The sequence below is a fragment of the Carex rostrata genome, chromosome 27 (assembly GCF_964058835.1).
Source record: "Carex rostrata chromosome 27, lpCarRost1.2, whole genome shotgun sequence".
Lineage (NCBI taxonomy): Eukaryota > Viridiplantae > Streptophyta > Magnoliopsida > Poales > Cyperaceae > Carex > Carex rostrata.
Window position 1 is genome coordinate 7,211,433 of NC_135944.1, and position 282,606 is coordinate 7,494,038.

Sequence of the window (282,606 nt, forward strand, 5' to 3'; positions counted from 1 at the left end):
TGAGCAATCTGGCCCGCGTGCAGCAGCAAGTCGAAGAGGTAAAAGGCATCATGCTCCAAAACATTGACAAGGTAACTATCTTATTTGAATGAAAAGTAATCATTCTCCAGCCAGCAGCTAACAACTGCAATTGATTGAAGCGGTACATGAATATATATATATATATATATATATTAAATTCTGGTAATGAAATTTCAGGCTTTAAATCGGGGGCAACAGTTGGAGGTTCTAGTAGACAAAAGCGACAATCTCCGTAGTCAGGTAAATCGATTTTTTCTTATAATTGGATCACAGTTTGTGGATTCAAAACCAAAATTTTATTTTTAAAAAATATTTCTTTATTTGTTTGTGGATTTATGTATCCAGGCAAGTGAGTTTAGGCAGACAGGCACACAAGTGAGAAGGAAAATGTGGATGCAAAATATGAAAATAAAATTGATTGTGCTCGGCATCATCATCGCTCTCATTCTGATCATAATTCTATCGGTTTGCCACGGTTTTAAATGCACCTAATTGTTCATTTGATAGCAAGAGAATGATCAAATTTTAAAAACTATGCTGTTTAAAATGTTGTAACTGAGGCCTTTGGCTTGCTCATTTTCTTCTTCTTTTTTGGGACTTTTGATTCCTTGTTTCTGTTAGTTTTTTTTGTTTTGTTTTGTTTTGTTTATTATTTTGTGGATACATACATTGTTCATAGAATGTTTAATCAAATGGAAGTTATATAAGACTTTTTTTAGCCTTGTTTGTTGTTTAGTATAATAACCCATATTTAACCAAATTAAGCCGAATGAGCATGAGCATGATGGAAATTAACCAAAAAAAATCCCCACAACTGAGTTATTTAATAAATAGACCAGGGGTGGGACCCACAACAGTCACTGACAGCTACCTAGGCCTATTAAAATGAATATTTAAAATTAAAGATGAGGTATGGCTGCACGACGCAGCAACGTATGAGGTGATGTCAAAGAACTTATATATGGGCTTTAAGAAAGCCCAACTATTGTTTCTCTCCTTTTGATTAATTTGAAAAAACTTGGGCCAATTTGGGCTTTTCTGATCCATGCTATTACAAAATTAAACTTGGGCCAACTCGTTAAGCTAGCGTCACCTTCTATAATTGTGATATAATATAATATAATTAGACAAATAAAAATAAGTGGATCCAAGCTAGCTCTATGAGGTGCAACATGTTTCCAAGCATGTTGATCGTGTCATAGTAACAAAGTGCCACCTTTCCAAGTGCTTGCAAGGAGGCCAGACATATTCTTATAATCACATTCCATGAACATCCAAAAATAAGCTCACACTTTCATGCTCACATTATTGCATCTATACATATAATTTAGCCCCATCCATCTTTTCTCTAATAATTTAGCTACCTCCTTTTTCTAATAATTAATTGGGAGCGCGTATATATATATATATATAGAGATGGGCTATGGTGCATTGCAATGCATAGGTGCACAAGTAATTTAGCTACCTCCTTTTTCTAATAATTAATTGGGAGCGCGTATATATATATATATAGAGATGGGCTATGGTGCATTGCAATGCATAGGCACCCTTGTGCATTGGACCATAAATCATCGATTCAAAGTTCAAATAACCGATCCAAACCGTTCATCTTATTCTCCATATTAATATGTGCTTGGAGACCAAATTTTACATTTTTTGGAATTTTTTTACGATTTATTAAGCCACTTTGAAAATCGCTGATCCGGTGGTCCAGAAATTTTTACTGTTTTTACTGTTCATCCGGATTTTCAGATTTTCAATAAATCTAAACAAATAGTAAAAAAATTCAGAAAAATATAAAATTTGGTCTCCAAGCACATATTAATATGGAGAACAAGATGAACGGTTCAGATTGACTTTTTGGATTTTGAAATTTTAAATTTGGACCATGTGTATTTCAGCCCATATGCTATCGAAAGCACATTAGCCTATCTCTCTCTCTCTCTCTCTCTTTCTATATATATAGAGAGAGAGAGATGGGCTATGGTGCATTGCAATGCATAGGCCATGGTGTGCATTGGACCATAAATCACCGATTCAAAGTCCAAATGACCGATCCAAACCGTTTATCTTGTTCTCCATATTAATATGTGCTTGGAGACCAAATTTTATATTTTTTGGAATTTTTTTACTATTTATTAAGCCACTTTGAAAATCGCTGATCCAACGGTGACTGTTTGGAACAGTAAAATCAGAAGCCACCGTTGGATCAGCGATTTTCAAAGTGGCTTAATAAATAATAAAAAAATTCCAAAAAATATAAAATTTGGTCTCCAAGCACATATTAATATGGAGAATAAGATGAACGGTTTGGATCGGTCATTTGGACTTTAAATCGGTGATTTATGGTCCAATGCACACCATGGCCTATGCATTGCAATGCACCATAGCCCATCTCTCTCTCTCTCTCTCTCTATATATATATATAGAGATGGGCTATGATGCATTGCAATGCATGGAGGGGTTTGTGCATTGGACCATAAATCTAAAATTCAAAATTGAAATGATCGATCCAAACCGTTCATCTTGTTCTCCATATTAATATGTGCTTGGAGACCAAATTTTACATTTGTCTGAATTTTTTTACTATTTATTAAGTATTTTACAAAATTGTTGATCCAATGGTGACTTAACAAAACAGTAAAATCAGCAGCCACCGTTGGATCAACAATTTTGTAAAATACTTAATAAATAGTAAAAAAATTCAGAAAAATGTAAAATTTGGTCTCCAAGCACATATTAATATGGAGAACAAGATGAATGGTTTGGATCGGCCATTTGGATTTTGAATTTTAGATTTATGGTCCAATGCACAAACCTCTTCATGCATTGCAATGCACCATAGCCCATCTCTCTCTCTCTCTATATATATATATATATGTTACTCCCCTGCCTTGCATTTTCTTCTTAGAATAAATGGTTTCATATGTTCATGATTAATTATTACTCTATAGTTTAAAATACTAATTAATCCAACAAGTATGTTTTTTATTAATGTCTTAGATGTTAAAAGGTAGTAGGCAATGCTTGAAACATGACAAGCATCAAACTAATTATTAATTAATGCTCATCAGTCATATAGTTAATTTATTATTATTCAAAGGCATGGACCATATATATTAATGTTTCCTAAAGAACATTGTCAGTAACAGATTTCACATGCATGCAAGTCAAAATTTAAATTAAATAATTATCACATATTCACATCTCTTGGTCTGTTAACCAAATAAATATTAGGTCTGTAGATTCTCTTAATTTTAAAAATATATATATAATAAAGTGATGTATGAACTTCCCTTTTTTTGTTTTCCTTCTCACGTGAATGAAGCACAGTTGTTATGATCTGGAGATCACATGCATCATGCATGCATGGAAGCAATCATAGGAGGGTCTTAATATATATATATATATATATATATATAGTATGGCTAATATCAAAACGTTTGCACGAACCCTCCCGTGCAACCGATTCAGTTTCCAATTTTTAAAGTTCAAATGATAAATCTAAACCGTTAGATGTGTTCTACATATTAAAATCTGCTTGGAGACCAAATTTTACATTTTTTGGAATTTTTTTACTATTTATTAAGCCACTTTGAAAATCGCTGATCCAACGGTGGCTGTTTGGAACAGTAAAATCAGAAGCCACCGTTGGATCAGCGATTTTCAAAGTGGCTTAATAAATAGTAAAAAAATTCCAAAAAATATAAAATTTGGTCTCCAAGCAGATTTTAATATGTAGAACACATCTAACGGTTTAGATTTATCATCTGGACTTTAAAAATCGGAAACTGAATCGGTTGCACGGGAGGGTTGGTGCAAACGTTTTGATATTAGCCATTCTCTCTCTCTCTCTCTCTCTCTATATATATATATATATATATATATATATATATATATATATATATATATATATATATATCAAGACTTGTTCAAGGCTTCCAAAGGAAACTAAAACCAAAGTGAAGCTTGCTTTTAATTACATATTGATCATGAAGTATTGTTTCACTATTTCCTTACTCCTTTTACTGCTTGGTTTAATCCCTAACGATGCCATCAACTCAAACAATCTAAAAGAAGAAAAGCACAAAGTTGAAGATGGTAATGTCAACATTGTTGTTTCACCAAAAGGAAGTAATAATACTTCAGGTGTAGAAAATGGAACCATTGCCAGTGCATAAGGACACCGCTGTGGTGGATATGGACGAGGTGGCGGTGGAGGCTGGAGAGGTGGTGGTGGAAGTGGCGGGGGTTATGGAGGTGGATATGGTGGTGGTGGTGGAGGCGGTAGCAATAGAGGAGAGTGTGGCCAAGGTTCAGGTGGTGATGGTGGTGGTGGTAGAGGTTATGGGGGTGGTTATGGTGGTGGCAGTTATGGTGGCGGTTATGGTGGCTGGTATGGTGGAGGTTATGGCGGTGGATATGGAGGAGGTTATGGCAGTGGAGGCTATGATAATAGAGGAGCAGGTGGTGGAGGCGGAGGTGGAGGTGATGATGTAGCTAGCACACCATGAAGCACCAACTAATGAGAGTTGTTATATATATGGTTTATGAAGAAATTAAGATGCATGCCTAATTAAGTTGGGGGTCTAAAAATTAATGGTAACAATTAAGTAGTATTTTAGTATATAACCTTGGTCTCCGTGTTATATATAAATGGTTATGTTTCAATAAACCATGGGGGATTGTATGAGTTATGTAACTTTGAGCAAGTCTTGAAACCCCCCCCTCTGGAAAATTAATATATTGTCTAAAGTTTGATACAATAATTGGATATGAGAAATGGATCGTGTATAATTTCTTCCATTAATTGCTTAATTATCTGATACAGGGTACAGGCAACGGATATAGAAACCATATAAACATAACAACATGCCTAACTTCTTAATTACATTCATCTCCTTTCTTTGACTTGGTCAATGGTTGACTCGTTGACTGCCTTCAATTGATATATGGTATATCAAGCCTATTATACATTGTGCACATCAAGCCTAACATGCTCTTCTTCAATTCGAGATATATACACTTTAACTATTTCATCCTCTTCCAAACTTGGAGCAACTTTGTTTTGCCTTTTCTTTTTCTTATTCATAGTTGCACGGTTTTGAATCACAAAAATTGTTAAAATTATCAATGGGACTCCAAAGCTAAAGACAATAAGGCTCCAAAACACATCAAGTCCCAAGCTCTGCCGCTCTACGCTGTTCGTTGTCGTCCCAAAATTAGACAACGAAACATTAAACCATTTGCTCTCTAGTTTCTTGATGGTGCCATCCTCTGCTAATGCCAGTATTTCTTTCGAAAGATCACCTGTCATCGGATCCCCTTTCTGGAGAACCTAATAAATGATATAATATGTAAGAAAATTAATTAGAACATCAATCTCCTGACATCGATTCTTGTTGCAAGACAATAAACAAATTAAAACTGATAAAAATAAAGAACATATGTACTTACGAAAGCAAAACCCCCGAGTATCAATGTTTCTCCATAGACGGCATAGTCATTGTGCTTCGATAAAAAAACTCGAACATAGGCCGACTCAATGTAAGCAGATGTTATAGTTTTTTTTCTGAAATGCAACTGGATAATCCCTTTGATCCACACAATGTTTTCGGGTTTGAAATTGAGAACCTTTTTGAGATAACTGACGACAAATGAAGCTCCATCGCACCCAACTATTGATTTATCTACAACTGGCTTAATCTTCTCCGTCACAAGAATCGAGCTCAAATTTGCGGTGAAACAACTGCCCAGAATTAAGACAACCAACAACCATGAAATGATCACAGTCTTCGTATGGAAATTGCCAACCTCTGTAGAAGAAGTATATCAACTTGTAGCAGTTTGAAACTTGTTAAGTGAACTTGTTCGATGTATAACTACGCTTTAGTCTATTGAAACAAATTAATCAATAGTAACTAACAAAACTAACAAGAAGCAAAATTTAGGTGGAATTATAGCACTCACTGTCACCGTAGCTCTGGAAGATAGTATTGCCGATAATCCAAAATGTTGCGCTGAGCTGCCTGTACCATGGACCATGGAAATCTTCATGGGCCTTCTCGTGATTCTGCTCCAGGTACCAAACAGCACAGAAGTTGGAGAATAACAAGGTGAAGATGGTAACCCAGAGTAAGGGGGTGAACGGTTTCGTTAGCATCATGCCGACATTGTTGCGCTTTATGGGAATAATCATGGCAAGGCCCGATGATACAAATGGATGCATGAATGATACCTTCTCAGATCGAAAGCTTGTTGTTGTTATATCACCCAAGGCAATATCAATATTCTGTGAGAATATAAACAACTTTTTTTCTCAAATCCTGTGTATATGTTACCCTTAATGAAGTATGTATGATTAAAACACGTTATTAGATTAATAGCGTAAAAACGATCAAGCAGGATAATTATATAATAAATTAAGAAAATGAGTGGCATGACATACCTTCAAGTATACTTGATTGACAAGATCATCATAGGTAAAATTGGTTGCAATCTTAAAAGGAACAAAATCATACTGGATGAGGGGGTTCAAACGGTTTATAGATGCTTTGAAAACATCAATGCAAAATCCGCTGACAGATTTCAAATTTCCCGTTCTATCATCATATTCCACTGTGATAAATCCATCCCATGTAGGATTTTCCGGTACTCCTATTTTCAGTCTCTTCAATCCCCCAGGACTCATTTGTGTTCCTCTGGGCCAAAAAACTACATTCAGTTGTTGTAATGATGTTGATCTCTGTGAATTCATCTGGGACTCATTGTTATAAAATTCGAACCCGTCTAACCAAAGTCCGATTTCTTTATAACTCTTGCCGACTACATTAATTACCCGAAAAGCTGAATAACCGTCAGCCACTTCTACATTCCCGATAATTGGCCAAACATGTCCACTTAACCCCGTGAAATTGATCGAGAGCAAGTTATCCACCAAAGAATTGCCATTTACCTTGGCTTTGTTTGAAGCTAAAGTAATTGCTCGTACCACATCATATGCTCGTGCAACATGTATTCCGGGGCTGAACACCGTCTCGCCAATCTTCTCATACTCATCTTTAAAAGCTTTATGGAAATCCGAATAGAACTTGACGTACTCCCTCGTGGATTGCTTGATGTACGGCTCGACAGCTATTACACCTTGCATGTGGTTCAAGATAAAAGAAGAGTTGAGGGTTGAATCAAGGAGAGTCGCTACATCAGGGCCGCATATCCAAGTGGAGCCTTGCTCCATCATCCCCAATGCCGTTGCCTCCTGAAATAGAGTTAACGTGAGATTCTCAGAACTTCTAAGAACGATGTAAACGGTTGAAAGATGTTTGGTCATTCGGTTCAGTTCTGCTCGAACAGTGCTTTTCAGATCCGAAATGGAGTCCATAGGCGGAAACACTGCAGAGTAGTCGAGCTGGATCCCAAATTTCTGCAACTCAAGCGCAAGTAGTAGTGGGGTGCCTGATACGGTTCCATAATCGTCATCTTCATGCACTATATTTACTCGTCGCCAGTTGTAGGATGCAACAAATTTGGCCAAACATTTAACCAAAGCGTTGTCTGAATATGACATTTGAATTAACAAAGGCGTTGCAAAAACAGTAGATGGTGTTAGGGAGATGGTGGGGATGTTTGTTCCTTTGCCGATGCCTGAGATGGCGACTGCTTGTGGCCATGTCGCTTTTGATATCATCACTTCTGCTCCCTGTTGAATTAAAAATTGCGCTGCAATGCAACAAAATCAGGAGCTAGCTCGCAGTTAATTTATGATTTGGTTAATTTCATAGAAGAGAAAATGAATATATAATAATAATAATAATGTTATAATCTCAAAAGTTAAACAAATAATTAATGAATATTTTATTTGATTAATAAGCCTAATTAAAATTTTGTTAATTAAAAATAATTAACGATGTACTAATTAATTGACTGACACGGGTTAGTTTCAGAAAATTGTTAAAATTAAACTAATCGAAACGATTATCGATTTTGAAATAAAGGAGACAAAACATTACGACATAACTATGATTAATTAAAAAGTTATGGAGTTGTAAATAAAACTAAATTAAGACATTAAATAAAATTAAGAATCTATAAAATAGTAAGCACGAATATTCGAATTTATCATACGAAATTTTAAAGTACTTAATAAATCCTGTGAAATTTGTTTAACTAAAATGATTGGATTATAAGGAATATGCATGTTTAAAGGCAAATTTGAATTTTGGAATTATTTCAACCATTTGATCTTCATCTAACACAAATCTTAAAGCAATGGATTTTATTTAATAAAACCCTTCTCTATTTTTCGCTCTTTTGGGGGCGAAGGCGAACCCTTTTCTTCTCCCTCTCTCTGCCTCCCGGACCCACAAGAGGAGCCCCTCTATCTCTGTCGTTCTTTCTGGAGAAAGGAGAAGAGAGGAGCCCGCCCTTTTTCCTTTGCTTGGTTACAAGTTTTGTGACAGCCGTGAGGCAAGGCATTACCTTAGAACCGGCCGTTTTCAATGATTCTTACGATTGCTCTTTTCGGGTAATCAAAAGCACCTTCCTTTTCCTCTCTTACCGATTGATTGTCAAATTTTGCGATATCTTGCATTGTTGCTTGAATTGCTTGCATTCTTACTATATTTCAATTTGACTATGAATATAATAAGCTCTTGTATTTTATTTTGAAAATATTTCGCATGTTGGCATAATAAATTAATTGTATCATAGCATTGATTAAAAGTGTTTTCTTTTTATTAGATATTGAGATATGATATAATGATAACATGTGTGCATTTAGAACTACTATTATAAACTGTACGTAAGTTACAATTAAAAGTGTTTTGACCATAGAGGATCATTGAAAGAATAATTCTGGATCACATCCTGGATGATTAGTTGCTCATCCACAAGTTGTTTTATGGGTTTTAGATATAGAGACTGGCGATTCGCAGTAGGAGATCGATGCCAGGAGTTATCCTCGATGGCCACGCTAGTTGATTATCTCTATTTAGGTCTTTTGTTTAGGTTTACAAGTTTTTGTATTCTTGTATTATATACGAACTCGGTAGATTATGTATCCCTCTTCTCTAGATTATGTTGTTTTGATGTGACATGTATTGTACTGTATTAATTATATGAATGTTTATTTATTGTTGTGTTTATATAGCCTTGCGTGTTTGTTGATTAATAAACATGAGGTGAGAGTAATTATACTTTAATCCAGAATTTCTGATTTGAGATGTGACAAATAATAATAACACACAATAAACAAAAGCTCGTAAGTCATAACCTTGTAATCCAAAGAGAGTACTCTAACATGAACTGATATGATATGATAACCAAAATTATATTTGAAGTAGAACCTTAAGTAACAACTACTTTAAGAAAAATTGAGATTTCAACTATTTTACCATCATAAATCGCTTGTAAAGTGTCGGTACTTTCGAGTTCAGAAATTGTAAGGAGAACAGGCTGAGACGAAGTGTTGAACCTTCTCGCCGCAACCTCGATTGCAATCTTTTGCTCCCTTCCGATCCTGGAGTTGGTATCGAAGACCGCTCCGATCGAAAGAGCAAGCACTGTAGTTCTAACAACCAAAGCTACCAAAAGCAAGGGAAGCAGAAGCAATGGACATTTATTACTTGGTCCCATTTTTCTGAGTATTAAACTGACAGACATTGATTACTTACTGAACTGGTGTGGATTTGTGAGTCTTTATTGAAGATAATTTATTAATATTAATATTAATATGCCCTTGATATATATAGTCATGGATTCCATTGGGAGAATCCAATGCAATTTCTCAGGAACAAAACCATGATAATTTTATTAATATTAATTAATATGCCCTTGATATATATAATATATAGTCATGGATTCCATTGGGAGAATCCAATGCAATTTCTCAGAAACAAAACCATTGACTTGGAGGAGCTAAAGCTACAGCATAATTAATTTCTCAGAAAATTACCGCTTGACGTCAATCTATCTAATTAAGAAATGCATGGAATGTTGACTTGGAGGCATCAATATTTGATATCGTATAGGGACTTCTTAATTAATAAAAGTTCTTTTTGTTTATGCGCCTTTTATTTTGGATTAACATATTTTCTTGCTTATCTTGTTTTGCATAATTGCTTTTCAGAAAGCAAAATGTCCTTTACTTCTCCACCAAGCTTCAATTTATTGGACGTAGATATCAATTAATTTTGCTCAGAAAAATTATAAAATCAATTGAGGCCGTAAAAGATAATTTTATTATAGTGTTGACTTAAACTTATCAAGCTCGATTAGTTTTTTTTTTTTTTTTTTTTTAAAAGTTAGATGTACATTTTTTATTAATATTTGCTTTTGCTCCATAGAGGAAAAAAAATAGGGAGGATTATTTTCTATAATGACATATAAGCTAGGAATTCGAAAAAATATTTGGCAATAATTCAAACATAATTCGGAAAAATTTATTTTTCTATAATACAAATAATACATCAAGTTAGTAAATTATTTGGGGAAAGCAATTATAAATTTGTAAATTTCACGAATTATATGAATATTTCGTATTCAAAGCACTCAAATCTGTAAATAATACGAGGATCAAATGAATTTTACGTTCTTTCCTTTGAAACTGATCCATAATTAATTCATTTAGAAAAGATACTTGAATCAAATAGCACAGATATAATACTAACATTATTTAAAAAAATTGTTATTGTCGACAATTTTCAAAACTATTTATTATTGGTAACAAAAAAGTTTCATATTAGTAAAAAAACACGTTTGTGTAATGACTGAATTTATATACAATATTGTATATTTAAATATTGATTTATAAGGAGGGTTCTAATACTAAAATATATTTGTTTTTAAAGTTCAAATTGTCAATCTAAACCACTCAACATGATATCCATACTAAAAATGTACATGGAAATTTTATAATTTTTGGAAATTTTGTACTATTTTTTAAGAGGTACAAAATCATTGTTTCTAGACCATTTAAAAACAGTTATTTTATACCTATCTAAAAAAATTAAAAAAAAATTATAAAATATAAAATTTGATTTGAAAGTATATTTTTATATGAATATCATGTTGAGCGATTCAAATTGATAAGGATTTTTTAAAGTATATTTTTGAAAGTATATTTGAAAGAATTTTTTTTCATTAAATAAATGGATAAGGATATGGATAATTACTATTTCGTATCTGTTACCCTATAGGGTAATTATAAAATCCAAATATATATTCAATTCAATTTTCAACCCACTTAAATGTATATTTAATTCAATTTCTAACCCACTTAAATGTATATTTGTGTTTTTGAAATTTTATTCTTTATAAAAAATAATTTAGTTGGAACTGATTGCACATTTATTTTATTTTTTTATTAGAAATGCAATTATATATGTGTTAAAATGAATGAGTTTTTGATGTTTAATTTGTAAATATAATAAAACTAATTATTATACTAGTATTATCTGTTATTCACCCGCTACCGTTTCATTACCCGATAATATTAACGGGTAAGGGTAGGATAGGGTAAGATCAATTTTTAATGGGTATGAGTAGGGTATGGGTAGGGTATGGGTAAGGTCAATTTTAATGGGTATGGGTAGGGTATGGGTAAGGTCAATTTTAATGGGTATGGGTATGAAAATGTCTTCACCCGATCCGTACCGTACCCATTAACACCCCCCTACGTCAATCTAACAAAGTTGATAAAATATCAACTGCCACTATTAGAATCTTAACTTATTGCATGCCCTAAAAAATAACTTGTTGCATGGAGATACCTTGCAACAAGCTCGAAAACACTTGTTGAATGCGTTTATCCTTGCAACTATGCCCTTGTAACAACTTCTCTCACAACTGCTAAATAGTTGCAAGAACTCCCATGCAACAAAGGGCGCATGCAACTACTTTCAAAGTTGACTCCAGTTGTAGTATTTGCAAGGGGAGACAACATGGACCCCATCTGGTTATTTGTAAGGGGAGCAAACGTGGGTCCCACCTGACTATTTGTAAGGTTGTGTTATGTGGGTCCTACCTAACTATATGCAAGACTAACACATGTGGGTCTCACCTAACTATATACAAGGATATCACTCATACCTTTCGCATGCTATATAGTCCTTAATATTTGCATGTAAATACCAATGCAAATAATGACAATAATATTTAAAATATCAACATGCTATAATTCTACAATCCTCCCTCCTCCCTGTACCAATCCAGTACCAGCCCAATACCAACCTAGTAATTTTTTTAAGTTTCCCATTGAACCAGATTTACATAACACATTGAAATATAGAAATAAAACATATAATAAGCATTAATCAACATGTATAATTGTCAAAAATAATAATAGAACTGTCAAAAAATAATAAAACAACTCAAGAACACAAGACTCCCATGAATCTCCCTTCCCTCCCTTATTTTTTATTTTTTTTCTTTCTTGATTGAATTACATGGCTCTTACATGCCTATTTATCAATTCAAAAATATTTTGTATATCATGCTAAACATGGAAACCAATCCTTAGAATTAATGACAAATAATCAAATACTATTTATTGCTTATTTCACTAGATATGATTGATATCCTTCAATTTCTTCTTTCTTTCTTTTGAGTAGATATAGATCTTCTAGAGGATTCCGCTTGATCCCCAAGTTATGCTAGAACCGAGTGTAATCTTAACACTCCCCTTCACGAGGGTACATAAATGTCTACCATTCTGATCTTCTCCAGCATTTCTTCAAATGGTTTAGTCGCTATCGCCTTGGTTAAAACATCGGCTACCTGTTCTGTTGATCTAACAAAGGGAAGAGAAATAATGTGAGAATCAAGTTTTTCTTTAATAAAGTGTCTGTCTACCTCTATATGTTTTGTCCTGTCATGTTGCACTGGATTATGTGAAATGTCAATTGCAGTCTTATTGTCACAATACAACTTCATCTCATTTTCCATTCCCAGTTCTAATTCATTAATCATTTTTCGTAGCCATAATAGTTCGCAAATCCCTTTCACCATGCCTCTAAATTCGGCTTCAGCACTAGATAAGGCGACCACATTTTGTTTCTTACTTCTCCATGTTACCAAGTTTTCCCCAACGAAAGTAAAGTAACCCGATGTTGATTTCCTATCCATGATATTTTCTGCCCAATCTGCATCTGTATATCCTTCAATCTTTGTATGTCCATTCTTCTCAAATTTGATTCCTTTGCCGGGTGTCCCCTTCAGATATCGTAAGATACGTGTGACAGCTCCCATGTGATCTTCACTTGGATTATGCATGAATTGACTTACTACTCCCACTGCATAAGCTATGTCAGGTCTAGTATGTGACATATATATTAATTTTCCAACTAACCTTTGGTATTTTTCTTTGTTCGTAGGACATTGATCAGGACAAATCTCAAACTTCACATTTTGTTCCATTGGGGTACTAACCGGTTTACAATCTAACATTCCAGTTTCGGCCAAGAGATCAAGAACATATTTTCTTTGAGAGAGAAATATACCTTTTTTATCGTGATACTGATGTAGATTATTACAATACAAGTAATAAATTCTAATTTACACTCAATTCGGTTGCAAGTGTACAACCTTGTCAAGTAGTACAACCTTGTCAAGTAGTACTTAGGGATCGTCTCCACAGGGACAAGTCGGAATATCAAATCTAACCTAACAATTTAATTTAGTAAAAGAAAGTAAAAAAAAGGTTTGTGTTTGTTCAAAGGTTGGTTTGGTTTCGATTAAAATGAATTAAACTAAAGCCTTAAAGCAAAATCTGAGTTTTTAACAAGTATGAGAAATTAGGGTTTCTTAGGGTTCCTATCCACTAGTGTTATGACTAATTGGTTTATTAAATTTGTTCTTTTAGTTATGAAGGCACGGTTGGGTGTTGTAGGTACAAAAGGGATATCTCTATATTAATATCATCTTTAAATTAGAATAAACGTCACCTCTCGGTACTTGGCTACTCTAATCTAAAGTCATTAAGTTCTTACTGTCCCAATTGATCTAGAAAACTATCTTTCACCTCTCGGTACTTGGCACAATTTTCTAAACTATTGGGTGAATCCCGTATAAGACAAGCGTCACCTCTCGGTACTTAGCCTATCAAATACTCTATTCCTTATGGTCTGGACCTAATATTCAATTTCTCAATTGCAAATACCAAATCCTAGGGTTTCATGTGATTTCGATTAAGTCTTCACAATCAATTAAAATAAAGAATAGATCATAACAAAGAACAAGAATATATAAAATAAAACCAACTAAATCATAACAAAAGTTTCAAGTACAATCCTAATCAACCCTAGAAAAGCCTTTAGCCAGTCATGGCTAAAGCACAAATCAAAAGAATAAAAGAGTTCCAAAGGAAAGAAAACAATAAAACCGGTTGATCAATGGTGTTCTCTTCTTCCTCCTTCTCTCTTCCTTGCTTTTCCTTGCTTTTCCTTGTTTAAAACCAGAAATTCTGCCTAAAAAAACATACTCAATCTGTTCTACAGGTCCTTATTTATACCCAACTCAAAAACCTAGAAATAACCAACCAAAAATAGCAAATTCGGGCTCTGAACCGACCTAATTGCGGGCCGCAATACATTCATTGCGGGTCACAGTGCATGGAGGAAGTTAACAGACTGCGCAGAAAAATCTGAAGAGTCATTGCGGACCGCAATGGATTTGGTTGCGGGCCGCAATGGGTGTGCTGGAATGAAGATGCTGTGCTGGAGAAGTCATTGCGGGCCGCAATGAGTTTGGTTGCGGGCCGCAATGGATGTGCAGAAATGCTCTGGCTTGCTTGGTTGCGGACCGCAATGGATCGATTCCGGGTCGCAATGAATGTTGCAGAAGCCCCAATCTTCGTGCTAACTCACCCGTTTTGCTTCGTTAAGCTCCAAACACTTGATTACCTGTAGAACAAACATAACTAGGGCAGTAACTTGAACTTTTGGACATTTCTAACCTAATTAAACCTAATTTAATCAAAACTTGGCTTAATTTACATAACAAACCCTAGGTTTCAATAGATACAATTTCAGCTTATCAGATACTTCAATCCCTAGAAAGTTTTTTAGACCTCCCAAATTTTTCATTTCAAATTCTTTTGAGAGCTTCATTTGAAGCTTCTCAATTTCAACTTTGTCATCGCCTGTTATAATCATATCATCTACATAGATAATGAGAATTGCAATTTTACCTTCAGTCCTTTTAAAGAACATGGTGTGATCAGAATCTCCTTGATTGTACCCATAGTTTTTCATAGCCATGCAGAACCTCCCGAACCATGCTCTTGGTGACTGTTTCAAGCCATACAATGCCTTTTCTAATTTACACACTTTGTTTTTCGATCCAATATGGTTGTAACCGGGAGGCAGCTCCATGTAAATTTCTTTTTCCAAGTCTCCATGAAAAAATGCATTTTTGACATCAAATTGATGTAATGGCCAGTCAAAGTTAGCTGCAAGGGACAATAAAACTCGAACCGAATTTAATTTTGCAACCAGAGAAAAGGTTTCCCGGAAGTCAACCCCATAGGTTTGTGTATACCCTTTTGCCACTAGCCTAACTTTATATCTTTCAATTTTTCCCTCTGCATTGTACTTGATTGTATACACCCATTTACAACCAACTGTTCTTTTTCCTAGTGGTAAATCAACTATTTTCCATGTACAATTTTTTTCTAGGGCTTCCATTTCTATAGTCATTGCTCTAGTTCATTCTTTACTTTTGAGGGCATCCTCAACTTTTTCGGGTATGGCGATAGAAGATAGTTGGTCTACAAAATTCTTTAATGGTTGTGGCAATTTTTCGGTTGAGGTGTAGTGTCACACCCCGCGGCCACGGGTCGTAACAGTCCCCCGCCGTAAGCATACAACGCCGTGTGTGCTTACAAGGCAATTAACAATTCAATCAAAACAACACACAATTCAAAACAAGTTCTAATATAAAATCAGAGTACACAGTCTGGACAGTAAATAATACAATATAAGTATCTCATCCGGATACCAACCATGAGGCCTACCCTAAAACTATACACCAAAATATCTAGGGTCCTGAGATGGTAAGCTTCTATGGCCTACTACTCGCGTGCCTCTCCGGAATCAGTCGCACCAGTACCTGTAAAATAACCGGGAGGGTGGGGGTGAGAATAAATTCTCAGTGCGAATTTGCCACAGTTCAGACTATTGGACTTGCAATCAAACTCCATATTCAACAATGAAACCCAAACAATAACAATGCAAACAGATGTATATAATCATAAATAACAGTATACCAATGCTCGACAACAATTAATCAACCTGAAACACAGTTCACGGAATTTCCAAGATGAATTTCAAAACACAACATATATTTGGCTTAACTTAATTCATTAGGGCTTGTAGCAACTACAGATGTTCTTTCGAGCTGGACCGTTATCAAACCCACATCTGTAGGGTTACAGGCACCTACAGATGGCCAACCAAGCTGGGCCCTTTTTATCCGACACCCATCTGTAGCTGTTTGGCTTAACCATATCCTAAGGTCTGGTTACAAGTCACCTATACAGGTCAACTTGACACAAATGCAATCACACGGAATCAAAGTCAGCCATACCGCTCAACTTTGCAATTTCATTCAAATAGAATCACAATCAGCTATCAGCTTTGCACAATTCATTAAACAGGTCAACGGATAGGTCACCGTCACCTTATCCAGCCACCTAAACAGGTCGGTCTGACAAATTCTAACAGGTCAACGCATAAGTCAGCAGCGTCACCTTAATCCAGCCACCTAAACAGGTCGGTCTGGCAAATTCATAAACACAGGTCAACGGATAGGTCACCGTCACCTTATCCAGCCACCTAAACAGGTCGGCCTGGCAGATTCATTCACATCAAGAACAATTAATAGAACTAATCAAATAATAACCATACCAACATGCCAATTAATCTTAACTGAACAATTCAAATCATTCTCATTTATGCAAGAATCAATATACAGCATGAATTCTAAAATATGCAACAATTAAGCATTCAACATGACAAACGAATAAACAGTTTAATTCCTGAAAATAAAGTATCAAACAAGTCCAAGAATCCCGCACCTTAGTATGACGAGCGTACCGCTTAATTTAAGGATCGGACGTCTCGTATTGCCTCGCTAAGTCTTGCTCAACCGAGCCTACACCTATATTATACGTATACTTGGTTTAATTTGGATTCAGTGGTCCATACGTTTACTTAGGGTTTGTACAGTCCTAAATCAATTCTTATGTCTTGGTATCAATTCTTTTCGGTTCCTTCTTTCTTATTAAAAATCTCATAGAACGGTGCACAATTGCATCTAGGCCCTCTAGCCATATACCCTTTCACTTTGGTAACCATCAATCACCGTTTCACTACTTTGGTTCTCGGATCAATTCGATTTACCGTTTGGTTAACCCTAATTTGGTCAAAACCTCAAATAAGTCGTTAAATGTTCTAAAAATTCACGATCAGGAAGCAACCCTACCGATTACAAGTCTAATTGGTTGGGTTAAGCAAATCAAATCACGATTATGCCAACTTTCATTTTTGGCACGAAACCCTAGAAATCAGATTTCACAAATCGGAAGAAATCGGGAAAAAGATTGACAAACAAACTAGTAAGGAGTGTAGAGGAACTAGTCCTCGAGTAATTCGAACACAAATCTCGAGTTTAAAACGAGAATCTGAGAAATCGAGAAAATTCGAGGTTTCGAAAGAAAGAAGGAGAGAAAGAAATACCAAATAGGAGAGTTCGGAGAGATCCTCGGCAGCTTACTCGGTTCCGATTTCGATTTCTCGCAACAATCGGAGGTTTGAAAGGAACGGAAAGTTCTCACGTTCTTTCTCTTCTATTTGGGGCGAAAATCACAAGAAATGGGGAATGGTGAAGAGAGAGAGAGAGAGAGAAGCTTTGATTTGGGTTTTAGGGTTAAAAATACCCTGAATGCGGATGCACCCATCCGCACTGCGGGTGGCTTGACCCGCACTCAGCACTTAGTCGGTTTCCAGAAAATGAGCTTTAACACAGAAGTCATCCGCAGTGCGGGTCACCCATCCGCACTCGGGACTTAGGCAAATTTCGGAAAAAGTCCGAGCCTATTGCGGATGAAATCCACCCGCAGTGCGGGTCAACCCATCCGCACTCGGGACTTAGCCAATTTTTCAGGAAATTCAGCTCAATATAGGAATTTATGAGTGCGGCTGGACCCATCCGCAGTGCGGGTCACTCACCCGCACTCAGCACTTAGTAAATTTTGACCAACACATAATTGCATGAGTGCGGATGCACCCACCCGCAGTGCGGGTCAATCCCATCCGCACTCAGCCTATAAAGTTTCAAAATCTCGAAATTTCGACGCGGTTTCGATTCACACTGAACTTACTTATTTAGGGGAACCTTAATTAAGGTTTAAACTTCTATTTTGTTAACATGATTTATCGATTCCTTCTTTTAAATCATTTGAATTTAATTGTAAAAATTTCGTAACGTAACATGTAGTTTGCAATTGGATATGTTATTTCTTTACTTGTCCCATCTTCCAGGATGTATCTTTTTGGTGGTTTGCTACGATTAACACGTACAGGATATCTAGGCTAGGTTTTAGAAGAACATACCTCGTTGTTATCTTCTCGTGGTATTGCCTCAATAAGATCTATCCATGGCTTAATTCCATTTGGTGAATGACCCAACTGACCTGTTTCTGTTGGATTTTGTTGCTCATAACCTTCATTATTTTTTGAACCTGAGTCAACTGCTGCTGGACCCGAGTTATTTGCTAGATCTGTACCCGAATCAGCTGCTGCTGGACCCGAATCCACTGCTGGGCCTATACCCGAATCCACTGCTGTTGGACCCGAATCAGCTGTTGCTGGACCCGAATCATTTGCTGGGCCTGGATCCGAATCAACTGCTGGGCCTGGACCTAAATCAGCTACTAGTGGATCAGATAAAAAAGTTAGATCAAAGTCCGGTTCATCATAAATGTTGCCCTCCTGAATTGGATCTTGGATTTTGTTAAAAAATGACTCATTTTCTAAAAAAGTAACATCCATGGTAGTATAGAATTTTCTAGTATCTGGATTATAGCATTTATAAAAAAATTGAGTCTTTTATGCTATACCCAAATTTTATTCTTAGTAGATATATGATCTCCCCTTACTATATAATTGCTACCAGTTTTGACTTCATCCAAGTAATACAACCCATCCCGTTTAGTACCATGGCCAATGATCTTTTTCATGAGAATATCTTGGATTACACAGTGGTCAGGGAACATAAGCACAACACAATTTTGATCATTTGTAAGTTGGCTAACAGATATCAGTTTTGTTGCAAGGGAAGGAACCACAAGTGTATTTTTCAACCTTATTTGATTTGATAATACAATTTCTCCTGCACCTTCTACAGGATAAACTTTCCCATTTGCATTAATGATTCCAGTTTTATGTGAAGTGCACATGATTTCTAATTCAGTTTTTTCATGTGTCATGTGATCAATTGCACCTGAGTCAATGACCCATTCTTCATTTTTCATGTTTTTGCTCAAATTTGAGATATTGCACTTACCCATGCTAGTTTTGAAAATATAATTTTTACCTTCACAATGATCTTCTCTTTTTGTTTGTGACTCAGTTCTGACTGCTACCTGCTGACCAGATTGGTTCGGTCCTGGCTGCTGCCTTGGCTCTGGTTCAGATCCAGCTGCTGCTCCTTTTGCAAATGTCGGTTGCTGCTTGTTGGTCACCAGATTGCCTGTAGCCACAGTTGTTGCTGCTACACCTTTTCCTTTCTCCTCATACTTCTTCTTCTTGTCACCTTTCCACCAATCCGGGTAGCCTACCACTTCGAAACATTGCTCCTTTGTGTGCCGGTTTTTGCCACAGTTCGTGCACCTTAATTTTGTGCTATCAAATTTTACATCAATAGCACTTGAATGAATTATACCCTCGATCATGGCAACAGGTTGAGGTATGATTTGTGTCGCCGGTTGAGGATTGTTTATGACAGCAGTTTGCATAGCTATCATTTGAGTCATCATTCTCATCATCTGCTCAATCAGTGCAGCAATGGTGGTCGATTCTTGGGATTTGGCTTATGACATTGTTCTACCAAGTATGAATCGCTCCTTAGAGCAGTATAGCACAAGAAATTGAAGTTAAAGACAAGAAGGGCAACAATTTATCTAGCTATACCACCAGGCAACCATGCTCTGATACCATGTCAAAAATAATAATAGAACTGTCAAAAAAATAATAAAACAACTCAAGAACACAAGACTCCCATGAATCTCCCTTCCCTCTCTTATTATTTTTTTTTTCTTTCTTGATTGAATTACATGGCTCTTACATGCCTATTTATCAATTCAAAAATATTTTGTATATCATCCTAAACATGAAAACCAATCCTTAGAATTAATGCCAAATAATCAAATACTATTTATTGCCTATTTCACTAGATATGATTGATATCCTTCAATTTCTTCTTTCCTTCTTTTGAGTAGATATAGATCTTCTAGAGGATTCGGCTTGATCCCCAAGTTATGCTAGAACCGAGTGTAATATTAACAATAATCATCATACATTGTATCAAAAAACATTACAACAAAAGTATTAATAAAAAAAAATTACAACAAAAGTACTAAAAGATACTTCTATATATACCCAAAAGAGGTCCTAATTCTAGTATCTCTTTATATATACTAGTGTATAGTACTTGCTTCCTGCTGCTCATTTTGTCGAAGCCCCATTTAGTGCATGGGAGTGTGGGCAGTAGTAGTATGTAATAAAACGAATATCATTTTTTTTTCAAGTCCTGTGCATGCATTTGTTTAGAGAGAAATTGTTAAATTTGCAACAAAGAAGCCTTGCTTCAATTCACTTGATATCCAGACTTCCAGAAAATTTCTAAAGCATAACCAAAGTATTATGCAAATTCCTAAATTAACCTTTGCAAAATTAGACTTTTAGAAATATGGTAACCAAAACAGTAAATAAATTGTTATTATGGGACCATTGTGTAAATCAACTAAAACATTGTAACAACAAAAGTAGCAGTACAGAGAAGTTTGAACTTACAAGTTTGATAGACATGACATCTGAGACAGCCCAACTATGAGAGTATTATAGGTAACCACATTAGCAGAATTTCTACTGTTACAGAAGTAACAAAAACAGAGGAAAAAAAGACATGACATTTAAAATGCTCCGTCTTCTTATTTGTCTCTCCAGCGCGAGAAATCCATCCTCTACCTTTCTCCCTCATAATGGAATCGCGTCGACGTCACGCTCTCTCACGCGCGTTCAACTTGAATCTCTCCGACGCTCCCTCACCGAATTCTTTCCGACAGCCGAGGTCCTGAGGTCAGCGACGGCTCCATTTCTTTCCCACTCCCTCTGTCGAAAGGCTGCTCAACCCGCTACAGCCTCCTCATCTTGTACGTTCTGATCTAGTAATTGCCATCGATCCCTCTTCACCTTTCTCTCTCTCACTCTATCGCTGAAAACTATTAATTTTGGGGCAAAGTTTGATTTTGCCACAAAAATCTCAAATTTGTAGAGATATAGCCCTAGATTCTATCGTTGTTTCGTTTCAGTTTTTAACCATCCCTTTCTATAATTTCATAACCAGTGGTTTATGAAGATACCCGGAGAATTATGTAATTAAGCATTTTATACCTTTCCACTAATTAATAATGTAGAATCTGGAATCTGGAATCTGAAATTGAGTAGTCATGGTGGGTACATCTAGGGGTTAGTATAATGTAGAGTATGGTGTCATTTAATTTTTATAAGGTTTAAGTCTTGAATTGTTGAATGAGTACTGGGTTGAAGGAATGTGTAATAAAAATTGCTGCAATTGCTATTTAATTACCTCTTGTTATTGTTATTTAATTCCTTTCTCTGTTAAGATCGAATGTGTTAAATGTGTTGTTATTTAATTCCTATCTGTTATGTGCCAATATCTATCTGGCCTCTTTGGATTTTCTTGGGTTATCAGAAAGAGGAATATGCATTCGGGTTTTATATCCATTCACTTGCTCTTTGCAGGGGTATTTTTGTAACTAATTTGTTGATAAAGGAAACATATATGTTTCGCTAATTTTGCAGGGGCATAATCTTAGTCTCTGCAATCACCTGCATACAAAGATGGCAGTGGTTGATGTCTCCATTAGACCTCGTTCCCTTTGCATTTTCTGGTTATTGCTTACATATTATTTAATAAATATGTGTATTATGTGCAGATAATGAGCAATAGCATTTGCTCCATCAGTCGAGCTCTTCTTCCTCTCGCTACCGTAAAACAACAATTGGGGGGGGGGGGGGGGGGGGACAAACAAGCATGGTTTTACACCAAGCTACTGTGTAATGCAAACTTTTAGGTGAGCTTTCATCAAAGAAGACTTTACCAGAGCAACCTGAAAAACTAGTCTGTTTTCCCAAATTTGATTCCTTCTACTGTGTTTATTTGGAGTTTTGAACAAATTAAGTTTTGTCATGGTACAGAAATGGATTGTGCACCTTTTACATTTTGGGGATTCTCTTATTGAAGCTATATTGGTTCAACTGAGACTGAATTACATAATATGGTGATTAATTTCAGTTTTGTTTCAGTTTTAATGTGATGAAATTTCTCATCTGCTGGTACCATAGAAGGATTCCAGGTTTAATTAAAGTTTTGTTTTTCTTCTCTTTCCTTCCTATATCATATAAATATTGTAGACCAATTAGGGCTTTGCAAATCATTCTTCGATTGCAATTATTTCTCAACTGAAATTATATGTCAGCTTCTTAGCTTGCATACTAGCTAGTCTGATTTGTACAAGGCCACAAGGGCCTACGAGCCATATAAGAACCAAAAAACAATTGTAGAGTTATATAGTTTGATATGTAGGTGTGTGATTTTGTAAAAATATATAGAGAATGTACGTTACACTTTTTGGAAAACTAAGACATGTGGAGCAATACTTATGAACTGTGTGAATGTTTTGAACTTTTATGAGCTGTATATACACGGTAAAAGAAGTTTCAAAATTATACACTGGAAACAAACAAATATACACATTGGAAACAAATATGAGCAATCATCCCAAGAAATGAATATTTCCAAGTCAGAGAAAATCTCCATTTGTTCTTCACAACTAAAATAGCTTGTAATATATATCCATCAAATCTCTAAAATTAAAGAGACAACAAGCAATTTAAATTACAACAAAATATATTGTAAACAGAACCACACAATCTATTTTGAGACAACAGAAACATTAATTTAGCAAATTAGGCTTAATTGACCATGCTATCTTTCTCATTGATACCTTTCTCTTCCTCGCGCATTATCTTTCCATTAGCAAGATCTTTGCGCTACAATTAAAATCAAGTGATTACAATAATGATATTAATGTTTAGTTTTCTATTTAAAAAATAGTACAATACAAGATTGCACAGCATAGGCATTGTAGAAATTGTAGGCCTCATCAGCAGACTTAAATTCCATGCCGACACAAGGTTGCACAGTATCCCATATAGTAGCCTCATCTTCTTCTAATTTTCTTACACTCTGTTGTTCATTTTTTTTGTTCCTCGTAACATTCCCCTTCCTCCCCATGTCCTTCTTCAACTCCTAAATCTTCTTATTCTTCTATTGCTAATAAATCTTCTCCTTGGGATACTCAAGAGCTAGAAATTCCTCAAATCCAATATAACGATCATTGCTATCCATCTGTTTGGTATAAAAAATAAGTTTCTTAATCAATATATTTGAAGGGAACAAATTAAGTTCATTATAAAAAAAAAATCATTACCCGAAGTTTTATGGTGCCATGGCTATCCATTCTAGGCGAGTTCAAGAAATGAGCTTCATTGAATGAACCTACACTACTTGAAGCATCTCCAAATGACATCTCAACAGTAAATCAAACTGAGACAAGTGCCATCTGTAATCAAATAAAATTTGATTCCAATTAGATTATTTTTTGCATCTATTAACCAAGTAAAGTGTCATCTGTAATCAAATTGAGACAACCATTTTATTAATTGAACTAAAATAACATCCACTGAATCAAAAAAGCATGAGTGGAAACAATACTAAATCCAACCTCATTGGGTGCCTTCATAAATCAAATAATCTATCAAAAAAAATTAATCAAGCACTCAATCATCTCAATTTCACGTTTCTCTCTTGCACATCTAATCTATAAGTTATTCGTCCAACGTCCTGTGATGATTTACCAGAGTTAGAACCACTGGTACGTGCAATGTAAATAATGGAATTGCAAGAGTGAATGGAATTCCACTCAATTTTAGATAGGTACCAAATCATATTTTTAAAACACTACATAAATATTGATCCATAGCACAGATTGACCTGCGCTATGCATAGTATCATATTGTGATGTACATCATAACCTTAACCTTAAGTGGCCAATTCTTCCTCCACTTCACCTTGCATAGCCCATCTATAAGACATCAAACTTCACACTATTAGAAATCATCTCACTTAGAAAATCTAATGTCTTCTCAATTTTATGCTTTCTTCCAGGCCCAATCACGAGAATGTTGATTCACTGAAATTTGCTGCAATTAGCACTGTTCCGTAGTGTGCTTGCTACAAGTTAAGCAGACTTTTTTCCTCCTTTGAGGTAATTGTTTCTGTATATTTTAAATTTCTTTCCAGTTTTTATATATAAAGAGGAAATACTATTGCCACGCCCATTTACCTTATGAAAAGAAAAAACTTATATCAATGCGATTTACCATCAGCTTACTGAATTGGGTTTTCTTTTCTATTTCTATTTTTTTGCTTCATCCCAAAACATTATAAGAAATTGTGTTTAGGTTATGATTTTATTTTTTCTTTCCAAGAATTTCAAACAGTGTCCCTATCAACGGTACAAGTAGTAACACTAGACTGGTAGCAACTTGGACCAGCAAGTAGTTTATTCTAACTCTTTTGGCACTCTTGTATCAATTGTCCAGACTGGACTTAGGGAGAGTAATTTGTATTTGGCATCTTCATTTTCTCTAAGAATGAATTATGAGAGGACATCATGTTTCCTTTACCATCTCATTTCAATTTCTTTTTCTAATTTTTTTCAGGTTGGGATCAATGGCACGAGTCCTGCTAGTTCAAAAAGACGAGATTTATAATGTTGATGGACCGGTATACAATAATTTTCTTTCTGTTTTATTTGTAGCAAATGTACTTTTGAGCACAGGGTCTTAAAAAAAATACTTGAATTAAAGTATAGTTTTATTTCTAACTTTGATTTTATGCTAATTTTTCTCATTTATTAAAACACTCATTTGTTATAAAATATATTATGCAGGTGGACTAACGAGGCATAACAATACATATGAAATCAAAAGTGCAGACAATATTTGTGATTTTGATATTTTAGAAGGATTGTAATACTTAATTATATAGCTACTGTAACATTATCTTTTATTTCGGACCAAATTGTGCTATTTAAATGGGACTATGAAAATCATGTTCAATTCAAAATTTATGATAAATTAAATTGTCAAAAGGAGATATCAAATAAACAGCAATAAATTTGTCTCCAGGAACCAAGGTTCTAAATAGCGCGCTATAGCGGTGCATACTATAAAAGCTACTGCACTATTGGCACTATAGCATGCTATTTCACGCTATAGCGGCGCTATATAGGCATAGCTCATTTTTTCGTTCGTTCCGCTATGACGCGATAAACGTTATTTAAACCTTTGCCAGGAACTAAACAGTTGCAAGGGTAATCCCATGTAATTGCATGCTAGTCCAACCTTTTACATGCGCATGGGGTTAGATAGTTGCATAGACTTTCAACAAAATATAATATAACTAGGGGGTTAACTAGTTGCATGGCCATGGAGTTAAGTTGTTGCATGAACCTCTGATAAAATATAGTATCTTCAATGTGGTTAAGTAGTTGCAAGGCAATGATTTTGTGCTGTTGTATGGACCTCCAATAAATTATAATATCTTACTTTCGAAACGTAGTTGTAAGAGGAGATATAAAACAGTTGCATGGTTGCACATCATACATTTGCATGCGATACATGTTGCATGTGACTACCCTTGCAACAGGTTTCAGGAATGGTCAAACACCATTTCTGTTGCAAAGACCGTCTCTACCATGCAACAAACAGATGCTCCCCTTGCTATAAACTCCGATTCTAGTAGTGTGCAACTTAAATATTATATCGACTTTGCAGCTTTTGTGAAGTTTTGTTAAGCCACCGTTGGATTAGCAATTTTCAAAGTGGCTTAATAAATAGTAAAAAAATTCAGAACAATGTAAAATTTGGTATCCAAGCACATATTAATATGGAGAACAAGATGAACGGTTCAGATCGACTTTTTGAATTTTAAAATTTCAAATTTGGACCGTGTGTATTTCAGCCCATATGCTACCGAAAGCACATTAGCCTATCTCTCTCTCTCTCTCTGTATATATATATATATATATATATATATATATATATATATATATATATATATATATATATATATATATGAGTAAGGCTACGCTACTTCGTGAATTAAACGAGCTGTTTTAATTCGCGCTCATATCTCTAGATTCGAAGTCCAAATAGCCGATCCAAATCGTTAGATATTTAATCTATATTAAAATATGCTTGGAGACCAAATTTTACATTTTTTGGAATTTTTTATTATTTATTAAGATGGTTTGAAAATCGTTGTTTTCTAATGGTGTAGAATTTTAATAAAAACAGCGATTTCAAACCATCTTAATAAATAATAAAAAAATTCCAAAAAATGTAAAATTTGGTCTTCAAGCATATTTTAACATAGATTAAATATCTAACGGTTTGGATCGGCTATTTGGACTTCGAATCTAGAGTTATGAATGCGAATTAAAACAACCCGTTTAATTTGCGAAGTAGCATAGCCTTACTCATATATATATATATATATATATATAGAGAGAGAGAGAGAGAGAGAGAGAGAGTTGGGCTACGGTGAGTTGCGAAATAAAGCGACTATTTCACTCCACGCTCATATTTTGCGATTTTAAAGTTCAAAATGATTTCCATATTGAAATGTGCTTGGAGACCAAATTTTATATTTTTTGGAAATTTTTTACTATATATTAAGACACTTTGAAAATCGCCGATCTAGCGGTCCATAAATTTTTACTGTTTTTTACTGTTCATTAGGGTTTTCAGATTTTCAAAGTGGCATAATAAATAGTAAAAAATTTCCAAAAAATGTAAAATTTAGTTTCCAAGCATATTTTAATATAGATTAAACATCTAACGGTTTGGATCGGCTATTTGAACTTTGAAAATAAAGATATTTTGTGAAGTAAAAACGTGTTTTACTTCGCAACTCACCGTAGCCTTACTATATATATATATATATATGGTTCGGCTAATTTGCTGCTGGCAGCATTTTAGCCGGAGGTGCTGCCCCCCTTTTTTTATTTTTTGATGTCCAAACAACAAATCCAAACGGCTGATATTTTTTTACTATTTATTAAGCTAGTTTGAAAACTGCTGTTTTCAGTAAATTTCTCCAGCATTAAAATCACCAGTTTTCAAACTAGCTTAATAAATAGTAAAAAAATTCCAAAAAGTATAAAATTTGGTATCCAAGTAGATTATAATATAGATTAAACATCTAACGGTTTGGATTTGTTGTTTGGACATCAAAAAATAAAAAAAAGGGGGGCAGCACCTCCGGCTAAAATGCTGCCGACAGCAAATTAGCCGGACCCTATATATATATATATATATATATATTGAGATAGGCTACGGTGAGTTGCGAAGTAAAGCGACTATTTTACTTCACGCTCATATTTTGAGATTTTAAAGTTCAAAACGTCGATCCGAACCGTTCATCTTGTTCTCCATATTGAAATGTGCTCGGAAACCAAATTTTATATTTTCTCAAATTTTTTTACTATTTATTAAGTAATATTGAAAGTCGCTGATCTAATGGTCCAGAAAATTTTATTGTTTTTTACTCTTCACAGCAAAACAGCAATTTTAAAAAATGCTTAATAAATAGTAAAAAAATTCCAAAAAATGTAAAATTTGGTCTCCAAGCACATTTCAATATGGATTAAACATCTAACGATTCGGATCGGTCGTTTGGACTTTCAAAATAAAAATACGGCGTGAAGTATAAATGTGTTTTACTTCGCAACTCACCGTAGCCCATCTCTCTCTCTCTCTCTCTATATATATATATAGGCAAAGGCTTCTATGGACATAAGGACCTATTTGTAAAATAAACATATTTTTATTTTCAAAGTTCATACAGTCGATCCGAACCGTTCATCTTGTTCTCCATATTAATATGTGCTTGGAACCAAATTTTACATTTTTCTGAATTTTTTTACTATTTATTAGATGGGTACAAAATTCAATGGTATGAATTTGATATTTTTTGTACCCATCTTAATAAATAGTAAAAAAAATTCAGAAAAATGTAAAATCTGGTCTCCAAGCACATATTAATATGGAGAACAAGATGAACGGTTCGGATCGACTGTTTGAACTTTGAAAATAAAAATATGTTCATTTTACAAATAGGTCCTTATGTCCATAGAAGCATCACTCATATATATATATATATATATATATATATATATATATATATAGAGTACGGCTAACGCGCTTCCTCTAGCATATGGGCCGAAATGCTTCCGGTGGAAATTTGAAATTTCAAAATCCAAAAAGTAGATCTGAACCGTTCATCTTCTTCTCCATATTAATATCTGCTTGGAGACCAAATTTTACATTTTTCTGAAATTTTTTACTATTTATTAAGCCACTTTGAAAATCGCTGATCCAACGGTGGCTTACCAAACAGTAAAATTCAGAAGCTACCGTTGGATCAGCGATTTTCAAAATAGCTTAATAAATAGTAAAAAATTTCAGAAAAATGTAAAATTTGGTCTCCAAGCAGATATTAATATGGAGAAGAAGATGAACGGTTCAGATCGACTTTTTGGATTTTGAAATTTCAAATTTTCACTGGAAGCATTTCGGCCCATATGCTAGAGGAAGCGCGTTAGCCGTACTCTATATATATATATATATATATATATATATATATATAGTAAGGCTTGGGTGCTATGGATAACATAGAGGGCTACCGTGCTACGGCTCAATATTCGAGTTTTCAAAATCCTAACGGTCGATCCGAACCGTTCATCTTGTTCTCCATATTAATATGTGTTTGGAGACCAAATTTTACATTTTTTGAAAATTTTTTACTATTTTTTTAGCTAGGTAGAAAATCACTTGATCTAAAAAATTCTGCACCATTAAGATATTTGATTTTCTACCTGTCTAAACAAATAGTAAAAAATTTTCAAAAAATGTAAAATTTGGTCTCCAAACACATATTAATATGGAGAACAAGATGAACGGTTCAGATCGTCCGTTAGGATTTTAAAAACTCGAATATTAAGCCGTAGCACCGTAGTCCCCTATGATATCCATAGCACCCAAGCCATACTAAAAACAGCGATTTTCAATAAATCTAAAAAAATAGTAAAAAAATTCCAAAAAATATAAAATTTGGTCCCCAAACACATATTAATATGGAGAACAAGATGAACGGTTCGGATCGACCGTTGCATGGAGGGGCTCTATGCTATGCCTAGCATGCTAGCATATTCCTATATATATATATATATATATGAGTTGGGCTAAAATGAGCCATGGAGTAAAACAAGTTTTTACTCCATGACACTATATTTTCATTTTGAAAATCTAAACAACTGATCCGAACTGTTCAACACAATCTCCATATTAAAATTCTGCACTATTAAAAAATAGTGATTTTCAAACCATCTTAATAAATAGTAAAAAAATTCCAAAAAATGTAAATTTTGGTCTCCAATCACATTTTAATATTGATTAAACATCTAACGGTTTGGATCAGCTATTTTAAAATTTGAAACTAGAGATATGAGTGCGAATTAAAACACCCCCATTAATTCACGAAGTAGCGTAGCCTTACTATATATATAGAGAGAGTAGAACTAGGGTGTTCTTAAGCTCACCAAAGTGTTTGGTGAGCTTAACTACAAAATCCATCAAATCGGTTTCAAATGACGAATCTGAACAGTTGAAACCTGCCCACCTTACGAGTGATGCGTCTACATGTGAAAGTTTTAAACATTTGAATTAATTTAGTATAAAGTCAATCGGTCAAAATTAGAAGGTTAATAAATTAATTTTAGTGCATTCATTTTTTGAAAGTTTTTTGACCGCTTGACTTTATATTAAATTAATTTGAATGTTTAAAATTTTCACATGTAGACACATTACTCGTAAGGTAGGAGGATTTCAATGGTTCAGATCCGTCATTTGAAACCAATTTGATAGGTTTTAGAGTTAAGCTCACCAAACACTTTGAGAGAGAGAGAGAGAGAGAGGAGTTGACTTGGGTGAGCCATGGAGTAAAACGCGTTTGTACTCGACGTCATATTTTCATTTTGAAAATCCAAACAACCGATTCGAACCTTCCAACATGTTCTCCATATTGAAATGTGTTTGGAAACTAAATTTTACATTTTTTGGAATTTTTTTACTATTTATTAAGCAATTTTGAAAATTGCTGTTTTGCTTTGAACAGTAAAAAACAGTAAAAATTTCTAGACCATCGGATCAGTAATTTTCAAAGTGGCTTAATAAATAGTAAAAAAAAAATTAAAAATATAAAATTTGGTCTCCAAGCACATTTCAATATGGAGATCATGTTGAGTGGTTCGGATCGGTTGTTTGGATTTTCAAAATAAAAATATAGTGACATGGAGCACCAAGCCATTTTATCTCATTTTAGCCCAACTCTATATACATATTTAAGTTAAATCACTAATTAGGGTCAAGATTAACGGAATAGGGTTTATCCCGTCCAGACACTGTAGTTGGACGGGATAAACCATCCCATTTTTTCCTAAATTTCAATTTTCCACTAAACATATAAAACTTCTCGCATTTTTTAAAATAACTAATAGATTAGATTTCTTTTCTTTTAGTTATTCTTTTATCCATCTAGGATCAATCAATAACAAAACGCATTATTCCAATATATCAAATATCGATTTCAATGACTTTTGCTACTAGAACCTTCCCAACCATGATTATTTATTTTCTTCCCATTTTTAAATAAATAATTCAATATACATTCCAAAAAAAGAGTGAGTTCCATCGTTTCTATGGTTACCTCTCAAACGGTGAGGTCCTCTCTATACACCGGAGCTTCTTTTTTTAATTAATCTAGGGGACAAAAATCTGCGATATATATTTTTTTATTTTCAATTAATTAAAAAATCGGGAATTTTGAGCTCTAGTTTTAAGGAATATATTGACAACCAAATTAAGAGAAAAAAAACCCACCGGTTAAATTAAAGGAGGCAGATCTGGGATTTGAGTTCTCGGTTGCCTCAACAATTTGGTACTATAAAAGAAGAAAAAGAAGGAAAACAAATTAAAGATAAGGAACCAAAGGAAAAAAAGATAAAGTTTAAAAGCATCCCTTTCCTCCTCTATTTGAGACTAGATGCTCTTTTTTTTTTCTTTTTTTTCTTTTTTGTTTCCTTGTTTCTTTGTTTTTTGGCTCCTCTTTGCACTTGGGTTTATTTTTTCATATTTGTTTATTTATTAACTATTTTATTTATTCAGACGGAGAAAGGCCTAGCTAGATTTGGTAGGTCTATGTCTATATATATTCTATTGAAACCTTAGAGCTCATAACCAAAACATTTACAAAAAGCAAAAGCAAGTTCTTTTTTTTTTTTAACATCCTTCTTTTTAATTTGAATTTTGAATTTGAGTAGAGAAATACCTACTAACAGCGAAATAACCACACAATTCAAATTTCGAACACCTCAATTACCAAGTTTTTATAAAAAAATTTCCCTTTTATCTGAGGTAATTTTAAGACAACTAATATATATCCATATATATATATATAGAGAGAGAGAGAGATGGGCTATGGTGCATTGCAATGCATGGAGGGGTTTGTACATTGGACTATAAATCTAAAATTCAAAATCCAAATGACCGATCCAAACCGTTCATCTTATTCTCCATATTAATATGTACTTGGAGACCAAATTTTATATTTTTCTGAATTTTTTTACTATTTATTAAGTATTTTACAAAATTGTTGATCCAACGGTGGCTTAACAAAACAGTAAAATCAGCAGCCACCGTTGGATCAACAATTTTGTAAAATACTTAATAAATAGTAAAAAAATTCACAACAATGTAAAATTTGGTCTCCAAGCACATATTAATATGGAGAACAAGATGAACGGTTTGGATCGGCCATTTGGATTTTGAATTTTAGATTTATGGTCCAATGCACAAACCCCTCCATGCATTGCAATGCACCATAGCCCATCTCTCTCTCTCTCTCTCTCTGTATATATATATATATATATATATATAGGCTGTGGCTAATTTGCTGCCGGCAGCATTTCTGCCGGCGGTGCTGCCACTATTTTTTCTACTTTTTGATGTTCAAATGACAAATCTAAACCGTTAGATGTTTAATCTATATTATAATCTACTTGGAGACCAAATTTTACATTTTTTGGAATTTTTATACTATATATTAAGCTGGTTTGAAAACCGCTGATTTCAATGCTGCAGAAATTTACTGAAATCAGCGGTTTTCAAACCAGCTTAATATATAGTAAAAAAATTCCAAAAAATGTAAAATTTGGTCTCCAAGTAGATTATAATATAGATTAAACATCTAACGGTTTGGATTTGTTGTTTGGACATCACACGGCTAAATATAGCCCCGGCAGCACCTCTGCCGAAATGCTGCCAGCAGCAATTTAGACAGACCCATATATATATATATATATATATATATATTTAAGAATCAAATCAATTAGGAAATGAATTAATTTCATAATGTTATCAATATATATATATTTACATTAATATAAATTTTTGGCACAATTTTTTTTTAAAGATGTTTATTTACACATATGTCGTTAATTCAATTCATCTTTTAAAAATAAAATCATTTAATAAAAGATGATGTATACATAAAGTCTCATAATCGTCTCATGATGTATATATATGTTAATGTTTGGTTTCATAATTAAATTTTATTGACAATAGATGAAAAAATATTAAATAATGTAATATTGTTGAAAGGGGTCTCTAGACAAAAGACTTGAATTGCCCTTTAGTTAAGACAATTAATTAATTAATTAGTGCTCCTCAAACTGAGTGATACATACACTTTTGAGATAATATTTTTTTTCAAAAAAAGAATAGTTAGATAGTGATAGAGACACAAACAAAAGACAAAAGACTATTTAACTAGTGGAAATGCTTCACTTAGAAGGCACAAGTCACAAAACAAAAGATATTAAAAAAAATTAAAAGAGCCTAATCTATATGACACTACTGGCCCACTCGAAAGAAGTAAAAAAAAAAAGATGAAAAAGAAAAAGTGAAAAGAAAAAAATCAACAAAATTGTAAGAAGCCTTGTGTTTGTATATCTAACTAGTAGAAAAATTCTTGGACTTTGTTCCCATTCACAACAGAAATCTTCTTCTTTGATGACACCTCTCTCTCTCTCTCTCACACACCAAAAATAAAGGAAGGATATATCACTAAAGTCACTGCAAAAGCTTCTTGCATGCATTAACCTTTGTCAAAGAATCTTTTGAATGTGAATTTTGTGTGAGTGAAGCTGCTGGCTTGGACTCCTTTTGCAAAAGTTAACACTTGACCCAGTTGCTACCAAATCATACATGTTCCAAGTTATATATATATAGATGTATATATAGTTAAAACCAGCAATGAGACCCACATCACTTTGTGATCCGCCTTCCTATCATTGGAATTCCATTCTATTCTACCAGCACCCCACACCTCCCCCCCCTCTATTGCCGGCCCGGTGGTTGCCCCGATTTACCGGCTCTCCTGCAAAAACAAATGCAAAGATAGTTGATCAGATTAATTGGCGCAAGCAGCCAAGGAAGTGCATCAGGTGAACCTAGCTATGTGTCTATTATGATATATACTTCATTAATTAGGCTTTCAATTAATTAGATAATTATTTTAAATTAATGAGATATCTGTGTACTTTGTTTTGAGGGACCCACAATTGTGTCATGCATGTGTCAATCATTTGGTGGTCATGGTTTGTATTTTTCCTATATGTATAGTACCTAGGACAGGTTAGGGATATGGTGACACTGATGTGTGCCTCCTTTTATTTTTATATATACTTTGCAGTTTGCAATAAGGATAAGTATCTTCTCTTTCTATTGTGTGTGTGTGTGTTTGTATATAGCTTTGTGCTCTCCATTTTATTGTTTTATGGAGACAACCTGACAGTCTCTGCTCCTCTCAAACTGTACAAAAACAACATGGGAGTTGGACATGACTGTCTGATTTTAAAGTGGGTACCCAAATATGCCTCTGACCAGTACAATAAAATGGGTAGAGTAGAGTGCATGTCTCTTGTTTGGGGGTAATAAGTGAATTTCATAAATGGAAAAGTGCAGAAGGAATCCTGTGCAATGCACACAAGTCACAACATATATATGTACTTGATGTCTCATGTTGTGGAGCCAGCTTCTGCACTTTAATCACTTACCATACTTTTGTATCATATATATATCAACCTATATTGTATTTTTTTTTTCCTTTTTTTTTTTTTGTTACAACTAAAAGAAAAAATGGGAAATCAGAATATCAAAACTAGTTATAAACTAAAGTTAAAAAGAAGAAACTTCATCTTTTTCACTTTTTCTTTTGGTTGAACTTTGAACAGACAAAGGCAAAGTTTGACCAGCAATTATTAGAGTTATTGCCAAACCTAATTGAAATTTGAAGCCTTTGTTTAATTAAATCCATATTCATATATGCAAGTACCAATTAATCATTCAGAAGGGCATTATTTTATTGTTTTTACCTAGATAATAGATATATCAATTTAGAGAATTAAGAACCTATATATGACCCTCAAGATTATTATTATTATTTGGTAATTAAATTCATATTCTATCCATTAATTAATCAATATTCAGTTGTACATTATATAAGGCCACACAAAACATACATATTTTTTTCATGAGACAATTATCAATTACCCATGAAGGATAGAAAATGTTTAACAAATGGTATTACAAAATACATAAAAAAAAACATATAAAAATTATCATACCTATTGTGAATTGGATCAGGTCCATTTGGGACTTTTCTCTTGATGTCTCTAAATGTGTCAAACTCCTTTGGGCCCATTGTTCTTCCTTTCAATTTGGGTACTTGCAAATTGTTTTGAAGAGGCAATGGAGGAGGAGGAAGAGATGAATTAGAAGAGAAGGAAGCAACCTTAGTTGCACCTTGTTTTTCAACATTTGTCACACCTTGTAGCAATACAAGGACAACAAAAAAGCCAACACAAAGCAAACACACCATTCTTCTTGCCATGCTGCCTAAACAACTCATTGTCATATATCTTCTCTCTCTTGCTATGCTTCCTTCTTTTACCTTTGTTTCTCTCTCTCTCTCTCTCTATATATATATCCTTGGTTGGGTCTTGAGTATATATCTTCCCTCTCTCTCTCTGTCTACTGCCTCTTATCACAAGAAATAGTGCTCACTGCTTTGTGTAGATGAAAAAAAGCTTGATATAGAATGAATCATTGCAAGAAACTATATATGCAAGAATAAGATCTAAGAGAAAAGAGAAGATATATATGCTAGATAGCTTGTGTTAGAGAGAGAAAAAGTGAAGGTGGGAATATAAGGGGATTGATGGATGGATGGAGTTCTGCTGCTAGAGCTTATATATATATACATATATGAAGAATATTATATATTTGATTATGTCATCTGTATGTGTGCATTGTTGGGCTATTTTGGATTGGTGATTTATTTAGTTTGAAATATTCTCTTCTCTCTTTCTTTTTTTTTGTTTCTCTTTTTCTTTTTCTTTGTCATTGGAGTTGGAAGCGATTCTGTTGTGCTTTTGTAGGACCTTAGAAGTGGAGAAGAGAACTAAAGCAGAGGGAGATGTTCTGATTTTTAGTTTATGTTCATATGTGGCACCAATGTTGTTCCAATTCATGAGGTAGGTTAATAATTAATCATTATTTAGGAGCTAGGATTTTCTCCTGTTGGATCCTAGCCTTCTTATATAATACATTTGAGATATCTGCACAATGTTTTACAACTTAATAAATAAATATTTTGAAACTATGTGTCATGATAATATATGTAGCATTAATGACTTATTTATTACAGCATGTGATTTTTGTGTTGGGCGAGTATTACTTAGAGCAACAAATTAGAATATTGATTTGAATAATATCATGTGATAATATTATTGAAAGTTTAGCAATTATTAAAGAAAATAATGCCCATCTTGTACAAACATGACATTATGCCTATCATGCACATGATGAACCAATTAATATCATTTATTAATTAATGGCCTCTAAACATATAAAGTTTGTGCTCGTTTTTGTCTAAAATTGTTGTGATAGTTTATAACTGTGATCATCAGATGCTTGAAGATAACAATATGTAGAAAATTAATACATTAAATAATATATAACAATGGTAAAAGGCATACATACTTTATCCTATAAATGCAATGCAAATAAGGTAAAACATTAAAAAGAAGAAGAAGAATAAAGAGAGACAAAGAAAGTCAGATTCTTGGTGATATAAAAATTAAAAAATGGATTCGCCATGATATATTGTTTTCCACTAACTAAAGGAACCTTCATCTTAACAAATGCATTTTGGTTAAGTAGATATACAGTTGACTCATGATTAGCTACACAGTATGAGGCACAGAAAATTGAGGTTGTTTTGATTTGGTAGCTATCAGTAGGTAACTTTGGAACAGGGAAGGACCCACAAGAAATGAATTTTGGGTACTTTGATGCAAGCAAAAGAAGAGAGAGGAGATTAATTGAGGATAGAAGCATCACTGTCTCCTCTTCCCTAAGTTGTAACTAAAACCCAACACCCCTTATGACTGGTTTATTACCTCCTCCTGCTTTATTACAACACTACCTGCCTTCGTCTTTGTCTTTGCCTTTGTCTTTGCTTTCTCTCTTTTCAAGAGATCTCTTCTTTTGCAATAAAACCCCTCCTCTTTTTTTTTTGTCTTTCTTTTTTAATTTTTAATTTTTTTTTTACTCCATCTTGTTCTCTGGTAGTCAAGATGAAAGAGCATCTTGCCATTTTTTTTTTTTTTTTTTTTTTGTCGATGCAACTTGTTTGATGAAACTATATAATCACTAAAAGAATATTATTATCAAGGCGGATCTAAGTATAACTCAGGAAGTGCCCAGTCATTTTGATGGTTTTATCTTCTTTCTTTTTTATCATGTACATATTGAAACTTAATTGATTTTTTTTATATATATAGTTCAGTCGTACTCATGACATGTTAAATGTGTGTTTGTAACTTAGTGGTTAGAATTTAATTTAATAATTTTGGAGGCTTAGAGTTCAAATCTCAGTAACTTATATTTTCACATATTATATATTTTATGTTTTAGTCCCTCTAATTAAATTTTCTAATTCCACCCCTCATAATTAGTTACCAAAACAAAAGTTAGTTGAAATGAAATTTGAAGGGCTACAATGTAATTTCTTTGTTTTATAATTTTTGGGGTGTTCAAATTATGAAAATATTTTTGAGAGCGACGGCTGCAAGACAGAATAAAACCAAAACGCTTTTTCATGCTCTGCTCTGTACCAGAGAACTCTGCTGTGACAATAACACCTCTATATATTGCTGTCTGTCTTCACAAATCCCCAACAAGAGAGAGAGCAGAGAAGAACCTTATTGGAAATTTTATTTGACCGGATCAGATCACCGTATCCAAAAAATCAAAAACTAATTAAAGCACCAGATGTGTTTCTATCAAGTCAGAACTTAGAACCACACTGAAAACGAAAATCGCTCTACCAATCTGATATGTACGGTTCTATAATATGTCAGGTGATTGAGAATCTTTAAATTCAAGGGTAGATTTAGGAATCTAAATATGTGGCGTGTCGTGACTTGAGTCATGTGTTATGCTGTGCCGTGATCAAATTCATAAAAATAATTACAATACGTTAGTTACGCTTTGGCTACACGTGATGTGTTCAAACGTACGTAACTCGTTATGCTTGATTTCATTTAACTAACTTTTTTCATAATTAAAGTTAATTTATTCAAAATTCACAATTCGATCAAGATCTAGCAGTCTTAATTACACGTAACGTATCGTGATCAAATCTTTCGCATGACGTGTTGTGTTGTGTCAAATTTTAAAAAAATAATCACGTCATGCAAATGATCATAGTACGATTATGTCGTCACTTTTATCCCTAGATCTATTGAATATTGTGTTCCGTTAATTAATGTTCGTAATACCATTAGTGAAATGGAATTAGCGGTTCTGGGGTAAATCGCTTTGGAGCTGTCCAAAAATGTCAGATTAAGATTTTTTAAATCATACTATTTTCGATTTAGTGTTTAAATTATACTGTTTTGTTTTAGTGATAATTAAGCTTGTTCTTCTTTATTTGGTGTTTAAATTTCTTCTTTGGCTTTTTTTTCTTTATTTGTACGAAATGAGATCGAATAAGTATATATATATGAGATAACACGAACTAATTTACGAAAAAACACACTTGTTAATATATACAGAATAATTATGGGATCATGAGCGGATCCAGTGTGGTCCAGGGAGACAACTGCTTACAGAGGGGTCTCACATGTCACTGATTCAATATAATGTTTCTTGTTTTATTTTAATTTTCGGATAGGCTTGATTTATGATGAGTCCATGTCATTTCATGTTTTTTATATTTTGATCTATGTGGTGTGGATGTATTCAAAATGAAGAAGTTCAATTTAATTCAAATGGTGCCTCTATGACAGTGGATCCCACTGGTCAAATCGTCATCTACCACACCCAAATTGCACCAAAATGTGCGTTAAATTTTGTAAAATCCATATAAAATCAAGCGTTTTGATGTTTTCACGTTCTTCATATCGAAATTCTCGGTTTAACGTGTAGAAAATTATTATTGATTTTATTTTCAATAAATGCAAATCTCATTTTTGTGAATTTCAAAAAATTAGGTTTTAAAGCATTGAATCGACTTAAATGAATTCTCAAATTTTTAGGATTCAACAAATGCTCCCCATAAAATTGTGAAGCTAATGGGTTTGAACCCGATAAGTTATTTGAATTCAATTTTTGCCTCTCCCTGGCAAAAATCCTACATCTACCCCTGTATGGGATGCACATAAATGACTGCTTCACTTTATTGTGAGAATTAATTGTGAAAAGAATTAAGAATTATCTTTTTTCTCAAAAACATAAAAATAATACGTTTTTTTTATTAATAATTAGAGTAATTTATGTCAAATTACTAATTGAGTTCTCTTTGATAAAATTAATCTTTTAATGTTTATTGGTATGTGATTGATTACAATTAAGTAATAGTGAATATATCTTCCAAACAGATTCAAGAATAAAAAGGACAAAAAAAATAGATATGATGTCCAAACTAATTCAAGAATAAAAGAATCAATTGGCAACTGACTAATTTAATAATCTTGACTTTCTTTAAGAATAAATTTTAATTTGAAAGTCTCATATTTATGATATAAGATATATAACATATGTATATTTTGTGCATAAAAATAATGAAATTTTATGTGAGTTTTATCACTTGATCAAATAAGTTAAAATTTTAATCCATATTTAACAATTGTTAATAGATAGAATATCCAATGACATTCTAGTTGTAGGAAATTTGATGCATAACCAATTTATTAGAAGAAGAAGAAGAAAAATAATGTCTATGAGATTTTTTTTATATTATTTGAATTTATAACTTGTTTTTAAAAGTATTGTCAAATTATTAAGTTCATGCACTATCAACATAAGAATTTATGCAACCAAATTATAACTCTAAATTTATTGAACACAAGTAAAATAGTACAGAATAACATTAATTTATTATATTTATTTTCATGTTTCTAAAAATTAAGTTTGAAGCCCAATTAAACTATATGTCACCGGCCCAACAGGCTACATACAGTAATTGGGTCTCTGTCCGTATTTGTTTTCAATCATGTGGATGCCTCACCATATACAACGGATGCATGCCTGATGGAATCACTGAACTTCACCTTGGAAGTAGCGGCGCCTTGGCCGTCAAATGTGCCACCTCCTTCAAGTCTCAGACCTTCAATCAGATATCTCCATTTTAAGTTGTTTAGGGATAGAATAGTCATTTTGCCTGCTCCGTTATTTCTTTCTCACGAGTCACGACACCGTTACGTTTCTTTCTCCTCCAATCTCTTTCTGGCCGCTCCCTCTCTAAAGTCTAAACCCTCGCCACTCCGCCAGAGAAAAACCCTACCTCCTCCGCGCGCCACCTCTCTTCTCCTCCGACCCACCCCACCCTCTCCACTCCGACTTGACCCTCTCCTTCACGAATCTCTACTCTCCCTCAAATCGCTCTCTCCACATCGCTCCAGAGGCACTTTTGCATCATCTCGGCGGTCTTTCTGGCATTGACTCGCACCATATCGGCGAGCACATTGTCCACCTCTTTGGAAATGAAGCAAGTGACAAGTTCTTGCAGAAGATTTACCATGCAGTATGTGATTTATTTATTTATTTATTCAAATGAATGATTATATATAGGCTATAGCACATTAGAGACAAGCATTCACAAAGATGAGTATATACCTTGTTTACCTCTGCTGTACATGAACAACAAGGATTGGTACAGTTTCAATAAGTACCGTTTAATACAGTATATAAAATTAGTTTAATAAACTAATTTTAGAATGCTAGCTATACTATGTACAACAGCAAAAACCGACTTCTGACAATGGAATCTTGCTGAGCGGATGCCAGACAAACGAGACATCAGCAGATGTGGGCCCGGAGGATGGAGTTGGTAAGCCATGCGGAGCATTTACCCACTCATTGCAGAAGGTCCTGGCAAAACATCCAGGGGTTATAAGCAACAAGGACTTGGTGGCAAAGGTGAGACAGCTGCTACGCATGCAAGGCTTCGAACAGCAGATCCTTGTTCAATTTCTATCTTCTTATTAGTTTCCCTCCACCAATTTGGGTTGGACTACAGCACTACTGATTGTCATTCTACCTTTACAATTATTTTTTTCTGAAAAACATAGCATCCTTTCCTTGCAATAGTTGTGAATTTCACGCTTTGAATTTAAGACTCTAAATGCAGGAGTAGTTCTAGAGTTTCCAGAAAAATTCAATTTTGTTTAATTTGCTAGTAGTAGTATATTTACTGTCTAAATATCTGCTTTTGTTCTCAGTATATATCCTGTGTGTCAACTGTTAACATCGATGGACCCATTCATTAACTAAAAAATCTTTAGGCAACAAGTCATGGTCTTTAACATTTGTTTTTGTTTTCTTAAATTTTGACCTTTGACAAATTTCCTCAAATGAGTGCTGCAGAATATGAAATTAATTTCTAACCTTGTTGTAAAGCAAAGAGTCTAATTTGAGCATAAGTGCAGAGCTCGAGATGTGGATTATGGTTTCTGGAATTAAATAAAAATATCTAAACTGTCATGAGATATTTTGCTTGTATAATTAAGACTGAATACTGTTCTAGCTGATCTATATTTTTTTAACATCTCAGGACCCATGCATTAGTAAAAAGTGACGGTCATGCTTCCAACCTGTGTTGTTGCAATGCTTACTTTTCGACAGGATATATGTTGGTCTTAATCATTAGATCTCTTTCTTAAATTACTGTTTTGGCCTCTTGAAAAACCCAGAAATCAAGGCTCTTGTAGTCTTGCTGGATGAGATCAAATGTATAGGGAAATTAAACAGTACCAAAACTTTCCCAATTTTGCTTTGCTCTCAGATTTTAAGGTTAGGCACACAAGGAGGCTCTTTAGTACAAGGACCATGTCTAACGTGGCTAACCCGTCATCAGTTGCGGGTTCAACTTTGACGGAGCAAGGGCAGGAAGTTGACTTGTTGAATTTTGTTAATGATGATTGTGGAGGCGTAATTGTTGAGATGAAAGCCCCAATGGATCCTACTGCTTTTGCTGCTTCTTTGAGAGCTTCGGTTTCTCACTGGAGAAAGCAGGTTTATACTTTTGCTTCTCCAAACTTTTGCAAAAAAGCACCCACAATTTGTGTGTGTGTATGTTACATAACACCTTCAGTGTTAATATGCAAAACTTTAAATAAAAAGAAGAAGAGAATCTGCAACTGGCTTTGACATTGAAAGATTATTAACCTCAAGCCCTCTCTTCAACACTATTAACATTTTTGTTTACCTAATTTTGTTTATGATGCTGGCAGAAGAAATCATTCTCCCCCTTAAACTGAATATTCTCATTCTAATATCTTTGTTTTATCATTTCTCTAGAATCCTAGTTCTAGTCAATTATTAAATACTAGCAAAATTGAAGTTAACAATATTTTATGCAAAGATAATGAGATGAATGCTAAGACAAAACTGTTAGGACTGGGATATTCAACAAAATCTAGCACTTCAGCAAATACACTCTTTTTCTTGTGCAAATACCAAAAATCATTGGTACTTTGCAAATAAGAATAAATAGTTGGTATTTATGCAAAAAATAAAAAAATTCTATAAGTTTTGAATTGAGACTTGTGTGTCTCAGGAGGATGGAATAATGAAAACCTTTGCTCCATATGGAATGTACAAAATTCATCAGGACAGGTACTGGTATGTAATGCTTCGCACCAGGATATTTGTTCCAGACAATGAACAGTACTTTTATTCATTACATTATAGAACTTTAGTGGCAGAAATCAAACAGAAAACCAAACTAGTGCATCGTATAAATGGACTAGAACCAGTTTCATACTGTTCAGTATGTCAGGACCCATGCATTGTGTTGTTTTAATGACATTATTTATCTTCTGTGGCATAAAATTTCTGAAACAAATTTCTTTCTAAATTCAAATATATTTTGAATTCTTATTGACTAATTCTACGGCCATTTTTATTAAAATCCCCTTCAAAAAAGAAAATTTCAAAAATAACCTTGCTTCTTAATTTTTTTTATCATTTCTTTGACTGCTTGAGCGTGTAGCAAATAAACTTGAAACTTTTAAAATTTTATATGTGCATACATCACTCATGAAGTACGTGGATTTCAACAGTTTGGATTTGGAGTTTAAAGTCGATCTAATATACTTTTGGAGTTATGCTCATCAAACCCTCGTGGTGAGCACATTACACCCTAACTTTACTATATATATATATATATATATATATATATATATATGCGCGTGTGTGTGTGTGGCAGTAATTAAAGTCAAAAACCGCTAAATGGAAGTATATATATAATAATTGTCAATTTATTATCCAGCTGGTCAAGTCAAATACCATGCATGGTACCACTGTGTGTTGACCACAAAATTTTATAACATATCTATTTTATTATATATATAATTTTGAATGGGTTTTGCACTGTTCATTCAGTGCTGGCCCTTTCTCAACCATCTGATCCGTATCAAACGATCAATCTTCGCTGTGTTGACGCGTGTATCGTCTCTTCCTCTCTCTTCTCGATCGTCCTGTCTATTATATTCTTCCCTTCCCTTCCGTTCTATTCTTTAATTGTATCCATCTTTTCACAATTTTCCCTTGTCTGATTCCAATATTCTCTGCTTGCCTCTCCCCCCTCACCTCCCTTCTTCTTTCTCCCGTCTCTTTCAAAAAATCCTAACCTCCCCTCTCTCTCTCCCCTCTCGACATCGAAGCGGTTGCAACCCTTCAAAATCTGCGTTTCTGGTTACACTTTTAATAAAAAAAAATAACAAGTATAAAAGAAAAAGAATGATTAATTGATCGTTGACCGTTGACCGTTGGAGCTAATTACAAATTGCATTTTTATTTTTTTTTGAGGAATTTCATATATACCTCTCAGAATCTTCGAAATTACATATTTCTTGGCCCCTCAAAAGTTTAATGTATACCAATTAGAAACCTATATTTTATTTAACTATGTTATATATTTTTAATTTCTCTTAATAAAAGATAAAATGGGTACTTTATAAAATAAAAATAAGTTTTAATAGAGAATACAACAAAATGGATAAATTTGTTAATTTTTAAATTTTAGAAGGGTAAAGATGATATTTTCAATTTTAGAGTGAGAAAATACGTAATTTCAATATATACAAAGTGTATACATGAAATTCCCCCTATTTTTTCTTTTTGTTTAATTTATTCAAGGTTCAGGATAAAATTTCGGAATTATTTTTACGGAAGCATATTACGAACTGTTAAGGTAAAAAAGAAAAAGAATAAGGTTGAATAAGTAAAAGTGCACTGCTTTGGTGGTTTCCCCTTCACTTACTGCGGCGCCTCTCCAAAATCAAACGGCGCAGGCACTCTGTTTCTCTCCTCTCTCTCTCTCTCTTCTTTCTCTCTCCTATCAATTGGTTTTATAAAGGTCAGATAAACAAAAAAACCCAACACAGAATTCTTCTCCACTTTTAATCAATTTCAACAATGGCAACAAGTATACTTTTCATTTTTCAGTTGTTTATGTGTCTAATTTTCTTCATTCCTGTTCTTAAATCAGAGGAAAATAAGGTCAATTCTGTCCAATTTGATCCGACCAATGTTGTGCAAATCTCTTGGAAACCTAGGTAAATATGTCTTTTTTATGACATCATACCAATTCTCATAATAGAAATTCATTAAGGTAAAGAATTGTGTTTTTCTTCTTCTTTTTTCAGGATATTTTTGTACAAGGGGTTTCTTTCTGACGAAGAATCTGACCACCTTATTTATCTGGTAACAATCTAACATTGTTTCTTAGATATGTCTAATCACATAGAATTTTACTATAATATTGGAATTTTTTTTATCATATATAGGGAAAGAAGAAGTTGGCAAAATCAACAGTAGCTGATAATGAATCGGGTGAAAGCATCATGAGTGAGGTTCGTACCAGTTCCGGCATGTTCTTGTCTAAGCGCCAGGTACACCATTTCACGCCATCAGATTCTGATATTTGTTTCTGTTTGTTAATTAATCAATTCTGTAAAGAGAAAAAAAAATAAAAAAAATAATTGACTGATGTGCAATCGATTGCTTTGTCTCTGAAGGATGAAATTGTTGCTCGAATAGAGGATCGAATTGCTGCCTGGACATTCCTTCCTCAAGGTATTGTATTATTTTTCATATAATATCAATAGTTATCTAACAAATGCATAGATGCTTATTTATTTTTATTTTCTACTGTAAAATATTTCTGAGCAGAAAATGCTGAGTCGATTCAGATATTGAGGTACCAACACGGGCAAAAATATGAGCCGCATTTTGATTTTTTTCAAGACAAGAAAAATCAAGAACGAGGGGGCCACCGCCTCGCAACAGTTCTCATGTATCTCTCTGATGTTAAATTCGGGGGCGAAACAGTCTTTCCTCAGGCTGAGGTGCTTGTTTAATTGCCTCATTTTTTTAACAAAAACCATCTCTCTCCAATATTAAACCATATCTGTCTCAAAAACCATAAAAAAAAACTTTTTTCTTTTAACACTTAAATTTTGTTTAATAACATAAGCAAAATGCTGGCAATAAAAAATAATACACAAGTATAGGTATTTTAGTTAACTGGGTTTGAGATTTATCCACCTGATTATATTTTTTTTTCCTAAACAATTGTATTTGCTAAAAATAATTATTCTTTTATAGTTGGGACTTTTACAAGAGAAGGACGAGACATGGTCCGATTGCGCAAAGAAGGGACTTGCAGGTAATTTTAACTCAAAAATTAATATACTTTCTCGTCCAATAATTACATCAATTAGAAAATTAACAAAATATGTTCTAATTAAATGACGCAATTAATTGGGAGCAGTGAAACCTGTGAAGGGAGATGCGGTGCTATTCTTCAGTCTGAACCCAGACGGTACAACCGACTCAAGGAGCTTGCACGGTAGTTGCCCGGTCATAGAAGGAGAGAAATGGTCGGCCCCGACATGGATCCATGTCGGGTCGTTTGACAAACTGTACATTTCTACTGACGTATGCTCTGACGAGAATTCTAATTGCCCGCGCTGGGCCACTGCCGGGGAGTGCAAGAAGAACCCGGTATACATGTTGGCCAACTGCAAGCGCAGCTGTGCAGTTTGCGACTCAAAGTCGGATGTTTAGCTTAATTAATTTTGAAACTTTTTGAAATACAAGTTTTGTTCTTTGAATTTTATATACAAACGGTACTTTGGTGGTGTATTTTGTATATAAATGTGGAAGTGTAGTGACAAAACAATTTTTGGTTTAAATATTGAATGCACTAAGATTGAATTCAAGACTCAAATGGGGAAGTATAGTAAGCAAACATTTTTTTTATTTTCCTTTCATTTTGAAAACTTGTTTGATTGACTGATTAAATTCGAGGGAGAGATGATGGTGGCTTCAAATTTTGAATGCCCAAAGATTGGATTTCAAAAACGTTTTCTTAGTTCAAAATAGTGGTTGTTTAATCTGTTATGGTTATCATTATTATAATTAAAACAATTATTGTAACTAAACAATAATAATTAAAAGTTAAAACAATGATATGATTAGGGGTGTCAACAGGTACGGGTAGGATGGAGGCATTTTCAGATCCGTATTCATAATGATAACGGAAAAAAAAATATATACCCATATTCTTCTTTTCGAATACGATACGAATTGATTAAACGGATAAAAAAAATGTTATTGATATTTTGATTTGTGCTTTCAATAAAATATTTTTTAAAATAAGAAAAAAAATATGATAAATACAACTAATTTGTATTATGAAAATTTAATAAATACAAAATTTTATTGTATCATGTATTATCTTTATACAAAATATATATATCTATATATATATATATATATATATATATTTTTTTTTAAATTATCTTATACGATAACGAATAAGATAATGAAAAAAATCAAAGAATATTCTAACCTAGCCTCTTTTGTGTGTTAAATTTCTTTCTAAAGACTCACCTTAGTTTTATAGTTTAATTTAATCTAAAACTTGAAGCTTTAACATTTTTTTATCCAGAAGAAATTGCCGCTTAAAATTACAGCACTCGAAATATATTACAATAACAAGACAATTTGAATTGTGGTACTAAGTTTACATCAATCATATCAGGTTCAATAAGTAATATTACTTTGCTGTAAACAAGTAATATTCTCAAAAACAAAACAAAAAAGAAAGAAATACTAACTAAAATTACAGCTATCCTAAAAATAACAAGAAAAAGAAAATCACAATTAGAGATGAATTGTTACGAGTTAGGTGTCAGAGCCATCCTCACTTTCATCACAAGGAACCCTAGATTGAATAACAACCCGAGCACCCGATGTCAGCCTGAAATTTTCAAAACAAAATACCAAGTACTTCATCAAGAAACTATATTCAAATTACACCAAGCATTTATGAATTATGATGTATTTCAAATTCTTTGATATTGGATATAGAGAACTACACTTAACTTTCTTCAATTTTGATGAGCTTCTCCTTCTTCCTTCTAGAAGGCTCCACCACCGGCAAAGCCTTGGTGGTGTTTCGTCTGGTACCTGTCGGAGGTGTCTGACTGACATCTGGGCCCGCAGAAGAGCTCCTCGGGCAATCATAGAGTGGAGATGTGATCAATTTAATTGTACGAGGAAGGCATCTAGACTTCAATGAGTCACCAGTCTCAGTTTCATCATTCCAATGTTCTGATGATTTACAACTCCTAAACATATTCAAGTGCTGTTAATTAATTAATTGCCTTCTTAAGCATTAAACTAAAAAATTACATGATACAAGTCAGAGAATTTTTGCAAGAAGAAATGTAGTTGGGACTATAATTGGTACCAGCAATAGGGATGTTCATTGTATCCGGTTTATTTGGTTTTCAACCAAACTGAAAAAGGTTGGATTTAATGGTTCGGTTTTTCGGTTTAGATGGATTAGTACGGTAATTAAAAACTATGATCAGTACCTCTCAGCATTATAAGAAGAGGATCGTTTCAAAATAGGCACTTGATCTCGTACAGTATCGTCTATGTGCCGTTTGGTCTCGACTATGCTTCCACTAAAATATTCTTTATCTTCCATCCTTGTCAGAAATCTCATGGAACCGGCACCGTAAATCGGTGAAGGTAAGGCCGGTTGCAAGTAACTCGGCCTGTAAATCGGTATGAACTCATAACGCCTATAGTCCTTTACTGAAATCGAACCGCATGTAATTAAGTGCATTAGATAACTAGCCGGGCTTAGTCTGGGACCGGTTGAGAATACCACCTCATCATCCTCCTCCAAAACCCTAAGTTGGTTGAATCTTCTCCCTTCTGCACGGATTAATGATTCGAGCATTTGTGATTTCCCACAGCAGCTATTACGGTTGTTATTGGTCAGTAGTACTGCTTCAGTATCCAATAACCCGTTATCATCACTTTCGTCCTCGGTTTGTGTACAAGCATCAGATGAAGGGACTGATTTATGAAACTTGGTTATTACCGGTTTGTCAGGGGAGTGGGGTTCGGAGGAAAGAGAGGAGGGGGATTGTTGTTCATGTTCATCCCGAGATGAAGATAGAGAGAGCGGTGAAAGCGGTTTTGACTGTTTATTTGGAATTGGAGGCGGCGAGGATGAAGTCAAAGGAGATACCTCTTTCTCTTTTGCTTTTCGCCTAGAGGGTCTTGTTTGGTTTGTTGGTTTTGGGTTTTTGTTACTATGGTTAAGCTGATCTACAAAAAAAAAAAAAAAAATATATATATATATATATATATATATATGTAAATTGTAGAATGCTAAAAATATTTATATATGCAAGTAAGGAGTTACCAGTAGGAGAAGAAGGATCAAGGAGTTCAGAGCCCTTGAGCACATATTCATTGTCATTTGCTGGTAAAATGAGATCATCTACTGACAAATCATGCCAGACAAATCCATTCTTGTAACTCCTCTTACAGGACCAAGAGTACATAGCTGCCATCCCCTTTCCTCTCACTTCATTAAGTCGATCCATAAAATCTGAAACCCGATTTTGTAAATTTTAAGGGTAATTTGGTAAACCAAATTGGTAACTAACTAAATTAAGGTAAGGAAAGGTAAGGTACCTCTTAGAAAGAAGGTGTCGGTGTCGGTGTCGGTGTCGGTGTCGGTGTCGGTGTCGGCGTGGGAAGAAGAAAGAGAGACCTCGATGAAATGGGGGTGCTCCAGATGCCGATTTCGCGACAGGTAGTACACCACCGGAATCCGAATCCTACCGCCGCTGCTCTCTGCCATTTCCATTCTCTCTCTCTCTCTCTCTCTCTCTCTCTCTCTCTATCTCTCTCTCTCGTCGTCGGAGGAGGAGGAGGAGAAGAAGAGAAGAAGAGAAGAAGACGAGTGACTGACTGAGTACTGAGTACTGAGTACTGACTACTGAGTAGAGAAATAACAAATAAAAGAAAGGAAGGAAAGTTGGGTTGGATGATTGGATCTCTCTCTCTCTCAATCTAATTAGATCTGAAAGCGGATTAGGTGCGATGAGCATGGTACCTACTTTACGTTCGATGAGTTACATACCGTTCGATTGGATTTAAAATATGTGCGCACGAATATTAAAGTATATCGTACGGTTTTGGATTCCAAGGCCCATTGTACCTATTCCGCTCCGCTGTAGTTTGATATGAGTATTTATTATGTGTGTGTCTCTGTGACTTTTGAGTCTTGGCTTGAACTGTGGTCTGTGGGATACGTAAGAGTCGTAGATAGATTTCAGTCAACCCTTAAAAAAGGGAAATTTTATTAATAGCCCTTTTAAAAACTTCAAAGTTACGTATATCCCCTCTGAAATTTAAGATATTATATTTTCACTCTCCTAAATTTTAAAAACTCACAAATTTACCCAGTTAATTGTCTTTTCTCTCTCTCAGGAACCTCTCAGAGCGTGCTCCACAACGGAGAGTAAACCCCTCATTAAAAGGAAGGAAGGGGAGACGAAGGCAGACCGGAGCTGCCCGCCACGGTTACTCGCTCCAGAACGAAGAAATCGAAGAGGAGAGGGAAGGGGAAACACTACTGTTGCAGGGATAACTCTATGTTGAAAGCTTCCGAAATTCGTACCCCCCCGAATCGGGGTGTAGACGGAGTAACACGAGCCGTGTTACCCTCCCTTCGTCTCCCGTCCCCTTCCTCTGCGCGACAGATTCTGGAGCACACCCTCAGTCTCAGAGATAATTAAAGCACAAAATATTATTTATATTAAAATTGTTCACTCCGACCCCGTAACTTCTAAAATTATATAATTAAAGTTAGAATTGTGAATAAAACCTATAGCATACTGCGAGGAAAGAAAAGAACTTTTTTGTTCTCATATTTGCCATAATTTTTTTCCTTTCAAAACTTTCTTTTTCTTTGTCTTCATAAAACACATTAAACCAAATATATATATATAATGGATCTTGGCATAGCCGCGATTATAAATGTAGTGTACTTAATGAAAAGATGTTCTCAATTTGTATTGTGTTTAGAGGTGTTAGTACAATGGTAGAATATGATACTATGTATGTTGTTAAACATGTTTAATTTGGTAGAGTCATGCTCATATTCTATTAATTCTTGTGATGTTGTTATTATTTTTTATTTTTTTTCTAAATGTTATCTTTGTTAAATTTTGTCAGATTGTTATTAGAAGATTATTTTTTGTAATCCTGAAAAGGAGAAAGACAGAGACAGAGACATAAAGAAAGAAAGAAAGAACTTTTTTTAATTTACTGAATATTCCTACCTACAAATTAACAACAACAAATCACCCTAAATACACAATCAACCCAAACCCGAAGAGATCCGCTCGACAAAGAGATTGAAGTTGTGGGCCCTGTCGAGCATGCTGATGCGTACATACTCGGGCCCTGCACCAAAATGCTTCCCGCTGCGAGTGAGCACCTTTATGCTCTTGAAGAACCCCTCGCAGTCATCCTTGATGCTCTCATCGTCGCATCTCAGCCATGCAAATGCTGCACAAACCAAAATCACCAAAAAAAATAAAAATTATCGATGCAAATTATAAGTGTTATGGAAATTGAGATTGACAATTTGCACATATATATATACCGGGATAAGTTTCTGCGTGTTCCTTTGTGAACTCACAGAACTCTGATGAAAACTGAGGCAGGCTGAAGCGTCCCGACTCCTCGACAGCCTGGCGAAGCCGTCCCCACCTGTCAGCAAGCAAATGCCGGCTGAAGTGGAAGAGACGATCGGCACCTTTAGAATCGGGTAGGTCATACCCGTCAGAGACAACCTGGAGGATGCGGGCCGCGCGAATTTGGGAGTCCTTCGAGACGCCGATCGAGTTCATCTCAATGAACTTGACCATTTTGCGTGCCACATCAGCGTCCTTCACTAGGGCCCACCCGATTCGCGTGCCAGCATGCCCAGTAGCCTTGGAGACAGTGAAGAGCATGATGTCCTCGTCAGCTGGGCCCCGCATTGGTGTGTACTGGGGCCAGTAGTACGCCAGGTCATGGACCAACTTGCCCGCCTCTGAGTCCAAGACAGCATGTCTGATCGTACCGTCAGGGTTGTTAGGGGAGCACACTATTTCAATGAAGGTAGAGTTGTCACCTCGTTCGAAGGTAGATGCATCTCCCCCCCAATGGAATAGCCTCGATTTTAGCAAATCAGCAATCCCTGGATACATCTGTGCCATCGAAAAAAATAAAAAATAAAAAATTTAAAAGCTTAACATTTCAGGTTATATGATTGGTTTTCTTGTTACAGGCAAGTGCTTCCCTGTGATCTGAAATTATTATTCAAATTAAAATGTTATTTTTCTACAGGGGAAGGGGGGATGTAGGGAACTTGTATGACAGTAGAAACATGGTCTCAGTATAATCTGAACAACAAAATATATACAAAGTACAAGTTGTGCTTGCTTCTTGAAGGACATGAGATTTATTAAATTACTAAAGAAAAGAAAAGAAAAAAAAAACAGACTAGACACAATGAATAAAGCAATGGCTGACTTTGAAAGAATTAAAGAATTCCTTGGTTTGAAAAACATTACTTAATTTGGTGACTAAGCATACTTAGTCTGAACCCCAATTAATAATATAGAAATGTCGGTTCAACCAAATGCTAACATGACTCAGAAGGCAACAAACTTACCAAAATGGTTATTATAATATTTGGAAAAAAAAAGTTGTGAAATTTAATTAAGACGTGATTAATTAAATGAATAAATCTTTAACGGTAGCGCTGTTCGCAAATCTGATTTGCCAAATACCAGTTCAAAATTAAATAAAAAAAAAAAGATTAATCAATTTGAAAATAATAACAGTATATGCATCAATGCATGTGCAGAGTAGAAGCATCAGATGAGAGCTTACTGATCACATGAAAGGTAGAAGAGGAAAGGGAGACAAGGGAACACTGAGAGATCGATGTATCTCTTCTTTAATTAGTTATATGATGTGTGTATTAAATTAATTAGGAAAGAAAATTTGCTGTTATTCCTTGGGAAGTCCCAACCATTCATTTTTTTTTTCTATGCACGAATCTCAACAAAATCATAGGTTGAGATCAGAATAACAGTAGATTTATTTCCTATTAATTAAATAAATAAATAAATTAATTAATTAAAATTAGGGGGTGGACCAGCAAATTGCAAAGTAAGATTCAGTTTGTAAAGCATTGATTCATTGAATTGGTAACAGTAACAGGTACAGAGCATATTATGATGGTGACACATCTGATCCCCACTAATCATTATCTTATAGTATACAACTATAATGTATAATTATAATTAGGCCCACAACTCCACACACACACACTGCGCACACACACACTGAGGAGTGACAGTTACTTACAACAAAATTCTAAGATTTTATGTGAATTACCGAGTAATACGGTGCGGCAGAGACGATAGGTACAGGCTGCTGAGAGGAGGAGGAGAGAGCGAAGAACACAGCATGGATTAGCTGTGTGGACCCCACACCGACAATGACGTGGCGATTGTCACTCACGGCGTTGCCGACGATGGCATGGAGACGGCGTACTTCTTTGGCGAAGGAGGGTTCGAGAAACCAGCAGAGTTGGGCCCCAGCGGCAGAGAAATAACTCATGCTGTGCCATCCTGAAATCACGACCGTTGATTTTTGCCCCGATTCCTTCCAGAATGGCTCGAACATCGTCGGATCGCCGCTGAATGATTAATTAATTCATTTAATTGATTAATTGATTGATTATCAGATCAGTTTTAGATACATACAGCGCACGGACTATGTAATCAAAACAGCAATGCATAGAGTTAGTGCGCCGCTTGAAGCGAAATCTACTCTGTTAAAAAAGTTACCCATTTTATGAGTAGTTGAGAGACAGAGAGAGCACTTACTGGTCGAGGTTGACAACGGCTTGTTTGTCTCCGGTGGGAGACGTACTGGAGAGGTCCAGTTCGTTGTTTGAGTGGTGGGGATTGAGATTGAGATTGAGATTGAGAAGAAGATCATGGTATTTGACAAATAGGAAGAGGAGGAAGAAGAGGACGAGCGCCGTGAAAAGGAGCAGCACCACGGCCACGCAGATCACTGTGAGGCTGACACTGAAGCGGCGCTGTTCGGGCTGCTGCTGCTGCGGTGGGGCTACCACTCTGTCAAACCTCTCTCTCTGGTCTTTCATGGTCACATTTCTCCGGCGCGCCATTGTTTCTCTGTTGTTTGTCTTTGTCTGCTCTTTCTCTCTCACTCTCTTTGTTTCTCTGAAATGAATCTGTATAAAGAAAGAAAGTATATTAACTTTAACTAATCAGGGTGAGGGCCAGGGGTGCGGGACTCCACTCCACTCCGTTGGAGAGAGTGACTTTACTTTTTTTAATTAAACCTTTTTTTCTCTTTATATATATAATATATATATATAGGGAATATTGACAGACAGAAACAGAACTGAAACTCCCAAATTTAAAACAAATAATAATAAATTAATTGTCTAATTTGAGTGGAGATTTACTCATATTCTCATATCACTCGATTTTTATTTATTATTCCCATGACCGCAGACTGCAGTGCAGCTGTGTAGGACTTTAAATGGTGCGACTGCCGACTGGTATGGTGCCTTTTTTGGGATACTGGTATTAACTATTAACTATTAAGCGGGGGGGGGGGGGGGGGGGGGGGGGGGGGGGGGGGTTGTCTGGTCACAAAGAACTAAAGAAGGGATAGGGGTTATTTTACAAGGAGCCACCCATTCTTTTCTTTTATTCCATATTCAATACGAGGGTTATTAGCAAGCTTCTGTACCGCTTGCTTTTCTCTTTTTTCTTGTAACTTATGTTTTTATTTTCTTTTCTTTAGGAGGTACTGCAATTGTAAAACTATTCTCTTCAGTTAATGAAATATACCTACGCATTTTTATCAAAAAAAAAATTGTCCAATCCATTTTAAGATATATATACATAAATTTTAAAACGGATTGAACAGTTCTAAAATCTATTGAACTTGCTCTGTTTTCTATTTTTATAGGTCTTCATGGTTGTTATTGTTTTCACTCAGTCTTTATTATTTTTATAACTACAAAATATTGGATCTACTTTGGGTTCGATGGCTTCAAGATCATTTGATCTGCTTTAAAACACGTGTGCTTAATTTATTTATTTGTGTGCACAAATTTTAAAACAGATCAGACGGTCTCGAAGTCTATCAAACTCAAAAATAGATCTGATGGACATCGAATCTACTTCATTCTCTATTTTTATACTCAAAAACAGATCAGGCTACTGGGCCGAATGGGAAGAGGGCTGTTGGGCCAAAGGGATAAAGGAAGTTAAATTGTGGTGCATTGAATTTTTGGCAGAGGATGGTTTTTCAGCAGAGAAGAAAGTTTCGGCAGAGGAGTTGTTTTTTCAAAGGAAAAAAATTCTCATCAAATTGAACGTGTTTTGAAATATAAAGCTTGTTTGTGGGAAGGTGAAGACATCAATAACTCTTTTGAGTGGTAGCATATACAAGGAAGAGGCAAGGTAGGGCGCGGTTTTCAAGTTTATTTGAGTTATATGGACGGATGTGGAGAAAGCACAGGCAACCAAGTACTTGAAGAGACGAGTAATCGGGTGATTTGTGGAAGAGCTCGGTATAAGAGATTTTTGCCGAGTTTGAGAGAAAAGGAAGTCGGTTAATGAGGTAAACAACACTTGAAAAGATCTCATCCCAATAAATTGTAGAAAGAGAAGGATGAGACATAATCACTACTTCACGGCACACGTCTACCACTACCAGCACCCCGTCTATCACTACTTCACGGCAAATCGTAGCCATAGCTATTTTATTTTTTTGTGCATGTGGGAAAAGCTGCGTGCCGGACGGCCCCCTAGCTAGCTAGCTGTTCTAATTATAATTATATGAGATAGAGATAGACACTACACTACATATATAAGTATAAGCCTTCTAGAACATTCTACAATTATCAACAAATAAACTGTATGTAATTATGTATAGGTATAGCTGCATAGCAGTCTATAGACTATACAGGTTTTTGGTCTAGAATTAATATTATAGAGGCACTCTTCACTTCAGCACTTTAATCAATTTTTCATCAATTTAATTAATTAGCGGTAAAACTGAAAAGTGCCTTTATATTTCATCAATTTTTGTTTACATTATTTTCAGTAGATCGATCCAAGTAGAAAAATAGGATTCGTTTTTATTATAAAAATAAAAATGTGAAAAAGCAAATCAATGGGCACAATACCATGGAGGCATGATTGCATCACATTTTGTAATAGAAATGTTCATAACTTTGCATAGCTTAATTTCAACTTATCAAATCCAATGCTATATTTGTTTTATACTATATTTGCAAATTGCACATCCCATGTTTGACCAATTCATCTATATATATAAAAGTGTATATATAATGTATTTCTCACTATTTCATGCTATATATTGATATTGATTGCTTCTATTATTTAGCACATATTCAATCATGTTAAATTCATTCATTATGAAATTTAAATGACCACATCATGAATCTTATTAAACTTAAAAAACATAAAAAGGTCTTTTCATATATATGTATTTTTTTCAACAATCGTGCAGTATGTATCAAATAGCTGTAGAAACATCTATTTCACTATTATAATATACAAAAATACACGAAAAAAAATCTGTATAAAAAATTAGGAAAATAATTATTATTTTTATTGACTTATCATTAAATGGTAATACAGAGTAAGATTTGGAAATAGAAAAAAAAAAAAAAAAGGGTAAAGATTTTAACACAGTAGTTTTTGCTTCATGATGCGCACGAACCATATGCAGTGCTCATTTGATTCTATAGTCCGTGCGCTGCATGAAGTCAAAATTACTCTGTTAAAATATTTACCCAAAAGAAGCCGCAATTCCTAGAAGAAGCGGAGTCCGTATCCTCTGAGGTAACAGAATATTTTAGTTTATACGAGGACCATGCGATCAGAATCCGGGCCAATCCGACCAGAGTGAAATGAAAAGTTATCTTTAATATTCGTGCCGATACAGATCGAACGGTCCAAAAGTAAAATTAAAACTTCTGTTACCTCAGGAGAATTGAATTCAGAAGCGAAGAGCCATGAATCATGAAAAAACTTCACAAAATAATAAAGAAATAAAGAGAGCGTGATGAGAAGAAGAGGCTTTCTCATGCTCCACTTCCAGTTCTACTCCTGCTCCTCTGCAATCGCAAACCTTCGCTCCTCCGCTTCCATGGCGACCTCTTCCGCCGTGCAAAATCAGAAGAAGGCGCTTCGATCTGAAATCCGTAAGGCGCTCAAGGCTCTCTCTCCGGCGCAACGCTCGAAAGAAGGTAGTTAAACTCTTTATAATTGCACTTCAGTTGATTCCTTCCCCCGCGAATGCTAATTTGATTTTGATTTTGATTTTGTTTTTTCTCCACTTAGATTTGGAGATCCAGAGCACCATTTTGAGCTCGTCTTGGTTTAAATCGAGCAACAGATTGTGTGCTTACATAAGTTGTCCCGCTCTACGCGAGGTCGATACCTCCATGATTCTCTCTCAACTTCTCACCAAACCTCCTTCTGGTACTTCATTTTTTTCTTTTTTTCTTTTTTACCATCTTTTATTGAGTTATTTTATTTGCTGTGAACTGATTGATCTGTTCTTTTAATATGAACTGAATAACTTCTGGTACTGATACTGATCCACATGGTAAATCTATAACTTCTGGTACTGATATTGATACACATGGTAACTATCTATATGTAAATCTATAATTTCTGGTACTGAGACTGATACACATGGTAACTATTTATATGTAAATATATAACTTCTGGTACTGATACTGATACACATGGTAACTATTTATATGTAAATCTATAACTTCTGGTACTGATACACATGGTACTGAACTCAACCAGTACACTACCAACCAGATCGAAACTTTGATTAGAAAAAGGGCAAAAAAGAAGAAAATATATAATCATTTTGAACCCAAAGAAAAAAAAATTATATGCCTGTTTCCAGAGCAATAACTGCATATCAGTGAAATGCCAATGATGAATGTATACATTATTTTTAGTTTCTCATATTGAGATGGGTTTGTCAATGTATATTTTATTTGACACTACTACGTACTTAACCTACGAAGTTATTTTCTTCTTATTGAATTGCTTTGGTTTTGGTTTCGTGAGTTATTAATAATTCTTGGGAATGTTCTGTAAGAATGTACCTTCTAGTATCAGTGAGATGAATACTGTGCTTCACTGTTACAGTACCAATCCAGTATACTTAGTTACTGGTCAGAGAGAATGGTAACTAGTGTCAAAATGCGGAACCAAAGGGTGACGTGTGGCGGTGTGGGGTGCATTTATTATTTTTTTTCATCTCATTTCATGCTTCTTAGTACTTGTTCTCATTTCAAGAACACCAGGTAGAGATAGAGAAGGAGCTTTATGTGCCACGGGTGGAGGATAAGAATAGTAATATGCGCATGTTCAAGATAACCACCATGGATGATTTAGTGCCAAATTCCATGAATATTTTGGAGCCTTCTCCAGTGGATGACAAAGGGAATCAGCGTGAAGATCGTAAATTTCTGTTCTCTCTCTCTTTTTTTTGGAATTTGCCTTTCATGTATGTAAATTGTTGGGTCATATTAATAGAAGTAAATTGTTCTATTGATTATTTTTTGTTACAGTTATGTCTGCAACAAACCCAGTTGACCTCTTCCTTCTACCTGGTAACAGAAATTCAAATATAAATTAAAATTCAGCACTTCCCTTTTGTTAAGTTCTATAAATTGTAATGCTGTACTATTATGTAGGACTTGCTTTTGATAAGCAAGGTAGGCGACTAGGCCGTGGTGGAGGGTATGTTATTCCTTTTTTCTTTTTCTTTTTTCAATTTCATATATTAGACTTTTAGTTTATTTTATGTATATCTAATATATTTTTTTTGTGTGTATGAACTAAAGGTACTATGATGTATTGCTGAAGAAATATCATGACCTTGCACTGGAGAAGAAATGGAATAAACCACTACTAGGTATTACAAATCTACAGCCACAATTTTTTGCATATTTTGTAAGTCAGATTTCATGCTAACAATAGGAAAACCGGCTCAGATTAATGTTTTGGAAGATATACTATAAAGGGTGAATTTCATGTATACCCTTCAAAAACTTCAAAACTACATATTTTGTCCTCTAGAATTCATAATATCATATTTACCCTTCTAAAATTCAAAAACACACAAATTTACCCATTTTATCGTCTTTTCTATTAAAACTTATTTGGAATTTATGAAGTACCTATTTTACCCTTTGCGTGCAGTGGCACTTGCTTACTCTGTGCAAATAAAGGAGGAAGGCATTATTCCTGCCACCCCTACCGACATGCCAATTGATGCAATCGTCTCCTCCGATGGTGTTATTCCTATAAGCCCTCTAGCAAAAGAGAAGATGTCGTAGTACTTTCTTCTCACTTCCACTACTCTTTATTAAATTGTTTCGTAATCAACTTATTGAAAACAGTCTACCAATTCGTGTTGATGCAAAAAAAAAAATTAGGAATATTTGGAGATTATATATTATTTGGAGATTACATATCTATACCAGCACCTTTGATGGCTGTACAAATTTCTACTTCTATATAAGGGAGAAAAAAAGAGAGGAAAGGAATAGTTCATTCATGTCAAGCCTTCTCAAATTGACCATTACTAATAATATGTACATCATTATTATAATTACTATCTAATTTCAAAGTATTATTATCATGAGAAGGAAATCTCTGACTTGGTACCATGCCTTTCTCTTGGAACTCTGTACTGGATCCATCATTGCCTCCTTCGAGTTTGACTGCTATGTCGACCGAAGAATTTAGACCTCTCTCTTTCAAAATCTGACGGTATGCCTCGTTTTCTTTTTCCATGATGTAAATTTGACGGTCACGATCGATCAATTTCTCTTCGAGATTCTCTATCTGATCATCCTTATACTTGGATTTGCCTCCTTGTTCGATCCGGTACTGCCTCGCTTCCCTCTCGATATTCGCCTTCTCTTCCTGGAGGAATGCTATCTTTGCCATTGTCTCGAATGCAGCAGTTTCAGCTGCTCTCCTCTCTGCTTCTAATTCATGCCTTAATTTTGCATGCGCCGTCTTCTCTTCTTTCAGAGCTCTCTTCAAATTCCTTGTCGGGTTCTCGTCTTCCAAATTAACCTCTGTTTTGTCGCCCGTCTCGCCATCATTTAACAAACTGGATGATACGTCACCTGACACTGAATTTTAAAACTTGATGGATTAAATATCCTTTTTTCTTAAAAAAAAAACTGAGTATTTATGGATATACCTGAATAAGTCGATAAGGTGCTCTCTCGACGTGACATGGTGGGGCCATGAAAAGACTCGGCCTCAGTGAGCTCATGTCGACGGCTTATTCCGAGCTCAAGCAACTCCCCCTCAAATTGAAGCAATCTGCAAATGGTGCGGTGTACGGTGGAGATCTTTCGGGTGGAATGATCGAGCAGGAAGGACTCGAGGTGTATGAGGAGTGAATTGAAAGGGCCAATAATGGTCTGAGAAGAGAAGGTTAAGGCGGCGAACCAGAGAAGGAGGAAGGCAATGGAGAGGTCAACGAATGCTAGCATGAGAGCACAGAGGCCTCTCATGTTCGAACAAAGCGCCATGAATTTTCTTTCTATGAGGGTGAGGTGGTGAATTATAATTTTAGTCTATTTTTAGAGTTGAAAATTGATAGCGTGTGGATGGATTTCAGGATTCATTGAAATGTTAGCTCTCTTCTTTTCTCTTCTCTTCTATATATAGTCTTTATCATTCTTCAAAGATAATTTCAACAGCAATAAAATTATAGAATGATAGATTGAGTCATGACTCATGAGGCTATTAATATAGTATTTTTATTTCAAAATTCAAACAATTAATTAGAATTGTCCAACATGATTCCATATGAAAATACACTTCCATACTAAATTTTATATTTCTTAGAAATTTCCATATCAAGTGGTTTTCTACCAATTTAAATAAATAGTAAAATTAAATCTAAAAAATGTAAAATTTGATCTGTAAATATATTTTCATATGACTATTATATTGAACGGTTCAGATTAACTATTTAGACTTTATAAACAGTGATATTAATTCAAAATCCAGATCAATGTGAGCATATAGATAAATAGAAAAGTATAATAGAAAGCAAAAGTGGGCTCCATTTTGGTAAATGACTCCATCATCCAGCTCGGCCCAAAATAACCAACCAGCTCAAAGACGGAATTCGTATCACCTTAAGGTAACAGAATATTTATTTTTTGATCTAGACCGTGTAATTAGAATTAGCACGACTATTAAAGCGATCGGACGGTCGTGATCCAAACATAAATATTATGTTACCTCATAGGAAATGGATTCTTCATATATGACTATATGAGTACTTAAGCTGTTTTGTTACGCGTCAGTTCAGTTGATCGCCTTGACTAAGTCAAACTCTGAGCGATGGTCTTTTCTCTACCTCTCTCTCTCCTCCTCCTCCTCTCAACTGCCACCGCCACCGCCGCCGCTACCTCCGCCGAGGCTCCGTCGAGCGGGAACACTACAATCTACGACATCCTACCTCTATACGGACTACCACCGGGTATCTTCCCAGACACAGTCACCTCCTTCTCGCTGTCGGCCGACGGAGCTCTCTCCGTCAACCTCTCCGGTCCCTGCCAAGTTGACTTTGACTACCTCGTTTCCTACGACCCCACCATCACCGGATTCCTCCACTATGGATCCTTGATTGGCCTCTCCGGCATCCAGGCCCGCCGCTTCCTCATCTGGTTCGATGTCGATCGAATCAAGGTATCACTGTTTACTCATTTCATTCTGAAGTAGAAAGAACACTTCCACCTTCTTAATTTCTAAATTGATTTCAAAATTTCTAAAGGTGGATCTTCCTCCACCTTCCAATTACATATATTTTGATGTGGGATGGATAACAAGGAAGCTCGAGGTCGATCAATTTTTGACTGTTCATTCCTGCAAGTCTAGTTGCCGACTCAGCTCAACTGTCAATCGAGCATTTCAACAGGCCAAGGTACCATCTTTTTTCATTCTTTACTCTTTTTTTTTAAATCAAGTAGTGATCTTGAGTGCTAATTAAGATGTTGGTGCCATAAATTGGATGCAAGAATAACACTAATCAATTGCATGATTAATTCTGGCTAAACTTTTGGCATACCCGCTGAGTTGCATTTTTCAGGATGAACATGGATTAGAAATGGTCTTTGATCTTGTTCCAATTAGGGTTTCGTTGGAACTTATTTTCAGATCTTCAGTGCTAATTAAGATGTTGATGCCATCAATTGCATGATTAATTCTGGTTCAACTTTTGGCTTACCTGCTGAGTTACATTTTTTAGTATGAACATGGATTAGAAATGGACTTTGATCTTGTACCGAGTAGGGTTTCATTGCAACTTATTTTCCTTTTATTTCTCTGGTCAGTATCCCCAATTCGGATAGTGATTCCTATGAACAGAAATTAAACACCTTGATTTTATTATTCTTCAATTTGGATTGTGATCCTCCCCGTGATTTTATTTGTATATTTATTATAATTTCTTAATATTATTATTTGTTGTGGATTTGATGAGGTAATTCAATCCCCAAAGTCAACCAACTGTGCTTCACATGATTTCATTTTCTTTATCTGACTCAATGTTCTCTTAATCTTAGTTTTCAATCCCTTTGTGGTCTTAACTTTTTCTATGCCAGGACTTCTTCACCGGTCCATTTTGGTAGAGAGAAATATCATTTCTTATTCATGGAGCAACAAGAGGTATTCTTTCTTTTAATGTTACTTGCTTTTTAAAATGTTGGGTTGCTTTTTCGTTCGGATTAATGGAACCCGTTTAGCAAGGCTCTCAATGTATTAATCAGTACAGGCAACTAGAGAATTAAGAAATGAAAAATGAATAATATAGAGCAGCCAGTAGCAATATATACCAGTACTAATACATGAAAATTGATTGTTACTGATACAGTAGCGATACATTGATAGAAGCAATTTTGTACCAGAAAACCAGTACTAACATCTGCAATATGTTCAATTTACTTTATTCTTTGCAACCTCCTCAGATGTTAAGCTCTGAACAATGCATTATTTATTGTTTGCAGGACTTGTTTCATTCAGCAAGTAGATATTTTTTTCTAGGTTAATGAAATAATAAAGAGCACCTCTTTTTGGTTGTTGTTCTATGCTTCTTCTTTTTTTCAGAAGTTCAAATGGAACACTGTATATGTAAGTAAAAAGAAGAATGTAATACTCAAAACCACAGAATATTCACTTTAATCTCTTTGTGATGTTGATAGTTAAAACAGTTTTTTTTTTTTAATTGAAAAAAATGGGTTTTATAAAACCCACTGATTTGCATTCACAGAAATCAGAATGTTACCAGGTTAATGGTACCAAACAGCTGGTACACAACCCCTGTATGAGTTATTACAAAGCCTTCCCTGTTGAAGTATCCTTTAGTACATTTTCAAGTTCTACAAGATAAAAGTTAACCAATACAAGAACTACATTGGTAACATCATGCATAAGACCAAACAATTTTTTTTTTTTTTTTTTTTTTAGAAAAACCAGTAAAAAAGAAAGTTCATCCCTAGTAAAATCTTCATTCTCTAGTTCAGACCCGTGCTCAAGTGCCAGTATGCCTCCACTCTCTGTCAGCACCAACTCCTTTATTTTACCAGGCAAAAACATGCTTATGAAAAAAAAATTGTGAAAATAAAAGTTAAAATAGGAACTTACCTCCTTATGAAAAATAAAAAAAATTATAAATTTGTATTTTTCAAGAAAAAAAGACCAATTAAAAACGTTTCATCAATTTCTTCAAAGAATATCGTTTTACCAGAAGTTTAAACATGCTCAACTATTTGAAATAATTTTTCGCAGCAAATCCTTGTTCAATAAAAACAAGCAACCTTCCAAGGAACAGTGACAGTGACGGAGATGCCTCATTTCTTTCTTCCTTGCTTGCCAAGGCCCGCTCGCTCCCTCATTTCTTTCTTCAAAGGTTTTGACTCGTCCGAATTCTTACCTATTGCCCCCCATTATCTTTACTATTAACTCTCTCTCAACTGCCTCTCACTTCACTTCACTTCACTTCACTTCACTTTCCTTCTGGAGTCAGAAATACTGACCTGGTCTTGTCTTTCTCAACCCACTTCTCTCCCAATTGTGTTCCTCGGAAGATTTACATCTTTATCTTTATATAATAAACATGCCTCAGCTTATCCTTTTCCGCCAAGAGAATCACAAAACTCAAACTGGATATTCACACCTTATCTCTTCCTTCATTGGAATCACTTCATTTCTAAATTAAGGACAGCCTTCTATGTCTAAAGCTAAACATCTGTGGAGAGGAGAGGTTTCTTTGTTGAGAAAAGCTGTCATTAACCTTCACAAGATTTATGAAAGAGATGTCAGTGTTAATTGTTGCTGGGATGCTTAATTTCATCTCACATGTGGAAGACCTAAGTTTGCATTTAAAGGAGAGCAAGGTAATAAACTTTACCCCTCATAAATATTATGTTTGCACATGTCATTATGTTTTCTTTAGTCGGTTTGATCCAACGTTTTTGTTGGCTTGATTCGCGAAGTCTGGGTTTCAGCCCACACGCACAGTATTTCAGTCATTCAAAGACAGCCAAACAGACCCTAATTATATTGTCAAAATGACAGCTGCTCTAATTAACTCCACTAGTAATCTATCTATTAATAGTATTTGTGCATGTAAAAGCCAAAGATCATCAATAGTATCATAGTCAAAAGTAAAATTATTATAATTCCTTCACTTGAAAGAATAATTTTACAGTTTCTTTGTTAGTGATGTATCCTTTGAAACTTATTGTACCCCCATTTTTGTTGTTTTCATAGCGGTAGGGGTTCACAGTTTGCTGGATATAATTGAAAACAAGTTTTCACTAGCATCATTTTCAGTTTATAAAAAAAATGCATGTCAACACAATATGCCATTTTTACATCCAACAGTAAACAACATTAACAGTTTAACACTCAATCATTTGTTAACCATGAAAATCTAGAAGAAAAAAAATAAAGGAATCTGGGTTCCATTATATTATGAACAAAGGCCTAATTCATACGCAATTTCTAATATCAAACACCTGAACTAGAATTAATACGTTGGAATCATGAAGAGCTGCCAAAACGAGAATCTCTGAAAACAGATGGGGCACCTCCAGATGCAGCAGGAGATGGCGAAGAGGCCGTAAAATTAGTTCCAGGCAGCGGCAATAGAGGAGGCAAACTTGAGACATGACCAAGTTGTCCTGTAGGAGGTACGAAGCGGGCCGGGCTGGTTAGTGGATTACCCAATAGAGAGCTCGATGCCTGTGGGGCCCTTGGATTATGACTCTGGCCCAAAAGAGAAAAACAACAAAATGATAGCCCGAAAAATGAAAAACTACCAAATTCAATTACCTCTTCAAGTGTCTCATTTATCCATAATCCTAAGTTCCTCAATAACTAACAACTCAATTAATGAGAAATAATTAACAATTTTTCTATGCAAATTGAGGGGAAGTGCAAATTTCTCAAATATGAACTTTTGAAATTGAGAAGACACAAACATCCAGCTCGGGAGCAATTTGTGCAAATAAGGATAGATGGTGAGGGCACATTGAAGTGGCAAATATTATGCAAATTTTGAGAACAACTTACAAAGGGAGATCTAGAGAGAGAGCTGCCAGAAGGAGAGAGACTCTGCATCTGACAAAACGGGTGGGTATGAGCGCCCTGGGTTGAACCCGGATCGGATTCCCCACCCAAATCAGTGCCAAAATTGACCTCGACACTCATCCTTCCCAGACCTAGTCTACTAGCAGAGGGTGCGTCTGGCCCACTTTTTGATGGCACAGGCCCACCGGACCCGTGTGTGACAGTAGATGGATTGATTCTTCTCTTCATCTCTTCTTCTGCATTCAGTATCTGATAAACCAAAGTGGTCTAATTAATTAGCAATCAAAATCTTACACTGGGACTAAGCCTATCAATCTATAATGCAACTATACAAGTGAGTAATAAATACTGGTATAAAGTGATACTGATATACTGGTATACTGGTATACTGGTATAAAGTGAGTTACCACTTTTACCTCTTCTTCTTTTTTAACGGATAGGGGTAGGTCTAGGCGGGATGGGTTATCTGTGGAACCCGAATCCGTGAGCTCTCCTTCCTCTTTCTCTTCCTCAACCTTTTGCTGCTGCTCCTCCTTGAGCACTGAATGATTATCTTCTTTCTCCTTTGCATCATCCTCTGTGTCATCGTGAGATGGGGGAGGAGGAGAGGAGAGGCGGGAGAGGGCAAGGGAGTGGCGGCGGAGGAGAGTTCTGAACTGAGAAGAGGAGAGAGAGGGGGAAGGAGGAGGCCACCGGCAAGGCGTGTTGAAAACGCAGTGGAGGTTTCCTCAGTAAAGTGCGATCGCCACCATCTTGCTCTTCTCACTTCTTTTTTCTCTTTCTTTCATAAAATGTCTTGTATACCCTTCAGAAGTTTCAAAATTATCCTATGTGAAGAGGAATTGTTCCTCATCCAAATTTCTTTCATAAAATTTCTAGGGGAATTGTTGCTCATCCAAATTTCACCAAGACAATTAAGATAGTATTAAGAATTTGAAGCCCAAGAAAAGAAAATGAATGATAATAAATCAATATTTTTGTGCTCTAATTGAGAGGAGGAAGCAAAGGTCAAAAGGGTACACCACACAATCAGACAAGGCTCTCAAACCTTCAATACTTTTTCATTCAAAGAAATCAGAATGTTACAAGGAAAATGGTACCAAACAGCAGGTACACATTTTACTGTACTTGTATTAAAACAAACATTGTTTCTCTCTAACTATATTGTCCAAATGACAGCTGCTCTAATGAACTCCACTAGTAATATATCTTTTAATGGTATTTGTGCACGTAAAAGCCAAAGATCATCAATAGCATCACAGTCAAAAGTAAAATTATTGTAATTCCTTCACTTGAAACAATAACTTTTACAGTTTCTTTGTTAGTAATGTATCCTTTGAAACTTATTGTACCCACATTTTTTTTCTTTTTCATAACAGTAGGGGTTCACAGTTTGCTGGATATAATTGAAAACAAGTTTTCATTAGCATCATTTTCAGTTGCTAAAAAAAATGCATGTCAGCAAAATATGCCATTTTCACATCCAACAGTAAACCACACAAAAAGAAAAACAACATTAACACTCAATCATTAGTTAACCATGAAATTCTAAAAAAAAAAAGGATCCGGATTCCATTATATTATGAACAAAGACCTAATTCATACGCAATCTACTCTACAATCTCTGAAATAAACCCACTTCTCATATCAAACAACCTGAACTAGAACCAATAGTTTGGGATCATGAAGAGCTACCAAAACGAGAATCTCTGAAAACAGATGGTACACCTCCAGATGCAGCAGGAGATGGCGAAGAGGCTGTAAAATTAGTTCCAGGCAGCGGCAATAGAGGAGGCAAACTTGAGACATGACCGAGTTGTCCTGTAGGAGGTACGAAGCGGGCCGGACTGGTTAGTGGATTACCCAATAGAGAGCTCGATGCCTGTGGGGCCCTTGGAGTATGACTCTGGCCCAAAAGAAAAAAATAAACAAAATAAGAGCCCGAAAAATGAAAAACTACCAAATTCAATTCCCTCTTAAAGTGTCTCATTTATCCATAATCCTAAGTTCCTCACCTAATAACTAACAACTCGATTAATGGGAAATAATTAATCAATTTTTCTATGCAAATTTCTCAAATATGAACTTTTGAAATTGAGAAAACAAACACATCCAGCTCGGGAGCAATTTGTGCAAATAAGGATAGACAATGAAGGGATTGTTGCAAAATAAAATTAATAATACTTAACAATATATGTAACAACTGATAATATATTGAAGTGACAAATATCATGTAAATTTTGAGAACAACTTACAAAGGGAGATCTAGATAGAGAGCTGCCAGAAGGAGAGGGACTCTGCATTTGACAAAATGGGCGGGTATGAGCGCTCTGGGTTGAACCCGGATCGGATTCCCCACCCAAATCAGTGCCAAAATTGACCTCGACACTCATCCTGCCCGGACCTGGTTTACTGGCAGAGGGTGCATCCGGCCCACTTTCTGACGGCACAGGTCCACTGGACCCACGTGCGACAGTTGATGGATTGATTCTTCTCTTCATCTCTTCTTCTGCATTCAGTATCTGACAAACCAAAGTAATTTAATTAATTAGCAATCAAAATGTTACACTGGGACTAGGCTCTTAAAAAGAAAATGCAAGAACTGTACTTTTTTTTGTTTTGATTCAAAACCCATATGTGTATTTTATTGAAAACCGGATACACATTAAAAGATAAAATTAAAACTGCTTACCCTTACCCAACTACTCCTCAAGTGGTACCAGAAAATGCAAGAGCGGTACCAGCATAACTGAAACCCCACATATTACATCCATTACAAATTTAAAAGAAACTGAAATCTAAAATTACTACCTAACAAAAGGTGCAAGAACTGTACCTGTTTAAGCATTTGAACAAGATTATGTTTTTTAAGGTTTAACTCCTCCAATTTGTTCTCCAGTTCTCTTTTTCTTTCTTCCTTATCTGTTAATCCTGCCTCTGCCTTTAGCGGCGTAATAGTAACCTGGAGATAGAGTATTAATGAGACAGTGATACTGGTATGAAGTGGTCCAGAAGATATCGATCTATAATGCAACCATGCAAGTGAGTAATAAATACTGGTATAAAGTGATACTGATATACTGGTATAAAGTGAGTTTACCACTTTTACCTCTTCTTCTTTTTTAACGGGTAGGGGTGGGTCTAGGTGGGATGGGTTATCTGTGGAATCTGAATCAGCGAGCTCTCCTTCCTCTTCCTCTTCCTCTTCCTCCACCACCTCTTGCTTCTGCTGCTGCTGCTGCTCCTCCTTGGGCACTGAATGATTATCTTCTTTCTCCTTTGCATCCTCCTCTGTGTCATCTTGAGATGGGGGAGGAGGAGGGGGAGAGGAGAGGCGGGAGAGGGCAAGGGAACGGCGGCGTAGGAGAGATCTGAACTGAGAAGAGGAGAGGGAGCGGGAAGGAGGAGGCCAGCGGCGAGGCGTATTGGGAACGCGGTGGAGGTTTCCTCGGTAAAGCGCGATCGCCACCATCTTCTTCTTCTCACTTTTTTTTTCTCTTTCTTTCATCTATACCCTTCACAAGTTTCAAAATTATCGCATGGGCCATCTAAAATTGATTCTCATATGCAATGCAATTGAATTTCATGTCAATGCAATAGAGGCTCAAATTTTTATTCACATCCTTCATTAAATAAAAATTCCACTATTAACCTCAATTTCTTTTTTAAGAAAAATGCCCCAACGATTCAGATTCTGGGCGATTATATTATTCAAGATTTTTCTAGTTATCACCTCAAACTTTCAAAATTCTTACTTTGCCACTGCTTTAAGAAATATTCAGAAATTGGTACGGGCGCAGCCCAAGTGTCAAGTTCTGAATTTTTCCTAAATCAATGATACGATTAGAATTTTGAAAATTTAGAGTAGTAACTAAAAAATTACGGTTCTATTATGTAGTAAGTAAACGTCCAAAATCTGAGCGTGAGCGGTTGAGAAGAAATCAAAGCCTAAACCCTATATATAATATATTTGGGTTTTCTCTCTCCTCCTACTCACAATTCAATAACCCAAACAAAAGAGAGAGAAAAAAATGTTACGAGTCATAAGTTTAAAAACAAAGTTCAAAATTTTAAATCTAACATTTTGAATGTGATATTCATGAGTAGAACTAGGGTGTTCTTAAGTTCACCAAGATTGATTTTTGGTGAATTCAAGTCTAAAACTCGTTAAATCGGTTTAAAATGACGAATCCAAACAGTTGACTCACTGTGGTCATAGCTAGTAGCAGTGCAGTTCCATATTGTGTACCAGTAAAATCTGTAAGGCCTAGGTTGGTCGGTCTCTAAGACTACTTTTTCCTTGTTAGTTTTAGAGAATTTGTTAGCATACAAGAGGAAAAACTATAGAAGAGGGAAGTTCCCAGTCAATCATGGTTAATTGATAGACATCATGAGATTAAGGAAAACTATATAATTTTGCCTAGGAGTAATTAAAATCACTATGACACGACAAAATAATAAGCAAAAATAAACACATTCCACATCAACGTGCATGCAATCCCAAACTGAGTCTTATGTTGTCAAACAAAATTAAAACCATGTCAACACAGCACAACACACGGCTAAGAGATATTTAATTAGCTCCACCAAAAAAAATCAAAACAAGCAAAGCAATAAAAATGAGTTCATTTACGAGCTTGCCTCTTAGAGGAACATTTTTTACTCAACAACTTGATGACTTGTTTACGATTCTCTTCCAAATGGAGATTATTGAAATAAGCATAGCGGTAATTACCATCAGCATTACGCGGCAGCCTTGATCCCCAATCTTTTGTTTTCCTTTCTCTTGCTGAACCAGTGAATTTAGGAACCTAAGCATAAAATAAAAACAAAATGTATGTTTATATAGTTAGAAGCAATATGCAATTGGCAAGAAACCTAGCCTTTTTGCATCACATAATATGAACTAATTTAATGCATCCCACGCAAATCGAAAGGTTATGCATCTCATGAAAAATCTTCGCTCATTCATACAGTAGCACATATAATGAAATTCTTAACATACAAGTCACAAAAAATAGGTTATGCCCCTCATGAACCAATTTCATTGATTTGAGAGCAGGACAATTATATATGGAGCATGGTGATGACAGCTTGAAGATTGTGCTCGTAAAAGCAAAGGGTCAAATCCAAATGCTCCAACTTATGAAACTATGGCACATCTTTTCCAGATTCCAACAAGATAGGAATTGGGTACTTCTCAAACTGTAGAAATCATACACATGTCACGAATATCAAAGTAAAGCATCAATTTATACCAGTATCAAATACATATGTGACATGCTTTGATACCAGTATCAGATACATGTGTGACATAGCATAACACACCACCTTAAATTTGTAAAAAGACAGTCAACTGATAGATTTAGACACTTCTATCTAAACAATTAAGATGTGCATAAAGAAAACATAAATGACATGTTCAAAAAATAATAATAATAATGAGGGGTAAAGTTTATTAGGTCGCTCTCCTTTAAATGCAGGCATAACTCTTCCACATGTGATATGAAATTCAGCATCCCAGCAACATGAGTTATATCTCTCTCGTGAAGATTGTAAATTTTAATGAGTGAGTCTATGGTACTATGCATATTACGATTTGGCACCGTGCTACGTCTCTATATTTGAGTTTTCAAATCCTAACGGTCGATCCGAACCGTTCATCTTGTTCTCCATATTAATATGTGTTTGGAGACCAAATTTTATATTTTTTGAAATTTTTTTACTATTTTTTAAGATTTATTGAAAATCATTGTTTTTGGATGGTCTAGAATTTTCAGATCAAGTGATTTTCTAAATATCTAAAAAAATAGTAAAAATTTTTCAAAAAATGTAAAATTTGGTCTCCAAACACATATTAATATGGAGAACAAGATGAACGGTTCGGATCGACCGTTAGGATTTCAAAACTCGAATATAGAGCCGTAGCACGGTAACAACCCATGATATGCATAGTACCATAGACTCACTCAATTTTAATCACAACTTTTTTCAACAAAGGAACCTCTCCATAGATGTGAGACAGATTTTCAATGCCATAATAAATTTTCAAATGAAGTGACTCCAATGAAGGAAGACATAAGTCCACAATAGCACGTTCTCGAGAATAGGTGGAAATAACCAGTTTGAGTTTTCTAATTCTCCTGGAGGAAAGGCTAAACCCAGCCATGATTATTATATGAAGATGTAAATCTTCCAAGGAACACAATTCCGAGAGAAATAGGTTGAGAAAGGGCCAGACAGTAGTTGATAATTTTAAGGAAAAGCTTCTCAGGCTGGTTAAATTGACTCCAAAAGAAAATTTAAGTTCTTCAAGAAAATAAGTTTGGTCATCTAAGTAAACCGAGAAGCACCTGAGAGAGTTAATTGTAAAGACAATGGGGTCAATAAGTAAGAAATCTGACAAGTTGAAACCTTCGATGGTGAGGTGCTGCAAGTCAAGGGAGCAGACCTTGTCAAGTAAGGACGGAACCATCGCTATGGCATTTTTGAAATAGCTGAGTACCTGTAGGCAGTAGACACAAGCTGAGGAGGGGGTAGGAGGGATTACGGCTGAGGAGTGCACGATTGGCCATGGCAATGAAGTTCACTTCTCGGTTACTATCTTAGCGATGAGGAAGGTCTCGGCTGATGAGTGCAAGGGAAGGAGAGGCCTCCCAAAGGTGGCAGAGAACGGAGGTGCGAGCAGCGAAGTGAGTGGGAAGGAACGAGAGGATTGTGATGATCAATGCGTCATGGAGATTGGAGAGACGATCAATTGGAGAATGGAGATTGTTTGCCATGGCAGTCGCTGGAGGAATGGCAAGAATTGGTTTATGAACTTTACCTGTAAAAAACCATGAGAAGCTTCAGACTGTTATCTATATATATGCATCTCAACAGCAGAGAGAGTCTCATCGTTTTCTCCACTGTTATTATGAAAGAAATTGAATTGATGAAGATCAAACGCCAACATTTAAGAATACAACCTATATGAATTAATTGGGTATTTTATAAATTTAGAATTAGTTTTAATATAAAAGACAATAAAATGGATACATATGTGAGTTTTTGAAATTTAGAGGAGAAAATACGTAATTTCAAAATTTAGAAAGAAAATATATGTAATATTGAAGTTTTTGAGGGGTGTAGGTGAAATTCCCCCTTAAAAAATAGAATGTATATGACGCTGAAGTTTTTATTGTTTGGAATGCAAAATTCCAATTTTGTTATTGGTATAATACTATAATTACATTTAAATATTCTGATATTATTCTGATAGGACCTCGCTCTATATAGATAGATTGAAGTTATGGGTGTAAACGGGGCGAATTTGGAGTGGATAATGCTAATATTAAATTTGTATCCAGTTTTTGATGAGTGGATATATATAATAATACGGATAGTAAACATATATCAAAGTCTAAAATCAAATCCACCTTAATTCAAGAATACGGATACACACAAAATAATTGTTGGATAATTGAGTTCTGAACTATAAGATACAAATATCAATTAAGTTATAAAAAAATATTCAGAAATAGAAATTAAAAATAAAATGAATGTCTCCATAAATATAAAAATGGATAAGAGAAGAAATCAAATAGAAATTTGCAATTTGAAGCCAGGGAAGGGCACTGTCCAGATCAGAAAAATTATTTTAGTCCCACAAGAGATATATTAAATAGATAGCAATGGTTTATATATTGAAAACAGACAATCTCCATAATCTCTCTCTCTCTTTTGTCTCTCTCTATCTCTCTGATCTGATGCATTAATAATTATTTTAATTGTTATACGATAAAATATAATAGAAAACAAACAATATCTATATAGAGGAACCATTTCTTCTCGTAGAAATAGAAACCAAACACCTCTTTGACCGAAGAGATACAGATTATGGTCCCACATAATGGTCTAAAAGTAACAGTACCAGATTCTGGTACAATCTCAGATTTGCATGGATCAAGGTACGGGCATTAACTGTTAGTTTAGTGACTTTAGTCTTCCTTCATACTTCTATTGCAACATTTGTGATTCTTATATATAATTGGGATTAACTAATGAAAATAGAACTGATGCTAAATTAAGAAAAATGAAATTGAGCCATTTGCACAACTATCGGTCTTTTTTGGTTTATACATGTAGATCATGTTTCTTAATGCATTAAACATGTTTATTTTACAAGTAACGGATTATTGCGATAACATGCATGCATGTTTCCATTAGAAAGTAGTCAACTTGTTGATAAAAATTCTGCATTCCTGGAATTTGTTGATAAAAATTTGCTTACAAACTCAAATCTGCATTACTTATAATAAACCTCATAATTAATGGTTCAAGATTCACTTTATCAATTAATAATGAGCAGAAATTATTTAATTATATTGAATGAACAAAGAGCAGAAATTAGTTAAGCCATTTAAATTTCTAATCAGCTCCTAAATAAACAGGAAAATTTAAATTGAGCCCTTGAAATATATATAATTTGTGAAAATTGGTTCTTCTCTAATTGAGACAAATTGAATAATTCCTTAATTTGTTCTTATATATGAGGTTCCCTGAATGGTTGCATATATATATAGTGCCCCACTTATTTTTCATTTTATATACATTTTGTCCAATACTGGACCGAGTTAGATGCGAACGATAAATTTCAATTCTTGATGTAAAGCATATATAAATTAACTCAGCAAATTAAACTTCAATTTTGAGAGAGAGAGAGAGAGCGATACTTGCTTGGCTTATTATTAATCTTGCACTCCAAATTTTTTTTTACCTCTCAGGAAATTTACCCTAATATTTTAGTAAAGATAAGCTGATTTTTAGCGAATGAATATTTTGTTTGCTGTTAATTAAATTAAATTAAATTTGTGATAATTTCTAATTTTAATTGCTTATTAATCTTGCACTCCAAATTGAAGTGTGATTTACTAGCTAAATCGTGTCGTGTCGATTCTATGCGGCACGACACATCTAGAAATTTTAACGTGTTGGTACAATATAACACGGTATGTGTTTTGAACATGTCGTGTTGTGGTCACGTGTTTAAGGTTCGAGAGCCTTGTGTGATTGTGTCCCTTTTTTACCTCTGCTTCCTCTACTCTCAATTGAGCACAAAAATATTGATTTATTATCATTCATTTTCTTTTAAATTCTTGGGCTTCAAATTCTTAATACTATCTTAATATATTGTCTTTGTGAAATTTGGATGAGAAACAATAATTCCACTAGAAGCACTTGATAAAACATATATATATATATATGGTTAGTTTATGAACAAATTAATTAGACATGGAAGTCTGACAAATTAATTAGCACTTGATATTAAAGGAACCTCTCCGTTGATGTACGTTTAATTAGCTTTAGACATGGAAGTCTGTCCTTAATTTCGAAATGAAGGAAGAGATTTAAAGTTGGAAATAATTAAGCAGTTTGAGTACTTTTCTGATTCTCTTGGAGGAAACCATTAATTAGCCCAGGCGTGTATTAATTAATTGTATATGAAGATGCATGTAAATCCTCCAATTAAAGAACACGTAGCCAACTCTACTACCTCCCTTTCCCGATTTTTTTATTTATATCCAAAAAAATATATAAATTTTAAAAAATAACCAAACCGCCTGTTAATTTCCAAATCTACCCAAACCGGAAAAAAAATTTCCGGTTTCAATACCAATTTCCGGAAATTGGATCCTAAATCCGGAATAATTTTTTCCGGATTTAGGATTTCTTTTTTCTTTTCTTTTTTTCCTAATTTCGGAATAATTTTTTCCGGAATTAGGTTTCTTTTTTTTTTTTGGGAAATTTTTTTTTTCATTTTTTAGTTTTTATTTATAATTTATTTATTTATTGTATTGAAGTATTACAAATATTTAATATATTTTAAAAAAAATAGATGGAATACTATATAATTTGATTTATTCGAACGACTGCTACAAATAATCCGGATCAACATTTTTCATGCCGGATTTTTTACGGCCGTAAGAAAAAAATAATATAATATAATATATGTATATGTATATGTATATGTATATGTATATGTATATGTATATGTATATGTATATGTATATGTATATGTATATGTATATATAATATAATATATGTATATATATGTATATATAATATAAGAGGAGGGTTCCAATGCCTCATTTTTTTCATACCTCATCATACCTCATATTTTATATTTTCGTTTTCAAAGTCCAAATTGTCGATCCAAACCGTTCAATAAAATATTTATACTAAAATATACATGGAGATGAAATTTTATATTTTTTGTATTTTTTTTTGCTATTTTTTAAGATAGGTACAAAATCAATGTTTTTGAACCGTTCAAAAAACAGTGATTTTCTACCCATCTTAAAAAATATATTATATTATATATACATATACATATACATATATTATATTATATGTATATTTTAAAATGTGCATATTTTAGTATAAATATTTTAAAATAGCAAAAAAAAATCCAAAAAATATAAAATTTCATCTCCATGCATATTTTAGTATATAAATAAAAAAATCCGGGTTGGGTAGATTTGGAAATTAACAGGCGGTTTGGTTATTTTTTTTAAATTTATATATTTTTTTGGATATAAATAAAAAAAGGCAAATGCTTCTGTGCATACAAGGACCTATTTGTAAAATGAACATATTTTTATTTTCAAAGTTCAAACAGTCGATCCGAACCGTTCAACTTGTTCTCCATATTAATATGTGCTTGAAGACCAAATTTTACATTTTTCTGAATTTGTTTACTATTTATTAAGATGGGTACAAAATTCAATGGTCTGAATTTGATATTTTTTGTACTCATCTTAATAAATAGTAAAAAATTTCAGAAAAATGTAAAATTTGGTCTCCAAGCACATATTAATATGGAGAACAAGATGAACGGTTCGGATCGACTGTTTGAACTTTGAAAATAAAAATATGTTCATTTTACAAATAGGTCCTTGTATGCACAGAAGCATCACTCATAAAAAAATCGGTCCCCTTTCTCTAAAATTGTCATCCTTTAATCTAATAAATTTGAATTGTCAATTCATTTTATTGATAGGAAGTCTCATCTTATAATTTATATGGACTTTGTCAAAATATTCTTATATGAAAAGAACATTTGACAGTGCTCCATTTTGTACAGGGTTTTACAAATAATTGCTTTTATCACATATAATTATCAATCAACTCTATTGTTACTTTAAATTCTAATAATACAGAATTTTGTTGCATATAATTTATAAAAATTGATTTTTTTAAGAGAGTTGTTGGAGTCTTGTTGGTATTTTTGAAAAAAAAAAATTAGATATGCTGAATTTATTAATATTATTTTTTGTTATAGATTAAAAAAAAAAAATCAGCTGGACCGGTCATATATAAATAGATATGATATGATGTGATGAGGGGTGAGATGAAGCCACGAAAAATAAATTAAAACAATTGTACGACATTGTTTCTATGTAAATTAAATAGAGTGAGGCTAAGTAATTGGAGTAGAACTAGGGTGTTCTTAAGTTTACCAAGTTCTTTGTGAACTCATTGGATTGGCTTCAAACAGTTAATCCGAACCGTTGAAATTCATCTACCTTATGAGTGATGTGTTTACCTGCAAAAAATTTAATTTTTGAAACTAATTTCACATAGAGTTAAGTGGTCAAAAAACATAAAAAATAAATGCATTAAAATTAATTTATTAACCTTCTAATTTTGACCGCTTGACTTTATACTAAATTAATTTGAAAATTTAAAATTTTCACATATAAACGCATCACTCATAAGGTAGACGAATTTCAACAATTCAGATTTGTCGTTTGAAGACAATTCAGATTTGTCGTTTGAAGACAATTCGATAGGTACGTTTTAGATTTGAGTTCACCAAGTAGTTCTACTCGAGTAATTGATATTCATATTATACGGGGGTTTTGATCTAAATCGTTTAACTTATCTTCATATAAAATGTGTTTAAAAACTAAATTTTATATTTTTAGAGATTTTTTATTAACATTTTAGATAGGTAAAAAAAAATCAATCTAAACATAATGAATCATACGATAGTAGTGATTTTTTACCTATCTAAATACTAACTTTTTTTAAAGTATATATATAATTTGATATTTAAATACATTTTATATAAAAATTATGTTAAATAATTTAAAAGTAGAGTTAAAATGTACTATTATTTTCATGCTACAATCATGTTTTACATTCTTATCTTGATTTTTAAAGTCTGAATAATTGATCTGAATCACTCAATATAATCTATGTATTAAAATGTGCTTGGAAACTAATTTGTCTTTTAAAAATGGTCAATCAATTGTCATTATTTTTTTAATTTATTTGATTTTCTTTTTATAAATTGTCAATCAATTATGTTGTCAGGGAATCTCATATTTTAATTGATATGGACTATGTCAAAATAGATACTCATTTTTTTTTTTATTGTGTGTGGCAGACTTTTCATCTGCTACTAGAAAATATATATATATATCGCTGTCATGGGTTTGCTTTGGTAGGAGCAACTATCACCTACCGTCAATTATTAAGTCAGCTCGATCACAGAGCAGCAGCTATTTCATTTAATGAAACAATAATTAATGACTTGGTTCAAAAAAAAAAAAAAAAATACATTTTTTACTTTCATCTTCCCCAAATACACCGACCTTTTTATTAATATCCAACTTTAATTAGAAATTATTTGCTTCCAAAAACCTTTTTTTTTTTTTTAAATATCCAAACTGGCCACTTGAGATTTTTATTTCAAAGATGGCCGGTTAAAAAAAAATAATAATAAAATTTCCAAACCCGCCACTTGTGGCCGGTTTGAGAATTTAATATTTTTTTCTAGAAGCTATGAAATTCGAATTTCTTTTTAATATTTGTTAGATCATTTCTTTTGATGTATAATTAGCATAATTATAATTAAAGGTTTAAATAGCGTTTATCACGTTATAGCGGAATGGCTAAGAAAACAACACTATGCCTATATAGCGCTGCTATAGTGCGAAACAACACTGATAACATGATTTAGCGTCATTTACGTTAAATTACATGATTCTATTAATTTGCACTAATAACGTGATTCTATTAATTTGTGCTAAATTACGCTAAATGATGCTAAATTACGCTATTGGCGTTATATGGACATAGCGTCATTTTTTTAGCCATTCCGCTGTAACGCAATAAACGCTATTTCAACCTTTGATTATTATTATGCTAATTAATCTAACAAATATTTTTTTAAAAAATCGAATTTCATAGTTTCTTAAAAAAAAGGGAATTAAATTTCTAGGTGATCAGTTTGGGATTTCTTTTTTCTTTTTTCTAAACCTAGTGGCCGGTTTGGGCATTTAAAAAAAAAAGATTTTGGAAGCATATTTGATAATTTATAATTAAAATTGGATATTAATAAAAATGTCGGCAAATACATATCAAACACGAACTTCTACAATTTTTAAGAGATCGGACGGTTCATATGTCGTCAAAGAGTCAAACTCAAGTGCGCGACTAACTGGCATTGCCAGCTTGCATATACCTAAATGAATACATCATTCAATGATGTTAGATAATATTTTTCAAACTTAAAAACCAAAATAATTTAAATTCATGATATACATGGTTAGAATTTAGTGGGATGAAAAATGTTGAATATAATAGTACATGGAAGGCTAAAATTCCACTAAAGTAAAGATAATTTTTATGATTGGTCAAAAAGAATAAAATTCTTATGAAGAAAATTTAAGAAAGAAAGGATGACAAGGGAATTAGACATGAATTGATATACATAATACATGGTTAGAATTTAGTGGGATGAAAAATGTTGAATATAATAGTATTATATGGAAGGCTAATATTCCACTGAAAGTAAAGATATTTTTATGATTAGTCAAAATGAATAAAATTCTTATGAAGAAAATTTAAGAAAGAAAGGATGACAAGGGAATCAGACATGTACTTTTACAAATTTGTTTTAATATTTTGAATTTTCGTTTTTACAAACTTGTGTACCTCTGAAATACAAATTGGTGGTTGAATTAATTAAAGGGGTTATGTGGACCTTAACTTGGCTTGAAAGAGATGTGTTAATTTTTATAAATTATATGCAACAAAATATTTTATTTTTAAATTTTAAAGTAATAATAGAATTGATTGACAAGAATATGTTATAAAGCAATTATTTCTAAAACTTTGTACAAAATGGACCACTGTCAAAGGTTCATTTCATATATATAATGATGTTTTGACAAATTAAGTCCATATATGTCACACCCCGCGGCCACGGGTCGTAACAGTCCCCCGCCGTAAGCATACAACGCCGTGTATGCTTACAAGGCTACTCACATTTCAAACCAAACAACAAGCAATTCAAACAAGTTTCTAACATATATATCAGAGTACACAGTCTGGTCAGCATATAATACAACAAAAGTATCTCATCCGGATACCAACCACGAGGCCTACCCTAAATCTATACAACAAAAGATATCTAGGGTCATATACTGGTAAGCTACTAAGGCCTACTACTCTCGTGCCTCTCCGGAATCCGTCGCACCAGTACCTGTAACATAACGGGGAAGGTGGGGGTGAGAATAAATTCTCAGTGCGAAAATTTGCCACATTTGAATTATTGGACTTGCAATCAAACTCTATATTCAAAGATGAAACCCAAACAATAACAATGCAACAGTTATATAAGAAACATAAATAACAGAATGCCACTACTCGACAACAGTTAATCAACCTGAAACACAGTTTACGGAATTTACAATATGGATTTCAAACACAACATATATTTTGGCTTAACTCGATTCCTAACTCAGTTCAATTGGGCTTGTAGCAATTACAAATGTTCTCTTGAGCTGAACCGTTATCAAACCCACATCTGTAGGGTTACAGACGCCTACAGATGGCCAACCGCTGGACCCTTTATCAGACACCCATCTGCAATTGCTGTTTGGCTTAACCATTTCCTAAGGTCCGGTTACAAGTCACCAATACAGGTCAACTTGACACAATGCAACACACGGGATCAAAGTTACCTATACAGGTCAACTTTGCTTAATCTCAACAAATATATTTATCAAAGCCACACATATAGGTCAGTCTCGCAAAATCATAACAGGTCAACGCATAAGTCAGCAGCGTCACCTTATCCAGCCACCTAAACAGGTCGGTCTGGCAAATTCTAACAGGTCAACGCATAAGTCAGCAGCGTCACCTTATCCATCCACCTAAACAGGCCAGTCTGGCAAATTCTCACAGGTCAACGCATAAGTCAGCAGCGTCACCTTATCCAGCCACCTAAACAGGTCGGTCTGGCAAATTCTAACAGGTCAACGCATAAGTCAGCAGCGTCACCTTATCCAGCCACCTAAACAGGTCAGTCTGGCAAATTCTCACAGGTCAACGCATAAGTCAGCAGCGTCACCTTATCCAGCCACCTAAACAGGTCGGCCTGGCAAATTCATAAACACAGGTCAACGGATAGGTCACCGTTACCTTATCCAGCCACCTAAACAGGTCGGCCTGGCAGATTCATTCACATCAAGAACAATGCACAGAACTAAACAATTAATAACCGTACCAACATGCAAATCAACCTTAACTAAAACAATTCAATCCTTCTCATTTATGCAAGAATCAATATGCAATATGAATTCCAAAATATGCAACAATTAATCATTCAACATGACAAACGAATAAACAGTTTAATTCCTGAAAATAAAGTATCAGACAAGTCCAAGAATCCCGCACCTTAGTATGACGAGCGTACCGCTTAATTTAAGGATCGGACGTCTCGTATTGTCTCGCAAGTTCTTGCTCGACCGAGCCTACACCTATATTTTACGTATACTTGGTTTAATTTGGATTCAGTGGTCCATACGTTTACTTAGGGTTTGTACAGTCCTAAATCAATTCTTATGTTTTGGTATCGATTCTTTTCGGTTCTTTCTTTCTTACCAAAATCTCACATAACGGTACACAATTCCATCTAGGCCCTCTAGCCTTATACTATTTCACTTTGGTAACCATCAATCACCGTTTCACTACTTTGGTTCTCGGATCAATTCAATCCACCGTTTGGTTAACCCTAATTTGGTCAAAATCTCAAATCAGCCGTTAATTGTTCTAAAAATTCACGATCAGGAGGCAACCCTACCGATTACAAGTCTAATTGGTCGGGTTAAGCAAATCAAATCACGATTATGCCAACTTTCAATTTTGGCACGAAATCCTAGAAATCAGATTTCATAAATCGGAAGAAATCGGAAAAAAGAATGACAAACAAACTAGTAAGAAGTGTAGAGGAACTAGTCCTCGAGCAATTCGAGCACAAATCTCGGGTTTAAAACGAGAATCCGAGAAATCGAGAAAATTCGAGGTTTCGAAAGTAAAAAGGAGAGAAAGAAATACCAAATAGAAGGGTTCTGAGAGATCCTCGGCTGCTTTCTCGGTTTCAAACTCGATTTCTCGCAACAATCGGGAGTCTGGAAGAACCGGAAACTCACGGGATCTTTTCCTTCTCTCTTAACCGAAAATAACTTAGAAATGGGGATAATGGTGAAGTGAGAGAGAGAGAAGGTTTAATTTGGGTTTTAGGGTTAAAATTACCCTGAATGCGGATTAGCCAATCCGCACTGCGGGTTACCTAATCCGCACTCGAGACTTAGTCGGTTGTCAGCCGAATCCAGGAAAAGTCCGAGCCTACTGCGGATGAACCTGATCCGCACTGCGGTTCAACCTCATCCGCACTCACTACTTAGCCGATTTCAGGAAAATTCAGTGCAATACAGAAATTCATGAGTGCGGCTAAACTAATCCGCACTGCGGATCCCTCACCCGCACTCACTACTTAGTCGATTTCAGGAAAATTCAGTGCAATACAGAAATTCATGAGTGCGGCTAAACTAATCCGCACTGCGGATCCCTCACCCGCACTCACTACTTAGTCATATTTTTGTCAAAATTCCAGAAAAATCCTGAGCCACTGCGGATGAGGTTGATCTGCACTGCGGTCAATCTAATCCGCACTGAGCCCATAAGGTTCCGAAATCTCGAAATTTCGACGCGGTTTCAATTCACAATTAACTTACTTATTTAGGGAAACCTTAATTAAGGTTTAAACTTCCATTTTATTAACACAATTAACTTGATTCTTTCTCTTAATTCATTTCAATTTAATTGTAAAAATTTCGTAACGTAACAATATAAATTATAAGATGAGACTTCCTATCAATACAATGGATTGACATTTGACAATTCTAAAAACATATTTCAAATCAATTAAAGGAAGGCTGCCAATTTTAAAAGAAAAGTAAGTGCTCTGTTAAACATATAAATAACATTTTTCAATTAAACTGATTTTTTTACCTATCTGAAAAAATAGTAATAAAAGTTCTAAATTTATAAAATCTGATCTCATTCAAATACATTTTTCAATGAAGACGTTTAATAATTTGAATTAACTGTTTGAATTTTGAAAATAAAAGTATGCATATAACCGAGTTATCCATAACCAGAGAAACAATGTTGTACAAATATTTTAATTTATTTTTTATTTGTGATTATTTTATTAATTTTTGAATTCTAAAATGCAATTGCACAATGGTTTATACTTTATAGTATAGTAACAATATATGCATATATTTCGTAAATAATTTGCATTTTATTCGTTTATTTTTATGTTTTTGAATCCCATCGAACTGAGCCCCAACTATTCGTTTGTCACTATTCTATTATTTAACTTTACAGTGGAGGTGGAGGTGGTGGTGGTGATGGATCGTATACGGTTTGACATATAGTTTTCTGCCGCAATGAATCAGAAATAGTCCATTCCTCGGTTGTCATGTCCTTCTCCAAGTGGTCCACAGTACGACCCACTCGTGTGCATTTAATTCCGCTTTATTTGTTTACACCCGGTTCATGCGCTCGAAAAGCACAGCGCGCAAATGATGACTTCTCTCTCTCTCTCTTTACATGGGACCCATAAATTAAAAAAAGCAAAAGAAAGCAACAGACAGTGGTTTGGTTTGTGCAGTTGGTCCGTGTCGGAAATGGTAAACCATGAAAATCGAGTCCCTCGTTATCTCAAGTTAATTCTGCTGGAGTATTCCAGTAAGGGTCTTGACAGTTATGAACAGTGTGCCACGTTGGGTATGTTTGACTTTTAACTGGAGAGGAGAAACCTCAACTAGTTCCGGTCGTGGCGTGACGGATTTGCATCCACTGACAACTTTTGGTACTTTTCTATTTAAGTGAGCTGCTTCACGACGCCAAATGTGACTCCGGATTACCGATTACGGGTTACGCGTTTGATGAATAATAATAATTGCCATTTCTATTTAAGGTAACAAGATATTTTGGTTTAGATCATGATCGTCCGATCATAATATGCACGAATTTTGAAAGAATCTCGTGCCTTCTACCTCGCAGAGATGTTTACTCGGTGCTGCAAATCTGGAGATGTTTATCATTGCTAGTTTTTCTTTATACGTTAGTGAATTTCCGTGTCCTGAGAACGAACTATACCGGACCTACTTTTGTCCAACTAGCTCCATAACCGTCCAATTCAGCATAATATCTGTGTGCACGGAAATCGAAGCATATGCGCACAATTTAAAGTGGGGAACACGAATCTTGGAACAAATCGGATGGTGATGAAGCCATCTAACAAAAATAGGTCCGATGGCCATCGGACGTACTCTCAATGTCATTCTCTAATTGATTAAGTAAAGAGTAAGAAAGCAATCACATCACACAACATTTAGCAGAGAGAAAGAGAGCGACGACGACGTCACGCTCACGCTCACGCTCTCTCTTCCCGATTCCTCTCTATCTCTTTCTCTCTCCGCGTTCGTGGCTTGTTTACTACATTTCTATTGTTTTCGCTCTACCTGGTTACTTTACTTTCCATCGACAAAGAAAGAGAGATGGGAGGATGTGTATCTAGACAGCAGGCCTGTATGGGTGTACGGAAGAAATCGTCAGCAGCTGAAAGTGGGCCCCGACGGATCAGGCGACGGAGGGGATCGGCGATGAGGCGGCGGATCTCATCTCGTGCTTCCATGGAGACCATTAGCGAAGCTGACGTGGCAACAGGAGATGATACCACGTCGATTCCTGTTGATTCTGCTAATTACAACATTAATTCTAATAACAATGCTAATGCTGGTATATATATATATACTCTCTTCTACTTTCTTTTACTTTTTCTAACAAATATATATAATTAGTTGTTTTGTTAAACTTCTATGATTAGTAGATTATATAATGACTATGATGATGATCGTTGATTGTTGATGGTGATATCAAAATTGTATTAAATTAATTTAACTCACAATTAATAATATTATAATTCATAATTCATAATGATCTTCTTCTTTCTTTATCTACATTGATTGGATGGATTGCTTTGTTTCTCATTTTTCTTCTTCTTCTTCTCATTATTTAATGAGGAGGGTTCAAATGCCTCCATGTTTTTGTGCCTCCACCTCTCTCTATCATTTTCAAAGTTCAAACAGTCGATCCGAACCGCTCAACCTAACTTCGATACTAAAATATGTTTGGAGACCAAATTTTATATTTTTAGAAAAATTTTTATTATTTGTTTAGATAGGTACAAAATCAGTAAATCTGAACCATCTAAAAACAGTATTTTTGTACCTATCTAAAAAAATAGTAAAAAAATTCCTAAAAATATAAAATTTGGTCTCCAAATATATTTTAGTATCGAGGTTAGGTTGAGCGGTTCGGATTGACTGTTTGAACTTTGAAAATGATAGAGAGAGGTGGAGGCATGATGGGGGCACAAAAACATGGAGGCATTTGAACCCTCCTCTTATTTAATATATATATATATATACATGAACTGCCCTGTTACTGTTACTGTTAGTCAAAACTTGTATCCTAATTCTAATTAAATTGGTGTTGTTTAATTATATAAAAGAGTATATGAAATCCTAATTTTGCTTTTCCTCTCACTCTCATTTCATGGATGTGTATCAACTTCTTAAGTTTTCTTACCTCTGTTCTTCAAATTTCCCTAAACATAGGTCGAAATGGGTGAGCTGTGTATAAAAGCAGCAGCCTGAATTTGGCTTCAAATTTTCTGATGGCCATATAATTTTCCATGCTCATTTCCTAATTTTAGCCATTTTTTTATTCCATCCCTTTGAACCAAACATCTAGTCACAAAGTTGGCGACCTGAGAAACATTTTTTCAACTTCTGAATCTTTGATTTTGCATCTAGAAATCATTTTTAGGTAAAAAAAAAAAAAGGTCATCTTCTTTCCCACAATTACCATTCTCATACTTTCTAAAAGAGGTTAAATTTAGAAAACTAGATTGAGAGATTGTTTAGCCAATACGTCATTGAAGAAATTACAATAGAAGCGTGATCGACAAACTTTGACTTTGAGCCGGCCTGATTGGCTGGAGGCATCGAGAGAAAGGGATTAATTAATTAGGATGGGTGCCTCGGCCATGAGAGGCTTAATCAATTGCTTTGGTGGAATTACAAAGCGATCCCATAAAGAAAAAGGTTTGTTTGGATCATATGCTTTCGCTATTGGGTTTACTTCCCTAATATCTTGAAATTGTAGCGGCATGTTTCCTAAGCTTAATTCTATATCAAGAAATGAAAGACGGAAGTTTATTCATGTTCTTCATGTAATATTATATTATTTTGTCAGGCTCATCAAGTAGCTTGGAGGAGGCATTTTTTGATACAATCTCTATTACTGATTCTGATGATGAATTCCACAGTGTACATGGCGGTATGTGATCAATTATACACTGGTTAGTTGGTTAGTTCTTGATTTTGCTAAATGAGAGCAATATATAATGGTTGAATTGTTATAACACTTGTAGACTCTTTTTCATTGAATGGCATTGAGGGTGACCACGCAGCAAATGCGGACCAAGGCCAAAAGCGTCACAAATCTGGAGAGCAAGGGAAGGGCAATTTGGTCAATTCCACTGATGGAACAGATTCAACAATGGGTGATGAGAGGGGAGAAGAAGATGGAGGAGGGTTGATGAATAATTGCGGTTTGTTACCTAACAATTGCCTGCCGTGTCTTGCCTCAACAGTTGCACAACCAACCGATAAAAGAAGGCCTCTAAGTACAATGCCTTCATTAAAAGTCTCTTTCAAGCGCAAGTCTGGGGAAGGCCACAACTCTTCCAATACATTATGTAAGTGCTAAAATTAATATTAATTGAATACATAAACAAACAAACAAAATTGTTTAGGTACTCAATAAATTGTTTGTTTTGATGCCAGTGACCGCAAAGAGATACCTAGAGAGGCCACTTGCGGGATCTCAAGTGCAGTTGTGCCCAATGGAGAAGAAAATGCTTGACAGCTGGTCCCACATTGACCCTTCTATATTCCGAGTGCGCGGCGCTAATTACATGAGGTATACACACACACACACACACACCTTGTTTGCAAAGATATGTGGAAATATATCACCCGATAAATATTCATGCATTTTTCCTTCTTTTTTTTGTGTGTGAAGGGATAAAAAGAAAGATTTTGCTTCAAATTATGCAGCATTTTATCCATTTGGAGTAGATGTGTACCTGTCTCCACAAAAAGTTAATCACATTTCTCGGTTTGTGGAGCTTCCAGAAATGGGTCCCTCTAGCAAGTTTCCTCCTCTTCTTGTAGTAAATGTACAGGTACGTACACATCTCTCAAATTATACTAATAGATGTTATGGATGTATTTTTTTTATACTAATAGAGGTGTATATATTATGTATGTTTCTTAGGTTCCTCTCTATCCAGCTTCACTTTTTCAAAATGAAAATGATGGTGAAGGGTTTAACATTGTCATGTACTTCAAGCTCTCTCAAAGTTACTCCAAAGAACTCCCATCCTTTTTCCTTGAAAACATTAGGGTGAGATTTATATCGCTTGCTTTTACTTTTAATAAGATTATGCTTTTACATTCTGTAAATCTGATTGTTAATTCCTTTGTTTTGTTTATCAAAACAGAGATTAATAGAAGATGAAGTAGAAAAGGTAAAGTCGTTCCCTATAGAGGCAACCGTACCATTTAGGGAGCGATTGAAAATTCTCGGCCGTGTTGGAAATTTGGATGAACTCCCTTTGAGCGCAGCCGAGAGGAAGCTGATGCATGCATACAATGAAAAACCGGTGCTCTCTCGTCCCCAGCACGAGTTTTACTTGGTACACAGCTAGCTTCTTCACTATCCTTAATCGGATAATATTATTTACTCTAAATCTGAATCTGATGATTAGGTTATCTGTTTGTGAAACAGGGAGAGAATTACTTTGAAATAGATTTGGATATGCATAGGTTTAGCTACATCTCACGCAAAGGTTTTGAAACATTTCTAGACAGGCTCAAGTTATGTGTCATTGATTTTGGCTTAACAATTCAGGTAATATTAATGATTGTTAGCAATTAATTCAATTACATTTGATTTTTAAATGAAAAGGTCTTAATTAATTATTTGTTACAGGGAAGCAAGGCAGAAGAATTGCCAGAGCAGATATTGTGTTGTGTGAGATTGAATGGAATTGATTATACAAACTACCAACAACTGGCACTGCATGACAATTAACAGTTAGTTGACTACGTACATAATCATTTTTTGTAGTAAAATTTGGCTAACCAACCATTTTCAATATTTAGAGAATTGAAAAATACATGTCAAGGAAAAAGGAAGAAAGGAATGAGAATGAGATATGTACGTATGCATATTGGCCCTTTGATGTACAATTAATACCATGTGGCTCAATTATAGTAAAAAAATATATGTATTTATTTTTCCTTGGCGTAGCAGTAGACACTAGTAGATCTCAAGTGGTAATTATTATACGAGGAAGGATCCACTTATAAGATATTTAGAGTCTAAATAGCCGATTCAAACTGTTCAAAATGATATCTATATTTACTATGGATAGTATAAGGTCATCCGTGCTACGATTTCAAAAACCTATCGTATAAATTTTAAATTTCGATTTAAGTAGTTCAGTAAATTGGTTATATAATGAATTTGTAGAATACCAACTTTTATCATTTTTGAAATTTTTTTACTATTTTTTATGATTTATGAAATATAGCAAAAAATAGCCTAAAATATTAACATTTTTTTATTTTTAAGTCATTTTTTTCCATCTTTCATAAATCATAAAAAATAGTAAAAATTGATATTCTACAAGTTCATTATATAACCAATTTATTGAGCTACTTAAATCGAAATTTGAAGTTTATAAGATAGGTTTTTGAGATCATAGCATAGGTGGCCTTATGCTATCTATAGCACCCAGATTAGAAATATTTTACCATTGTTTCCAATTAATAATGCTTTCTTGCACGACAAATGAATATATTGATGAGATAATAAACTCAAATTAATAAAACCAACAACATATAGATGAGATACTGCCAGTGAATTATATATATACACCGTACCTACGATTTATTAATTCGAACATAATTAATGCACATACTAAAGCATAGTTGATGTAGTATTTAAAGTAAGTGCGTAATGCTTTACCATCGAATAAAAAATATTCTAGATGTTGAATTATGAATTTAAAAGTAAGACCTAAACATAAGCATAGGTTAATGTTGAATTATGAATTTAAAAGTATTCAGCGCTAACAGTCTCACCAGTCACCATGCATGCATAGGTAAACATTAATAATAATTTGCATAGGACAATTTTTTTCTTGAAACCTAGTTTTGTGGATTTGCAATTTGTCACTATTTACTGGTATTGGTAAACATTAACCTAAGCATTAATAATGTTTAATACAAGTTTATAATGGGCTTAGTTGATGGGATTACATGCATATGAAATAATTTGTTTTCCTATATATAATATTGATTTTAGAACAATAGAAGCAAGCAAAATGGCTGTCATGGGTTCCATGACAAGATAAAAAAAATAAAAAAATAAATGAATTTTGGGCCCAAATGTTAGCCTATTTTGTTTATGTTAACATAATTTGAAAGTTTAAATCCCAGTATATATATTTCTATAAATAAATAATGTTCGTGAGCTAGCTTCTTACGTTTGAAACTTGAGAAAAAACATTCTTTAAACTCAATCACTTATTGAAGATAGCTGCTTATAAATAGTGCATATTAATTAATTATTAAAACAATCAATGAGGTCCATGTGACAATTTAATGCGGCAACAATGGCCGCACGAAATATGACCAAACCGCCAGGGTTGCTGGCGGTCCACTTCCATAGCAGACCGCCAGGCACCTGGGCGGTCCGCCAGGGACTAGACCGCTGGTATCCTTGGCGGTCCACTAGCTGTCCTACAAAACTAGCATTTTCTCTCTCCAGCACACACTGCAAAGAAGGAGAAAGAACGAGCGCAGGCGATTGTTTGGGCGATTTCAGACAACTAAAGACGACTAAATCTACATGTAATTTTTTTTTTCATTCCTTTGTAATTATTTTATAATTAGTCTATGTTTACTGTACAATTAGTCTATGTTTGTGGTTCTGTTGAACATGATGGACAATAGCGAAAGAGGTACTCATGCTGTCAAATGTCACTGTAATGCAATACTTCTTTTGAAAAGAGTTGGTGTCAAATATCCCATTGAAAATCCACCCCTTTCAGACGATGACTTTGTTGAAAATCCATATGGATATGGTCTGAAAAAAAAAAATTCATGAAGACCCTCCAACCCCAAACTTTGTTCCATGTACTTATACTAGTAAGGCGAGCACATCGTCGAGTGTCACCAATCAGAAGCCGGCGGCTAAGAATACTGTTGTTAAGAATCCGGCTGCTAAGAAGTCAGTTGGTAAGAAGCCGACTGCTAAGAAATAGGATTTTAAATTCGTCAATTTAGTTTTTCCGTTGTGAGATGTTTCTTAATGTATTTTATCATCTTGTCAGACAATTTATCATTTATCTCCGAATTAATAAGTTCACCCAAGCAAAATAATAAGTTCATCTTTCACGACGTCGGAATAAACCCAATAGACGAGAAGATTTTCTGGTGCCAGCTGCAGGTGCGGCAGTACTTGTAGACCCTTGGCTACTAGATGATTGGGTCATCTTTATTAATTCTGCGGCCTTAGCACGTCGTTCCTGAAACCAGGTATTTAACTTGTAGAAAGTGTCTTCTACAACTGCAGCCACAGGCAACGTCCGACTCTCCTTGAAGACTGCTTTCAGCGATTCAGAACCGTTGGTGGTCATAATTCCCCAACGATAACCTCCATCACGTGCTTGATATATTTTCTCGTATGCTGGTGGCTCTTGGACATCTCTGGGATTATTTTTGCCCACCTTCATTAAGTAGAGATTTGCTTTCGGCATATACTACATATAAATAAGGAAATAAAATAATATAAGTAAACAATTAAAATAAAAATATGTCCACAAAGTACAATAAGACATGTAAACAATTAACAAACACATACCTTTGCAAATTCTCTACTCATCTCTTCCACCCTTCTCGGCTTCTTCTTTTTGCAATTACGTCTGAATGTTTCTAGGACCCATGTATCGTGTCCGGTTGCCTTGCTAAGGTTCTCCGCAACGTGTTGCATACACAACCTGTGCACACACTCGCCAGTATGTGTTGACCAACCGTATTCTTCACGATCAAAAACATATTTTATTCCTTTGTGCTGGTCTGATATTACAGAGAAAAACTTTGTTGGCCCAACCACCCGTCTTCTTAAAAACTGCATAAAGAATCCCCAGTTCTCACCTTCCTCTTTCTGAACAATTGCAAACGCCAAAGGCAACAGCTGGTTCTCAGCATCATATGCACATGCTATCCATAGCCTCCCTCGTAACGGCCAGACATGAAGCATGCATCAATGCTGATAACGGGTCTGATGAATGGCACAGCTTGGATACAAGGACCAAAAGCCCATGCTATGCCCTTGAATTGTTGAACTCCCTCTATTAGTACTCTATTACTGTCATAAATGGGGTCATGCTACCGCTGAAATACAGTGCCAAGATTTGTACTTGCCATGGCCTGGAGCAATGGTGCCAGATAGTTGTATGAATCCTTCCAACTACCGAATATTCTGCAAATCGCAAGTTCACGACCTCTCCACAACCTGTTATATTTTGGGATTACGTGTATGTATTTGTGTCTGACGGCCATAGCCACCGCCTTGATGCTCATCGATGGGTCCAACTTAATGTCTGCCTCAATTGCATCGGCAATTAGTGATGCTGTCAGATTTGAATGGTCTGTCATTGTGGACGCAGACTTGCATGTATGAGGTGGTTCACACTTTTTAATTATCTATGCTTCCCTCGAACCCGCAGGGGTTGCATAAAGGCGAAACTCGCAACGAGGGGCATTTTTGCATATCACAACCAATCTTTTTTATTCCCTTTTTTGTAATATACATTCCCAGTTGCCGTGAACATGAGTCTCATGGATTTTCTTTACAAGTTCATCTATGTTGGTATAAAGTTGCCCTGGGGCAAGTTCACGATTGTATACAACAGGAGGACCAAAGAAACTAATGTCAGCATCTTCAAAAGCTGTGGTATCGTTGAATGTGGCGACCAGATGCCCATTCCCCCGACCTCTGATTGGGAATTTTTCTTCCCTGGACAAACCTAGTACATTTGCATCACCATCTGATAAGTCATCAGATTCTCAAATTCCTTGGTATTCATCTCCAGTTTCCATTTCTCTTTCCGGTATGGCATCAATAGCATCAACATCAATATTAGTATCATTTCGATTAACGGATAACTGTACTGGTATTGACTCTGGTATAGCTGGAAATGTAGGGATTATGGGTGCCTGCCTGGGTGGTGGTGGTGGTGGTGGTGGTACAACTTCAGTAAACTCACGGGAGTTATGGTACCCCGGGTTGTCATAACAGGGACTGTGGTACCCCTGGTTGTCATGAAGGGAGTGGTGGTACCCCTGGTTGTCATGAGGGGAGTGGTGGTACCCCTGGCTGTCATAAGCCGAATTGTCATAACCTGAAGGTCCAGCAGGGGGAGCCCTAGAAGGTCCAGCCCCAACCGCACTAAAAGGTCTAGCCCCGGCCTGGGGAACCCTCCTGGAATATAAGTCTATCATCGCGACCCCCCTAGACTCAAATTGTTGGTACACAGCCTTCCACAACTCCTCATCTGTTATAGGAAAACTCACAAAGTAAGGTCTACCCCCCCCCCCCCCCAGCCCGTTGTGTGTCAATTCAGGTAGCCAATTCTAAGTCATACCGGTTGGGGTTTACACCAGTCTTTTCGTATACTAGTTGCTTAAGTTCAATAAATGTGGTTCTTTCATTAACTTGCAAGACGAATGAGGCATCTTTCGAGTAATACACGCCCTCTACACCCTTAGTTAGCTTACCGCCCACGTACAGTGCAACCAGCATTTTTTCCTTAACAAATTACATTTTAAAAAAAATTCATAAGAATTACAGTATAATAGATTCATTCTTTTTTGCAATTTAAAAGTTAATTATGATATTAATTAAAGACTAATTTATAGTATTTACAGACTGCGGGTATAATAATTATTAATTAAAAATTAAACTGAAAATAATTAAATAAAAAATAAAATACCTGTAGCAATCACCTCTAAATCGTCTAAAATCGCTTCAAAATCGTCAAAATCGCTCTCTCTTTCTTCTCTATGGTTTAACAAATGAATACACTGTGTGCTGGAGAGAGAAAGCGTGTGTATAAGACAGCTAGTGGACCGCCAGGGACACCAGCAGTTCCCTAGTAGACCGCCCAGGTTCCTGACGGTCTGCTATGGAACAGGACCGCCCGTAATCCCGGCGGTTTGGTTATTTTTCGAAAAATTCTGATTTTGTGGTTATTTTGGTAAATACTTTTTTTTTTGGGTTATTAATAAAAATGGCCGCTCAAATTATTCTACTAATTAAAAGCCTGAAGGCGACCTTTTAAATCTTTTTTACACTTCTCCTCTCTCTCTCCTTCTCTCTTCTCCTCTCTCTCTCTCTTTTTGTTCTAATCTGTATAATCCAGCTCTCAAGTGAGAAAATTTCCAGTTGATTCATTGAATTTTTTTTTATTTTTCCAAAGTTTTGTTCTTTTTGAATCTGATCATTTTATTGAACCAACTTCAAATTGAAATTCAATCAACAAGTAAAAATCTAATGGCGATAGCATTGACACGCTTATCGCACTGGATATTAAACGGAGATGCAAAGCCCCGCAAGAGATGCCCCAAATCACCTCCATCAACAGATTTCCCATCCGCCCGACCTGCTTCCACCAGGATCCGAAACCGAAAGAAGCGAAGCAACTCAAAGGAGAAGAGCATGGACAAGGAGCACGACATGGTTATCGTTCCATCTGATGGTGGAGGCTGCTTATCGGGTTCTGAATCGGATGGATCCGATTGGTCTATTGGGTGGCTTGAACCGCATCCGAATGACTTTTGTAACAGTGATGATGATGACTCGGAGGATAGCTTTGCGGTTTTGGTGCCGTGTTATACAACCGGCCATGCTAACCCGTACCCGTTAGTGGACAGGACCAATGCGGGTTTCCGGTTCGCTGTGGCAATCCCGACCCGAGAGGGACTGTCAGGTCAGATATTTGTAAATTACCAAATTGAAAGCATCAACCAGACTACATTGCTACTTTGTAACTAGTTACATACTACTGGTACCGGTACCAGTACCAGTACCAGTACCAGTATTAGTGCATTAGCTGACTGACCCTGAATGAACTAAACTTTTGTCTGCACATTTTCAAAATAGAAAAAGAGGACAAAATTTCTGTCTGGTACTGGTACCAGTATGTACTGGTCTGGTACCAAGCGAAATTGGTATATGTTGGTAAAGAGCCAAAAAAAAAACAAAATTGATTTCCTGTAACAATTTATGCAGTACTTTGTAAATTTAGTATAAAAAATTATGACGTGTAATTTAAATGCTTCTTTATTTTTTATATTTTTGTGCAGAGAGCAATGAATTTTTTGAACAGTGGCTGTGTTCCCTTACTTGAGAGGTACTGATGTAAATTTAAATAACAAAAATCATTAGAAAAAGAAAGATATTTATTTGAAAGTGACCCTGAATCACAAAAATCATTAGAAAAAGAGATATTTATTTGAAATTGATCCTGAAAAGAAAGATATTGGAATTTTGTACTCAAAATTTTGGCCCAAAGGATATTGGAATTTTGAGAGGTGCAAATTTCAGGAGAAGTCGTAATTTGAGCATTTTTTTTTTGTCTCTTGTATAGTATTGTATTGTATTGTAGAGACTATTTAGTAATTGTATATGTATAATTAATTGTACATATATAGCCTCCTCCTTTGTTGTACATATCGTTGTTTTGTAATAATAAAAACTTGGAGATGTGAAGATTAATTATTTTTGAAAGCTGCATTTATATAATTGATTTCAGATTGTAATTTGTTCTGTGTTTTCTTTATTGGAAATTTTTAATTTAAGTGAAGTTTGTTTAGGTTTAAATTACCATCTTAAATTATCTATTAGATAAAAAGTTCAATTTGTCAAAAATAAAATAGTATAGCTAATGAAAGCATGTTTAAAAGTTTGGAATTTATTAACAATAGTTGCATGTAAATGAAAAATCCAACTAGATTTGCTGTTACAAGTTATGACGAGATCTAGATCTATTGTTGGTGTCAAAGATAATAAGAAGTGAAGGAAAAAGGAATGAGAAATTTGGCTAACCAACCATTTTTCAATATTTAGGGAATTGAAAAATACATGTCAAGGAAAAAGGAAGAAAGAAAGGAATGAGAAATTAATTAAAATGTTATTGACATGTGTAACCATGTGGCCCTTTAATGAAAAAATATTTTTCCTTGACATATATAGCAGTAGTGGATCTGAAATGGTAATTATTATATAGATTACAAATATATATATATATATATTTTTTTTTTTTGCATCCAATGAGAATTTGTTAATCTAGCTCTATAAAATAATTGCAATTTGTTGCGGAGAGGAACAAGTTGTCTATTGAAAAACTCCATATCCTCTCAACCTTTGTAACGAAGTTACGATTATAAAAAATAATAATTAATATAGTATGCCTGCTTCCATTGCCAGAGCTCTTCTCGATCCACAATTAATTACTGTATATGACAGCTCAAACTCAATTACTCAAGTCTAAAACCCATCAAATCGGCTTCGAATGACAAATTCGCCGCCTGCCTTACAAGTCGTCAAAAAACGTTCAAAGAATGAATGCATTAAAATTAATTTATTAACCTTCTAATTTTAACCGCTTGACTTTATACTAAATTAATTTGAATGTTTAAAATTTTCACATTTAGACGCATCACTCGTAAGGTAGACAGGTTTTAATGATTTGAATTTGTTATTTGAAACCGATTTGATAAGTTTTAGATTTGAGTTCATCAAGAATCTCGGTGAACTTCTAGTTCTATATATGTATATGTCTGTGGTATAAAATTAATAGCAAACACGTATTTGCACAAACAGATATGCATGCATACAAAATGTAATCTATATATCCATGGTTTTATATTCGAACAAATGTTCCTGGAACCATATCTCTTTCTTTTGGCATAGTTTTTATTTGGAAAAACAAATTAATTAAATAATTAATAGGTACACTTGCTTGAAGATGACCCTTTTGTTTTTTGTTTTTTTTGCCTTTATAATTATGGCCATGAAGGGTCCATCATCTTATTTAATACTGGTTTTGTGATGCATGCATGCACCGGCGTGCTATAATTAATATTTGTTCATTTCACCGACTATAGTATATAGCTGCAAGTGCAACTCCCAAGTATTGAAGTATAAATAGTAATATTAATGTTAGCTTATCAATTTAATTACATACATACATACATACATATACATAATAAAAAAAATCATATGAGTATAATTAGCGTGTTCTTGGAGCTCATCAAATCCTTTGTAAACTTAATTTTAAAATATATCGGATAAATTTAAAACGACGAATTCAACAACTGTTAAAATCGATTTACTTTAAAAGTTTAGCGTTTACAAATTTATAAAGTTTCAATTTAATTTAGTATAAAGTAAATGAAACAGATGGTTCATACCACTTATATAAAAAAAATAACTATTAAGTAGTAAAAAATGATGAAAAATGGATACATAAAAGTATCCTATAAATTTAACATATAAATGCATTACTCATTGAGTAGATGGATATATTTCAACGGTTAGGAATTATTACTTGAAGTCATGTGCTTAGGTTTTTGATATATCGAATTGATATCAAACAACGAATCCAATTGAAAACCGATCACTACGTAGGATGTATATCATGTATTCATGTACAAGTAAGTAAATGCTGATGAGCCTCTCTAGATCTGTTGACGCACAGAGAGATCATGCATATATATATCATATGTAGACGTGTAGACGTGCTTCCAACCCAACAAACTCATCATCGCTCTTCAGCATATAATAATATATAATACAAAATCCATGCATCAAATTACCAGTAATATATTCAGCATATAATTAACTAGTACTAATTAACTTGTATATAAAACAAAAACTTGTCCAGGCTACTATCCATCGAAAGTTCGAAACCTCTTACTTATTGCTAGTTAGTTAATTAGTGTGTTAGTTAGTTAGTTAGCTAGTATGGCCGGAATAGAGTTAACCAGCGATCCATCCTGCAGCGCAACGTCAGAGGCTGTGAATGATGAGTCGTTGCGGCCTACTGGCATGCATCCGAGGCTACTGGAGGCATGTCGATCTGGTAATTGCGGGCTATTTGATTATCTGTACGACCAACTTGTTGGCCCGGATATTCTCAAGGATAAGACTCCGTACGGAAATACAGCCCTCCACCTAGCCGTGATGCTCAGCCACGAAACCTTCACAAGGAAGGTCTTCTTTAGAGAACCGTCGCTCCTCACCAGCCTAAACAATGACGGAGAGACCCCACTGATTACAGCTCTGATGGCCGGCAACAGCTCCATCGCTAAAATCCTGATAGCTGCTGCTGCTGCTGCGAGCTCAAGGGAACCGCCTGATCATGATTTAGAGAGAGCACTACCTCGAAATCACCTATGTGAGATGCTTGAGATGGCAGATTTGTGCGGTCAAAATGCACTGCACCATGCACTGCGTAGCATGCCTGATCGAGATGTAGCGCTGCATATTTTAGATAAGATGCGTGATCATCAGGAGACTGCTGTCCGTCTGTCATGCCAAGTCAGCAAAAATGGCGAGTCACCTATGCATATCGCATGCCGACGAGGATATCCAGATGTCGTAGAGGAACTGCTCGCAATTCCTGAGTCATCAGATGAAGGCCCCGCAAATACTACAGCCATGCATTCCGCCGTGGTAGCTCAACAAATAGGCAATGACATGACAGATGTTAATTTCCTCTTTAAATTAAATTAAATTTAATTATATTCATTCTAAAGTAAGTAACATTTTTCTGGTCTTAATTTTATGCATCAGGAATAGTTAACAAGCTGTTGAAGAAACGGCCGCACCTAGCGTCTAGACTGTGCAACGGACACACTCCTCTGACTCTTGCTGTAGCGATTGATAACCTTGAGATGGTTGAAACATTCATGAGGCACGATCCCAGCCTTGCTTACATCAATTGTGGGGTCTGCAGCAGCGAGGGCGAAGAAGAAGAAGACAACGACTCACACGAGTGTATGCATAGCCCATTTATATTGGCAGTGAGCCTCGGGAGGGTAGAGATTGCAAAAGAGATCGCAACCCGCTGCCCCGATTCTGCTTATTACCGCAACGGAATGAATAGAGTGAATGCACTTCATCGAGCCATCGAAAAGGAGCATCCCAAGATGGTCACATACCTCCTTAGCACTCCTCGGTTCCGAAGGCTAATCAACCAAGCAGATTTGAGCGGAAAGCTTCCGCTGCATTGTGCTGCTGGCATGTGCAATGCAGAGCTTCTCAGACCTCTGTTAAACCACAAGGCACAAGATTGTACCACTGTCACTGCTGATAACAAGAGTGCAGTTGACCTAGTCTATAGTAGAAACGACTTGTACAACACTAGCAAATGGGTAAGTTATTAGTCGATCTCGATTGTCTTTGATTATTAGTTAATTTTTATTTCCATCAATCTCGATCAATCGATCTCTAATTTGCTTAATTAATTTGTGCAGAACGATGCCTACGCCTTGCTGTTGCATCAAATCTGCTTCCATGCATCAGACCAGTCAGAACATAAAGCGAAGAAGAAGATGATGAACCTAAGCCATGTCCAACAAGAACAAAAGAAGACGGGCTACTTGATGCTGCAGGATAAGTACACAAAGAACGCTTCTCTGGTTGCGATTCTAATCATCACAATCACCTTTATAGCTGTTTTCTCTACTGTGCGCGTGTCTGCAGCAGGATACAGTAGTGTTGCTAATTATAATGGCCTCGCAACAAAACAAGTTCCTTTTAAGGTATTCCTGGTAACATGCACCATAGCTATGCTGTCTTCCCTTGCCGTGTGCTTCACAGCAACTTACATACGGGAGGAATATAAAGCGTTGGCACGGATGCTCTTGGGTTTTGCATATGTTACCACAACAGTAGCATTTGTAAGCGGATTGTACCTGGTTTCTCCAACAAGCCTCTGGCCTGTGCTTGTCACAGTAATCACAGTAGTACTAATATGCACAGTTGCTATCCTGGTCAGATTCAGATTCAACATCTCTGGTATTTCGCCATGGCCGGTCTCTCAGTGTTTCTCACCACTACCTCGTTTCCTTCCGCCGAGATACTAATTTTCTTACGCGCATTTGTTAATTAATTTTGCCATTATTGAAGACATCAGAGAGGCTTAAAATTTATAGATAATAAGAATAGGGGCATTTGTATAAACTTTCATTATTCTATCATTTACTCTTTTTGTGTTATTACTTGATATATTGTTGAGTTTTCTTGTCAAATGATCTCAAGTATGCTGTCTCGTTTCAGTGTAAAAAAAAATATAGGTAAAATATCTCCAGTAAATCTCCATGTATTATTACTATAATTGAAAAAAAAAATTAGGAAATTAAATGGTATTGATATACATCATGCAGGAGAAACCGAATTCTCCGAGTTTGTACTTGCATAAAAATGAAAGATCCAACTGGATTTTCTGTTACAAGTTATGACTAGCTGGTACTTGTGTCTATTGGTGTCAAAGATAATAAGAAGTGACCTCCAATTCCTAGAGATGAGGTTAAGTTATATATAGACTTACACTAGAAGGGGTTCTACTAAAGGATTCGGGTGGTGGCGATGCTGAAGATCCATAGTGTGAGTCACCACAATCGAAATGAAAGCACAAACCGATGGAAGTAGCCCAAAACCAAGTCTTGTAACTGAATGAGTTAGTCCCAACAAACAATCGGTTTTCACATCTGGAGTAGCTGCATATACATCAAAAACAAAACAAATCAAAGCAAGTTTATTATGGACCAACTTAATTTAAATGATTTTTGCATTGCAAAAGTTAATTGATTTCTAACAATCAAGAAGGGCAAGATCAATTATCAAAATGTGAATACAAGGATCACTTTTATAAAATTTTACTAATTTCCAATAATAATATCTATCAGAACAGAGAAAAATACTGACAAAAAATTAATGTTACAAGCATTTACTTGGGCCCTGTTGTGTATGTTTTAGTAGCACAACAAAATCCATATACAACTAGGGATTTAAAATCATTATGAACAAGAAAACTCTAGGGTTTAATGTCACCACCAATTGCATCCATTGTCTCTGCTAATATGAACAATCAATACTGGATTTTGGCTACAGGCCCCAATTAAGCAAATGGAATACCAGCAAAACCAAAATGAACCCCCCCCCCCCCCCCCCACAAAAAAAAAAAAGGAAAATATCTGTTGTCAGTGCCAACAGAGATCAGTACTTCCAGTTGAGTCAGGAAAAATAATTGTTACCTTGGTATGACTCCAGAGCATACAAGGCAATACCGCATGAGAGCTTGTCAGTAAAGCTAAGAGAGCCATATACAAAAGCGCAGCCGTTGAGATCCTCTCCAACCAGTATACTCTCCATGCTGATTGCCGTCACCTGTAATTACAACCACAAAAATCACAAAACAAAACCAAAAAAGAAACAATGGTAGCTAACTGGATTTACAAAAAATAATTTCCATTCATTAAAAGCATTTCAAGTAATGGCTACAAGTATCCGAAGTTGATTCAAAGGTATGGCTAGTGCGTGTCGTGTCGATACTGTTGCAGTACGAAATCTTTACAGTATAGTAATTTACTGAAGCAAAAGAAAAATGATAAGAAGATGTGCAACTCACTGTCATCAAAGCATTAGCAACTCCAATGGTAACTGACAAAGCATATACGAAGTAATGCAATTCGCTGGGTAAAATAAAAATACCAACGCCAGAAATTATCCACAGTACTGCTCCAATTGTGAAGAAGCTCTTAATTCGCCAACTCGACCATCTCATCTCCTTCAAACAGTAAAAACAATTAATTCTGTATTATAAAAAGAAAAAGGAAGTAGTGCACAATACAAATTTAAGAAATAAATGTAAGAAATTAATCCTCCATACCTGTAGAATGACTGATATGATAAAGCTACAAATGTAAATAATTGCTGGAACCTGATAAATAATAAGTAAAAAAAAATTCAGTATCAAACTTTATTAATTTTTTAGAAGCTCTTAACTGGTACTAAATATAAGCTTACAGTGGCCTTAGAAGATTGACCCATTCCCAAGTCGTTGATGACATAAAAAGCAAGAAGCGACTGGAGCCAAAAAAGTAAAAAAGAAAAGAAAAGAAAAGGTATAGTTAGTACTCTATTTGGCATTCAAATAAATGGCCTCAGTCTAGATCCGTGATAGAGGAAAAGATAACAAAACCTGTGAAACATTAGTGACCAATCGAGTAAGCATGTAGACCATAGCAACTTGGTAGTATAAAGCCTTCTTGAACCAGTGAGCCCATGATATTCTAGACACATTCTTAGATTGAATTTGCTGTTTCAACCTATAAAATGAGAAAGTAGTTAAAAAAAGGTAGCTAAATTTGTTGAATGAAAGATCATTATTTAGAGGCCAAGTGAAGAAAACTTACTGAGGTTCTTTTGTCCCGATGAGAAAGACAAGCACAAAGCAGCAACCCAAAAAGATAGACAAGTAGGCGATCCAACGATACTGTTCGGATTTACAAAAGGATTTAACTAATAGGTTTTGACTTGTAAAAGACATCAATTATCTCAAAATTTTATTTTTATTTAAAATGAAACAAGTGCATTAAGTTAAAAGATATCAGTACCTGTAAGATTATATTAGCTGCATCTGTGTTATTGAATACAGTAAACACTGATAAAGCAATCGCATACAGACTCAGATTTGCCACCTTCAGAAATCAAACAAAAGCGATTTACGAAATTAGACAGTAAAACCTTGTGCATTTAAGAAAGGAGAGATAACTGTCAGGATAAGTTATACCACAACTGAGAAAACTTGCTTACATTTGGAATTGAAATTTGCAGATTGACACTCAAAAGTATTCAGAATATAGATTTCTTTGTAGAGGCGACAACCACTATCCGTGAACTCACCCCCTAACACACCCCCCCCCCCCCCCCAATTAACTTTTCACGTACCATTGTGAAGGCATTGCGACAACTTGCAAGAGAAACCCGACTTGTTGGGTTTAACGTGATACAATTCACCATTGCCCTACATAGGCATTGAAAATTAAGTAAAAAACCAATGAAGTCAATTTTGGATTGTAACAAAAGTAGAACCATTTTTGTGTCCAAGAAAAAAAATAAAAAAAAATAATGCTAGGGAAGAATATTAAGTAGAGAAGGAAAGTACATGTGGGAGACTTGGGTAATAGCCCAACCAACATTAAAAATGGCAGCAAAAACACTATATCCAATTGTTTCCAGTGCAGACGTATTGGACTTGAGAAGTTTACATGGAACACATCCACCGAAAACCGAAGAAAATGAGATTGCCACCAAAATGGACCCACCAGCATGCCACAACTTGAAATGCCCAATTCTATCAATCTGCAATGCCATCAATAAAATTTAGTATATAGGAAGTGGCAAATTATATATTTCAGAATGAAGGCAAAGTAGTTTTTTTGTACCAGCTCTCCAACAAATATTGTTGTGAAGGCATCAGCAACTTGACCAGAAAGCATGACAATTGCGGCATTTCTGAAATGAAAATGATGAGAATAGAAAATGAGAAAGAGAAATGTAAAGGAGGAGTTGAAAATGAAAATGAAAATGAAAATAAAAAGAAAAAATGTACCTTGGAGTTAGACCTACATCAGTGAGGAATAGGAGGAGATATGTAAACCAGCAAGAGGATGTGATATCATTTAGCATGTGACCAGAGCCATAAGAGAGAATGGACAATCTAGCCAAAGGCGAAGTAGTATTGGGTTCCTCATTTGGCGGATGGGTGTTTGTTTCATGAACCATAATGATTATGATGAGTTAAATAAAGTAGAAATCAGAAGTGGTGGGGTGTCTAATAGCATGAACTACCTACCTGTTCTGTTCATGACAGTAGTGTCCCATTTATGAGTATTGGAACAAGTGGAATTGGGCAAGCGGAATTAAACTCTGTGTTAGCGTTGATCGTCGACAGAAAGAATCACGAGGAGGAGGAGGAGACCGGGGTCCGGAGCGGAGAAAGAGAGAAGAAGAAGAAGAAGAAGAGAGAGATTCCTAAATCCTAGGAATCTCCAGAGAAGAGGAGAAGAGAAGGGAATAGAGATATTATTTTTTAATATAAGTGGTAGGGAATAGAGAAGAGAAGAGAAGAGAAGAGGGATGCCTGAATGCCGCCCACGCGACTTGATTGATCGTTGGAAACACGCAAACCAAACCAAACCAGAACCATCAAAATAAAAGACAGACTGCGTTGCAACGGTGGACTTTTGGACCTTTCTCTATTTCCCTTCTTTCTTAATTCATTTCATTTCATTTTCTTTACTCTTTACTCTTTACTCTTTACTCTTTACTAAACAAACATATCTTCTCTTTTTCGTTTATTGTCCCTTTCTCATTTATTTACTTTTTTATTTATTTATTCATATGCACTAATTTATGATCGCAACTACGGCTGCCCTAATCGGAACCAACCAATAGGAATAAATTAATCTTCCTCCTATTTTGCTTGGACACTATTTTTTTTTTTAATTCCCATTTCTTTTTCCCGTTTTTAATCTCAATCGTTTAAATTCATTTTGCTTGGGCAATTCCACGTAAGTTTGTCACAATTGCAGATTTAAAAAGACTCCAAAGAAAAAAAAAAAAAAAAAATCTACTATTACAGTCGCACGCACGCAACATTTATATTCTTTTAAAAAAAAATCTTTTCTTTATATAGCACGAAAATAAACATTTGAACTCTTTCCTACGAATGTTCATTATTGGGATGGTTTTTGGGAGCAGATAATGCTATACTCAAAATCAGTGTTTTAAATAGCGCGCTATAGCGTTTTCCGACCAAAAAAGCTATGGCGCTATGCCCAAATAGCGCCGCTATAGCGCTATGCCCAAATAGCGCCGCTATAGCGCGCTATTCCGCGCTATAGCGCCACTATTTGAGCATAGCGCGATTTTTTTAACCCGTACGCTATTTCGCGATAAACGCTATTTAAACCATTGCTCAAAATTAAATTAATCTGTTTAATTAAAACTCCAAACGTACATTTGGTTGGATGAGACAAAGAATAGTACTAATTCGAGTTAGTTACTATTCCGAATTACTATTTTACATTTAGATGTGTTTGAATTAGCAAAAAAAAAACCTATTTTTATTTGTCTTTTGTGAGTTAACATGCTATTCTACTAATTCTAACTAAAAATCTTAAATTAGATTAGTTCACTATCTCAAATTTGAGTTAGCTCACTATTCTCACTAATCCAAATCCAAGTCTTCATCTAAACACACCCCCCCTAAGAGAAGCGTTGCACATTTGGCAAAAATACAATAATAGCAGCAGTAGAAACCACATATATAGTTAAATATTAAAAAATGGTTAAAAAGCAAAGAGAAACCAAAAAAAGGGGAATTATTCCAAGGAAACATGCATCTTAACCAGAACAATCAACAGTATAATCATCAGACGAAAAACAGTTGTAAATTACAGCTAAAGACCCTCTGACAAATCTAAAAAAGAAATAAGTACCCCTTGTCTCTCCCTCAGCTACCTCAAAGGAATGTACACCCCCATAAACCAAAAAGGAAGAAAACCTAACAAACACTACTACTGTGGCCTAACCACTTCCACTTCCACTTCCCACAAACAAACCCAATAAAAAAAGGGTCCTAATAAAATGCAAAGAGAAAGAGAAGAAATGAAAAGCCAAAGAAAAAGGAAAAACCCTTGGCTGGCACCACACCCTCTCACACCTCACATACATTCTATAAAACCCTAAAAGTGCCACAGCATCAATGCATTCATTAATTTCCCTTTATTATTATGTGAGAGATCAGACCCCAATGATCAACAAACAGGGAAAACAAAAAAAAGGGAGAGATCAGATCGACACAGAAAGAACATTTGACAACAGCCTACAAATGACCAAAGCATGCAACAGTAACAACCGACGACCAACAGACAACAATACCTAACCAAAATTCTATACCATCGTCAACACAACAAAGTAAAAACATAGCCCAACAACCACATGTTTTTATATTGTAACTGAAAGAAAATCGCAGCAAGAGTCAGTCAGTCCCAAGCACTGGTAGCTCCTTGATTGTTCCCGCCGCCCCCACCGTATCCTCCACCACCATAGCCACCACCGCCACTGCTGCCATAGCCACCACCACCGCTGCCACCACCGCCATAGCCACCCCCATAGTCTCCTCCGCCACCGCCACCTCGGCTGAACGAACCACCCTGTTGCCTGAAATCACGGCTGCCAAAGCGAGGCGGGCCTCCAGAGCGACGGTTGCGGCTTCCACCACCTGACGAGTAGGTGGAGCGAGCAGCGAAACGGGCAAGCCAGGGGGGGACTTCCTGGTTGGCCTCCTGCATGAGTTCAGAGAGGGAGCGTGCAATGTTGGCGTTGCCATCATTGAAGAAGGCTGTGGCCAACCCAGACTTACCAGCACGACCGGTACGACCAATGCGGTGCACATAATCGTCAATGTCATTCGGCAGGTCAAAGTTGATGACGTGGGCCACATGGGGAATGTCCAGACCACGTGCCGCCACATCAGTAGCCACCAGGATCGGTGCCTGCCCGCTCTTGAATGTTCGAAGTGCATACTCCCGCTCCTATTTAATTATTATCGATAGGATAGATGTCAACATTAGCAACAGAGAGAGAGAGAGAGAATGTGTGTGATATGATGAATGAATGAATGAATGATCCATGATTGATACCTGCTGTGTTCGATCTCCATGGATAGAAGTGGCAGGGAATCCATTCATACAGAGCCAGTTCTCCAGTGCATCAGCACCCCTCTTAGTCTCCACAAATACCAGAGTTAGAGATTGCTGCACAGAATTAATAATAATAATAATAATAATGTCAGTTAATATCAAAGAAACCCAAAAAGACGAGAGGAAATAATATGCAAGAGAGGTAAATACCTTTCCATGAGAGCCACTCTCCCTTTGAGCATGGAGAAGGTCCATGAGGTGGCTGCGCTTGTCAGTATCTTGGACAAACTCAACTCTCTGCATGATCAGATCCGTGCTGGACCCCACCCTCCCAACAGCAAGGAAAATGTAGTTTGCCAGAAAGTCCGACGCCAGTCTCTGCATTATTATTACAATGTTATAAGATCTTATCATACATATGCTTCATTGAAATCTACATCATACAAGTTCTATCATAACAAACAGTAGAGAAGAATGATCAGAAACCTGAATTTCTCTGGGGAAGGTGGCACTGAATAACATGGTTTGGCGGACACCGCGTGATGGCATGTCGGTCTGTTCGACAATTTTGCGGATCTGAGGCTCAAAACCCATATCTAACATGCGATCCGCCTCGTCAAGGGCTAGGTATCTTATCATCTGTAGAGAAACACGCGCACGCTCTAACAGATCCACCAGCCGCCCCGGTGTAGCCACCAGGATCTCTACTCCTCTCTCCAACTCCCTCAGCTACCACCCAACATAAACAAATCAATGAAATTAATCAATCACTGGATGCATTCATTCCTCTTTAAATTAAACCTCGTGTGTATTTGGTTAGAGTAGCACTTCATATGATGAGTTTGTTTAATGCCATAACAAGTTTTGAGTTGCAGGCATAGAACACATGAAATTGACTACTTTTACTCCTATTAAGGTAAAAGATAAGTTTATTTACCTTATGTGCCACAGCTGTCCACTCTATGCTGTTATGTATAGCTTAACAAATAAAACCAGTATTAAATTTAAGAAACAAACCTGTTGGTTAATAGGTGCTCCTCCATAAGCAACCACTACGCGCACACCAGTCTGATAGGAAAACTTCTTTGCTTCGTCGTGTATCTAAAACACCACATCAAGAAAATTCAATGAAGTGAAATAAGTAGATCTGGCAATGGAAGAACTCAAAAAATGGTGCTTATTCAAGACAGTGAATTATCAGAAGGAAAGGAAAAGTTCATAAAACATATTATTAAAGCACACACATAGACACCCATGACTCAAATGCCCTGAAAGGTTACACACATGGGGTGAACATAAAACATTGGTAACAATGACTTCTTAATTGCATATGAACTTAATAAATGAACATGTAGTATCCTTGGGAAGAGAAACATAAGAACAAACCTGAGCAGAGAGCTCACGAGTAGGAGAGAGAATCAATGCAAGAGGATAAGCAGTCCTGGTTCCTCTGGTAGGGCGTGGTGGGGGCCCACCCCTCATGATGCCGCTAATAATTGGGAAGCAGAAGGCGGCAGTCTTACCCGACCCAGTCTGAGCGCAGGCCATCAGATCCCTCCCTGCCAGAGCAATGGGTATGGCATGCCTCTGCACCGGTGTTGGTTTCACATATTTGCACCTTCTTATATTCTCATTCAGTGCATTGCCCAGATCAATATCAGCGAAGGTAGCCACTGGCGGAGGCACATTTTCACCACTGGTATCCACCGGTATGTCCTCATACGCATCAAAGTTGATGCCTGAATTCAGTTGCTCTTGCTCCTCAACTGAGACAGGTTCCACCGGTTCATCGTTCGCAAACGGGTTTGGTTCACGGTCACGACGGTTGTTGTCCCACCCACCTGGCCGGGCATTCCACCCACTGCCACCTCCACCACTGAGAGGACGGGGTCCACTCGCGCCTCCATAGGCAGCAGGACGTGGGGGAGGAGCATTTGCATTGCCACCAAAGCTGGGGGTGCGGTTATGGGGCTGTGGGACCGGGGTTGCGGCAGCTGGGGATGGCTCCGGAGCTAGAGATCGGTTGCGGGCATGGGGAGGCACATAAGCACTACGGGTAGGGCGCTGGTTTGAGTTTGAGGTGGAGCCCACGTTTGAGTTTGAGTTGGCAGCAGCAGGAACCACAGCAGCCAAGTTTGGGGCAGGGCCTGTGGGAGGGATGCTGAAGTCGTTGGCTTCGGTTGGGGTTGCAGTTGCATGCGCCGGGATATCGGCGCTTGCAACAAGATCAGCCCATGATTGTCGCATAATTCAATTCACTCCCGAATTTCAAAGGAACACCACACGCACGCACCAAGAGAATCAGTCGATGTTTTTCTTCTTTGTGCTTTTGAAAAGATGGGGTTGGTTGGTGGGGGTTGGTGCTCACTGGCATATATGTAAAAAGAACAAATATTTGCATCAGCACTGTCTTTACATGTTGTAGAGAAATTAAACTAGACTGACTAACCATCTCACTTCAGAGAATATTTTATAGATAGTTTATGGTCTCAATCTTGAAACATATATTCATGATTATTGCAGGCTAAAATATTTGAAGAAAGAATCTTGAAACCCTAAATTGATGAGAAAATTAAGTTTGTTGTTTCTGGTACAAAAAATTAAAGAAATAAGCCAACAAAAGAAAAGTTTTCTAAGGTGCATGCGAATCAGAAAAACTATAGATCCTTTCACCCAACAGTTTCTTGATTTCGATATTAGTATAACCTAATACCAGACTTTAACCTATTAATTGACAAAATGAAACCCTAAATTATAGCATAAGAGAAGAAAAAACAAATTAGAGAGATAAAAACGTGGGAGGCGGCGTGGCGTGAAGTGAAGGGAGAATGTGAGAAAAGAGAAAGAGAAGAGGAGTTTACCTTGGAGCGAGAGTCGAACGCGCGCGCGAGAGAGATGAGAAGAGAGAAAGAGAGGGAGAGAGAGGAGGTGAAGAAATGAAAAGGCAAAATGAAAGAAGGAAACCCTAATAAAACGACGAGAAGAAAAGAAGAAGAAGAAGAAATGAGAACGCGATTTGGGGAGAAAATGCGGTTTGAGGTTTGACAGCTGCGGTTCGGTTCTATAAATATCTGCTCTCCTTTTTGGTTCGCCTTCCGGTTCGTTTCCGGTTTAGTTCGGTTCGCTCATCTATTATACGGGTAAAGAATTTAACAGAGCAGTTTAGGCTTCATGCAGCCCCTTTTACTCTATAGTTTGTGCGCTGCATGAAGCTAAAACTGCTCTGTTAAAATATTTACCCCTATTATACCCTTGTAAAATGTTGAAATAGGTCCCCTCTCCAAATATAGTTTTTTTTTTTTTTTTTTCTTCTGAAATTAAAAATATAGTTACAAATATCCGGTCCGTTATAATTCTAACAACAACTGTTTTATTTTTATTTGTTTTGGATTAAATCAAATGTCACTTCTCTCAAAAATACATTTTTTCAGAGTAATATTACTAAATTGAGTTTTGGTAAATACTGAAATTAGTTGTAATTATTATTTTTGGACATAATTTTTTTATATAATATTAAGTTTTGCAATCATATTAGCGCTATTTTAAGAATAGTTTCAATTTTTACTATTAGATTATAATAGTAAACAATTTTATTATAGAAATATAATTATAGTTTTTCCCTTTCAGCATAAAATTTAAGCAAATAATTTATTTGGGAAGCATGCAAAGTATCTGAGGGTGTGAATGAGTTCTAAGATCGAATTCATTAAAAATTTGAATTTGTTAATTTATACCCTTTAATGATGAGTAGGAATGTAAGTTTCTTAAATGTTAGTTATATAACTTGTAACAGAGAAAATTTGTCCGGGTAAATTTAAGCAATATTAGTTTTTATTGCAACCATTATTCCTCATAATATTCACATTTTTTTAAATTGAAGAGTATCTATCCTTTGCAAGCTTTTTTTTTATTTAAAGAAGGGGTTTATGATCAAATCACTCAATTATCTAGTATTCACAAGAAATTTTCATTAAATTAAAAACTGATTTTTTATTTTAAACTGCAAGGATTTTAAAAAATAATTATCTTATCAAATTTCAATCAATGTATATATTATATTACTAGTATCGTATTAGTGCGTTGCAAGGAAACATATTTTATGATAACAAAAAAATATTCATAATAAAAATAACATATTTTCATAGGAAAAAATCTAGGCTAAATAAGAAATAACACTTAAATAACATATTAAATAATATCTATAATATAAATAACATATGTTTTTTTTAGAGGAGGGATCTAAGTTACAACAAGTTACCACAATTATTTTCTACATTTTCAAAGACCAAATCGTCGATCCAAACCGTTCAACATGATCTCTACAATAAAATGTGCTTCCAGATCAAATTTTACATTTTTTGAAATTTTTTTTTACTATTTATTAAGATGGGTATAAAATTCAATGGTCTAAATTTGACTAGTTTTGTCCCCATCTTAATAAATAGTAAAAAAATTCCAAAAAATATAAAATTTGGTCTCCAAGCACATTTTATTGTAGAAATCACATCTAACTATTTGGATTGACGATTTGAACTTTGAAAATGTAAAAAATGATTGTGGTAACTTGTTGTAACTTGATCCTCTTCTTTTTTTTAATTTTTTGACACATTTTCATAAAAAATCTCATACAAATTACATATTAAATGACAACTAGAATTCTTTAAATGATATAAAAAATAGAAAAAAATGAAAAATGACCGATCAATTATCAATCAATTAAAAAATCCTTGAATGACATTTAAAAAAGGGAAAAAAAATCAAGATCGATTAAAAAGATAATACAATTTGCATATGACGAGTACGTGTCTAATCAATTAAAAAATCCTTGAATGACATTTAAAAAAGGGAAAAAAAATCAAGATCGATTAAAAAGATAATACAATTTGCATATGACGAGTACGTGTCTAACTAAATTTCGTTGTTTGGCTTTTGGGGTATAGGTGTCAACCTTAATCTCCGTCCCCTTTGCCATGTAAAAGCTTAATTAATTTGCAAACTGTGTAACTCTGAATTAGCAGATGAGAGGTTGAAGAAAGCTTTATAATCTAATCTCTGGTTGATGCTCCTCTATCAAACCATTTTATATGCAACCACAATTGGCCAATTCTAGCATATGAATCCACAGAAAAAGAACACTGAAAAATTCTTCCATCACAAAACACTTTAACATTTGCGGAGCACCAAAATCAAAATGATCATAATTTCTATATTTCCTAGTCAAACAAAATTGTCCCATACAACTCAGAAATGAAAACACAAATAGATAACTAAAACTCTTTAAAAAAACTTCGGCTAATTCAAACATCGTCAAGTAAAAAAACACACCATAATTCATCTAATTCTAACAATCAAAATTGAATTCAAATAGATATTGCTTAGCTCAATTCGAAACCAATCTTGTGAATCTTGAAATTAGTAACTCCGTCCCCAGTAGGTCCACTTCTTTGCTGGCTTTCCAGATGCAAAGCAAACCGTGCCTACATGAACAAGTTCCATTCGGTCAGAAACATATTAACAAAAAGAAAGAATAAATTAAAAGATACGAGAAAATTAAGAGAGAACTTAAGAGGTAAAATGAGTAATTAAGGAACCAACCAGAAGGGAGTTCAGGCTGGTCAAAAGGGGAGCATAATGTTTTCGCAGCACCCTGGTCTGCCTTGGTTCTTGCCTTCACATCTTTCTCCACTTCCTATAATTTATATATTATTTTTAGATCAGTGCATGATCAATTTCTTGTCAGAAAACAGGAAAAGATGAGAGAGATCTAGAGAGAGAGAGAGGTATATGTATACCTCCTCATCACACCAGGGGGCAAGGATCAACTTCTTGTTGTTGAGAGCGGCCATGAACTCATCCCAAGTGTGCACCACTTCAATGCACGCATCTCTTTTCTCTTTTGCTATGTTGAATAGATTTTCCTGAATGCTCATCAGAATCTCTTGCACTTTCTCCACCAACTCAGCCATCGGCACGTCTATTTTTGCACCATTGTCCCGCCTCACTATACGTGCCTGGCTTTTCTCCAGGTCTCTGGGTCCGATCTCTATTCTTAAAGGAACGCCTTTCATCTCCCAGTGAGAGTACTTCCAGCCTGGCGAGTAGTTCTCTCGTGTGTCCAGATCAGCTCTCATACCGGCAGCATTTAATTCATTCGCTGTTGATTCACATGCCGCCTTAATGGCCGTAGTGTCAGCATCTTTGTATGGTACAGGGATAACTACTACTTGTACAGATGCAACTTTAGGAGGCAGCACCAACCCCTTGTCATCTCCGTGCACCATCACCATCACCCCAATCTTTATTTTTTTAGACAAAAAAACACAGTTCTTGTTAGGCTGACACCATATGTATCAACACTACACTGGCTGGTATCAAATGCAAAGAGAATATATTTATTTATATATATATATATATAGAAGATGAACTTACGGTACGGGTGCTATAGGCCCAAGAATTTTGCCAGACCATTCCCTTTCCGCCCTTGTCATCTTCAAAATTGATTTGGAACATTTTGGCGAAGTTTTGGCCAAGGCAATGTGAGGTGGCACCTTGAATCCCACGACCCGTGTGAGGGATAAAAGCCTAGGGGAGGGAGGGAGGGAGGGGAAAATTAAACCAGTAATTCTCAGTTGAAGTAAAAAAAAAAATACAACTAACAATGAAATAAGAATTAGTGGTGCACCTCAACACTAGTAGTGTAAAGACCACCAGCAAACTTCTCAAGTTCGCTTTTTTTCCCCTTTATTACAGGAATAGCTAGATACTCTTCGTATACCCTTCTATACAGCTCTAATATCTCAAGTACCTAATAGATTGTGATGCATCAGAGGTTAGAAGAAAAAAAAAATCCAATTAGCATAAAAGAAGCATGTAGAAAGAAACCTACCTCTTGATCTGCTTCTTCTTTTGTTGCAAAAGCAGTATGCCCTTCTTGCCACAGAAACTCTCTACTCCTATAAAATTGAAAACAATTCTCAAATCAGACATTAAATAAGGTTCAATATATATTAAACCCGTGTGATTGCAGAAAGAAAGGTACCTGATAAAAGGTGTGGGGTTGCTGAACTCCCATCTGACAACATTGCACCACTGGTTGAGCTTGAGAGGCAAGTCACGGTGTCCCCTGATCCATTTGGCAAAATAAGGGTACATTACTGTCTCACTTGTCGGCCTAATTGCAATGGGCACCTCCAGATCTGACTTCCCTGATTTTGTCACCCATGCCACCTGTAGATCAATCCACTCTCATTTTTGCAACCATTTCATTTTAGTGTTTAAAAACATCAGAACCAAGAGTTAACTAACCTCAGGAGCAAAACCCTCGATGTGATCCTTTTCCTTTTGTAGCACATTCTCAGTAACAAAAAGAGGGAAATAAGCATTCTTTATGCCCATTTTCTTTATTTCTGGATCAAAGAATGCCTGCCAAAATAAAATTATAAAAAAGACAGATGGGGTTCAATGTTGAATTTGTAATCTGACAACACAAGAGAAGAGAGTATGAAAGGAAGAGCAGAGGTAGTTACTTGCAAAGTTTCCCAAATGGAAATAGCTTGTGGCCTTAGAATATAGCAACCCGAGATGTCATAGTACTCTATCATCTCACTGTTCACAACAACCTGAAAGTGAAAACACACAACTGAACTAACTATAAAAGGCATGCATATCTTTTGAGTGAGTTTATATAATATAACATCCAAGTTTGTTAAGAGATATCATATGACAGCATAACTAACCTCAGAATACCATTCTCCAAAGTTGTCATCTTTCTTCACTGCCATACCAAGTTTTGTTTCTTTCTTCACTTCCTTCTTTTTTGCTGGTTTTGTTGGTTTTGCTGATGCCAACAAAATTCATATTAGAAATAAAAATAAATCTTAGCCTTAAGCATGGTTTGAATGACATAGATTGGTACTTTCCTAGCTATGATTTTTTTCATTTTGTTTTCATTAAGCTTACTTGAACTAACTTTTGGGGTCTTTGTAAATTGAGGAGGGTTCAAATGCCTCCATTTTTTGTGCCTCCATCATGCCTCCATTTTTAAAAACTTAAATAACTCAAAGTTTAAAACTTAAACGTCAAAATAAAACCGTTAGATCTAATCTATATTATTTTCTCTATGTGCCCATAAAAAATTATCACATTTTGATTTTGCTTTTATATGAATCAATAAGTTGAAAAATCAACGTCTATAAATTATCCCCATTTGTATACATTTTTACAAGCTCAAGATGACAATCAAAACAAAGTTGAAATGCCATAATTTTTTACATGTGCATAGATAAAATGATATAGTTCATATCCAACGGTTTTATTTTGACGTTTAAGTTTTAAACTTTGAGTTATTTAAGTTTTTAAAAATGGAGGCATGATGGAGGCACAAAAAATGGGGGCATTTTAACCCTCCTCTTGTAAATTAGCATTTCTAATTTTATCATCCCTGATTTACCTAATATGTTAATGAAGTTGACAGTAACTAGAGATTTATTATATAAAAAAAAAAGTTTGGTACTCACTAGCTACATTTGAAGATTTAGTCGCCATCTCCAGCTAAGAGAAGCGTCCTAAAGAATGCAAAGGAGACAATTTTGAGTAATGGCACTACAAAATGAGAGCAATTGAATTGTGAGATGAATTAACCAACCACACTGGACTGAGATTAGTGTTTTGGAGTCTAAGATTGTATTGTATGCAGATTTTGGGCTCTCAAACCTTAAGTGTAAAGAAATTTTATTCAGTTAGCACAAACAGCGCTGATTGTGCTAATTAAAAAAAAAATAATAATAAGTAGAGAACAAGCAAGAAAAAGTCAGAAATTTTGAAATGACTTTTCACTAACCAGCAAAGATCGGTGCTCAGATGTACCTTGATAAGGAGGGAGGGAGAGAGAGAGAGAGAGTAAAAGTACCTTGATGAGGAGTGGAAGAGGGTTTAGACTTTAGAGGCGGAGCGGCTAGGGAAGACGAAGAGAGAGAGAGAGAGAGAGATTTAGGTTGGGATTGAATTTACATTTCTGTCCCCGGCTAAAATTGGCGCTTTGTATACCCGATTCCGTACCTCCCAGGTACCTGACGGAGAACAATTATCAACGGACGGTACAGATTAATCTCAGCAGGACTAAATTCAATCAGGTGACTACGAAAACTACAAGGAATTGTGTTGAGATTCGTGCCAAATTAAGAGAACGGTCCAAATTTAATGAATTCATCTCAGGTACCTGGGAGGATCTGAGTTCTTGTATACCCAGCTCATGTAGCTAAGGTACTTCAAAAGTTGAGTTTAGATCCCGACCGTCCGATCTGCTTCGAACTCGGACCCTGATCCTGATCGGACGGTATGGTTTGTCCCCGTGCATTTCATGGCCGGTTTGACCCGAACCAAATACTGATCGAACGGTATGGAACCAAAAACTATAAGATTACTATAAAGCAGCCATCAATATTTTTTAAATCCAATAAGAATCTTAAATAATAAAAAAAAAAAAAAAACGCATACATCTTTTTCCCCCCTAAATTGCAATGAAGGATACAATAGTTAAACAATGATAAACACTATTTTTTATGACTTGTATTGTATCTCTTCTAGGTCATATTCTTAACTAGCAACAATTTATAATTATGAATTTTGAAATTAGATAAATCAAGTTGTGTTCTTTACAACTTTGAGAGTAATTGTTCGGTTTGCAGTTTAGTTTTAACAAGCTTAAATTAAAATTAAAATTAAAAAAAAAACAAAAACTCTGTCCAACAGAGGAAATAGAACAAGAAACAAAACATTTAGACATAATAGCACTTCTTCAATCAGAAAACTAAATGCCTCAATTAGTTAGAGAGAATCAACTAAACTGTAGCAAAAAGTAACAAAATTACCGATTCTGGCATAATTTTGTGGCATTATGCCGAGCCTCCAGCTCAACAATCTAGTCTTTTTTTCTTATTTATGGGTTCATTCAGACACCAAAAAGCCAAACAATTAAAAAAAAACCCAAGTCCTTGAATTTGTGTAGAGAGATAGTATGGTGGGAAAGACAGTATCTCATCTCTACTGAACAAGTCCCAGCTCCTTGAATTTTTGTAGCATTGCTTCACCAATCTTTGCCGGGGACTCCACCACTGTCACGCCGGATTCTCTTAGCGACTTTATTTTGTCCTGTGCTGTTCCCTTCCCTCCTGATACGATAGCTGAAAGCAACACAAATATCATATGATCATCATGCAATCTCACCTCATCGATATTACTGCTTGATTAAATGCGCAAAAAAAAAAGTACCTCCAGCATGACCCATGCGCCGACCAGGCGGTGCCGTCAGACCCGCAATAAAAGCCACAACCGGCTTCTTAGTGCCGCTTGCCTGCATCATACAATTCCCCCAAAATTAAACTTTACTTTGACCAGACTAATTCTATGATGACATGAAAATCATACCAATGCTGTTAATTCTGACCTGAATGAAGGCAGCTGCATCCTCCTCTGCTGTACCTCCAATTTCACCAATTAGAACAATGCCTGAAGACACAGACAACAATTCAAACAAAAAATTAGATCCTGTGGAAAAAGATATACAAATAAATCAAAGTTTGTAAGCAAAAAAGCAACGGTACCTTCGGTCTGAGGATCGTCAAGGAACTTGGTTACGCAATCAACAAAATTGCAACCGTTGAACGGGTCACCACCAATGCCTACACAGGTTGACTGTCCCAGACCAACTGCAGTTGTTTGGAAAACCTAACAAAAAATGGGAATTAAATATACCAAAAAAGACATTTTTTCAATCTAAAATAAAAACAAAGGTTAAATCAAGGGAAATTCAGGCTTTTACTTTCTTTTGCCAAGTCTGAGGACCAATTTGAATCTAAGGAACCTATTTGATGCTACCCCAAAAACCTAAATTATTCATATAATCATATTTCGTCATTGTGCTTTATCGTTACTAAAACAATAAACAAAAAATGAACTCGCTCAAAAGTCCAAATATCATTTTATTTAGGGAGAATTTCTAGTGTGCCTATGCAATATCTAATATCTAATATCCCTATGAAAGCATAACATTTTTTCTTCCATCACCCTTTTATTTATTTTAAAAATCAAATGGGCAAATATGTCCTTTCATTATTTCAAATACTCGTCTCTAGCTTGCCTACTTCTCCCTGCCTCCCTTCCATCCTCCATATCTGATGCCAGTGAATATTTACTGCCTTTTGATGCTTGCCAATAGTCAAAAGATCTGTTTTTGTTACTGGATTGAATCTGGCCATGCTAGAGCAAAATTGATCGTTAATAAATGATTAACTTGTTGTGTTGCCAGGACTAATGTTCTACATTTCAGTTTTTTTTTTCCCTTTTTGTTAGTCTTGGTAAAATGTATTTATGTGGGCAATCAACGAACGTATTTTGATTTTCCTTAACCAGTAGGTGTATCGGCCAAGTAATTTTTAGCCTCTACTGGAGTTAGATTTTCGTATTTTTTATTTAAAGCAAAAAAACTGTGTCCAGGAGATTCAAACTTCTTCTGTTCTTATTTCTTTTCAAAAATCAGTTGGTGAAGGAACAACTTGCAAATATGTTGCTAAAGGAAATATTTTACGAAAGAGAAATAAGTTTGATTAAATTAAGAAAATGAGAAGGACATGGATAAAAGCAGCGAAATTCATTGGCAACAATTAACATCCCAAATGATCTGCCTCTCAAACTGGTCTCATCCGACAGGAGTTGCAAAATTTGCCAGAAAGGGAGGATGGGAGGGAGAGATAAGGGATTAAAATAATGAAAGGGCATATTTATCCATTTAATTTTTTCAATAATTAAATAAAAGTTAAATAAATAAAAAGGGGATAGAAGAAAAAATGTGAAGTTTTAATGGGGATATTGGATATTATGGTGTTTTTATGGGGAAATCGGCTATTTTGAAAGTTTGTATGAGCACACTAGAAATTCTCCCTTTTATTTATGCCTATCTGGAGCTAGAAGTTTTACAAAAGATAATCGAGTAAGTTGGACACTAGATAAGACACTGGAATTATTCTCTTGCCTATTTCACCATTCGTGCTCCATTTAGATACTACACTATTTCATTTTTTTTTTATAGCAATTTCTGCAATTACTATTTCATTTCATTCACTGGTTGGTTGGTTATGCTAAAACTCTTTTTAGTTACTCCATTTGAAAGATCCAAAAAGAAAAGACAGTAGTTTGATTTTAGTGGTTAGTTACTACCAAAATCCTAAAGGATAGTCTTACTACTTGGTATTTGAGGCCGACAGATGAATGAGCATTTGATTGAAGAAATTGAAAAAGTATGTATGATCTATTCTATGGGGTGTTTGAGGCCAACAATAAGAGAGAGAGAGAGAGTTAGCATGCATACCGCTTCATAAGTCAAGGTACCAGAGCGAGATACAATACCAACACGACCAGGCTTATGAATATAACCAGGCATGATCCCAATTTTGCACTCTCCAGGCTTAATAATTCCAGGGCAATTGGGTCCAATGAGGCGGGTTTTTGATTGCTGATTAAGAGCAGCCTTGACTTTGACCTGAAATTAGAATTTGTTAGCATAGCATAGCATGATGAGATATAATTTGTTAGTAAAGCATAGCATAGCATACCATATCATGCTGAGGAATTCCTTCGGTGATGCAAACGACGAGGTCTAATTCGGCATCCATGGCCTCCATAATAGCTGCAGCTGCAAAAGGAGGGGGCACATAAATAACAGATGCATTGGCTTTGGTTTCTGCCTTTGCCTCTGCAACTGTGTTGAACACTGGTAAACCTAGATGCTCTGTGCCGCCTTTCTTGGGAGTCACTCCACCCACCTTTTTTTTTTTTTGTATTTTTTACAAGCAAGAGTTGTCAATACATGAGATGAGATGAGATGAGATGAGATGTAAAGAAAAAGACAATATGAGTTTACCATACCATACCATGTTGGTTCCATACTCGATGGCTTGCTCGGTGTGGAAAGTGCCGTTCTTTCCGGTGATCCCCTGACAGATCACGCGTGTGTTCTTGTCCACGAACACCGCCGCCTGGGGTGCCGCCGCGAAACCCCGAGTCTGGGCCAATAGAGACGGCGGTTGGGGTTGGCCAACGGAGGCGATGAGTCGAGTGGCGGCGGATCGGAGAAGTCGGCGAGACATTTTCTATGAGAAAGAGAGAGAAAGAGGAATGATGAGAGAGACTGCTGAGCTCTGAGAATTTTGAAGAAGAAGAAATGAAGAAACTCAAATGAATCTTTTCCGGCCCGGCCCGGCCCAGAAGAGCCCAACCCAAGGGTGCCCATTTTTACAGCACCAATTCTGTCTTATACAGCACAATATAAATTTTGGGACGAAAATACCCCTGCTTTTATTTTCACAGCACACCCAATCAAAGACTCGGTGCAGGGATATTTTCGTCCCAAAATTTATATTGTGCTGTATAACACAGAATTGATGCTGTAAAAATGGGCACCCCAACCCAATGGTGACTTACTTCTCCAGCTCATATCAATATCATAGATGACAAATTGACAAAGTGACTTACTTCCTTTTAAATTTTGCATTTTAATTTTAATCAAGGTAGAAAAGTTGTTTCCGCGAGGATCAAATTTTATGTTTTTTTTTTTTCTATACAATATTTTAACATATTCTATGTACTTTAACATGGCATTAATTAATTGTAGGATCTCAAATAGAAATATTGTCCTCTTATTTCACCCGTTATCACTACACCTGGAACACATACGTAGAGCATTAATTGTAGGATCTCTAGCTAGTGAACGCAGGGGACACTACATATATTAATTTTATGTGTTTTAAAATTAATAATTAATGTTGATCGAAAAGCTAGCTGTGTACCTAATTAATTAGCTCATACGTAAAATGCTCAGAAAAATGTACAATTTACTCTTCTTTTTCAAACCAACAAACAAAATACTTATCTTCATAAATTATTAACAAAATATCCTTGTGACCCCATTTTACCCTCCCTTTTCCCTCTCTCTCACTTCACCTTGTTACTCCTAGAACTTTTTATTTGAAATGGAGGATTAATACTATATGGAAATTTTGTGAACTTAGAAGTGCATATATTTTATTGTATAATTTTCTTTTTAATGTTATCTTATAAACTAAAATTGATAGCATGATATTATAGCTAATATACAAAATATTTTTAACAGATAATTTTCTTTAACCGTCATTATATAATATATATATATAGACAGAGAGATAGGCTAATGTGCTTTCGGTAACATATGGGCCAAAATACACACGGTCCAAATTTGAAATTTCAAAATTCAAAAAGTCGATCTGAACCGTTCATCTTGTTCTCCATTGCTTGGAGACCAAATTTTACATTTTTCTGAATTTTTTTACTAATTAAGGACTATATATTATGCTCATTTCTCTTCTTAATTTGCAGGTGACATAGGTCGATGGGTTGTAACTTGTAAGTTAATTAATTTCCTTGACCAGGTAACGAATTAATTAATGATAATTCTTAATGATCTAGAGCTATTGGTGACATTTGAGCTTTATATATTATATATACAAAGGTATATATAAGATTCTATTCTATTTGTTTGTATATATATAGTTTGCAGTTGATCATGTAATTAATATGAATGGTAATTTTGAAATCTGAAAAGGGGATACTGGCATGGCCTGGCCATGAGAAAACCTTAATTACTCAAAGCCACCGTGATTGGAGCAAAGGTTGGGAGATCGACCACGTACAGCAAGAGGATTCAACCTCAAAATTCCCTCAGATATCTCAAACTTTTAGTTGATCTGTGGGAAGGTACGAAGGTTTGGAGAAGGAGAGGGTAAATTTATCAATTTAATATTAAAATAATTAAATAAAGAGTTAAATAGGCAAAACGGAGATATTGCCTATTATGTTGTTTTGATAGGGAAATTGGCTATTTTAAAATTTTACACGGGCACACTAGAAATTTTCCCTTAAAAGATTTTAGTAAGAGTGATGCTTCTATGCATACAAGGACCTATTTGTAAAATGAACATATTTTTATTTTCAAAGTTCAAACAGTCGATCCGAACCGTTCATCTTGTTCTCCATATTAATATGTGCTTGGAGACCAAATTTTACATTTTTCTGAAATTTTTTACTATTTATTAAGATGAGTACAAAAAATATCAAATTCAGACCATTGAATTTTGTACCCATCTTAATAAATAGTAAACAAATTCAGAAAAATGTAAAATTTGGTCTCCAAGCACATCTCCCTACCTTATTAAGGAGCTTAATGTCTAGATCCTGCAAGGGTTCTGATTTACTTTGTTTGTTTCGGATTGAATCTGAGCCATCTAAACAAATAATTTGCCTTCCTTTGATTAAATACATCCTTTATATACGTAGAAGTCCAAAATTAGTTAAAATTGTACCCGTTACACGTACCGCTACATGTATTATCACAGGTATTTTGATTCTGCACCGTCAGATTTCAATCAAAAATCGTGCAAATTATCTTTCGCTGGAGCGCTGCGCCTCTCCCAGCAAATTATCTCTATGCCCCCCTCCCTTCCCGATCCCTCCTTCCAAAGATAAAAAAAGAGAGAAAACCCTAATCGCCTCAGATCTCCGCCACTCCGCCTTCCTTCACCGTCTCTCTCAAAGCACTGTGAGAATATCAGATAACGGTCCCGCTCCTCTACCATACCTCGGCATCTCCCCCAAGGCCCCAACGTCTCCTCTCCGCTCAGCTCACCTACCCATCTAGAATCCCTCTTCTCACCAAACCCATAAATCTGGAGCGATACTCACAAAGAGAAAAGAGAGACTGAGGCGGGAGAGAAAGACAGAGAGAGAGCAGAGAGATGGAGATGACGCAAGGCGAAATCATCTCGATCGCCGTGGCAGTGGCGGCGGTTGGTGCGGCCGCTGCCTTCTACTTCTACAGCAACAAGAAACAGAAAGGTTCGTCTTTCTCTAGGTCAATCTTGTCTGATGAATAATCGATCTGTTCTGTATGCAATTCCTATCGTGTTGATTGATTTGATTCGATTTGAGTTGCTTTTTGTTTGGTCCTGATAAAGATGCCAGTAAAGCAAATTTGCAAATACTTTTTGATTGGTTGTATGAAACGGATTATTCAATGTATTTAAAAGGTTGAAGATCTATAGACTACTGATAAGTTTGACAACCTTGACACCTGTAATATTAACTTATATTTTTGAAATCCGACAAGAAAATTATAATCTATACTTTATACATATTATGTACATGATAAATAATGAAATTTTATGCAAGTTTAACTGATCATCAAATGACATGAAATTTGCAATGATTCATATTCAAGTATTTGATGGCATTTGATGGAATACCAAATATATTTAAATTGCATCATAATTGATATAGAACCAATCTATTAGGAAAATGACACGTTTATAAGTTTTTCTTATGTTTTTAAATTCTGTTGGCATGATTTGAGCATGTGTTAGCAAGGTTGTCAAGATTAGCCGTTTTCTTGGGGCCCCCACCCAATTTAAAATAGAGATAGGGACTTCTTTAGATATAGGGTTAGCTCATTTGAGTAACTTCAATAATGTAGATCAAGTGCTGATATATTACTAAAATCTTTCATGAAAGTTTGGTAAGTTAATCAGAAAATTTAATAATGTGTACTAATTACGAATTAGCCAGCATACACTTTTTAATACATACATTTTTCTTTATTATTGGTATCCCTTTTAGAAGCATTATTACTCTCTGGTGTTGCTATCCTTTTGTAATTAAGGTTATATAACTAAGTCAAAAAATAACTACTTGCCAGGTTCTCTCGTACCAAGAGAATTTCAAGGAATTCAAACTTGTCGAAAAGAAGCAATTGAGCCATAATGTGGCCAAATTCAAGTTTGCATTACCTACACCAACTTCTATTCTGGGACTTCCAATTGGGCAACACATCAGCTGCAGGTTGGGTGTTCGTTCTTATTTAATTTAAATTCACACTTTTCTTTTGGCCTTTAAAGTTCTTACAAAGAATCAGGTTTGATCTGAAATAATGATTTAAGTCAACGGTGAAGCGCAGTGATCAAAACCAGAATCTCACCTCGATATAATTGGTGAAGTTGAAGGGATCAAAATTATAATCTCGCCTCAAATTGATTTTGTCTTTCTTGTTATTTGTATTTATTTGTGGTGTTTCTATTAATGCAATAGAGGTAAAGATAGTGTGGGTGATGAAGTGATCAAGCCTTACACTCCAACCACACTTGATTCTGATACTGAAAAATTTAATTGATTGATGAACTTATTAATCGTCAATGAACACTTGATCAAGCCTTACACTCCAACCACACTTGATTCTTTTACAATTTAATTGATTGATAAACTTATTAATACCGATACTAAAAAAAACCACTGGTATTGTTCATTGTCTGTGTGTACTATTTTCATGAATACTAAGTTTTCCCTTTCTTCACTCAAAACCACTGGTACTGTTCCATTTACTTATAATAACAACAAAATTTGACTTTGATCTGAGTAAGCTTTACTTGATGTGCATATTATTATTCTATTGTTATTCTATCATTAACAAATTTGTTCTGCCAAATAGAAAATTTTCTTCATTTTATTATTTTTGTCTGTTCAAGTTGATGATTAATTTGACCATACACAAGTTTCCCTTTTAATTATATCTTAACTAAAACCACCTCACAGTTTGGATCTTCTGTGGTGACCTCTTTGACTTTCCTTCTCTTTGTTCTTGTGGAAATTAGAAGCTTTTTAAAAGAAAGAATAAAGAACCTTGTGACTCTTCTATGATCCATACCCTTTAATTGCAAACAAACAAAAAAATTGTAAATATGTTAAATAGCAAGGTCCTATATTAAAAAAATTTCTTCACTCTCTTGACTGACAAAGTACTTAAAAATAAATTGACGTTTAATCTTGGTTCTTGATGATTTTGATCTTTATTATGGTTTCTTATGCATAAACAGTGGCTTAGAACCTCTAAAACCAAAACTAATGTAGTTTGGACCTCAAAACCTGGTGTGCTGACATCTAAACAGGCTCTTTGGCATAACCCCGTGCATTTACCAGTAGAAAATACAAGAATAGCATGAATTGACTCCAACTGGTACAGAAGAACACTGAAAAACAATAAAAGGAAAGAAAAGTAATAAAAGTAGTAAGGCACATAATTGGATCGTACAGTCAGGTAGAGGACATCACCCCAAGCATCTGCATACTAATTTTTCCCTTTTTAGGATCTTTAAAGTATTGTTAAAGTATTTTCGAAGTTTACCTTTTTCAAAATACAAACACTGTAAAATTTTGGCACAAGACCCCAAACTGCCCCTTTACTAAACTGCATACAAAATTAGCTCCCGAGCTCCAAAATTTCTGAAATTTCATGAGGATTTAGAGCATGATTCAACAAGAATTTCCATATAAAGAGCATAATTTTCTGATTTAGCAAATTACCCATAAATTATTCTTGAAAACTGACTGTCTGACAGTCATATTGTGTATTTTTAAGCAAATAACAGAAGAAAATGAAAATAACATTGAGAGAGAGAGAGAGAGCACTAAAGAATATAACTAAAACCACCTGTTCATATTAGCTCCTGAACCATGAAACTTCTGAAATTAATTAGGCATGGTAGAATTTGGTACATGATCACTTCTCAGGTCATGTTTTAAGTGTGTATGAAATATCAAAGAATTCCATGACCTGTAGCTAGGTTAACCGTTTTTATTTCATTTTGACTGTTTTTGGGGCATGTTGTACCAGCAGGGATTGCTTTGCATTGTCAAGAGCAGGGATTGCTTTTCATGGTCAACTCTATGTTGCATGGTCATCTCTATGTTGCATAGTCAAGAGGAGTATCTCGACAAACAACTCATGTATTGATAAAACCTTATGGAGATCATAATGCATCTGGAGGAGTTTTCACTAAGAACGTTGTATACTAAGAAGTTCTAAAAGCACAATGAGGTAAATATTAAGCATAAATTGTTAACTTATTATATTAAGCATTTGGTTGCTCTGAGTTGGAAATTTTGAAAACAATACCATCCAATCTTTCAAATGTCATGTTGTGGTTTTACTCAAGTATTCTGTCAGGCATTTATGTGTCATGTTGAGTTCAAAAATTTACTACCACCACCCACCTCAAATATATATATATATTGAAGGGCATGAATAACATTTAGATTGGAAGAATCAAATTTGAATAATGGAGCTATATAATTGAAGGCATGAATAGCAGCAGATGCAAAATCTAAATCTCTACCCTTGTCTTATTTGTATACTTTTTTTTTTACTGATAACAAAAAAATTAATTCAAATGTGGATAAAAAAACGTATTTAATTAACTACCATTGAATTTAATTTGAATTTAACAAGCATTTCACTATTCTCTTATATTAGCATTCTTATTCTTCGAGAATTTAAGGTAACCTAGCAAAATTGACTGTTTTTTTATTGTTAAATTTGTAGGTGAGAAAGAAAAGAAATTCTTCAAATATTTCTTACTAGGTCTAGAGGCATACAAGATCCAACAAAGACACAACTACACAAGCTAACAATCGACACATCATATTCATTAACTCTTTTCTTTTTGTACCGGATCTTTGTTGCATCCACTTTTGTAATAGTAATGCCTTTATTAAATTACTGGTTTCTTATGTTTAAAACTATGCTATTGTTTTGGTGCAGTCTTCTGAAAAATGTGAAATATGATATCTACTGTCCTTCTCTAATTTCTTGTGAAAAGCATTGGCGTCGAAAGGCTATAGAGAGTCATTTTTCTGTGTTGTACTGATGTTCCCTTGTGAAACATACATGATATTGCTTTATCAGTGTATTCTGGATATATGTATTTTTTTCTCTAAAAAGTAATGTTGTCTCTTTCGCATGCATGGAGGAAGGGGTGATGTTTTTTATGGCACTTTTTATTTATGTTATTTGATATCATGTTATAAGCCAATATTGAATTGTTGTTTGATGTTTGATATTAGATTCGAATCGAGCTATTATGTATGTTATGAGAAAAAATAATTATTTGATATTATATTCAAATTGAGTTATTATTCAAAATCATTGGTACTTAAAAATACATAACCATCATATCATCAAATTATTATTAGATATCACAGTTCAAAAATTAAAAATTCATAATCATATAAATTCTTTTTAGATATCATGTTTCTCAATTTTTGAATAATTATTATTTTTATTGGAATGTTTTTTTTTTAATAAAAATAAGTTTGGTTTTCTAATAATATGTCCCGTTGCATCGCAAGGGCACAATACTAGTATTAATATGGAGAACAAGTTGAACGGTTCGGATCGACTGTTTGAACTTTGAAAATAAAAATATGTTCATTTTACAAATAGGTCCTTGTATGCACAGAAGCATTTGCCTTTTAGTAAATATTACCTACTATATATATAGAGAGAGAGAGAGAGAGAGAGAGAGAGAGAGTAGAACTAGGGTGTTCTTAAGCTCACCAAAGTGTTTGGTGAGCTTAACTCCAAAATCCATCAAATCAATTTCAAATGACGAATTCGAACTGTTGAAACCCGCCTATCTTACGTGTGATGCGTCTACATGTGAAATTTTTAAACATTCAAATTAGTTTAGTATAACGTCAATCGGTCAAAATTAGAAGGTTAATAAATTAATTTTAATGCATTCATTTTTTAACGTTTGTTGACCGCTTGACTTTATCCTAAATTAATTTGAATGTTTAAAATTTTAACATGTAGACTCATCACTCGTAAGATAGGCGGATTTCAACGGTTTGAATTCGTTATTTGAAATCGATTTGATAAATTTTGGAGTTAAGCTCACCAAACACTTTGGTAAGCTTAAGAACACCCTAGTTCTACTCTATCTCTCTCTCTCTATATATATATATATAGAGTTAGGCTGGGGTGCTATGGATAGCATAGTGGCCTCCCGTGTTACATTCTGAAATTTTAAAAAAACTTGATTAAAATTGATAAATCGATCAATTGGCTTAAATAAAAAGGTCTAATTAACTTAACGATCGTTCCGAAATTTTCTGACCGACTAAAACGAAACTAAAATTTCGTAATATAAATAATGTATGAAATTGTGTATAATAAAATTTAGAGATTTGGAAATAAAATAAAATATAGCACTAGGAATAAAATTATAATTATTCGGTAAATTAGAAACTTAGAAAATCCGTTACATTTCCTTTTAATTGTTAGGAAAGAAGAAATTGGTTTAATTAGATTCGTGTGAATAAATAAGTAATTAAATTTCAAATAAGAGTATAATTATACGAAATTATTCGTACGAGATAAATTATATAAAAGTTACCAATTTCATTTATTTGAGAATTTTAAGGATTTGATTTGATATTTATATATATAGACATAGATACTATCCGATATCGATTTATTCGAATTCTAAAAATTTAATATATATAATTATATAAAAGGAAAATCAAATTATTCGAATCTTAAATTGAGAAATAAAAATATAAATTATATGTACAAATATAGTTACAAAAATATTATGAACTTTCGATTCGAAACTATAGTAGAAACAGATTTTTAAACCAATTAAATGACCCTATTGAAATTCAGAATTTGTTTGGACCTTTGGATGTAATCTAACACGGATCTTAAATGTTGTAACTTAAATTTTGGAATTATATCAACCATTCATCTGAACCAGCATGGATCTTGAAGCAGCCCATTTAATCCCACCCCTCTCCCTCTCTATCTCTCCTCTCCCTCCCTACCCGTGAGACAGCCCCCCCCCCCCCTCTGTCTTCTCTTCTACGCCAAGCCAAGGGGGTCTCCGCCCCCTCCCCTTCCGCCGCTGCCACGGCCAGCCCGCCGCCCCATCTCTCTCTCTTTCCTTCTCGGTCCGACCCGCCAGACCCGCCAGAAACCCCTCTCTCTCTCTCTCGGTTCTGCCTCCACTGCCCCTCCGCACCACCCCTCCTCCTCTCTCGCTGACCCCCGCCATCACCACCAAACCTTTCCTCTCTTCCCTCTCCAACCCGTGGACCTCCTCGTCCAATTAATATCTCTCTTTTGCACCGATTTCCTCTACACTCGTGAGGACCCGAAACCCTAGAAATTGGGGGTCCGTCCTTGTTGCTTGCGGGTGCTAATCGGGTGTCTCTTGGTGCTAATATGGTGGTCGGAGACGCTAAATCAGTGGTGGTTGATTCAATTTTGGTGGCCACAAGGCACGGCGAAACCCTCGGAACCGATCACTTGTTTCAACATTTTCTCTTTCGGTTAATTTCTAAAATTCTTGATTTGTGTTTTGATGAACTGATTAATGTCGTAGGATGTGAAATTGTTAGTTTCGAGTACGGGTTGTTGATTTTCCCGACTCGATCGAATTGCTCGAATAAATTAAGTATAAGGGGTTATATTGCAAAATGATTTTATTAATGGTCGGAATTGTAAAATATATGACCATAGTGATTTGTATGAATTAAAGGGGATTGTAGTTAGGATTTTGTAAAGGGAATTATAGTTAATTACACCTTTGCTCGGGTTGTTGATTTTCCCGGTAAATGGTGCTGACTTGAGGCTTGAGTCGTATTGATTGAGTTCTGGTGTGCCTATTCTGATCTGACCTGTGGCTTGTCTCTGTTTTGCTGGTTTTATTTGTGCATGGCTGTGTTGGGTGTATGAATGGCGAAGTGTTGGTACCAGTGGTACCAGCCCAGTATACTACTGGTATGGTGCTGATTTTGTGTGTGTACCAGTCCTTGACTTGACAGAGACCAAAAATGTAAATAAATTAAATTGAAGGTTGTTTTGTGCAAAATACAAGCCTTGGGAATTTTTATAAAAATAAGGGGTATGAATTATAAAATATAAGGCCTATGTGAGTTGTATAAATATAAGGGACAAATTTGTAAGATGTAAATTGTTGAGGCTATGGCCGGCCATGCATGTGAAGTATTATAATTTGAGCCATATGTGAATTTAAATAATTGTAAAGTGGACTTGAATTGGAATAAAATAATTGATACGTCCAATAGACCAAAGTGTAATAAGGTGAAAGTTTATATAAGGGCCGACCATATATATATAATTTTGGAATTGGACTTGAATTAAAATGATTATAAATGAGCCGAAAGGTATAAAAGAATTGACGAATGGAAAGACGGCTTTTGGGAATTTAAGTTTTGAGAATGTAACCGAACTAAACCAAGTAATCGTATAATATAGGTGTAGGCTCAGTCGAGCCAGATATCGCGAGGTAATTCGAGACGCCCGATCCGTAATTAAGCGGTACGCTCGTCATAATAAGGTGCGGGATTCTTGGACTTGTTTGATACTTTATTTTCAGGAATTAAACTGTTTATTCGTTTGTCATGTTGAATGATTAATTGTTGCATATTTTGGAATTCATGCTGCATATTGATTCTTGCATAAATGAGAATGATTGAATTGTTCGGTTAAGGTTAATTGGCATGTTGGTATGGTTATTATTTGATTAGTTCTATTAATTGTTCTTGATATGAATGAATCTGCTGGATAAGGTAACGGTGACCTATTCGTTGACCTGTGTTTACGAATTTGCCAGACCGACCTGTTTAGGTGGCTGGATTAAGGTGACGCTGCTGACTTATGCGTTGACCTGTTAGAATTTGCCAGACCGACCTGTTTAGGTGGCTGGATTAAGGTGACGCTGCTGACTTATGCGTTGACCTGTTAGAATTTGCCAGACCGACCTGTTTAGGTGGCTGGATGAGGTGACGCTGCTGACTTATGCGTTGACCTGTGATGATTTTGCGAGGCTGACCTGTATGTGTGGCTTTGATATATTTGCTTGAGATTTAGCAAAGTTGACCTGTATAGGTAACTTTGATTCCGTGTGATTGCATTTGTCAAGTTGACCTGTATTGGTGACTTGTAACCGGACCTTAGGAAATGGTTAAGCCAAACAGCAATTGCAGATGGGTGTCTGATAAAGGGTCCAGCTTGGTTGGCCATCTGTAGGCGTCTGTAACCCTACAGATGTGGGTTTGATAACGGTCCAGCTCGAAAGAACATCTGTGGTTGCTACCAGTCATAATGAAATGAGTTAAGCCAAAATATATGTTGTGTTTTGAAAACCATCTTGGAAATTCCGTAAACTGTGTTTCAGGTTGATAAATTGTTGTCGAGTAGTGGCATTCTGTTATTTATGTTTTCGTATATATATCTGTTTGCATTGTTATTGTTTGGGTTTCATTGTTGAATACAGAGTTTGATTGCAAGTCCAATAATCTAAACTGTGGCAAATTTCGCACTGATGATTTATTCTCACCCCCACCCTCCCGATTATTTTCAGGTTTATTTTACGGATGCTGCGAATGAGGATATTGGTAATGCATATAAAAAGATCCACTGCCTTGCGTGTATATGTGACACTAGATAAATACACGCGGCAGGCTGTCAGACCCGGTGGATTTGGGGTGTGACATCCCGTGCTACGGCTCAATATTCAAGTTTTCAAAATCCAAACGGTCGATCCGAACCGTTCATCTTATTTTCCATATTAATATCTGCTTGGAGACCAAATTTTATAATTTTCTGAATTTTTTTACTATTTATTAAGCCACTTTGAAAATCGCTAATCCAACGGTTTTACTGTTTTGTGCAGCCACCGTTGGATCAACAATTTTGTAAAATACTTAATAAATAGTAAAAAAATTCAGAAAAATGTAAAATTTGGTCTCCAAGCAGATATTAATATGGAGAATAAGATGAACGGTTCGGATCGACCGTTTGGATTTTGAAAACTCGAATATTGAGCCGTAGCATAGAGGCCTCTATGCTATCCATAGCACCCCAGCCTAATTCTATATATATATATATAATTTAATGAAATTTGTGGTTTATTTTTTTACAATATAATTTTTTAACAATTTAGTATATATTGTTGACAACTTGCAAGTTGGTACATACAATTGAGTATATATTGATTATTGTAAAATGTTGGATTTTGAACAGTCGAGTTATGGGATACATTATACAGATTTTGGTTGGAGTATGGATGGCACGACTCATGACTCATGACTCATGAGTTCGCTGAACATGGGCCCGCGAAACAGTGAAACACAACACATGGCATTGAGCCATTGAGTCAGGCGTTAGTAAATCGATTTTCATTTCTCAGGCTCACAGCCCATATGACTATATGAGCCCACATTTGTCCAGTCTCTCTCTCTCTCTCTCTCTCTCTCTGTGGGGTCCAAATATCTCCTCCATTTGTCCATTTGTCCAGTCTCTCTCTCTCTCTCTCTCTCTCTCTCTCTGTGGGATCCAAATATCTCCTCCATTTGTCCATTTGTCCAGTCTCTCTCTCTCTCCATCCAAAATCCCAAAATCCCAAAATCCCAAAATCCAAATCGAGGAGTCTCCCCTACATCTCCGCCTCTTCGTACATTCATTCTCTTAATTAGTCTCTCTCTCTCCCTCCCTCCCTCCCTCCCTCCCTCCCTCCAGTCCACCAGTTAAAAAAAGCAAAACCCCGATCTGCTCTGATCTGCTCTGCTCAGAGACAGAGAGAGGGAAGAGAAGAGAAGAGAAGAGAAGAGAAGAGAAGAGATAGTCGTCGAGATCTAGGGTTAGAAGACAAGGCTCTTTCCCAGCTTCCCTTCTCACTAGATCCATCTCTTTCACAAGGAATCAATCAATCAATCATCGCATCGCCACAATGAGTGCGAATTCACAAGGGAATCTCGATGAGCAGATCGACCAACTCATGCAATGCAAACCCCTCTCCGAACAAGAGGTCAGGTCTCCTTTTCATTCCACATTTCTCTCTGCGGATCGGGGATTGGATCACTATTTCCATTCTTCCATCTGTTCCAATTAGCTTCTCTTTACCTCAACCCCCTTCGATCTGTGATCTGTCACTGTGCAGGTTAGAGTTTTGTGTGAGAAGGCCAAAGAGATATTGATGGAAGAAAGCAATGTTCAGCCTGTCAAGAGTCCTGTCACTATATGTGGTGATATACATGGCCAGTTCCACGATCTTGCCGAACTTTTTCGTATTGGTGGCAAGGTTGTCCTCAATTCTTCACTTTTCTTTTTCTCTTGTGAATACTTTAGATGAATGAAGTTCGTTCATTGCTTCTTCCACTATTCATTTCTCTCCTTTATTGCAACAGTGTCCAGATACAAACTATCTATTCATGGGAGATTACGTAGACCGTGGATACTATTCTGTTGAAACTGTCACCGTAAGTCCACATTATTTATATGAGCTTTGTAACAATCTTATCAAGTATTATACTCCAGTATTTTTATTATTTGCTCCAACCACAACCATATGCAGCTTTTGGTGGCACTTAAAGTTCGTTATCCTCATCGAATTACAATTCTCAGAGGAAATCATGAGAGTCGTCAGGTAATATTTTACTTATTCCATTGTTTTCATTGTTTGATCTATTCTAGTTAGTTATGTAGCATCCTGCTTAAAGAATTTATGTTCAAACATTGCAGATCACTCAAGTATATGGATTTTATGACGAGTGTTTAAGAAAGTGAGTTCTGTACAACTTGTCTTGTTGCACTTTTTCTCCAAAAAAGAAAAAAAGAAATATGCTATTCTGATGCTGATAATAACATTGTGGATATTCTGTTGGCAGATATGGAAGTGCGAATGTGTGGAAGATATTTACCGACCTCTTTGATTACTTCCCACTAACGGCACTGGTACGTTATGTTGGTGCTGTTTCGTTAAGTTATCCATCCTAAGAGGTTATATTCGTAAATTTTAAGGTTGTTGTTTTCTATTGTGCGTGTTGTGTGTGTAGGTAGAGTCGGAGATATTTTGCTTGCATGGGGGGCTTTCACCATCGATAGAGACGCTGGACAGTATAAGGAACTTTGACCGGGTGCAGGAGGTGCCACATGAGGGCCCCATGTGCGATCTTCTGTGGTCAGACCCTGACGACAGGTGCGGCTGGGGCATCTCTCCCCGTGGTGCAGGCTACACCTTTGGACAGGTAGGTACACTGCCTCTCTTCTCTTCTCCATGTGTTTACTATTCATTATTTTCTCAATAAATGTGTGAGTGAATTATTTCAGGATATATCGGAGCAATTTAACCACACCAACAACCTCAAGCTGATCGCAAGAGCCCACCAGTTAGTCATGGAGGGATATAACTGGGGCCATGTAAGACCACCTTTTTCTCTTTCTTATTGCATTTATTTTAATTAAAACAATCACAACAATAATTGGTTAGCTGCTGGATTGGTATAGTTTTGACAATTTCCTTTTTTGTAAAATCAGGAACAAAAGGTGGTCACCATTTTTAGTGCACCTAATTATTGTTATCGTTGCGGCAACATGGCATCCATTTTGGAAGTTGATGACTGCAAGGGTCATACTTTCATCCAGGTCAGCATCACCTCTCTCTCTCTCTCTCTCTCTCTCTCTCTCTGTGTGTTTGTTGGGATAGTAGTTGCATCTTTATATAGAATGAGAGACATGTTAAATATTCAACTCTCGCACTAAAATATGCCATCTTGGTCGGACTTCTGATCTGATCGGTGCTATACCATGCTGACACTTTCGACTGATTTAGGCCTACATTCCAGGTCCTGATGGTAATACCAATTTTGAGCTCTGATGAACCTTAATTCCACTACTGAATCAGGAATGCATTCACATAACCAAGTAAACACCAAACAAAGAAGTTAGGGTTGTAAACGGATCAGATTCCAATGGATAATAGCTAAATCATATATGTATTAATTTATAATTTTTGGATATGGATCGAACATTAAATGAATATGGATGTGAATATTAATATAGTATGGATACATATTTCATAAAAAGATGCACACTTATATACGTTCGTAAAAATTAACTACAAAAAAATTGTATTAATGACAAATTTATTAGTTAAAAATATTATATATTAATAAACAAAAATTAATTACTAATTATTATTATATTATTAATCAAAATGTACTAAGAAATTACAAATCTTAATAAAAGATGAAACATGAATAAATATAGTTGAGTGATTGAAGTTCATATTATATTTTGGTTGATTGTAAGTCCTGACTGATGTCATGTTGAAAAAAAATGCACAGTTTGACCCGGCCCCAAGAAGGGGAGAACCGGATGTGACTCGTAGGACTCCAGACTATTTCCTGTAAGTCAACTTATGGAGGTGAGGCAAGTTACTCGAGGCCAAGATATGTTATCATGAGCTTGCACATTATATGCATATGCCTCAATTCATCCAGATTTTCCAAAAACCTATTGGTGGTGATGGCTATTCAGCTATTGGGGAATTGTGTAATTTGGTAGGAAAGATTGGGTAATTAATTATTATTTTTTAAGTGGATTTGCTTCTGATTGGTAATTGGAATTGTTAAGATGGTGATTTGGGTGCAGAAGCAAAGTGTAATTTTTCAAGACAGTTTTTGGAGCTTTTTTCCTCTGTTTTATCTTTTTCTTTCTTTATTCCTTTGGGTCTGTAGAGGAGAATTGGAACATTTCAATTTTATCTGCTTCTTTCTTATTTGAATTTATCTCATCTCTACCGAACCTGATTGAACAGTAGAGTAGCTTTTCTGTGGTTATTTTTTAAACCACTCGCATATAATATATTACACAAGAGAGCATTTGGCGTGTGATCAATACTTGTAACAGAGAGTTCAGAGATAATATGATATATTAATATTCAGAAAGAAACCAGCACGAGAGATAAATATCAACACTTTATGATTATCTATTAGAGCAGAGAATGTAGCCTGGTATTGTAACTTTGAAACAGACAAACAGTAGTTCATCATATGGATCAACAAATAAACAAACATTTGTGCTAGCAAGCAAGCAAGTCCTACATTCCAATGAGAGCAACTGCATTTTTCTGCTTCGGTGCGTACCGTACCTTAATCATCTGATTCAAAGCTTTCGCACACCGCTGTACCATGCCAGGTACCGGCTTCACCCCTGTCACTATTTGTTGTTGCCTTGCAACACCAGTCAACAACTTGTCTTCTTTCTCACTAACTAAATCTTCCTCTGTAACTTCTCTTGCATCTCTCTCCTCCTTGTTGGTCACTTGTATCAGCTCTTTCAGTGACGGCCGAGCATGAGGTGTAGCTGGTGCAAAAACAGTCTCCTTAACTAGAACCTTTTCATATGTGCATTCAAGTACTTGCTGTAACTGCACCCCTTCCTTTTTCTCTTTATAGGTGACGGGTGGAGACACAAGTGGTCGTCCATCCTCCCCCGGGTTGACTTCAGCAGCGGCAACCATAGCAATGTTCGGCTTTCTAGTTCTCTTGGACATGCTAAGATCGTACCGCCGGTGCTTCGTCGGACTATAATTAGATTCAGTTTCCATTTGGATTGATGCAAGGAATGTAAATAAAAAAACTGCATCGGACTTCCTTCTGAGTGTATATATATGTGTGTGTGTTGTTAGGTGAGAGTAGCTTTATGTCAGGTGTGGAGGGTAACCTATAAAAGGTGCAATGTCCTTTTTTCGGTTTGAAAAGAGAATGAATTAATGAAAGCTAGAAGAGCATCTGATGTTAGTGGTTTGTGATGTTGACAGTGGAGTAGGATTCAAGTTGTTTAGCTCTGAAAACATATTTAATTAGTTTGGTTTGAGAAAAAGTGTCGGTGAATATATCAGTGTGATTTTTACCGACCTAACACGTACTATATAGATATATATATATAGAGTAGAACTAGGGTGCTCTCAAGCTCATCAAAGTGTTTGATGAGCTTGACTCTAAAACCCATCAAATCGATTTCAAATAATGAATCTGAACCGTTGAAACCCGCTTACCTTATGTGTGATGCGTCTACATGTGAAATTTTTAAACATTCGAATTAGTTTAGTATAAAGTCAATCGGTCAAAATTAAAAAGTTAATAAATTAATTTTAGTGCATTCATTTTTTGAATTTTTTTTGACCGCTTGACTTTATACTAAATTAATTTGAATGTTTAAAAATTTCACATGTAGACACATCACACGTAAGGTATGCGGGTTTCAACGGTTCAGATTCGTCATTTGAAATCGATTTGATGGGTTTTAGAGTCAAGCTCACCAAACACTTTGGTGAGCTAAAGAGCACCCTAGTTCTACTCATATATATATATATATCTTTCACTTATATATCACTTAAATAATAAAAGCTTGTTATTAGATACCATACCAGATAACGCACTTAATTATCCTTTAATTACTTGACCTTGATGGCTTGCATGCATCACTGATACTTATCAATTTAATTCCATCAGCTCGCATTACTTTTTCTTTCTGAAGAAAGATGAATTAAGGTCAAAGAGACTTTTCAAAATAAGAAAATTAAATAAAACATGCTATATATTTAATGGATTTTTTTTTTTCATCTACTGAATTATTAGTAGCTAGCTAGCTCTACAACAAAACCCAATCCCACCCCATGAGAATTAGGGACCAATTAGGCTCAGACCCGTTAAAAGTTACTCATCATTGGCTAATTTAGAAAAATAAGAAGTTACTGTTTTATGAAAAAAAAAAAAAAACCATCTCAATCTTTTTCAATTTTTAGAATTTCTTGTTGTATAGGTATTTGTTATACTTTAGACTAGGCTACCGTGTTTTTTTTTTCTTCTTATCGGAAACTATATAAGGCTCCACTATACAAGCAATAGAAATCAAAATGGAATAATAATTTCCAATTCATCTCTTTATTTCAATCCAAAAATCAATTATCACGTTGAATAGCAAAATAAAATTAAATAGAGAATAAAGGGACCATTAATTAATTAGACCTGGCACAAGTAGGAGCACTACTAATTATAACCGAGCTGCACATAATTAATTAATGTAATTATTAACACGTCTGGCTTAATTAATTACAACATTACATGTCTTAATTAAAGTCTCTCCATTTAAGTTTATGTCAAGTGTGCAACTTCTAGGGGTGAAAATATTAAACGGGTACGGATCATATATTAGACGGATACAAATACACATACAAATACATATCGAATCAGATATTTATTAAATATTAAAAAAAAATATAAAAGTTATTACTAAAAAAATACTAAATTTCATAATATTTATCTAATTATAATGGTGAATATCATTATTTTTAATAATATATAAATATGGTATATATCTACCATTCGGATACATATATTTAAAATATAAAACCATATCAGTATCCATACCATTCGGATACGGATATTCAGTTATCGAATATCCACATCTAATTTTTTGAATACGGGTCGGATATTATACATACTGTTTTCATCCCTAGCAACTTCCTAATGGGGATTAATTTAGCAGGGAGAAGCATTTCCAAATATTGCTACTGAGTAAGTGATCAATTAATTAATGATCACTCTGATGGGGTTCTACATCTGCAACAGTGAAAAAAATATAGATAGCAGCTTGTCAAACAAAAGGAAAACCACTTAACCACATACTGAACAAATTAATGCAACATCAATAGGTCTAAACAAATTAAATTATTTTTAATGTTAATAATGAAAGAACTATAATTAATGCACTAATATGTCACTAACATGATCTCTATATGTGAAAAGCTCAGCAAGGAATTAGGTGCTTTTCTCACAACTGTTTTCTTCTTGACAACAACATAACCTTTTTTTGTTTGAATAAAAGTATCCCTGTGACATTCTAAGCACAATTTCATGTCTAGGTATGAATGTATCTTCTATAAATACAAATCAAACCTTCTGAAAACACTCTTATATATAGAGAATGAATAGCTTGTTCAATTCCAGCAATTAATAAAACCTTATAGCTCAAATAAAACAAAAGGGATTTGATGTATTCCCCCAATATATTTTGTCCTTCTCCTTAAAAGCTCTAGCTAGGAGAGAAATAGTTTTCTGTTTTACAAAACTTTAACAGATTAATTTGTAAGCCAAAATGAATTTTAAAAATAAAAAAATAACTATTTCATACCAAATAAATTGTCTAAATATTGAAAAAAGATTACAAATTGAAGAATATTGTTCCTACAAAATGTAAAATAGATATAGTTCAGTAAAGATCAGTACCTTTTCTGTTCAATATGGAAAATCAAGGACCATCAATTGATTCATAAACTAATATGTCCATACTGTTTGCCAGAAAAAAAATGTACATAATAAGTGTGTGTGTGTGTGTGTGTGTGTGAACTTGACTATGGAAAATGGTGGGTTGGATCAGGATTTCTAGTTACTGGTAATTTGAGTTCCAGGAAATGGAAGGAATATCTCTTGTTGTGGGAATCAGGGAATGGTTTCTTTTGGACAAATCTTTCAAATGTTCACTTTATTCTTTGATTCAAGTGATTAGAGAACAATTGTGGGGTCCACTTTTTAGAGCCAAAATGTTCTTTAGAGAAGCGCTTCATTATGATGAATCAAATTTAATATCATTTATTTTAAAAAGAGAGAGAGAGGGATCCGATTCCTACCACCACCACAACTCAAATTTAAGCAAAAGAGAGAGACAGTGACAGAGAGAGATATAGGAACCAAACTACATTCTCTCTTCTCATTTCTCCTCCCTCCTTTTCAACAATGAAGAATCTCTCATACAAAAGAAAAGAAAAACAAATTTAAAAAAGTAAAAGCACTTCTCCATCTCTCTCTCTCTTTCTCTCTCTTCAAAAACTTCCTTCTCTTCTCTTCTCTTCTCTCCTTCCATCCCCACCTTGAAGTAAATTAATTAATGCACCAATGGCCACGCCGCCACCTTCTGCAACAACCCGAAAACTAGTTGTAGAAGTCGTTGACGCACGGGACCTCCTACCCAAAGACGGCCTCGGTACATCCAGTGCTTATGTCGTAGTAGATTTTGCCGGGCAGCGAAAGCGCACTCAGACCATACCACGTGACTTGAACCCGCAATGGATGGAAAGGCTTGAATTCATTGTCCCTGACCCGTCTTCCATGGTATTAGAAGAATTGGATGTTGAGGTGTACAATGATCGCCGCTTATCTGCTGCTGGTCATAAAAACCATTTCCTTGGCCGGGTCCGTATATATGGGTCCCAATTCTCACGACGTGGCGAGGAAGGGCTCGTGTACTTTCCACTCGAGAAGAAAAACTTACTCAGCTGGATACGTGGCGAGATTGGATTGAAAATTTATTATTATGACGAAACGATCCCACCACCTGAGGAGAAACAGCCTGAGGGGGACCCGCCTCCGGCCGAGTCACAAGCTCCTCCAGAGGAACCAAAGGAGTTACCAGAGATACCGGCACCAACAGATGCAGCGGTGGAGATGCAGCTGCCTCCACCAGTGCCTGTGGTGGTTGTTGAGGAATCACCACCACCTCATCTTTCAGCACATGTTCCTCATCATGTAATGGTTCAACCGGTACCGGAGCCAGACCCTCCTCATTTACCAGATGTGATTGAAATGCGCGACCCGTATCCACCTGAGCTAAGAAAGACTCAGACCACCTCAAGTTCTGAGCGGGTACGGATGCCACGGCGACCTCACAGTCGGGCAAGGACCATCTCAGGCCGGTTCGTGCCTGATTCAGTTGAACCAGTTCAATCGACTTATGATTTAGTAGAGCCCATGAAGTATCTGTTTGTACGGGTTGTGAAGGCCCGAGGCTTACGGGCATGTGAGAGCCCTTTTGTGAAGGTGTCTGCTGGTATTCAGTCGAAACGGTCTAGGCCAGCACGTGATACTGGTACAGGTAACCCGGAATGGAATGAAGTATTTGCATTGAGCAATGGTAGACCTGAACCTACACTTGAAATATCGGTATGGGATGGTTCTATCAACTCGCCAGACCCGTTTCTTGGTGGTGTCTGTTTTGACCTGTCAGATGTACCTGTAAGGGACCAACCTGATGGACCTCTTGCACCTCAGTGGTACCGGCTTGAAGGCAGTGAACCGGGTCCAGCAGGTCCTGGTGGGCCGAGTCAAATTACAGGTGATATTATGGTTTCAGTTTGGATTGGTACTCAAGCAGATGAATCATTTCCCGAATCATGGAACACAGATGCACCATATGCGAGTTATACCCGGTCGAAAGTGTACCAGTCACCTAAACTCTGGTATCTACGTGCCAGTGTCATAGAAGCACAAGATGTAAGAATTCCACCTCCACTTCCGGGCATGCCTTATGATGTACGGATAAAGATCCAATTGGGATTTCAATCTGCCCGAACCCGAAGATCAATGGTGACAGGTAGCGGGTCGACTTTTGCATGGATGGAGGATCTCATATTTGTAGTATCTGAACCATTAGAGGAGAACAATATGGTTGTGCTTGTAGAAGACCGGACGACAAAAGAACCACTGCTTGTTGGCCACACGATAGTGCCGGTAAATTGTGCCGAGCAACGGCTGGATGAGCGTCAGATGGTTGCTAGTAAATGGTTCAATCTGGAAAGTGGCCCCGGCCATCAAATGCCGAGCAATATGTGTGCAAATCCCCACATGGTTGGTAGTGGGCCCAACTATTGCGGCCGCATTCATCTAAGGCTTTGCCTAGAAGGTGGGTACCACGTGCTAGACGAGGCAGCTCATTTATGCAGCGATTACCGGCCTACTGCCAAGCAACTATGGAAACCACCAATCGGTACACTTGAATTGGGTATAATTGGTGCATGTGGCCTCCTTCCAATGAAAAGTAAGTCTGGTGGCAAGGGATCAACAGATGCTTACTGTGTGGCAAAGTATGGGAAGAAGTGGGTACGAACCCGAACCATCATGGATAGCTTCGATCCGAAATGGAACGAGCAGTACACATGGCAGGTCTATGACCCATGCACAGTTCTGACTATTGGTGTGTTTGACAATTGGCGAATGTTTGCTGACATGGGTGGTGAGAACCGGTCTGATTACCGCATAGGAAAGGTGCGGATCCGGGTTTCAACCCTTGAAAGCAACCGGGCATATACTTGCTCATACCCGTTACTAGTGCTCCTTCGTTCCGGTTTAAAGAAAATGGGAGAGGTGCAACTTGCAGTGCGGTTTGCATGTAACGGGTTACTACCTGATACATATACAACTTACACGCAACCTATTCTGCCACGCATGCACTACTTGAGACCAATCGGGGTCACCCAACAGGAGGTGCTAAGAGGTGCAGCAATACATACAGTGGCTGCATGGCTTGAGCGGGCTGAACCGCCACTTGGTCGGGAAGTGGTGCGGTACATGCTAGATGCCGATGCGCACACGTGGAGCGTGCGAAGAAGCAAATCTAATTGGTTCCGTATCATGGGTGTAGTTGCATGGGCAGTAAGTTTGGCCCGTTGGCTTGACTCAATTCGGCAATGGCGAAACCCGGTGACAACAATTTTAGTACATGTGTTATATCTTGTTCTTGTCTGGTATCCTGAGTTGGTGGTCCCCACAGCAGCATTGTATGTTTTTGTAATTGGTGTGTGGTATTATCGGTTCCGTCCCAGAGTGCCAGCTGGAATGGATCCCAGGCTCTCGCAGGCTGATACAGTAGAGGCCGACGAGCTAGAAGAGGAGTTTGACCCCGTGCCGAGCCCAGATGTCATACGGGCAAGATACGAGAGATTAAGGACACTTGCAGGGAGAGTGCAAAGAGTGATTGGTGACCTGGCAGCACAGGGAGAGAGGGTACAGGCATTGGTGAGCTGGCGGGACCCGAGAGCAACCAGGATATTTATAGGGTTTTGTTTGGCAGTTGCACTTGCTCTGTACACAGTGCCACCCAAAATGGTGGCTGTGGCATTAGGGTTTTACTTTCTCAGGCATCCGATGTTTCGGGATCCAATGCCCCCGCCGGCTCTCAATTTTTTTCGCCGCTTGCCGAGCCTCTCTGACCGTTTATTGTAAACATGTTTGATCTTTTTTTTTTTTTTTTCTTTTGAATTTTGCTGAGATAATTGTTTGGTTGGAGATATATTCTCTGATTACAGATTAAAGGTAAATCAATAAAATGTTTTTTTTTTTTTTGTAATCCACTAGAAAATTTAGGAACTGTGTTTAAATCAGCTGTTAGTCTTTACTTTCTGGCTTCTGCTATCAATGTAATGTACGGTACCAGTGAAATTAAGGTACTGGTACCTGGTGCTGCATGAAATGATTTACAAAGGACATCAATGCCAATGCAGTATGAGTTTGATTTAGTATTATTTGGAATTGATGCACAGTTGTTATCCAATTTCTTGTCACTGAATTCCTCATCCTTACCAAATTTGCTATTCTGATTGCAACTTTTCCTTTCCTATCTTGACTTTGACTGTCATTTGCTTATTCAGCTAGGCTAGCATATTTAAAGGCAAGGCTGGGGTAACAGTGTTGGCCCAGCAGTCAGACAACTTTACAACTAAACAAGACAAAGAATCATTTCTTTTCTAGTGATGCCAATCAAATCAATACTAACATATCTTGACCAGAAATTTAAAACAGCAAATAAATAAATACTGCAGATGATAAGAAAGATAGTCATTTGACCATTTAAAGAACCAAAACGAACGAAATTTAGTGAGAGCCAATTAAACAACTATACCCCCATCAAGTCACAAAGTACAAATAACCAACAGCCCCAATGCAAGGTACCACTAGTGCATCATCTCCTAACCTATTTCCAAAACTGCATTTGCAACACATATTCATTCCACCATTTTTAATTTACAACTAAACTAGACAAAGCACCACAAGGGCAATGGTGTAAATGAGAGCCCTGCCATCACATTTAGTTGTAGTACCCAAATTGTCGGGGCCCACCGGTCCAAAAGCTGTAGGGCCAACTCTGCTGCTGTTTGATCCAGAACTGCCATTTAAATTTAAAAAAAAAAAAAAAAAAAGTTGTTATGATTTCACCAATCTAACAGTTTTACTTGCTTGCTAACTGAACCAATTTTTAGTAACTGGTACAAACTGACTAACTAACCTTCCTGCAAAGATGCATGATCCAAAGCCTGCAAAGGAAACCAGAAACAACAATATTACTATTAACACAACAAGATCAGATACTTGTAGTTAATAAAGCAACATTGATTGGCATGAAGATACAACTTACTCGGGTCCGTACTAGTCAACATGGCTGTGTTATTAAAGTTGCATGTGCCACCACTTGCTTGCGTTTTGTGATAGTAATCGTTATATGCATATGAAGCCACCGCCACAATATTATCCGACTGATAGCACGGCTTCCCCGGCTGAATCACACTACAATTTGCCGACCCGGGCCCACAAGCCCAATCCAATCCTTGCTTCAATGCACTCACCGGCATGCTCGAATTTGCCACACAAAACATCCCAACGGGTCCAGTCGACTCCCCATTATTTGACAATGGCAATCTTTCAAAAGTCAAACTATATGTTGTGGTCCCATTTGGAAACACAATACCCCAATTCTTCTCCGAAACAGGCCCGTTACGTAAATCCTCATTGAACAGCTCATAGATGTATGCGCTGACCTGTACACTGGGCTGACTAGGCGTGCCTGAATTGTTCAGCACGTGCCGCATAAGATTCGTATTGTATGCCAGTGCATTGTCTACATTTGCATCAGGTTCATTGGATGCGCCGAGCCAGGGCCAACCTGTTTCAGTCACCACAACTGGTATTCCCGAAAAATTTAAACCTTGCATGGAGTAATAGGCGGCATCAACCATTGCATCAAACATATTACTGTAAACATGGTCAGTATTTGGATCTACATTTTGCGTATTAGGGTTAACCGATCGGAACAGCGCGTACTCCAACGGGAATACACCATGTCCCTTGGTGTAGCCATAGTATGGCTGTGCATTCAACATGAAAACCGATCCAGTGCTCTTCAAAAACTGGAGGTACTGAGACATGATCTGGTTCCATGTGGAGTTGAACTGAGCAGTTGACGGGGGGAACGGTTTTGAAATCAGATCCATGGATGTGGGTGTACTGATTTTAACCTGAGAGTTGAGATTTGCGGCCAAGAGAGCTGCTTGAAGGAACCTGAGTACAGGAATGAGCACTAGAGCGGCATTGGGTAGTGCCGTCAGAATCTCGTTACCGACTGCTATGGATGTGATGTTGGTGGCCGGCACAAAGGCGGCCACATTCTTATTGACCCAGTCGGCCGCGTCAGAACGGGACTGGCCCACACGCAGAATCTGGTCATTGGGGACGGAAACCATGACCTCAATGCCGGTGTGGGCCAGGGCTGTCAGCATCTGGTGGTCTGCGTCAAAGAGGCGCACGTGCTCTATTTTCTTCGCTTGCAAAATCGAGACTATGGCAGATGCTGACGGGAAGTTGGACACATCAGTGCCTATGTTTATTCCCACAAAAGCTCCTTTCATTTTTAAACAAAACACGAATCAGTCAATCAATGTTTGATTTAATTTATTCAATGAAAATCAGAAATGGTGAGTTGAAAAGAGTACCAGATGCATTACTAGTGGTAGTGATTAACCAGAGGAAGAGGAGAGCAATGCCGGTTGTACACTTCCACCGCATCATCTGCCGCGTCACCGGTCTTTGACCTGGCCTTTGAAATTGCAAATTTCTTGATTGAAGCAGTCAGGCTGAAAAGGTGTGATGGATAAAGCAAGCAATTAGTTGGTAATGCTGTGCTGTGATGTGCTTCAATGGTACAAGGTAATCTAAGTTTCTTATTTTTCCAATTTTGTTATTAAAGAAACAAGGTTGGTTAGTAGGGGTCTGCCAAACTCAAGAATTGAGAATTTGAGATAGTGATTATATAATATTTTTCAGTATATGAAAAATTGGATGCCCCTCAGAAATTAACACCCAGCTGTTATGGTCCACAAACCAACAAGTGTGCCTACATTTCTCATTACTAAAATAATGATTTTAAAAAGAAAAAGAAAAAAAAAATAAACTAAAGCGGCACAATGGTGGGCACAAATTGAAGAGAATAGGAAATAGAAACCCCAATAAGAAATAACCAGATCGGTAAAAATTAAAAGGTCCAAAAATCCCTTCTTCTTCTTCTTCTTCTTCTTCTCCTTCTTCTTCTTTTTTGTGTGTTTGGTTTATTTTTAGAATCCCAAGTTGCCATCTTTTGCTTGATATGAAGCTAAAACTAACACGGCCGACACGCAAAAGAAACAGAGAGAGAGAGAGAGAGAGAGAGAGAAAAGGAGGAAAAGTAAAAGGGGGAGTTTATTGCATACATTACCTGGATGGATCGGAGAATAAGAGAAAGCGAGAGAGACTTTAGAGAGAAGAAGAAAGGTGGATGCTTTTAGGGAGCAAAGAGTAAAAGAAGAGAGAGCGAGGGTTTATGTGAGGTTTTTAGGAGAAGAGAGAAAAGAGAGAAAGAGAGAAGGGACAAAAGAGACCTCCCCTCTCCTCTTCTCTCCTCACGAGGAGTCCAGTCCAATCTACTCTGACTAGAAAGAAAGAGAGAGAGAGAGAGTAGTGGGAATCTGTGAACAAAATAGTCAGCTTTCTTTTCTTTTCTTTTTTTCTGAGACGGAGACCTGTTCCAGAATTTGATAGCTAGCGTTTGAAGATTTTGGTAGAGAAATGCATTATGTTTATGTGATACAGTGATAAGTATTTACTCGTTAATTAAATAATTAATTAATCATTGAACATATCAATCCCTATTCCCTAGCTTAGCTGCTCTTGTTAGGAATGAGTTGTTACCTTTTTCTTTATTATTTTAATATTTTATTTTCACATCTCTCGCACGCTCCGCTAATTCACGCAGCATCGAATTGCTCTTAGATTAGATTATTATTATTATTTTAAACAAAAAGGTAACTAAGATGATGAGGTTAGGTTCCCCGTTCCCATACTAATAATACTATAGAGATCTGAAATGAGCATGACCCGTATGCGACCCATCGAGATGCAGATGCAGATGCAGATCAATTAAAGCGCACGTGGCATTAAACATGGCAAAGTGGCAAAGCAAAGCACACCCATGGCCATGACCCATCAGTCCATCACCACACCAGGTAATCAACTCTCTCTCTCTCTCTCTCTATTCTTTTCCATTCTCTCCCCTTCTCTAAATTTTCTACGGCAGGGATTGTATTGTCTTACATGAAACGGGTAACAATAACTCTTATCTTATGTTATGCAATGGCATGTTTCATGGGTTCAACTGTTCAAGTGTTCAACTCAACTGAAATCCAAGGAGGCTCAACTTCACAGCAGAGAAAACGCACTACATTACTAATTTAATTTTACTTTAAGATTATCAATTTACTATATATTATTTTCTTTCATTTCTTATTCTGCCACGGCTTCTTTACACATCTGTTGCGGTTTATGCAAAATTTTACAACAGTAACAACTTATTGCTTAATTAGTGTCATTTTCTGCAATTTACAAAAATTGTATAATTTATGTAAAATTTAAATTTTCTGAAAAAATATCGACATATAAATTGTTTCCTTCTTGCTTCAAATCGCTTTTTCCCAATCTCCTCAATATTGATATCAGTTGGTACCAGTACCATCTTTGCCATTGATACAGTTGTAATGAACTAACTTAGCCATGACTTAATTTTAGACCTTAGTACATAACCAGGCAAAGAAAGAGTTTCTGACATGAACATCTTATTCTTACTTTGGTAATTCCTCTTATTCTCACATTACTGGCATTGGCAGCACCAAAATAAAGTAAACTGCGAAAATCAGAATTTGCTTAAAATAGTTAAAATGACCGATCAGCAAAATTCTGATTCAGTTTTATGTAGACAAGCAACACACTCGTGCCAAAGAATGGGAGAGAACTTACAAAATAATTATACAGATTGATGAACTATATTATTAATTTGTGAAATTAGGGTTTATTTTACCAGTAGTCTTCAGAGAGACAGAACCAAAGGTCTCCTCTCTTGTACTGCATCTGCAAGCAAAAGGTTAAAGAATAAATAAAAAGAATAACAACATAGGCCGTGATACAAAGAATAAATAGAATGATTTTAACAGCAGTTGACATAGTTACCAGCACAGGATATTAACCAGAAAATCATGTAGCTAGTGAGTACAGGTGTGATAAGAAACAGAAAAACAAATAATTTACCTCTATATCAAAGGAAATATCAAATACTCAGCATAGAACAGGTTCCAAATAAACCGATAGAATTGCAAGATTGCTTCCTGCACAATGCAAATGTAACAGCAGTCATGATTAAAGTCTTGCATTGCATTGCTAATATGTGTTTTCTGCTCATTATCAACTCACAAGTCACAACAAAACAATTATGATTACTAAAAAAAATATTGAATTGAAAGATGCAATTTACCTTTGTATAATTTGCTTGCTCCAAGATCCATGCCTGAGATTTTGCATGAAAGGCAACATTAGCACAAAGTAACTACAGTTACATAATAAATTAATACCAATGAAAGAAAGAGATGAGAGAAGGCATATAGAGATCACCTGGAAGACAAGACCAAATGCTAAGAGAGCATGTGCAGGGACCATTATTCTCCACCTAAATGCCTGAAATAACAAATAACAGATGGGTTTATAAGAGCTGTACCTGTACCTGTACCTGGGTTTATGGTATTCAAGTATAATAATTGATACCTGAGGCATATAAAAGGCTACAGAAATAGCCACTACATAATTTGCCAGAAGAAGGCCTGTTCCAAGCAATGCTATATTTCTCACACCAAGCTTTGTCGCCAGCGTTGATATTTGAAACCTACACAACAAAACTAATAAGCATTCTTGAAGAAAAGAGGCCTTTGCCTGGTGGGAGCATTTATTTATTTAAATCACAAAACTATCAATTTTAAATGTTAAAAAGGGAGGGAGGGAGGGAGGGAGGGAGCATTTATTTATTTACTTGCGGTCGCCTTCTACATCGGGAAGGTCCTTGGTAATGGCAATAACCAAAGCAAACATAGTAACGAAGCATGTGATAAAAGCAACTGGAGAACTCCACTGAAAGGAGAGACCAAGAGCAGCTCTGGTTGCATAGTAAACACCAAAGTTGAGAAGAAATCCCCGCACCTAATCAAGCATGCATGCAGTAAGGATTTTAAAATTTACAGTTTAAAAAGAAATATATATAAAAGAGTAAAGTAAGGAAATTAGTACTGTGGCAATAATAAGAAATGCTGCAACGGGATATCTCTTGAGTCTGAAAGGAGGAACAGAATAAATGGTGCCAAGAAAGAGGCCGAGGCAGTAGAGAGATGTGATGAAGGACCCAAAATTCCATGCCACGATGGATAGCCCGGCTACGGCGAAGAAGAGCACCAGCAGCCATGCCGATTGCATCGACAAGTCTCCGGCTGCTATAGGAAGGTAGGGCTTGTTAACCCTGAAAAGAGGCCAAAACTAATAGTAGATTAACTAATTAAAATATATTAGTAATTGGATTATTCCAGAAAGGAAATTAAACATACTTGTCAATTCCGACGTCATATATTTGATTAATACCGACAATATAACCATTGCCGCATATGAGAGCGATGACGCCGCAAAATGCTTTGAATGTCAACCACCAATTTATTAGATGCCGGTTCTCCAATAGTGCTCTTGCCACTAAAGCTCTGGTGGCATGCATTATAATTTTTCATTATTATCCAATAAATAAGAAGCCCAAAAGAAAAAGGAAGTAAGTAAGTAACTAACTAACAGGGATCCGAGAGCAGTGCCGCGGATGGTGTGAGGCCTGAGAAATCTCCAGCACTTGTCTCCGAAATCAGACAGCTGTTGGGACAATGGGATGGGACCCACAGCATCGGAGCCAGCACCAGACTGAGACTGAGACTGAGACTGAGACTGTGAGGAGGACGCCTGTGAAGTAAGTATAAGATTGGTACTGGTAACGGGTAGTGAGAGTGAGAGAGCAAAAGCAACAGTATACATACAATGAATATACCTGAATTGGAAAGGAAGAGAGGTAGGAGGAGTTGGGCCTGGTGGGCTTTGATTTTGATTTAGCGGCGGCGGAGGAGAGAAGAGAGGAGGAGGAGGAGTTGCATTTAAGTTTTCTATTGGGCTTGGTAGTAGTTGGATTTAGTGGAGGGGGGCAGCACCCGCGCCATGTCGAAGCCGACGCCATTACCATTAGACGACTCTTCTATCTCTCTTTCATGCGCACGCACATATAAAACTGGAGGAGAAGAGAAGATGAGATGAATTGAGAGGAACAAAACAGACAAAGAAAGAGCGAGAGATCACATATATATTATATCATATCTATCTGCCTCTCCCTCTGCCTTCCCATACCATTTAATGAACCAGGAGCTTTGAAATTTCTTTATTCTTTTCTCATTACTATATATATATTTTTTTAATATTAATAATTCAAAATTTAAATTATAAATATCAAAATAAAACTAGTAGATGTGATGATCAATGTTATTTTATTTTATGTTACAAATAAAAATATTATATTTTGATTTTGTTTTTGTTTTTATGTGAATCAATCAGTTCAAAAATCAACGTCTAAAAATTATTCACATAGTACATTTTTACAAGCTCTTGATGACAACCAAATCAAAGTTGAAATGTTACAATTTTAAACATATGCGTAGATAAAATGATGTACATCATACCCAAAGGTTTTATTTTGACTTTTAAATTTTAAATTTTGAGTTATTAAAGTTTTCAAAAATAGAGACATGATAGAGACATAAAAAATGACGACATCTAAACCCTCTTCTTAATGAATTTAATGAAATTACTGCACAACTATACGGTTGCACTTATTTTATTATGAAATTGAGAGTAGAAATGTATTAAGTTCACCAAGTCTCTTTATGAACTCAATCCTACAATCTATCAGATTGACTTTAAACAACAAATTCGAACTGTTGAAATTCATCTATCTTATGAAAAATATATCTACATGTAAATTTTTTCAATTTTCTAATTAATTTTGTATGAAATAAAACGGTCAAAATCATAAGGTTTATAAATTAATTTTATTGCATTCATCTTTGAATGTTTTTTATCACTTGACTTTGTACAAAACTAATTTTAAAATTAAAAAAAAATCCATGCAGAGGAATCACCCGTAAGTTAGATGAGTTTCAATAATTCATATTTATCTTTTCAAACCAGTCAAATAGGTTTTAGAATTGAATTCACAATGATACTTGTTAAACTTAAAAACACCCTAGTTCTACTCTGAAATTGAATATCAATTCAGTATTTTTTTAATTATTATTATTGTTGTTGTTATTATTTTGTAAACGGAAATTATTATTAAATTATTCTTACTCCTCAAATCTCCATTCTTATATTATGCAAATAGTTGTCTTGATTCATCAGCGACTAAGATTAAAAGATGGACTTTCAAATTGAATATCAGTCATTCAATCACATAATTTATCTTCTTTTGATTAAATACATCTATTTTATATGTAAAAGTCTAAATTTAGTTAAAAACAAACTTACCACAAGAACTGCTACATGGTTTGTCACTATTAAAATTGAATGAATCCATAGCGATTTGTTTCCTTATTTCTTTTTGCAACTTGTTCGCTTACAAAGGTAGGCTACAAAGTCTCAGGTACAGCAAGCTATACCAGTTTAAACCTTGAATCTACTCTCGTCTAGGGTTGCAAGTGCACAACCCTGTCCGTATAGTATATTAAGGTATCGATCCCCAGGGATGGTTTAATTCGATTCTAAATTCCTACAAATCCGAGTTAGGTACTAGAAGTGTGAAGAGTTGGGTTTGGTTTGTCTATATTTCCTAATTTCAAGTAGCAATTCGATTATCGATTAATAGTGAATGAAAACAATTAAAGGTTTTAGTTTTGAACAATGATAAAAGGGGCGCTCCCAGGGTTTCAGGTTTCATCTCAAACTTTGCCTTCTCTGGACCTATCATTCGACTCGCATCATCTCTGATGCGACTCGCATCATCTCTGATGCGGGTCGCATGGCCCTCGAGCAGAGCTGACATGTGTTTGTATCTAAGTTGATTTCTTGTGCGAGGCTTCGACCTGTGGCTCTCACCTACTGGTATCTAACCTAAATTGATTGTCTGGTTTGCTAGAAGTATCCACAACCTTTCAATTATGGAAAATTCACCTCTCGGCTACTATTGATCATAAATCTACTTCAAATACTAAATCTCAATTGCAAGAAACATCAAGGTCAAATTACTAGAAGAGATGCTATAGACATCTAACAGTAGACAGTCAAGAATCAATCAAGCAATCAAAATCAAGCAATCAATGAATACTCAAACAAAGAATCACACAAGTTCAAACTTAGATCAAATCAACATGCAACTCAAAGACAACGTTATGAGACTACATCCTAACCCTAGGAACTAAAGATCTACTCAGTCATGATGCAACAAAGCATAAAAGAGAGATAGAATAGGCAGATCATGATGAAGCTCGAAGATCCAAGGTGGATTGGAGAGGATCTTGCAATCTTCTCTTCTCCTCTTCTTCAAGTAAGCTCCAATCTCCTTATTCTCTCTTGATCTCTGCTCTCTAAGTGTTCTGGAATGTCAAGGGGGAAAAAGCTCCCGAAATTCTGGCATAGGACCTCCTTATATAGGCAACAGATCTGACTTGGGCTTGTCAGGTTTAATTTGAACTGGGCGGCAACAGTTGATGCGACTCGTATCAGGTGGATGCGACTCGCATCATATGGGTCGCAAAGGCTGGGATGAGGGTCGCATCACCTGGTCTTCAAGGCTGTAATGAGGGTCGCATCACCTGGGTCGCAAGGCATGAGTGAGGGTCGCATCATAGGAACCTGAAGTCTGCCAATTGCCTGATTTTGCCCAATTTCGCCTGATTCCTGCAAAGTAAGAACCAAAACTTAGCAGTACCACATTCTATGGATATTCAATGTAAAATACACTATTTGTTGGTTCAAAACATAGATTTTTGTATGGAAACAAGTCGAAATGATAGGTCTAATAATGTGATAACACAACTATCTCCAATTCTTGCAATTAAATTATTTTCTTATTTCTATATTTCCTCCATTTCATTTCTCATCTTCCGCTATAGTTTCGACAATGAAATTTGAAACTATCATATCTTTCCGGATTTTGTTTAGGCCTACTGTATATTTGTGAATAGATGAATAGCAGATACTGTGCTGATGGAAACAATCATATATTTTCGATCTAAATATATATGTAGACTTGTAGAGAAGATCCTTATTTGAATCATTTAATCATATTTTTTTTTTCCAATTTTGTTTATTTACATATTATTTTTTTCTCTAAATTGTTTAATAACATGTCTTGCTCGTGAAAATTAGATATTAAATCGCAGTGATACTGCAAGAATTTTTTTCATATTATATTTGATCCTTTTTTGTCATTTGTTGTTGTTCTTTTATTGTTATTTATTATTTGAATATCTATTTTTTTCTCATTTGTGTCTTTTATTTTCATTTAAATATATATTTTTTAATTTTGTGTGAATGTCAAACAAAAAGTTCTCTTTACATTGTATTCACTGTAATAATATGTTACTGTTGCAACGCACGGGCACAACACCAGTGATAATAATTTCCGTTTACAAAATAATAATAATACAACGACAACAACAATAATGATAATAATAATAACAATAACAGAGCCGCCTACAAAATCCACCTAATTGCGCTGCTTTTATTCTATGCTATTTAACTAAGGAATTCCAATATTCAGAAAAAAAAAATGGGAAAAAGAAACTCAATTTACAAAAATCCTTCTTCTTTATTATAAGATTTTTGAACGTGTAATCTTATCAAATTATTCTAGACACGATTTTCAAAAGAAATTTTTTATAAAGTGCCATTCTTTTTCAAAATATAGAACAAAATATCGTCATTTCAAAATTCTTAACAAAATGCTATTGTGGACCTCACTTGTTCCCTCTCTTCCCTCCCTCTCCCTTCTCTCTATTTACTTCCATTTATTTTTTACTTAAGTAAAATATATAATTGTGATATGATTTACATTTTGAATAACTTTTATTTTTTATGTGTATAAATAATTTAGAATAAAAAAATTAGTGTGAAATTTTATTTGTTAAAATCAGAAAGTAGTGTATAAGTAGAATATTTTTTTTGGGTTTGAAGAATATTTCTATGATATGGTTTTTAAAAAAATTATTATAAGACATGGTATTAACTTATTTTATAAAATAACATATAAATATTTTTAACATTTAAATATTTTTAACATACGACATTCTATCTAGTTTATTCGGTATAAAATTTCATATTCCATGGTTTTCACAATTATAAGAATTTTATCAATTACATGTTAAGAATAATTTAATGAGATACTTATACTCCAATAAAAAATATACTAATTATGTTTCTTAAGAAATAAATAACCAATGCAAGAAATAATGCCAGCAACTTTGAATCAATTACAATGCTAGTAATACGACTCACTAGTAAATACATTATGGTGAAAAATTTAAAACTAAACTTTGCTGAATCTGGTAATTAATTGGACTGGATATGCACTTCGAAGGTGTAAAAAATGTATCCCAAACCACGTATACCACTCATTACCATAGTATTTGAACTCAATATTTCTTGCATTGGTTATTTATTTCTTAATTTATTAAGATTATAACATATACATAATTAGTATATTTTGATTGAAGCATAAGTACCTCACTAAATTGTTCTTAACATCTGATGTGATAAAATTCTCATAGTTGTGCAAACTAAGAATATGAAATCTTATACTGAATAAACTAGATAAAATGCGTACGTTAAAAACATTTACATGTTAAATTTATAAAATAAGTTAATATTATGTCTTATAATAATTTTAAAAAAGACTATGTTGGAAATATTCTACATATACGCTAATATTATACTTTCTGATTTTAGCAAATAAAATTTCACACTCAAATTTTTTATTGTAAATGCTTTATAAACATAAAAAAGTAAAAATGATTGAAAACCGAAATGAAATCACAATTGTATATTTTACCTGAGCAAAAAATAAGTGAAAGTAAATATGAAGGAGTGAGAGGAAGGGGAGAATTTTGTTAAAATTTTTAAAAGAAATATATTTTGTTCTATGTTTTAAAAGAAAATGACACTTTGTAAAATTTCTCTTTTGAAAATGAAGGTTTCACCTTTTTATTATATTAAATTAATCAGATTAGAATTATTGAAATAATAACTACTATCATCGTTATCATTCAACCGAATTGGTCCATGATAAATCATTAAAACAAATTGAACTATTAAACTGCATATAATATAACATTATTTAAGTGAGTTATAATATATAAATAGATTTGTTTAGATATATATTGGAGTTATAATAAAAGCCGGACTGGACCGGCCGGACCGGACCGGACCGGACCAGACTAGACGGGACGGACACGAGGAATCGGAATCCATTAGCGAAACCCTAGCAATATAATTGATTGACTCGACTCATTCATTCATTCATTCGTTCCTAGTCTCAAATCCAACTCAATCCAACCAATCATCTCTCTCTCTCTTTCTCATACCCGCAGTCGCCGTCTCCTTTCTCCCTCGCCGCTCTCTCTCTCTCTCTCTCGCCAAAACCCTAGCAATCAATCATTCGTTTAATATTCGTTTGGACCACCAAGTCATCCATGGCGACCGAGGCGGAGCACCAGCACCAGCACCAAGAACAGCAGATGGCGGCTGTCTTGGGTCCCGACCCAGCCCAAATGGAGGCACTCATCCTCGCTCTCATGTCATCATCCAACACCGATCGTGGCTCAGCCGAAACCCTCTTCAACCTTTGTCGGGCCCGTCATCCAGAGGCCCTAATTCTCAAACTGGCCCACTTGCTGCAGCATAATACCTCTTCCCCACGTGCTGCCGAGCTGCGTTCCATGTCAGCCGTTCTTCTGCGTAAGCTGCTCACTCAGACACAGGCAGCCCCTTCTGTGTTCCCGCTTCTCTCCCCTACAGCACAAGACAGCCTCAAGTCGTTGCTTCTCTCGTCTCTTCAATTGTCAGATGGTGCTGGTGGTCGTTCCCTTTCCAAAAAGCTATGTGATGCTGTCTCTGAATTGGCTGCATCTCTGCTACCTGACGGTGCATGGCCTGAACTGGTGCCGTTCCTCTTCCGTGCTGCCTCTGCACCTGAATCCACCCCACGCCTCCAAGAGTCTGCCTTGCTCATCTTTGCACGGCTTTCAGAGTTTGTGGCTGACTCTTTAACACAGCATCTTCCCACCATTCATTCCCTTCTCATGGCCTCCCTCTCCCACCCCACCTCCCCTGACGTCCGTATAGCCGCTCTCTCTGCTGCTGTCAACCTCGTTCAGTGTCTCTCCTCCCCAACCCACCGTGATTCCATGCAAGACCTGCTCCCTTCCATGATGCGTGCTCTTACAGACTGCCTCAACTCTGCACAAGAGGCATCTGCACAGGAGGCCCTCGAGCTCCTTGTTGAACTTGCTGGCACTGAGCCTCGCTTCCTCCGCCGTCAGATTGCTGATGTCGTCACTGCCATGTTACAGATTGCAGAGGCTGACCAGCTGGAGGAGGGCACCCGTCACCTTGCTGTTGAGTTTGTAGTCACCCTTGCTGAGGCCAGGGAACGTGCCCCTGGTATGATGAGGAAGTTCCCTCAATTTGTTGGCAGACTGTTTGCTGTTCTCATGAACATGCTTTTAGACATAGAGGATGAGCCCGCATGGCACTCTGCTCTAGAGGAGGAGGAAGATGCAGGGGAGAGTGGCAATTATGGAGTTGGGCAGGAGTGCCTCGATCGATTGGCCATTGCCATTGGGGGAAATGCGATTGTGCCCATTGCCTCAGAGCTGTTGCCGGCTTATCTGTCAGCACCTGAGTGGCAGAAGCACCATGCAGCTCTCATTACTCTTGCACAGATTGCTGAAGGCTGTGCAAAGGTATTATTATTACTTTGAAATGCTATAATGACGTATATGTCACAAGGGTAGCCTATAATATAATGGTTTGTTTTTGGGGATGCAATGGAATAATGCAGGTGATGCTGAAGAACTTGGAGCAGGTGGTGAACATGATCTTGAATGGGTTCCAGCACCCGCATCCGCGTGTAAGATGGGCTGCAATTAATGCCATCGGGCAGCTGTCGACGGACCTGGGCCCCGACTTGCAGACCCACTATCACCAGAAGGTGCTACCTGCCCTTGCTAATGCCATGGATGATTTCCAGAATCCCCGCGTTCAGGCAACCTATTAACCCATTTCTTTCTTCTTCATTCATTTACCTTGCTGTGCCCACTGCATGCTCATTCACTTTTTGATTACAGGCTCATGCTGCTTCGGCCATCTTAAACTTCAGTGAGAACTGCACCCCCGAAATCTTGACGCCTTACTTGGATGGAATTGTTTCCAAGTTACTTGTATTACTCCAGAATGGAAAGCAAATGGTTCAGGAGGGGGCTCTTACTGCTTTGGCCTCAGTTGCTGATTCCTCACAGGTACACACACTACACAACACAATCCATGTATAATGCACCATTTGTATTGCACATGTACTTCTGGTTCCCTTTTAAGACTTGCTCTTTCTATTATAAAAATAATAAGGTGTGGTGTACAATGGATTACTACCCCTGGCTATTTGGCTCACCAGTTCATTTTTTTTTATAATATTAGTTTATAGATAGAGTTATTAAATTTTGCAGGAACAATTCCAAAAGTATTATGATGCGGTGATGCCATATTTGAAGGCTATACTAATAAATGCAACCGACAAGTCTAATAGAATGCTGCGTGCCAAGTCAATGGAGTGTATCAGCTTGGTTGGTATGGCCGTCGGCAAGGACAAGTTCCGTGATGATGCAAAACAGGTTACCATTACAAAATTTTTCTTTCAAGTTATCTAGAATTGCTTGTTCTTCTGAGATGAGTTTCTCTTCTGACATTTGATGCTTTGCTTGATAATGGTAGGTTATGGATGTACTGATGTCATTACAAGGGTCGCAATTGGAGACAGATGACCCGATCACCAGCTACATGTTGCAGGTATGTTTTCCAATTTGTACCAGTTATGTTTTGTATATTGTACCAGTAAACCCGTTTCATTTTAATTTAACCTAATATATGGGTCTCAATGTTACAGGCATGGGCCAGGCTATGCAAGTGCTTGGGGCAGGATTTTCTTCCCTACATGAGTGTTGTCATGCCACCGCTGCTTCAATCTGCTCAACTGAAGCCTGATGTCACCATCACATCAGCTGATTCAGACGATGAGATAGACGAATCTGATGATGACAGGTTTCTTTTTTTTACTTTGTATTTTTTTTGCTCCAGAGTTTGTGCTGTTTCAATTTGACTTAAATTGAGTTGATTGGTTGATATTGAATGGTTATGACTTGTGAGCAGCATTGAAACAATTACATTGGGAGACAAGAGGATTGGAATCAGGACCAGTGTCTTGGAAGAGAAAGCCACTGCATGCAACATGCTCTGCTGTTATGCTGATGAACTCAAGGAGGGTTTCTTCCCTTGGATTGATCAGGTTTTGTTTCCTTAACTAGATTTTTTTTATTCTTTATATAATTTTTATGTTTATTTATTTATTTGCATACTTTTGTATTTATTTTTCAGGTCGCTCCTACATTGGTGCCTCTCCTCAAGTTCTATTTCCACGAGGAAGTCAGAAGAGCGGCTGTTGCTGGTACTCAAAGAATCTCTTATGTTTCTGTCTGCCCCTACCATTGATTAAATTTGAAGGAATTATTAATCAGGCTTGTCCAATAATAATTGAGTAAATTACACAAGTGGTCCTTAAAGTATCATTCATTTATTATTTTGGTCCTTCCAAGTTTCAAAAGCATTGATTTGGTCAAGTATCGCTCATCATTTAGGTTCTTAAAAGTTTCAAAAGTATCATTTTGGTCCTTCAAGTATCACTTGTTTAACATTTTGATCCTTGAAAGTTTTCAATTTGTAACAAATTAGTTTTACCATGTTATAATAATAGTTATTAGTAAGATATACGTAAATGTTATATATATACATAATATATGCTAAGAAATGATGTTATGATAGACAACATTGTCAAGTTTTCTGATGGATGTTAAAGTAGGACCAATTTGGTACATATTAAAAGCTAAGGACCAAAATGGTGGATGAATGACACTTTTAAGGACCATTTTGTGTAATTTACTCGCAATAATTGCATGCTAAGTTTCTGGTTGTGACACCTTCAGATGTTACTATGTTCTTTTCCTAACATCATTACTTCATTCATGTGCACAGCTATGCCGGAGTTGTTGCGCTCTGCGAAGTTAGCAATTGAAAAGGGACAGGCTCAAGGTCGTGATGAATCTTACCTCAAGCAGCTGTCAGATTACATCATCCCAGCCTTGGTTGAAGCTCTACACAAGGTTTTTATTAAATAATACTCTTTGAGTTTAGTAAACAATGGACATTGTTTATGCATGTACTTTTATTGATATTTTTGTTTAACTACTTTTGATGTAGGAGCCTGAGACAGAGATCTGTGCATCGATGCTGGATTCCCTGAATGAATGCATGCAGATCTCAGGCACGCTTCTTGGTGAAGGCCAAGTGAGAGCTATTGTAGATGAGATAAAGAATGTGATAACGGCAAGTGCAACAAGGAGGAGGGAGAGGTCAGAGAGGGCCAAAGCAGAGGACTTTGATGCCGATGAAGGGGAACTGCTTCAAGAAGAAAACGAGCAGGAAGAGGAGGTTTTTGACCAGGTCTTTCTCTCTCTCCCTTCTACTCTCTTCTCATTCCTTCTTCCTCTGGTGGTTTAGTTAACACTAATATTTAATTTTATATTCCTAGGTTGGCGAATGCTTGGGAACCCTTATTAAGACGTTCAAAGTCTCCTTCCTTCCATTTTTTGATGAGCTGTCCGTCTACATTACACCTATGCTTGTGAGTTTATTCACATCTTTTTTTTTTCAAGTCAGCAGCTATTGTAGACTTATCTGTACCTACACTGGTATGGTTCATTTTGTTTGTACCTGGTAAATTTCTTTTGACCTGTTAGACTGGGCCCTTTATTTTACTGTTAAATCTATGGCTTATGGACAAGTAATTGGTCTATTAATCTCGAGTTCACATTTGGTAATATGTTATGGCTTTTATGCAGCCAATATAACCTTGTTGTAGGAATGGGCACTTCTATTCGTTTCATAGTAACAAATTAACAATTCAGGAATTTTTAGGCATGGCAAAAAATTTCAAATTTGTAAAGGGATGTTTTTAGAAGTTTGTGACAAAATCAAATGTTATGGAGGGTAACATTTGAAGCTACATAAAAATCACCACGAAAAATCACACTTCTCTAGTTTTTGTTTGGTGAGAATGTTATGAAGCCGTACTGGGCTCTTAGGTGATTTTGTCGGGGATCATCTGTAACTAGTCTTTATTTAATGGGCTTTTTCCCACTCATTCATGAATTATTGGAGAATATTGTGGATTATGCTCTTTCAATTTGTCAGTAATGAATTATACAGTGATTTTCTGCCAGGTTAACACCAATTTTTCACGAAGTTGTTATGTCAATTGATGTAGAGAGAACAAAGGAAGTTGTGTTTTTACATATCTATTTTTAAGTTGACCATATTCATATAAAGCTAATTAATTCATATAATCCATATCACATTAAGTGATAAAGTAGAGAGAACAAAGAAAGTTGTGTTTTTGAGGTTTGAGATTAAATGTTGTTTTATTCTTCTTATAAGAAAAGAACTATCTAAAATTTTTGGGCACCGATATTCATTCATTGTAATGCAGGGCAAAGATAAGACTGCAGAAGAAAGAAGGATTGCTATTTGCATTTTTGATGATGTTGCCGAACAATGCCGTGAAGCATCTCTCAAGTACTTAATCCTACATTCCAATTTTGTTTGGCTTAAATTTTTTGTAACCGTAAAATTTTGTGGGTTTCTATCTTGATGAATGTGTCTTGTAATATTCTTTTTGTTTTTATTAAATTTAGTTTTTGTTATTTGTTAATGCAGATACTACGATACTTATCTTCCTTTCCTGTTGGAAGCAGCGAATGATGAGAATGCAAATGTCCGGCAGGTTTGTACAGCACTTCCTTTTATCTTTTATTCGATTTGATTTTTTTGCCTCTACGAAGTTTTTGTTATATTATTATTAATGGTAAACATATTCCAGCTTTCACTCAACTTCAGTTTATCTGTCTTCAATCTCTAAACATCAATTTCTATCTAAATTAGGTTTTTGTTGCGTATTGAATTTATGTGAATTTTGTTAACTTATTCATTACGAAACGAATCTGATCTATCATTGGTAGATTGTAATGATGACTTCGGAGGAAATATGTTGTCTAATTAAATGGGTTTTGAACAGACAGTGGTTCCATTTGGATATAGAATGGATTTCAGTTAGTATTATCAGATAATTTGAAGCGACCAAAAGCTGATTGAGGGTAAATATGAGTAATTTACATACTCTCTTTTTGAACCTTGAAGTTGTTCTTTTTGTAATTTATACAAGAGCATCTTCATGCCTGCAATTGAAATAATATTTTTTTTTGCTGCCACATCAGCAACTTTAGCAATTAATCCTAAATCACTTTCAATCCATCTCCATCTCCATCCCTGCAATAAATTCTAATTTCAATTTGTGAGAAATATTGAATATTTTAATATATTTTTTTACATCTTTGCAATTTATTCTTTTGCATCCCTGAAATTGGCAATTAAAAACGATTGCAAATGATGATGTGGCATTTTTTTTAACAAGATTGCTAAATTACCAATTGGTCCACATTCCTTCGACTGAAATTATAATTGCCACATTAGCACTTGCAATTTATTTGCAAGTGGGATACACACGCTCTTACAGTTTCAATGGTATGTGTACTTTTACTTCTGCTTAGAGAGGTATGTATGCTTTGTCAACTGATCAGCATTTGTTTGTATATGACAGGCTGCAGTTTATGGTGTGGGTGTATGTGCTGAATACGGGGGTGCTGTGTTTCGGCCTCTTGTAGGAGGTAAACTTCTCTACATTTGTAATCTATAATCTCTTCTAGCATAGAAAGAAAGAAATATAAATGATGGTTGTGAGTGGTTATTAATGATGCAGAGGCTTTGTCGAGGCTGAACAATGTGATACGGCACCCCGAGGCGATGACACCTGACAACGTGATGGCGTATGACAATGCTGTCTCCGCTGTTGGGAAAATCTGTCAGTTCCATCGTGACGCCATTGATGCTTCTCAGGTACTGCATCTACTGAAATGATGGCATATGCATTTTATTTGGAGAAATAAGGATGCCAATTCTCTTCTATGTTGATACTTGTAGGTGATTCCTGCATGGTTGAGCTGTCTGCCAATCAAAGGGGATCTGATTGAAGCCAAGGTTGTTCATGATCTACTATGCTCTATGGTCGAAAGGTGTGTTTCTTTTGTATTTTATTTGTTTCTCTTCCTCTTACCCAGTAATAACATTTTGTTGGCATTGACATGATAATGACAGGTCGGATGCAGAGATCCTTGGTCCGAATAACCAGTACCTTCCAAAGATCATCTTTGTTTTTGCTGAGGTACTTCATTCTGTTTCTGCATTCCATATATATATAAATAAATGTTATTAGATTTTTCTGGTTTATTGATTTATGAACTGTTGTGCAGGTGTTGTGCGGAAAGGACCTTGCGACGGAGCAAACGATAGCTCGTATGGTGAACCTGCTGAGGCGCATACAGGAGACGGTCCCACCGGCCATATGGTCATCCCTCCAGCCTCAGCAGCTGCATCTTCTCCAGTCCATTCTCTCTTCTTGATGTCTGTTATATCCTCCTGTGTCATGTTTACTTTTCTTGTTTCTACTTTCAGAATTTTGGGCTATGGCTGTTTCTTCTTTCACTCTCGTCTTTTGCTAGAATTTATCAATTCTTTCTTCGTTGGTGATTCTTTTGGGTTGGGTTGGGCTGAGTCGGGATGGCTGACTCTGCCCTGCAGTGTACTTGCCGGTCTGGTTTGCCTGATTGTGCAAAGAGTGTATATTTTGTATTTTTGTTTATCGGCGTGGATTTTGAGTTCTGCGCTCTGTGTTGTTTAAAATAGTCATTGGACATATCAAAGTGAGAAATCGCAGATTGTTGGTGAAGAGAAATGCTTCATCTTGTTTGAAATACATTGTCTTTAATTTTTGTTGGCTTGGCCTTACCTCTTTTGTAGCATGTTTTGAGAAACTCATATTGTTCTTTTTTTTGTTTTTGCACATTTGTTCCATAAAAAATGGGGCAAGCTGGAGCACACCAACTTAACTCTAAAAAAGTTGGCATCGGAAACTAAGATAAAATGAAAAGGCAACTTCTCTTGTAGAATTATGGTGTTAACACTTTGCAAATATGTCAAGACATTTTATAGATCGTTGTGCAAATGATATATGAAAACATTAACCCTTTTGTTTTATGGGATGGAATCTAGAATTCCGTTGTCAGGTAGAATTTTACCATTTTTTAAATTTTCAAACGAGGGCAAAATGATTTTGTAAGATTCAAATAAAATATAGTAACATGACTTGAAATTTCATATTCATACTTACAATTGTAAAGCAGGGGGACTCAGCTATTAGCAGATAGAACAGTGCGTAGGAGGCCAGATTGTGCTACCTCCCCTTTCCCTTTCTCAGGTAAGTTCATACTGTCACTGCCAAGCATGGTCACAACCTCTGAGTCTCTGACATGCATTGTGGGCCAATCTTTGGCATTATCTTCGCACCTCTTTCATCGGGCAATTGTTGACAAAAGTAAGATTTATCCACCAGCTGAAACCATCTTAATTTCTTCTTTCCACATATCACAAGCCTGCATGCCAAAATCAAATTAAATTGAGATTATATTTTTCTTAATTTTGCTGTGTTACTTAATTTCACTGCTATTATTTTACACAGCCAAGGATCGAGGCTGACTGGCTGAGAGATGAAAACCAGAAATTTCTTAGCCCGCTAACAATTTCCAGAAGCTACGTACCCAAGTCCCAAAGAGGTAGTAACTAGTAATACAAAAATAAATAATGAAATGAGTAGCAGACTGTTTTAGTTAAAGGATATAATATAATATATATATATATATATAGAGTTAGGCTGGGGTGCTATGGATAGCATAGTGGCCTCTCGTGCTACGGCTCAATATTCAAGTTTTCAAAATCCAAACGATCGATCCGAACCGTTCATCTTATTCTCCATATTAATATCTGCTTGGAGACCAAATTTTATAATTTTCTGAATTTTTTTATTATTTATTAAGTCACTTTGAAAATCGCTAATCCAACGGTTTTACTGTTCTGTGCAGCCACCGTTGGATCAACAATTTTGTAAAATACTTAATAAATAGTAAAAAAATTCAGAAAAATGTAAAATTTGGTCTCCAAGCAGATATTAATATGGAGAATAAGATGAACGGTTCGGATCGACCGTTTGGATTTTGAAAACTTGAATATTGAGCCGTAGCACGAGAGGCCACTATGCTATCCATAGCACCCCAGCCTAACGAGATGGGCTATGGTGCATTGCAATGCATGGAGGGGTTTGTGCATTGGACCATAAATCTAAAATTCAAAATCCAAATGGCCGATCCAAACCGTTCATCTTGTTCTCCATATTAATATGTGCTTGGAGACCAAATTTTACATTTTTATCAATTTTTTTACTATTTATTAAGTATTTTACAAAATTGTTGATCCAACGGTGGCTGCTGATTTTACTGTTTTGTTAAGCCACCGTTGGATCAACAATTTTGTAAAATACTTAATAAATAGTAAAAAAATTCAGAAAAATGTAAAATTTGGTCTCCAAGCACATATTAATATGGAGAACAAGATGAACGGTTTGGATCGGTCATTTGGATTTTGAATTTTAGATTTATGGTCCAATGCACAAACTCTTCCATGCATTGCAATGCACCATAGCCCATCTCTCTCTCTCTCTCTATATATATATAATTTATAACCCCAACAAAACCATATATGATATATGTCAAATTGTCAATAGCAAATCAATTTAATTAATTACGACTTCACAATGTAAGTTTATAATAAGCCAGCCCAAAAACTATTTTACATTACTGCAATTAAAGGCTTCAACAAAACAAGCCCAAAACACACATACATATCTCTCTCTCTCTCTCTCTCTCTATATATATGACATTACGCACCCGTTTTACTTAATTTGTTTATGTTGTGTCATTATTTTATTCAATTCAGAGCATGGTGCAGTTGTTTATTAATATATGTATAATAATAATAATAATAATAATAATAATAATAATAATAATAATAATAATAATACGGGGAGGCCGTGAGATCACGTAGCAAACAAATTAAATAAAATAAGAGGTGCTCATGATTGTGGCTCCCATGTCTAAAACCCGGCGTGCAATACACCACTTTTTTTTTTTCGTAAATTCTTCTTTATTACCATTAATTTTTCCTGAGTTGCAAACACGTTCAGGTAATTAACAACAAAACCAGGTAATTAATTAACAAGGTAGCCAGTAATGTTAAAAGAGAGAGAGAGAGAGAGAATATATATTCTACTGCAAGAAATAGTTAATTGGATTTAATCTGTTAATTAATGTGGTCAGTGTTGTAAATAACGGTATGCACTCGTCGGATGGACATGGTACTGCCAACTGATTAGTCAGTGATAATGAATAATTTATCATAATTGAAAATAATCAACCGATTAATTAGAAAATTAAATCCGTAATAGTTTTGTCACTGGCAATTAACGACTAAACAACCGCTTTTTACGACACTGAATGAAATGACTTAAAATGTGTCTCTCTTGTTCCAATGATTAATTAAGAGTAGCAGTATCTCAAATTAATTCCCACATTATCATCGTACACTAATTAAGTAATTATACTTGTCAAGCAATAATAAATTAATTGCCTCGACAATTTTGTCTCTCAATAATTACCAACTAAAAAGAATAGAATCTCCAAGTCATATATAGTTGACAATTTTTTAAATATTTTCAACTAATTAAAAATTAAGATAGAGATGACATAGAAACAGACAAGTCCTTGTGATTGGGATCGAGTTGGATAAAAAAATACATTTCCTTTGACATTGCATTTTAATCTAAAGAGATATATATATAGTTATAATTAACAACATGCTAAGCAGTACTCACACCAGCAGTTTATTCTTTATCACTATATGTCTATATGATATGATTTGGAGGTTCAATTCTCCTAGATAACAATACTTTAATTTTGTGTTTTCTCCTTACAACTCATACCCCAATCCCCCTATAAATACTGACAGCTGCAAAAAAGACCACACAGCTGCTCCTTACCAAGCACACATACTTGATCTTCAATCTCTCCCTCTCTCTCACCTATTCTCCCCTTTCTCTCTCTAGATTAATTGTCCACACCAATCACAACCGTTGAAAAGAAAAGAAAAGAAATGGAAATTAATTTCCAACCTCAAAAAGAATACAACCCTCAGAACCAGTACCAATACCAATTCCAGGCACCAACAACTCCAACAAAAAAACCGACCCATCCGAAACAGAAGAGCAGCAAGAGAACCAACAGCACAAAATTCCTCGGGGTACGTCAGAGGCCGTCTGGTCGATGGGTTGCAGAGATAAAGGACACCACACAAAAGATCAGGATGTGGCTTGGTACATTCGAAACTGCTGAGGAAGCAGCACGTGCCTACGACGAGGCAGCCTGCCTCTTGCGTGGCACAAACACCCGCACCAACTTTGCCACACAACAGCTGTCCCCGAATTCTCCCCTCGCTTCCCGCATCCGTGCACTTCTTAACCACAAAAGACTCAAGAACAACACCGCATCTAACGTTTCAAGCCCCTCTGCCGCTTCTAGCAGAAGCGGCATGAGCAACAATACAACAGCAGCAGCAGCAGCAGCAACAACATCTAGTAATGCAACTGCTGCATTTAGTAGTGTTGTTAGTCCTAGTGCTAGTAACAACATGGCTCTGAATCCATTTGAGAGCGCTCTTTTAGGTGATTATAATTATATTAACAGTAATAATACGGCGAGTAATCATGTTACTGACCAAAATGCCACCCTATTGGATGATGAGGTGTATAGGCCTTGTTTTGCCGATGGAGGTGATGAATTGGGTCACTTTGAATTGGCTTCTAATTTGGTTGTCGATCAAACATGGATGTTCGAACCGGCTGGGTTTGATTGTTTCGGACTTGAACTGCCTGAAAGTAGTAATGCGGGCAACAACAGTAGTTCGGGGTTGTCGGAGTTTGACAGAATGGAGTTGCACGAGTATTTTGATAAAGTGCTCTTCGATCAGCATGATCCTGTGTTCGATTACGGGAACCAGATTTGCCATTTGCCTTGTCGAACTTGATTGATGCAGCCTCACAATTCCTTTGCACACTTAGGATTAATTTAATTTAATTTAATTTTTTTCTTTTGCCCCCATTTTTTGCTTCAGTGTTTGTTTTGTTTACTTGTAAAAAACGGGATTCCATACACACAAGTGTGTATGAGATGTGTTATGATCCGTACATGAAATATTGAGACAAGTACCTACCTACTTGTTTGTGTAAAAATTATATGTTATTAAGAAAGATTATGAAAGACTAAATCCAAATGCCCTAAATCTTAATAATTATTTGAAATGCTTTATCTATACATGATTAGCATTAAGCTGTATTTGTATTTGTATTTGTATACAATGAAATGAAATGGTTGGATAATGGGCCGCATGCAAAAGGTAATGAAATGGGCCACATATATATAATTAAGATGGGCCACAACAATCAATTAATGGGATGTGGATCCATTCACCATTCCCCAATATTATCAATTAATCAATGTGCAGTTGTGCACAAATGGATACATTTTTATTATTATTATTATTATTATTATTATTATTATTATTATTATATATTTAGTGTTGACGAAGTTTCCTGAATTAATTTTTTGTCGTCTTTGATTTGATTTGATTTGATTGATGGCTGTGTGTGTTGTCCCTTTCGCGCCCCGCCCGATTGAACTGAATCCTATTTTGTTCCCTCTAGAATCATTCTACTCTACATAAACATATATAATTAAATAAATGTTTTTTTTTTCTTTTCTTTTTGAAATACATTTATATATTTTCTTTAAAAAAACACAAACAAACAATAGACAACACTCCTAAAATATCTTTCTATCTATACCCAATAATTGTAATAAATAAATAAATAAGACATAATATCTACATCTACATCTACATCTACATCTATATCTAGTGAATGGAATTAATTACAACTTGACATGAGTTTGTTTTGATGATTTGGTTCTATAGACTTTAGTAGACATAATTAATTAGTTTGATGCATGCAGTTGTCATACAAAGAAGAAATTAATTAGAGTTTTAATTGCTCTTATATATTTTGGTTCCAACATAATGGATTGGATTTGATGATATTTTTGCATTGTTCAATTAATTAAATATTATTTTGATGGTATATTTGATGATAATGAGGGGGTCTTTTCTTTTTTGTTATTTGGTAATTGGTATAGAAAGAAGAGAACACAATCAACCCTTGAATTGTTGCGTGAACGCGTTGTAGTGCGTATCATTGAGGACCACGAGCACTGTTATCCTATTAGGATTGATATATATATATATATATATATATATATATATATATGTATGAGATAAAACTGAGTTACTGTTTAAATTTAATTTAATGCTGACATTTAGTAGCAATATGCCAATATGTATATATAGTTTATTTATTTGTTTGTTTGTTTGTTAAAATTAAAATACGGTCATGAACAAAACAAACAAACTAATAAAGAGTTTTATTATTAGAAAAAAAATATATATAAATTACCTAAAGTAATTTAAATTTTGAGTTTGGATTAGAATTGTCCAATTTATATTATTTTGACACAAATAGTAAATGTATGACAAATCTGTTTGACTCAGATTTTGATCAGACGGTTCGGATCTAAACTAAAAATTTGAGTTACTTGAGAGGATGTTATAGTTGGAGGGTGAGACAGGTGCGGTGAGCAAAAAAGAAGAGAAGAGAAGAGAAGAGAAGGGTTGGGTTTGGTTTTGTTTTGACTTTTGATTGATTGAGATTCGTTTCTTCCATTCATTTTCTTCCTTGGCTTGGCTTGGCTTTGCTTTGCTTTTCTTTTCTTTCTTTTGTTCGGTTGCCGCAGTCGCAGAGCAACTTAATTATACTTGTTGAAGACTGAAGAGCAAACAAACAAAGAAGAGATCAAAGAAGAGATGGATACATAGATACATAGATGGTTGATGGTTCCTTCCTTCCCTCATTAATTAGTTTCATTCTGTTCTTGGAATTCCAATTCCGTCCTCATCAAAGAAGATAAATTTTGTTTTTGTTTTTGCTTTTGCTTTTGCTTTTGCTTTTGGAAATAATAATAAGAGGAGATCCTAATAGAGAGGAAAGGAATTGAATAGAATTGAATTGGTAGAAATTAAGGGAAGAAGAAGAAGAAGAAGAAGAAGATGGATCTTGATGGTGAATGGGAATTTGTGATTCCCACTAATTCCTTTAACTCTTCCAACTCCAACTCCAAGGACCTCTCGTCCTCCTTCATCGATCCCCATTTATTCGTCGAAACCGACTATTTCAAATGCCCCCAAAATACAGCTCTTCTTATCACTCACCACCACCACTACCACCAGCAAAAACAGAAACAACAACAACAACAAGAAGAAGAATTACCAGATTTACCAGTAGAACAAGTAGAAGAAGAAGAAGAAGAACCAGTAGTAGAAGAAGAGGAGGAGGAGGAACCACCATCACCATACAAAGAGACGCCGCCCTTTAATTGGCTCGAACCCGACCCTGTGGTGTTCGACCGTGGCAGTCCAGACAGATATCACAAAGAACAAGGCATGCCCATGCACCAATTAAAGGGAGAAGACAACAAGGATTTTGTTCCTTCCGGGTTCAATCTCTGGAGACTTGGGGTCCACGGCATCGGTGCCATTTGTTCCTTTGGGGTTGCCACTGCCGCTACTCTCTGTGTTTTTGCATTAGGCACGGCCTCCGCCTCCGCCTCCGCCTCCAGTCGCCTCAGGCCTAGCCCCAACATTCAATTTCAGATCTATTCAGATGATCATAAGGTTAATTAATTTGCCAATCTAACTATATATATATATATATATATAATTATTATCATCTTAATCCTACTCTTACCAAATATTGTTTAACAGAATCCTAAATTTGAAGTAGCTAGTATCAATGTATTATCATCATCAGTTCATCACACACTATGTTATTAGTTATTACACTTACTTAAAATTGCAAGTGCCAACTACTGTTTTCTTGCTCCAAATTGGGTCGCTTATTAATTTGTCATTAAATGATTAGCCAGAAGAAAAGTGTTTTATGATTTTAAATGATAGTTTCATGCAATTGATAAATGCTCTGAAAATTTATAATTTCAGAGGATCAAGGATGTTGTGCAGAGGGCGACAGGGCTGAACCACGCCATCTCAGCTCCCAGAGGGATCACCATTCCGAGGGCTCAGATCACATTTGGAGGCCACTACGAAGGGCTCTGATTTCTTCAACAATTAATTGCTTGCTTGATTTCTTCAACAATTAATTGGTGTGTATATATGTACAATTGAAGTCAATCCAGTTTGGATTGTACCAGCTCAACCAGTCGACATGACATGAATTAATTAAGTACTCGATCTATGTGTGTATCTAGTTAAAACAATAGCATATGTAAATTTGAGACTGTACCATATATATATTTTGATCTTTCCTTTGTTTATGGTTAATTAGTAAAGATACATGAATTAGTTAATGCCTGGTGTTTGTAAATTAATTTGTGATACAGGTTAGCCATAGTCAGTCAAGTCAAGCTTGTCTTGTCAGTAAGTAGCTAGTACTCTAATATATATATATAGGCATAATAAGGCATGGTGTGTATAACTTGTAATGATGACAGTATATGGAGGATCTTAATTAATATTTGTGCATGTGAAATGTGAAATGTGGAATGTTAGTGTTACACTTGTTGGCTATAACAAATTCATTTTCTGGTATCTCCTCGTGTAAACATGTCAGGTGCTATTGCTATTTCTTTAATCCAGTCTTGTTTAGACAATGATATATATACTGGTTGGTTGCACGTACTTTGGAAGTAATTAATTAATTCATGCAGCGCATGCTTCCTCGTGTGTGTATATATATTTTTTTTAATTTTTTTTTCATTTTATTGAGCTAGTAATTGTATAATATTTTGTATGTTGACCTAGTAGAAGAAAAATGGAAAATATATGTGATAAAAAATGGGGGGTGGTGTAAGCTTTGATGATGTAATTAAGAAGTGCCTATTTGTGGGAATTGGGAAACAAACCAACCTTTTATTCCTAAACCCTAAACCGTTGGATCTTTAATTGTTTGTGGCGCATGAAATATGTTTTTTATTGAGATTGGCGCATGGAAAATTTGGGACCGTTGAGATGGGAATTTTTATAAAAAGGATGATGGTTGCGTGGAAAAGGAGAAAGAAAGGAATCAAAGGATGATGGTGGCGGTGAGACTTACTACGCCACGCGCGGTGCCGTCAACGACCTCCTCCTCTTTCTCCTCCTCCTCCTCTAGAAATAGATATAGAAATAGAAATGTTGCTCGCTTGCCACACATCCCCTCCTCCTCCTCCTCCTCCTCCTCTCATCGCCTCCGCTGCTCCTCCTCCTCCTCCTCTCATCGCCTCCGCTGCTCCTCCTCCTCCTCCTCCTCCTCCTCCTCTGCTGCATCTCAGTCTCAGGTCTCTCCTCCCTTCCTTCTTCTTACTCAATTAAATTAAATTAATCTAACACCCAAATCATATCAAATCAAATCTATTCTATTCTTCTTACTCCAACCTCAAACCTATCCTTCTTACTGATACTGCCCTAGCTTAGCTACCACCAAATCAATTAACTGTAATTGTTTCTTCCATGAAACGCAATGAAATGGAATGCTTCCCATTACTCTTATTATTTTTAATATTGGAATCAATCATGATCTATCAGATGGCAGCATCAGCACCCGATGTAGCTGTAGATCTCTTCCAGACTATTCGTGCTCACCAGGTACCTACACTTCCCCCCCCTCCCCCCCCACTGAATCAATCTCTTAATTGATAATTAATTAATTTATTTATTTATTGAATTAATTGCTGATGGCAGTCGACAGCAGCTAAACTAGCTCCGGTTGTTGAGGCACGTACCCTGCTCTACCATTCCATCAGAGGCGTCCTCTCTACTCTTTCTCTGGTTCCTTCCTTCACCTTTCTTTACTCAAACTTTTTTCCTTCTACTTCTACTATATCAATTTCAATTTCAATTTTATTTTGTGCAGGAGCATGAAGGTTACCCATCCGGATCCATGGTTGATTTTGCATGCCATGAAGATGGCTCCCCGATTTTATCTGTTAGCAGCTTGGCTGTTCATTCTAAGGTTCTTTTTTTTACATATATATATTTTGTTTTGCAACCATTGAACGAGTATTCTTCATTACATAATGATCACGACTTCACTTTATTGTTTGTTAATTTCCGCCATGTAGAATCTCTCTGCCAATGCAAACTGTTGCCTTCTTGTGGCCAAGGACCCAGAAGACAGGACTGATACTGTCATCACTCTTTATGGAGATGCTATTCCAGTCAGCTCTCTCTGTCTCTCTCTCATCTCTCTCTTTCTAAGGATTGTTATAATCTCTGGGATTTGAGGATTAACCACAATTTGATGTTTAACTGATGTCTTGTCTTTGCTATTTTAATTCTGTTTAATTTTCAATTATTATTATGATTTTTGTTTTGTTTGGATGTGCTTTACTTTGATATCCTGATTCGTCATTAGAAACAGTAAAGAAAAGCAACAATAAATTACTGCAAAGTGATTAATTAATCAGTACATGCTTTGCATCGATTCAGGTTGCAGGAGAGGAGAGAGAACAAGTGCGTGCTGCATACCTCAAAAAACATCCTGATGCATTCTGGGTTTGCTTCTATATATACTTGTTCTAACTAAGCCCTTTTTTTCCTCTCTTTTTCTTTCTTATTATTTAATTTTACTCTGCTGAAACTTGTTATATCGAAGGTTGACTTTGGAGACTTCCGCTTCATACAAATAAAGCCAAGATTCATACGCTACGTGTCAGGGGTTGCTACGGCTCTCCTTGGATCAGGAGGTATATCTGTTTCCTGTACAACCTTTTATTTGTCTTCAACCTATTTCTTTCTGCTATATATGATATAGCTGCAGCAATTTATTTTGATGGGCTCTTTTGTATTTAGTAATTTCTACTTCAAGCTCCTGATTAGAAAGGTTGTTCTTTGCAGAATTTACTGCAGAGGAGTTCAAGAATGCCAAAGTGGACCCAATCTCCCAATTTGCAAAACCTATTATGGTATTTGGCTTGCTTAAATTAGCGACATCAATTCTCCTAAAAGAGTTAAATTAATTATTGTGTGTTAAATCTGCTAACTTTTCAATTTTTGGATTCTGCAAAATGTAGAACCACATGAACAAGGATCACTCTGACGACACCAAATTAATTGTGCAACACTCGACCTCAGTTAAGGTAAGTGCAGGCTGTCAGCTGTTGCATTGATTGGTACCAGTGAATACCAGTCGGCAGCAGGGGAAACTGTACATAAATATGACTGATCCTTTACACCCTAGTGGTGCATGTGCATCAGCACTGTACCTTACCTGATCTGACTTGATTGGTTTTAATATGGTTTTAGCATTATACTCCGAGTGCTTGATGAAGATTAGATAAGCATCTAGTAGTCTTAATTTGCCTCATTTTGATGGAATACTATTTTAAGTAAATTATTCTAATGAAGTGAGACTGAAATTTAGGTGGATTCTGCGTACATGCTGGATGTAGATAGCCTCGGCTTCAATGTAAAGGTAGACGTCTCTTGATCTCCTCCTCTTTCGATCGAGTTATACCTTGACTTGCCTTTTTTTGGTGCTGGTACATGCCAGAATCTGACACTTTGGGGCCTAAATGAAGCTCCAAATTTTTTAACTCATCAAGAAAACCAACTATGAAATGAAATTTGTGATTATTTATGATGTGTTTAATTTGATGTATGTATGTATGTATGTATGTTCAGGCAGAATATGAAGGAAGGACAATGAAGCTTAGGATCCCCTTCCCTAGGCCAGCTCAAGATAGAAAGTAAGCCTTGTTGTTTTGTTTTCCTATTAATCATTTGATGGTATTTCAGTCAGTCACCTTTGATTTTTTTGTATTATTATTTTGATGAAACTGGCAAAATAAGATAAGATAAGATAAGATATATATAATGTAGAAGTGTGATGATGTGTTATGTTATATTGCGAACAGGGATGTGAAGACCCTTATAGTGGAGATGCTTCAGGCTGCAAAAGCAGGTGCAGTGCCGACATCTGAATAAATACTTTGGTGGATGTCAAAAATGAAGATGACAATATATATATATATATATATATATATATTAATATCATATAGTTGCACAAATTTTATTTCTGTTTATGGGATGTACTTTATAGAAGAATAGAACAAACAACCATGTTATTTTATGGTTAATGGGCTATTATGGGCTCTACTTTAGAGGAGAGAATTCCCTGTCTAGAAGTGTGCGAAAAAACTATGAAATTGAAATGGAACAGGAACGATCAATATATTCCTGAATAGTCTGTAGATGGTAAGCTAATTAGGTAAAAGGAAACTTAATCAATTAATGAATGAGTCATGAAATGGTTGCAAATTAGGCTCGGCTGCCAATCCCCTATGGCTATGGGCTATGGATGGATAAATGCATATAAGAATAAGAGTAGACCCTTATCTTCTCTTCTCTTCTCTTCTCTTCCAAGATCCATGCAGTGCAGTAGGGTAATTGACAGCGATATCTCATATCTAATGCGTCATGTCATCTCCAGTCCAATATCTATCTCATTAGATTTTTGTTTTTCTTTTGATTAAAATCTCATTAGATATAAATCTAAGTAATGTGTCATCAATAAATGATTCGATGCATCATGCTTCATGCTCTCACGAGTCACGCCATGCTAAATAAGTACATATATATATACCAGTTAATAAATGAAATGGCATTCAAATTTTACGCCGTTCAAATTCCACAATTAACAAATTAAATAATACATGGATAGGACGTATGACACGACACTCGGACTCGGTGCGTCTCCCATAAATCTTAATTTAAAAAGCAAAGCAAACACAAAGACCAAATTCTTACTCTTTTATCTTAACAACAAGTGTCAACTCACACCAAAGAAAGATGGTTGAAAGTTTTAACACTATTTTTGGAAGAAAATGAAAGGGACAAAATAAAATATATTTCATTTCTCTTTCTTTCTCAACAATATCATCATTATTTCATGCCCCGGTTGATATATATATATATATTTTTATTTCATTATTTTAAACGAAATAAGAATCACATGTAAGTTTGGCCCCAAAGAGATTGGATAAGTTTGCATGAAAATACAAACACATCAGCTCCAAAAACAGCCTAAAATTTCTACAGAGCGTCACTCTCTGAGGAAACTTTCTCAATCACTACTTAGCCCACCACCAAATTAAAAAGCCCCCTAGAAAAATCGATCAAAAACCAACAAAATAATAATAATACAACCTATCTAAATTTGATATCAGGAAAACGTATCAACAGCATCTGGTGGAAGAGACTTGGTTCTGACATGATAACTGTCGCACCGTTTCCTCTCCCGGATAATGGGTTCGGGTTTTGCTTCGCACCACGGTGCCCGGTAATAATTATTGGTACCGACATGGAACGACTTTAGCTTACCAAGTGATGGCTTTCTCACGAGGCTACTTTTATGGACATTATTCTTATTCACCTCCGAATTTGCTAATTCTATACCATTGCTGCACACTGAATGTACACTGGCTTCATTTTCTGCTACAAACTCGTCAGTATGTACTATATTTTTCTCTTCATGACAACTGGATTCAGGTTCAGGTGCAGGGCTCTCGACCTGGTAAGTGATCTCCTCAAACCGGCCATGCAAGTGCATGGCGGTGCAATCAGCATTGGTACAATGCGCCGATTGGAGATTCAAGTAATCCAACAAGGAGCCGCATGACGACACATTGGATTCACAGTTATGACAATATGCTGAGTGGCTAAGCCCCGGGGTTTCATCAATACCGGGCCCGGGTTTCCAATCTGGCACAAGAGACACAATCTCATCATCAATCATGTCAGCAATTCGGGTGACCTCATGGTCTGTTATATCCAACTCTGCAACCATCTCTGTGGCCACGCTGAGTGCCGTGTCGGCCTCCGTGTCAAAAGGGAAGTAGATGTTTCTCACGCGACCTACAATCCAAATTTCACACTTGATTAATACACACAGATAGTTAGTTGCTACCTGAACTTCCATAAATAGGAAGCATATCACAAGTTCCTACTCGTATAAATTTTGTTTTACAATTTTGCTCCAGATGAGAAAATTAAATGCCGTTCTAATTTTTAATGTTTTTAAATCAGGTGTAAATGACTATACCATACCATACATGCATGAATTTTATGGTTTCATCAATGCTCAGGTAGCAAGGTCCTGTTCAGAAATGAAAGAAAATACATACCGTCTTTGTCAGAGATTCGAAGGCGCAAAAAGATAGCTCCGTCATCTTTCCTCTTTCCCTTGATGGAAATGTCGAGATTAGCAATGGGTTCCTCCTCCTCTTCCTCCTCCTGCCCATGAAAGAGGTCTATGCCACGGTGGGCCTCCTCCTCCATGTTTGCTTTTTCATCATTGTTCCTGTCCTTGTCCCAGTTCCAACAGGAGTAGGAGTAGGCAGCCTCCTCATAAGAGCTGCTGGAGAAGGCGTTGCCGCACATGGATCCATTCAGGAGAAGGCGCTCTCTATCTCTGTCTCCTCCTCCCTCAGTTGGCCAGGGCTCTGCTTCCGCTTCTACTCCGTGAGAGGAAACAAGGCTGATATCGAGGCTCACACAGCCCGAGCCATCATCAGTTTGAAGAAAAGGATCCCTGAGAAGCTCGATTGCAGACATCCGGCTAGAGGCGGTAGCGAGGCATTTCTCGATGAATTCCCTAATAGAGTCATCCTTCACCTTGTACAGCGCATCCGGTTTCATCCCCTACCATTACCATACATACCATTGAATTGAATGTAGAAATTAATTGATAGTAATTGATGAATGAATGAAAAAAGGAAAAGGAAACGGACCGAGATGACTTTCTTGTAGATTTGAACAGGGTGGGAGCACTCGCTGTAGGGATACTCGAAGGTGACCATCTCAAGTACACACATCCCAAACGAGTAAATATCAACCAGCTCGTTATACTCTTCCTCATACACCTCCGGCGCCATGAACTCGGGAGTCCCCACACAGTGCACGGCATGAGACTTGCGGAGGATGGCAGCAAGACCAAGGTCCCCGATCTTGACCTGGCCGGTGTTGCCGTTGATGAAGATGTTGTCACACTTGAGGTCACGGTGGATGATTGGTGGGTTATGGCCGTGTAGATACGCCAGTGCACTCAAGATCTGGCGGCACCAGTTCTTGACGGCACGCAGCCGAATGCGCCGGTGCTTCTGCCGATACCTACACAAGTACATATAATTAATAAATTAATTAGTAGGTATCGAATGAATGAAATTGGGAAATGGGTGAAGAAGAACTGACTGGCGAAGGGTGCCAGAGGTGAACATCTCAGTGAGAAAGTTGAGGTTGTGGTGGGAGCCGTCGACCCAGGATGTGTGGAAATCAATGATGTTGGGGTGGCGCAGGGTGCGTAGCAGGTGAATCTCGCAGCAGAGCCGCTCGGCCCCTTCAGCGCTCCGCAGCATGTCCTGCAGCCGCACCTGATTCCATGCTACCTCTATCCCTTCCACCTCATCAAAACCCCGGTACCTGCACCCAACCCAACCCATTCAAATCTAAATCTAGTATCATTCATTCATTCATTCATTCAATCATTCAATGATTGATTGAGGTAATTGAATTGGTTAAGACTTACACTATCTTTGAAGCGCCTTTCCCCAGTATCTCCTCGTACTGCAATTTTTTTTTTAAAAAAAAAACAGAAAAAATCAATACATAAATTGAATTGCATGTATTAATTTATGTTGAATTACTTACCCTTCCGTATCTTCCAGAGGGATCAATTTCAACATAATCTGACCATTCCCAATCCCGATCAGGATCGGGATCGGGATCGGGATCGGGATCTCTTCCATTCACGCCCATCATATTCATATTTCACTAAATAACTGATTGGAAAAGGAGTGGATCTCTAGTTCCGATTCGAATTGCTATTGCTATTGCTATTGCTATTGCTATTGCTCCATTCCAGCGCCACCGCCGCCTCCACAACTCGAGAAAAAGAGAGGGATTATGGGTTGGTTAGCTGAAAGCCGAGCATGGTGATGAGATGGATGCTTTTTTATGTGAACACCACACTCAACACTCAACACTCAACACTCAACACTGAATGAATGCTACTGTCCAGCACGAGAGAGAACTCGAGAGAACTAGAGAACTGACAAGGAAGGAAGGAGAGAAGATAGCCACACCACAAATTATACTTTTTTATATTATTATTACAAAATAGAAGGGTATCTATGCAATTTATGCTTTTTTTATTATATTATATCTATCAAAGTGGAGACGTACCGTACAATAACTTTTAATTTTTTTCTTTTATTTATGTCAATTAATGACAGAGCACATGGAAAATGATGTATTTCTAATTTCTTTTCTTTTCTAATAATACAAAAAAAATAATTTACAATTTATTTTCTTTTCTTTTATTTTATTTTTCATGACAACAATAATAATAATAATAATAATAATAATAATAATAATAAAATATAATAAAATTATGATTTTAAGTAACGCACATTACAGCTCAGCACATCACAGCACATAACAATTGCAATCTCAACCTCCTCAACTTGGTCCCAGATCAACTACAATTCCTTCCTTCTCTTTCCCAATTGCAACCTCCTGCAATGCCATTTTTCTTTTTCTTTTATTTCTTTCAAGCCCTCACGTTGAATATTATTATGACGTTTTGACATTAATGTGCTACTAGTAAACGGATATGTTGACAATTACGATAACCAATATATATAATTATTATTAAATCTATAGTTTTAGGGGTGTAAACGGATCCGGATTATCCGTATTCGAATTAAACGGAGCGGATAATTCACAGATTCGGATATTTATCCAAAGTAGAGAACATAATCAGATTCGGTTGTCTATTTGTAAACAAATCGGATATCCGGATAGTATCCGAAAGGGCACAGCAGGTCCCAAAGGAAATAAATCCATCACCCGATAATCTGAAAACTAAAGGCAAATCCCTCACGTGGGATGTGACTATTGGACTTATGAAGTACTCTTCACGTGGGATATGATCTCATGTTGTCTCCAATTTCAGTGTATTCATTTTTTTAAGGCTTCATTTAAATGTTTCGAGCCTCTTGTGGGACTAAATTGATATGGACATCGGACTCCAAACCCTTCACGTGGGATGTGAAGATTCTTTTGTCTATTTATACGTAGGATCTTACGTAGCTTTCTACGTGCAATATTCAGTGTCAAAGTAATTTATTAGCACTACACAAGTAATCAAGTTTGATTGATATTATCTACCAACTATTAACTATTTCTATAACTCTTTGTACAAATTATATAATTTTTTATAGTTTATTAAATTTAATTATTTAAATAGATGAATTGTCATATTTGAATTTTGAAAATTAGTATTTGTCTTTAAAAGATAGTTATTAGTTTCGTATCCGTATTCGTAGATTATCCGTTCCGTATTCATTTCAGGCGGATTTGATTTTGACTTTTGATATTCGTTTACTATTCGTATCCGTATTCGTATTTGCTCATTATCCAACAGATGCGGATATGATATCAGCATTATCCGCTCCGTTTTCATCCCTATATAATTTACATTAGTGAAAAAAAAAACGACGAGAATGTTGAATGATAGTTAGAAAGGGAAATTAGATCCATGCCACTCCAAAATGAAAAAATTAGAAAAATGCCACCCTAAAGTTTTCATTTTGCTAAATGCCACTCCAAATCTCATATATTAAGAAAAATGCCACCCTATACAAATTATTATACATTTGTATTAAAAAATAAATAGAATATATTGTATTTTGAGTAGTATTTTCGTATATTCCAAAAATACCCTTACCCTTTCATTTCTACACCCATTATGGGTCGGATCCGATCCTCCAGAAAAATAAAACCCTCACCGACGAGCCTTTCTTCTCTTCCGTCGAAAAGTGTTGTCGTCCGCCTCTCCTCCCACTAGACAAGATTAATACGGTTGTAGCAGATTTGATGGTATCAGTATCTGGGTTTTACACATCAAGAGAAAAAGCTGATATTTAACTAACTAGAGTGTTATTGCCTAGTGTTTACAATATGAGAAAATGACCCGTCAATAATTCGATCTGCAAAATAGGAGCAGCTTCTATTAGAAAACTGATAGCCTGCTGAATTCTCTATAAGAAGAATTTGTACCACTAACAAAACAAATAGACTCGTCCAATCTTTACATGATTTCACAAACTTTTTGCTTAATATCTACTGTCCAGTTAGCGCTCAATCCAATCCTTGAAAAGTAGCATCATATATAAAGAGGCACATTGACAGCAGCAATGACCACAACTAATTTGAGGAGAGGAGGGGACGGCTCACAGGAGAGGAAGGCAGAGTGGAGAGGAAGGCGGAGTGGAGGCGGGCCGAAGGTGGAGGCGAACAGAGAGGAGGCGAGCAGAGGGTTTGAGATGGAGGCGTTTTCATAGCTTCATTTCTGTTGAAATGGCGTTTGTAAGGAGAAGAAGAAATTTGGATCTAAGGTTATTTCAGTAACTTCAATATATTCTATTTATTTTTTAATACAAATGTATAATAATTTGTATAGGGTGGCATTTTTCTTAATATATGAGATTTGGAGTGGCATTTAGCAAACTAAAAACTTTGAGGTGACATTTTTCTAATTTTCCCATTTTAGAGTGGCATGAATCTAATTTCCCCTAGTTAGAAACGTTTTTTGCTTGGTCAATTGCAGCATGTACAATTTTGGGAAAAAAACAGAGGATGATGAGAAGATGGGTTTCCTTTTCATATTTTGTTGTTTACAGACTTTACATCTCTCTCTCTCTCTCTCTCTCTCTCTCTCTTCCCAAAACGGACAAGAAAAGGCAGCGAGGTCCTCGTGCTCATCAGAAGATCCCTGTTTGGTTTTGGTGTTCAATTTAATGCATGCATCAAATCCTGTTTGTAACTCGTAAGTTGTGTGTTTCATATTTTGTGAAATTTTGTTTTTCGAAATTATTTAATACAATCGTGTATGTATGTAGATTTTATTGGAAAGAACATATATAATAATTTTAATTCGGATATCCAATATCTAGTCTTTTTATTATGACGCACAAATATAGCTGGTATGTTACTAAAGGTAACTAACTGCATGTGTCCAACTTAAAATTAAAATATATAATAAGAAGTTTATGCTTGTTACGAAGTGACCAACTTAATATATATGTAATTATTTACTTGTCATAATAATTTTGAGCATATATCTGGCATGTTAAATCGACATTTGACCCCAATTGATTTTGGATGCCATTTGGGGATATTTAAACGGTCCCGTTTGTTAGTTTTTAACCAAATGCCATTTAGACAAAAGACCTCATGCTGTTGCCAAATGCTTTTGAACGCCAATAAAAAGAACAAAACACAGGTGGCCTTGTGTGCTTTGTCTTAGAATTGACAAAGATAAGATTGGGAAGCATTGCACTAGTGGCCTTGTGTGCATTTCCTAACAAACCCGAACAAGACTATCTATAATGCAGACCTCTAACAAGACTTTACAAATGAAATTACAGCACAACTTACAACCAACTAACTAGTCATAACCAACATTAGTACTTAGTCAGCTGCTTATATAATAATAAAAAGGCAAAAAAGAAACAAATATAATACTAATCTGCTAACAATACACAATTCATCATACATACGGAACAAACTATTCTTCAGTAGAGAGAGCTTCTTCCAAGAAGTAGCAGCAACTATCCAATTTGGCCAGATTGGTCAATTAGCGTGCCAATCTGATCCCCAGCAATGGCTCTGGAGATGTTACCGGTCTCCAACAGATTAAACAAGACAACTGTAGAGAAGAAGAACACAGACAACTTCTTCTTTAGTTCTTTAGATGACAATTTACAAAAAATAAAATTTAATAATTACAGCACATGAAGTGTGAGGTGAGACCTGGAATGTTATTCTCCTCACAGAAAGCAACAGCTGTGGTGTCCATAGGAGTGTAGCCTCTAGAAACAAACTCTCTGTATGAGATGTGCTCAAACCCTGGGCTGCTGTTGTTGCCACTCCCAGGATGACACCCACTGTACAAAGCATCTACAGTGGTACCTTTCAGGACAGCATCAGCATTGACTGTTACCATTCAATTCAGTTCAATTACTTATAACCTAGCAACGAGGACATTGTAATATACTACTACTACTACTACTACTACTTACTTTCTGAAGCTCTGAGGGCAGCAGCTGCGTCAGTGGTGAAGAGTGGATTGCCGAGGCCAGAAGCGATGCCACCGAAAATGACAACCCTCCCTTTGTCAAGATGGCTGATAGCTTTTCGCCTGATGTATGGCTCAGCCACCTCTTGCATTGTCAGGTTTGTCTGCACGCGTGTCGCCACCCCGATCTTCTCCAACGAAGCCTGCAGCACCATCGCATTCATCACTGATGCCATCATGCTGTTGAATCACTAACTATTATGCCAGTCAACTCAAGATAAGGTGCCTTAATTAAGCTCAAAATCAATGTCAAAGAATATATATATATATATATATATATAATTACCATAGAACCGGTACAAGGGGTTTAGTCTGGTATTTTGGTATTGGTAATCAGGGTTCTGGCTGTAGTAATACATAGTCTTGATTGCAACTTTTGGATGTTTAGGTTAGCTGATCTGGATCTTTTCAATGTTATTTCTCTTTTGTGATGATAGCAGGTAGTGATGAAATGTATAAGGATGTTAAAGTACTGATATCTGGTTTGTATTCACAGGGTTTGAACCAGCAGTTTGGTACCAATTCCTGTAAGGGTAACCCACTTTAATGAAAAATTATATATACATAATTACCATATTTGGTAGGTTGCAGCCCTATCAACAGCAGTAGATGCAATCCAACTTTCACCACAGAATATATTTCTGCCTCCAACAACAACCGCAACCTAATAAAACCAACAAAAGCTTTCTTTTAATATAAATGTGGGCAAGACCCTCAAAAACCCAACAAAAGCTGTTTTGAAAGGAAAAAAAAAGAAGACATTTGGGGCTATGCATGCAGCTAGCAGTAGAAAGAGCACCAACCTGTATACCCTGGCGACTGACAACCTGAATTTCTCTTGCAATCAGCATAACAACCTAATAAGAGAAAGCATTTTGTCTCTCAATAATGTAATGAATTAACTAAGTAAAGTGTGCCAATTTAAGGGGAGGAATAATAACCTTGGGGTCAACATTGTGGGGTGCGGTAGCAGTATCAGTATCAGTACCAGTACCAGTACCAGCAAGAGCAGCGCCGCTGACCTTGAGAAGTACTCTCTTCCACTTGCATCTGGGGACATTGAAGACACGCATGGCAGGGGCAGCAGCAGCATACCTCTTAGAGTTCCGGGCAGGGGCAGGAGTGCCAGAAGCGGAAGCAGAAGCGGAGGGAGATCCATCATCATCAGCATTAGTAATAGGAATAGGAATAGAAACAGGAATTGGAGAGCCTCCTCTTGAAGCAGAGAAAGCAGCAGAGGAGGAATTGTTGTTGTTGTTGTTGTTGTTATTGTTATTGTTAGATGAAGAGGAGGATACAATGAGGTGGAGTTTAGAGAACCAAGGCCAGTGACTGGTAGGAGTAGAAGAGGAAGAGAGACGGTGACATTCAACCTTAAACCGTTTCTTGAGATTATCAATCTTGTTCTTGCATTGTTCGACTGTTTTATTACTGGTAGGAGTAGTAGTATTAACAGCAGCAGCTACATCTTCCCAGTCACGACCACGTAGGTTGCCGCGATTGAGAAGTTCAAAGCGGTGCGTGTAGGCATCGAGAAGGGCTTCGATGGCACCATCGCTCCACTCCTCGCGATCCTTGCGGTACACATCACCGCTGCCGCTGCCGCTTCCGCTGCCGCTTCCGCCTTGGTGTTGCTTCTTGGGTGGTACTGGTACTGGTACTGGTGCTGGTACGAGCAGCGTGGAGGAGTAAGGAGAATCCTTTTTCTTTTGTGAATTGTGATGAGATTGAGATTGAGATTGAGATTGAGATTGAGATTGAGGCCCTGGCTTCCTCCTCTTGGCCTTGGCTGCTTCTGAATCGTTTCCGTCGTCACCGTCACCGTCACCGTCACCGTCACCGAGAAGAGCGAAGTCGTCGTCCTCCTCGCACGACGTCATGGAAACTGGAAAGAGTTGTCGACGGAGAACTGATCGAAGAGCCTGCGGCGTTAGTCAATCAACACCTATTACCAAACCTAACCTAACCTAACCTAACCTAAGCTAGGGTTATGTTAATTCCATTCCATCCCATATTCATATTCCCATTTCATATTATCATTCATTCCATCTTTGTTTACGGATAATTATTTTAACAGATCAGTTTTCACTTCGTGCAGTGCAAGAATCCTATGCAACACCGTTCTGATTCTACAGTTCATGCGCTGCATGAAGTCAAAACGGCTCTGTTTTTTCTGTTGGGAGGAGACTTCAAATTAAGCAAGCTAAAGAACTTCAGGCGGCCACTCAACTAAAGCGCATGCAGAGACCAACCCAGTGCAGGGGAACTAAATATTAATGGAGCTGTCATTAATGCAACTGCTGGGAAAGAGGTTGACTTGAAAATAAATATCCTAGTATAAGGAGTACCCGGTTGATCTCAGAAATTGACTTGTTGTAACTCAAAGTCCAAATGGTGGACAAAGCTAGCTCTTTACTGAGACGTACTGTTTTGTTCAAGTGTAAATTAATTTCTGTGATACTTGACGTCACGTACCCGGCCCTTTGGCCTTTGCTCATAGTGCTGGTTAAGCTTTACATTGGAAATATTCTTTGTAAAAATGAGTTTGAGCATGGGCTGGGCTGGGCTTTCGTTTTAGTCCATGTGACCCTGGGTTTGGTTTTGAACTTTGAACTTACAGTGCAACTGAGACAAAGATAAAGATTGGATGGTAAGAGATACCAATGCCAACTCAGTTTCATTAATTTAATTGTTTTCCCTTTAATTTTGTTTTTAATACATAGCATGCTTCTCTCAAAATAATCTGAGTTTCCGATTCGATTCAAATTCAACTGAATCCGTCCGATTAATTTGATTCTGATTTCATGGTCAAGTGACCGAAGTCCGACTCCGAATCCGATTTTGCGAACTAGACTAGACTAGACACATTTTGGTTTGTTTCCTCCCCTGAATTTCATGCATTAGGCAATAAAAATGGGTCAATTCATTTGCCAATGGAGAACAAACAAAATTCTGATGGACCAATTCAGATCAAATGGTTCCCTGCCATCCGATTTGGTAATTGGTTGGTTCCCGTGCATTTTGGAACAATTAACAAAAAAACCTATTATAAAACAGTATTAAAAACTAAAAATGAAATGAACGAAAAATCATGAGTTAATAACACACTCAAGATTCATCTAGTTGTCCACCAAAAACAAAATATATATATATATATATATATATATATATATATATATATATTTTCACACATTTCCACGAGGTTTATCACGCACGCCATGAGTTCGATTACCATTTATTACAATAACACACAATTAATAAAACCAATACAAAGTGCTTTGTTAAGAAAGGGAGCAACAATTAATTACTAGAAAAAATAAATAAAATAGTTGATCCAATTAAAACAAACTTTAATTTTTCATTGTTTGAAGCACACCAAAGCAAAAGGCACATCCAGCTAAAGGAAAATAGTTGAAAGGATGACCGCATCAAATTAAGGACTTACATGAGATATGGAATTTCAAAAAAGAGAAATAAATGAAATAATTAAGCTTAATTATAAACAATTATAATAAGAGCATTTGGATATCTAAAAGAAAGAATTTAATTTATTGTGATGCACCTTAATTAATTGCAGCATCATCAAGACCTCCATATAATTAACTTGCGCCTCAAATAAGTCCGTCCTTGGCAAGATACACAAACACCAAAAGCAAATTAGGGTCCCAAAGGTTCTCCAATCCAGCTCTATTTTTTTTTTAATTAGGAATAAAACCAAAATAAGCATAACACTAATTACATGACTAGGTACAACCATAGTGACAACTTAATAGTTCGGGAAAGGTTCGGCAGAGTCAAAAATTCGTGATTCGGGTATAATTCGAGTATAATTCGGGAATAATTCGGAAATAAATCGTTTTTGTAAACACAAAATCAGTATAATTCGGGTATAATTCGGAAATAATTCTTTTATTATACGGATTTATTTTTAAAATTTTAAATACAAAAATATAAAGAATTAAAAGAAAAATTCAAAACACAACCCACAAAGTTATACAGATTCATCAACATAAGAACATAAATCTTGGAGGTAAAGATGCTCCTCGAAAATACAACACATAAAAACATAAGATATCTTCCCTATTGAACTTTTCTTTGTCACACTAATAATCTGAACGGTTCAAAATATAAATAAACAGTTCAGATTGTCTAGGAGCATCAAAAGTGTTCTTTCTGGAGTGGAGTTGAAGACTTGAAGCCCAGCGCAACTTTCTATGCCTAATTTTCCCCGTGACTCCAGCTCAGAAATTCAATTTCTCCCGTGTGACAAAGCAGCGAATTTTTCCGAACTATACGCGTTTAATTCGTAAAATTCGTTAAAAACACGAATAATACGCGAATTGACCGTTTAATACGCGAATCATTGTATTAAACGCGATTTGATTCGTTGGGAACTCCAAAATGTTTAATTCGCGAATAATTTGCGAATTATACCCGAACCGTGTTACTATGGGTACAACAACATAAATTGCCACAAAGAAACACAACACAACACACAACTTCCAACCAACCAAGACACAATGCTAATTTCTTTTTCTTTTTTTTCATTTATCTTCTTTTTATCATTTTTTTTTAACAAAATAGCAAATACAAATACAAAGATTATTTTTTTTTCTCCTTTTATTTTCAGCACAATTGAAACTTCATCTTGAATCTGCAGATAGTTGAAGAAATTGTTGATCAATATTTGCAGTAGCACCAAAAATGACAATCAATCAAATCAAAAGATAAAGAACAACAAATTAACTTTCCACAGAGGTTTTTGTAAAAAAAATGTTTTAATTCTGTCATAATTTGATATATAATTTGGAGAGATAATTAATTAGTGATGCATAAATCACTTTACATTAATTGCTGTCAATTAGAACTTGGCAAGCATAATAAAATACATTAATCAAATGCACCATAATTGTTATGACAAACTAAATTTTTTCATCCTTAATTTATAGTAAAAGATGGAAAACAATGGATTTCGGGTCTGCATCTGTACATGTATAGTACTTGAAACTTTTTTATTTGTACCTGCTACATAATAATTGGTCCCAAACTCCAAATTGAATTATGAATATATGTTTCTTGCACGTTTTGCTAGGTTCTTTTTCTCTACCTATTTTATTGCTTCTTTATATGAGGTCAATTGAATAGATTTTTGATAGGAATGTAAATAAGTACATTAATTAATTAAATACAAAAGCTGCAAAAACAAATTAATTCTTTGACTTGTGCAAATAGAAATTACCTTTTTAATATTGCCATATCTCCTTGTTAGGAATGTGGGAAATCTTATGCCAATTTGGATGATTTGGATCCTTGCAATTTCTTGTGAACTCTCCACTGCACATACGAATTTCAATACTCTGGACTGATGGCGGCACATCTGGGAGAGAACTTAGATTATAACACCGATGGATCTCCAGATGTATGAGAGAATGAAGGCACATCAGATTGGGTAACGAGTGCATTTCACAATACGAAAAAATAAGTTTTGTAAGAGAAGAGAGATAACGAAACATCTCATCACATTCTTCTTCAGAAAAGTATTCTTGTTGTGCACCATTAAGTTCTAGAGAATCCAACGATGAAAACCGATCTCTTGAGACAAGTTGTTCAAGCAGTGAAAATCTGTAGATCCAAAGTTCTTTCAACCGGGGCAGCTTATCAGCATCTGAATAGCATTGGAGCTTATCACACCCAGACAACACCACTAAACATTCAAGATTGGTCAACTCATTTAAGCCCCTTAGTGAAACAAGGTTTGGGCAATTATCTAGTGATAGGACCTGATCAGTGCCTTGAAATGACCGATATGTGGATTTACGATGGTTGGGATGACCAAAACAATTAATATTTCTGGAGATATTAAACCCTGTAACATATCATCCGAAAGCATACAGCCCTCTAGTTTGGCACATTTTAGAGTACTAGATCTACTTCTCCTCCCGTGTGATGATGATATTAATTCAATAGTACTGTCACGGCAGCTTGCAACAACTAATGATGTTTCGAAGGTAGTGAGGTTGGGGTAGATTGCTATACCGAGGTTTTCAAGGGTGGTATGAGTGTCAATCCACCAATTGAGGTAAGCAACATGCATCCCCTGATTTGAAGATCCAGGAGATTGGTCAGGGAACTAAGGACCTCTTTAGGTATACATGTGATAGTTATGATATTCTCTAATGTCAGGTCGGTCAGGGAGGTAAGTCCTTGCAAAGACCCAGCTAAGATTTTGTCTGTGATGAAGCAAGATTCAATGTGAAGGCTCTCAAGGGTGGGGGGCAGGAATGGTTCACCATAAACATCTTTAAGCTGGCAAATGAGGTCTAACCTTTTCTCTAAGCATTTATTCAGATCTTTTGAAATGGTTGATAATGTTTCTTCTTCTTTATCATCACCATATTTCATTATTTTCAGAACTTCATTGAACTGATAACCAATGGAGAGAACATAATAGAGAGGATTCATCATTTCCATGAAAGTCACAATTCGGGATAGAGAATTCATCATTTCCTTGAAAGTCACAATTCGGAATATTCGTGTACCCTTTGTTGACATTATCATATCTAAGTCTTCTTTCACCGCAAACACAAGAGGGAGACAGTGAGAAATTTCCAGTTGAGTTAGATTCAAGGGAAGAGGTACCCAACTCTTGAGCCTAGAAAGATTACCGATGGTAAGAGATAGAAGATCTGATAGTTCATTTATTCTGGGTAAGGCTTCCAAGCCATCACAGTTATGAAGTTGATGATGCTGGAGGTGAATAACGTTATCATTGTTTTCTAAAATCCAATTGGGGAACCTCTTACCACAATAATTTTCAATAGCCAGCTCTTTTATTTGGGGTGGTGGACAAAGGCCATCTAGAATTTCGACATGATTGTCTCCTCGGTCATCTACACGATCATCATCGTTATCAAGCCAAGAATAAGTTAATTCACAGAGGCCTTTTTTGTCAAATAACTTGGCTCGATCTGCCTCCTCCTTGCTTTTGACATTATGTAGACCATAGATAGATAATGATCCATAAAGGTCTTTGAGATGCTCCAACTGTTTTAGCTCAAACCCCTTTTCCATTCTAACACAAAAACATGTCAGCTCCTGAAGATATTTGAGTCTCCCAACATTAGGAATCGGGTCCTTAGTAAATAAGAAACGTAATTGGTAGCATAGTGATACAAAATGTGCATCTAAATCATAAGAATACTCAAACTTGAGGTAGCGTAGGTTTCTCAACTGAACCACAGACTTAGGAACTCTTTTAATATCATACATCCCTTTTATTACTACGTATAATTTCCTCAACTTCTTAAAAAGATCATCAAGGTCCCTTTCTTTCAAACCAAATTTAAATTAATAATTGTACGTAGATCTTTCAGTTTGCCTATTTTCTCCACATACTCCCTAGGCATACGATTTTCAACATATATATGACGAGTATGGGCAGGGATTTCCTTTATCTCATTCTCACCACTTTCAATTCTAAAATATTCACCTTCAGAAACATCTTGGGCTAGATCATGGATTAGGTCATGCATAGAGTAATCACCCCATTCGTCAACTTGAAAGAAAGAGCTAGAAATTAATTCCAAAATATACCGATTACCAATATCCTTCATATGTTCATTACTATTCTCGGTTTCAATGAAGTCCTCTGCAATCCATAAATTAACCAAATGGTCGTGCTCAAATTCATGCCCTTTAGGAAACAAGCTGCAAAATGCAAAGCATCGTTGCAATGGGGGAGGGAGGTGTTGATAACTCAAAAACAGGGCTCCCATGGTATCATTTATCAAGCTTCTATTTAGCATAGATTCCCAAAATTCTGGGTATGGGTTCATACGCAATTGAGCTGCCACAGTTTTTGCTGCCAATGGTGATCGACATAATTTTGCTGCAATCTTCTTTCCTATGGAAATTAACCTTCCTTTCATGTTGTCACTGATTTGCTCATCACCTATTGCATTACTGATGAATAAAGATATGAAATGTTCATCATCAAGTTCCCGCAACGGGATTGGATTCATAGCGCCCAAATCTTTCGCTGTCGCTTTAATCCGAGTAGTAACCAATATTTTGCTACCTCTCTTACCAGATCTTAAAGGGACAAATAACTGCTCTAGTTCCTGTTCACTAACCCCTTTATCACACCAAACATCATCCAACACCAGAAAATACCTTTCTCCTCTTAATTTCTCTTGAAGTGCAGATTGTAGCCCTTCAAAACTATTAAATTTGAGACATTTTTCCTTAAAACTGGACTCCCAAATATTTCTCAAAATGGCGTCAACACTAAAATTTTGAGAAACATGAGCCCACATGACACGGTCGAAGTATTTTTCTTCTTTCTCATGGTCACAAACATACTGTGCCAAGGTTGTCAAGGAGGATTTGCTGTCGAGACTGGAACTCTGGATCTATGCCGAGTGCATCAAAACATTTGTTCAAGAGACGGATTAGGACAGGGGAGATGAGCCAACTGGCGGCAGAGAAGCCCCAGCTGATTGCTGTGGTAGCCAATAGATCTGTCATGGATTCTTCTTCGTGCAAGCAGGTGCAGGTATAGAGAGAAAGAGAGAGGGGTGTACTTAGGTGCTGATTGCTGACATGGTGAAGGGATCCGCCATGGATTCTTTTCAAGCAAGCTGGGTATCAAACAGAGGAACAGAGGGAGAGAGAGAGAGAGAGAGAGAGAGGTGTAGTTAGGTGGTGGCGCTGGTTTTAGTGCATGGAACTTTTGTTATGTTAACAATTGCTCATAACATAACAACATTCTTCTTCCTAGAGAAAGCAAGGGGCCATTCTACTTAATTAGAATTTGTAAGTATGGCTAATCAGAGATCGTTGGATTACAAGTTTTGAAAGAAAATTGAAATTTCTATGCAGCCAGATGGTCGTCATTTAACAGAGATCGTTGGATTAAAAGTTTGGATCAAATTTGGATGGCTTATGAGAGAGGCTATCGAGGCAGAGAATATTTAGAGACTTGATCCCATGCTTTGCCTTTGCCTCTTTTCGTTTGCTTTTGTTTTTGAAAAAGAATCAAATGCTTTCCCTCTTAATTCAGCAAGTTAGAATAATATTAGCATGTCAAATACTTTTCCCTCCGTGGTAAGGTGTCAATCAAATTATTCAACTCGAATTGTATTTGATAAGACGAGTATTGGTAAAAATTATTTTTATGAACTTAACACATGCGTATAGATACGAATAAGAAAACATTTTTGTTAGCTTATCAAATTAGAATACAGATGATATATTTCTATTTTGTACTCGTTATCCGATTTGATAATTGATTAATTTTTAAATTATATACCGTTTATTATTATGATTTAATTGATTTATAAAATATTTTATATAATTTTTATAATTTAAGATAAAATTGATTTATCCAACAATTTATATACCTTGAATATTATTCATTTAAGATAAAATTGATTTATACTGCAACATTTTATATTGTTTTACCTGGAATTAAAAAGAAAATCAAACGGAAAAAATTAAAGTGGTATTTTTATATTTGAATCGCGAGTAATCTTACAGTAAGAATAATAACATATATATACTTCTTAACAATAGAAAGATATTTTTGAATTATCTCTTTCAAGTGCAACATGCAAAAGGGAAAAAAAAAATCATGAGGAATCAGATTGCTTCAGTTGTTAAGAATTTTTTTTAAATAAATGTGCACTTCTTCTTCATATATATATATATACCGAATTTTTTTATTAAATAGTCTGTCGATCTAGATATGGACGCTTTATTGAAAATGATATGGTATCAATTAAACTTCACGAAACATAAGTTTAAGGTATAAATGTTACAAAGGTATAACCTTATGTAAATAAATGACAGAAGGTATATATATATATATATATATATATATATATATATATATATATATAGATTAAACTTATAGTTGGGTGCATATATATATATATGGAACTGAATTATTTGGATTGATCATGCACTATATATATATATATATATATATGATACTAGTATCGTGTCCGTGCGATGCAACTGGACATATTATAAGAAAACAAAAACATATTTTTATTAAAAAAAACATTCCAATAAAAATAATATAATTGATTTAGATGGATCTATAATTTTTTACAACACAAATGAAAATGACATATTAAATTCGAAGTTGAATAGGAACTTATAATTGTTTAATTTCTTCATTCATGATGGAAAAAAAAATATTCTTATTTATTTAATTGATGATGTCTTAGGAATATAATTTTCCTTACCATTTACAACAAGAAAACAAATACAAAATTGTTTGAGATCTACAACAACATATCAAATATAACATGAAAATAATTTTTGAAGTATCATTGTCCGTGTGATCCTCTTCGATGTAATCCAACATTTTCATAAATGAACAAATAAAATATGAAAAGTATATATCATATTGAAATGAAAATCTCAGATCATTTGATAATTCAATGTAGTTTGATAATCCCAACTACAGTGAAAACAGTGAGGAATCTGTTAGTAGAGAATTTATATGATTTTGTATTTTTAATTATCTTGAACTATCTCTAAGAATAATTTGATGTTTGATGATTCTTTATTTCTGGCTCTACATTTAGAGACATTTGGATTCATAAAAAGACCAAAGCGACTCTAGGTCAATATTGTTGATTATTTATAGTAGAAAGATTAATTTGACAATAATAAAAGAAAAGGAAAGATTAATGTTTTGCCTAAAAGATTGAAAAACAAATTGCATGCCTGTCCCTTAAAGTGATTATGAAAATATCTTAATTAACATTATTTAGGAGCTCAAAGTGATTTTGCTGCACTCATATGACCTAGCCCTGTGAGATATACCTACAAGCACTTTCAAACGCTAGATTAGATAGTACCCCTTTTGTTTTATTGCAACTCAGCCATTTTGAATTTGGGATCGGCTTAGTTTTGAAATCATACAAACAACATGGCCGAATTGGTACCTGCACCCTCATAATCGATTTTGGTTTAATAAGGATCTAGAATAACAACTATGACTTATTATTAGTAAGGACTATAAAAAAATATTGTCAACGTACATTTTATATTATGTCAGTCCAACATATTAATCTAGTGGTTGGATTCTACTTATAAAAGTTAATGAAAATTCAGAATATAAGGCATGCATAAGCTAAATGTAATACAGTAACGTGTCAGGATTATGTTTGCAAATATCCAAAAATAAAAGGGGCTATTCGCATGTAATACTTAATGTTAGAGGAAAAGTCTAGCTCTATGACCCAATCTCCATATTTCCTTGTATAGAATACTTTTCTAATAAAAGGTCAAAAACTACAGATAATAATATATCTACCATGTCATCTTCTTTCTTGTTGGTATTTACCTTTTTCTCACATTCAAGATCAAAATATATAGATGTGACATGGTAAACCCTGCAAGAGCACAACAAAACTGAATTAGTAATTATACATAACTTGTATTCCAAATAAAAAGAAATGAGTTTATTACCTCTTGGATGACTTCATAGTGATGGAGCAATTTCGAATCCATATTTTGGTACCTGAAATACCAAGTCATAAAAGCTAAATACATACTCCCTAGTACCAGCACATGCCAATACAGTATGAATTTAGTTCAGTTGCCATTAGACACATAAAAAGTATTATTTTGGGCATAACTTCATATTATCTTCATGACATTCCCATTAGAAAGGACTTACTCTACAATTGTTTTCATCCTGTCACAAAAAGGTCCCTATCCAGGGACTGTTTTCTAAAACAATTTTATTTTCTATCACAGTTCAGTTCTATGTTTAATGAAATTCAAAAATTAAAAATTCTATGTTTAATAAAATTCTAAAATTAAAAATTCTATGTTTATTCCTGTGACTAATTTCTATGTTTAATGAAATTATAGAAATAAAAATTCTATGCCTTTTCTCATGAAAAAAGAACTTTACACAAGTTTGATTGGTAAACAATAATTTTAATTTTTATAAATACCCAAATCAAATAACAAATTATGGAATCTACCTTGTTTTGCAATGAAATTCGAAAAATATCCAATCCGGTTATCCAATAATCAGATTTGATACAAATGTTCGGTTACCCACTCCCCGGACTAAAAAAAACAAATCTGGTTAATGGTTAACCGGATTTGTGCATTTTGCCTCTTTTTTTTTTTCTTTTTTTTGAAAACAGAAAATTTATTTTTTTATTTTTTGTATTAAAATATTAGAAATGTTGAATATATTTCTTTGAAAATAGATGGAATACAATATAATTTGATTTATTAGAAAGACTGCAACAAATAACCCGGATCAATATTTTTCAGATCGGATTTTTCGCGGCTGTAAGAAAAATTAATATATTTCTTTATGCGTTATCGGAAAAAAAATAAAAATAATTAGATTCTGAGTTATTGATCCCAGTTCAAAAGTCACTTCTAGGTAATCCAGAAAATATTGTGATCCTTCTAGTACATTTAATTTATAAAAAGTTGTATCTATTTTTGAAAAAAATAAAAAACTTTAATTTATTTAATTATTATTTTTCAAAAAGAATTTAGATACAACTTTTTATAAATTAAATGTACTAGAAAGGTCACAATATTTTCTGAATTACCTAGAAGTGACTTTTGAACCGGGATCAATAACTCAGAATCTAATTATTTTTATTTTTTTCCAATAACACATAAATAAATATATTAATTTTTCTTACAGCCGCGAAAAATCCGATCTGAAAAATTTTGATCCGGGTTATTTGTTGCAGTCTTTCTAATAAATCAAATTATATTGTATTTCATCTATTTTCAAAGAAATATATTCAACATTTCTAATATTTTAATACAAAAAATAAAAAAAAAAAAAAAAAAAAAATAAAAAAAAATTTTGTTTTCAAAAAAAAAAGAAAAGGCAAAATGCACAAATCCGGTTAACCATTAACCGGATTTGTTTTTTTGAGTCCGGGGAGTGGGTAACCGGACATTTGTATCAAATCCGGTTATTGGATAACCGGATTGGGTATTTTTCGAATTTCATTGCAAAACATGGTAGATTCCGTAATTTGTTATTTGATTTGGATATTTATAAAAATTTCGGGTCTATGGTACTATGCATATCACGGGTTGTTACCGTGCTATGGCTCTATATTCGAGTTTTCAAATCCTAACGGTCGATCCGAACCGTTCATCTTGTTCTCCATATTAATATGTGTTTGGAGACCAAATTTTACATTTTTTGAAAATTTTTTACTATTTTTTTAGATATTTAGAAAATCACTTGATCTGAAAATTCTGGACCATCCAAAAACAGTGATTTTCAATAAATCTAAAAAGATAGTAAAAAAATTTCAAAAAATGTAAAATTTGGTCTCCAAACACATATTAATATGGAGAACAAGATGAACAGTTCGGATCGACCGTTAGGATTTGAAAACTCGAATATAGAGTCGTAGCACGGTAACAAATCGTAATATGCATAGTACCATAGACTCACTCATTTTATATACTTGTGGTACCATTTTTACAGATTATGCTCTTGAAGCTCTTGAAGGCAATATGGTACTTGACAAGAATAGTTATATAAGAAGTTGAAGCACATTATCTGAAATTACTTTTGCAAGTACTTGTATGTAATCCGCACTGCATACCCTGCATGACCATAGAAACAAGCATCAAAAAGAAATTCACTGTACACACATAAAAGTAAACGTGCATATATGATTATAGAAGTAAACACTTAAGAAACATAATTGCCTTGTAATAAAACCAGAATGTGCTATGCACGCACTGCTCATCTGTCAAAATAAACCCAAGCAGCGCCATTCAAAATAAAAAAAAGGCTAAACCAAAATTGCCATATACCCGTGCAACTTCCACAGAAAAACCTTGCTGAACTAACGAGTCAATCACCTGTTGCTTAGAAGGAACCTGCCACATATTAATCCGAATTTAGATCATTCAATCTCAGCCGTTGTAGTTTCAGGACAACCAATTTAATTTAAGATGCATAATATAGAGGAAATATATATATACTAGTCAAGTGCCCACGCATTACAATGGGAACTGATATTATTAAATCATAGTAATTAATCTCAACTAATTATAATCTCATAAATCGATAATTTGTACCCCATTACATATAAATCAGGAGAGATCTTATAAACATTCATAAGATCTTCCTATTGGATCTTAATCCAACGTTGAGCATATATGTGATATAATTATGAATTGTTTACTGTCATATATGGTTATCGCAATTAAAGTGATCTAATATGGATTTAAGATATTAGACAATCAATGTATTCAATAGGATGTGGTCCATAAGTGTATATAACAATTTGGGCAAAGATCAAATCATTGATGGACTGATTCTGAAATTTGCAATTGAGAAAACTGCCTTTTGGGAGCCCAGTGCGGGTGGCTCACCCGCACTGGATCTGAGTGCAGACGCACTCAGTACTTAGCCAATTTTTGGGAACTTCAGGAAAAAAGTCCGAGCGCAGTGCGGACGCACTGAGAACTTCGTTGATTTTCTAGAAGTTCAATGCAGAAAAATGTCCGAGCCTAATGCGGATGCACTGGACTCCAATGCGGGTGAACTACCCGCACTGGGTACTTAGTCAATTTCAGAAGTTCTGTTTTAAGCCCAGTACGGGTGGCTCACCCGCACTGAATCAGAGTGTGGACGCACTCAGGATACAAACTATTTTCGGGGCTAAGTAAGGCGGGTGGCTCACCCCCACTGGACCTGAGTGCGGACGCACTCGTGTCGCCAGAAGTGTATAACTATATATAGATGGGTCCCCAAGGCACAAGACGAACCAACTAAACTCAGAATTCTAAAAAGAGGTTATTCTTATACAGAATTCTGAGAGCTTTCTCCCTTCTTCCACCATCAAAGAATTGAGAGGAGAAATCCATTAGAAACTTGGAAATGATTTCTCAAGGGCGATCTTGTTGCTTTGGAAGACCTAATCTAAGATTCAACCAAAAGGGCGAGAAAGGAATAGCTTGCTAGAGTCTTGTCTTGCGCTCACGGAGACGGTTGCTTCTCCAACATAGGGTTTGATATTCCATGGCAAACGATATGGAATCAGTTATTGTATTCCGCACTAAAAATTATGTTTTGGGTCTCTTTGGCATAGGACGGTCTTAGGTTAAGGTGGGGATTGTTTCTTCTTCCCGGGAGTGTAAGTGTTTGACCCCTAGATGAGATATAATTGTTTGATCTCTAGATCAGGCGTAATTGTTTGGCCTTTATGATTCCCAACACTTCCTTTTTTTTTCTTGCTTTCAAACACTAGTGGAAAATATGGAATCATGATCGGTTATATACGCATATCAGTATCGGAATACAACCGATCCTGATGAAGGCAATACTGATACTATCAGGATCGGTTTTTTATTTTCGTACAAATTCTCAAATAAACAATACTACTTATCATTATCAAAATCCTTTTTTAAATCACGTAACATTTGATCAAAATTATCACATCTATCTACCACCATATCATCATTTTCTTCGGTATGGTATTCCTGATGCTCGGTACGAGTGCCTATGTCGGTTTCCAATCCCCGTAGATCGTTCCCGTCATTTTCACCGGTTTGGTATTCCTGATGCCTAGTACCAGTACCTATGTCGGTCGACAAACTCTCACCGTGCCATAACCAACACTTATATCCTTGCTTGAATCCACAACGGATTAAATGGTTCGTCACTTGGTTCAGGTTGGAAATTTTTTGACCATTGTTACAATCACGACAAGGACACGACATCAGTGCACTCCCCTTGCTCGCCATATCTTCCATAGCAACTCTGATAAATTCCTCGACACCTGTCATATATTCATCAGATAAACGTGATGCTTTGTACATCCAACTGCGCTCCATCTGCAATTATAATAAAACACAATTAATTAAGAACAAGGTTGGGGTACTCAATTCTGTTCACAATAGGGTATACATGGGGCCGGGTTACCATCCTATCCCACTCTCTGAATACTTTGTCTCAGTAGTGACCACATGTTAGTTGTGTTTTAGCATTTAAGAAAATTTCGGCAGCATTTCCCCTTAGTTCTCCGAATACTCGGAGAACTAAGGGGAAATGCTGCCGAAATTTTCTTAAATGCTAAAACACGACTAACATGTGGCCACATCCTAAATGAGACAAAGTATTCACAGAGCAGTCTCAAAATGGGGACTATTCAAAATTAATCCCTAATGGATTAATTTTGAACGGGTATCATGACCTAAAGGCATTAATGATGCGGTTGTGGCTCGTAAGACAATACTCTAGCTACATACCTAATATAAATACATCTACGTACTCTAGTTATACACTCTTACCAAAAAAATACATTAATGCACAAAACTAATTAAACATGAGTTATAGGTTGTACTTACATCTTTTTTTGGATGCCGGATCGAGTGAGATGAAGATCGCTGCACCAAATCTCTCAATAATAGCCAATCTACAAAATTAAACCATCGATTGGAACCTAATTAAGAGATGTACATATATAACATGCTATATATCCTACAAAGTTGAAATAAAAAAAAAATGCTCATATAGCATATATATAGCAAACTCAAAAGCGTGTGCATGCAAATCTTCAAATAAGAAGAGATATTCAAACTTATAAAGAAAATCTCCACATTTAAAGAATATATAGCTCATATATAGCTGATATATTTACTCATATATAGCACATATAGCATATATTGACAATATAAGCATGTCCATCCAAATCTCCACATTTAAATAAAAACTTGAAATGAGAAGAGGTATTCAAACTTAAAAGCTTGTGGAACCAATAAAAGAGCTAAATCAAGACTTATAAAGTTCAGATTTTGAGCGGGGATCATAACTCACTTATATAGGATTTAGGGTTTAGGGTTTGAACCGAATCATAGCCAATAAATGGTACTCCATTAACATCAAATTTGAGAAAAGAGATGATCAAATGTACTTGAGAAAAGAGAGATGAGATAGCTTCTTTAATGAAGGGCGAAATAGCTGCTGCACCAATTAAGAGAGGCGAGACCTAGGAAGAGAGACGAGTTTCTGATAAAAATTGGACTGAATTGACCTTTATATGCACTATCAGGATCGGTTTTTTGTTAGAACTGATCCTGATACTATCAGGATCAGTTTTTATATACAACCGATCCTGATAGTTGAATTATTAGGATCGGTTATTTAGAATAACTGATCCTGATAGTATCAAGATCAGTTCTAACAAAAAACCGATCCTAATAGTTCATAAATCAGGGTCGGTTGACAATAAAACCCGATCTGAATAGTTTTTAGGATCGGTTTTCTTAAGAAAACCGATGCAGATACCTTTTAGGATCGGTTGGCTCATATAACCGATCTAGATAGGCCGATCTTGATTCCAGTTTTTCCACTAGTGTTGTGAGTTCACTAAATTTGTCTGGAAATCGATATCCAAATGATATTGCATTGATTTGTAGCTAAATTTTGAAAATTATTATTATCGAATGACAATGAAGAAATTCAAAATTAATTACTCGATTTTGGTTTTCAGGGATCTTGCTTCAAACCCTGACCTTGTTGGCTCGCTGCCAGAAAGCATTGGTCAACTAGAAAAGCTTAGAAGCCTGTAATTAATTACAATTTTAATACATAACAATATATTATATATACTACTGGATTGAATTAAAAGACAACAAATAAATGTGAAGGTCTTATGTATTTATACTCTTGACTTGTCTAGGTCACTCCTAGGTTGCAACTTGACTGGCACCATACCGACTACAATTGGGAATTTGAAAAATTTAACCTTTTTGTAAGAATTACTTGCCATTGATTTAGCTTTATTATTGGAAATTTTAAATCAAATTTTCTATTAAATAATAAATATTAAACTCGATCCAGGTACAGTACGTAGTTCATATTTACATGTTGGTCTTTTATGACTTGAATTATGATAAAATTGCAGGGCCCTTAATTCAAATAAATTGAGTGGGAGCATCCCTTCCACAATTGGTTCACTCGTAAATCTGAATTGGCTTGATTTAGCTGATAACCAGCTTACAGGACCCCTTCCTATCTCTCCTGGTCTCGACTCTCTCGTAAACACAACACATTTGTATGTTTTAATTTAAAAATTTTCTCCTGAATTTTAATGCTAGTTTTTTTTTTGCATTAATCCCATTCCTAGATTGAGTTGCTCAAATATTCATTTTAAAATTTAATTCTTGTATCATACTAGTTTGAGCTCATTACTAGCTAGTGACATATATATATATATTTTGATGTAGGTCTAATTAAGCCTACTTTACACTTTATTAAACAAAAAAAATTAAAATAGTTTGTTGTAAAAGACTGGGAAAGAATACACATAAAGAGGCTAAAACATGCTTAGAACATTAATTAACAATTAGCTCTCAAAGAAAATACCAGTAGTGACATAATTAATTAATTACTTTAAATCAATTATTTCTATCTCATAAAAACTAACACAATTTGTTAATAATGAATAGCCATTTCAATAAGAATCAGTTAACTGGTACAATTAGTGCAGCCCTTTTCAGCTCTAAGATGAGTCGACTCATACACATGTAAGCTTCTCTTTGTTTTTTAATCTTTAACAGATGGTCACTTCACATATTGACTTCTTTTGATTGTAACTATTTTGGCAGGATATTTGACAACAATAATTTTAGTGGCCCTATTCCCAACATAATAAGTGGGCCTAAGACTTTACAGACCCTGTAAGTCTCTTTGCTTCCAATGGCCCAACAATCTAAACTTTGAAATTACGTATTTCCCCTTCTAAACTTTTGAAACTAACAAATTTACCCATTTCATTAATAAAATATATTTAATATATTTAAAAGTAATTAAATAATTTACAAAACACAAAAAGATTGAATTTTATGAGATTCGTAACATATATGTTGTTGTAAGTAAATTTCAGAATATGAAATATTATTATTTAATTAATTTAAAATATATTTAATATATTTTATTAATAAAATGTGTAAATTTGTGAATTTTGAAAGTTTCGAGGGGGAAATACGTAATATTGAATTTTTTGAGGGGATACATAAAATTCCCCCTTATTGTTATTACTTTACTTTGTTTGACCTAGCTTCTGCCACATTTAAAACAGCCAATTGAATAACAATAAGTTGAGCGGCAGTATCCCACCTAGTCTTACCAATCTAACGGGTCTGTATGTATTGTAAGTTATCAATTTTATTTCAAATAACAAATTTTTTTTTATTATATTAGCATATATTCAAGATTCTTTTATTATATATTTTTATTTCTCTTGTAGGAATCTGGCAAATAATAGTCTGGCTGGAAAAATACCAGACCTTACTCCATTTAAAAACCTCACCGTAGTGTAAGTCTTTAAATACCCCCTTCTAGCTCCTTTCTTGGTAAATTGCATTACATTTCACTCTTTTGCTCAGGGATTTAAGCAATAATAGTTTTACTTGTCCCCATATACAACAAGTGTAAGTTACCCATCAAGTTTCTCATAATTTTTTTTGGAGTGAAGAAATTATCACATGTTTTTCTTCTCATGATGGTACTTTGGTTAACTTTGATTTGTATGGTACGAATAGATTTTCTCACATTTTGTAGGGGTAGAAAATATAATTTGCCAAATGTTTACAACCATACACAGGTACTTAGATTTTAATCAATTTGATGGTAAACTTGACATGGGTAGCAACCTTGGACAAGATCTAAAGATAGTCAGTATCCGCAACAATAATATCACCGATGCAAGCATTCCATCAACAATAAAATCAATTTCGTAAGCTTCTTGTTCTTCTTAGTTTCTTTGTGTTTCATATAACACCTTTCATGTTGTTGTATTTGCAAGTAGAATTACATATCTGTCATATTCACAATTAATGTATGTTAGTTCTGATAATCTATCATTATAAGTAATTAATAAGTCAATTTATTGGTTTTCTAATATCATTCTCCTTTTCTTTTTTTTTGCATCTCCAGTCTCCTTAACAACCCTCTCTGCAAAGATGCCAAGCACTCTAATAACTTGTACTGCCAAAACAATCAATCAAACCTACCTACTTACACCACAAGCCGTGCAAAGTGTGTGCCACAAGTCTCCTGTCCTAACAATCAACAGTTAAGCCCGACAAACTGCACATGCGCTGACCCTTTTTCAGGCCAGATGGTATTCCGGGCACCGAGATTTAATGATATTTCAAACAGTTCATTGTTTCAACAACTCGAGAAGACTTTGTTGGACAATCTAAGACGTGCTGGGATAAACTCGGTTTATATCTCAAATATAGTCATAACAGGTAATAAGTATATTGAGGCAACTGTGGCACTTTTCCCTCTTTCTGGTATGAACTTCAGTATAGGTGATCTTATAATACTGGGCTCTCTTCTGAGCAATCAAACATACATACCACCTCCAGAGTTCAGGCCGTATTACTTCATCCAACCATACCAGTTCCCAGGTAATTTCAAATTCTCAGTTGTTGGAAAAAGAATCATGCATCTTTTGCAAATAAGAAGTCATATATAATGTTTAAATGTTGATTCCCATTAATCTTTCAGGCTCTGGAAGTAAGGGTACTTCAATTAGTACAGCTGCAATTGCAGGAATTGCAACCGGTGGTTGTGTTATTTTGATTGCACTTCTTGTGGTAGCAGTTTATGCTTCAAAACAGAGAAAAAAAGCCAAAGAAGCAGCTGCGCTTGCCAATCCTTTTGGTACATTTTTAGATCTATATTTAAATTAAAAAAAATTGAGCAGCCAGCAAGAACAATTTCAATTTTTCTTAATGAGCTTATTTTTTTTTTTCTTTAGCCTCATGGGGCTCTAGTGGCAAAGATGATGGGACAGCACCTCAACTGAAGAGTGCAAAATGCTTCTCTTTTGAAGAGCTCAGAAAGTGCACTGGTAATTTCTCAGACAACAATCAAATTGGGGCTGGAGGTTATGGAAAGGTACGTCAAACTTTTAATTTTAACAATGTATTGAACATGGTAACATTCTGTGAAGAATTATGTGACATTCGGGTTTATTTATAACAGGTGTATAGAGGATACCTTACAAATGGGTTAGTTGTCGCTATAAAACGAGCAAAACAAGGATCCATGCAAGGTGCACAGGAATTCAAAAATGAGATTGAGTTGCTCTCTAGGGTTCATCATAAGAACTTGGTGAGTTTAGTAGGTTTTTGCTATGAACAAGGGGAGCAAATGCTAGTGTACGAGTACATCTCTAATGGAACATTAAGAGACAATATAGTAGGTATGTCCCTTAATGGTATACTCTTATTTACATCTCAGTTTTCACTTTTCTTCTTTTCTCAATACAAAAATCAAGTTTTTATCTAAAGCTTTCTTTACAAGAGATCCAGAAACGAGAGTGATGTAGATAATTCAAAATCAAAGGTTATTATTTGCTTAATTAAAAAATATCATTAAACTTGTATACCATGCTTGCTTATATCTAACCAGATATTCATTTAATCATCTCTTTGTTTTTAACCTTGAAATCATCTCTTATTTTAACTGGCAGTGGACTATTTAATGTATATTTCAACTGTAGTTGTTACATACTGGTACGGATAAATTAATTGTAGTTGGTACGTACTGGTACATACACATTAACTATTAAAAGTGAATATTTCCCTTATGATGCAAATAAATTTATTCATACAGGCCAGTTTAGACAGCCTTAAAAAACAAATATTTGGGGTGTTATTTGCCTTGTGTCTTTTTTATCATTCGACCCCAACAATTATTGCATTTGTTAATCAACATGTCATTGAGAATTTTTCAATTTTAGATTTAGTTGCAATCTGAGGAAGTAATTAAAGAAGGGTAGAAGTTATCCAACTATAATGGATATGTTGATGCCCAGTATAGAGATACAATTAATATAATTTTTTTCTGGAAAATAATAATGCTTAGAATTTCTTGATGAACAAGGACAGGTCCAGTAGAGCTAGCAGCTGTAGGAGTGGATATTGCAGTTTAGCTCATACTTAGGCATATAATGAGTAAGAAATATCATTTTAGCTCATACTTAGCTCATACTTAGGCTCATACTTAGGCATATTAGCTCATACTTTATCAGAATCTTTAGTTTCACAGCCTCCTATGTTTTTATTTATAGTAAGAAATATTATTTTCAGATGCTGCATCTTTTCTTCTTCAGTGTCAAAAAAAAAAAAAAATATATATATATATATATATATATATATATTTTTTTTTTTTGTTTATAAACCAGCTCAACCAATACATTAATTACTATCATGACATGGAATAAGTCCATGAGCATAATCTTTCCTGTACCTACTCCATACAAATACAGCCCATCAATGGAAAAAAAAAGATCGTTTGGCTACCAGTGTTTACCAAAGCCGCATGCCTCTGCCACAATGCCTAATACCAATACAATAAATACTTGGTATCTTCATTCTCCAATAGATCCTGGTACCGTCATTGTACCAGTATCAATACCTTGCAATCTAGCAAAAATTATACCAATGCCACTGTACCAGTACCACTTTAAAATTATACTCTCAAATGTATAATTTTTCACACGTTGTCAAATTTTATGTACAAGAAGCCGGCACAGAGGGCGGAAAGGCATAGTTGCAGTTCGAGGAAATCGTAAAGAGCAATATTGCAATATATGTTGTGAGTTATTTTTTATGGTTATAATTTGAACTAAGTATATGCTTAGGTAGGAACTATGTATAAACAAGGTTAACCAAACCATGTTGTACTTCTATTTAGGTCAGATCTTGTATCGTGCATGTTTGACCAACTTGAACCTGTCTTTTTTTGAGAAATCTGACAGATGCTGTTAGAGAGGTTTTCATTGAATCGCATAATTCGTATTACAATCCAGCACATCAATGGAATACATACCTAGAGAGAGTAAACTACATAGCACCTGTTTTGATTATAGAATTACTATTTTAATTATAGAATTGAGAAACATATTTGCTATTGATTAGAACATCAATAAGAAATGCTATTGATTAGAACATCCATTTTATAGATTAGAACATCAATTTTGCGTCTTAGGATGACACCTTTTAGAAAGCATGTCAACAAGAAAATCCATTGATTTCTCAATATCACCTTACTTGCACAGAACATCTATAACAATGATGTAGGTCTTCACCTTACTTGCACTAGCAAGTTTGAAGTGTATTATTTTGAATTTTTTTTCTTTATCATTATCTGTTATTTGTTCAAGATAGCTCACATAAAGTAGTTGTTCTAGGACCTGCAGACTTGAGTGACAGCTTCAAACAACTTCGTCACAACTTGCAGGCGAACATTATTATTTCATCTTGAAATTACAGCTTTTGGATTTCCAGCTTGAAATTACAGCTTTTGAAATTACAGACTTGATTCCATCACTTGTGCATAATGATAAATATGAGGTCACTTGTGCATAATGATTCCATCACTTTTGAAATATATGCGGTCACTTGTATAGACTTGATTCCATCACTTGTGCATAATGATTCCATCAGCTTGAAATTACAGCATTCCTTGATTCCATCACTTTTGAAATTACAGCTTATGAATAATGATGAATATGAGGTCACTTGTGCATAAAATTATTTGAAAAAACAATAAATATCATGGACGGACCTGATTCCATCACCATAAGCTCACTGTTATAATGGTAAAAAAAAAATGCAAGGATTAAGATGCATAATTAGCATACCATAAACTGACTAGGATAGTACCAACTCTCCTTTAGAATTTTGATGATCTTTTGTATCTGTGACTAGGATAGTACCTACTATAAATAAACTGTGTTACATTGGTTTTAAAATTGACATGTTTCTTCTCTCTATATATCACACCTATATATCTCTCATTTTATTCATTTCAGCGATATCGACCGTGGTCTTTTTGTGCGATCTCCGAGCTCGAATATTGTGAGTACACAAGGGTTCTTCATCTATTGTGAGGTACTTTTTCCTTTAGCTTTCTATTTCTCTCAATTCATATGACATGTCGTACAACTCTTCTGTCAATTCATATGACATGTCGTATAACTCTTCTATTTCTGTCTATTTCATGCTCAACTCGGTTTAAAAAAGAGTTTATGAGAATACCGTGAGTTCATACCTCTCGGATTGGTTTTATTGTTTTTCCACATGGAAGATACCTATTTTTTCACAATTTTTTTATTTTTGAAATTTTTCTCTGCATATTGATCTCTTCTCTGTTGATCTCACCTTGAAAGATGCATTTAACGCCGATGCACAAAGTTTTACTGTTTTCAGTGATGACCTTTTCATCAAAGAATATAAATACACTCAACAGATTTGTAAATAAACATAAAGTGATGACCTTTTCATATAAATAAGAGTTTCTTTCGTTTCTGATAACCTTTTGTTCGGTATGACTATAGGAGAGTTAGAAAAAAGAAATGAAACCATAACCATCTCTATGAATAAAATGAAAAAGAGGAAAGTGTGAGGTCAAAACATTAAGGTGTTTAGATGGAATTTCATACATTCATATAAAACTGATACCAGCACAGGGAAGGCAGGGCGATACAGGAGCAGCAGTGCAATACTGGTACGACAATTGAGATACTGGTATGGTAAAAGTGGAGACTTTCAAAAATTATCAGTCGAAAACAGTGAAGATTGGTGATACTGGTGTGAGAGTAGGGATACTGGTACAAGATTAAGTTCATGCTACAAGGACTGGTACGGGAATTAGGAGACTGGTACGGGAATTTGGGAACGGAGGTATGCCAAGAGAGGAGCAGCAGTGGATGATAATCGAATTCTTAGAAGAACGGTGTAAAAAGATATAAAAAATCAAGGCATAATTCAAATCAGTGGTTCTCTTTTCACTGACAAGAAGATTTTTTGCAATTTTTGCATTTTAATCCCTGGTTTTTGTCAATTTTGGTATTCCTTTTTTCTATCTGTTTTTTCATTTTGAAGTGGTCAGAGTTTGACTTGGAGGATTCCGCAGAAGACTCGTCTTATATAATTTGTGGCTTCTATTTTGTCCCCATTAATAACGATATGAATGTTTTCAACATAAATGATTTGTACCACTGCCCTTAAGGTTGCTGGATACATATACAACTCGCATTTGTTATAAATGTGTAGCTATGATGTTTGAAAATAAAAATGCGAAACATAATCGTCTAATCTGGTTAAAATTAAAGGTAAATTAACAATTAATATTTTTTTATTTAGCTTGAAACATAGCTTAAAATGAAGACACTTAATGCACATTTGTCCAAGATCTGTTGTGGTAACATATGTGTGGTGTCTACGGTGTTGAACCTGATTTTAAGTTAAAAAATCACGCTCAAAATGGGAAGTAACACACTTATGCTGTAATTACTTTCTGCGAAATTCTTTGTTTAGGTCCTTTCAGCTTCATAAATTCCTTTTTTCTATCTGATTTTTTTGCAGGTAATTGAATTTGTTTCTCAGCTTCTACTGAATTGACAGTTAGGGTATTGAAAGGGTTTTGCTTCATGATGATGATCTTGTAGGTGTGGTTTATCTTATAAGTTGTACTTTAGATGCTTGAGCTGTAAATGTTGAAATTTATCCGACATTTCATGCAAGAAATTGTTGTTGTTTACATTTTGTTGTGCATGAAATAATTGTTAAATTTGCAAGATGCGCAAATTTAAAAATCTCAGTACAATGAGTCACTCGGACCCACCGTCTCAGTACCATTGGTACAGATTCAATGTTTGACCCAGTCGAAGTGTGACCTTTTATTCATGCATATCTCCATTTATTTTAAAATTTCCAGTACAGTATTATTTTTTTTCCTTGTAGGATGAACTAGAGATAGAAGGAAATATATTGAGTGCTGGGAAATCTATCAATGACACCTCAATTAATTTCGTGAATAAAACAGTCGAAAAAATAATAACACAAGTACACAGTACCAAGTATCTAGCAACATCTAGCAGATTGTAGTGGTTTATGATGCCACAAATGCTGCTTGTTTTTTTTTTTTTTTACAAATAATTGCAATTTCAGGCATTTTTAATGTTCATAAATTCGTCAACTAATGTAAAAAACATGCAGATGATTTTCTTCAAGGCAAATGACTTGGGTCATTCTGTTTTGATAAAAGATTGCTATCACAGAAGTCTCATCGCAAGAACAACCCTCTCTCCAGTTATGTCCACCTGCAAAAACATATAGGATTTGAGAAATTGAAATTACAATAAGAAAACAAATACAAATAGATAATAAAATTTACCTGAGTAAAATTCATTAGAGTATCTGTTATAAGGCAGTATATGTAACGCAACATGAATATTGCACAGTCATGAGAACGGTTTTGTTTCGGACATGCCTGACAGTCATAAAGACGTGTCTTCCATGAAGGGTCACCTGGAAAAGGTAAAAAAAAAAATCAAAAAATATAGTACATATATTATACAATCTAAAAACCATAATAAGTCTATAAACATTAATAACAACAGTCCATTAATCCAATAATTTTTGATCCATAGAAATATTAAATAATAAGCACCCACGAAGACGCCATGCAACAAAGGAATCAATCCACATGGTTGTATGTCATGCGCAATTGATGTATGCTCCATTAGTTTCCCCGGCAGAAGTGAAGTACAGAACTTGCTTCCGTTTCAATTCATAAGCAAAGAGTACCCAATGGTTCTTTGCACACACTGGGACAAAAAGCCACCTCATCTTCTCAAATTGGTCTGAGAAAAGTTGGGGAATATTTTTCAGAGCAGTCTCATGATCATACGTATGCATGATATTCTGCATTATAACATACAAAAAAAAACAATAGTAATTACAACAGGGCTATAACAACCTATCTGACAATTTCAATAAAGATATGTAAACCTATAACAACATAAAGATAATTCTATAAACATAAAATATAAATTATGCAAACTAACACTGAAAGATATGCAAACCTATAACAATATAAAGATAATTCTATAAACACAATATATAAATTATGCAAACTAACACACATGTGATTTGGAAAAAGCAATATCCAAAATACAGAACAAAAATATAGATAAACATATTCGATTCATTCACAAAAGTTCTACAGAGTTTTGAAACATAAACGTTGAAACTGACATAATATAAATCTGCAAACCTATGCAATTAAGTTCTGTATCTGAAAAAAAAAAACATACAACAATATATGGCGATATGAAGAACCATGGTTCTCTGACCGGAGTATCAATTTGCATGACGCTTAACACAACGTCGACAACCTTCATATAATATAAAAGAATATTTGAACTGAGAAGATTCAAATTAACATTTAAAATGAACAAGTATAAAACAATTCAAAAATAACAAATACCTCGCTTGAGAGATCTGTCTCAGGCATCAACAAATCCTTTAAGAATCGGAACAAGCTCTTCGCACTATCCCAAAGACATAGAATGTGATGCAGAATAGCATTTGGGGCGGTAACTCCCCTTGGAATAACAAACAGATGAAGGAATGATGTTTTAATCAACAACTTGCGATGCTCCACATTTAGTAGGTGCATCACTTTTGTGTGGAACCACTTCATCGCCACATCAACTTTACATTTGTTGTTGATTATTGTGTACTTTATATTCTAACTTTTTATTCGGAATTTTTATTTTCAAAAATTTATTTTCAAATTTTTTATTCGGAATTTTTTTTCAAATTTTTTTTTCAAATTTTTTTTTCAAATTTTTTTTTTCTATTTTTTTTTCTATTTTTTTTTCTAATTTTTTTTTCAAAACTTTATATTCGAACTTTTTATTCGGAATTTTTATTTTCAAAATTTTTATTCGAAATTTTTTTTCAAATCTCCTTCTAGATACACATAGTATCCTGTAAACATACACATATATTATCCTGTAAACATACACATATTATCCTGTGAACATACACATATTATCCTGTGAACATACACATATTATCCTGTGAACATACACATAGTATCCTGTGAACATACACATAGTATACTGTCAACATACACATATTATCCTGTAAACATACACATATTATCCTGTGAACATACATATTGTACTTGGAATTCTGGCAGTTAAAAGCGCGTCAGAACTAAGCTAAAAAGGGAAGGCTTTTATATACGGGGATTTTCAGAGGACTGTAGCCCGGGGGACGTTACCTTTCAAAGATCCCCCAACTCCAGTCCTCCAAAAATCCCCCAAATATTTTCAAAGATCTTGTTAACTAATGGAGCAAATTCGGTAAACTTCAATACTAAATACTGTAAACTAATTCAACGAATCCTGTCAACATAAAACATTCTCATTTCTGTGGAGTGAGTACAAAACATAAAACTAGTAATATGAGGCGAATCAAGGCAGAGGTTGAGCACATATCATGTAGATTGAGTACAAAACAACTAAAAGTAGTTAAAGTGGTAAAAAACATTCAAATTTTGTTTATCAAACCAATAAAAAACATTCAAATTTGGTTTTTTTAAAAAAAAAAATTGCATCTAGATATTACTTTCAATTGTTTTGAATTCTATAAACCTTATCACATAACTCTGTAAATATTTTCGTTAAATACTGCAAACCAGTAAAAAAAATTCAATTATATATTTTTTTAATTCTATAAACATTATCACATAACTCTTTAGACAGTTTTATTGAATACTATAAACCGGTAAAAAAAATTCAATTTTTTTTAACAATTTTTTTTATTTTACATCTAAATGCTACTTCCAATCATTTTGAATTCTTTAAACCTTATCACATAACACTGTAAACTGTTTATTTAAACACTCTAAATCTAATACATAACACTTCTTTTCATATATCATCAGGATTGAGAGTTTGTACCAGCACAAAACGAACTTTTTCTTTAAATTTTGAAATAAACTGCCTTGAAATGATAATATACCCTCAATTAAACAACAAACCAATGAATATCAGAGTTCTATCTATAATCAAGCAAAAACACAATAAGAAAGTACACACCATTAATAAAGTACAACAGAAAGCATTTAGCTTCATAATACAAACAAATAAAAGAATAACCAACCCAATAAAAGAAAACATACTATAACTATTTCAATCCTTCTATCCTCTCAAATCTCTACAGAAGACTAAGCAACACAAAAGTAATATAATTTAGTTTAAGCAAAATAGATGAAAAAAAGGTTATTTGGTAAACCAAAGAATTATAACAAAAAGAGTACAACCAGACCTATAGTAAAGGACACCACTTGGTAATTGATTGTAGCTCTGCTTGAAGAATTAGAAAGGCAGGATGGTTGAATGTAATAGAGAGACCTGTCAGAGATAAATGCTGGCTCAATGTACAGATTGCCTATAGTGTATGTGTCTGAGCCCTGAAAAAGGAAAAAAAATACAACTAACAATTGAGAAGCTTTGTGCTATATAAACCTTAAATTATAACAATCAGCTCAGGTTGAGATTATTAAAGGAAAACTCATTGGTACAACTCGAGAAAAGAGAGTAATATAATCAGAGAAGTTGGAAGAAGAACTATCCATCACTGGAAAAATTACTTTATATGTACCAGGTGTAAATCATTTCAATGATACTAGTCTAAGAAGTTTGACCCTAGAAATATTCAAAGGAAAAAGAAAAAAACAAAAAACCCCTTGCAAAGGACTGATGACGCCTCAGGGAAAAAAATCAAAAGAACCCTTGTAAATAATTGGTAATGCCATATGTCAATACATCCATACAATGAAAATCTACAGTGTGGATGCCTCTAAGATCTCGTTACCAGTAGCCGGAGCAAGAATCAATCTACCATTGCAGCAGCTTCGATGACAGTGCCTTGTACCAGAATATGTAATCCCCTTGTACCTTAATATGTACCGGTCCGGTAGCAAAACTATCCCGACCATCTTGGAAACCCGAAATGTACCTTCATATAGACCTCGCTTATGTTGATGCCCCTGATTAAACGAATTCTGTAGACATAAGTCAGAATCTTGTAAATCTAATTAAAGAATTATGTAGACATAATTTACTTTTTTCAATTTATTTTTTTAAATCAACATCTAGATGCTATTTCTAATGGTCCATAAACCTTATCACATTACTCTGTAAACAATTTTTTTAAAGAAAAGGAATTTGAAGAGAATAATATTAAGTTTCCACAGCTACCTGATGACTCACGTATAATGCTATGATAATTCTAGATTTATATTTTGCTAGGTGCACCAACTATATATAACTTGCAAGTCATCTGACATTTCTGGTATGATCTTATTTGAAAGTAACGAGCAGCATATATTTGATTATTTCTAACATCAAACTGTCAAAAGTCAAAACAATGTTTCAAATTGGTTAGCGCCCCTGACTTATTCATAATGAAGCAACTGAAATCTAGTTCACATGAACAAACCATCTCAACATCAGTTCGGCTTAATCTGAGCTTTTAGTTCCATATGTTCTTATAGAAAGACACATTAGAGTCAGATTTGCTGATATTTCTTGGAACATGCCTTTGGGTTACAGAGCTTTTAGTTTCATATATTCCATATGTTCCATACATTGGCTATTTCAGGGTTTTTTACTTTTTACACTATTACAGCAAAACAAGAGAAACTTTGTACCAGCAAAGAAACTAACTTTGGATTATAGGAAATATTAAACACACTTTTGGTATACAGAGCATGTGCCACGGTAGCCAATGTACCATGATTTGAACTTTGGTTGTGAAGTACTGGAAATGAAGTTGTATATTTAAGTTGACCAGCTCTACGTATCCCTAATCGTAGCTCACCATCCTCACCTTTAAAGAATGGATGAAGTACAGGATTGTGTCGATTAGAGAACCCTTGAAAGCGTTCCCCAATGCGCGGCATGACAACCACAGCACAAGGCAACAATGAATGAGGGATCTGCTTCTGCACAATGCGGGGTCGGGATCCAGTTACAGAATAGATATCCTCTTCAATCTCGCCAATCGTGAGCGGCACAGAGAATCGAGGCCGCTGCTACTCCTTTCTTGAGGTGGGCCATGTACTGAGCCGCGGCATGACCTGAGGTTCCACGGCCGCTCCTCGAGCACCTCTACCACATCAGTGACCGCTGAAGCCTTATCCGACGGAGGTGGGAACTTAGCGGGCCGGCGCTTGGAGCGAGGTTTTAGGATGGGGAAGGAGGGGAGATCGTGGCTGTTGGATGGTGGAGGGATGGGATCTGGCGGTAGAGAAGCAGTAGCTGTCTCTGTGGTGGCCACCATTGCGGGTTGTGGTTCCCGACCAAACCCGACCCGGTAAGAGGAAGGAGGTGAGGAGGGGAGGAAGGACGTGATTTGGTTGGGACGGAGGCGATCGCTGGAGAAATTGGAAAACGAGCTCGAAGAGAGTCACGAGAAAATTTTCTGAAAATGAGGAGAGATGGGAATGAGAGATTGAGGAGAATTGCGAACCGTTAAAATCTTATCCAAACCTTATCCACAATGTGTGAAGTTAGTTACGGGGATTATCGGGGGACTGATGCTCGGTGTACAATACCTTTTCTCAAAAAAAAATGAGAAGCGATTTGGTAATGGAACATGGTATGATACTTCAAAGATACTTCTACCGGTGAGAATGAAGTTATGTTCTTCCTTCTCATATCATTTTTACTTTTTCAGAGTTAAATTGGCAGCATTGAATATTCCGACCGATTTAATGTTCATTTTTCCAAGCCTGTAGACCAAATTTCATCCAGGATATATAGAAGAGCTGATGTTTCTGTTTAGAGTCACATCAGATTGAATCAGCTATCAGCAGGTATATAAAATACTTGAATTCACATTAATTATTTAAGGTATGTAACATTGACAGAGGATTTTAATTTGTTTGTTATGAATATCAAATTAAATTGATCATGTTATATATATAGATTTGTCTATGAGTGTAATAACAAGGTTGAAATTGCATGAGTATCAATCTCGACGACATTTTTTATTGGGTGCTTTTCAAAATAATCCGAGCCCGTACTCCCCAACCTACCTCTTCAATTAACCATCCCTTTTTCTGCTCCCTCCTTGACTTCACTCTCTTCATCGCAATCAGAGTTGGGATCTTCAGGCCTCCCTTTCAATATTTTGCCCATCTTTTCATGTTGGTTAGGGTTCTTTGCACAAATTGAGGCCAAGGTTTGTTCAAGCTAGTTGCGAATGAAAACTTCAATTTTTATGCAATTATTTATTCAAATATTTGACAGAATTTTAGAAAACTTCAATTTCATTTATCGTTTTGAAAGATAATTGGTGGTTTCGATCAGATCTTAATTATGGCTGATGTTAATAAAAGTTAGTTAGGCTTAATCACGGGCTTAATTTTCTGATGGGCTAAGGCCTTGGATGAGTTGGACTTCAGAAACATTTAATTTTTTCCTTTCGGAGAGCCTGCCAATGCCATGGCAGAGTCAAATTGAAATAATTAAGCTAGAGTACAGAACAGTACGGAGTAGAAAAGTTCAGCTAGAGCTTGCAATTGAATGGGAACAATTAATAAAGAACATTGTAAATGGAAGGAGTCATAGGAGAGCACATTAAATTAATAAAACTAGTATGTATATATATATATATCTTAGCATAATATATGGTTAACGGTCACATTCACCTGACCAAAGCATTAGGTATAGACTCTTTCACCTGACCAAAGCATTAGGTATATAGGAGTTGGCTAGAAACAAGAATGAGAGAGTATTCGCGATGATAAAAATGACTATTTGCGAGAGTATATCATCATAAAAGTGTTTTCTTTATTACTGACGGTAGTATTCGCGATGGTATACCGACAGTATCGGTCGCGAATACTCCCATTCTTGTTGGCTATATACGGTGTTACGAGTAGCATAGAGGGCCTCCGTGCAACGGCTCAATATTTGAGTTTTCAAAATCCCAACGGTCGATCCGAATCGTTTAATATGATCTCCATATAAATATTTTATTATTATTTTTTTAGATCGATAGAAAATCACTTGATCTAAATAGTACATAATTTTCAAATGAAGTGATTTTTGCCTATCTAAAAAAATAGTAAAAAAACATTACAGTCACAGTCACCTGACCAAAGCATTAGATATAGAATCTTTCATTGCATGCTCGCTATTGGCTAATGTGCATTGACATTGCAATTTGAGATAGACGACAATAAAAATATTACAGTACTACGTCTTCATCTTTCAAATTGTTGTGTGATTGGTCATGAATATTATTAATTCTTGGTGCTTATTTTTTTAATGCCATTTACCAGATCTGAGGACAAACTAAATTCACTCATAATATTAAAAGTCAAACTTCAAAAGGATGTAGCATTTATGTATTTTCGAAAAGACTTTTGACCAAGCAACCGATAACAAATTAATTATTAGGTTTAATTAATCAACAGATGTAGCATGCATATATGTAGATTTAAAAAATATAGTCATTTTTTTTTGTTTCTTTACAATAACCTTATAAAAACATCGATCCCAACATTTTTTTTCCAATTAATAAAAAAAGCTAATTAACTTGATGAGTTATAATGATTCTCAAGATCGACTAATTAAACTGGAGCAACTAGACGTTTGCTAAACCCCTAACGGGTTTAGCCCGTTTTGCCCGGTCCGTACCCGTTACCCGAGCTACACGTACCCGTTGCCCGGGTACAAACGGGTAGACGGGTACGGGTAATAAACGGACCGGACAACCTAATTTGAAAAAAAACCCGTTATACCCGTACCCGTCTACCCGCCTACCCGTACTCATCTACCCGCATACCCGTACCCGCCTACCCGTACCCATCTACCCGCATACCCGTACCCGTTACCCGTTACCCGTACCCGACCCGTTTCACTTCAAAAAAATTTGAATTTTTTGAAAAAAACAGAAAAAAAAAGGGAAAAAACAGAAAAAAAAAAAAAAAAAACCGGGCGGACCGGACCCGTACCCGGATACCCGGATCCGTACCCGCGGTACCCGTACCCGTCAACCCGCAACGGGTACGGGTAATAAACGGACCGGATAGAGGTTTTGAAAAAATTACCCGTCTACCCGTTACGGGTTTTACCCGTTACGGGTTTTACCCGTACCCGACCTACCCCTTTACCCGTCCTACCCGTTAGCAAATGTCTAGGAGCAACCACTCTCCGGTCCGTACATTTATTATAATGGCATTAATAAATAAACAAATGGATATAATTTATAGTTGTTGGAACTTCAAAAGTCAAAGCCCTTAATATTTTTTTAATATTGATCTAATCAAACAGTCACTCTCCCCCTCTTGATCCCTACCTCTTATCTTCTCCCGGACTTGCATTTTTTTTCTTGATAAATGTCTTGCTTACAACTATATATATCCAGAAATTTGGCATATGAAAGCCAAACAAATATATATTGAGCTAATTCATACGCTTGACGTTCTCTCTCCATTTCTGTTGTTAGATTCTCAAGAACTTGCCGGTGCTGACATGGCAGGCAATGGTACAACTAGCCTCGTGATGTTGTTTTTGTTTGTAACTAGTCTTCGAGTGGTGTTTGGTGTAACCAATTCTCAAGATGGTTAGTTGTTTATGGTTTTCTGGTATCATGGCACCTGCTTGTACCAGTTTGAGTTCAATTACTTTTTGTTGTTTTTCTGAATATCTTCCTTGTATTTCATTGAGCAGATCAAGGAAAATAATATGAAGTCATTATCCAAGACGTACACATTGATAACAGAGATTTCAATTTTTTTTTGTAGCTTCGGCATTGAAATCATTAATAAGCCAATGGCAAAATTTGCCATTAAGTTGGAATGAGTCGACTGATCCATGCGACAATCAATGGGATGGGATTCAATGTTCAAAAGGAAGAGTAACATCACTGTATGTACTTCTCACTATCTCAATTCCCATTTCCCAAAGAAAATAAAAATGCTACTATATTTCCCCTTGTTTATAAATTTTTTGTCAGATAGCCACCAAACTAACCTCTAATTTTGACTAACATTAATTATTAACTTTGTATGGTGTGCTCTTTTTTATCTAGTCTATTATTATAGACTTTTGTACTTAATTTGGTTTGTTTACCAACTTTCTATAGAGTCTTTCACACATCCCTCAAAAATATGATTTTGTTTTCTTATTTTTGTAAACTTTGCAGTTCATTGCCTGGTATGAATATCAAAGGCAAGATAAGTGTTGACATAAGCCTACTAACTGAACTGACAATCTTGTGAGTTCACTAAATTTGTCTGGAAATCGATATCCAAATGAAATTGCATTGATTTGTAGTTAAATTTTCAAAATTATTGTTATCGAATTAATGTCGAATGACAGTGAAGACATTCAATATTAATTAATTACTCGATTTTGGTTTTCAGGGATCTTGCTTCAAACCCTGACCTTGTTGGCTCGCTGCCAGAAAGCATTGGTCAACTAGAAAAGCTTAGAAGCCTGTAATTAATTACAATTTTAATACATAACAATATATTATATATACTACTGGATTGAATTAAAAGACAACAAATAAATGTGAAGGTCTTATGTATTTATACTCTTGACTTGTCTAGGTCACTCCTAGGTTGCAACTTGACTGGCACCATACCGACTACAATTGGGAATTTGAAAAATTTAACCTTTTTGTAAGAATTACTTGCCATTGATTTAGCTTTATTATTGGAAATTTTAAATCAAATTTTCTATTAAATAATAAATATTAAACTCGATCCAGGTACAGTACGTAGTTCATATTTACATGTTGGTCTTTTATGACTTGAATTATGATAAAATTGCAGGGCCCTTAATTCAAATAAATTGAGTGGGAGCATCCCTTCCACAATTGGTTCACTCGTAAATCTGAATTGGCTTGATTTAGCTGATAACCAGCTTACAGGACCCCTTCCTATCTCTCCTGGTCTCGACTCTCTCGTAAACACAACACATTTGTATGTTTTAATTTAAAAATTTTCTCCTGAATTTTAATGCTAGTTTTTTTTTTGCATTAATCCCATTCCTAGATTGAGTTGCTCAAATATTCATTTTAAAATTTAATTCTTGTATCATACTAGTTTGAGCTCATTACTAGCTAGTGACATATATATATATATTTTGATGTAGGTCTAATTAAGCCTACTTTACACTTTATTAAACAAAAAAAATTAAAATAGTTTGTTGTAAAAGACTGGGAAAGAATACACATAAAGAGGCTAAAACATGCTTAGAACATTAATTAACAATTAGCTCTCAAAGAAAATACCAGTAGTGACATAATTAATTAATTACTTTAAATCAATTATTTCTATCTCATAAAAACTAACACAATTTGTTAATAATGAATAGCCATTTCAATAAGAATCAGTTAACTGGTACAATTAGTGCAGCCCTTTTCAGCTCTAAGATGAGTCGACTCATACACATGTAAGCTTCTCTTTGTTTTTTAATCTTTAACAGATGGTCACTTCACATATTGACTTCTTTTGATTGTAACTATTTTGGCAGGATATTTGACAACAATAATTTTAGTGGCCCTATTCCCAACATAATAAGTGGGCCTAAGACTTTACAGACCCTGTAAGTCTCTTTGCTTCCAATGGCCCAACAATCTAAACTTTGAAATTACGTATTTCCCCTTCTAAACTTTTGAAACTAACAAATTTACCCATTTCATTAATAAAATATATTTAATATATTTAAAAGTAATTAAATAATTTACAAAACACAAAAAGATTGAATTTTATGAGATTCGTAACATATATGTTGTTGTAAGTAAATTTCAGAATATGAAATATTATTATTTAATTAATTTAAAATATATTTAATATATTTTATTAATAAAATGTGTAAATTTGTGAATTTTGAAAGTTTCGAGGGGGAAATACGTAATATTGAATTTTTTGAGGGGATACATAAAATTCCCCCTTATTGTTATTACTTTACTTTGTTTGACCTAGCTTCTGCCACATTTAAAACAGCCAATTGAATAACAATAAGTTGAGCGGCAGTATCCCACCTAGTCTTACCAATCTAACGGGTCTGTATGTATTGTAAGTTATCAATTTTATTTCAAATAACAAATTTTTTTTTATTATATTAGCATATATTCAAGATTCTTTTATTATATATTTTTATTTCTCTTGTAGGAATCTGGCAAATAATAGTCTGGCTGGAAAAATACCAGACCTTACTCCATTTAAAAACCTCACCGTAGTGTAAGTCTTTAAATACCCCCTTCTAGCTCCTTTCTTGGTAAATTGCATTACATTTCACTCTTTTGCTCAGGGATTTAAGCAATAATAGTTTTACTTGTCCCCATATACAACAAGTGTAAGTTACCCATCAAGTTTCTCATAATTTTTTTTGGAGTGAAGAAATTATCACATGTTTTTCTTCTCATGATGGTACTTTGGTTAACTTTGATTTGTATGGTACGAATAGATTTTCTCACATTTTGTAGGGGTAGAAAATATAATTTGCCAAATGTTTACAACCATACACAGGTACTTAGATTTTAATCAATTTGATGGTAAACTTGACATGGGTAGCAACCTTGGACAAGATCTAAAGATAGTCAGTATCCGCAACAATAATATCACCGATGCAAGCATTCCATCAACAATAAAATCAATTTCGTAAGCTTCTTGTTCTTCTTAGTTTCTTTGTGTTTCATATAACACCTTTCATGTTGTTGTATTTGCAAGTAGAATTACATATCTGTCATATTCACAATTAATGTATGTTAGTTCTGATAATCTATCATTATAAGTAATTAATAAGTCAATTTATTGGTTTTCTAATATCATTCTCCTTTTCTTTTTTTTTGCATCTCCAGTCTCCTTAACAACCCTCTCTGCAAAGATGCCAAGCACTCTAATAACTTGTACTGCCAAAACAATCAATCAAACCTACCTACTTACACCACAAGCCGTGCAAAGTGTGTGCCACAAGTCTCCTGTCCTAACAATCAACAGTTAAGCCCGACAAACTGCACATGCGCTGACCCTTTTTCAGGCCAGATGGTATTCCGGGCACCGAGATTTAATGATATTTCAAACAGTTCATTGTTTCAACAACTCGAGAAGACTTTGTTGGACAATCTAAGACGTGCTGGGATAAACTCGGTTTATATCTCAAATATAGTCATAACAGGTAATAAGTATATTGAGGCAACTGTGGCACTTTTCCCTCTTTCTGGTATGAACTTCAGTATAGGTGATCTTATAATACTGGGCTCTCTTCTGAGCAATCAAACATACATACCACCTCCAGAGTTCAGGCCGTATTACTTCATCCAACCATACCAGTTCCCAGGTAATTTCAAATTCTCAGTTGTTGGAAAAAGAATCATGCATCTTTTGCAAATAAGAAGTCATATATAATGTTTAAATGTTGATTCCCATTAATCTTTCAGGCTCTGGAAGTAAGGGTACTTCAATTAGTACAGCTGCAATTGCAGGAATTGCAACCGGTGGTTGTGTTATTTTGATTGCACTTCTTGTGGTAGCAGTTTATGCTTCAAAACAGAGAAAAAAAGCCAAAGAAGCAGCTGCGCTTGCCAATCCTTTTGGTACATTTTTAGATCTATATTTAAATTAAAAAAAATTGAGCAGCCAGCAAGAACAATTTCAATTTTTCTTAATGAGCTTATTTTTTTTTTTCTTTAGCCTCATGGGGCTCTAGTGGCAAAGATGATGGGACAGCACCTCAACTGAAGAGTGCAAAATGCTTCTCTTTTGAAGAGCTCAGAAAGTGCACTGGTAATTTCTCAGACAACAATCAAATTGGGGCTGGAGGTTATGGAAAGGTACGTCAAACTTTTAATTTTAACAATGTATTGAACATGGTAACATTCTGTGAAGAATTATGTGACATTCGGGTTTATTTATAACAGGTGTATAGAGGATACCTTACAAATGGGTTAGTTGTCGCTATAAAACGAGCAAAACAAGGATCCATGCAAGGTGCACAGGAATTCAAAAATGAGATTGAGTTGCTCTCTAGGGTTCATCATAAGAACTTGGTGAGTTTAGTAGGTTTTTGCTATGAACAAGGGGAGCAAATGCTAGTGTACGAGTACATCTCTAATGGAACATTAAGAGACAATATAGTAGGTATGTCCCTTAATGGTATACTCTTATTTACATCTCAGTTTTCACTTTTCTTCTTTTCTCAATACAAAAATCAAGTTTTTATCTAAAGCTTTCTTTACAAGAGATCCAGAAACGAGAGTGATGTAGATAATTCAAAATCAAAGGTTATTATTTGCTTAATTAAAAAATATCATTAAACTTGTATACCATGCTTGCTTATATCTAACCAGATATTCATTTAATCATCTCTTTGTTTTTAACCTTGAAATCATCTCTTATTTTAACTGGCAGTGGACTAGTCAATTGTACCCTTGCTTTATTCCAAAATTGTTGTTGCTACTTATTGCAGGGAAAGGTGGTAAGTATTTGGATTGGAAAATGAGGCTACAAATTGCATTAGGTTCAGCTAGGGGATTAGCTTATCTCCATGAACACGCTGATCCACCGATAATACACAGAGATATCAAGTCAACAAATATTCTATTGGATGAAAATCTTAATGCAAAGGTCGCTGATTTTGGTCTCTCAAAGTTAATTGCTGACACGCAGAAAGGGCATGTTTCTACCCAAGTTAAGGGAACACTAGTAAGTACAAGAAACATTTCACATAATTACATTGGAATTTAAAATATTTTATCTTGCTTTTCTAAATCATATCTAAACATTGGTGTAAATATGAAAGAATCATCCAAGTGATTAACAAAGAAATAACATATACATTAATTTTCTCTTTGTGCATCTACCAGGGATATTTGGATCCAGAGTACTATATGACTCAACAACTTTCAGAAAAGAGTGATGTTTACAGCTTCGGCGTGGTCATGCTAGAGCTAGTAACTGCCAGGAAGCCGATTGAAAAGGGCACTTACATAGTGAGTGAGGTCATGGAAGTCATTGACCAGTATGACCAAGAGTACTATGGTTTAAGAGAAAAAATGGACCCTAAAATTGTAAATCAAGCGAAAAATGTGGGACTTAGGAAGTTTGTGCAATTGGCATTGGAATGTGTACATGATTCTGCTGTAGATCGTCCATCCATGAATGAAGTTGTGAAGGAGATAGAGATAATATTACAAAATGATGTCAGTACAAGAACAACTAATGTGTATTATTCGGACGATTCTACAAATGCTACAAATCTCTCAAGGCATCCTTACAGTTATGAAAATCCAATAATAAGAGATACCAGCAGTGCATTTGACTCGAGTAGTGGGTACCCATACCAAACAATAACATACATCGAACCCAAGTAGCATGGCTTACATCAAGTTTAGATAGTATTTATTTGTGACATAATACTGTAAAATGATTGGAAATATTATTTTTGCCTATTTTTTTTTTTTTGTAATTCAATGAATTTTGATCTTTGTAATTTCTAAGGAGCAGTTGTGATTGTGATTGAAAGCTTTGTACTTATTAAATAAAACAAGTTAGCAATGATATTTCATAAAACAGGGATCAAGGTGCCAGATGCAACTCTGACTGAAGACTATTATATTTATTGTTGTCTATCTCAAATTGTAATGTCAATGCACATTAGCGAATAGCAAGCATGAGATGAAAGAGTTTACCCAATGAATGTGACTGTGTTAACCATATATATTCCTCTATGTGTGTGTGTGTTTAGCGATGAAAGAGTTTACCTAATGAATGTGACTGTGTTAACCATATATATTCCTCTATGTGTGTGTGTGTTTACTAGTTTTATTTAATCTGCTCTCCTCTTGACTCCTTCCTGTACTGTTCTGTACTGTATTATGGTTTTCTTAATTATTGGGCTCTGCCATGGCAGGCTCTCATAGATATTGAAAAGTTTTTTTTAATATCAGAGGCCAGTGCCGTGACAACATCCGAAAGAAAGAAAAAATTATTTAGTCCAACTCATCCAAGGCGTTAGCCCATCAGAAAAGCCCGTTAAAAAAGTTGATTTCAAAGGGCGGAGTTGATCAAGGTTCCCTTTTTATTAACATCGGGCGGCCATATTTTAAGGTCTGATTAGAACCACCAATTCTTATTCAACACGAGAAATGGAATTGAAGTTTTCTGAAATTCTCTAATTAGTACGTCAATCTGATCGGGCATAATTAGTACGCCGATTGAATGTGGTGCAATGTTAAATCGGCATGATGAAAAAAGGTGATTGATGCAACTTTGTAGAAGAGCTTGTTTGGAAACTTACTCTTCTTAGGCTAGAGATCTTATATGCAGTCGACTTGCTGAGCCAGTACATGGAAGTGCCAAAATCAATGCATTAAAAGGTTATCAAAAGGATTCTTCGTTACATCCGAAGTATGATATCTATTGGATTATTTTATTCCACTAGTAATGAATTTGATATTTTCGGTTACTAAGATAGCGATTGACTGGGAGATATGGATAATAGAAAAAATACCTCAGGCTTTGTATTTTACATGAGTGATACGACATTTACATAGCTCTTGAAGAAACAACCAATTGTAACACTATCTACTTGTAAAGCGAAGTAGGTATGAAATCATTACATTTGAATGTCAAGAATTATTAGATCGAGTGATTTTCTACTTATCTAGAAAAATATAAAAAATTCTAAAAATATAAAATTTCACTTTCAAGTACATTTTCATATAATTCATATCCTTTGCATTAACACAAATTTTGAGTTAATATATGAGCCATCCGATTGAGATTTGCACTAAATTAACTCAAATAGTACATTAATGTAGAGGAGACAAATCCATTTTCATATGGAGATCATGTTAATTAAAAGGTTTCCGATCAATTATTTTAACTTTAAATATAGAATATTGATTCATTATACAAACCAATATATGTTATACCAAATACCATGTTGCAATAAATTGATTTTGCAACAAAAAAAATTCGGTTGCTGGTAGTTGCAATAGTTTTGGTAGCAATATATTTACAAGCAACTCTTTAGTTGCAATAATAATTTGTTTACTGCAATAATAATTTGGTTGCTAGGCTAACTTAGCAATAATATTTTGCAACCAAATAAATGGTTGCTACTGTGCATTTATCGCAACCAAAAAAATACTAGCAATAAGATAGTATATTGCAACGAAATCCATGGTTGAATCTTGTGCAATGCATCCAAATTCTAGTTGCATGAAATGTGTAGCAATAATCTATTGCATCCAAATAAACTGTTACTATTGTGCATTTATCGCAACAGAAAAATGGTAGCAATAAAAATAGTATATCACAACGGAATCCATCGTTGGAATTTATGCACTTTTGCAACAAAATTTTAGTTACATTAAATGCATAACAATAATCTATTGCAACCAAATAAGCTTATGCATTTAGTGCAGACGAAAAATAGTTGCAATAATATATATAATATATCACAATAAAATCCAAAATTACAACTTGTGCAATTCCTGCAACCAAATTTTGGTTACATTTAATAATCTAGTGCAACGAAATGGTATACAGGCATAATTCTAATATTCATTAATTGAAATTAGCAATAAGGTATTTATATATTAACTATATATAAGTATAATATAAATGGAGATAAAATTTAATAAAAAAAAACTTTTATGCAACATTAAAATATATCATTCAAATTTACATTGATAATAACTAAAGAAAAAAAAAACCACGTTGCCATCTAAAGAGGAAAAAACAATTAAAAATGGATTAAGACATTATCTAGTTCAAATACAAGAGCTTATTAATTTTTTAGTAAAGCTCTGTCTCTTTGACATGCAAAATACCACATCTGCAATATATGCAATTCCTGTTTTATTAAAAATACCAAAGCTACTATTTGCCTTCTTGCATGCTTGTATAGATAAAGTACAGAGAAAGGAGGAAGGCTGAAACAATTGTTTGCCATTTTTTTTTTGTAACGCATTACAAAAATTAATATTGTGACAACTTAATTCTTCTTAGAAGCAATGATGGGTACTCAAAGAACAGTGACAATTGTAATTTATGAATGAACTAAGGTTAATGCAATACGAAATTAAAAATGAAATGAAAGAAAAATCATGGGTTAATAACACACTCAAGATTCATCTAGTTGTCCAAAAAAAAAAAAAAATTTCACACACTTCAACGAGGTTTATCACGCCATGAATTTGATAACCTTTTATTACAATAACACACAATTAATAAAACCAATCAAAAGTACAAGTTAATTTGAAAGGTAGCAACAATTAATAGAAAAGAAATTTAAATAGTTGATCCAATGAAAGCAAATTTTAATTTTCCATTGTTTCAAGCACACCAAAGCAAAAGGCACATCCGGCTAAAGAGGACTTACAACGGCATCTAAGGACCTACATGAGATATGCAATTTCAAAAGAGAGAAATAAATGCAATAAGCTTAATTATAAACAAATATTATAAGACCACTTGGATATGTAAACGAAAGAATTTAATTTATTGTGATGCACCTTAATTAATTAATTGTAGCATCATCAAGACCTCCATATAATTCACTTACCCCAAATAAGTCCGTCCATGGCAAGACACAGAAACACCAAAAGTAAATCAGGGTTTCAAGGGTTCTCCAATCCAGCTCCAGTTTTTTTTAATTAGGATTAAAACTAAAATAAGTAGAACACTAATTACATCATAACTAGCTACAACAACAGATATTGCCACATAAAAACACAACAAAACATAGAAATTCCAATCAACTATTATGCTTCTAAATACAATACACAATACTAATTTTGTTTTCCATTTTCCATTTTCCTTCTTTTTATCTTTTTTTTTTTCTTAAACAAAATAGCAAATACAAATAAAGAGATTACTGTAAGCGAGAGGTCACAGGAATCTCATCTATTATTTTTTTTTCACTTCTTTTATTTTCAGCATAATTCAAACTTCATCTTGAATCTGCAGGTAGTTGAATAAATTAATATTTGCAAGTAGTTGAATAAACAATCAATCAAATCAAAAGATAAAAACAACAAATTAACTTCATATTTTTAATTCACTGAGATTTTTGAAAAAAAATGTCTTAATTCTGTCATAATTTGATATATAATTTGGAGACATAATTAATTAATGATGCATAAATCACTTTAAATTAAGTTGTGTTCTACGTGACTTAATTGCTGTCATTTAGAACTTGGCAAGCATAATAAAAATACATTAATAAGATGCACCATATGTAATTGTTATGAAAGCCTAATTTTTTTTATGCTATATGGTAAAAGATGAAAAATTACCTCTATTAAATATATATCCTGTAATTGTTTTCTGAACATGACTAATTAATATTTGCTCCAACGGTGATCAAGGATTCAAAATCATGGATTTGGAAACCATTTCGGGTCAGCACCTGTATAATAATCATTGGTTCCAATTGAGTTATTAATGTTTATTGCACGTTTTCCTAGTTTTTTTTTCTCTACCAATTTTATTGCTTCTTTATATGAGGTCAATCAATTGAAGTCATATATATATTTACTTTCTAACGAAATCTAAAAAAAATAAAAAAAAAACACTTCTTTATATGAGGTCAATTGAACAGATTTTTGTCTCCAGAATATGAAACTAAGATTCGTGGGCAGAAGCATTTGGTAGGATTGTAAATAACATTAATTATACAAAAGCTGCAAAAATAAAATTCTTTCGCTTGTGCAAAAATAAATTACCTTTTTAATTATCTCCGTATGTCCTTGTGAGGAATGTGGGAAATCTTATGCCAATTTGGATGATTTGGATCCTTGCAACTCCTTGAAAACTCTTCACCGCATATACAAATTTTAATACGCTGGACTGATGGCGGTACATCTGAGAGAGAACTTAGATTAAAACACCACCAGATCTCCAGATTTATGAGAGAATGAAGGCACTTCAAATTGGGTAACGAGCGCATTCTACAACCCTTAAAGGTAATTTGTGTAAAGGAAGAGAGATAACAAAACATCTCTATTTCTTCTTGAGAAAAGTATTCTTGCTGTGCACCATAAAGTTCTAGAGAAACCAGAGATGAAAGCCCTTCTCTTGAGACAAGTTGTTGAAGCAGTGAAAATCTGTAGATGCGAAGTTCTTTCAACTGGGGGCAGCTTATCAGCATCTGAATAGCATTCGAGCTTGTCACACTTATACACATCTAAACGTTCAAGATTGGTCAACTCATTTAAGCCCCTTAGTGAAGCAAGGTTTGGGCAATAACTAATTTTTAGTTCAGTTAGATTCAAGGGAAGATGTACCCAACTCTTGAGCCTAGGAAGAGAATCGATGTTAAGATACAGAAGATCCGATAGTTCATTTAATCTTGGTAAGGCTGCCAAGCCATCACAGCCAATAAGTTGAAGATGCTGGAGATGAATAACATTATCATTATTTTCTGAAATCCACCTGGGGAACCTCTTACCTCTATAATTTTTAATAGTCAGCTCTTTTATTTGGGGTGGTGGACAAAGGCCATCTAGAATTTCAACATCATTGTCTCCACTTTCATAATGAAATAAACCCCATTGAAAAATTAATTTATGGAGGCCGTTTTTGTCAGATAACTTGGCTCGATCTGCGTCCTCCTTACTTTTGACATTATTTAGACCAGAGATAGATAAAGATCCATAAAGGTCTTTGAGATGCTCCAACTGTTTTAGTTCAAACCCCCTTTCCATTCTAACATCAAACATTCCCAACTCCTGAAGTAATATTAGTCTCCCAACATTAGGAATCAGATTCTTACTCAGAGTAGATAAGAAACGTAATTGATAGCAGAGTAATTCAGAATGTGCATCTAAATTTAAATACTCTAAATTAGAATCCCTTAAGTTGAGGTAGCGTAGGTTTCTCAACTGAAACAGAGACTTAGGAACTCTTTTAACATCAGGAGATATCCCTTCTATTTCCACTACATATAATTTTCTTAACTTCGTAAAAAGAGCATCAAGGTCCCCTTCTTTCAAACCGACAGGAGGACATACATACGATTTGGAAACAATAATTGTACATAGATATTTGAGTTTGCATATTTTCTCCACATACTCCCCAAGCAGATCATTGGGAACATATATGTGACGAGTATGGGCAGGGATTTCCTTTATCTCACCACTTTCAATTCTAAAATATTCACCTTCAGAAACATCTTGGGCTAGATCATGGATTAGGTCATGCATAGAGTAATATTTACCATCCCAATTGTGACCAACTTGAAAGAAAGAGCTAGAAATTAATTCCAAAATATATTGATTACCAGTATCCTTCATATGTTCATTATTATGATCAGTTTCAATGAAGCCCTCTACAATCCATAAATTAACCAAATGGTCATGGTCAAATAGATGGCCTTTAGGAAACAAGCTGCAAAATGCAAAGCATCGTTGCAAAGCGGGAGGGAGGTGCTGATAGCTCAAAAACAGAGCTCCCACGGTATTTTTTAACAAGCTTTTGTTTAGCATCGATGACCAAAATTCTGGGTCTGGTCTTCTACGCAATTGACCTGCCACTGTTGTTGCAGCTAGCGGTAGACGACATAATTTTTTCACAATTTTCTCCCCTATTGCTTGTAATCTTTTCCCGATATGCTCATTGACTTTTACATCACGTAATGCATGGCTCATAAATAATGACAAGAAAGCCTCCTCTGCAAGTTCTGACAATTGCATTAGATCCATAGCGCCTAAAGCTCGTGCTACTTCTTCATTTCGAGTTGTCACCAATATTTTGCTACCTCTCTTACTAGCTCTTAAAGGGACAAATAGCTGCTCTATTTCTTGTTCACTAACCCCTTTATCACACCAAACATCATCCAACACCAGAAAATATCTTTCTCCTCTTAATTTCTCTTGAAGTGCAGATTGTAGCCCTTCATAACTACCAAATTTGGGACAATCCTCCTTAAAAGCGGACTCCCATATATTTCTCAAAATGGCATCAACACTAAACTTTTGAGAAACATGAGCCCACATGACACGATCGAAGTACTTAACTTCTTTCTCAAGTCACAAACATACTGTGCTAAGGTTGTCTTTCCTAACCCACCCATGCCCCATATTCCAATAACAGAGTAACACTTAGCATTACTAGACGACTCCGGGATATCCTCCCGCAACAATTTTACAATGTAATTCCTATCCTTTTCACGACCAATAACCGTAGAACCTGGAGAAGAAATGGTTTTCCTATACTGTTCATTAGAGCTCTGAGTTAAAGTATTGCCACTACTGCTTGGTAGGTTCAGCAGGGGAACAAAATCCATTCCCTCATTAACAATTTTTTCCAAATTTTCAAGACTTTTAATGAGATATTTCTTCTCAGATGAAAATTTGGGGAGCTTGACTAATAATTTCTTAAAACTACATTTAGAAGTAGAAGGGAAGAGGGAATTGACCTCCTTTTCAAGGCGCTTATACTCGATTATACCGAGCACATGCTCAGCCTCATAGAAAGCAGACTTGAGCTTCTGAAGCCACTTCTCGAGCTTCGGCCGGTGGGTGCTCTGTTGTGCAGCATCTGCCATGATGAGCAGCTTTGGGAGGAGCATGGTCTCGAGCTTTACCAAATTGTCAAGGAGGATTTGTTGTCGAGACTGGAACTGTGGATCTATGCCGAGTGCATCAAAACATTTGTTCAAGAGACGGATTAGGACAGGGGAGATGAGCCAACTGGCGGCAGAGAAGCCCCAGCTAATTGCCGTGGTGGCCAATAGATCTGTCATGGATTCTTCTTCGTGAAAGAAGGTGCAGGTACAGAGAGAGAGAGAGAGAGGGGTAGTTAGGTGGTGAAGCTGATTTTAGTGGATGGAACTTGTTTTATTGCACAGTTATGTTAACAATTGCTCATAACATAACAACATTCTTCTTCCTAGAGAAAGCAATTAAGGGGCCATTCTACGTAATTAGAATTTGTTAGTATGGCTAACCAGAGATCATTGGATTACAAGTTTTGAAAGAAAATTGAAATTTTATGCAGCCACGTGGTCGTCATTTAACATAGATCGTTGTATTAAAAGTTTGGATCAAATTTGGATGGCTTATGAGAGAGGCGAGACAGAGTATATTTAGAGACCTTGATCCCACGCTAGCTATTCCCAAAATCTCGATCATCAATTAACCAATCACACCACCTTTGCCTTTGCCTCTTTGCTTTTGAAAAAGAATCAAATGCTTTCCCTCTTAATTCAGCAAGTTAGAATAATATTAGCATATATATCAAATACTTTTCCCTCCGTAGTAAGGTGTCAATCAAATTATTTGACTCGAATTGTATTTGATAAGACAAGTATTGGTAAAAATTATTTTTATGAACCTAACACATGCATATACATATGGATAAGAAAACATTTTGTTAGCTTATCAGATAAGGATACGGACAATACATTTTATATTTTGTACTCATTACCCGATATGACTATATACTATTTATTATTACGATTTGATTGATTTATAAATTATTTTATATAATTTTTATAATTTAAGATAAAATTGAATTATCCAATAATTTATATACTTTGAATATTAGTAATTTATAGAAAGAAAATTCACACTGCAACATTTTATATTCTTTTACATAGGAGTATTTTCACATTTGACTTGCGAGTAATCTTAAAGTAAGAATAATAAATATATATACAGAGATATCTATTTATCTCTTTCAAGTGGAACATGCAAAAAAAAAAAAAAAATTAACAGGAGGGATCAGATTGCTCTACTCGTGAGAAAAAAAATTCACATTTCCTCTATTTTATAAATAAATTTACTAGTATTTGCTCCGTCTAAAGCTGTGTTCCGAGCTTCGTCCCGGAAAAACAAGAACCGATGGCATAATAAAAATGTCAAGAAAGAAGATCTATAATTTATAGTAGAAATAAACTTATATCTTTTCTTTGGAATAATATAATGTATGTATATAATATTGTTTATGCGTTTTTGTTATGCAAGAGAGGAACTAAATAATAATTAATGCAGAATCTATTTCTTGGAAGTACTTTTTGAGTTTCTTTTTTAGAAATATTATATTATGTGGTGATAACTTTGCTGTCAAATGTATATTAATTGTGTTTGCCCAAGTATTAATTATGTATGGTTCCCGGCCACTTAATTTCTTTTTCTAAATTAGGCCCTCCTCTTAAGGAGATATCTGTCAAGTTAGTCGATTAATTACACATGAGCTGATCTCAAATCGGGGAATTATATATGAACTACCAAACTAGCTCCGCTTGATTCAAATCAATGAAAGGAGACTCGAAACCGATCGATCGAGCTCCAGGACGTGGAAGGTAATCAATATATATATGAGATGATGACATGGCATTAATTAATTAGCAATGATACTATGTTAAGTTTAATATATATTTTTTATTTTGGAAAAAGGCTGCATGTAACATTCAGCAAAAAAACACTACAAGTATTATATACTAACCCCACACACTAGCTATAACATTCAGCAAAAAAACAAAAACTACGTACTAAAAAACCCTGGCACCCCCCCATATACAGGGCTTAATTGTTAAGCTTAATTACTTGCTGTTTTCTAGACCAAATCAAAGCATTGCATTGCTTCAGCACCAAGAGAGGTTGCAATACAGGAAATCTCACCTCAGGTCCTTGTTTGTTTTTGTTATATATAATAATACTTAAAATAAGTCAAATATAGCTCAGTTATTGTTTGGTACCTGTGATGAACAAAATGGGGTCTATGACTTGACTATAGCTAAAATTTCTTGCTGATTGAATAAGAAATAGTGTTTAGATAAGACATTACAGTTACATATGAGCGTGTGAAACTAGTTCATAATTGGTACTTCCCTGGAAAACAGAGTATAATTAGTCGTTAATTGACTTAATTCAATTGTGCCAGAAAAGTGTGCTTGTGCAATAAAGTGGAGCAGTTCCTCCAATCGAATACCTAAGGGGACATTTCTTCGATTTTAATACATGCATTTCTGTGTCGATTCGACTATATTTCACATGAAAGAACACTTTTAAGAAGTTACATCAGCTGTCTCGCTATATATGTTCCATAAGTGACCTAATTTGACCATCTCTGTTTAATTTTAAATAAAATATAATTAAGCACCTATTCCTAATTTGACTCTGTTTCGACATAATTCCTCTCTTTCCTGAACACAGCCGGCTGAACACCGGTCATGGACCTATTCCTCATTCGTTTCCGATTCGCTCAGCCACATCATTGCTTCCTCTGCTTACAATGTAAGCTCCAATGATCAGATTAGATGCTTTGAATCTTCAAGTTCACTCTCCCACTCTCCCAGGTTTAGTCCTCTAAAGAAAGCAGATCTACATAAATATTATTTGGCAATTACTTGTGATAAATTCTATATGGGATATATGAAGGGGCAGATCTAGCCTACTGCATTATACCCTGAAATTTCACAAATAATTTTCATAAATTAAGCTGATTCTTGTCCTATTTTAGAAAAATAAATGTCCTACTCTGAGTTCTAATTTTAGAATTTTAAATTGAATTTAGGTCTTCAAATTCTCATTGATTGTTGAATTGAATTTGTGATTCATACATTGAAATTTTTAGGTCTTAGAACTCTAATAGATTTGAATCTGATAAATTATTTAAATCAAATTCGATAATTTCTTGTCCTACTCTAATGAAAATCTTTCATCCTCCCCTAGATTTATGTCAGATGCCGGCAAGCGGCCCCTTACTTTTCAGAAGTGTTTTAAAACACAGAAGTGTTATATACTTGTATTCTCTTAGGTGTGTAAGATTTTATGTTGAAACTTAATTTATATACTTTAATATGACGTTGGATGATGGGGAATGAGGAGATTAAATATAATTAATCTCAATTTTTAATTAATTGAATAAATAGATGAGTTATTTGAATTTCGGATTATAAATACACAATTATACAATTTTTGAAGATAAAATTTGTAATTTCATAATAATCTTGGATGGTATGGTATATAAAGTTACTTATGAAAATTTACATTCACCGCATGTATTTATATTTCCAAAAACATCTCACCTCTAAATTGGTACATAATTGGATCTTTTTTGGGCCATTTTTTCAGCTAGAATCTTTCTTCCCTTGTTAGTTCTTCAAGTTCGATATTTGGGCCATACATCTGGGCCGCCTCTTACTTCTTATAATTTTTCCACTAATAATAGCTCTTTATTTTTGCCTAAAACAAATAAAAGGTTGAATAAAATACAGAAGAAAACAATCAATAAATGGCTTTTAAATAACAAACCTTTATTTCAAACAAGTAATAAACCAAGCTACAATTACACTTCAATTATCAAGTGATTCTTGTACACTTCAACCGGACGGCTTGAATTTAATCGAATTGGAATAATTAAATTTACGACAAAATAAGACAAAACAATCAAAGACAAAGGAGGAGAACCTAAAAAGTTACAGATGAATTTCAACTTTCAAGTCTTGGCTTAGGGAAAGGGGACATTCTGATATGCATCAGATATATCAAATTAGATCAGATGCTCGATCAAAGATGTTTGATTTGGGTCAAGATTTGGACTTCCATTTAGATAAATTTCGGACGATTCTTAAAAGTGGATCAAATTGTTCTTACTGAACATCGAACTGACGAAAATTTAAACGGCCATAAAACGGCGCTAGAGTGTCCGATTTCAACAAATGACTATTTTTCGGAAAGCTTGCAAGAAAATGTATGCGATGGTGACGACTATCCCATTTTTCAAAATTTATAATTGCAAAAAAATTAAGGAAAGAGACTGAAAACATGAGTTGAAGTTTCCGATTATGTTTTTCACTTCTAATTTTCAATCTAAATAGCTCAGTAAATTAGTTATATAATGCATTTGTAGAATACCAATTTTTACTTTTTTTGTAACCTTTTTATAATTTTCTTATCTATGAAAGATGACACAAAATGGCTTAAAAACAAAAGAAAATTGCCAAAGTAAAAATAACCTACGCAACCTCCAACAAAATACCAATTAAATATAATAAATAAACTATAAAAAAAAACATAAAACCAAACAAAATAATAATTTATGTTTACAAAAAAAAAAAAGTGGAGCCGCAGGGCCAATTGGCGGGCCCCCAAGAAAAGGGCCGCCCATTAGCCCAGCGGCCCTGGTATTTTAGGAATTCTGAGAAAAAAAATGGGTTTTTTTTTTAATATGGTATTAATAAAAATTTCGGCCCTAGGAGAGTAAAATCTTGTTAAGTTTCCTCTCCTATATTTCATGCATTAGGCAATGAATAGGTCATTGACTATACACGCCGAGAGTGGTCTGGTATTCATATTTCTTTCCTTGTTAGGCTTCATGCTGAATATAAAACCGTCAACCCAATATTCAGTTGCAATTTTTCAAATCAAGTTATAAATCGTGAATATAAATGAGGAGACATGGAACAACATTCACACTTCCAAATCAAGTTCTAAAAGAAACGGGACATAGTTCTTCCAGTTTTGGGTACAGAAGTCCCCTTTTCAGGGGTAGGTATTTGTTTATGATGGTGATCATACTAATTGTAGTTCTGCAACGAATTTATCATTGATTGTAGTATTCAATTAATTTGTAGCATCCATTACACAGATATACTCCGCAACAGCAAAATTAGGCAGCCCTGGGAGAGTAGCGAGACAGCGCTGATGTTACTTTTCATGTTGATTTGAAAATTGTTCTTTTTCATGTGACTTAGATTAATACTGGCAGGCAGCATGATCCCCTGTATTTAAAGCAGAGGTAACATAATAACATATAAAATTGCATACTGAATCTTTTTGGTGCTGCAATTCTAAGAAGACATTGACAAAATTGACACAATATTTGTTGGAACACCTGACAAATATACAATAGCAGGGTTGCAGGCAATATGTGTGGATCCTTTTCACTACTCTGTTTTGACAAAGCAGCAACGCTCTTTGGCATGAAAATGTGACCTAGACTTCATTACTCTCATCTTTAGTAGACATCAAAGCCTAATAGCATGTCATGACCAAATTGCTTGGCTAAAAAATTTTATGACCAGGAATCTGACTTGTTTCCGGGCATTTTTATGACCAAGATAAAACATACAAGGGAAAGAAAAATCGATCTATGTATGACTTAAAAAAAAAATTATAACAAAAACAGAGAATAAATATCAGCAATGGAATTTTCACTTTATAACACGTATAGTTCACGGGCATTTTTTTGACAATTAACCAAAGTACATATTCTAGATCCATATTAAAACTATAAAATGAAATGAAAAAAAAATCATGGGTTAACACTCAAGATTCATCTAGTTGTCCAAAAGAAAAAATAGTTTCATACACTTCAACGAGCTAGGTTTATCACACCATGAGTTCGATAACCGTTTATTACAATAACACAATAAAACAAAACAAAAGTACAATTTAATATAGGCAGCAACAATTAATAGCAAAGAAAAATAGTTGGATACATCAAAAGAAAACTTCAAAGCGAATACACATTTGACAAAAGAAAAGAACTGACTGGAAAGGTATGGACCTTCTTCAATTTATAGTAGAGTATGACCGCATCTAAGAACCTACATGAGATATGGATAGAAGCAAATGGTTTAAGAACATTTAATTGAATATCTAAAAAGAAAAAAAATTATTTTACTGCACCTGAATAGTAGCATCATTGAGACCTAGCTCCATTTTTCCTCCAATCAGACCATTCTTGGAAAAACATGCACTTCCATAAGACTTCTTTATTTTATTTTGCCAGGATACAGAAACACTAAAAGAAAACCAGGCTTCCAACGGCTCTCCAATCAAGCTCCAAGATTTTTTTTTTAGGACTAAAAACCAAAACAAACAAAATACTTACATGACTACAAATACATAATTAAGTTGCCATACAGAAACAAAACACAACACTCATTTTCTTGGGTACAGAAAAGCACCAACCAACAATTATACTTCTACATTCAAAACAAAACACCTTCTGTTTTTCTATTTTTCATTTTTTTTTTCAATTTTTTCAATTTTCTTCTTTTTATTATATTTAAAAAAAAAACATCAAATACAAAGCAAAAGATTGTACACGAGAGGCTACAGAAAACTCATCAATTATCTTTTTTCTTTCCTTTTATTTCTAGCACAATTGAAACTTCATGTTGAATCTGCAAGTAGTTGAATAAACGGTTGATTAATATATGTAGTAGCACCAAAATCACAATCAATCAAATCAAAAGAAATAGAACAACAAATTAACTTCATATTTTTAATCAACTGTGGTTTTTCGAAAAAATGTCTTAATTCTGTCATAATTTGATATATAATTTGGAGACATAATTAATTAATGATTCATAAATCACTTTACATTAAGTTGTGTTCTACATGACTTAATTGTTGTCATTTAGAACTTGGCAAGCATAATAAAAATACATTAATAAGATGCACCGCATATAATTGTTATGACAGCCTAATTTTTTTTATCCTTTATAATAAAAGATGGAAAAGTACCTCTATTAAATATATATCCTGTAATTGTTTTCTAAGACATGACTAATAATATTTGCTCCAACGGTGATCAAGGATTCAAAATCATCGATTCACCTGTGTAATCATTGGTCCCAATTGACATATATATTAATGTTTATTGACGTTTTACTAGGTTCTATTTCTCTACCTATTTTTATTGCTTCTTTATATGAGGTCAATTGAATTCATATATTTACTTTCTAACGAAATCTCAAAAAAAAAAAAAAAAAAACTTTCTTATATGAGGTCAATTGAACAAATTTTTGACTCCAGAATATGAAACTAAGATTCGTGAGCGGAAGCATTTGATAGGATCGATTGTAAATAACATTAATTATGCAAAAGCTGCAAAAACAAAATTCTTTGGCTTGTGCAAATAGAAATTACCTTTTTATTACCATATCTCCTTGTCAGGAATGTGGGAAATCTTGTGCCAATTTGGATGATTTGGATCCTTGCAACTCCTTGTGAACTCTTTGTCGCAGAAACTAATTTTAATCCATTGGACTGATGGCGACACATCTGGGAGAGAACTTAAATTTGTACACATACAGATCTCCAAATCTATGAGAGAATGAAGGCACATCAGATTGGGTAACGAGCGCATTTTACAATTCCAAAAGGTAATTTGTGTAAGGGAAGAGAGAGAATGAAACATCTCTATTTCTTCTTGAGAAAAGTATTCTTGCTGTGCACCATAAAGTTTTAGAGAAACCAGAGATGAAAACCCATCTCTTGAGACAAGTTGTTCAAGTAGTGAAAATCTATTGATGCTGAGTTCTTTCAACTGGGGTAGCTTATCAGCATCTGAATAGCATTTGAGCTTATCACACCCATACAACACCTCTAAACGTTCAAGATTGGTCAACTCATTTAAGCCCCTTAGTGAAGCAAGGTTTGGGCAACAACTAATTTTCAGTTGAGTTAGATTCAAGGGAAGAGGTATCCAACTCTTGAGCCTACGAAGTTTACTGATGGTAAGAGATAGAAGATCCGATAGTTCATTTATTCTGGGTAGGGCTTCCAACCCATCACATTGTGAAAGTTCAAGATGCTGGAGATGAATAATGCTATCATTATTTTCTAAAATCCAACTGGGGAACCTCTTACCACTATAATTTTCAATAGCCAACTCTTTTATTTGGGGTGGTGGACAAAGGCCATCTAGAATTTCAACATCATTGTCTCTCCGGACATCTCCCTTGTCAAAATTGGAATCCCACTCAAAAATTAATTTACGAAGGCCTTTTTTGTCAGATAACTTGGCTCGATCTGCCTGTTCCTTACTTTTGACGTTATTTAGACCAGAGATAGATAACGATCCATAAAGGTTTTTGAGATGCTCCAACTGTTTTAGCTCAAACCCCCTTTCCATTCTAACATTAAACCTTTTAAGCTCCTGAAGTGATATTAGTCTCCCAACATTAGGAACCGGGTTCTTACTTGGAATAGATAAAAAACGTAATTGGTAGCAGAGTAATACAGAATGTGCATCTAATTTACTGCCTCCAATATTGAGGTAGCGTAGGTTTCTTAACAACACCACAGACTTACGAACTTTTTTAACATCACCAAACAATTTCCCTTCTATTTCCACTACAAATAATTTCCTTAACTTCTTAAAAAGAGCATCAAGGTCCCCTTCTTCAAAATTGATTTTATAAAATGATCTGGTAGCAATAATTGTACGTAGATCTTTGAGTTTGCATATTTTCTCCGCATGCCTCTTAAGCATATAATTTTCAAGATAAATGTGGCGAGTATGGGCAGGGATTTCCTTCATCTCACCTCTTTCAATTCTACAATAATATTCACCTTCAGAAACATCTTTGGCTAGATCATGGATTAGGTCATGCATAGAGTAATATTTGCTACCCCATTTTTCAACAACTTGAAAGAAAGAGCTAGAAACTAACTCCAAAATATACCAATTACTAATATCCTTCATATGTTCATTAGTATTATCGGTTTCTATGAAGCCCTCTGCAATCCATAAATTAACCAAATGATTGTGCTCAAATTTATGACCTTTAGGAAACAAGCTGCAAAATGCAAAGCATCGTTGCAATGGGGGAGGGAGGTGCTGATAACTCAAAAACAGAACTCCCATGGTATCATTTATCAAACTTCTATTTAGCATTGATTCCCAAAATGCTAGGTCTAGCGTTCTACGCAATTGAGCTGCCATAGTCTTTGCCGCTAATGGTGATCGGCATAATTTTGCTGCAATATTCTTTCCTATGGAAATTAACCTTCCCTTCATGTGATTGTCACTGATTTGTGCGTCACCTATTGCATTACTGATGAATAGTGACATGAATTGTTCATCATCAAGTTCCCGCAACGGGATTGAATTCATAGCGCCCAAAGCTTTCGCTGCCGCTTCAATCCGAGTAGTAACCAATATTTTGCTACCTCTCTTACCAGCTCTTAAAGGGACAAATAACTGCTCTAGTTCCTGTTCACTAACCCCTTTATCACACCAAACATCATCCAACACCAAAAAATACCGTTCTCCCCTTAATTTCTCTTGAAGTGCAGATTGTAGCCCTTCAAGACTACCAAAATTGGGACATTTTTCTTTAAAAGCGGACTCTCAAATATTTCTCAAAATGGTATCAACACTAAACTTTTGAGAGACATGAGCCCACATGACATGGTCGAAGTACTTAACTTCTTTCTCATAGTCACAAACATACTGTGCTAAGGTTGTTTTTCCCAACCCACCCATGCCCCATATTCCAATAACAGAGTAACACTTAGCATGACTAGATGACTCCAGGATATCCTCCCGGAACAATTTTACAATGTAATCCCTGTCCTTTTCACGACCAATAACCGTGGAACCTGGAACAGAAATGGTTTTCCTATACTGTTCATTAGAGCTCTGAGTTAAAGTATTGCCACTACTGCTTGGTAGGTTCAGCAGGCGAACAAAGTCCATTCCTTCATTAACAATTTTTTCCAAATTCTCAAGGCTTTTAATGAGATATTTCTTCTCAAATGAAAATTTTGGGAGCTTGCCAATAAATTTCTTAAAGTTACATTTAGAAGTAGAAGGGAAGTGGGAATTGACCTCCTTTTCAAGGCACTTATACTCGATGAAACCGAGGACATGCTCAGCCTCATAGAAAGCAGACTTGAGCTTTTGAAGCCACTTCTGGAGAATCTGCCGGTGGGTGCTCTGCTGTGCAGCATCTGTCAAGATGAGCAGCTTTGGGAGGAGCATGATCTCGAGCTTTTCCAATTTATCAAGGAGGATTCGCTTTTGAAACTGGAACTGTGGATATATGCCGAGTGCATCAAAGCATTTGTTCAAGAGACGGGTTAGAATAGGGGAGATCAACCAACTGGCGGCCGAGAACCCCCAGCTGATTGCGGAGGTGCTCAAGGGATCCACCATGGATTCTTCCCATGCAACGTACGCTAGAGAGAGAGAGAGAGAACCTTGGCAGCCTATACCAAGAGTTTCAAAAAAGAGAGAGACCACTTAGGAGCCACTATCAAGATTTTAAAAGAAAAACAAGAGAGAGAGAGAGAGAGAGAGAGAGAAACAGGGTCTAGTTAGGTAATGGCGCAGGTTTTAGGGGCTGAGGAACTTTTTTATTTACAAACTATATTAACAAAAGCTCATAATGACGGATTATGAGTGAATAATAGTACCATATATATTACACTAGCATTTGTATTCATAATTAATTAAATACATGCATATACCAAGCGAATTTTACAATTCAAAATAACGCCACAAACAGGGATTGACAAAATTTCAATATGGCGAAAAATCAAACCAAATAATGTATGGCTTGAGATAACACTAGCAGGAATCTTAATTATCCAACCAGTTGCCAAGGTTGATGAAAATACTTGTGGTTAGATGTTCTCCAAATATCTTTCCATCAGATTATAACTTCCTTTGAAGACTTCAAACTCCTCTACATAACTTTCGTTGGCATGGGGTCCTTGGGAGGGCCCAGGTGGGGCCCTCTAACTATAAGTACTTAACTTTTTTCTTTTGCTATCTTTTCTTAGTAATTATATATTGAGGTTGTTTAATTAGAGTTTGTCAGTATGTCTTGTTACTTGGAATAAACAGTATGTAGTTTTTACAAAACAATTAAATAGGTAAAGGAAACACTGAAGTTTAATTAAAGGAGAAGAAGAATTATAGACATTTACCTGTGGTTTATAGTTCCTTAAATTTTGTGCATAAGACCCTCTGATAAGAGCCTATGCTAGAATTTTAGATTAAACACCCCAAATTTTGGAAAGTTGGCATACAGATCCTTGGAATCAGAAGAGAACAAACTAGTACCCAGAATAACATTGGTACCAAGCTGGTACCAGTGGCAGAATATTGACAGTAGCCAAAACAGAGCATGAATTACACTGATACCAGTTTATAGAAAGGTACCAAAGCATCTCATGTCAAGGTATCAAGTAAATAAATATCTTTAGAACAAAATAACTGAATCTAGGAAGCACAATTCACTGATATCGACAAGTACTAATAAGGATTATACTTAGCAACACATCAGCAATGAATTCAAATGTTAGTACAGGCAGTACGCCGGTACCAGAAAGTAAGTGGGGATAACACATCCTTTTTATTAATACGGATAGAAAAACATTAGAAAAGCATTATAATTCTGGTCAAGCACTGAAATATTAGCTCACATATCAGATTTATTAATGAAGCACCAAAATATCAGCTCAAGAAAAAGATCATGCATAACAGTAACAGCAAAGGAATAAACATTAATTGTGGTTCCGAAAGACGAACGAGGGAAAGAGATTTCATCAGAAACAAACTAATAGATACAAGAAACACAACGATATATCAACATAATTAAATCTCTATCAGCCAATTTCAGATGTTGGTAATAGTAAGAAATGCTATTTAAAATTTCAAGATTCCGTCTATGGGCTCGATCAAGTATATAAATCCACAATGGTATTAAAAATACATCATGTGATCATCTCATTCGGTTTTGAGATGAATTTGGTCAATGAATGCATATACCATAATAAATGTGGGACTATGGTTATTTCCTTGGTTTCAGATGTGAATGATATATTGATTGCCAACAACGATATGTATTTGTTGTATGTCATCAAGAAATTTCTGTTTAGGAATTTTGAAATAAAAGATCTTGATGATGCATTTTTTTGTGAGGTATAGAAGTACATAGAGAGCAATTCCTACAAAAAAAATTCCCATAATTATTTCGGCGATGCAGTCGAACATGTGTTGAAACCAAAACCAAGAAATCTCAATAATATCTTTTCAAAATATATTTTATTCTGACTTCTTTTGATTAACATATATTATTATTTAATTAATTTCATCTTCTATATAAAATTAAATAAAATTTATTCCATATAAGCTGGATAAATTCATTATATTTTCCATTGTCTATTATCCTCCATTAGCTTTATAATTCAAGTTGTTTTTTTGTTCATTAGTAACATTGATATACATGCATATTTTGAGAATACATAAGGATTTTCCATAACCATTTCCACGATAAAACCGAACATTTATTTCAACACATTTCTATAATGATTTAAGCGCATATATATCCATAAGTATGAGTTTTGTAAATTAATTTGTAGATTCCTATATCCGTAAAATCTCATTCCGCACAATTATGTGAATTGAAAAATTATACATAATTGTGAACTGAAAAATTATGTGGAACACAAATAATATTCTTTGGAGGACTAGAAATTAGATTAAAATATTACATGATTTAAATAAAGGTATGACATCATCCAGGAAGAGATATGATTGACGGATACATTATTTTATGGTGCTCCTGCGGTTCATTGTTACACTTGAAACCTTTCAACTCCCTCGTCAACTATGATATATAGGTCATTGGTCAATTACCCAATTCCAATTAGTGGACCATTAATATATTAATTTTAACAAATTAAGATCATCATCGATCCTCCTATATATAAATCAGGCCACATATCTAGTCTGTTGAAGCCATCAATGATCAATTAATCACACAAAAGAAGTAATGAAGTTATTATTGCCAGTAGCGCTGCTGGTTTAAGAATTTGAATGTAATAGAAGAACTGCAATAATTGAAGCAGATTAAAAGATCGGACTAGGATTGATGGTTACATTTTTCTCAGCAACATATCAAACATATCAAACAACAATATGATGAAAATGTTGGTCTCACAATATCCGGTCTAAAAAATATCTGGATCCGAATTATTTATTGCAGTCCTTTTAGTACATCTAAATTCTTAGTTATTCCATCTATTTTTCCTATATTATTTAATAATAATTTGAAAAATAAATGATTTTTTTATTGTTTATAGAGAGAACAAAAATCAGCCAAATGGATGCGGAACCAAAAGGCAAACATATGAAAAAACCTAGTTCCCCAACCATTGCCTGCGGAATTAGTAAAAAAGCTGGTTCCGAAGCCATTGGTTGCAAAACCATTCTTGTTTTGCAGCTAATATCTGTAGCCACCTTTTTCTGACTAAATTCACTACTAGAATCTGAGTTTTTTGCAAGCGTAGGACTAGTTTTTTTCAAGGTAAGGACGGCCCTTGAAAAAAAAAATGACATTTCTAGAATCCTCAAACTTTTTGCAAGGCTAGTCCCTTGTAAATTGTATCGCAGGGAAATGTGTGATCTGCAACCTTGTAAATATTTTCGTCCTGCCCTTGTAAATACATTTTGAAAGTCAGATATTATAATTAATTGAACGTCCTTGCAAATACTTTACCACATTTTAGATGTTATATTTTATTAAAAGTACTTACAAATACTCAACCCCATTCGCTTGCAAATACTACACCACATATTTATATAATATTTTATTAAAGGTCCGTGTAAATACTCCACTAGCATCATTAATTGAAGTTTTGGCTTTCGGTTTGGTACTGGAAGCCTATCTCATCATATGAAACTTTGATTTTTGTCAAATTAGAACATAGAGGAGCATCAATGATATTGTTTCAATCATTTAGATTGATTCTGGAGTGCATATGTACCTTATGTTTTATTAGATTTTCAATTTGAGTATTTAGCAATTTTCACTGTGTAGTTCATATGCTGGTGGTTCATGATTTGATCCTTAAACTTATTATTTTTGAATATGGTTATGTATTTTTATTACATAATCACATCCCTGGCCATGTTAGGCACTTCTGGATCCAATTTCACATTTTTACAGATTTTATTTATATTTTTAATTCATGAATTTGGCATGCAAGGGCATCAGTTTGTCATTTTCTGTCATTTAATTGTTAATTTTATTCTAGGCAATTGGCTACATGAAATTTGGATTTATTTTCATGAAAATATCCATTTAGACTTAATGTACTCATGTGATTTATTTCAAAAATTTTCTGGCTTCCCTAGCGTACTGGTAAGGGGTTCAGTACCATGGCCATTGTATACCAGCAACAGAAAAGAAGAAAAAAAAGGAAAAAATAAGAATTTTTAGAAAGTTGAATTTCAAAAATTCATTAAAAATAGTACAAAATTCATTTTTAATCAAAATTTGGGTCCAAACTGCATGGAATTGAGTCCTCTATCTGCCTGTCATGTTTATTTTGACATAATCAGAATCTTTGTCCTCTGATTTGCCAGTTTTCAGCAGAAGGGTATTTTGAGCCTTTTTTATGATAGTAGAGGTGCACAAGGGTCTTGCCACTGATTTTAACTGTGTAATGTAACTTGAAAAGCATGTCTATCATGGCAGCACATGTAATCTGGTACTGATATAGAGAATACCTCAAACAAAAAAATCAGACCAGAAACCAGTGAAGAAAGTTATAAATTAACCAAATCCTTGGATAGATGGATATAGGACATTAACAGGAACTCACAGAAACAAACCTCACATTTTTGTGATTTTTATATAATTAATTAAGGACTTTCAAAGATCAGATTTCAAAAATTCCAGCAACTGGTACAATGGGTGATTGGTACCAAAACTTAACAGTACAAAATTACTAATTTGACCCAGTTAGAAAATTAAAAAAAACTTTGAGATTAATCTAGGTGATAGTACATGATGTTCTGAGAATTTTGGTACCAAGAACTCCTAATTTGGACCTGTAGTTTGCTCTGTGCAAAAATCACAAGGCAGCATGCCAGAGAAAGATAACTGCCCTTCGTACCCTGAAATTTGAAGAAATAAACCACTTTAACCATCTATTTACAGTAGTGGTACTAGAGCAATATAATTCTTAAAAACATTTACCTTGTAATAGCTTTTCATGACTTCAGGTATTAGAGCAATATAATTCTAGGTCAACGGCTTTCACTTCTGTGTTTTTCCAAGGAGGTTTCGACTGTGCCAACAACCTTCACATTTTTTTATGGAAGACAAAAAGAAAACCAAATTAAGCCTTAGCAGTTTACATTGTGAAATTAAACACCTAAGGTGTCAGAAAAGAAAGAGGGAGACAGAAGCAAGAAAGGGCGATAGTGTTCAGTTTACATTGTTTGATGAAATTCCCCAAATGAAATCTGAAGTTCTAATTGGCATGTTAATTGTTAAATTAAACTATATTGTACAATAGTTGGTGTAGAGAGACGTGCCAGAAATCACTGCACAATAGTTGGAATAGAGAGACGTGCTAGAAATAACACTAATCGTCGATTTCACCGTAAAAAAATTATTTGGCGATAGCCAAAATTTGTGGAGGGAAAATGTAGAGGGAAGTTACTGAAAGTACAGGAGTTTTAGAGGGAAATGAAAATTAGAATTTTGGAGCGAAATGAAAAAATTGGTTTGGGAATTTTGGAGCAAAATTGTAATTGGAGAGGGTTAGTCATCTTCTCCTGGAAGGAAATGAAGGGAGAGAGATGGAGTATATTTATTGGGGTGGGATCCACTTGGAAGTGAGAGAGAAAATAAGAGAAAATGAGAGAAAAGAGTGAGGCAAGGGCTATATAGCTATTTGTGTGGTTCAGTCTGACAGGTGGGCCGCTTATTTCATAGGCTCAATTTTGTTGAAGACTAACTAAAATGATTTTTACAAGAATAAAAAAAGGTTGTAAAGGAAATAAGAAAAAATATTAAAATTTAGGCATTAACCAGAAATTTTATTAATTGGAGATGGAAAGAATTAATAATTTATGTGATAATGAACAAATTCTTTTAGTAATTTACGTTATTGATGTTATTTTGTATGATTAGTAATTTACATGATTAATGAAATGTAACCAATTAATGACAAATTCAATATTAATTTAATAAAATTTGTTAACTATTTTTTTTCATTATCATGAAAATAATTAAATGAAAGATAAAATAAAATTTAATAATTAAGTTTTAAAAAAATATGAAAGAAAAATATTTTCAAAATTGATACTTGAACGTTTTCTAAATTCTTACTGTTGTATCATAATATATTTACAACGAGTAATGTGAAAAAAAATTAAAAACAAATTCCTAATTTTTTCATGCTTCTATTAATTGAAATTTATGCAATAATTTGTGTTATAACGTGTTTATTGTTTAATTAAGTGATTTTGACACATGAAATTATATAGCATTACGTGCATGTTGCATATATAACTCACATCCTCTATGAATGAACATGGAACATGAACTCTTGTTTCGTGAATTAGTGAAAACGCACAAGAATATATCATTTGTTGGTAGATCAGAACTGTATAAATTAAAGATAACTGCATTTATATTCTTGGATCCAAGTTTGATCAAATTTTGTTTTCATTTACCCATCCATCCAAATGACCGAAAATTGAAGCATCATGTGGCTATAAACACTTCACGCTGGATCGAAGCTCATACATAATAAAACTTTCAATTTTTTTTGTTAGTTACGTTTAATATTTTCTCTTGATCATTTTAAAACAAATTTGTAATGATTTCATTGAAGATCAACCGTTGATTATTCGCATAAAAATGAACGGTCCAAAAATATTTTCTAAATTCAAAGGGGCATACAATGATGAAAGTATATAAAAATAACAATAATAAGTATTATGTTGTCATATAATAAGTAAATAATTTTATTTTATTTTTTTGAATTTTTTTTCATATTATTTGTTGCACATACATAATTAGTAAATATCAAGTTCCGAGTCGTTCGATCGGTAATAAATGGTCTGGATGTCTTCATTTTGGAGGTTGTGGGTAAGGAGTTTCTATTCTCCTAAGGTAACATAATATTTTTGTTTAGATCCGACCCGTATAATACTTTTTAATATTCTTGTGTAATAATGATCGGATGATCCTGATCTAAACGCAAATATTTGTTACCTCAGAATATATAAATTCGTATGTAGGCTTTCCAAGTAAAAATGATACAGAGAGTTAGAGACCCTTCAATTTTTTCTCTCTGGACTCTGTAGTAGTGGAGTTTGGACTTAGGGTTTATTTTCACTCTCCAAACATTTCATTTGGGCGCCATTTCTCCCTCTCTCTCTCTCTCTTTTGAGCCGGCGCCCTTTCTCCCTCTCTATTACTTCTTGAGCCTACACCCAATCGAAACAACACCCAAATCCAAACACTTTCTCCTCTTCACAGTTCGCTAATCGCTAAGACCTAACCTAACTAAATCGCGTCTCTCCGGCTCTCCATGCCCTTGCACGATGTAACCCTCTCTTCGATCTACTCAGTTTTGCCCAGCACATTTCTATTTTCAAACCCCAATTAGGCCGTAGGTACCTCTCCCACTTCTCTATGTTCACTTCTCATAGGTCAGTTCTTGTTATTTCTCTTTGATTTTACTTTGTTCTAGAGGTAAATTTAACTCTACTTTGGAACTGAGGTATATTTTGTGCATAAATTTCGACATGATTGGAATTGAGGTTTGTTATATGTTTCAATTGAAGTCCATTGGCACCAATTTATGCAAGTAAATATCAATACTTTATCCTGTTCAATTTTAGTACATATTTAAATATTTTGAAGGTTTCCACTTACATATAAAATTTAGATCATTCATTTTGTTACAGGTGCTACAAGCTCCAGGAAGATACAAATGATACTGTTCTACTGGTAAAATAATTAATATTACCATTCCTTTCTATACAACAAAATAGCAAAACAACACTAAGGAATTAATATTACTATCCCTATCTATACAACAAAATAACAAAAAAAAATACAAGTTTTTCAGTATTTCATTATCATTCATACACATACTTCACTGCAAAGTAAATACAAGTATAGTGAATAGTTGAAAGACATGATGCCAATCTGTATTTATTATGAAATTGTAAGATCATTGGGTTAATGACATAAAGATTACCACAATCAGAAAAAAAAAATGATTTTATGTAAAAAAACAAGGAAAAGGGATGTTTTACCAAATAATAACTTAGGCACAATTTTGAAAACAGAATGCTTTCTCTTAATTTGTTGTGTATATAAATTGAACTTTGAACTAACAAAATGAACAATCTAAAATTTTAAATGATTGCAGGGAATTATTTTCTTGAGACTAAACAACTTGCATGCAAAATTCAAGGTAATTTCATATATTTATCTATTCAGTTCTGAAACCATCCAGTCGCAACAACCAATGTGACATTGTGAGTTTCATATATTTATCTATTCATTTCTTTTGATTGACTTAAAATTGTAAATTTACTCGTGTTAAATATTCTTCGGAGAAACTGTTCAAAGTTGTGAGTTACTGTGTTAATTATAGGAAGGAATTGCTCTAGTCTTTTGAAGTATCACAGTGGCTCGGTATGTTTCTAGATTTGTTATATGTTTTGGTTGACCTTGGAGTATATGATGGTTTTAATTGCATCCAACTAAGTTGTTGTAGAAAACAAACATTTGAACTCCTAGCACAATTCACTAGTTCTTGTTAATTGGAGCAAAGTTTGTAATTAAGCTAGTCCAGAGAGTGTGATCAACTATAGTTGCATATACCATGTCAATGTAGTTCTTTGGACAAGTAACTCAAATTCAGAGTTATTTTTAGCACCATTCTTCTTTACATGTTATTTTCGGATAATGTTAAACTGCCCCACATTGTATGCCCATTTCAATAAAGAGCACAACCATACTCTTAACAGAAAGGGTAAAATAATGAAATCCTGTTTGTTCTGATTAGGCTATTGTTTTAGGGTTGTAGTATTTTAATCTTTGTATGCTTTGGCTTTAGGCTACTAAGGAATCATTCACTGAAGATGGATTCTTCAAAACTGGTGATACTGTTACACCCCTCAATTGATAAAGACTTTTGGTGATATTTTAACAAGGACATGAACAAGCAGGTTCTAGTTGGGTTGTCTGTATTTTGGGTAAAGACTTTTGGTGATATTTTGGGTATATGTTGTTAACTCATGGGATTGATTTATTTTTGTGAATACTTAACAGGTGGGTACATTTTGGGTATACATTGTTAACTCATGGGGATGATTTCTCTTTGTGAATACTTGATAGGTGGGTACATTTTGGGTATATTTAGAAGTATAAGTCTTTGTTGGCTATGTTGTTTTATTACTTTTTAGATCTGGTATTATGTAAGATGATTATACTATTGTTCAATGCTTATAAGTTGCTTTCTACATATTTCTCATTGTGTTTTATGTAAATCTTGATGAATGGGGCTGAGAATTGTAAAACAACACTGGGCTGGTACCAGATTGGTACAGGGAGAGGGTGGTAGAATTGGAGCATAATAATTTACAGCAATCACTTCTTGTTAATATATCCATTGGTACGTCCATGCAAATAGTGTGAACTGAAGTGCATGCAAAAAATGTAAATCATATCCTTGAAAATAATCAACCATGTAAAAAAATAATCATCTCCCATGCTAATAGTCATGTGGGACCCACGTTACCTTGCCTTGCTAATAGTCAGGTAGGACCCACGTCCACTAGTCTTGCTAATAGTGTGGTGGGATCCACTTGTGTTAGCCTTGCATATAGTCAAGTAGGACCCACGTTTTCCAACCTTGCAAATAGTCAGGTGGGACCCACCTTCGCTTCCCTGGCAAATACTCCAAACTGGACCAACTCTGAAAGTATTTTCATGCGTAGTTGTTGCAAGGCAAATCTCTTGCAAAAGGTCAAAACAGCATATTTCCAAGGGAGGCCTTGCAAATACTGAGTATTTGTAACGAATGCAGTTCCAATGGTACATTTGCAAGCGTATCTCCTTGAAAATAGCCTTTTTGGGCTTGTTGCAAGCGTATCTCCTTGCAAAAGGCCATTTTCCTTGTCATGTAAAAAAATCAGATTCTAGTAGTTATTTAAAACACACTCATTACTCCTACCTAATAATTAATGAATGATAGAATCTTGCAAAAAATATCCGAAACCCAAATAATTTTATTAAATTAATGGACTAGAAAAGTAAAACAATTATTGCATTGCTTTAAATAAGGATGTGACTTCATCCAGGAAGAGAGATGGGTGATACGTTTATTTTATCATACACCAGCAGCTCATTATCTCACTTGAAGACCTTTCAATTTTCAAGTCGCTCTCAACAATGACCTCTCAACTACCCAATTACAGGACCATTTTACTAATTAATTTGTAACAAATTAAGATCATCTTCCATCATTGATTCTCCTATGTATAAATCAGGCCAACCTAACTCGGATCACTTGAAGACCCATTAATGTAATGTTAAATTCTTAAACATTTGTCAATTTGGCTCAACCTACAGAGTAATGTTGTGTAAATAATTTGTGTACAAGATTTTTTTTTTTTCATTTTTCATTTTTCGTTTTCATTTTTGAGAGGAGAATTTCTCTCTTTTCTTTGGCAAAAACTTTTGTAAATATCACTCTTTTTATTAATATCAATCAAGCTGTTGATGGCACTTCGCCGCCAACCATCAAAAAGAAAAAAGTTATTGCTAACTGACCTTTAAAAAAAACACTGACTTGTTTAATGGAGCTTAATTTGAATTCAGTCACCAAATAGTCTTAAAGTCTTTCAATTTAGTGCGTGTATCTGCTGTTATTCTGCCCACTCAAACTTTCTTCTCTTCTTCTTTTTCACAGATCTGATTCAAAAAATCAAAACACCTTCCACGGGCCCGATATGGAATTCAACTAAATTCCTTTCAACAAATTATACACAATCTGTACTCGCTGCCCCTCTGGTAAGAACTTATTTGGACCTGTTGGTGGTTACTTGCTCACTGGCGAAGTTGAAAATGCCAATATATAGCTTATTATCTCTGCTGAATCCCCTTAACAATAGAGAGGTTTCTCTCCATGTTCTACATGATTCTGACCCATTTGTGTTTCCACTTAATATTTTGTGGTATAATACTCCTAGTTTTCAAATTGACGACTATTTGCTTGTCTATGAGAATGAAACATTGTTTCACCATAAACCAGGTGATGACAAGTGGGACATCATGTGTTCCCGTTCGCTCAAGTCAAAACCCTAGTTCTACTTCTCAGAAAACCCAATCGCCCAAGGAAGAGGAAGAGGAAGAAGATGAAGATGAAGGTGGTGGCGCTGGTTAGCGGTGGCAAGGACAGCTGCTTTGCTATGATGCGTTGCATCGATTATGGCCACCAGGTAGCTATCTAATTTTAATCCCTCACTCCTCATTTTAATCCCTCACTTATCTCCTCCTTCCTTCCACTTCAAATCGTTGCCCTTGCTAATTTGATACCGCTGGATGACTCAGTCGATGAATTGGATAGCTACATGTATCAGACTGTCAGCTCATTTCTTTTCTCTTATTCTTTTCCACTTCCACTTCCACTTCCTATCTCTATATCATATATCATATATCATTGAATTGAATTGAATTGAATGACTAAAACTGAGGCTTACCATTTTTTTAATAAACCAAACCAGGCAGGACACCAGATAATAGTAAGCTATGCAGAGTGCATGGGTTTACCTCTCTTTCGTACAAGGATTCATGGCTCCACAAGGTACGTCTCTGCTCTCTAATTTCTCAGTTTTAGATGTATATACAGGACAGGACCTGTTTCTTATTTTGCATGGGTATACTTGATATTTTCATATGTTATCATGGCATGCCTATACAAAAATGAAATTACAACTAATATATATTGTTCCTGCTATTTTTTGTACAGAGATCATAGTGTCAATTATAGAATGACTCCAGGAGATGAAGTAGAAGACATGTATACTCTTTTGCATGAAGTCAAGAGGCAGATACCTTCTATAAATGCAGTTTCATCAGGTGCGATTGCTTCTGATTACCAGAGGATGAGAGTAGAGAGTGTTTGCTCCAGGTTAGGCCTTGTTTCTCTCGCTTATCTCTGGAAACAAGACCAAATCACTCTCTTTGAAGAAATGGTATCTCTTTTACTTTCTTTATTTTTCCTTTCCCCCACCCCTTTTATTGAGCACATTTCCTGTCACTACTCCAAATTTGATCTTTTGCAACGACCTATTGCAACTAATAGACTAATTAGTTGCATTAGATTAATTATATTGCTACCAAAATAATTAGTTGCTTAAGAATATATTTATTGCAACAAAATAATACCAATTGCAACAAATAAATTTGGTTGTCCGTCAGAAGATTATTGCAACCAATTTATCTTATTGCAACCACATGGGCTGGTAGCTAAGTCTGTGTACAGATCAAATACTTTGGATCACGTGGTCATATTTTAACTTTCATTGGGGGTAAAGATGCAAAAAGTCCTTTCGTCTTCCTCGTGACTTTGTTCGCCCCCTTCTCCATTCGTACAGCTACTCTCCTCCTGCGGCACCTCCTTCCAGACTATTTCTCTTCCGTCACCTCCCTTCTTCTCCCTCCACTCCACCTCCTTCCCACCGTCCACACCCTCTCCTTCTCCTACTTCTCATTCGCTCATCTCCCAAAACTCTGCTACTCTCCTCCGGCGGCATATTCATCTACGCTATCTCTGGACTCCATTAACGTTAAGGTACTTTCACCTAAAAACTGCATATTCAATTTTTGCAGAACTGGTACCGGCCATAATTTCACAAGACTGATCTAGGAAACTCGAGGCAGAGCTCAATGGCCCTAAATTTCAACAAGGCCTAGTTAAGATCTTATTTTTAGTTTTTTTTCGCTTTACTTTGTTTCGTTTAGCTCAGCTCATAGACCTTGTCCGTCTGTAGGTATGTAATTTGTTTATTTTATCATTTTTGTTAGTTGTGTTGGATTATTAATAGAAAAATTCTTAGATTAGTAAAAAAAATATTATTAAATACAAAACTAATTTCACCTGTAATTCATGTGCTGAGTAATTTGATTAAAAAAAATTAGTATTGAATAGTACTGTTTTGGATTTTTATTTTATTTTGTAATATGGAAAATCTGGGTGGTTGAAAATTGATGTAGAATCAGAAGATTGTGGCAGTACAACAAGCCTTTGTTGGTTTGATCGGTTTCAATTCATGTCATGCCTTTGTCAATTCATTAAAGTATTTTATTAATAATTGGTTTGGTATTAATTGCGTGCCTTATTTTATTTTATTCTTTTGCATGATTAAAAAATCAAGGAATGAGTGAATAAATATAATTTACTCTGCTTACAAAACTACAAAGCATGTGGCTGCTGTAAAATATTTTTTGCATTTCAGGTCTTTGTATCAATTCCCCACTGAAAAGCCACTGGTTCAAATATAAAGTTAGATGACCACATTTTCACAGCACAGTATAAGCACACAACTGGTTCAAGCTGTACCAGTTAGAACTGGGTTATAAACACAATTAAAGTAGTAATGCATATATTTCTTAATTTATAGCTTGTTCCTTTAGTGATTCACACTGAGCTTTCAATCTTCCTCATTTCAGAAGCGTTATTGTGGGGCCCAGCTTGTCAGAATGACACAAAGCATAAAACAACTACAGATGGGTGTTGGATCATAGCCTGAGTTCATTCTCCTATCATCTGAGGACCATGTTGAAGAGGCAATCGATGCAATAAAAGAGGCAATTGACGTAATAAAGGACGGGAAGGTCTTAGTGGTTCCTACTGATACCTTTTATCAATTTGCCTGTGATGCCTGGTTAGTTATTCCCCAGTGAAGAGGGGTTAAAAATTTCATAATTTACTTAAATTGGTTTTTCAAGGATTGAGACTGCCATTAGGCAACTTTTTTGGAAGTCCCAATATGCCCTTTGGTCATTTCTATTAAGCCCCTATGGTGGATCAGATGGTACCCATTTTAGTCTTCCCAGTACTCTAGTAAATAAGATCCCATTTTAAAGTGTCACATTGCAGCTCTGCAGAAGTCCATTGCTGTTAATTGTAGTTATGAAATAAAGGGCCATAAGCTGACAAGTCCACTAGCCATTTGTGTTGCTGATGGGGCGAACATTCCACAATTTGCTACAGCAGACACCTGTCTAATGGGTTATTGGATCAGCTCCTACCCGGACCCATTACTGTTCTCTTAAAACAAGGTTTGCTGAGTTTTGTATTACAAATCTTGATGGTTTCATAATTGGATTATGGTTAACGGTCCATCCTTGTAAGTATGTACAATTTGGGTGACATAAATTAAATAAAAAAAAATTATGTACTACTTCCAAAATTGCAACAATACTGGCAGAAATTGGTGCAAGCTAGTGCAAATTCTGATGTTGCATTTTCTGTTTTATACTAATCATATTTTTTTTTCCATTCCAAATATGTAACCCAAGCCTCCCAGTCTGACCACATGAAACATTTAGTTCAAGTTTTAATAGACATATCCATATCTTAGAAATATTGAAATACTTGTTATTTCACAAATTTAATACAAAATTTAAATTCTTCTTATATTCTGATAAATTTAAAAGGAAATCGATGCCTTCTGTTCTGAGTCAAAGCCTCAACCAATTGATGCAACCTAGGAGATGAACCAATTGAAATGCTCTTTAGGTCAGGTTGGACTGAAACGCAACCCATTTCTGTCTCTAATTGACGACTTCACTTGTTTAGTCCTTGTTGTTATTTGTTTGACTGATTTCAGGAAGTTGGAGAAATCACAGAATCAAGGACTGGAACCTAACCCTGAGTTTTTTCTATAGTTAAATATTTCTATAATGAGTAGAGTTAAATAGTATTTTCTATAGTTAAACAATGCAAAGAGAAGGGGAAACAGTGCAAAGAGAACTGGCATGGAGATATGTAGTCAATTGGGAATAGAAATGGTTCTAATCTCAAACTTCTTTATACCTGATTCGCAAGAATATTTCAAGTGGATACTGTCAGAAGGAAAAAATTTTACCTAACAGACCCTGGAGTTTCTTAATTATTGTCTTCTGGAGACTATTGGAATTATTGCACGTGACAAGAAAGAGGTATGGTGATCCGACTTCCCTCATACCAAATCTGAATATTTGTAGAGATTGCATGTTTGCTTTTCTCATATTTTTTGTCTTTTATTTTCTTTCACCTTCAATCTATAATAGTATTGGATACACACCGGTACAATACTAAGTCTGCCAACATTGCTTTGAATTTTTAGATTTGTCAAAATTTGTGCCACTCAAGTCTCTAATACATTGGTACAGTCATCCATGGTACATAATAATTTAGTTTGATTTGACAGGTTTTGCATCAGCTATATGACAAGGAAGTAATAACTGAGAATGCTATTCTTGAACGCGAATCATAAAAGGCCGAGGCTGATGAGTCTGACAAGGTCTTCATCAAGCAGTCAGAAGCTTTTCTAAAGGTATTCTCTAACCTCAAGTTATGTTATTTTTGGGTCTCTTTGCAACATTTACCCGGTTTATTCCAAATTATAAATGACAGCCATAGCAGGATTCTTTTAGATGTTTACATTGTTGCTAGGAAAAGGTGCATTCGTGTATATTGTAACAATTTAACCCTGTATTTTACCTCTTCTTTCCTCATATCCAAATTTAACTATTATATTCAAAAGAACTGGGATGTGTGATGTAAAAGAAAAAAGAAAGAAAATATGTGATGTAAAAGAAAAAATCAAGGAAATAACTGTAGGAACATGACATAGAACTGTGTTGTGAATGACAGTCTTTAGTGGATTGTATTTAGGTTCAGTTGTTTCATTAGACAAGTTTGTCCTTGTACACTACTAGCGAAGCCTTTTGTAAAGAGTATATTTGGGAGATAAAATAAAGTAAGAGTTGTGAATTGTAAGCAAAAGTATCAACTGTTATAGATCAAGTATATACTTACTCATTTGTTAATTATTTTGTTCAACTGTTTCATAGTTGTTAAGTCTACTTAAGTGGAGTTAACTTTTTATGTTTCTTTTTTGTTTTATTTAATGTGTGCAGATTGTCAAGTGTTTAGTTATACTCTCATCAATACCTTCAAGGAATACTTTCAAGGGATCACCTTTACACTTTCTCTTTAAATGACAGCGCGTTTTTTTTTTTGTTATTATCGTTGTAAATTTGAATAATATATGTTAATGTATTATGAATTTTTTTTGTATTAATTATTGTCTTCTTTTTATATTATAGTTTATATTATAAATTCAAGAGTATTTATTCAAATGAGAATGAATAAAATGACTAATTACAACAAATATTAAAATTACGCATGCATACCAATACCAAAATTTGAAATTACGTCATTATAAAAATATTTATGGTTGCATTAGGATTATTAAATTACGCCATTATAAAAATATATATGGTTGTATTAGAATTATTAATTGCAACCAAAATTTAGTTGCATTTAATTTACATGTTGCAACTATAGAGTTTTGTTGCGATACATTATAATATTGCTACTATTTTTTTGGTTGCGATAAATGCGCAATAGCAACAATTTATTTGGTTGCAATAGTTTATTGCTACGAATTTAGTGCAACTAAAAGGTGGTTGCAAGAATTGCATGAGTTGCAACCAAGAATTTAGTTGCAATATATTATCTTATTGCTACCATATTTCGGTTGTGATAAATGCGCAATAGCAACCATATATTTGGTTGCCATAGATTATTGCTACGTATTTCATGCAACTAAACTTTGGTTGCAACAACCGCACAAGTTGCAACCAAACATTTTGTTGCGATATACTATCTTATTACTACTATTTTTCGGTTGCAATAATGGTTGCAATAACTGCACAAGTTGCAACTATAGATTTCGTTGCGATATACTATCTTATTGCTACCATTTTTTGGTTGTGATAAATGCGCAATAGCAACCATTTATTTGGTTGCAATAAATTATTGCTACGCATTTTATGCAACTAAAATTTGGTTGCAACAATTGCACAAGTTGCAACCATGGATTTCGTTGTAATATAATTTTATTGCTACCATTGTTTGGTTGCGAATACTAGTTTATCGCTACCATTTTTTGTTGCGATAAATACGCAATAACAACCGTTCATTTGGTTGCAAACTTTATTGCCACGTCAGTATAGCAACCAAATTATGGTTGCAATAAATAATTTTTTATTGCAACCAAAGAGTTGGTTGTAAATTTATTGCTACCAAAACTATTGCAACGACCCGCAACCAATTATTTTGGTTGCAAAATTAGTTTATTGCAACCAAATAATAGCTATTGCAACCAACTTTTTGGTTGCCCGAAGTGAATTTTGGTGTAGTGTGTGTACCACCATAAGCATTAGAATATTACATGTTCTACTGCAAATCATATGAGATGTACTCGGACACCTGCAAAAAGCAGGCATAAACCTAGATGCTCTGCTGTATTTTTTTCATTTATGGAGATAATTTCACGTGTAACCCTGCAAAATCTTAACACATCACATATGGCTGCCTTTAAAGAGGGAAATTGTGCATATCCACAATAACATTGAAGACACCTGCACTATAACAGTTTTATTAAAAGATAACCATTTGCAAAAAAAGGGACTGTTTCGACACACTGCAAAATTTAGACTACCTTTACTTTCTTTATAGATTAATTGGGATAGACTCTGGGGGTACTTTGAAGAATATTTTTGGAGATTGGAAAGGGGGTATATTTATTTAAACATTTTCTAGCAATAAATGAAATATTCTTATTTTGCACAGGTATTCCTGAGCATTTGAGGTAATGTATGATTACCCATGAAAATCCACCTTTATTCCTAGATGTTTTTATGTTTTGATTTAAAGAACTGCAGTATAATTACTCCATTGTTGATAAATTTCAGATAAGAAGGGGTATAGTTGCTGTAACTGTGAAGGTATAGAAACTATCTTTATATTTATTCTTAATTATCTTGGATGTTAGTCGGTGCAGTTCCATAGATAAAATGTATGTGATTTCTATCTTTGGAATTTCAAAACTATTTTTTTTGTTATTGTTAGGCCTGCCAGTGTTATAAGTTGGTTGGGACCAATCAGTACTTATTCCGTATTATAGGTTTAGCCCGGGGTCATCTTGGTTTTATAAGTATCTAGGCATGTTTCATGTGTAATTTAATTTGTAATGATGGGGATGAAATTGAAGAATGATTTTTTTTAAATCCACCTAAAATTCAATAAACTGAGATGTTTGGAGGAAAAATAAAATTTTAGCTACAGTTTTATTTGGGTTGAGTAGGTTGCAGCTATTGGATTGAGCCCTTCTGAGCATTTGGGAAGGGAACTAAAAGATCTCAAATCACATCTCCTTAAATTGAACGAGTAAGTTTGTTGATTCACCCTTCCCTCTCTCTTGTCCAACTAATTCGTGCAATCAACTGTAAGAAAGGTCAGTTTAACATGAAAATAATATGCTCAAAGTACACCAGCAACATAAAATGGGGGACTATGATGTTCCTTTTTATTTTTTATATTTTGAATGAAGGTTTCTTTGCTACATACAAGAACAGCTTGTGATGATTTCATAACTAATACATATCTTGGGAGTTGTTGAACTTGCTGATATCTGACTTTATCCTGGCTAATTAGTGTTTTCTGACAACCTTTTTTGTTTAGAAAATATGGAATACATGTGTGCGGTGAAGGAGGAGAATATGAAACATTAACTCTTGATTGTCCTTTGTTTCATGTAAGTTCTCTGGCGCTTCGTCATGATATTGTTACATCAGGATCATTTCAGTGTGTTCATTTTTTTTTTTTTTTTGTAAAGAATGCGAGAATTGTTATAGATAAGTATAAAGGGATACTCAACAACCCCAATTCTACTATTGCATCAGTTGGTGTTCTCCATCCCTTGGCTTTCCATCTCGAACAAAAGAATGCTTCATTGGGTCACACCCCTGCTGTTTATGAAGTGGAGGGAAACCCTACTTCTACCCAGGTGGCAGATTTACATATGTTGGATTCAGAATTTGATTCTGATGAAACTAATAAAGGAGTAGATTTCCGCATCTCTTCTACTGGCAGGAAATTATTCTCTATTGGATGTTGGATTCAGAATTCTTCTAAAACATCAAATGGTACACAAATAAAATTTTCTATTTTCTTCTCCCTCTCGTGTCAGTACCTGAACCAGTGTTATGTACTTATGTTATGAGTGTTGTATAGTAACTTGTTTAATCTCGCTTATCCTCTATTAGATATCAATTAAGCAAAAGGAAACAAAATTATCATCCATCGGTATTCAATCCGGTATAAAAATGGTACATCTTTAAGTCATACCTGCTCTTTCTATCACACTCTTAGGTCTAGAGAAAGATCTAGCTGCAGTCCTTAGAGAAATTGAGTTGCGACTTGGTGCTGAAGGCTTTGGCTGGGTCAATGTACTCTACATTCACCTATATATCTCAGACATGAAAAAATTTGCACATGCGAATGAGGTGTACGTTAAGTACATTACTGGCACAAAATGCCATTTCGGGGTTCCTTCAAGAAGCACAATAGAGCTGCCGCTGGTAGAGTGTGGGTCAGGTGGGGCATATGTGGAGGTCTTGGTGGCCAGAGAACCTGAAAGGAAGAAGGTGCTTCATGTGCAGAGTATTTCCTGCTGGGCTCCTAGTTGTATCGGGCCTTACAGTCAAGTGAGTTTGCCAATTTGACATTATTTTTCTTTTGAATTAACTTTTGTGAGTAAGCTCAGCCTTGGTGGCTAATTAATTATCTTATTTTATATCAACTTCCTGAATTGAGGCATACTAGCACAACTTGAGCTTTGATAAGGAGATTAGTTAAGGCAAAATAGGATTTGGTATGATAGCATGTTATTCGCTTCAATTCAATGCATTGCGAATTACCAATTTATGCATACCAATCTGTATAGAACTTACATAAGTATAGGCATTTTTCTTTTATTTAACTGGGTCTCAGTGATTCAGTTTAGCTGGTAAACTCTCCAATATCCCCTCCACCTAAAAATAATGATAAAAAAAATTCTGATGTAGCCAAGTCATGCTAAATAGTGTTGCATGTCTTAATTTAACTTGCACTTGTGTCTTGATAGTAGCACTTTTCAATGTCATTACTAAAACTGAGGTGTTTTCTTCCTTTTCATGCTACACAGTATAAAGGGGTCCTTTATATGGCGGGTCAACTCGGTCTTGACCCGGCAACTGTGGACCTCTGTGCGGGAGGTCCCATGGCTGAACTTGAACAGGCCTTACAAAACAGCAATGCCGTAGCTACCTCTTTTAATGCCTCCGTTATGACCTCCACTTTCCTTTTTGTCATTTACTGCTCTGCCCGTTTGACATCTAGTGAAAAAACCCAAGTTCAGGAGCAACTCACACTAGTGGAAAATATGGAATCAGGATCGGTTATATACACATATCAGTAACGGAATCCAACCGATCCTGATGAAGGCGATACTGATACTATCAGGATCGGTTTTATATTTTTTAAAGAACCGTTCCAAATAGAAACTAATAGGATCGGTTTTTTCATAAAACCGATCTTAATAGTAGTTATCTAGATCAGTTTTTGAATAAAAACCGATCCAGATAGGAACTATTAAGATCAGTTTTTATATAAAAACCGTTCTTGATAATATTTTCGAATATTTTTTTTTATTAAAAATTTCATATCTATATCAGTTTTTGAATAAAAACCGATCCAGAAAGGAACTATTAAGATCAGTTTTTATATAAAAACCGTTCTTGATAATATTTTCGAATATTTTCTTTTATTAAAAATTTCATATCTAGATCAGTTTTTGAATAAAAACCGATCCAGATAGGAACTATTAAGATCAGTTTTTATATAAAAACCGTTCTTGATAATATTTTCGAATATTTTTTTTTATTAAAAATTTCATATCTAGATCAGTTTTTAAATAAAAACCGATCCAGATACGAACTATCAAGATCAGTTTTTATATAAAACCGATCCTGATACTTTTTTTTGTTGGAATGAGGATCTGAAATCTGGATCGGTTTTTAAAAAAATAACCGATCATAATAGTAGTAATCTGGATCGGTTGTTTAAAATAACCGATCCTGATGTTTTATTGAAGCTAAAAAAAATATTTTTATTTATTTAACCAGCTTCCATATATATTTTGCTGGCCAGCATCCTAAATATATTTTTTTTTGCACAGTAAGAAACAATAATCAAATATCATATACACATCATAAATTAAATATCATACACATCTTAAATTATTACAAAAAATTCATGTTCATACAAAGTTTTGTGAAGCATTACATATTATAACAAGAAATTTAAATCCAAAAAAAATTAATTAACAAACATACAAGTGACTAATTGAGCTATTTCTTCAATTAACACACATTTATGCAATTAATGTAAAGCACAACAATAAAAAAATCAATAATTACCTCTTTTGCAATCACATCACTTGAGATTAAAAAAGATCCTAAAAATAAAAACAAATGTAACAATTAGATGGAAAAACATTTTACAATAAAAAATACAAAAAAATGTGTTTTTAAAGCATAATAATGAGAAAATTATATAAAGTTAATACCGTAATAGTTGATCGGCCGAGCCGGAGGTGCGAGAGGCTCGGCTTTGAGAGGAAGAGACGGAGAGAAAGAGAGAGAGAGACACGGAGGAGAGGGAGAGACGGAGACAGAGAGAGAGACACAAAGAGTACAGAGGGAGAGACGGAGACAGTGAGAGAGACGCTAAGTTGAAAATGAGAGGCGCGGAATGAAAATAAGAAGAACCCTAAGCAGGTTATATAGGGAGTTATCATTAGGATCGGTTGTTTATAAAAAACCGATCCTAATAGTATCAGGAAAAACCGATCCTAATAGTATCAGGATCGGTTTTTTATAAAAAACCGATCCTAATACTAATTTTTTTTGGCGGGACTAACTTTGAAAAAAATAGTATCAGGATCGGTTTTTTTATATAAAAACCGATCTTGATAAATTTTTTTTTCAAAATGGGTTCTGCAAAAAAAAAAAAAAAATCAGGATCGGTTTTTTATAAAAAACCGATCCAGATACTATCAGGATCGGTTTTTTATAAAAAACCGATCCAGATACTATCAGGAACGGTTTTATTGCTAAAAACCGTTCTTGATAATTTTTTTTTTTTTTTTTTTTTTTTTTTGCTGCAGAACCAACTTTGAAAAAAAATAGTATCAAGATCGGTTTTTTATAAAAAACCGATCCTGATACTATATATAAGAAAGATCACTGCGGTAAACCCCACTCATATTGATGGTCTATCAACCATCAAACGGCTACCATTTATTTTCTTTTCTGTTGATAATGCATGTACACAGATAAATATTAAGAAAAATGTGAAAAATATCAAATTTATTTATTTGTGTTTGTATGGCCAAATCAACTCTACTATGATCAATTTTGTACAATTTTATTATTATTAATGGCATCAAATTGTTAAATGGAATGCAGACCGTTCATTTCTGCATGATCATCCAACGGTGGGTCTGTAATTAAATGACATGTAATAATTTTTAAAATGATCAAGATATAACATGGAACATTAATAACGTAAAAGTGCCGAAGGCCCGACAACTGTAAGTTTTGATCCAACGTAAATTATTTACGGCCGTGCGATGTTGCTATATTGTTTTGCTTTGATGAACTAGTACACGAATCCCGAATTGTATCAAATTTTATAATGGTGAAATTAATATGACATTCTTTCATTTTAACGGTTCCGATCGACCAAATGCTAATATTCGTATTCGTTCCTTCACAACCCCACACAACAAGGGTTCAAGTCCTATGTATATTATTATATGGCACAAGTCATTGATGCATCATGCATGATTGTATAAAAAAAATCAATAGTCAAAATGACTTCAAAATGAAATATCAATGTCAAATAACTAATTATATTATCACATAAATTTTAATAATGTAAATTACATTAATTTTCATCAAAAAATATTTATAATTGAACCATATGCCATATACAACAACCATATATATATTCTATTAATCACCACACTAATTACATATACAACAACCATATAATTGAACCATATGCCATATACAAAAAAATAGTATTAGAATTGGTTATTTGAAATAACTGATTCTAATACTATTTTATTTTCAAAGTTGTTCTTAAAAAAAAAAAAAAAAAAAAAAATTATCAAGAACGGTTTTTAGCAATAAAACCGTTCCTGATAGTATCTGGATCGGTTTTATTGCTAAAAACCGATCCTGATGCTATTTTCTGATATATATTTTATTTGTTAGATGTATTTAAGTTATCTGAGAAATATATATATAACCAGAGATTATTTAAAAAAAATAAACAACTTGTTTGTGTTTGTATAATTGTTTGTTTAATTATTTATTTGTTATTTATAAATTAATACCATAAAATTAATTGCTTAATTGATGTCATGAACAAATGGAAACGAATTCATATTACCTGAGATAACAAAATATATATGGTTAGACCAAGACCATATTGATTCGAATTTTATCAGACGGTTCATATATAGGATGTACATAGGGAATTAAATATCTTTAATTTGACATCTTTAAAGAAATTAATTCAATTATAAACCTCTTTTTTTAAAAATATATATACTTGAAAGCTGACCAGGTTTTACAATGCTACCTTTAAAAAAAAAAAAAAAAAAAAAAAAAAAAAATTTATCAAGAACGGTTTTTAGCAATAAAACCGTTCCTGATAGTATTTGGATCGGTTTTATTGCTAAAAACCGATCCAGATGCTATTTTCTGATATATATTTCATTTGTTATATGTATTTAAGTTATCTGAGATATATATATATAACCAGAGATTATTTAAAAAAAAATAAACAACTTGTTTGTGTTTGTATAATTGTTTGTTTAATTATTTATTTGTTATTTATAAATTAATACCATAAAATTAATTGCTTAATTGATGTCATGAACAAATGGAAACGAATTCATATTACCTGAGATAACAAAATATATATGGTTAGACCAAGACCATATTATTTCGAATTTGATCAGACGGTTCATATATAGGATGTACATAGGGAATGAAATATCTTTAATTTGACCTCTTTAAAGAAATTAATTTAATTATAAACCTCTTTAAAAAAAAAAAAAAAAGTACTTGAAAGCTGGCCAGGTTTTACCATGCTACCTTAAAAAAAAAAAAAAAAAAAAAAAAAAAAAAAAAAAAAAAAAAAAATTATCAAGAACGGTTTTTAGCAATAAAACCGTTCCTGATAGTATCTGGATCGGTTTTATTGCTAAAAACCGATCCAGATGCTATTTTCTGATATATTTTAATTTGTTATATGTATTTAAGTTATCTGGATCGGTTATTATGTATAGACCCGATCCAGATGCTATTTTATGATATATTTCAATTAATAAGATTTATTTGAGATATTTTAATTATCAGGATCGGTTTTTGTTGGAAACGGATCCTGATACTATCAGGATCGGTTTTTACTAAAAACTGATCCAAATGATTGAACTATTAGGATCGGTTCTAAAATAAAACCGATCCTGATAGTATCAGGATCCGTTTCCACAAAAAACCGATCCTAATAGTAATAAACTAGGATCGGTTGTTACTAAAAACCGATCTGAATAGTTTTTAGGATCGGTTTTTTTAAATAAACCGATCCAGATACTTATTAGGATCGGGTGTCCATATAACCGATCCAGATAGGCCGATCCTGATTTCTGTTTTTCCACTAGTGTCAGGAGCTCTTTCGACTCCTCTGATGGGCCCACTTTTCTTTATGTCATTGCTTCTGATCTCCCCAAAGGGTAATAATGTTTCCAATACCTTAATCATTCTTCTTTAATTCTTTGTTTCGGAGTTTCTATAGTTCTCTCTCTCTATTTTTTTTAAAGAACCTAATGCAACTTATTGAATTTTATTTTTTGAAAGTGGTTCAAACTACCAGTTTTAGCGAAACTAAAAAGTCCATAAAGGTACCACACCCTGGTACCTGTGGAAAAACACTAAGAAGTTCTACACTATCCTACTTGACTAGTACCACATCCTGGTACCTAGGTCAAAAGAGCTTCAAATGCCACAACTACTGTTCAATCCTGAATTCATCTCAATTAATTTTGCAAGCATTGCCAGATATATCATCAAAAGAAATATATTTTTTGAGGGTAGGGTGGCAACTTGCCATCCTACATTTTGATTAATAAGAAAGTTTTTTACAGAAGCCCAAGTGGACTTACAGTAACAGCAACATATACATTATTTATATATCTCTCTAATGCTCCTACCGTGCAGAATTTAAGAAATAAGTTAATACAAATCAGCAGTGACTCGCCCACTGTTGAATCTCCATAGCCTCCTCGTTACAAAGTATGTGGATGGACTTTGATTTTTCATTGAAGATTCTATTGTTCCTCTCTTTCCAGATTGTCCATAGCCCTGCTGCCCATGCTATTTCCCACGTTCGTACACCCCGTATCTTTGTTATGATTTGCCTAAACTTCCACAGTTGGATGTGGTTGCTTATGTGTGTTGTAGGCATCGTGCCACCTAGTCTGTTTATAAGAGAGATCCAGAATTCCATCGTAAATGAACATGACCAGAACATGTGAACATCCGTCCCACATAGTGCACATCCATCTGGCACCTGACAACCTCTTCTCCTCAAAACCGCCCTCGTATGTAACCTATTTTGTAACAATATCCAAACAAAGAATCGCACCTTTGGTGGAGCCCTTAATTTCCACATTTTTTGTGGTGTCTCCAATTAACCCCGTTTCTGTGAATCATTTTATAGGCTGATGAGGTGGAGAAGAGCCCATTCTCCTCCCATCTCCATCTCAGCTGTACCCCGTTCTGCTGTGTAACTGTGGATGCCTCATAGAACAATTTTAAACTCTTAAGGTCTTTAAGGAAGAAAGACTGACCTTGAGAGTTTCCCACACTATCTATGTCCTCTATCTCGTATAGTAATCTGAGAGTTTGAGCCCAATTGCTTAGTGGTCTGTACTGTAGGATCCAGATCCACTTCGTCAACAGTGCAACATTTTGTGTCTGCAGTCGGATAATTCCCAATCCTCCTTCCTCCCTCAGAGCGCATGTCATTTCCCAATTTACTAGACAGTTGATTGGTTTGCACGGCAGGTGCCCCTTCCATAGGAAGTTCCTTCTAATCCTATCTATGTGATTAAACACCCATTTTGGAATTTTGATAGCCTGCATGTAGTGTATTGGGATTGCCGATAGTACAGATTTGACTAGGATTAGTCTGCCTCCGAATGACAGCACGCATTCTTTCTAGGGATGCTCTATTATTCATGTGCGCATGTTCTAGAACTATCCCGAATGATCCCGCCGCGTGTAGTAGGTGTTCTACCGTCCATGAGCAAGGCGACATGCCTTCTAACTCCACCCATACCTTCAATTTCATCTGCATGGGGGTCCCGTTGACTGAGGCACTCCACGGGAATGGTACATATCCTGTTTCTCTAAGGTAGGCAGAGTGTGCATTGAGAAAAGCTTCTCTATCTATGCCCGGCGGCAGGACAAGGAGATATTGGCTGCTGTTTGTTTTGGTGATAGGGAAAGGGTATGGAGTCGCACAAGTTGCCATTAGGATAGACTGCAAAATGTGGAGGTTGTGGTGTTGACATAGACGAGCGTCAATGACAATAGCTCTAAGCATCTCACAAGCGTCGTGTTGCATTTTGTTTGTCTCCGGAATGAAAACCATTGCCATGTTTGGCCTATTTTTGGGCATATCCGCATCTCCCATATTGCCACGTGGCATCAGTGGGTCAAACGGCTGCAATTTAGCCGATGGGGTATATGTGCAATTTCTTGCCGCATGGCCGGTATTCCAGCACCTCGCACATACTCGGTCACCTTTGGTGCAGTCATTTTGGTCGTGGCCGATAGAGAGACAATTATAGCATCTTCCTTGCCAACGCGGGTGTGTTGGATTCGGAGGTCATGGTAACGGTTCCTGCTGGTCAATGGTTGTTTCTTCGGTAGGTGGCGTGTTTGACGGAGCAGAGAAGGTCCATGGGTTGGTGTCTAGGTAGCTCTTCCATATAGGTTGTGGGAATCGAAACGGGTTTTGTATGAGATGGATGTTATTTGGAGGGGTTGTGACATTTGAGTATGACCTTGGAGGAGTGGGAGTGGAGTCTGAAGTGGTGTTGAGTTTAGAAACAGGGACATAGGTTTGTTTTTTCTTAGGTATGGTTGCGTGAGGATTGAAGGTGTTGGAGGTTTGTGTTAGGTCAGTTTGAAGAAGAGATAAAATGGGAGATACGAAAGTAGAGTTCTTGTTTGGATGAGGAATAGATGGGTATGGTAGAAGGGTGCTTAGATGACTACTGGTACGTTGGGGTTGGTACAAGACGTTGGCACGGTCATTTCAATAGGTACGATGTGTTCGGCGTTGGTACAATTTATTACCGTTTCTTGTAGGATTGTCATTAAATGAGTTGCACTTACCTGAGAATTTGCTCTGAAATCTTCCCGTAGCAGTACGTAGTTGAACGTTTTTCAAGGCGCACTAGCTTTCTCCAGCCATCTCCAGTTGGAATTTCCTTGAATCGCCTTCCCATCACCTTAGGTTGGAGCTCTCCGTACAAGGAGAGAGAAAAATACGAGCTATTTCCGATTTCAGAATTATTCCATCAAAAGAAATATAACATTACCACCTATGCTCAAAGCATAATTACTCAATAACATTGTTTCCTTTAGGCTCCTCCTGCACTTGTTGAAATTATGAAAGCAACATAGTTTTATGATTTGGCGTACATCAAGGTATGCCAAAAGAAAAGAGAAGTACGTACCACACCTGTTTGGTTGCACCTCGGTTTTATTGGAAGTTGTAAGTTGTAACCAATTGGGTTTGCTTTTGTTGCAGGGCAAGTGTAGAAGTAAAGCCTGTTGTTTACACACCAGAAATTGAAGAAGAAGATGAGGAACTGAAGATGGGCAAGTTGAGAACACAATTAGAGAAAATATCTGGCAAATTACAATTGGATGAGACGTGTTATCAATTTCGCAACATCAATGGAAAGCTTCTTTCAGCTATTGTTTCTATCACCAATACTGAGGCATCAAAGATATGCTCACAACAAGATGGCAGTGTGATTCAATTCCAATGCGGATCTAAGAAGGATATGAAGACAATTGCAACATTCTGTGCCTCCTTTGTTGCTAAGATCTTATGCGAGAATGGTTTCTCGTGGGATGATTTGGTGGTGAGTCTCAGTTGCTAAGATCCTTTATATATGGAACTTAAAAAGTTCAGTTTGTTTGATTACTGATATATTTTTTTGTTCTGTTATGCAGATTTTGAGGTTCTATTATCCAACAAGGCTTTTGTTAAGTGGAGATGTCATGGATTGTGTGTTCTCAGAATCCTTTTTAGATAAAAGCATGAAATTAGGGGAGGAAGCTTTGTTTAGCCGGGTACCAGTGATAGGGTCAGGTCAATCGTCATCGGCTGATGACTTGATCACATGTGAATTATTGGCATCTCAATTGTGATGCCAATGTACTCGTCGTCAATTCATATGATAAAATCATTTTTAGGGAGGATGATGACCTCAAAGCCTTAATCAATATTTTTGTGTTATTTTGTGAAATGCCCTTTAGATCTGGATAATAAGCAAAACATCCGAGTAGTCTAAAAAATAGAGCTACTAGAAATGGGTTGATCGACCTAAGTTACCAAGTTTATAATAACATAGTGACCCAATCAAATTGGAGTTCATTAGAGGCATCAAGGAGATCCCAGCTCCATTCGGTTTTAAAGTTATTACTGTGCAACAAAGAACAAGTGAACAACTATGAATTCCCTTGACATTAATGCCAATGATACTGTGTCATATTTGTTTTAATTATTTTTAATTATTCTCAGATTAATTTTTTTTTTTTAACATTAATGTCGATGGTTATTAATTATGTCGTATTTGCTTTATCTATGTTTGTTCTGAAATCTCAATTAAAAATATAACAGCGATCGTGCAAAAGGTTTCATATTATCTAGAGTTTAAGAATTTTTATTATTACAAATTCTAGAGCTCCAGCTGGCACAAATCATGCCTTTATTTTGGTGCCGGCATGACTGGAGCATAATTTTACAAAATTCTGAAAAAACAGTAAAAAAATTTCAAAAAATGTAAAATTTGGTCTCCAAGTACATTTTAATATAAAGAGCACGTTGGAAGATTCGAATCGGCTATTCGAACTTTAAAAATGAAAATATGAGAGGAGGGTGCATTTTAACCCTCTCTCTCTCTCTCTCTCTCTCTCTATATATATATATATAGTAGAACTAGGGTGCTCTTAAGCTCACCAAAGTTTTGGTGAGCTTAACTCCAAAACTTATCAAATCGATTTCAAATGACGAATCCGAACCGTTGAAACCCGCCTACCTTACGTGTGATGCATCTACATGTGAAATTTTTAAACATTCGAATTAATTTAGTATAAAGTCAAGCGGTCAAAATTAGAAGGTTAATAAATTAATTTTAGTGCATTCATTTTTTGAACGTTTTTGACCGCTTGACTTTATACTAAATTAATTCGAATGTTTAAAAATTTCACATGTAGATGCATCATACGTAAGGTAGGCGGGTTTCAACGGTTCGGATTCGTCATTTGAAATCGATTTGATGAGTTTTAGAGTTAAGCTCACCAAAATTTTGGTGAGCTTAAGAGCACCCTAGTTTTACTCATATATATATATATATATATATATATATATATATGGAATATGCTAGCATGCTATGCATAGCATAGAACCCCTCCATGCAACGGCTTGGATTTCGAGTTTTCAAAATCCTAATGGTCGATCCGAACCGTTCATCTTGTTCTCCATATTAATGTGTTTTGTAACGCCACGTAATTTAAAGAATGAACATTAAAATAAAGCTAAGCTTCTAAATCAATATAATTATTTATATAAAAACAAAATAAAAGAAATATTAATAAAGTTGCTATTTTTGTTTCTCTAAAGCACGAATATTTGATCTCATATTTTTATTTATCTATTATGATTGCAGATCAAACTTAATATTTCATAATGATTGAATATTACTTCGTTGTTAATTTTGTCTCATTAAACTTTACACTTAGTAAAATTCAGATTAATTATTTGACAAAATGAAAATATATCTAATTTTTTAATTTGAGACGGAAACTTCTGGGCCTTCCTTAATTCTCCTCTAAATAAACTTTCTCCAATAATGTCAAAAGATTCTTTCCAAAATATAATGTAATATATTGCGTCACGTCGATTATTTTTATTTTTACTTTTATTTATTAATATAATTCTAGGAACAAATAGTATTTATACTTTGTATAGGTATATATGGTTAAGCATATATAAGAGAAATGCTATGGAAAGTAATAAATATTTATTAAGAAATTACTAACATAGAGATCAACAAATTTTACGTCATATGATTTTACAAATTCTAAGACATCATATTCGAATATTGTATCTAAGTAGAATAATTATGCGCCAAAATATTCTGAAAGATTAATAATAACGGATGACTGGGAGTATTTTCCTCATAACTTTCTCATATTAACTAAATATATATAGAAATCAATTAAGAGACCTATGATTCTTTATATTTTGAGTTTTTCCATATTAGACGTATTCATTGATATGTGTATAAAAGACATGTCATTAATTCTGCTCCCAATTGCATATACAGTTATATATTCAAACTTGTTATATATGTTTCAATTTATTTTTCTATATGCTCCTTTCCATAAAATTTGATATTATTTCCTCTTTTATTTTCCCGCCTACGTGACCTTGCCCCTTTCCTTCGCCAGCTAGCACCAAGCCCCCTCTACCCCCTCTATGAAAAGCCCTTCCATATTCTAGTCTTGCACATTTGTAAGTTATAACCCTAGCTAGCAGCCCTCAGTCATCCACTTCTCTCTACATCCTTCCTCTAGAACCATGGCCACCGAGACACACAAGGAGCCGACAAAAGAGCCGCTGCCGCTACATACCGTGCGCTGCTTTCCCTTCCCTCGCCTTGCACCACCAGCCACCGCCAGGGTAGACGACCACCCAGCAACCACTGCGGCCTATGCGCCGCCCCCTTATCTTTTCTCACATGTGCCTTGCTTCCAAGGTAACCCTAAATCAGAAATAATTATTGAACCAGTGTATGATAATAAATTAAGTCTATAACTAGTATACGTATGATGATTTTTCATTTCACTATTTTAAATCTACTAAACGTACCTTCTCATACTATTTTCCTTAATATCATTATATTTTTAAAATCATGTCATAAATATGTTTAGTTTGTTCAAACGTTTATAAATATCTCTCTCTCATCTATTTTGTCTTTAAACTTATAGTCTCTTTAATTCACTTCATATACTTGTTGAGATAACTATATTAATTTTTACAAAATATTTAATTATATTGAACAATGATGATAAATAAAATCGCAACCACTAAATAGCTATATTTTAAAGGACTTAGTAAAATAAAGTTATACTGTATTATATAATATTCCTTTCTGCCTGCAACCAACCTTTAATTTTATTTTCGGTTCTTGAAAATTACAATCTATATGTCTTCAAGTCTAATTTTTTCACCTTTTTACTTTTTATATATTCTTAAACGAGTTTTCATGTAAGTTATAAATGACTAAAGAATATTAAGTATTAATGATAAGTGCTGTCAAACAATGTTAATTAGAGTCATGTTTACGTAATCTAGGTTCGAATTCCGAAGTGTTAGAAGAGTGGAGGAACGAATAGAAATCTACTACAATAACAGGTGTGGGTTTCCTAGACTTTATAAAACTATTTTACTTTCCTATTGTCATTCAATTGTTTATTATTATCACATTAGTTGGATTTATGCATGTTGTTTTCGAACCATCCGTATGACTTAAGAAGTACACAAATGAATTGCATGAAACGATAGGATTCATATGTTAACCGATGAACTTGCATGATAGGATGTGTTGAGCATGGCATGGATTGTATGATTGAATGAATATATGTGAAATGAACGGAAAATTAAAGTGAACAGGGGCCGATATGCTTGCATATCGGGATGTATACATTGAGTCTAGTGTTCGACTGGACCCCTCGTTAACGTGACTGTAGGCGAAAGCGGTCCTGTCACGGGTCAAGATCTAGCGTCTGGCGGGAGTTCCGCGGTTAGTGAGACAGCCTCCCGCTGTTGGTTGGACTTCCCAGCGGGTTGGCGGCCTTTCCAATGTTGGTTGGACTTCCCATTGGTCTGGCAAGTAAATGGTTAATTGCGAAAAGTGAAAAGATTATGAAAGTAAACGTAATAGCAATAGATGCATTGCATTAGGAAACACATATGCATTTTATTTCTTATCATATTTGTGAATATAAGTAAAGGTTTTATAAGCTCTGGGCTGGAACTAAATCCCGCACTGAGAGAAGGTTCGATCTCTCACCCGTTCCACTTTTATGTGGGTTCCAGGTAATGAAGAGGAAGGATTCGAGCAATGACAAGAGTGAGACTAAGGGGAAGACATATTTTTGATAGATTGCCACTTGTTTAGTTTTTGTTTCCATAATTCTATATTGATACATTGAGCAGGCATGGCAGTGTCTATGTTACTAGTCATGTCTGCCATGATCATTTGTTTAACTCTTTTGTTTATGGAATAAAATGTGGCTTTATTATGTTGTTATTGATAATGTATGTGATGTGCACACGACTTACGTAGAAACACGTGGCGGGTTGTCTCGGGGTGTGACATGTTTGGAGACCAAATTTTACATTTTTTGGAATTTGTTTACTATTTCCTTAGATTTATTGAAAATCGCGTCTCCAAACACATTAATATGGAGAACAAGATGAACGGTTCGGATCAACCATTAGGATTTTGAAAACTCAAAATCTGAGCCGTTGCATGGAGGGGTTCTATGCTATGCATAGCATGCTAGCATATTCCTATATATATATATATAGAGAGAGAGAGAGAGAGATAGGCTATGGTGCATTGCAATACATCGAGGGGTTTGTGCATTGGACCATAAATCTAAAATTCAAAATCCAAATGGCCGATCCAAACCATTCATCTTGTTCTCCATATTAATATGTGCTTGGAGACCAAATTTTACATTTTTATGAATTTTTATACTATTTATTAATTATTTTACAAAATTGTTGATCCAACAGTGGCTGCTGATTTTACTGTTTTGTTAAGCCACTGTTGGATCACCAATTTTGTAAAATACTTAATAAATAGTAAAAAAATTCACAAAAATGTAAAATTTGGTCTCCAAGCACATATTAATATGGAGAACAAGACGAACGGTTTGGATCGGTCATTTGGATTTTGAATTTTAGATTTATGGTCCAATGCACAAACCCCTCCATGCATTGCAATACACCATAGCTCATCTCTCTCTCTCTCTCTATATATATATATCTATATATATATATATACATATATATCATAGATTTAAAGATCCAACTGTTGATGGGAAGTGGAAATCAATTCTCATTGCCAAAGATAATCTCAATGGTTTAGATTCTAATAGTTTTTCATCTTTTTGGTCTAGTATTTTAGATCTTACTCAAATATTTGATATGGGTATTAGTCGGGTTGTAGGCGATGGTTCCAATACTTCTTTTTGGTTCTATAGATGGCATGGCAATGACAGTTGTGCTTTATATTGTTGTTTCCCTAATCTTTGTAGAATTATTTCTAACCCTAATATCATTATAGCAGATGTGTTCACTAATTTCCCCTCCTCATTTCAATTTAATAGATAATTAACTGGTATTATATTTTCTGAATGGTTACAACTTTTAGGGCTTTTCTCTTCTTATTCATTAAATTCATCATGTCCTGACAGATTATTATGGAGATGGAATTCGTCTGGTCTTTTTACTGTAAATTCTCTCTATAAATGGATGTCCTTTAGAGGTGTTCCAACTAGTATTTATAATACTCTTTGGAAGGCAAAGATTCCACTTAAGATTAAGGTTTTTGTTTGGTTACTTAGGCACGATAAAATACTTACTAAATTCAATTTACAATCAAGAGATTGGCATGGTACTGTTGATTGTGTTTTCTGTGGTGCCCCAGAAACTGTAGATCACCTCTTTGTTACTTGTCATTTTATTTCTTCTTTATGGTCTTGGATTGGTAACCATAACAACTTTCTTTTTAATTGTACTAAGGTGTCTGATCTTTGGTATTTCGATTATTGGATTCCATTAAAGGATTCACTACTAGTGGAACTGATTAGGGCTGCAACTCTTTGGATTGTATGGTTAACACGAAATAAGATTTGTTTTCAAAATTCTCCTATACCTTCTATTAGGTCTGTAGCTGCTTCTATTATTGCTTTAACTTCATTTTGGTGTAAGTCGCACTTAGATAATTCTTATTTCAAGTTATCTATGATTATGCCTTTTGATGTTTCTTATTTGCCTCAGATAGGGCCTCTGATAGTATTATACGACACGGATGCATAGGACTAGGACAGCTCCCCGCTAGATTTAGATGAGGACCCTGGTCTTGGTTTAGAAGGGTTGGACCTAGCTGATTATTTGAGTGACAGAGCCGTTATTGATGCTATTGATTGTGTTGTTGGCCTTCTGCCCAGTATTTCATCTTCATCAGCTAGTGCCTCCTCTTCTAATGATATAGCCATTTCTGATTCCATTTAGTATTACTATTTCATGTTATGCTAGTATGATTTTGTTAGTTTTTTTTTTTTTTACTTTTTTGGTTATTAGGTGTCGATGGATTGTATGCTAGCACTTTATTTTGGACATGTTGTATAAACTTTTTATTTCATAATGAAACCGGTGGTAAAATACCACTTTTGTCAAAAAAAAAAAAAATATATATATATAGAGAGAGAGAGAGAGATAGGCTAATGTGTTTTCGGTAGCATATGGGCCGAAATACACACGGTCCAAATTTGAAATTTCAAAATTCAAAAAGTCGATCTGAACCGTTCATCTTGTTCTCCATATTAATATGTGTTTGGAAACCAAATTATACATTTTTTGGAATTTGTTTCCAATTTCTTTAGATTTATTGAAAATCATTGTTTTCAGCAAATCTGGACCATAAAAAAACAGCGATATTCAATACATCTAAAGAAATAGTAAGAAATTTCCAAAAAATGTAAAATTTGGTCTCCACACACATATTAATATGGAGAACAAGATGAACGGTTCGGATCGACCATTAGGATTTTGAAAACTCAAAATCCGAGCCGTTGCATGGAGGGGTTCTATGCTATGCATAGCATTCTAGCATATTCCTATATATATATATAGAGAGAGAGAGAGAGATGGGCTATGGTGCATTGCAATGCATGAAGGGGTTTGTGCATTGGACCATAAATCTAAAATTCAAAATCCAAATGGCCGATCCAAACCGTTCATCTTGTTCTCCATATTAATATGTGCTTGGAGACCAGATTTTACATTTTTCTGATTTTTTTTACTATTTATTAAGTATTTTACAAAATTGTTGATCCAACGGTGGCTTAACAAAACAGAAAAATCAGCAGCCACCGTTGGATCAAAATTTTTGTAAAATAATTAATAAATAGTAAAACAATTCAGAAAAATATAAAATTTGGTCTCCAAGCACATATTAATATGAAGAACAAGATGAACGGTTTGGATCGGCCATTTGGATTTTGAATTTTAGATTTATGGTCCAATATACAAACCACTCCATGCATTGCAATGCACCATAGCTCATCTCTCTCTCTCTCTATATATATATATATATATATATCATAGATTTAAAGATGCAACTGTTGATGGGAAGTGGAAATCAATTCTCATTGCCAAATATAATCTCAATGGTTTAGATTCTAATAGTTTTTCATCTTTTTGGTCTAGTATTTTAGATCTTACTCAAATATTTGATATGGGTATTAGTAGGGTTGTAGGCGATGGTTCCAATAATTCTTTTTGCTTCTATAGATGGCATGGCAATGACAGTTGTGCTTTATATTGTTATTTCCCTAATCTTTTTAGAATTATTTCTAACCCTAATATCACTGTAGCAGATGTGTTCACTAATTTCCCCTCCTCATTTCAATTTAATAGACAATTAACTGGTATTATATTTTCTGAATGGTTACAACTTTTAGGGTTTTTCTCTTCTTATTCTTTAAATTCATCATGTCCTGACAGATTATTATGGAGATGGAATTCGTCTGGTCTTTTTTCTGTAAATTCTCTCTATAAATGGTTGTCCTTTAGAGGTGTTCCAACTAGTATTTACAATACTCTTTGGAAGGCAAAGATTCTACTTAAGATTAAGGTTTTTGTTTGGTTACTTAGGCACGATAAAATACTTACTAAATGCAATTTACAATCAAGGGATTGGCATGGTACTGTTGATTGTGTTTTCTGTGGTGCCCCAGAAACTGTAGATCACCTCTTTGTTACTTGTCCTTTTATTTCTTTTTTATGGTCTTGGATTGGCAACCATAACAACTTTCTTTTTAATTGAACTAAGGTATCTGATCTTTGGTATTTCGATTATTGGATTCCATTAAAGGATTCACTAATAGTGGAACTGATTAGGGCTGCAACTCTTTAGATTGTATGGTTAACACAAAAGAAGATTTGTTTTCAAAATTCTCCTATACCTTCTATTAGGTCTGTAGCTGCTTCTAATATTGCTTTAACTTCATTTTGGTGTAAGTCGCACTTAGATAATTCTTATTTCAAGTTATCTATGATTATGCCTTTTGATGTTTCTTCTTTGCCTCAGATAGGGCCTCTGATAGTATTATCCGACACGGATGCACAGGACCAGGACAGCTCCCCGCTAGATTTAGACGAGGACCCTGGTCTTGGTTTAGAAGGGTTGGACCTAGCTGATTATTTGAGTGACAGAGCCGTTATTGATGCTATTGATTGTGTTGTTGGCCTTCTGCCCAGTATTTCATCTTCATCAGCTAGTGCCTCCTCTTCTAATGATATAGCCATTTCTGATTCTATTTAGTATTACTATTTCATGTTATGCTAGTATGATTTTGTTGTTAGTTTGTTTTTTTTTTAACTTTTTTGGTTATTAGGTGTCGATGGATTGTATGCTAGCGTTTTATTTTGGACATGTTGTATAAACTTTTTGTTTCGTAATGAAACCGGTGGTAAAATACCACTTTTGTCAAAAAAATAATATATATATATATAGAGAGAGAGAGATAGGCTAATGTGCTTTCGGTAGTATATGGGCCGAAATACACACGGTCCAAATTTGAAATTTCAAAATTCAAAAAGGCGATCTGAACTGTTCATCTTGTTCTCCATATTAATATGTGTTTGGAGACCAAATTATACATTTTTTGGAATTTGTTTACTATTTCTTTTGATTTATTGAAAATCGTTGTTTTCAGCAAATCTGGACCATAAAAAAAACAGCGATTTTCAATACATCTAAAGAAATAGTAAAAAATTTCCAAAAAATGTAAAATTTGGTCTCCACAAACATATTAATATGGAGAACAAGATGAACGGTTCGGATCGACCATTAGGATTTTCATAACTCAAAATCCGAGCTGTTGCATGGAGGGGTTCTATGCTATGCATAGCATGCTTGTTACGTTACGAAATTTTAACAATTAATTTTTAATGATTTAAAGGCAAGAATCGAAAATTTCGCTAACAAAATAGAAACTTAAACCTTAAATAATGCTTCTCTAAAGAAGCAAGTCAAGTGTGAATCGAAACCGCATTGAAATTTCGAGATTTTGAGACCGTATTGGCTGAGTTCGGATGGGTTGACCCGCACTGCGGATGGGTGCGTCTGCACTCATGAAATCATGTGTTGATCTGAATTTTCTGAAATTCTTCTAAGTGCTGAGTGCGGATGGATAGACCCGCTCTGCGGGTGGAATGCATCCGCATTAGGCTCGGACTTTTTCTGAAATCTTGTCGAAAATTGACTAAGTGCCGAGTGCGGGTGAGTGACCCGCACTGCGGATGAGTGCGTCCGCACTCAGGGATTTTTCTGTGTTAGTTTGCATTTTTCCAAAATCTGTCAAGTCCCGAATGCGGGTGACCGGACCCGCACTTCGGATGAAGCAATCCGCACTGAGATATTTTTTTGCGTTTTCTGAGCCGTCTAAATTATGCCAAGTGCCGAGTGCGGGTGAAGTGACCCGCACTACGGATGAGTGCATCCACACTCAGAGTGTTTTTAACCCTAAAACTCAAATCGAACCTTCTCTCTCTTCCCACAGCCCTATTTCCCCATTTCCCCATTTTTAAGTGTGATTAAGCCAAAGATAGAGAGAGAGCTCCAAGTGCAGGCAAATCACACTAAAGCTCAGGAAATCGAAGGTGGAGCCGAGATATTGGCCGTAGATCTCTCCTAACCTTCTGATTCGGTATTTCTTTCTCTCATTCTCTCTCTCGAAAAACTCAGATTTCTCGATTTCTCAGATTTTCATTTTAAACTCGAGATTTGTGTTCGAATTGCTCGAGGATTAGTTCCTTTACACCTCTTGCTTGTTTATGTGTCAATCTTTTTCCCGATTTTCCTTCGATTTGGGATTTCAATTTTTAGGGTTTTCGTGTCAAAACCTAAATTGAGTATAATCGTGAATTGACTAGTTTAATCCAACCGATTAGACTTATAATCGGTAAGGTTACCCTTTGATCTTGAATTTCTAGAACGTTTAACGGCTAATTTGAGGTTTTGACCCAATTAGGGTTAACCACTCGGTAAGTCGAATTGTTACGGGAACCAAAGTAGTGAACCGGTAAATGAAGTGTTACCAAAGTGAAATTAGATATGGCAGAGGACCTAGATGTAAATGTGTGAGATTTTTAGTAAGAAAAGAGGAATCAAAAGAATCGGTACCAAAGCATAAGAATTGATTTAGGAATGTATAAACCATTAATAAACTAAAGTAAACGTATAGACCACTGAACTCGAATTAAACCAGGCCTACTTGTAATATAGGTGTAGACTCGGTCGAGCAAGACTTTGCTGGACATTTCGAGACGCCTGAACCATAATTTAAGCGGTACGCTCGTCGTAATCAGGTGCGGGATTCTTTGACTTGTTTAATACTTTATTTTCAGGAATTAAACTGTTTATTCGTTTGTCATGTTGAATATCTGATTGATTGCATCATTGAATTGTGTAAAGCATTTGCATAGCCCAATCAAATTAAACTCGAATTTATGTGACTTGAGTGATTTGCATGCTGGTATGGTTGTTGGTTGTGTCGATCTATTATGATCTGATTTTGATTGAAAGTCACCACGAACTATGTATGTGAATGGATTTACGAAGTTAAGCACTTGGATCCAATGAATTTGCAAAGTCGGGCTGTATGCTGACTTTGATTCCCAGGATCCTAATGGCCTTAGGTGAACGGCCCTCAATGTTTCCCAGTACCGGTTGGGACAAGGGAGGGTGATTATGTTTTGATGTATGTGAATTGGAATCGTGGGTGACTAGTGTGTAACGTCTGTGGCTCGGTGGCATTCTCCTACGTGTTAATGCATTTGGACAGCCAATTGAATATTACGAATATTGAAAATGATTTTAAAGAGAATTTTCTTTATGTGACTTGAACCAGACCTTAATAACTGTTAAGCCAAGCAATTGCAGATGGGTGTCAGATAAAGGGTCCAACTCGGTGGAACATCTGTAGGTGTCAGTAACCCTACAGACGAGGGTTTGATAAAGGGTCCAGCTCGAAAGAACATCTGTAGTTGCTACAAGCCCTAATGAGTCGAGTTAAGCCAAATATGTGTTGTGTTTGAAATTCATCTTGGAAATTCCGTAAACTGTGATTCAGTTTTATTAATTTTTATCGAGCATTAGCATTCTGTTATTTATGAATATACATCTGTTTGAATTGTTTTGTTTTGGGTTTCATTTTTGAATATGGAGTTTGATTGCAAATCCAATAGTCTAAACTATGACAAATTCGCACTGAGAATTTATTCTCAACCCCACCCTTCGGGCTATTTTACAGGTACTGGTGCGACTGATTCCGGAGAGGCACGCGAGTAGTAGGCCTTAGTAGTTTACCATCTTATGACCCTAGATATATTTTGTTGTATAGTTTTAGGGTAGGCCTCATGGTTGGTATCCGGATGAGATACTTTTGTTGTATTATATTCTGACCAGACTGTGTACTCTGATTTTATTTAGAAACTTGTTTTATATTGCTTGTTGTTTGGATTAAATTGTTAATTGCCTTATAAGCATACACGGCGTTGTATGCTTATGGCGGGGGACTGTTATGACCCGTGGCCGCGAGGTGTGACAGTTCTCTTCGGTGGTATCAGAGCTCAAGGTTTTAAGCCCTAACCAGACTGATAGGATACGTGAGTGGGGTACGTTATACTTGGGGTCGTCATGGCTAACGACTTGTTCGTTCTATGAGATAAGTATATGCAAGTCTAATAAATATTTTCTTCTTATTTAAGAGTTATGGAAGGACGTCGAGGTAGGGGACGACCTTGGATCAGGAATCGTGATCCTATTCAGGATCCACTGAATGAGCAAATCGCTCAAACGAGTGAGGCCGGATCTGCAGGGCCTGAGGTCCAGAGAGTTGATCTTGGACCTAGAGGTGGGTAGGACCGGGATCGAGACTTAGATGATAGGTTGATTACGGCTTACGAGAGAGGCCACCAGGCAGAGAGACGTGAGGTGGTACCGGAGCTTCATAGAGGTGCTCCGGAGGAGTTTCGAAGGTTGTATGACTCCTTCATGTGTCTTAATCCGCCTCGTTTCGACGGCACTGGTGAGTATGCCGCTGCTGAAGAATGGCTCGCGAGCATGAACGCAAAGCTGGTTCTATGTCGAGCACCAGAATAAGATATGGTGGAGCTGGCAGAGCAGCAGTTGAAGAGTGGTGCGAGATTCTGGTGGGATGGAGCCCAACGTAGTTATGTCGGGGAGGAGGTAAGAATTTCGTGGGAGTGGTTTGAGCAGCAGTTCACTCGACGATTTCTGAGTAACATCCAACGAGAGGCGCTGCGGAGGAAATTTCTAGACTTAAGGCAGAGTGGGTGAGCAGTGGCAGATTATAACAACGAGTTCCTCGCCTTGTCCAGGTATGCGACTGATGTGCAGACTGATGTGGTGAGATACCATAGGCAGTACCTGGACGGACTGGATGGGGGGATCTCTATGATTGTGGATACCCCGATGGCTACTGAGCTGCAGGCCACGATGGATCATGCTGACCAAGTTGAGTTGCACATCAAGAGGAGAAGGTTGCAGATGACGGAGAGGAGTGTGAAACAGAGGGAGGATCAGAACCGACGGTTTAATATGGAGAACAAGATGTAAAATTTCCAAAAAATGTAAAATTTCCAATAAATCTAAAGAAATAGTAAAAAATTTCCAAAAAATGTAAAATTTGGTCTCCACACACATATTAATATGGAGAACAAGATGAACGGTTCGGATCGACCATTAGGATTTTGAAAACTCAAAATCCAAGCCGTTGCATGGAGGGGTTCTATGCTATGCATAGCATGCTAGCATATTCCTATATATATATATAGAGAGAGAGAGAGATGGGCTATGGTGCATTGCAAAGGATGGAGGGGTTTGTGCATTGGACCATAAATCTAAAATTCAAAATCCAAATGGCCGATCCAAACCGTTCATCTTGTTCTCCATATTAATATGTGCTTGGAGACCAAATTTTACATTTTTATGAATTTTTTTACTATTTATTAAGTATTTTACAAAATTGTTGATCCAACGGTGGCTGCTGATTTTACTGTTTTGTTAAGCCACCGTTGGATCAACAATTTGTAAAATACTTAATAAATAGTAAAAAAATTTATAAAAATGTAAAATTTGGTCTCCAAGCACATATTAATATGGAGAACAAGACGAACGGTTTGGATCGGTCATTTGGATTTTGAATTTTAGATATATGGTCCAATGCACAAACCCCTCCATGCATTGCAATACACCATAGTCCATCTCTCTCTCTCTCTCTCTCTCTATATATATATATATATATATATATATATCATAGATTTAAAGATCCAACTATTGATGGGAAGTGGAAATCAATTCTCATTGCCAAATATAATCTCAATGGTTTAGATTCTAATAGTTTTTCATCTTTTTGGTCTAGTATTTTAGATCTTACTCAAATATTTGATATGGGTATTAGTCGGGTTGTAGGCGATGGTTCCAATAATTCTTTTTGCTTCTATAGATGGCATGGCAATGACAGTTGTGCTTTATATTGTTATTTCCCTAATCTTTTTAGAATTATTTCTAACCCTAATATCACTGTAGCAGATGTGTTCACTAATTTCCCCTCCTCATTTCAATTTAATAGACAATTAACTGGTATTATATTTTCTGAATGGTTACAACTTTTAGGGTTTTTCTCTTCTTATTCATTAAATTCATCATGTCCTGACAGATTATTATGGAGATGGAATTCGTCTGGTCTTTTTACTGTAAATTCTCTCTATAAATGGTTGTCCTTTAGAGGTGTTCCAACTAGTATTTACAATACTCTTTGGAAGGCAAAGATTCTACTTAAGATTAAAGTTTTTGTTTGGTTACTTAGGCACGATAAAATACTTACTAAATGTAATTTACAATCAAGGGATTGGCATGGTACTGTTGATTGTGTTTTCTGTGGTGCCCCAGAAACTGTAGATCACCTCTTTGTTACTTGTCCTTTTATTTCTTTTTTATGGTCTTGGATTGGCAACCATAACAACTTTCTTTTTAATTGTACTAAGGTATCTGATCTTTGGTATTTTGATTATTGGATTCCATTAAAGGATTCACTAATAGTGGAACTGATTAGGGCTGCAACTCTTTGGATTGTATGGTTAACACGAAATAAGATTTGTTTTCAAATTTCTCCTATACCTTCTATTAGGTCTGTAGCTGCTTCTATTATTGCTTTAACTTCATTTTGGTGTAAGTCGCGCTTAGATAATTCTTATTTCAAGTTATCTATGATTATGCCTTTTGATGTTTCTTCTTTGCCTCAGATAGGGCCTCTGATAGTATTATCCGACACGGATGCACAGGACCAGGACAGCTCCCCGCTGGATTTAGACGAGGACCCTGGTCTTGGTTTAGAAGGGTTGGACCTAGCTGATTATTTGAGTGACAGAGGCGTTATTGATGCTATTGATTGTGTTGTTGGCCTTCTGCCCAGTATTTCATCTTCATCAGCTAGTGCCTCCTCTTCTAATGATATAGCCATTTCTGATTCCATTTAGTATTACTATTTCATGTTATGCTAGTATGATTTTGTTGTTAGTTTTTTTTTTTTTACACTTTTTTGGTTATTAGGTGTCGATGGATTGTATGCTAGCGCTTAATTTTAGACATGTTGTATAAACTTTTTGTTTCGTAATGAAACCGGTGGTAAAATACCACTTTTGTCAAAAAAAATAAAATATATATATATATATATAGAGAGAGAGAGAGAGATGGGCTATGGTGCATTGCAATACATGGAGGGATTTGTGCATTGGACCATAAATCTAAAATTCAAAATCCAAATGACCGATCCAAACCGTTCATCTTATTCTCCATGTTAATATGTGATTGGAGACCAAATTTTACATTTTTATGAATTTTTTTTACTATTTATTAAGTATTTTACAAAATTGTTGATCCAACGGTGGCTTAACAAAATAGTAAAATCAGCAGCCACCGTTGGATCAACAATTTTGTAAAATACTTAATAAATAGTAAAAAAATTCATAAAAATGGAAAATTTGGTCTCCAAGTACATATTGATATGGAGAACAAAATGAACGGTTTGGATCGGCCATTTATATTTTAAATTTTAGATTTATAGTCCAATGCACAAACCCCTCCATGCATTGCAATGCACCATAGCCCATCTCTCTCTCTCTCTATATATATATATATATATATATATATATATATATATATATCATCTCATCATTTTTCCCCCAAAGAATTAAAATTCCTTCAAAAAAATACACAACTAACAGGTCATCATGCAGTACGTACACATCAATATATG

General features: G+C 35.2%; 29 protein-coding genes, 2 long non-coding RNA genes and 4 pseudogenes across 52 annotated transcripts in view; 19 read left to right on the forward strand and 16 right to left on the reverse strand.

The window, feature by feature from the left end:
* The window catches only part of LOC144545376 (vesicle-associated membrane protein 721-like), a 1,456-nt gene extending 726 nt beyond the window's left edge, over positions 1-730 (forward strand). Inside the window, exons 3-5 of the mRNA XM_078293975.1 lie at positions 1-71; positions 199-261; positions 367-730. The exon at positions 1-71 is cut by the window's left edge and continues 50 nt beyond it. Of these exons, the coding sequence (XP_078150101.1) occupies positions 1-71; positions 199-261; positions 367-513 (281 nt within the window). The 3' untranslated portion in view covers positions 514-730. The remainder of the gene's footprint in view (positions 72-198; positions 262-366) is intronic.
* A 4,202-nt stretch (positions 731-4,932) lies between these two features.
* On the reverse strand, positions 4,933-9,654 carry LOC144544775 (glutamate receptor 2.7-like). The gene is made up of 5 exons (XM_078293333.1): positions 9,414-9,654; positions 6,470-7,740; positions 5,992-6,313; positions 5,479-5,837; positions 4,933-5,359 (listed from the first exon to the last, which is right to left on the reverse strand). Exons 1-5 carry the CDS (start codon positions 9,652-9,654, stop codon positions 4,991-4,993), a joined length of 2,562 nt encoding a protein of 853 aa, XP_078149459.1. The 3' UTR covers positions 4,933-4,990.
* Positions 9,655-44,504: 34,850 nt separating this feature from the next.
* Positions 44,505-46,371, forward strand: LOC144545046 (putative prolyl 4-hydroxylase 7). The gene is made up of 7 exons (XM_078293595.1): positions 44,505-44,695; positions 44,786-44,843; positions 44,927-45,031; positions 45,158-45,215; positions 45,312-45,487; positions 45,747-45,807; positions 45,913-46,371. The coding sequence occupies exons 1-7, from the start codon at positions 44,556-44,558 to the stop codon at positions 46,206-46,208; spliced, it is 894 nt and encodes a 297-aa protein (XP_078149721.1). The 5' UTR covers positions 44,505-44,555; the 3' UTR covers positions 46,209-46,371.
* Positions 46,372-47,113: 742 nt separating this feature from the next.
* On the reverse strand, positions 47,114-49,410 carry LOC144545339 (protein SOSEKI 3-like). 2 transcript variants are annotated; one of them, XM_078293925.1, is made up of 5 exons: positions 49,146-49,410; positions 48,871-49,059; positions 48,026-48,773; positions 47,532-47,776; positions 47,114-47,406 (listed from the first exon to the last, which is right to left on the reverse strand). In XM_078293925.1, exons 1-5 carry the CDS (start codon positions 49,318-49,320, stop codon positions 47,402-47,404), a joined length of 1,362 nt encoding a protein of 453 aa, XP_078150051.1. In that variant the 5' UTR covers positions 49,321-49,410; the 3' UTR covers positions 47,114-47,401. The 2 variants fall into 2 exon arrangements, with proteins under 2 accessions (XP_078150051.1, XP_078150052.1); XM_078293926.1 differs by having other exon boundaries at positions 47,525-47,776.
* Positions 49,411-50,757: 1,347 nt separating this feature from the next.
* LOC144545333 (tryptophan aminotransferase-related protein 1-like) lies at positions 50,758-54,154 on the reverse strand. The gene is made up of 5 exons (XM_078293921.1): positions 54,019-54,154; positions 53,408-53,781; positions 52,914-53,217; positions 51,127-51,715; positions 50,758-51,029 (listed from the first exon to the last, which is right to left on the reverse strand). Exons 2-5 carry the CDS (start codon positions 53,713-53,715, stop codon positions 50,839-50,841), a joined length of 1,392 nt encoding a protein of 463 aa, XP_078150047.1. The 5' UTR covers positions 53,716-53,781; positions 54,019-54,154; the 3' UTR covers positions 50,758-50,838.
* Positions 54,155-56,634: 2,480 nt separating this feature from the next.
* 5-FCL (5-formyltetrahydrofolate cycloligase) lies at positions 56,635-59,186 on the forward strand. The gene is made up of 7 exons (XM_078293977.1): positions 56,635-56,844; positions 56,939-57,079; positions 57,920-58,084; positions 58,195-58,236; positions 58,321-58,366; positions 58,471-58,541; positions 58,829-59,186. The coding sequence occupies exons 1-7, from the start codon at positions 56,661-56,663 to the stop codon at positions 58,963-58,965; spliced, it is 786 nt and encodes a 261-aa protein (XP_078150103.1). The 5' UTR covers positions 56,635-56,660; the 3' UTR covers positions 58,966-59,186.
* Positions 59,187-59,188: 2 nt separating this feature from the next.
* LOC144544776 (uncharacterized) lies at positions 59,189-60,180 on the reverse strand. The gene is made up of 2 exons (XM_078293334.1): positions 59,844-60,180; positions 59,189-59,772 (listed from the first exon to the last, which is right to left on the reverse strand). Exons 1-2 carry the CDS (start codon positions 60,178-60,180, stop codon positions 59,189-59,191), a joined length of 921 nt encoding a protein of 306 aa, XP_078149460.1.
* Positions 60,181-60,928: 748 nt separating this feature from the next.
* On the forward strand, positions 60,929-62,845 carry LOC144545378 (uncharacterized). The gene is made up of 4 exons (XM_078293978.1): positions 60,929-61,351; positions 61,437-61,586; positions 62,266-62,329; positions 62,668-62,845. The coding sequence occupies exons 1-3, from the start codon at positions 61,004-61,006 to the stop codon at positions 62,290-62,292; spliced, it is 525 nt and encodes a 174-aa protein (XP_078150104.1). The 5' UTR covers positions 60,929-61,003; the 3' UTR covers positions 62,293-62,329; positions 62,668-62,845.
* Positions 62,846-64,562: 1,717 nt separating this feature from the next.
* Positions 64,563-66,036, reverse strand: LOC144545164 (uncharacterized; annotated as a pseudogene). The gene is made up of 3 exons (XR_013508412.1): positions 65,671-66,036; positions 65,237-65,503; positions 64,563-64,930 (listed from the first exon to the last, which is right to left on the reverse strand). The product of XR_013508412.1 is annotated as an uncharacterized LOC144545164 (transcript).
* On the reverse strand, positions 64,563-68,780 carry LOC144545163 (uncharacterized). Of its 6 annotated transcripts, none has more exons than XR_013508411.1 (5): positions 68,364-68,780; positions 68,091-68,216; positions 67,510-67,776; positions 66,849-67,075; positions 64,563-64,648 (listed from the first exon to the last, which is right to left on the reverse strand). XR_013508411.1 is itself a non-coding variant. In XM_078293750.1 (5 exons), exons 1-5 carry the CDS (start codon positions 68,760-68,762, stop codon positions 66,865-66,867), a joined length of 948 nt encoding a protein of 315 aa, XP_078149876.1. In that variant the 5' UTR covers positions 68,763-68,780; the 3' UTR covers positions 66,679-66,864. The 6 variants fall into 6 exon arrangements, 4 of the variants coding, with proteins under 4 accessions (XP_078149876.1, XP_078149874.1, XP_078149875.1 ...); XR_013508410.1 differs by having other exon boundaries at positions 66,849-67,160; XM_078293750.1 differs by lacking the exon at positions 64,563-64,648 and having other exon boundaries at positions 66,679-66,867; positions 66,923-67,075.
* Positions 68,781-83,987: 15,207 nt separating this feature from the next.
* Positions 83,988-88,043, forward strand: LOC144544933 (uncharacterized). 2 transcript variants are annotated; one of them, XM_078293491.1, is made up of 9 exons: positions 83,988-84,403; positions 85,925-86,008; positions 86,103-86,429; positions 86,518-86,653; positions 86,756-86,918; positions 87,011-87,139; positions 87,237-87,431; positions 87,524-87,646; positions 87,728-88,043. In XM_078293491.1, exons 1-9 carry the CDS (start codon positions 84,163-84,165, stop codon positions 87,827-87,829), a joined length of 1,500 nt encoding a protein of 499 aa, XP_078149617.1. In that variant the 5' UTR covers positions 83,988-84,162; the 3' UTR covers positions 87,830-88,043. The 2 variants fall into 2 exon arrangements, with proteins under 2 accessions (XP_078149617.1, XP_078149618.1); XM_078293492.1 differs by lacking the exon at positions 83,988-84,403 and adding an exon at positions 85,623-85,773.
* Positions 88,044-93,176: 5,133 nt separating this feature from the next.
* Positions 93,177-94,432, forward strand: LOC144545080 (uncharacterized). The gene is made up of 2 exons (XM_078293635.1): positions 93,177-93,797; positions 94,174-94,432. Exons 1-2 carry the CDS (start codon positions 93,362-93,364, stop codon positions 94,215-94,217), a joined length of 480 nt encoding a protein of 159 aa, XP_078149761.1. The 5' UTR covers positions 93,177-93,361; the 3' UTR covers positions 94,218-94,432.
* A 2,403-nt stretch (positions 94,433-96,835) lies between these two features.
* On the forward strand, positions 96,836-97,606 carry LOC144545041 (uncharacterized). Its single transcript, XM_078293593.1, has one exon. The coding sequence runs from the start codon at positions 96,836-96,838 to the stop codon at positions 97,604-97,606; it is 771 nt and encodes a 256-aa protein (XP_078149719.1).
* Positions 97,607-97,637: 31 nt separating this feature from the next.
* On the forward strand, positions 97,638-99,090 carry LOC144544935 (uncharacterized). The gene is made up of 2 exons (XM_078293494.1): positions 97,638-98,247; positions 98,350-99,090. Exons 1-2 carry the CDS (start codon positions 97,768-97,770, stop codon positions 98,959-98,961), a joined length of 1,092 nt encoding a protein of 363 aa, XP_078149620.1. The 5' UTR covers positions 97,638-97,767; the 3' UTR covers positions 98,962-99,090.
* Positions 99,091-99,225: 135 nt separating this feature from the next.
* Positions 99,226-102,777, reverse strand: LOC144544934 (uncharacterized). The gene is made up of 12 exons (XM_078293493.1): positions 102,492-102,777; positions 102,325-102,394; positions 102,045-102,241; positions 101,828-101,903; positions 101,494-101,577; positions 101,293-101,372; positions 101,079-101,205; positions 100,904-100,963; positions 100,767-100,817; positions 100,506-100,664; positions 100,132-100,264; positions 99,226-99,594 (listed from the first exon to the last, which is right to left on the reverse strand). The coding sequence occupies exons 1-12, from the start codon at positions 102,662-102,664 to the stop codon at positions 99,422-99,424; spliced, it is 1,383 nt and encodes a 460-aa protein (XP_078149619.1). The 5' UTR covers positions 102,665-102,777; the 3' UTR covers positions 99,226-99,421.
* Positions 102,778-104,265: 1,488 nt separating this feature from the next.
* LOC144545166 (DEAD-box ATP-dependent RNA helicase 37-like) lies at positions 104,266-108,622 on the reverse strand. 2 transcript variants are annotated; one of them, XM_078293751.1, is made up of 7 exons: positions 108,450-108,622; positions 106,975-107,955; positions 106,606-106,689; positions 106,075-106,317; positions 105,799-105,966; positions 105,589-105,702; positions 104,266-105,480 (listed from the first exon to the last, which is right to left on the reverse strand). In XM_078293751.1, exons 2-7 carry the CDS (start codon positions 107,833-107,835, stop codon positions 104,929-104,931), a joined length of 2,022 nt encoding a protein of 673 aa, XP_078149877.1. In that variant the 5' UTR covers positions 107,836-107,955; positions 108,450-108,622; the 3' UTR covers positions 104,266-104,928. The 2 variants fall into 2 exon arrangements, with proteins under 2 accessions (XP_078149877.1, XP_078149878.1); XM_078293752.1 differs by having other exon boundaries at positions 106,975-107,951; positions 108,450-108,597.
* Positions 108,623-110,739: 2,117 nt separating this feature from the next.
* LOC144545167 (proline--tRNA ligase, cytoplasmic-like) lies at positions 110,740-114,501 on the reverse strand. Of its 3 annotated transcripts, XM_078293754.1 has the most exons (12): positions 114,428-114,501; positions 114,105-114,152; positions 113,325-113,425; positions 113,115-113,207; positions 112,894-113,010; positions 112,628-112,815; positions 112,475-112,541; positions 112,271-112,393; positions 112,018-112,170; positions 111,381-111,884; positions 111,184-111,277; positions 110,740-111,065 (listed from the first exon to the last, which is right to left on the reverse strand). In XM_078293754.1, the coding sequence occupies exons 2-12, from the start codon at positions 114,130-114,132 to the stop codon at positions 111,001-111,003; spliced, it is 1,533 nt and encodes a 510-aa protein (XP_078149880.1). In that variant the 5' UTR covers positions 114,133-114,152; positions 114,428-114,501; the 3' UTR covers positions 110,740-111,000. The 3 variants fall into 3 exon arrangements, with proteins under 3 accessions (XP_078149880.1, XP_078149879.1, XP_078149882.1); XM_078293753.1 differs by lacking the exon at positions 114,428-114,501 and having other exon boundaries at positions 114,105-114,189; XM_078293756.1 differs by lacking the exons at positions 114,105-114,152; positions 114,428-114,501 and having other exon boundaries at positions 113,115-113,227.
* An 862-nt stretch (positions 114,502-115,363) lies between these two features.
* LOC144545168 (succinate--CoA ligase [ADP-forming] subunit alpha, mitochondrial) lies at positions 115,364-118,791 on the reverse strand. Its single transcript, XM_078293757.1, has 7 exons — positions 118,515-118,791; positions 118,197-118,406; positions 117,953-118,123; positions 116,190-116,313; positions 116,033-116,094; positions 115,858-115,939; positions 115,364-115,769 (listed from the first exon to the last, which is right to left on the reverse strand). The coding sequence occupies exons 1-7, from the start codon at positions 118,728-118,730 to the stop codon at positions 115,630-115,632; spliced, it is 1,005 nt and encodes a 334-aa protein (XP_078149883.1). The 5' UTR covers positions 118,731-118,791; the 3' UTR covers positions 115,364-115,629.
* A 12,247-nt stretch (positions 118,792-131,038) lies between these two features.
* Positions 131,039-134,084, forward strand: LOC144545169 (serine/threonine-protein phosphatase PP2A catalytic subunit). 2 transcript variants are annotated; one of them, XM_078293758.1, is made up of 10 exons: positions 131,039-131,333; positions 131,466-131,606; positions 131,713-131,784; positions 131,880-131,951; positions 132,047-132,087; positions 132,193-132,259; positions 132,361-132,552; positions 132,635-132,724; positions 132,842-132,949; positions 133,651-134,084. In XM_078293758.1, the coding sequence occupies exons 1-10, from the start codon at positions 131,256-131,258 to the stop codon at positions 133,714-133,716; spliced, it is 927 nt and encodes a 308-aa protein (XP_078149884.1). In that variant the 5' UTR covers positions 131,039-131,255; the 3' UTR covers positions 133,717-134,084. The 2 variants fall into 2 exon arrangements, with proteins under 2 accessions (XP_078149884.1, XP_078149885.1); XM_078293759.1 differs by having other exon boundaries at positions 131,151-131,338; positions 131,473-131,606.
* A 3,912-nt stretch (positions 134,085-137,996) lies between these two features.
* Positions 137,997-141,482, forward strand: QKY (C2 calcium/lipid-binding plant phosphoribosyltransferase family protein). The gene has a single exon (XM_078293760.1). The coding sequence runs from the start codon at positions 138,265-138,267 to the stop codon at positions 141,364-141,366; it is 3,102 nt and encodes a 1,033-aa protein (XP_078149886.1). The 5' UTR covers positions 137,997-138,264; the 3' UTR covers positions 141,367-141,482.
* A 491-nt stretch (positions 141,483-141,973) lies between these two features.
* Positions 141,974-144,876, reverse strand: LOC144545171 (O-Glycosyl hydrolases family 17 protein). 3 transcript variants are annotated; one of them, XM_078293763.1, is made up of 5 exons: positions 144,665-144,876; positions 143,919-144,047; positions 142,556-143,815; positions 142,427-142,454; positions 141,974-142,306 (listed from the first exon to the last, which is right to left on the reverse strand). In XM_078293763.1, the coding sequence occupies exons 2-5, from the start codon at positions 143,980-143,982 to the stop codon at positions 142,171-142,173; spliced, it is 1,488 nt and encodes a 495-aa protein (XP_078149889.1). In that variant the 5' UTR covers positions 143,983-144,047; positions 144,665-144,876; the 3' UTR covers positions 141,974-142,170. The 3 variants fall into 3 exon arrangements, with proteins under 3 accessions (XP_078149889.1, XP_078149888.1, XP_078149887.1); XM_078293762.1 differs by having other exon boundaries at positions 143,907-144,047; positions 144,665-144,773; XM_078293761.1 differs by lacking the exon at positions 144,665-144,876 and having other exon boundaries at positions 143,907-144,122.
* Positions 144,877-146,126: 1,250 nt separating this feature from the next.
* On the reverse strand, positions 146,127-148,575 carry LOC144545153 (homogentisate prenyltransferase). Of its 2 annotated transcripts, none has more exons than XM_078293739.1 (10): positions 148,343-148,575; positions 148,097-148,242; positions 147,864-148,010; positions 147,553-147,778; positions 147,299-147,465; positions 147,037-147,154; positions 146,887-146,949; positions 146,750-146,782; positions 146,527-146,603; positions 146,127-146,349 (listed from the first exon to the last, which is right to left on the reverse strand). In XM_078293739.1, exons 1-9 carry the CDS (start codon positions 148,529-148,531, stop codon positions 146,529-146,531), a joined length of 1,164 nt encoding a protein of 387 aa, XP_078149865.1. In that variant the 5' UTR covers positions 148,532-148,575; the 3' UTR covers positions 146,127-146,349; positions 146,527-146,528. The 2 variants fall into 2 exon arrangements, with proteins under 2 accessions (XP_078149865.1, XP_078149864.1); XM_078293738.1 differs by having other exon boundaries at positions 148,097-148,257.
* A 5,279-nt stretch (positions 148,576-153,854) lies between these two features.
* EMB2734 (ARM repeat superfamily protein) lies at positions 153,855-161,525 on the forward strand. Its single transcript, XM_078293765.1, has 18 exons — positions 153,855-155,297; positions 155,396-155,599; positions 155,682-155,852; positions 156,057-156,221; positions 156,322-156,396; positions 156,494-156,648; positions 156,757-156,892; positions 156,982-157,051; positions 157,636-157,763; positions 157,861-158,103; positions 158,192-158,284; positions 159,149-159,234; positions 159,376-159,442; positions 160,316-160,382; positions 160,475-160,611; positions 160,696-160,787; positions 160,870-160,936; positions 161,025-161,525. The coding sequence occupies exons 1-18, from the start codon at positions 154,026-154,028 to the stop codon at positions 161,172-161,174; spliced, it is 3,378 nt and encodes a 1,125-aa protein (XP_078149891.1). The 5' UTR covers positions 153,855-154,025; the 3' UTR covers positions 161,175-161,525.
* Positions 161,526-164,811: 3,286 nt separating this feature from the next.
* Positions 164,812-165,777, forward strand: LOC144545042 (uncharacterized). The gene has a single exon (XM_078293594.1). It carries the CDS (start codon positions 164,812-164,814, stop codon positions 165,739-165,741), a length of 930 nt encoding a protein of 309 aa, XP_078149720.1. The 3' UTR covers positions 165,742-165,777.
* A 1,781-nt stretch (positions 165,778-167,558) lies between these two features.
* On the forward strand, positions 167,559-169,394 carry LOC144545173 (uncharacterized). The gene is made up of 2 exons (XM_078293766.1): positions 167,559-168,495; positions 168,820-169,394. Exons 1-2 carry the CDS (start codon positions 167,872-167,874, stop codon positions 168,934-168,936), a joined length of 741 nt encoding a protein of 246 aa, XP_078149892.1. The 5' UTR covers positions 167,559-167,871; the 3' UTR covers positions 168,937-169,394.
* Positions 169,395-169,879: 485 nt separating this feature from the next.
* On the forward strand, positions 169,880-172,844 carry LOC144545053 (FMN binding protein). Of its 2 annotated transcripts, XM_078293605.1 has the most exons (13): positions 169,899-170,074; positions 170,120-170,156; positions 170,404-170,463; positions 170,560-170,646; positions 170,732-170,830; positions 170,940-171,035; positions 171,307-171,372; positions 171,473-171,563; positions 171,715-171,782; positions 171,891-171,956; positions 172,241-172,291; positions 172,501-172,565; positions 172,734-172,844. In XM_078293605.1, the coding sequence occupies exons 1-13, from the start codon at positions 169,911-169,913 to the stop codon at positions 172,801-172,803; spliced, it is 1,020 nt and encodes a 339-aa protein (XP_078149731.1). In that variant the 5' UTR covers positions 169,899-169,910; the 3' UTR covers positions 172,804-172,844. The 2 variants fall into 2 exon arrangements, with proteins under 2 accessions (XP_078149730.1, XP_078149731.1); XM_078293604.1 differs by having other exon boundaries at positions 169,880-170,156.
* Positions 172,845-173,794: 950 nt separating this feature from the next.
* On the reverse strand, positions 173,795-176,774 carry LOC144545174 (putative serine/threonine-protein kinase WNK9). Its single transcript, XM_078293767.1, has 6 exons — positions 176,524-176,774; positions 176,402-176,439; positions 176,068-176,295; positions 175,608-175,986; positions 175,002-175,518; positions 173,795-174,732 (listed from the first exon to the last, which is right to left on the reverse strand). Exons 1-6 carry the CDS (start codon positions 176,638-176,640, stop codon positions 174,041-174,043), a joined length of 1,971 nt encoding a protein of 656 aa, XP_078149893.1. The 5' UTR covers positions 176,641-176,774; the 3' UTR covers positions 173,795-174,040.
* Positions 176,775-180,299: 3,525 nt separating this feature from the next.
* On the reverse strand, positions 180,300-182,998 carry LOC144545175 (aspartate/glutamate/uridylate kinase family protein). The gene is made up of 6 exons (XM_078293768.1): positions 181,957-182,998; positions 181,819-181,872; positions 181,588-181,679; positions 180,960-181,195; positions 180,691-180,873; positions 180,300-180,586 (listed from the first exon to the last, which is right to left on the reverse strand). The coding sequence occupies exons 1-6, from the start codon at positions 182,893-182,895 to the stop codon at positions 180,489-180,491; spliced, it is 1,602 nt and encodes a 533-aa protein (XP_078149894.1). The 5' UTR covers positions 182,896-182,998; the 3' UTR covers positions 180,300-180,488.
* A 15,519-nt stretch (positions 182,999-198,517) lies between these two features.
* Positions 198,518-202,499, forward strand: LOC144545179 (leucine-rich repeat receptor protein kinase HPCA1-like). The gene is made up of 11 exons (XM_078293770.1): positions 198,518-198,615; positions 198,730-198,801; positions 198,955-199,104; positions 199,499-199,729; positions 200,131-200,202; positions 200,299-200,367; positions 200,656-200,787; positions 200,988-201,466; positions 201,567-201,722; positions 201,820-201,959; positions 202,047-202,499. The coding sequence occupies exons 7-11, from the start codon at positions 200,693-200,695 to the stop codon at positions 202,350-202,352; spliced, it is 1,176 nt and encodes a 391-aa protein (XP_078149896.1). The 5' UTR covers positions 198,518-198,615; positions 198,730-198,801; positions 198,955-199,104; positions 199,499-199,729; positions 200,131-200,202; positions 200,299-200,367; positions 200,656-200,692; the 3' UTR covers positions 202,353-202,499.
* Positions 202,500-215,354: 12,855 nt separating this feature from the next.
* LOC144544779 (leucine-rich repeat receptor protein kinase HPCA1-like) lies at positions 215,355-221,462 on the forward strand. The gene is made up of 17 exons (XM_078293335.1): positions 215,355-215,509; positions 215,691-215,814; positions 216,092-216,163; positions 216,312-216,386; positions 216,501-216,572; positions 216,726-216,875; positions 217,270-217,324; positions 217,355-217,500; positions 217,902-217,973; positions 218,070-218,138; positions 218,427-218,558; positions 218,759-219,237; positions 219,338-219,493; positions 219,591-219,730; positions 219,818-220,037; positions 220,366-220,601; positions 220,763-221,462. Exons 1-17 carry the CDS (start codon positions 215,419-215,421, stop codon positions 221,267-221,269), a joined length of 2,796 nt encoding a protein of 931 aa, XP_078149461.1. The 5' UTR covers positions 215,355-215,418; the 3' UTR covers positions 221,270-221,462.
* A 3,274-nt stretch (positions 221,463-224,736) lies between these two features.
* Positions 224,737-238,881, reverse strand: LOC144545176 (putative disease resistance RPP13-like protein 1; annotated as a pseudogene). Its single transcript, XR_013508413.1, has 2 exons — positions 235,793-238,881; positions 224,737-224,867 (listed from the first exon to the last, which is right to left on the reverse strand). The product of XR_013508413.1 is annotated as a putative disease resistance RPP13-like protein 1 (transcript).
* Positions 225,640-228,698, reverse strand: LOC144545044 (putative disease resistance protein At3g14460; annotated as a pseudogene).
* Positions 238,882-245,782: 6,901 nt separating the features above from the next.
* LOC144545305 (uncharacterized) lies at positions 245,783-247,914 on the forward strand. The gene is made up of 5 exons (XR_013508466.1): positions 245,783-246,116; positions 246,375-246,417; positions 246,845-246,889; positions 247,073-247,113; positions 247,538-247,914. It is a non-coding gene; the product is annotated as an uncharacterized LOC144545305 (long non-coding RNA).
* Positions 247,915-249,692: 1,778 nt separating this feature from the next.
* Positions 249,693-267,273, forward strand: LOC144545045 (diphthine--ammonia ligase-like; annotated as a pseudogene). Its single transcript, XR_013508375.1, has 13 exons — positions 249,693-250,067; positions 250,209-250,288; positions 250,454-250,679; positions 256,456-256,488; positions 256,848-256,930; positions 257,225-257,297; positions 257,379-257,688; positions 257,915-258,253; positions 258,309-258,313; positions 258,729-258,964; positions 263,325-263,390; positions 266,480-266,819; positions 266,911-267,273. The product of XR_013508375.1 is annotated as a diphthine--ammonia ligase-like (transcript).
* LOC144545205 (uncharacterized) lies at positions 250,736-254,768 on the forward strand. 4 transcript variants are annotated; one of them, XR_013508426.1, is made up of 5 exons: positions 250,736-251,278; positions 252,157-252,371; positions 252,574-253,650; positions 253,902-254,027; positions 254,614-254,765. It is a non-coding gene; the product is annotated as an uncharacterized LOC144545205 (long non-coding RNA). The 4 variants fall into 4 exon arrangements; XR_013508428.1 differs by lacking the exon at positions 250,736-251,278 and adding an exon at positions 251,333-251,399 and having other exon boundaries at positions 254,614-254,766; XR_013508427.1 differs by lacking the exon at positions 250,736-251,278 and adding an exon at positions 251,430-252,033 and having other exon boundaries at positions 254,614-254,766.
* Positions 267,274-282,606: the final 15,333 nt, after the last annotated feature.

Excerpts from the sequence above, each read along its gene's own strand:
- 5-FCL (XM_078293977.1), top strand. The coding sequence starts at position 56,661 with ATGAGAAGAAGAGGCTTTCTCATGCTCCACTTCCAGTTCTACTCCTGC. Across the intron at positions 57,080-57,919 it reads TCTCACCAAACCTCCTTCTG|AACACCAGGTAGAGATAGAG; the intron begins GTACTTCATTTT and ends TCTCATTTCAAG. Across the intron at positions 58,085-58,194 it reads AGGGAATCAGCGTGAAGATC|TTATGTCTGCAACAAACCCA; the intron begins GTAAATTTCTGT and ends TTTTTGTTACAG.
- LOC144545153 (XM_078293738.1), bottom strand. The coding sequence starts at position 148,531 with ATGGTAATGGCGTCGGCTTCGACATGGCGCGGGTGCTGCCCCCCTCCA. Across the intron at positions 148,011-148,096 it reads GGCACTGCTCTCGGATCCCT|AGCTTTAGTGGCAAGAGCAC; the intron begins GTTAGTTAGTTA and ends GCATGCCACCAG. Across the intron at positions 147,779-147,863 it reads TATGACGTCGGAATTGACAA|GGTTAACAAGCCCTACCTTC; the intron begins GTATGTTTAATT and ends GCCTCTTTTCAG.
- LOC144545179 (XM_078293770.1), top strand. The coding sequence starts at position 200,693 with ATGGGTAGCAACCTTGGACAAGATCTAAAGATAGTCAGTATCCGCAAC. Across the intron at positions 201,467-201,566 it reads CCAACCATACCAGTTCCCAG|GCTCTGGAAGTAAGGGTACT; the intron begins GTAATTTCAAAT and ends TTAATCTTTCAG. Across the intron at positions 201,960-202,046 it reads GGGCTGGAGGTTATGGAAAG|GTGTATAGAGGATACCTTAC; the intron begins GTACGTCAAACT and ends TATTTATAACAG.
- LOC144545171 (XM_078293762.1), bottom strand. The coding sequence starts at position 143,982 with ATGATGCGGTGGAAGTGTACAACCGGCATTGCTCTCCTCTTCCTCTGG. Across the intron at positions 142,455-142,555 it reads GTTGACTAGTACGGACCCGA|GCTTTGGATCATGCATCTTT; the intron begins GTAAGTTGTATC and ends TTTCCTTTGCAG. Across the intron at positions 142,307-142,426 it reads TCATGCATCTTTGCAGGAAG|TTCTGGATCAAACAGCAGCA; the intron begins GTTAGTTAGTCA and ends TTTAAATGGCAG.
- LOC144545333 (XM_078293921.1), bottom strand. The coding sequence starts at position 53,715 with ATGGCGCGCCGGAGAAATGTGACCATGAAAGACCAGAGAGAGAGGTTT. Across the intron at positions 53,218-53,407 it reads GCCGTTGTCAACCTCGACCA|CGGCGATCCGACGATGTTCG; the intron begins GTAAGTGCTCTC and ends TTAATCATTCAG. Across the intron at positions 51,030-51,126 it reads ACACGCAGAAACTTATCCCG|CATTTGCATGGCTGAGATGC; the intron begins GTATATATATAT and ends TGGTTTGTGCAG.
- LOC144544776 (XM_078293334.1), bottom strand. The coding sequence starts at position 60,180 with ATGGCGCTTTGTTCGAACATGAGAGGCCTCTGTGCTCTCATGCTAGCA. Across the intron at positions 59,773-59,843 it reads CACCTTATCGACTTATTCAG|TGTCAGGTGACGTATCATCC; the intron begins GTATATCCATAA and ends TTTAAAATTCAG.
- EMB2734 (XM_078293765.1), top strand. The coding sequence starts at position 154,026 with ATGGCGACCGAGGCGGAGCACCAGCACCAGCACCAAGAACAGCAGATG. Across the intron at positions 157,052-157,635 it reads CAGAAGAGCGGCTGTTGCTG|CTATGCCGGAGTTGTTGCGC; the intron begins GTACTCAAAGAA and ends TCATGTGCACAG. Across the intron at positions 160,788-160,869 it reads CTATGCTCTATGGTCGAAAG|GTCGGATGCAGAGATCCTTG; the intron begins GTGTGTTTCTTT and ends TGATAATGACAG.
- LOC144545174 (XM_078293767.1), bottom strand. The coding sequence starts at position 176,640 with ATGAATATGATGGGCGTGAATGGAAGAGATCCCGATCCCGATCCCGAT. Across the intron at positions 176,296-176,401 it reads AAAGGCGCTTCAAAGATAGT|GTACCGGGGTTTTGATGAGG; the intron begins GTAAGTCTTAAC and ends GGTTGGGTGCAG. Across the intron at positions 174,733-175,001 it reads TCGAATCTCTGACAAAGACG|GTCGCGTGAGAAACATCTAC; the intron begins GTATGTATTTTC and ends TTTGGATTGTAG.
- LOC144544933 (XM_078293491.1), top strand. The coding sequence starts at position 84,163 with ATGGGAGGATGTGTATCTAGACAGCAGGCCTGTATGGGTGTACGGAAG. Across the intron at positions 84,404-85,924 it reads TAATAACAATGCTAATGCTG|GCTCATCAAGTAGCTTGGAG; the intron begins GTATATATATAT and ends TTATTTTGTCAG. Across the intron at positions 86,430-86,517 it reads CAACTCTTCCAATACATTAT|TGACCGCAAAGAGATACCTA; the intron begins GTAAGTGCTAAA and ends TTTTGATGCCAG.
- LOC144545167 (XM_078293754.1), bottom strand. The coding sequence starts at position 114,132 with ATGGCGACTAAATCTTCAAATGTAGCTA. Across the intron at positions 112,542-112,627 it reads AACCCCACACCTTTTATCAG|GAGTAGAGAGTTTCTGTGGC; the intron begins GTACCTTTCTTT and ends TCAATTTTATAG. Across the intron at positions 111,066-111,183 it reads CCAGCCTGAACTCCCTTCTG|GCACGGTTTGCTTTGCATCT; the intron begins GTTGGTTCCTTA and ends TTGTTCATGTAG.
- LOC144545163 (XM_078293748.1), bottom strand. The coding sequence starts at position 68,762 with ATGAAAGAAAGAGAAAAAAAAAGTGAGAAGAAGAAGATGGTGGCGATC. Across the intron at positions 68,217-68,363 it reads CCGTTAAAAAAGAAGAAGAG|GTTACTATTACGCCGCTAAA; the intron begins GTAAAAGTGGTA and ends CTCTATCTCCAG. Across the intron at positions 67,777-68,090 it reads TTGTTCAAATGCTTAAACAG|ATACTGAATGCAGAAGAAGA; the intron begins GTACAGTTCTTG and ends TTGGTTTGTCAG.
- LOC144545053 (XM_078293604.1), top strand. The coding sequence starts at position 169,911 with ATGATGGTGGCGGTGAGACTTACTACGCCACGCGCGGTGCCGTCAACG. Across the intron at positions 171,564-171,714 it reads GGCTCTCCTTGGATCAGGAG|AATTTACTGCAGAGGAGTTC; the intron begins GTATATCTGTTT and ends TGTTCTTTGCAG. Across the intron at positions 172,292-172,500 it reads GCCTCGGCTTCAATGTAAAG|GCAGAATATGAAGGAAGGAC; the intron begins GTAGACGTCTCT and ends ATGTATGTTCAG.
- LOC144545080 (XM_078293635.1), top strand. The coding sequence starts at position 93,362 with ATGGCGATAGCATTGACACGCTTATCGCACTGGATATTAAACGGAGAT. Across the intron at positions 93,798-94,173 it reads GACCCGAGAGGGACTGTCAG|AGAGCAATGAATTTTTTGAA; the intron begins GTCAGATATTTG and ends ATTTTTGTGCAG.
- LOC144545339 (XM_078293925.1), bottom strand. The coding sequence starts at position 49,320 with ATGGAAATGGCAGAGAGCAGCGGCGGTAGGATTCGGATTCCGGTGGTG. Across the intron at positions 49,060-49,145 it reads CGACACCTTCTTTCTAAGAG|ATTTTATGGATCGACTTAAT; the intron begins GTACCTTACCTT and ends ATCGGGTTTCAG. Across the intron at positions 47,777-48,025 it reads TCTTCTTATAATGCTGAGAG|GAGTTGTAAATCATCAGAAC; the intron begins GTACTGATCATA and ends GAATATGTTTAG.
- LOC144545046 (XM_078293595.1), top strand. The coding sequence starts at position 44,556 with ATGGCAACAAGTATACTTTTCATTTTTCAGTTGTTTATGTGTCTAATT. Across the intron at positions 44,696-44,785 it reads CAAATCTCTTGGAAACCTAG|GATATTTTTGTACAAGGGGT; the intron begins GTAAATATGTCT and ends TTCTTTTTTCAG. Across the intron at positions 45,808-45,912 it reads CGCAAAGAAGGGACTTGCAG|TGAAACCTGTGAAGGGAGAT; the intron begins GTAATTTTAACT and ends AATTGGGAGCAG.
- LOC144545041 (XM_078293593.1), top strand. The coding sequence starts at position 96,836 with ATGGCCGGAATAGAGTTAACCAGCGATCCATCCTGCAGCGCAACGTCA.
- LOC144544934 (XM_078293493.1), bottom strand. The coding sequence starts at position 102,664 with ATGGTTCATGAAACAAACACCCATCCGCCAAATGAGGAACCCAATACT. Across the intron at positions 101,373-101,493 it reads CAGCTAATATAATCTTACAG|TATCGTTGGATCGCCTACTT; the intron begins GTACTGATATCT and ends AAATCCGAACAG. Across the intron at positions 100,818-100,903 it reads GTCAATCTTCTAAGGCCACT|GTTCCAGCAATTATTTACAT; the intron begins GTAAGCTTATAT and ends ATTATTTATCAG.
- LOC144545378 (XM_078293978.1), top strand. The coding sequence starts at position 61,004 with ATGGTCTTTTCTCTACCTCTCTCTCTCCTCCTCCTCCTCTCAACTGCC. Across the intron at positions 61,352-61,436 it reads TCGATGTCGATCGAATCAAG|GTGGATCTTCCTCCACCTTC; the intron begins GTATCACTGTTT and ends AAATTTCTAAAG. Across the intron at positions 61,587-62,265 it reads GAGCATTTCAACAGGCCAAG|GACTTCTTCACCGGTCCATT; the intron begins GTACCATCTTTT and ends TTTCTATGCCAG.
- LOC144544935 (XM_078293494.1), top strand. The coding sequence starts at position 97,768 with ATGGTTGAAACATTCATGAGGCACGATCCCAGCCTTGCTTACATCAAT. Across the intron at positions 98,248-98,349 it reads TGTACAACACTAGCAAATGG|AACGATGCCTACGCCTTGCT; the intron begins GTAAGTTATTAG and ends TAATTTGTGCAG.
- LOC144544775 (XM_078293333.1), bottom strand. The coding sequence starts at position 9,654 with ATGGGACCAAGTAATAAATGTCCATTGCTTCTGCTTCCCTTGCTTTTG. Across the intron at positions 7,741-9,413 it reads TTTACAAGCGATTTATGATG|CGCAATTTTTAATTCAACAG; the intron begins GTAAAATAGTTG and ends GTTGCATTGCAG. Across the intron at positions 5,838-5,991 it reads CTTCCAGAGCTACGGTGACA|AGGTTGGCAATTTCCATACG; the intron begins GTGAGTGCTATA and ends CTTCTTCTACAG.
- QKY (XM_078293760.1), top strand. The coding sequence starts at position 138,265 with ATGGCCACGCCGCCACCTTCTGCAACAACCCGAAAACTAGTTGTAGAA.
- LOC144545175 (XM_078293768.1), bottom strand. The coding sequence starts at position 182,895 with ATGACGTCGTGCGAGGAGGACGACGACTTCGCTCTTCTCGGTGACGGT. Across the intron at positions 181,680-181,818 it reads TCAGTCGCCAGGGTATACAG|GTTGCGGTTGTTGTTGGAGG; the intron begins GTTGGTGCTCTT and ends TGGTTTTATTAG. Across the intron at positions 180,874-180,959 it reads TGCCCTCAGAGCTTCAGAAA|TCAATGCTGATGCTGTCCTG; the intron begins GTAAGTAGTAGT and ends GAATGGTAACAG.
- LOC144545166 (XM_078293751.1), bottom strand. The coding sequence starts at position 107,835 with ATGCGACAATCATGGGCTGATCTTGTTGCAAGCGCCGATATCCCGGCG. Across the intron at positions 106,690-106,974 it reads CTCGTGAGCTCTCTGCTCAG|ATACACGACGAAGCAAAGAA; the intron begins GTTTGTTCTTAT and ends GTGGTGTTTTAG. Across the intron at positions 105,967-106,074 it reads CCTTCCCCAGAGAAATTCAG|AGACTGGCGTCGGACTTTCT; the intron begins GTTTCTGATCAT and ends ATAATAATGCAG.
- LOC144545169 (XM_078293758.1), top strand. The coding sequence starts at position 131,256 with ATGAGTGCGAATTCACAAGGGAATCTCGATGAGCAGATCGACCAACTC. Across the intron at positions 131,785-131,879 it reads ATTCTGTTGAAACTGTCACC|CTTTTGGTGGCACTTAAAGT; the intron begins GTAAGTCCACAT and ends AACCATATGCAG. Across the intron at positions 132,950-133,650 it reads AGGGTCATACTTTCATCCAG|TTTGACCCGGCCCCAAGAAG; the intron begins GTCAGCATCACC and ends AAAAATGCACAG.
- LOC144544779 (XM_078293335.1), top strand. The coding sequence starts at position 215,419 with ATGGCAGGCAATGGTACAACTAGCCTCGTGATGTTGTTTTTGTTTGTA. Across the intron at positions 217,325-217,354 it reads GTGCAGCCCTTTTCAGCTCT|TCTCTTTGTTTTTTAATCTT; the intron begins AAGATGAGTCGA and ends CACATGTAAGCT. Across the intron at positions 220,038-220,365 it reads ATTAAGAGACAATATAGTAG|GGAAAGGTGGTAAGTATTTG; the intron begins GTATGTCCCTTA and ends TACTTATTGCAG.
- LOC144545042 (XM_078293594.1), top strand. The coding sequence starts at position 164,812 with ATGGAAATTAATTTCCAACCTCAAAAAGAATACAACCCTCAGAACCAG.
- LOC144545173 (XM_078293766.1), top strand. The coding sequence starts at position 167,872 with ATGGATCTTGATGGTGAATGGGAATTTGTGATTCCCACTAATTCCTTT. Across the intron at positions 168,496-168,819 it reads TCTATTCAGATGATCATAAG|AGGATCAAGGATGTTGTGCA; the intron begins GTTAATTAATTT and ends TTATAATTTCAG.
- LOC144545168 (XM_078293757.1), bottom strand. The coding sequence starts at position 118,730 with ATGTCTCGCCGACTTCTCCGATCCGCCGCCACTCGACTCATCGCCTCC. Across the intron at positions 118,407-118,514 it reads TCGAGTATGGAACCAACATG|GTGGGTGGAGTGACTCCCAA; the intron begins GTATGGTATGGT and ends AAAAAAAAAAAG. Across the intron at positions 115,770-115,857 it reads GCGCATGGGTCATGCTGGAG|CTATCGTATCAGGAGGGAAG; the intron begins GTACTTTTTTTT and ends TGTTGCTTTCAG.